General features: G+C 40.3%; 2 protein-coding genes across 3 annotated transcripts; one reads left to right on the top strand and one right to left on the bottom strand.

The window, feature by feature from the left end:
* The first annotated feature begins 62,090 nt into the window (after positions 1-62,090).
* ATOEP16-4 (Mitochondrial import inner membrane translocase subunit Tim17/Tim22/Tim23 family protein) lies at positions 62,091-277,398 on the top strand. 2 transcript variants are annotated; one of them, XM_089422909.1, is made up of 6 exons: positions 62,097-62,255; positions 113,383-113,431; positions 113,773-113,804; positions 113,959-113,992; positions 254,635-254,702; positions 277,044-277,398. In XM_089422909.1, the coding sequence occupies exons 1-6, from the start codon at positions 62,166-62,168 to the stop codon at positions 277,200-277,202; spliced, it is 432 nt and encodes a 143-aa protein (XP_089279035.1). In that variant the 5' UTR covers positions 62,097-62,165; the 3' UTR covers positions 277,203-277,398. The 2 variants fall into 2 exon arrangements, with proteins under 2 accessions (XP_089279036.1, XP_089279035.1); XM_089422910.1 differs by lacking the exons at positions 113,773-113,804; positions 113,959-113,992 and having other exon boundaries at positions 62,091-62,255.
* LOC149175635 (uncharacterized) lies at positions 227,612-228,446 on the bottom strand. The gene is made up of 2 exons (XM_089423860.1): positions 227,938-228,446; positions 227,612-227,815 (listed from the first exon to the last, which is right to left on the bottom strand). The coding sequence occupies exons 1-2, from the start codon at positions 228,394-228,396 to the stop codon at positions 227,612-227,614; spliced, it is 663 nt and encodes a 220-aa protein (XP_089279986.1). The 5' UTR covers positions 228,397-228,446.
* Positions 277,399-288,358: the final 10,960 nt, after the last annotated feature.

Genomic DNA, 288,358 nt, shown 5'->3' with positions numbered 1-288,358 from the left:
GGATCATGCCAGATCCAAGGGTACATGTGGTCATACACATTTTGAAGATGTATAAGAGAGTTGTGAGATTAGATGGCTATGATATAGTAGTTGAAGGAGAATTGAAATCTTGAATAAGAAATTTGTTGTAAATTTCATATTTGTAAAGATTCAATTATTAATTTCAAAGTTCAAACTTCACATTTTAAATTTCATTAATTTAATTTATCTCGTTGATTGGAAATATTTTATAAATTAAAACTTAATAATTGTTAAATGGAATTGGGGTCTCCATTCATGAGACATGTGTAAAACTGTTGTAAAGTTAAATTCATTTATTACCTATTCTTAGTAAGTAATTTATGTTGCAAAGGAAACAAGTCCAAACTAGGGAACATCTAGATCACATATTAATTTAGGTATCTAAAACTAATATTAATTTAGGTATCTAAAACTTTTATAAATGAATGAAAATAATTACTCATTTTTTTTATTATAAAATAATAGTTAACCTAGGGGTTATGGGATATTGAGTGGTTATCTCTAACATCAAATAAAACAATGTAATAGACAATTCTTGGGGTATTGCCAATTAGCAAGCAACCCCATTGAATGCTATTCATTTTTGCAATGTTTAACATTGGCCAAGAAAGCTCAAATAGAAAACTTGATGATGGTGGGAGATTGTTTGATTGTCATCTAGCACTTGTTTAGGGGCACTCTACCTAAAGAATGAAAACTTAGAATTATAATAGAAATTTCAAGATCTCAAGAATCCTTCTCCAATAATAGTTTTTACCATGTCCTAATATCACTCAACTTTGATGTTGATCATCTTGCTAATGATGGTGTCAAACTAGAAGTGGGTCGGGTCCTTATCAACAATGGAAGCCCAACAACTTCGATTATACCTTAATATTGGTATTATTTGAATAAAAAAATGTGTGGGAAGTGGGTTAAGGCTACATTGTTCATCATGGTCTCCCCTCCCATTATTTCACATGCAAATAAGTGCATTAAGGCCAATAGGTATACTCATATTGAATGCATGTTTATGGGGGAAGGCTTAAAAAATACCTAAGTTAAGTTTTGCATTGCCATTTATAAAGTAATCTACATGCCCTAGGCTCATTCAAGGGGACCTAAAAAGATTCAAATTAATCCTTATAGAAGGTATCGAATCACCACTAAAATCTAGTGCATTCATGGTATAAATTATGGGTTCCTGGAGAGGGATATGCGATGAATCTGATGTTAAACTAAAGATCCTGTAGGGAAATTGGAGCAAGTAGTATTGTTTATGTTTCCAACTTATTTGGCTATGAGGTTCCCTCAATCATCAAGCAATGGAACCTTCCATTGGTCCCATCATTTTTTTCACTTGATCTTTTTCCCTCATAACAGGACTAGTGCCAAAGGTGGGATATGTGCAACCATTGGGATTTGGCCTAGGAGAGTATTAGTGAGGTAATTTTGTAATCTCTTTGGCTCTTCGGAAAGTTAATTTCAATATTGTAGTTATTATGGAGCTATTTGGAATGTTTAGTTGGTATAGAGATGGAAAAGGATAGCTTGTTAGTCCATATTATTCAATCACCTCCTCCATTTTCAAACTAGTGATACGGGTTGTTGGTATGGTTGTGTGATGTTAGATTTTGTAGCATAGAACAAGTCAGAATTATTGATGGCTATAGTGTATCACTTATAAAGGGAAAAAGTCTCATTTCTCCCCAATTTATACTCAAACTCATACTCGTGACTCAGATGCATGGGTTTTATCAATAATTCTATTCCACCACAAACATGTAGGTTACGCACGTGTAAAGGGAAAAATACTAAAATAACCTTGCAATGAGTTGAAAACGGACCTGATATAAAGTAACAAACTATGTAATCTATTAAATTATATCTTTTTATTAAATAATATAAAGTAACAAACTCTTTGACCTATATCTTTTATTAAATGATATAAAGTAAGAAACTAGTTAATCTTTGTTATTTCACGTGTCTAACGGAGCAAATTATAATTCTAGTTTGAATTCGAATTTGATACGGGAAAAAATCGATCTAAAGAAAAAATTCAAGAGTATGCATCATATAGACAGTTATTTTTTCAAAATTTTAAAAATTGAAAATAACCATCATTATATTCAAATCCTTAAAGAAAAATTATGAAATCTTTTTTAAGTGGAATAGTCATGTTTACTTATCTCCAATAATGACCTCTCTTGTGTAAGATGTTACAACTCTTCTTATTTAGAATGATCAGAAACAAATGAGGGACAAATTACAGAAAACATGTAAAATAAAATCTAAGAATGAAAACTCAAAACTAAATCCTATGTAAATGTTTTTAAATATAGAATTTACTTCTGTTTCAAATTCTTATGATGATATGAATGGAATTAGAATAGACTTCACTCACCTACACGAAGGGTGTTCAATTTGTTGTATCCCAGGGGAAAAATCCTTCAATAAGCTCCCCGGAAACGATGCCAAAAGATGTTGTCTCTCCCAGAGACAGCCTTGGATTTCTTACAAGACCAGTGCCTGGGCACATCTAAATTCTATGTATCTCATATGATCCTCAAGAAACCGAAGGCATCATATGAATCTTCTCCACATAATAATTACATATATACAAATATACACATAACAGCATGGGTTGCTTCCTTCATCCAAGGATATAAGCCATGTATTTATGGTATCCTTTCACATATACAACTCACAAGAATAAGGCAAAAATAAGTGGAGGTCGAGTAATCAAGGACTTATAGTTTAATCAGATTTTGTAGAATAATGAAAGAAGAGAAAGAGAATAATAACTCATCACATAGAGCTTGAAACATTAAGAGTTCTATACTTATCTAAGCTAAAGATAGACAGGTGGATGTAAGGAGAGTGAATTCTATGATTTTAGGAATTGCACATTTAAAGACATAATCTCAGACTTGCATACAGGCATATGTATTAACTAGTTAACACCAATGAATATGTAAGAATATAAGAGATATTTCTGGCAGCTACAATTGCTTGAAATCAGAGAGGAAGTGCGAACATAATGGAAGTTTAACAGAGAAACAACATACTGTAATACTCGAACATGGGAATCACCATTGTTTCATTCATATTAAGAAAGATGTAGATATGGAATCCATACAACTTCATAAGCACATACAGTTTTTTCCTAGAATTCAGAACCTTTCTTCAATGTTTCTTCCTCCCTTTTATAATGAGAGGGAGGGTAAGAAAATCAATTACAAAAATATCTTCAGGTGGAAATTTACAGTTGTCTGTATGAATGGTTGTCTTAGCGTAAATCCTCTAACTATTACAGCAGGCAGATTCCTTTCTTGAAAGCAAAACAGAATAACAATACAATGATCAAAACAACAAAACGGAATTAATCCATCGCAACTGAAATGATACTTTCTGGAAATATCTTCATGCCATTATTCTTTGGTGGCCTTTGGTCCTAGCGTTTTCCTGTTACGTCTTGGTTAATCCTCTCTCAGTCAGTTCCGGGTCACTCTCAGTCTGTCTGAAATAGCTGCCAAGTCATACACCCTTTTAACTTTCTGTTAGATAATATCGATGCCCTTAAAAGTTTGGTGTCGTGTTTCATGGAGTACCCAGGAGCCTTTCGAACGCTGGCCTTTTAACACAGGAACACTGTGAAATAGGCAAGCTCGACTACCCTTTACGCCCTTGGGAATACAACCCCCTTACGCTTCTTCTTTTATGTGATCGAGGGATTGAACCGAGTTCTTAGTCCTTTTGGCGCTAAGGATTTCAATTGTCACGCGGGGGCCTTTTCCTTTGTTACTTGAAAAACCTTTAATAACTCCTTACACTGCATCGGCCGATATCCCGAACGCGAAAACCTTATGAAATACAACCTATGCCACATCGCATCTGGGGGACCCTTTTTCTTATCACAATCCCGCATCCAGCTCTAAATACACTTTCCCTTAAGTTTTTCCGATGAGCAGTTGTGGTCGCTGATATGCAAGATGACATAATATTTGCCACGTGTCACCTTATGAGTGGTGACACTTGTTACCTGGAAATGGCCCCTTAGGACCTATTGAAGCCCCAAAAATTGGGTCGACAACAAGGGGGATACCCGCCCGGTCCGGACCTTGGTTGGCAGCTCCTTATCTGTTTGGTATAGCGGGTCCGACTGGGGATAATGGGACCAGTTTCCCAATCTATGAGTGTGTGTGTGTGTAGAATTCGATGTTGCTGATCTAACAGTTCCTATTTAAGATATTCTAATTCAAACTTTAATCTAATTCTATGCTATTGTAATCTAATAAACAGCACATCTAAGTCTATACTAACCCGGGATGTAATTCTTCTATTATGTGATCTAAAGAGATTTCAAATAACAACTGGTAATAAAGATCATTCGGCGATTATAAGAAAGGAAATCAATAAAGATGAACCACTTCGCATAAAAAGTTAGACGAAACAGCTGTTAAAAACATATCGCATAATGAGCTATTCATACATTAAGCATAAATAAATAGATATCACCGTACAAAAGTGCCAAATGATAACTCAGGCATTGATGCAATAATACATAAACAACTAAAAACTATATATCACTTTAACATATAAGCAGAAATGGTCAAGAGATAAAAGTACCATTTATGACTAGTCCTACTCATAAGCTTCAAGCGACAATGATTTATCTCTCCTTGCTCTAACATCCACTAAGAGTACAGAAGTGCAACATCAGTAGCAGATATCAAATGCAAACATCAACAAATCTTGATCCATTCATTCACCAAAACCTCCTCTGAGGGTGCAAAAGTGCATGTTCTGAGGACAAGTTTTTGATAAATTTCTGGACCCTTCTCTAAATGCATGAGAAGGGTTTAAATACTACTTACTAAATCTAATAATAACTTATTTACAAAAATTCAGGATGCGGTTTAAATGACCGCCCTTTTTCTAAGCAAAATTAAAGTGAAAATTGAATCCAGAACTAAACTACTTCTGTATTTGGTCTTTAAAACTGCATGTATGCAGCATCGGTTTAAGGAGAGTCGGCTGGCTGACTTCTGCTTTTAACTGAGCTGAGAAAACGGAATCGATGAGAGCTGGTGCCATCTTTTCGGCCGCATTTATGATACACTTAACAGTCATCCACTGGCTATGCGGCTTCACCAAGTATGCCCAGTAATATTCCCAATTTAACCTGTTCAGCCCTTGAATTGCTTTTGCCTTTTCTTGCACTCTCTGTTTCCATTCTGCCTCTAGTTGTAGTTTGTTCGGTAAATATCCTGGGGTGGTTTCTGCGATCAAATTTTCCCTGTGCAAATTTTCATTTACACAATCAATAAGACTGCTTGCTGCTGTGGCTGCTGTTTCTGCCGCTTGTTCTGCCTCCCTGATTTGATCGTCCCATTTGTTAAAGAGAAGTTCTTTATGGTTCTCATTTATCCTTGGTGCGCCTGCTCTTTTTCCCTCGTCTTCATCCTGCCAAGCCAAATACTCAGCCACCCGTTTATCAATCAGATCATAGTCACTTCGTAAATCGACCACTTGATTAGTGATCTTATCACAAATTTCACAAGAATAACTCCACTGTGATATCTTTTGGCCCAACACTTCTTGCTGTTGTAGCAATTGTTCATTCAAGGAAATAGATTCTGAAATAAGCTCTGTAAGCTTAGGGTTGTCTTTGTACATCTCTTGTAAATCCTGTAACTGCTTTCCTTTCTCATCCAAACTTTTCTGATATCCTATCTGCATTTGTTGGAAGTCCTGCTGCAACCTTTCAATTTGTTTCTGTGCTTCATTATTGGCGTTAGCTTGTTGCAATTGTTGTTGCAGTACTTGTATCTGATCTTCCCATTATTTTAACAATTGTTGTACTTCAGATGCTTTATCAATAGTCGCAGAGGCGTATGCTCCTACGATCTGAGATAGTTTGGTGAGATTTTCAATAGGATTACTAGTGGGATCTTTCCATAAGATGTCTAATTGTTCTGCGTCTTGAGAGAGTGTATTTTCCAATTTCCTTTTCTTTCTCTGTCTTCTTACCACTGCTTTATGTTGTGGGATATAAAATATATCAAGAGGGGGAATTTCTTCAATGTTGAGTATAAGCTCAGAAGATGGGGCAACAGGAATATGCTCCATATCTAAGACATCGCTAACTATTGTTGTGACTACTTCTTGTGCTACTTGTGTATTGCTCACAGGCGTTTTTAGGGCTTGTCCTTCAAGATTGATCAGTTCGTTGAAGGTTTCCCATTCTTTATCTAATTTGGTTGTGACTGGTGGTGCTTGAATGATGAGAGGAGGAGGATCTCTTTGCGGGGAGGCAATAACCTGTTGTTGTAGAAGTTCCATTGACTGAGCAGTATCCTTAGCTGACTCTTCGCTCCTATCCTAATCATTTCTGGATCTTTTAGAGTGTTCGGGCATTTCTTGTTCAAACTTGGATTTAGATCCGTTAGTGCTTGAACTCCCACTGAGACTAACGCTTGGAGTTGGTTCTCTTGTGGATAGTCGTAGTTTCTCTAGAGGAATACTGGCTAATCTTCTTTCTTTGTATATCATGAACTTTTGAAAATCTTCTGAAGACAATTGCAATTGGGCTTCGCGTAAAATCTCTTGAAGTGTGCTTTTCTGTTGGAATATATCATCAAATAGATCCTTTTTCCCAACGAACACTTTTATCTTGACTGTAGTTGTGAAATTCTGGGCAACCTCATTTGGGTCAAATGGTCTTTATCATACAACATTCTATACAAGGGCAGCATAATTCCATGACAAATTTGGTAGAAGTATGGAGTGAACTGAGAGTCCCACAATTCCTTATGATAGACATGGATGGGTAAGGGGTCTTGAGTTGTCCACTTCCAACCCATAACAGGAAACTTAGAAACATAACATATTGAATCCATAATATATGCAGACAGGTAAAAAGGAGGATAAATTATTTGAGACGTAGCTCTTTTGGACCGGTAACTGACAATAATCGTGATTAGGTTATCAGATAAAATTTTGGCCCAATCTACAATAGTGGAATTTATGGCAGCATCTAGTAACGGTAACCATTCAGATGAAAATTTATTGATATCTGGCATTCCAAATATTCTACAGAGCATGGCAACAACAAAGCAATATGGGGAGGTAAGGGAACCAGTACTGTACATACCGTGTTTATCTTTCTTGAGCGGTTCGTCTTTCCTGGACCAGTCTTTGGTGGTTTCTGCCAGGTTCTGGTTCTCCTTTACGAATTTCTCTATGAATTGCGTGTTATAAGTTGCATGTGGCTCAGGCAGATGATACATGAGCTTTAAATCCTGCGCAGTGAATGAACCTATGAGTCCTTGACCATGAACCTTGAACTGTCTATTTTTTATTTCTGTGCTATCAAGTATCCACTTGACCATATCTGTGTATGGGAGGATTTTTGGCCTCGCTGCTATCCGATGTAGGAATGAGCAAGCTAGCTCTGTTAGGGTTGCTTCAGAAGAACTCCGTGAGCCCGCAACAGCAATAACTTCCATTACTCTGGGGTTCTCCTCTTCGAGTAGCCTATACATGCCTTCCCACGTAGCTATTCCCGTGTCTCTGTTACAAGCTGTGTCTGTATACAAAGGTGCCATTTCCTTTTCTTCGGAGCTCGGGGCTTTGTTTTTCTTTCCCATTTCAACCTGCGTATTGCTTTGTATCGTCCTCCATTCTTCGTTCCTGCAATTCACAAGTGAAGTAGAAATGAATGACCAGGAAGGGTGATGGGAGAGTTTTAAATGCCGCAGACATACCAAATACACCACCTTACGTGAAGTGATTCTTCGGAAAGCACGCGTTCATATTCTATTAATAACTGACAACTAACTCCTTTATTAGCATTTAAAGCGCATAACCATGTGTCAGCTTATGGAAAATACTTTTCTTGAATGTCATGCCCAAAAGATCTGCGATGTAGCGATTTTGCAATTTGCTTCGCAACATCGCAGATCGCACCATCGCATATCACAACATCGCAGCATCACAGCATCGTTCAAACACAACATCGCTATGTTGATCTGGCCTGACATCACAATCTTTGCTTTATCGCGATATCGCAATATCGCAGATCGCAGGAGTTTTATGTATAACAAATTTCGTTAACCTGTTTCTTACGATATGCGATCTTGCGATCAGCGTCATCGCAAATCGGTAAATTCTGAAGTGTTTCATATAAGTTTTGCTGAATGCGACGCGATATTTGTTCAATGCCACGATCTTGCAAATGCCGGGATTGCACTTGAACGGTGGCATCCTACTATCTTTTTACGATGCGATAATAAATATTTTTCCCTCATCATAAACTTAGATTTTAAGTATTCAAAGGAGTTTCCTAAGCTTATGATGGTAACTTTATTTGCGGAAAGGAATTTAAGCACTACTTTTGCTTTTCCTAGATTTTAACTAAGGGTCCCCACATATTTAGCATTTCGAATGATGCTTAAATGAGAGGGGGGGTGTTGCTGGTCAAAACAAGACCCCTAAAAAAGCCGAAATTGAGTGACAAGTGTCCGCCTGCCACATCAACATCCGTACTGCCACATGTCCTTTGTACGACCACATGTCATCCGCGCTGCCACGCCATTGGTGATGTCAGCTGCCATTTATGCTCTGAGGACCAATCAGAGGTCGCCACGTGGCCCCCTGGAGGAGAGAGAAAAAGGCTTACCCAACCCTGTTTTTTCATGTTTTTCCTTTGTATTTGGTTTTCTCAGCACCCCCACACCCCCCTCCCCCCGGCGATGCACCACTTTATCGCGATATCAATGGTTTTTAGGTCTTTTTAAGTTGAAACCTCATTGATCGTCGATGCCACGTGGAGGACAGAGAAAGTGGGCCACCTGCCTTGGTTATGTCGAGTGTTTCCTTTGTTAAACTATTTTAGTCCTTCCCCAACGATACAACATTATATTGCAGATCGGCCCTTGCAAGTTCTTGGAGTATGTTGTGACTGCGTGCCTGCAATGACAGTCGATTTGCGAGATTGCGATATCAGCCTTCGGCGTCGATAATCCTTAAGTGTGAGCCCTGGGAATCCGCCGATAGTCGATCGCCAATTGTGATTTTCCCTCCATACTTAGCCATTTTTTGGTTTGCTGGGCTTTTCCAAGGTAGACCTTCAAAATGCTTTATCTTCTGCTCCAAGAGTCCATTTTTGGACTTCCATATACCATTGGAAATCTCTTTTCGAGCACTACTCAATGGGGAGGGTATGATTCAGCTCTGAGATCTTCTGTGGCCTGGGAAAGGGGCTCAAAAATTCACTGATCTTGGGCAACTTTGACCATTTGAAACCCACAATGCAGTGAGTGACAACAGGTGTGGCATACTTGGATTCTTGGAGGAAAAAGGCAAAGGAAGAGCAGGAAAGCACAACTAGTCTGCCTCCAAGGAGTTTTTCATCCTAGTTGTCTACCCTAAGTGCCTCAAAAGAGGTTTTCAACCATGGATCTTTTATTATTTTTTCTTTTTGAACAATCTTGGGCCGCCTCAAGAGGTTTTCAACCCAACAGTTGTAGTCAGGTGCCTGATGGAGGTTTTCACCTGAGTCCCTTTATTTATTTATTTATTTTTATTTTTATTTTCTTTCAAGGACTTGGTGGGATGGAAGCTGAGACTTCCTCGACCACCATCATTGTCTTGCTGATGCTATTGATGAATTCCTTCTTTGACAAGGGCTTTTTCTAGATTTTTAATCTGTACCCATTGACAAGCAAAGGGATAGCCTTTGCATCAATGGTTCTTATGTGAACAACACCATTATCATGACACTTTTCTATTACATAGGGCCCTAACCATCTAGTCCTTAACTTGACTTTGAAATTTTTGTACCGGGAATCATAAAGCAAGGCCCAATCTCCTTCTTGAAACTGTTTGTCTTTTATATTCTTGTCATGCCAGAATTTCCTTTGCACTTGAGTCACTTCTGTATGTAGGAGAGCCTGCATCCTAAATTCAGCTAACCCATTAAGCTGAAGCAACCTTTCTTGTTGTGCCCTTGCGACATCTAGATCCAATTGTGTTGCCATCCTTAAGGTGTTGTATTCAAACTCAATGGATAACAGGGCTTTCTTCCCATACACCAGCTCATAAGGAGTGAAGCCAGTGGTGGTTTTCCAAGGAGTATTGTAGGCCCAGGTGGCCTCCACCAATCTGTCTGCCCAATCTTTTCTGCTGTTGTTAATCACCTTGGTCAAAATGTTCTCTAATGCTCGGTTGGTGACTTCTACTTGCCCATTAGCCTGTGGGTGGTAAGGAGTGGACTTTTTGTACTTGATCTTATGCTGGCTTAACAGATCTTTAATCATGTGGGATGTAAATTGACTGACTTGATCATGACCAACTCTCTAGGGTACCCAAACTTATAAAACACATTCTCCCTTAAGAATTCAGCCGCTTTTTCTTCTGTTGCTACTTTGATGGCTTTGGCTTCAACTCGTTTTGTTAAGTAGTCAGTGCACAAAATGATGTACTGCTTCTGTCTGGATGGAGGGTAAATGGGCCTAATGAAATCCATGCCCCACTTGTCAAATGGCTCGAAAGTCACTTAAGCTTGTAGAGGCATTTCATCCCTTGGGGTAGGTTTCACCATCCTTTGGAAATGATCACACTGGCTAGTATACCTCCTTACATCTTCGTGAATAGTGGGTCAGTAATAACCAGCTTGTAATACCTTGAATGTTGTTCTTTTGGCTGCAAAGTGACCTCCACAAGGTCCATCATGACAGGCCAGAAGGATGTCAAAGACTTCCTCCTCCCTGACACATCTTCTCAGAATTGGTTCTAGGCCTAGCTTGAAGAGATTGCCCCCAATCCAAGTGAATGGGGCACTTTTTCTTATGATTCTGCTCTTTTCCTTGATAGACAAATTTGGAGGGAACTGTGCATATACCAAGTAGTTTGCTATGTCAGCAAACCATGGAGAGAGAACTGAAATGGAAAATAAATGTTCATCTGGTAGCTGATCATCAACCATTCCTTCCTCCCCTGCAGGCAAAGTCAATATGGATAAAAAAAATATGCAACTACATTCTCCTTGTCAGGCTTATCAATAATAGTTAAATCAAATTGTTGCAATAAAAGTAACCATCTAATAATTCAGGCATTTACATCAATTTTGTTCATTAAGTATTTAATTGCAGCATGGTCGGTATGTACAAATGTCTGGTAACCAATAATGTAATGTCTAAATTTATTCAATGAATGCACAACAGCTAGGAGCTCTTTTTCAGTTACTGTGTAGTTTAACTCGGATTTTGACAGATTCTTACTAATGAAGTAAATGGCATAAGGTAGCTTGTCATCTATCTGGCCTAGAGATGCTCCTATAGCTTTATGAGAGGCATCAACATGAATATGAAAAGGAAGAGCCCAATTTGGGCCTTAGAGAATAGGTGCAATAGTCAACTTGTCCTTTAGGGTGTCTAGGGCTTCTTGGCAACTTTCTGATCACAAAAAATTGGAGTCTTTGGCCAATAACCCAAATAAGGGAGAAGCTAACTTGCTGAAATATTTTATAAATCTCCTATAGTATCCGGCTAAACCTAAAAAGCTTCTGACATCCCTCTGCTTCTGTGGAGTTGGGACCCTTTTGATGATGGCTATCTTATTTGGGTCTACCTGCAATCCTTCCTGGGATATTGAGTGACCTAGAACAATCCCTGCAGTCATCAAGAACTCACATTTTTTCGAGACTAAGGGATAAGTTCATTTCAATGCATTTGTTTAGCACCTTTCCCAGGTTAGAGAGAGCCTCCTGGAAATCACACCCATAGGGTGTGAAGTCATCCATATAAATTTCTACTGCATCATGGACTAGCTCTGCAAAGATACTCAAGACTTCTCTCTGGAAAGTGGCAGGGGCATTACATAGACCAAAAGGAAGGACCCTATAAGCGAAAGTACCCCAAGGATAGGTGAAGGTGGTTTTATCCTGGTCCTCTGGGCTGATATAGATTTGATTGTACCCGCTAAATCCATCCAAGAAAGAGAAGAACTTCTATCCTGCATGACCATCTAACACTTGGTCAATGAAAGGTAGAGGAAAATGGTCCTTATTTGTGGCTTTGTTTAGCTCTTGGTAGTCGACACAAATCCTCCACTTTCAATTTTTATTTGAAACCAGCACCAGAGGAGACACCCACTCACTATCCGAGATAGGGTAAATGAATCCTGCATCCAGCAGCTTTTGCAGCTCTTCTTTTACTATATCTTTGAGAGCTGGATTCATTCTCCTTTGGGGTTGTCGGACCGCTTTACAACCTTCCTTGATGTAAATGTGGTGAGTACACACCGAGGGGTGCACTCCCTTCATTTCTTTGTAATTCCAAGAAAAGGCATCCAAATGCTCTCTTAGCATATTACATAACTCTTCTTCTTGGTGTACAGAGAGAGAGGGATTGATTTTCAATGCTCTTTCAGGGTTGAATTCTATTGTCTTGACACGAGTAGGGTTTGATTCAGCTAAGCATAGATCAATCTGATGGTTGTCCTTGGTTTCCTTCACTACTTCCTCCAAAGACATGGTGTTGGGAGTTTGATTTTGGAGGATGTGTTCAATCAAATCATCTTCATCAGGTTGTCCTCCTCATATGGCAGTTTCTAGGGTATAGATTTGGGAGGAGTAGACTTCATCTTCTTCCTCCTCTTCTAGCCATAAAGGTAAGTCATGTTCTAGAGATGGCTGGGCAGGAGGTTATAGGACCAATTGTTTGGACAAATGCCCATTCTTCATGGTCATATTTCCAGCCCTGCAACATATGTGGGCATCGACAGTGGCTAGCCAAGGTCTCCCAAGGATGAGAGGGTAACCACTAAATTTGGTCTTAGGCTAGAGAACTAATAATTCAGCAGGGTATTCCCAAGAATCAATGGAGACCACCACATCATCAACAACTCCCTCGAGAGCTACTATGGATCGGTCTGCAAGCTATAAAATTGTCGTGGTATTTCTTAATGATCCTTGGAGATTCAACTTGAGCATAGTTTCCTTAGTCATCACATTTATGGCAGCCCCGAGATCAATCAAAGTATGGGGAACTATGGTGCCATCGATGTGTACATCTACTACAGGACTCCCAGGATCTAGATACTTTGGGAAAATTACACACCCCATCATTAAGTCGGATAGTTGTCCAATGACATTAATGGTAGGGGTGTCTTTCTTTTGCCTTCCTGGATGTTTGAAACACTTCCCTTTGATCAGCTTGTTGTACATGGGTACATCTTTAATATCTTGGAGAAGTGGGAATTTGACACATAGATTTTTCAACTCACCCAGAAGTTTAGTCTCTTCTGGGGTATGCTGGACTAGATGGGTTAATCTTTCAGGAAAGGGTGGTGGATTTACTCTAGGTATACTTTCCTCTCTTTCCTCCTCACTCTCCCTAGGTGGAGATGGAGGTTGGTTATCTGGGAGCACTCTCCCAGACCTAAGGTTAATTTCATGAAGTTCCACAGCATAAACATGGTAGGATGTTTCTCCACTGTAGACCTGTTGTGCCTGGCTGTTGTTCAGGTTCGGGTTTGGTTGGGCAGGCATCTGAGGTTGTTTAGGTGGAGCAGGGTGTAAAAGTTGTTGTTGAGATGGAGTTGAAGGAAATAAAGCTGGAGCATTGTTGTATGGGGGCCTCCACCCTTGGGGTGGTGCAATCCACTAAGGTTGTGGAGGAGTATATGGTTGAAATGGTTGGTTGGCCGACCGGGAATGGTATTGAGGTGCAAAATACCAAGGAGAAGGTGTAGACCAAGAGGGAGAGGAGGGGGCACCAAGAGGGAATGGATGTGTTTTTATTAGGGTTGTAATATGAATAGGATAACCCTTGCATGCCCTGCTGGTATGGTCAAGGCCCATGAGGACTCCTTTGATTTATGTAATAGAGTTGTTCAATCACCCCTTCAGTTCCCTAATACACACGTTTAGTCCAGGCAAAGAAGGGCACTTGTCTGTGGAGTGATTTTTCTTATAGACCGAGAAAATTTCTATAAGGTTCAATGGACATTCATTCCTAGGCTGCCTCCTTGTGCATCTAGGGCCGAAAATGGCTAATGCTCTCCCTGCTTCCTCTTGATTTGCATAGTGTCCATCTGCAGGGCAAGGGTTTGCAGCATTTCACTCTTAAAATCTTCCAACATGTTCCCAATTTCACTTTTTATAGATGTGTTGGAAGAGGATGAGCTGGCCACTATTTGAATAACCCTACCCCTTTTTCTAGCTGCCCTAGAATGATTCTTAAAAACAGTCTTGATATCATCATAGGGTAGTTGGTAGATGTCCCCTCCTGATAGCAGGTTTAGGGTTTCTAGGAGATCTTCCCTGATCCCCCTGAGAAGGACTAACTTAAGTGACTCAGGATCAAGTGTGCACCTGGCCCTTTTATAGCTGAGCTGGAATCTTTCCTCATAATCCTCTAAGGACTCATGATGTCGCAAGATCATTCTAAAAATTTCCTCTTTGGTATCTTTGGACTTGTAATAGTCCCTAAACTTATTGTTGAAATCTTGTTGCATTTGAGCCCAAGTGGTGATATTATCCCCAGGTAAACCCATGAACCAACGCAGGGTTGCATCCTTGAGAGTGGATGGGAATAATTTCAACTTCTGATCATCAGAGGTGTAATCATAAGTTTTGCATATGATAGCAAATTCAAACAAAAAATTATCTGGATCTTCTAAGGTCAGGCCATGGAAGTGAGGAAGAGCAGATGGGCTTATGTTTTTCATATTGGCATCCACATTAGTTTCTCTGATGGGAAAAGCACCCTCAATTCTTTCCCTTTCTCCCCTTTCATTTCTATTTTCAGCCATTGTTTCAATTTGTTGAATGATTTCTTCTTCTTCCCCTATAGGCTCTTCAAAAATCTCTGCTTGCTCGTCTAAGGGGTCCTCTAGCTCACAACTACCGAAAAAGAGGGAAGGTTGGTTGTTTGAAGTGGTGGGGGTACTTGGTAGAAATTTTCCTAAGTTATCCCTATTCCTACGAGGCATCAAAGGAGTGTTTTTGTTTTGTTTTTCAAGCTTTAAGACTGATTGAAAGATTGAAAAGACAAACTGAATTGAAACTAATTGCTGAATGGAATCAATTGCAAAATGGAAAGCAAAGCAAACCAACTTACAACTACTTTACAAACTGGAACTAATAGCATAATGAAAGAGATAATAAATGGAAAAAATAAAGCATAAATCACATCTACTCATACACCTCCCTGACAATGGTGCCAAAAAGTGATGAGCACCAATATTGCAGCAAGGATGTTGCAACTCTTGGGGCTACCAACTTTACTTCATCAACCCGGGGTTCGTACAAACTTGGAGGTGACAGTGTTGTATACACAAATAGATGTAATGTGTCCACTCTTTGTCACTACTAAGTTGGGGCGATAGACCACTAGGGTTTTTCCAACCAACCTTCTATTGATTATAAGAAGTCTGATTACCAATTTAGAGAGGAGAATTTTACCCTAATTGAGAGAATTGAAATGCTACTTACTGCAGTAATGAAAGACTGAAAGAAATGCCTACAAAACAACATAACTCATCTAGCTATTTGTTAACATACCTTGCTTGCAAAAGAAATCTAATTTAACACATGTGAGGTCTTAACTAGTCTAAGCATGAAGTCTAATCTAAACAAGCACTTAACTATTGTGCATAAATAAATATAAAGACTTTTTTCTCTTTATATTTTTGTTTGAAAAATGTAAATGCTAATCCTTCTTGGTTGCATGGCAAGTGAGATAAGTGTGGAGGGATATGAGTGCAATGGTTCAGATGGCTTGGAAGGAAAGCAGGTCTCTACTCCTAGCTTTAGTGATGTTCTTTCACATTTCGGGCTCAAAATAGGCCACTATAGATTTTTCTATAAGATGTCCTAGTTCACCTATAGGATCCCCTGTTTTCCTACAGGAACATGCTGAAAGCACAGGGAGTGGTTTAAAAGGTGGGATGGAGCTTGGAAAAGGTGAGTAAAGAGGGAATAAGGTAAGGGAGTGGTTAGCACTTACTCAAAACTCAAATCAAAGCTTTACAATGGTTGGATTTGCTCAATAAACATGGCAAGTTTTCCTTGTAAAACGATAATTCGAATTGAGACCTTAGTGGATTTTGGTGATCATGGGTGGATATGGTTTGGCTGAGGCTGATGATATGAGGTCTTCCTGCAATGTAGAAACTCCTGCAACATATACATCATTGTTGGCATTTATCCATAAATTCATCTCAAAACAAGAAGGGTTTACTTAAATAGAAGAAAACAAAATTTCCATCATTCATTTGCCAAGTTCATGCATGGGAATGCTTGAAACCATTATGAAAGCAACATGAAATCAATGCAAGACCTAAGATATCAGAAATGTCAATTGCAACCTATCTTCTAAAACTGAAAGATGATGACCTAATTAGCAGAAAAAACCCTAAATTTCATAAGAAACCAGAATTCTGTCTTTTTTGGGCTGAATGGGAAATGTTCCTCAAGCCATGATCCCTGGAAGGGAGAAATGAGGTAAGATCCACTTGTTGTCATCCTTTTTTGGAATATTTTCTTATCTCTATAATGCTACTATTAGAACTATACACAAATGGAAGCAAACTAATAAAACATATCAATACTTGCAAATTAACATCACATAAATCAGGGTAGCAACTAACTATGAGTACAAGCCTAAACATACATATACAACAAGAAGAACATCTGCTGCTAGGGTTGGGCCCTAACCCAAGAGCTTTAGCCCTCTAAGTCAACTCAGTGCTGGATCAAGGGAATGCTACTCAATTTCATTAACATATAAAAAATACATAAAAGTTTGGTCATGATTCTTCAACTTGAAAACTGCTTAGGTAACTTGCACAAAAAATTCAAATCCTAATGAAGATCTAGGCCTCTTTGTTTATACAACTGAAGTTGCCAACAAATTCCTTAAATCTATGGAGGCTTGGCTCCCAATCTTGAGATCAACTGGTTCTTAATTGTCACTGGCTTGGCTGCCAATGATCCTCATGACTCGGCTGCTTGCAACTCCGAGCTGGTGTGATTTGATTGAGGTATCTTTGAGTGAGTGAGGATTTAAGGAGGGAGATCCAATCTCCTATAATCTCTCCTGCTTGTCTCATTCTAGTTCTTGCACCCTAATTAGCCACAATTGGCTCCAAAACCTGCAATTAATGCACATTAGACCACTAAACATGACATCTTACTTTTACTCATCTCATTAAGCAAAATATAATTAAAACATGTAAAGAATTATGAGAAGAGTTGATTTTAGTAAGCTGTAGGTGCATTAAGGTCCATATATTTTACCCATTGATGAGCCTCATCAGGTTGAATATTTGGTGAATTACACAATATGAGTATGCGTTCCAATGATCTTGTTTTAAGGTGATTGTACTAATACACATGTCGAGACAGTTGATTTGTACTTGATTGTAGTAGGTGACAGTTGTAGCGTTATGTCTAATGACTATGAGTTTACTATGGATTATGACATGATTTTTAGACTTGGTAAAGGTTTGTTTCAAATTGATAGATATTATTGTCTCGATATTTGGAACATGTGGTTGACATGTGTGAGAAGTTGTAGGAAACATGCTTGGTATTAGTATGACAAGGTAATAGTTGATATGTTTATATAACTAACAGCTGGGTGATGTCACAGTACATAGTAAGCCTCGATTACAACAAGGCAAAAAGGGGTAAAAGAAAGGAATTGGACAAGAATTCGTTTGGCTATGTTTGGAAACCCTATTTCCAAACGAATGAGTGCCTTGCATATAGTTAGTCGTCTGAACCTCGATTTTGTCTGAAATTATGTGGATATGTGCTATATTCAAGGACATGTAATCAGGGAAAATTTTAAGGATGGAAGTTTATCTTAAAGTTTAGAAACCTTTTCGAATCTTACTAATTCCTAATATGCAAATTGTAAAAAACTTGGTGATATTTTTTGTAGAAATATTTAGATTTCCAATGATTTTATATTAGTTGATATAATATTTTGGCGATTTTTAAGGTAAAAAATTGGTGTACTATAAAATTTGGGCAAATCAATTTAGAAAAAAATGGAAATTTGTGAATCTTGTTTTTGGAAAAAGCATGGAAATTTAGCCCACCTACAAATATTAGCCCCTAAAATTTTCCTTGCATGTAATTGACAGGTATATTAGCTAGTCCCTAGTTACATCTAGATTTGTCAAGGGAATTGGAGTCCCTTGAGAGATGGAATGGACGTGTTCAACTACAAGGAAACATGCTTGGCATAATAAGATAAGGTATCTGGTGTATGGTTATATTTATTTATGCACTGACAATTATGTGTTTATGGCGGTATGATGTAGGGGATTGCATGGCAAAGAGACTGCCATGAAATGTTGAAGAATGCTCAGGTTGAGCTTTCCTTGGAAGCACTAGGAACCACGGGGATTGAGTCATGGTGTTTGTTGTCAATATTGTGCTTTTGGCCTTTCGTGATTTGTTGTGCTTGATTGGCGTCTTTGTTTATGTCTAGTGTATGGCCATACCGCTTTGTTTGCGGAGTAATGTTGTTATTGCTTTTCATGGTTTTCTTCTTGTTTGTTTCTTGTGATTGCATTTTAAGTTTTGAGTCTTGGGAATTGGTTGAGAAAGAGGAAAGTTAATGGAGCTCGGGGAGAGTTGTGTGGTACCCGAAAGGTAATGTAAGATTCAAATGAAGCTCGGTGCATGAGTAAGTGCAGCGGAAGGTAAGACTATGACAATCAGTAGGACTAGTTGGGTCCATTGTGGTAAATGGACAGTGGCAGTACATACATGAGAAGGGTAACTAGAAAAGGTAAAGTAAATGGACCTGAGGTGTCAGATGCCTTGGCTATGTTGGGAACTATTGTTCTCAATGTTGTGCATGTTGTGCACAAATAAGGAAGTTCTCTTAACCTAGACCTTATGTTATCTAGTAATTATGTTATGATCATGATTATGTTGATGTTTATATATGTATACATGTATGTATGTATGTCGTTGTCTGACAGGATGATGATTGTTTTATGCTAATGATTATATATGTATGTATCTATGTATCTATGTCACTGTCTGACAGGGTTGTCAGGGATCATTCGTGTGGAGGAATGATTTCTTATGCAGGTGAATGACATGAAGAGGTTCCTGGTTTATGAGGAATCAAGTGGGAAGAATAGCCTGACACATCTACAAGGTAAGTATCATGTGGTTATGATTTGATATTATGTGATTATATTATGTCTATTCTATGGACAGGTAACTCGAGGGATACATCAGTGAAATGAAAGTAGTGTGGTCTGTGACATGCTAGGACAAGCATGGATAAGACACTGGAAGCAAAGTTGCTTGGTAAAGACAATGTGGTTTTGTATGTGTGGTACTATTGTTGTGCATATGTTGTATATGTTGCATATGTTGCATATGTGTTGTTGTGTGCATGCGATGTTGTGCATATATAATGTGTGTACATGTTGTTTCTGTAATGTTATGTACATGATGGTATAAATAGTGTTGTGTGAATATTTCATATGCAATAATGGGCATAGATGGTGTTACGTACAGGTTGTATATGCAGTGTTGTGTACAGATGATGCTATGTACATGTTGGATATGCAGTGCTATGTACCTATGGTGTTGCATGCATGTTGTACAGGTGGTGCCAGGTACATATGGTGTTGTGTGCATGATTGTACAAGTGGTGTTGTGTGCGTGTAGTGCTATGTACATGTTGTACAAGTGGCGTTGTGTGCAGGTAGTGTTGTGTACATGTCATGCATGTGGTGATGTGGTGATGTGTACATGTAGTGTCATGTACATGTCGTGCATGTGGTACTGTGTACACATTGTACAGGTGGTGTAGTGTACATGCGGCAATGTGTACACGTTATGTAGGTGGTGCCGTGTACATGTGATGCTATGCATACATTATGCAGGTGGTGTGATGTACATGTGGTACTCTGTACGTGTTGTACACATGGTATTGGTGTACATATTGGATTGTTTGCATGCCATACATGCTATGTTGAGGGCATGCGATACTATGTATGTGCATTGTGTAGTTGTGGTATCGTGACATGTGTACTCGTTGTGTTGTACTCTGTGTAGTACATGTATTTTGTTGTGTTGTATGCCAGGTGTAGGTACATGTATTGTGTGGCATTGTACATTGGGTATAGATGTATGAGTTGTGTTGTATATCAGGTGTATGTGTATGCATTTGTGGTGTCGCACGTTGTGTGCAAATGCATGTCTTGTGATGTACATTGTGTATGTATATGTGTTGTGTTGTGTTGTACACCAGGTGCATGTGAATCTATTGTGTTGTCTTGTACATCAGGTGCAAGCGTATGTATTGTGTTGTGTTGTACACTGGGTGTAGGTGTATGTGTTGTATGTCAAGTGTAGATGCATGTATTGCATGGTGTGGTATGTCGTGTGTGGTTGTATGTGTGGGATGTACACTATGTGTGTGTGCACATGGTTGAGGAGAAGGCACTAGGTGTTTGTCAGGTGCGGCAACCAATCTGGAGTGCGTACAAAATAAGGACAAAGGTGGAAGCCAAGGATTGATTAAAGGATAAGTATCAATATTTATTTCAGATTTATTATGCATGTGATTTATGATTATGGTCTATGATGATTACATGTGATCTATGATTTTGGTTTATGATGGTTGCATATGATTTATGATTTTGATCTATGATGGTTGTGTCTCGAGCTAACCTGATGTGATATGTTTATACATGATGATTTGATCAAAGACGCTAGTTTGACTTGTTTTGACAGGAAGTAAATAGGATTGCAGGTGTATCTTATTGACGAGCCATCAATGAGGTATGATTTGAAGTTATTTCAATTTATTTTGAATCTAATGGAAATTATGTGCTTGGTGCAGGAATGCATGAACATGCCCAATTGGGTGGTTGAAATCAACTGCAAGAATTAGCAACGACAGTGAAAGAAATTGGAACATGCAGCAGTACGCTGGTAAAGCACTTCAGGAGCAGGGCCATTGTGGGACACTAGTATCCAGTAGTCTCCATCGATTTCCATGAGCATTCTATGACCGGTATGATGCTTTTAAGGCAGGGATATTCCTTGATTTTTATATCTTCCGATGCGAGGAAGCCTTGCCAAGGAATGGATTGCCCGAAATGGGGGTGCCACCGAAACTTGGGAGGTGAGTGACTGCACAGAAGGGGTGACCAAATTTCCCGAGGGACTATGTAACAGAGAAGGGAAGGTCGTGGATATGTTTGTTTTGGTCATTAGCATTTCCAGATGGAATCAGATGCACATTAGGAGTGCGGCTTGGAACAATGAGACGGTAACTGTTCATTGAGAGGACAAGTGGCGTTGGGTTGTAGCACTGGACATTGGATGCATATTTGACTTTGTAGTGGGTTCTGGACTTCCTGGGAAGGAAGTGAATCTTAGTATTACTCTGAGGGTGGAGGGGTGTGAGCCTCTAGATTCCCTTGTTTCAGATGTAGGCATCGTATCCTTTTATTTGTTGGTTGATAAAATGTGCATATGTGTGTATTATTGTAAATACTATATCAAACTGGATTTATAAAGATCCATAGATAGTATGATTATTTGTTGGCTAAAGCAAATATGTATGTGTATATGTGGTTATTGTAAATGTCGTAATGAACTATGTTATAAAGCTCCAGTAAACAATATGATTGTTATGTTTCAGCAGTGGTCATTGTAAATAATGCAACGATTTGTGTTATAAAACTCTATAGGCAGTATGTTTTTTTCAGCAGTCTTGTTGGTTATAGGTGTCAATGAACATCGAGGACGGTGTTCCCCCAAGGGGGAGGGTTCTGTCACAACCCTGGTGAAATTTCCATGTAAAATATATAAGGCCACAATTGATGGGACACGTATCCCAAATTGAATGGTGGGGGAAACATTCTAATGGGTGTTGATTCGATTTATTATGGCTTAGGAAATTGGGGAAAGCAATGGCTAAGGCTTTGGAAAGGAAAAATGGCATTTTTGGCACATTTATTTATGCAAATAAAGGAAATTAGGAGAAAAGGAAGGTGAAAGGTCACATGTTGCATGTGAGGAGGAAAATGAAGGAAAATAATGGAAAATAAAGAAAATAGAGGCTTCATTAATAAAAAGGCTTATGGGGATTAGTTGGCAAGCTTTTGGTTCAGGATTGGTCAATGTAACCTTTTGTCAGTTTAGTTTTGGAGCTCTCTCTCTTTTACTCTTGGAGACTTAGTGTTTTCTTGGAGCACTCTTGGTGGGTGTGGCATACTTGGATTCTTGGAGAAAGAAGGCAAAGGAAGAGCAAGAAAGTGCAAGAGGGCATCGATATCAACAACTACATCATATTTTCTTGCAGGTACAGAGTTGCATGTATGGTTTCTTCACTAGTTTTGGCATGCATGGCATATGCATGTGGATTCTTGGTCATGATATGTCATTGGCATGGAGGATTATTGAGATTGACAATGGATTGCTTAGCCTTGCCATTTCCTGGATAGACATGGTGATTGTGTGTTTACTTTCATTGTTTGCTTTTGGTTGGTTCTCATGTTTCCTTAGCTTGGGTTGAGTTATTAGTTCTTGGAACCGCTGGTTGGACAAACGCTCCGGAATCTTTGTAACAACTTGGGTTGAGTTACGAGTCCTGGAAGCCTTGGTTGGAAAAACACTCTGGAAGCCCTTGGTGGCTTGAGTTACTAGTCCTCGAAGCCTTGGTTGGAAAAACGCTCTGGAAGCCCTGTATAAGCTATGCGTTGAGTTACTAGTCCTGGAAGCTTTGGTTGGAACAAACACTCTGGAAGCCCTATAAGGCTTGGATGGAGATTAACCTGATGATGGTTTTGTGATGTCCGACCGTGAGGTGGAATCACTGTTTGATGGGGTTGAGGTGGTGTTGTGGCCAGCAACAACCCCCCCTTCTTATTTAGTTTTCTCACTAATACTAAATAAGTGGGGACCCTTATCCAAAAATTTAAAAAAAAAAAATTAGGACTTGTATTCCCTTTTTGAATAAATCTTACTATCATAAACTTAGGAGAATACCCGAAAATCTAAAAAGACTTAAGTTTTATGATAAGTTCGAACAAAACCGTTCTCCCAATAAAAATCATCGCATCGCAAAAAGGTAATAGATGCTTTCTTACAAACAGAATCCTAAGATTGCGAAATTGTGATGCGAGATCACATACTAAAGAAATTCATCGCATCACAATTTTCATGTGCTTCAAGTATCACTTAAAGATGAAATACCTAAAACCGCCGATATGCGATGGCGCGTCTCGCAAATCGCATTGCGCAGAAAACATATTGTAATAAATGATTATCACACGCAACGGATCTGCTATATTGCAAAGCAAATCGCAAATCGCCTTGTCACAGATCTACAGGGCTCATCGTTCGAAAAAGATTTTCCATAAACTAATGCCCAGTAATGCGCGTTAATGTTAATTTAATGAGTTAGTTGGTAATCATTAATGAAATATGGTTTTGATCTTATCGAAGGGCCATTTCACGTAAGGTGATATATTTTATATGATTTTGGCATTTAAAGCTTTCCCGTCATCTTTTTTTCTTATCATTACTCTTTCCTCATTTGCAAATTGCAAGAGCGAAAAGCAGAGAGGTATGCATAGCATTATTCAGAATATTATGCGAAAAAATGGAAAAGCTCCAAGTTCCGAAGACAAAGAAATGATGCCCTTATATACAAACACCACCTGTAACAGAGATGCCGACGTTACTACTTAGGAAGGCATGCACATTCTACTCGAGGAAGAAAATCCCAGAGTAATGGAGGTTACAGCTACTGCAGACTCACGCAGGTCGTCTGAGGCGTCAATTACAGAACTAGCATGCTCGTTCTTGCACTGGATAGCGGCGAGGCCCAAGATTCTTCCATACATGGACATGGTCAAATGGGTACTGGATAGTGTTGAGATAACAAATAGACAGTTTAAGACTCAGAGCCAAGGACTCATTGGCTCGTTCACTACACAAGATTTGAGGCTCATGTATCATCTACCAGAGCCACAAGTGACTTATAACAAACAGTTCATGGAGAAGTTCACTAAAGAAAATGAAGATTTGGCAGAATGCACCAAGGACTGGTCGAGAAGGGATGAACCACTAAAAAAGGATAAGCATGGTATGTATAGTACTGGTTCTCTCGCCTCTCCATATTGCTTTGCTGCTGCTATGCTCTGTAGACTTTTTGGAAAGCCTGACGTTAACAAATTTTCATCTGAATGGCTACCATTATTAGATGCTGCCACTAATGCTACTATTGTGGATTGGGCTAAAATATTGTCTGACAATTTAGCCACAACCATTTTGAATTATCGGTCCAAAAGAACTACTCAGAGGATTTATCCCCCTTTCTACTTATCTGCTTATGTAATGGATGCAATCTGTTATGTTTCCAAGTTTCCTCTAATGGGTTGGAAATGGACTACTCAGGACCCCTTACCCATTCATGTTTATCACAAGGAATTATGGGATTCCAAGTTCATTCCATATTTTTATAAGATTTGTCATGGAGTCATGCTACCTCTATACAAGATGTTGTATAATAAAGACGCTCCAAGATTTTCTCCTGAAGCGGAGGTCGATATGCTCCCTGTCACAAGATGGTTTGGAGAAGAACTTTTCACCTATGTCAGAGTATTCGGAAGTCTCGCTTCCCCTCATGTCCTACCTTTATATGTCCCTGATAAACTACTAGCACGAGAGATTGCCTACCAGACTTGCAGAGTAGGAGGAATGAGTAAAGAGCTGAAGGACAAGAAGAAGGCCATTTGGCCGCAATTTCCTGTGGCCTGTGGGGCCTTTTCACTATTTGATTTAGGTCATGCATTCAAAGAAGTAGACAACATGTTATGTCTATGATTGTTCAAATTTCCAGGAAGACAATTCGACCCTTATGATATCATTAAGAATTTCACTACTGCAGTCAAAATAAAAGTGTTTTCTAGAGAAGATGATCTTTTTGATGATACATTTCAGTAGAAAAGTACACTTAAAGAAGTTCTGCATTCGGCCCAAATGCAATTTCCTCCAGCAGAATTTCAAGAATTCAAAATATACAGAGAAAGGAGATTAGCTAATATCCCTTTGGATAAATTACGCTTGGAACTAGTAAGGGAGCCAACTCCCAGTATCAGTCTCAGTGGAAGTTCAGGCACAGACAGGTCTAGATCCAAGTCTGGGAGAGAAACACCAAAACACTCTAAAAGGTTCGAGAGTGACCATAATAAAAGCGAAGGGTCAGTAAGAGATACTGCCCAATCTAAAGAGCACCCAGAACAACAGGTTTTGACCACTCCATAGGTAAATCTTCCCCCTCTCATCAGCCAACCACCACCAGTAAGAACTGAGTTGGATAAAGAATGGGAGACATTCAATGACTTAATCAATACTGAGGGGTAGAGCACAAAGACACCTGAGAGTAATATACAGACAGTGGATGATATAGTCATTGGAACAATCAGCAATGTCCCAGAAATGGAACATATTCCCATTACCCCATCTTCTGAAATTATGCTCAAAATAGAGGAAATTCCTCCTCTCGATGTATTTTATAGTTCGCAGCATAAGGTGGTGGTGAGAAGACAAAGAAAGAAAAGGAAATTGGAAAACATGCTCTCTCCTTATGCAGAGCAATTAGACATCCTTTGGCGAGATCCTACCACTGACCCTACCGAAAAACTCACTAAATTATCTCAGATCGCAGGAGCATATGATTCTGAAACCATTGATAAAGCATCCGAGGTACAACAATTATTGAAAGAAAAATAGGATCAAATACAGATTTTGCAGCAACAGCTACACCAAGCCAGCGTTAACAGCGAAGCAGAGAAAAAGCTAGAAAAATTACAGCAGGACTTTCAACAAATGCAGCTAGGATACTAGAACAGTTTGGCCGAAAAAGAAAAACAGTTGTCGGTTATGCAAGAGATGCATAAGGACGATCCTAAGCTTACAGAGTTTGTCACAGAATCCATTTCCTTAAATGATCAACTCCTGCAGCAGCAAGAAACATTGTGCCAAAGAATATCGCAGTGGAGCTCTTATTGCGAGATAAGCGATAGAATTACTAATCAAGTCGTGGACTTGCGACATGATTACGATTTAATTGATAAAAGAGTTACTGAATATTTGGTTTGGCAGGAATCAGAGGAAGGGAAAAAGGCAAGCGCACCCATAATCAATGAAGCCCACAAAGAAATGCTCTTTAATAAGTGGGATGCACAGATCAGGAAAGCAGAACAAGCGGCAGAAGAAGTAGCCACTGCAGCAAACAATGTCATCGACTGTGTCAATGAAAATTTACACAGGGCAAATCTCATATCAGAGACCACTCCAGGATTTCTACCAAATGTATAGCATCTACAGACAAGCTGGAGACAAAAGGCTCAAGAAAGGGTAGAATCCATCAAAAGGTTAACCAAGTTAAATTGGAATTCTTACTGGCAGTACTTGGTTAAACCACATAGTGAATGCATGACTCTCAAATGTATCACTAACTTTGCCGAGAAGATGGCGCCAGCACTTGCCGATTTCGTTTTCGCAGGACAGCTAAAGTCGGAGGTCGGCCAGCCAACTCTTCTCAAGCCAATGCTAGATGCTTGCGACTACAAGGAACAGATACATAAATAGTTAATTGCCAGATTTAGTTTTAGATTCAGTTTTAGTTTTAGTTTGGATTTATTTTTGCCTGAAATGAGGACGGTCATTTAAACCGCCTCCTATATTTTTGTAATAAACTATTTTTAGATTTAGCTAGTAGTATTTAAACCCTTCTCATGCATTTAGAGAAGGGTCCTGAAATTTATCAAAAACTTGTCCTCGGAACATGCACTTCTGCACCCTCCGAGGAGGTTTTGATGAATGAATGGAACAAGATTTATTGACATCTGTGTTTAATATCTGCTACTAAAATTGCACTTTTGTACTCTTAGTAGATATTGAATTAAGAAGAGATAAATCATTATTGCTGGAGCTCATGAGTAGAACTCGTTATAAATGGTACTTTTATCTCTTAACAATTTCTGCTTATGTGTTAAGGTGATATTCATGTTCAGTTATTTATGTATAAATGCTTGAATGCTTGAGTTATCATTTGGCACTTCTGTATGGTGATAGCCATTTATTTATGCTTAATATATGAGTGACTTATTATGCGATATGTTTTTCACAATTGTTTCGTCTAACTTTTTATACGAAATGATTTATCTTTATTGAATTCTTTTCTCATAGCAATTGAATGATCTTTATTACCAATTGCCATTAGAAATTATTTTATATCGCATAACTGAAAGATTAAATCCCGGGTTAGTTTTAGAATTAGATATTTTTTAGAATACAATTGCATGTTGTTAAATTAGACTTAGAATAAAAGCATTTTATTTAGAAATTATTAGGAAGGAAATATCAATTCTCAACACACACACACACATAAATTGGGAAACTGGTCCAATATCCCCAGTCGGACCCACTATACCAAACGGAAAAGGAGCTGCTAACCAAGGTCCGGACCAGGCGGGTATCCCCCTTGTTGTAGACCCGATTTTCGGGGCTTCAACAGGTGGATGGCCTCTAGAAACCCTGAATGTGTTTGGATTGATGTATTCTATGAGATCCCACATTCATGCTTGGAATATGGCACTGGGGTGAATGGTTAAAGAGAGATTTGGCTTAGCCATTCTACGGTCGGGTGGAACGTGGAAGTCCCATCCTGGGTTTGGATTTTACATCATTAATGAAAGGTTATTTATCCTTGTATTTCTATTAGTATTATACTAGATTATATGTGGTTTATATGGTTGTGATTTCATGGGTATTTATGTCCCTATTATGCTCGTTATGTATGTGTTTTATGACAACAACTATTTATGGAACTCATCATATTTCTACTTTTATGTGAATGAACAATTATGGTCTAATGGATGGAATGGCAGATAATGTGTTGAGGCATCAATGCTTCATGGTGAATCTCAAATAAGTATGAGATCCTTATGCTCAGATCTGTTATTTACACCTGTAGTTTACATATTCATGATATGTTTGACGAAATGCCTGTCATGGCTAGTAGGGGTCCAGTCAAGGTCTTAAACAAGTATTTTCTTTAGTACTGTCATTTCCATGTTATTTTATTGTTCTGAAGAGATGGTTCAATTCTGGGCAATGACCTAGGCTTTGGGCCTGAAAAAGTGGCTCAAATCTCGGGGACGCTAGCATAGCACTAACTAAATGAGTCTCTGGACGCAGGCAGGCAAGCCTGTGAGAGTGACTATGAGTTTCTGGACGATGTCATGCTTATAGCATGAGAGCGATCGAGGCTTAAGTTGTCCAAAAGATCAGTGGGACCCAAGGTTAAGTTACCTGAAGTGTTGGATTGGTTCATGAGGGTCCTGAAGGTGATGTTGAATGTCTGTATGGTGTGTTTCCATCGGTTCCACTTCCTTAACACGACTTAGGAGGTCGAATCATATCATAGTTGCCTCTTGCCGCATGTTTACCATGGTTGGCCGGTTGCTTGGGTAGATGTGGAAGGAGGGTGTTACATCAGGTTTGGAGATCCTCACTTCCTACCCTTTGTTGTCATAATGATATGCTTGGTTCATCTACAATATTATTTTAATTCTAATACATAAAAGGGATTCAATTTCACATACTAAATCACGTAGAACTGCTTTATTGAATAAGCTCTAACCTAATCTAACACAACTTGATTTATGACATGTGACATAAGTCTCTTAATTACTAATGTAAACAACTTGGAGTTGCACTGGGTGAATATGATAGTATACAAAACAAATTCACTTCTTATTGTACAATCCCTTGAATATGTCAAAATCTTGGCATACAACATGCAACCCATGACTCACTTTCTATATCTAGATTTTGAAGTAGTATAGTATCTCCTTTTAAGTGGTTAGAGCCATCTTAAGATGAATAAACTTGTCAAAGTTATTTCTTCTATCCCAAGAAAGTTAAGTTACCCATGGAAAGACTTCCTATTTTGTGAAGTTCTTCACTTGCTTGTTGTGGATTACATTGTCCAAAGATGCCTACCTGTTGCTAGTTTTAATATCTATCTAATAAAGCCTATGATCTACAACCTTTTTGTAGGACTTTTTTCTACTTGCTTTTCCTCTTTGTTGCTTTGTCTTCCTTCCTTCCCTTCTCCCCATGATTTGTTCTTCATTTTGTGACTTCTTGGTTAAATTTTTGATCTGCCTTTAATTTTCTTCCAGAATATTAGAAAACCATCCTCTCTGATCTCTCATTTCATTATCACTGAAGTTCTATGTTACACGTATATAGCATGTACTTCTACTCTGAAATAGTCTATTGTCAAATTGCAAATAGATTATCAATTTTTTACCTTCTGGTTTTCAACTATCAGGAAATGCATCACAGGTCATGGGAAGCGTGAGCTAATAATTTTTAAATTGTTGGAAAATTATGCAACACGTTCAGAAGTAGAGAATCAATTTTTTGATTGTTTGTTACCATTCCTTGATGTCAAAAAAGTCAGCAAGAATGGTGAGTAAATTGCATGGGAAAAAATAATTTATAGAGATTGCAACTATATTTCATATTTGATGTTTATTAATGTGCCATAATTGACATTTATTAACATATTGTAGTTAATGTGATTTTCAGAAAAATTTCATGGAAATTTTGTGTGTTCTGAAAGAGGTTTTGCCAGCTCTGGGTGACAGTAGTGTTCTTAAAATGCTAACTATGTTCAGTTCATTGCTAACTTTGTCTCCATTGGATATTCGAGTGGCTATTTGTGATATCCTGAAAGGGCTTTCAAAAGTTGACCCTTCCTTGGCCTTGCCTGTAAGATAGTGGTTCTTGTTTGGTTTTGTTGAACCAAAGTTTGATATTATTTAATGTCCCATGATCTTAGTTTACAGTGAATTCATTGGTTATATTGTTAAAGTATGTTATTCATTTTTGACCTGAATTCTTGTTGCTTCCTTGCAGGAAAAACTGGTAGGTGATTTAAATGCAATATCATTATCTACAGTTGGAGAATATGATTATGATAAGAGGCTTGCTGCTTATGAGAAAATATCCCCTCAATTATTCTCCCATATAGGTGAGCCATATACCTTGCTTATTCTCTCACATTGTGTGTATGATATGTCATCAGAAGACCTCTCACTCAGGCATAGTGCCTCCAGTTGTCTGCTTTCTTTTATTCAATTTTCTGCCTCTGTATTAGAAAGTGAAGAGGTAATGCAGCATGAATATTTTCAAGATGACCTAAAAAGTGAGAAGAAACCTAATCATATAAACACGGTGAAGCAAGGACTACTTGATTCTTGCATCAATGATGGCTGTGGAAATTGGTCTAAAATCTTTGTTAAGCATGTCATTTATATAAAAAATATTGCACATGTAAAGAAGGGTATAATGAGTTCAGAGACCTCCATCCAAAGGCTACTTTTTTATTATTATTTATTGTAAATTTGTATGCCACCATCTTAAATATTTTATAGGTAAGCATTACGTTTAACATTGTTAAATATATCTATAGGAATGGGTGGCTTTACTGCATTCAATGGTACTTATCCTTTCAGTTATTACAACTTTAATGGATGTAAGCCTATTTCCAACATAGATGTAGAAGTGGATTTATTCAACGACATTCTTCACATTCAGGTTTTATAACATGCCCGCCCTTCCAGTTCTTCCTATTTTCTTCCTTGTGCTAAAATCAGTCTAGATGTTGATTGGAGTTTGTTTACTTATGCAGAAGCATAGGAGATCAAGAGCAATGACATGGTTTAGAAATATCATCAGTGCATCTGAGGTAAGATATAATGTTTGAGTATGTATGTTTTTATATGTTTATATTTGTGAATGACATTGGAGTGACATATTGTTAGTCTTTGCTCTATCCTTTTCTGACCATAACTTGTTGCAATCTATTGACATTTCTAGTGTATATGGAATGTTATGCATGGAAATTTCATGCAAATATTTGTGCTACAATTTTTCAGTTTGTTGTTTGAGGCCAAAGGTGACAAGGAGTGGAATTTTATGAATTCTTGCTTAGAAACCCTTGCTTGCATTGTTGGTCACATAAGATGGGACTCTTACTTCAGTTTATTTATGAGAGCATTTCAAATGATGGCTTCCCTGAGGAAGATAATAGAAATATACTTATACAATTGATTTGTTCTATACTAGATAAGTTTCATTTTATTGATGGAATGTCCTCAATTGTAGAACTAGAAAAACATGATCATCAAATTGAGATTGGTGAAACAAATTTTGATAAGCTAACTATGGAAATAAGGAGGAATAGTGATAACAAAAATATATCTCCCCTAAAATACTAGAACGTTTTCAAAAGTATGTTCTACCTGAGATAAATAAGTTGATGATATCTCACTCAAATGTGGTTAATATTTTAGTTAGTCATTTTGCACTGAAGTTATTGAAACTTATGCCTTTGGAAACAATGGAATTAGAGCTTCCTCGTATTATACAGTATATTGCAAATCTGCTGAAGAGTCACCCTCATTTTGTAAGAGATGAGGCCAGGGCTTCCTTAGCTGCATGTGCAAAGGAATTAGGACCGCAGTATTTGCAGTTCATTGTAAAAACACTACATACAATATTAACAAGGGGTTATGAATTGCATGTTTTAGGCTATACTGTCAATTTCATCCTATTGAAAGTTTCATCTTCCCTGGACATTGGAGATATTGATTATTGTGTGCAACAACTTCTAGAAGTTGCAGAAAATGATATCATGGGAGAAGTTGTTGAAGAAAAGGAAGTTGAAAAAATTGCCTTCAAAATGAAGGAGACAAGGAGTACCAAATCTTTTGAAAGTTTGCAGTTAATTGCTCGGAGTATTACTTTCTCTATGCATGCTAGTACATTGTTGGTACCTGTTAGATGCAATCTTCATAGAACACTTACACCAAAAGAAAAAGTTAAGATTGAGTCCATGCTACGCTATTTAGCAACCAGTCTTCAGGCTAATGCATCATTAAGTCAGACATATTTGTTTGTTTTTGTATATGGATTGATTGAGGATGGTATGGAGGAAGAAAAGATGGGTAGGAAGACTGCTTTTTTTATTAAACCTGGCCTAGCATCTTCAAGATCATTGGACTCATATAAAAATTCAATGGAGGGACCTACAGATGATAAGCCAGATACCACTGAGACTTTTTAAAAACCATATGAGAGTGATTAATATTTAATAGCGATGTTGTCAAATGTTATATTTAATAGCACCAAAACTTCCAAATGCAGAAGAAATCAGTGAGATTTGACAAACAACACTGTTGGAGCATCTCGAACAATATATTTAGCTTTCAACTCACATTTTTTGAATTCGCTAGATATGTACTAGTAGAATTTGGTTGCAACAAACTAGATTATTAAGTTTGTATCATCATCTAATGTTTTCTATAATATAATAAGTTAGAGCACTTTAGATTATTATCTTTCTATAATGCTTGATTTAAAAATCTGTAAGTTATCCTTTTGCATTTTGTCTTTTTTTGTGAATTGGAGATAATATAGACACCCTTGGATTAGGATATTTGAAGTTTTTTTAGTCCTTGTGTGCTTTTGGTTTCATTTCTTTATTGTTCTTTTTCTAACAAAGAAATGCATGTTCACGTGCAATTTTATATTTGTTTAAGTTGTGCAAATTTATAGGCACTTGAAGGGAATGGAAACTCCTTTTTTTTAAGCTATAAGATATTTTAATGGATGGCAAGATCGTTTTGGTTAATTAATTCTAATATTCTTTGCAAAGAGATATATGGTTGCAAAAGTGGCCCTAATTTTTTCTTGATAAAGAAAATACTCAATAATTTCTTTAAAGTCCTTTGAGATGCCATTAAACATGGTAAACCAAATGTAATTGATGACGACTCCTTCATATTGAATAGATAGAAGTAAATGCAAATTTTCAATTAGGTAAATGAATGCAATTTACCACATATATGATCTTTGAGTAGGCAATTTGGAGCTTGCCTTAGGTCACCGCAATTGGCATTATACACATTATGCTAGTGCAAAAATCCTATTAAGCCATAAATAACCCATTGTTGCCTAAAAGGGAGGAGGTAAATTTGAGCTTTTAGTGTCACCGACTAAAGTCTATTGAAAGAATTAGAATTTTAACTATTTACACTAGTCTCTATATCCTAAAATGTTTCTACAGAGGATAAATTCTAAAATCGATCACACTAAAATTGATTTTTCTTCAACAAAGTATACTATGAGATGCTTTAAACATTTAATTGTTTAGATTTAGTTTGTTGCAACAAAAATGTAAAGAGTGTTGGTAGAGTTGGAATACTTGTTATATAGCATTAAGAACTTTTGATTAGGGGCCTCGTGGATGATTTGTCTCTTCATTTTTGTGAATCAATGTATTATTGTTTTTTTTTCTATAAGAATTTGAGAGCTTTTAATTTTTTTACTAGCATTTTTCCTAATGCTCCTATTTTTGTATTGACTACACATGTCATGTCCTATGACATAATATCCATGTCATCTATGCATAGCCAAGAATGTTATACATCATTCCAAATTGCATTTATTATAACCAAAAACCCACTTTACAATTTCTAGGTCTAAGTTTATATCCACTAGAGGTTTGTAAGGTCTCATTTGTATCCATTAATTGACATTTAGACTCAATAGGTATTTTTATGCCATGATTTGTGCAAACATTAATCTCTCATAGCTTGATAGAAGTGGTAGAGAAAATATTAATCTCTCTTAGCTTGACAAACATGGTGGTCAAGATCAACAAATACAAGAACTTTGTGGTGGAATATCATCAAAAATGATAGAGGGATATGCAATAGTGTACAATAAGAACCTTGACAAACATGCCCACTAAAGCTTGCAACATTGCTTATAAGAAGAATAAATTATGTTTATTTTTTCCAAACATGTAAGTTAGTATATTACAATTTAATGAATATGCTTTCCTATTATCATATATGGTTTTATACTTTATCAAAAAATTTGCCAAGACTTCACAATGTTTTATAAGTTAGTAAAAGATTCACCAAGACTTTACAAAGTTTTATTATTCAGTGAAAGGTTCACCGAGATGTTACAAGATTTTTATAATTCAGTGAAAGATCCGCCATCATATTACAAGATAATATAATCTAGTGAGAGATTCGCCAAAAAAACTATATATACTATATATATATATATATATATATATATATATATATATATATATATATATATATATATATATATATATATATATATTTATATCTATATCTGTATCTGTATCTATATCTATATATCTATATATATATATATATATATCTATTATTTTTTTTCTGAATTGGACTAATTCTATTAATCAAAAATATGGTACAAGAAGATACATTCAAGAGAGACAGAAAATCGACAACTGGAAATGATAGGACTATCAACCTCGGTTCCGGAGAAGAAGTGAAACAAGCAAGAAGCTACAGCATGTGGCTGGAAGCAAAAAAGATTGACTTCTACCCAGAATGGGTAGAAGCCTCAACACGAAGCTTTTTCCCTTTCCTTTTTTTGATTTCGACCCAACCTTCGTGGGGTGAGTGAGCAATAACAACTTGAAGATTGGGGTTCTCCACAGGGGAGCCCTCCTTTTCTGAATCAGAGGAGGAGGTCAAATGGACGCGTTTCTGAGCGGTGGCGATATCGGAGGACTGCGCTTGACCATCGGTGGAAGGGACCACAGAATGAGGGGCATGATCCATTTTTGCATCACTACCTTCATCTTCAGAGCTGGAGGAATCAGAATCCACGACTGGAGGTGGAGAGCAAGGAGCCCATCGTTTGGACTTGGGCTTGGAAAAGTTATCCTTATTCTTTTTTGCTGGGTGAGATGGGCAGGGGTTCTGCAAATGCCCTGATTGGTGGCAATGGCGGCAACAGAATGCAGTATTTTCATAGTCCAGTGTCTGGGACCAGACAAAGTCATTTATCTTGAGATTGATTTGGTCTGGAAGTCCTTTGCTCAAGTCTAACTCCACACATATTCTGGCATATGAGTAGAGACCTTTGGATTCCCGCCAGGAATCTCCCATCATGAAATTGCCTAAGGTGTTGCCTATAGCTCTATAGACACGAGTATGCCATAAGTGTGCAGGAAAGTTCGGAAGCCTGACCCATACAGGTGTCCTGGTAATGACTGCAGTTGCTGGATCAAAATCTGGAAACCAAGGAATCAAGAAGAGCCCCGCAGTTCCCATGAACCAAGGGCCTTCTTCGAAGGCCTTTTCATAATGCTTACTGTTATCAAATAGAACAATAAAGTAACCTTTAGAGCAGAAACTGATCTTACAATGATGAGTCCAGTTTGCATGGATCCATGCATAGAGATCTTGAGATTGCGGCCACAGTCCATTAAATCTGCAAATGATGGCTCTTTCTGCAAATTCTTGAAGTTGGGTTGCAAGATCTTCATGGGTGATTTCAACAGAAGGAACTTCTTCTATCTTATCAACCAAAAAGGCCTTAAGTTTGAGGGCCTCCGGGGGTTTTGGGTTCTCAGATTGTACTGCATCTTTGTATGAGAAAGGACGAGTAGAGGATGACTGACCCGCTGCACCTCCTCTCAGACGTAGGGTTACCACCAAAGAGTTGTTCCTTGTAATGTTGTAAGAAGAGAGGGGAAGAAGGTCTTCAACTTGCTTACCCTGAAAGAGAAGTCTCTGAAAGCCTGAAGGGATCCCAATCCGCTGCTCTAGATCCAGTTTGAGATCCAGCACCAGATCTGGAGAACTGACCCATTGCAGGGTGGTTCTACCTGAAGGCTGAGAAATTTGGATCTGAAAGGAGTCACAGGAGTGCCTAGTCCTAGTGCCACGGCTTCTTGTGCTTCCTAGAGTAGATCTGCCATGGCAATTTTCCATCTGGGGTGTCAGACCTGCAAGATCTTGGCCGATCTGTCTATTGAGAGTCCGATCTTGCTTACCCTCAAGAATATTAGGCCAACCCCCGCGGCGGATTTCCGGAGCTTGACGCCTTTCTCTGTCATCTTGAATCGACGAATCGTCCTCGGGCCTGTATTTCACTGCCGCCGTTGACAAGCCCCGGCACATTACAGAGGCAGCGGAATCCCCTGGACGGACCGAAGGCAACAGGCTTTTCTTGACGGCTGGAACTATCGATTTCAAGACATTACTCTTTGCAGAAGCTATGTCGGCCTCAGGTGCCGCCTCTGCTCCATTAGGTTTGGTCGGTAACTGCTTCGGCGCTTCGGCTTCAAGAGTGACAGCCAGAACTGAATCGGCCTTCGGCGTTGTCTACTTCGACTTAGCACCTCCATCTTTCTCTTTCTTTGGAGTAGGGTTTGCTGCGGCAGCCTTCTTGGTGGGGCGAGGAGCCATTTTTCCAGAATCCGTAGCTCGGCCTTCTCCAATTCTTGTTATTATATATATACATATTATATTATTGATAAAATCACCTTCCATTTTTCTTATGTATCATGGGGATTCACCCATTTATTATACATATAAATTTATGGGGATTCTTAAAAATTTCCCTGGTCCCTTTTTTGGAATTTTTTTCATGTTTTTGGAGATTACCATTTTATAGGGTTTCCCTTTGATAGCTCTATGTTCAATTTCCTCGCCTTATGAGGAAAATCTCATGAAAAGTTTCAAAAAATTAAGAGCTACTATTCTCAATGTTTGTAACCATTGGACCCCTAATATAACATCGATACCATCCATTTGGATTGAAATCATTAGCCTATTCAATAAATACTCCATCATAGTCAGCTTAATATGGTAACTTCATTTGTAACCGTTACTTGAAACAATGGCATTGGATATAATGAGTAATTGAGAAGTTTGGCTAATTTGCAGTTAATGAAGTTATGGGTACTACCAAAATCAATCAAAGATGATGTTTGTTTCTTTTTTATATGCCCTTGTATATTAAGAGTTTGATTAGTGATAATGGTACCCAATACATGACAAGATATGGTTGGAGTAGTCTCTTCTAGTTCTAGATCTCGTGGCAGTTCCAATTCTTGGTCTTCTTCCTCTTCATAATTTATGTATAATAATTTCTTGCCATTTCATTTATGCCCCTCACTGTACTTGTTGTTATAATTGAAATATAGTCCCTTTTCTCTTATTTCATCCATTTATTGAGGTGTCAACCTTGTAAGGTGAGGGAGGTTAGGAGAGGTAACATATTTCTCTTGATAGTTGTTAGTTTCCACCCTTCTAGTAGTCATATTTTTACTTTCAACTTTCCTTGCCACACTAAAATCATGCTCCAAAGATTTAGGTTCTAAGAGATGCACCTCATGTTGAATGCTCTCCTTTAAAGTGCACATAAAGAGATATAACAAATTATCCTTTGGAAAGTTCTTTACTCTGATATTGAGCTCTCAAAATTGTTGAATGTGCTCAATAACCATACCTCTTTGCCAAAGATCTATCAATTGACTAAAAGATGTGTTGCTCTTCATGCCCCTATAATGTGCTATCAATTCATCTGTAAAAATGGAACAAGAGATAGTATAATCCTTTTTTTTATCACATAGACATTAGTTCTACATAAATTCCATTGTTACTACATAACTTGATCAGGTTTTAAATACAAGAACACAAGAGTTACCCTTTGTAAAACTGACACTTGGTGTAGCTAAAATAATTGATCTAATTGGAATATCCATGTTAAAAGATCTTTACCATCAAACTTGCTCATATCAATCCTAGGAATTAAGTAGTTCCTTGGTCTCGAGTTGAACACTCAATGATGCATATCTTGGAGTGATGAATGATCATGATTCTAGGATTAAATCTTGGTACTTTAAAAATGTGTTAAAATGTTCCCAATATGTGATTGAGGTTCGATAATTTTGTTATCCTTATTTTCAAGATTTCCTTGGGTCACAATATCAATTTTAGGGAACCTCTCATTTGGGATATGTAAGAGCACGATTTCCTTGGAATTTTGTAAACATTTCATCTTTTAATCTATTAACTTTTCCATTTTATCTTCAATTAAATCTATTAATCCATCTAATTTTCCATCTTATCTTCAATTGCATCTTTTAATCCAACTAATTTTCCATCTTATATTCAGCTTCCATTTTTAATATTTACTTAGAACATGGAAAATCAACCTTTTTTCAACACACTATCACACATTCATTAACCTGGTTCTTTAAGCCTTCACATTCTTCACGAGTCATGGATGAGTTCTTTAGAGGTTTAGCAAGTGTAGAATTTTTTCCACCGCCGCTTTCCATGTGAGCTAAAAATAATATATACTTAGAGTTATCCTCTATTTCTCTCTTTGCCACACCTTTTGAATCATCTCAAATAGATCTTCCAATAAAAACTTATGCAAGTTCCAATATAACATACCTTTTTGAAACCTTGATTTAGAGGCAGTTCAATAGTTCTACCTTACAATTGGTATAACTCTCAAATTTTTAGACCTACGAGTTTAAATTGTGGTGTCCTCATATGTCTTCTTTACAATGCCATGGGTTTGACTAAATTTTGTTGTGATGAGAAAAAGTTATGATAACTTACTCAAAACTTGTTGATTTTATCCCTCTCAATAAAGCAAACTTCTACAAGCTGCCACATGTCTAAATTATTAGATATACTTCTAAAATTTTGATCTAAAACACTATGGTCCATACTCTATTTTATCTTAATAATGGAACCCAATTAGGATATTTTTAGAATAGGATATGACTATTTTACCCGAAACATTTATTTGAGACCAGTGTCAGGACTAGTCAAAAATATTGATAGCCATAGCATGTAACTTGAAAGCATAGTGAGCCATAATCTAAATTTTTTAACATAGGTACTTCGTTATGTTGTCGCAAGCTCCTAGAAATTTGATTATCTAAAAATTCTTAGAAAGAAATATAGGAAAAATGCCACGATGACTTGTTTAAACGAGCTAAACCCAAGGATTGTATGCTTTGATATCAATTATTATGCACCAAACATCCAAATAGCATAAGCATAGAAAGATAAGTAACTCCATACATTGAGAATGAGAGAGAATAATGAATGAAAAGTCTCTTCGATGGAGCAACCTCCTTTTACAATATAACAAATGCACAAGGCGAGATGCTCTCTAAAACTAGGTCTCCTTGATATATACAAAAGATAAATTATGTAGTTATAATTAGAAGGTTCAGCCAACCATTCAATTCTCTATATGACTAATAAGGACAACACTAATATAACAATAGAAATGTAATTTCTTAATATACAAGGCTTACTATCTACATGCTTTGTTTTGTAAAAAATTCTAAAACATTGTACATAGTTTCCAAATATCTAAATGTATTGTTTTATCATGCTATAAATTGGCTTTTAAGTGACTATAAATTTCCTCAAAACAGACTTATAATTATTTGTTACATATTTTGAGAGATAACATCTTATTTGTTTTCATCACATTTTCAACCCAATTGTGAGTATAGGACAATTTTTTTCCACTTGTGGACATATTTAGAAAATAAATAGAAAAATCTATATTCTGGATTCTAATTATTTGAAACTTTTATCCCCTCGTATCAATTTATGTGCTCCTTCCAAATTGAGAATTTAACACTTTTGGACTTTCCTCTCTTTTAGTTGAAAAAACCTAGATTTATCTCTCCCAAATAACAATGATCTAGAATTTTTTTTAAGAATTAAAGTTGTTCAAAATTGTGTGAAAATTCAAACTTAATAAGAATAATGTGTCTATATCCTCTTTTTGGGGGAAAATATCCCATAATATTTTTTCATGTTTGTTCATCTAAATGATCATTTTCCCACTCCTAGACTAGTTTGTGAATTCCCTAGGGAATTCCTTAAAATTATTTCTAGATTTGTTCTGCTTGACACATAGACCTTGGTTGATCTGATAATCACCCTATGAGTGACATCAATTAAAGATTTATTGAACAAGGTATTACAGACTCATGTGCTGGTGTGTGTTCTGTGTTATTTAAGCAACGGATCGATCAGACTGCCAATACACAGACATTTAAATGGAAAGACAGCCGAGAAATACAATAAGCAAATACAAGAACACAAGAAATTAATAAGGAGTTCACCCTATTCTCCGAGGCTATGTCTCCGGTCCAGCTTTTAGTGGTGGCCTTGTTTTATTGTGTCTTAAGCATAGAATTACAATGCAGGAGCTCAATATGAGTCACTTGAAGCAGATTTGCTTGGCAGGGTAGTTCTTGGATTCCCCACGCCACTGGAGTGCACAGACTCTGTTCGCCTAGCAGCGCTGTGACCTTATGGTCTACAATGGATAGAGCCCAATGTGGTGCTCAGTCCGGACATATCCTCTTTGGGATGGCTTGGATCTCTCAAGCCTCTGGTGCTCGACGTTGTCTCTAGTCAGCTCGACCCTCTGTCCTCCTTCTGCTTTTCTTTGCTTCATTGTCTTCTTCTCTGTGTTCCGTCCTCCTCTTGGGATTCTGGTTCCTCTGTCTCTCGGGGTTCTCTGTCCCTCTTTCTGACTGACTGACTGACCGACTATGTATTTTGTCTCTGTTCATGGCTTAAAGCCACTCGTTTCCATGTCTGTTTGGTTCCTCTTCCACCTCCGTCAAATCACCTTCTGCAACTGCACTTGGAGTTCCCTGGCTCGACGTCATCATCAGCTCGCAAGGAGTGGCCACATGTCCTCTTGTAACTCGTGCCAGCCTGCTTCGTCGGTTGAATTCTTCAGTTACATTTGTGGAATGACTCTTCCTCCACCGTGGTGGTCAAAACGGACCTCAAATCTTTACAAACGGCGGCTTAATCCCTCATCGATTATGCTTCTCCATCGGGTGTGATCTCGACCGTTAGATCTGGGGCCTCCAGATCCGACGCCATACGCACATTTCGTGCAGTTGACTTGCTCAACTGTTAGTGTGCGATCAACGTCAGTTTTCTCTCTCCTCCGCTTGCCACACATCGATTGTTGAGTGGGATCGCTCTGCTTTCACCCAGAACCGCTTATCGTTTGAGGGCACCCCGATCAATACCACCGGTTTTTCAGAGCGCGGGTCCCGCCTTGTCCTTTAGCACTTTTTCACTTTTCGCCCTGCGGTTCTCCGACTCTCCACGTGACCAAATGCTAGGGGCTACTCCATTTCGGCCCTTTTCGCCCAGCGATGCGCGTGCATCAAAAACCTCCTCTATTTCCTGATCTGGGCCTCCCAGGGGCTAATTCAGCCTCCCGCGCAGTCTCCATGGGCCTCGGTTAGCGTGCTTTGACTGAGGTCCTCGTCATTCCACGCTAGCTGCCATCGCCACTGGTTCAGGGTGTTTTCGATCACTGTTTTGGAATTCTTTGATGTTTGTCCCGACCTGATACAGTCATGGTTCCTTTGATAGTTCTTTATGGATCCAATTCTGATCACAGCCTTCCCATTGAAAAAGCTTTTGGACCACCAAAAGTTGGTTTTCAAGCATCGACTAAGTGAGGGTATTGCTTTCTCACTTGTCCACTCTCAATCCACTTTGCACTGCTCGGCTTTGAACCTTTGAGCCCAATCCTGAGGTACTCAACGTCTCCCCTACGCGTTGTCCTCACCTTCCTGTCCAGCACTGTGTCTTCCTGTAATTCATTAAGATATTCAGGTAGCAGGTCATCAATAGAAGGCAATTCACTCTGCTCTTCAGGGTCTTCAATCATTGAAGGTTTAAACAATCTCAAGAAATCTACATTTATGACTGAGTAGATGTGCATGTAAGTTGGTAAATCAAGGCGAAAAGCATTTTCACCAATCTTCTCAAGTATCCTAAAGGGTCCATACCTGATAGGCTTTAGCTTTTTACCTTCACCTTACATTCTATCCTTGCTGATATACAGCCAAACTTGGTAACCAACTTGAAAACTATGCTCCATCCGATGCTTATCATGCCTAGCCTTGTATTTGGCTTGGCTTTTTTCCAGTTGTTCCTGTACTGCATGGTGGATCTCCTGGATCTGTTTAATGAACCTAGTTGCCCTGTCCACATCACTGTTTCCATCAACCATGGTATCTTTACCAAAGACAAAATCCAAAGGAGACCTTGGTGTGAAACCAAAACAGGTCTCAAAAGGAGATCTCTATGTAGAAGAGTGTTTTGCTCTGTTGTAAGCATGTTGCACATAGCACAAGTGTTCATCCCGAAGCTTAGGATGTTTGCTGCAATATCCTCTCAATAACTGGATCACTGTCCTGTTTACTACTTCTGTCTGGCCATCTGTTTGTGGATGAAAAGTTGTGATTTTATTAGTTTGGTGTCCATCAACTCCCATAGACTTGACCAAAACTTCCCCACAAATTGAGTGTCTCGATCAGATACAATAGAAGTGGGTAATCCAAAATGAACCCATACATGTCCAAAGAATAATTTTGCAGTTTGTTTAGCTGTAATTTGTTTATTACAAGGTATCAAAATACACATTTTGCTGAACATATCCACAACAACATATAGATAATCATGATCTTTCCTAGATTTAGGCAGTCCTCCAACAAAATCCATGGAAACACTTTCCCAAGGGTGAGAAGGAACTGGAAATGGAGTGTACAAGCCTAGTTTTCTGTTACTGAGCTTGCTTTTAGCACACATAACATACCCTCTTACATATCTAGAAACTGTCTCATTCATTTTCGGCCAATAACAAAATCTTTGCAGCTGCGCATCTGTTTTACTTACCCCAAAGTGACCTGATATCAGAGAAGTGTGTGCTTCCCTAATTATCTTTACTCTCTTAGTTTGTGGAATGCAGAGTTTCCCACAATGATATAAGAGTCGGTCCTTCACATGATAATCCAATTCTTCTACTCTTTTGCCTTGACTCAAAGTTGCATATACATCTTTAAAGTCCATATCCTTAGCATATTGTTCTATGTAGCTTTCATGTAGCATAGAATTATACTTAAGTATGGTAGATGCATTTATAATGGGTCTAGATAACATGTCTGCAACTTTGTTATGTATGCCCTTTTTATATCTGATGACTAAATGAAACTGTTGTAGAAAACCCATCCATCTGTAGTGTCTTGATTGCTGCAACTTAGTTTGGGAGTGTAGATATTGAAGTGGTTGATGATCAATATGTATTATTGTATCTTTGCCCATTAAGTAATGTTTCCACTTTTTCACACTATGAACTAATGCATACAATTCTTTATCATATGTAGGATAGTTAACTACAACAGGATTAAAAGTCTTAGAATAATAACATATGGGTTTACCGTGATGTGTCAACACTGCTCCCATGGCATAGTCATTGGCATCAGTTTGGATCTCAAATGGTCTTTGTAGATCTGGCAGTGCTAGTACAGGTGCTGTACTAATCTTTTCTTTCAAGGTGTCGAAAGATTTCTAATGTTTGCCTCCCCACTGAAACACCTTATTCAATCCTGTTAAAGCATGTAAGGGCGTTGCAATTGAGGAAAAGTTAGAAATGAACTCCCTCCAATATTGTGCTGCTCCTAAGAAGCTTCTCACTTCTGTAGCAGACCTGGGTTCAGGCCAATTCACAATGACTGCCACTTTAGAGGGATCTATTTTCAATTCACCTCCCCCTATTATGTGACCCAAGTAGTTTAGAGATGTTTTGCCAAATTCACATTTTGAGAGTTTAACATCAAGTTTTTCTCTTTTCAAAACATCTAGTGTCTACTTAACATGCTTTAAATGTTCTTCCCACATTTTACTAAAAATCATAATGTCATCCAGATACACAATAACAAAATCATCAAGAAAAGGGCTAAGTACATCATTCATTAGTCTCATGAAAGTAGCAGGAGCATTGGTCAAGCCAAAAGGCATAACCAGCCATTCATACAATCCCTGCTTTGTTTTGAAAGCAGTCTTCCATGCATCTTCCTCTGCAACCCTGACCTGATGGTATCTACTGTGCAAATCCAGCTTGGTGAAATAAACAGCGTCCTTCAATTGATCTAAAATATCATCTATGCGAGGAAGGGGATAACGATTTTTTATTGTTATCTTATTCAATGCTTGGTAATCAATGCACATTCTCCACGAGCCATCTTTCTTTCTCACCAAAACGATTGGTGACCCACATGGTGATGTGCTAGGCCTGATGAACCTTTTCTTGAGCAACTCCTGCACCTGCTTCTTGATTTCAGCATTCTCTAAAGCAGACAACCTGTACATTCCAATGTTAGGCAATGGAATATCTTGCTGCAAAATAATATCATGTATTATTCCCTTTTTGGGTGGCAGACCTTTAGGTTCTTGAAATAAGACATCGTACTCCGAAACAACCTTTTCTATATCAACTTGTTGTTTAGCATTACAGCCCTCAAATACATTGGTTTTATCAGGTTTCTTTTCCTTTACAACCATCAATAAGAATTGTTTGCATGAATTTATCATTCTTTTCATCTGTCCTGAGTTTATGAGAGTATAATTATTCTTGAGCTTGTGAGCTCTTACAAAGTATCCGATTCCATCTTTAACAAGTAGATACTTGTTCTCAGCTCTATAGAAAATAGCCTTTCTATCATACAAGTAAGGACTTCCTAAAACAATTCCACATATATCCAAAGGAATTATGTCTAACTCAACCTCATCTACAAATGCTAACCCAAAAGAAAACTTGAGTTTGCACTGTCTAGTCACTTGTAGTTGTGTTTTATCATTCAACCATCCTAATGGGTATGGTTTCTTGTGAGGTGTAGTTGCTAATCCCAATTTCTTTACAATTGCTTCAGAAATCAAATTTACTTGTGATCCACTATCAAACAAAGTATCAATCTTTTGATTTTTGGAAACAACTCGAATATGGAAAAGCTCATGTCTTTTTCTCTCATTTTATTCATCAATAACAGATTGAGCAGAATTACTAGTAGATGCTTCAAAATTCTTACCTTTTATACCTGTGGCTGCAATAGTTGTTTCATCTCCTAAGTCTGACCCCAAATCTTTCTGAATAGTTGCAGCAGTCTTCTTCTTCTTGCCCTCAGACTTCTTAGGTCTTAGCTCTGGATGCAGAATCTAACAATGCTCATCATCATGCCCATCCTTTTTACAGTGAGTGCATGAAGCTTTGCTTTTCTGTGCAATGTTAGCCTTCCTTGCTTTCCACTTATGCTTTCTTTTCTCCTTTCTCTTGCTTACAGTGGGTTGGGATGGTCCCCCAACTTCTGGATTTCCATTCTTTCCTCTAGCTTCTAGATGAGTAGCTTGTACAAATACCTCATCTATACTAGTGGGATTGAACATGAGGATGGTATGCCTCATGTAGTTGTGCAGACCCCCAATGTACTTCAAAAGAGTCTCTGGTGAGTCTAATGAGATACCCAACATCAATGCTTTCTTTCTGAATCCTTGAGTATACCCTTGCACGCTTTGCCCTTTCAACTGTCGAAGAGTTTGCCAACTCATCATGGCTTGTTGCATGTAGGCCAATGGATAGAACTGCTTTTTGATTGCAGAAACAAATTCACTCCAGATAGAGATAGTCTTACCATGTCTTTTCATATCAGCTTGGGTTCTAGCTTCCCACCAAACCAAGGCAGTGCCTCCTAGGCATAGGCTTGCCAGCTGAATCTTACCCTTGTCTGAGTCTATGTTTTGTACCCTGCAAAACACATCATTAGTCTAATCCAATTGTCAAACTTTTCAACATTTAGCTCTCCATCATATATGGGCAAATCAAATTTAACATCTAACTTGATCAAAGATGCTTTCTTATTATGCACAGGGCTATTAGGAGGTGTGAGAAAGCTTTCCTCTTTCCCTTGAAGTGGTCATGGAAGTGAGACTCATTTTCTTCTTTATCTTGTTTAGAACTTGAGGAGTCTTCAACCTTATGCTTTCTAAAGTCCTTATACATTTCTTCTACCATGGACTTTATAGCTAGGAAACTTTCTAGGAATTGAGGGTCTAGCCCCACAGAACCTTCCTCTGACATTGTCTTCCGAGTATAGACTCTCCCAATCTCAGGATTAGTTTCCACCAACTCTCCTTCTCCTAATTTGAGCTTTGATCTAGTGAGCATTCAACAGCTAAACCAACACAAGCTTGTCTAACCTTACAGCCTAAAGCGCTGATACCACTTGATCTGATAATCACCCTATGAGTGACATCAGTTAAATATTTATTGAACAAGGTATTACAGACTCATGTGTTGGTGTGTGCTCTGTGTTATTTAAGCAACGGATCGATCAGATTGCCAATACACAGACATTTAAATGGAAAGACAGCAGAGAAATACAGTAAGAAAATACAAGAACACAAGAAATTAATAAGGAGTTCACCCTATTCTCTAGGGCTACGTCTCCGGTCCAACTTTCAATGGTGGCCTTGTTTTATTGTGTCTTAAGCAGAGAATTACAATGCAGGAGCTCAATATGAGTCACCTAAAGCAGATTTGCTTGGCAGGGTGGTTCTTGGATTCCCCAAGCCACTGGAGTGCACAGACTCTGTTCGCCTACCAGCTCTGTGACCTTCTGGTCTACAATGGAGAGAGCCCAATGTGGTGCTCAGTCCGGACAAATCCTCTCTGGGATGGCTTGGATCTCTCAAGCCTCTGGTGCTCGATGCTGCCTCTGGTCAGCTCGGCCCTCTGTCCTCCTTCTACTTTTCTTTGCTTCACTGTCTTCTTCTCTGTGTTCTGTCCTCCTCTCGGGATTTTGGTTCCTCTGTCTCTCGAGGTTCTCTGTCCCTCTTTCTGACTAACTAACTGATCGACTGTGTATTATGTCTCTGTTCAAGGCTTAAAGCCACTCGTTTCCATGTTTGTTTGGTTCCTCTTCTGCCTCCGTCGAATCACCTTCTGCAGCTGCGCTTGGAGTTCCCTGGCTCGGCGTCATCATCAGCTCACAGGGAGTGGCCACATGTCCTCCTGTAACTCGCACCAACCTGCTTCATCGGTTGAATTCTTCAGTTAGATTCATGGAATGAGTCTTCCTCCACCGTGGCGGTCACCTCAAATCTTTACAAACGGCGGCTTAATCCCTCGTTGATTCTGCTTCTCCATCAGGCGCGATCTCGGCCGTTAGATCTGGGGCCTCCAGATCCGACGCTATATGCAAGTTTCGCGCGGTTGACTTGCTCAACCGTTAGCACGCGATCAACGATAGTTTTCTCTCTCCTCCGCTTGCTACGCGTCGATCATTGAGTGGGATCGCTCCGCTTTCACCCAAAACTGCTTACTGTTTGAGGGCGCCCCGATCAATATCGTCGGTTTTTCAGAGCGCGGGTCCCGCCTTGTCCTTCAGCGCTTTTTCACTTTTCGCCCTGTGGTTCTCCAGCTCTACATGCAACCAAACGCTTGGGGCTACTCCATTTCGGCCCTTTTCGCCCAACGATGCGCGACTATAAACCTCCTCTGTTTCCCAATCTGGGCCTCCCATGGGCTAATTCGGCCTCCCGCACAATCTCCATGGGCCTCGGTTAGTGCGCTTTGACCGACGTCCTCGTCATTCCATGCTGACTGCCATTGCCACTGGTTCAAGGTGTTTTCGATCGCTGTTTTGGAATTCTTTGATGTTTGTCCCGACCTGATACATTCATGGTTCCTTTGACAGTTCTTTATGGATCCAATTCAAATCATTGGTGGTAATTTTTTTGTCATGTTTTAAGGTAATTAATTGTTGGAATGGGTGAATAATGGGCGAACCCTCCCAAATGTGAAATATAGGCACAAATATCAAGGAACTATTTTCATGAAAACGACAAGGTGTCAACTTCTCCTCTAGGCATATTTGATCAATACAACTCATAGTTCAACACGTAACACTTGTCTCATTCCTTTTGTCATCATCTTTTCACTTGTCTCTTGTTAATTTGTAGCCCTCCCATTTGTCCTTTTTGCCATTTTGGTATGATCTTATTTCATTTAACTTATTGATTATATTATGTCCATATCTCACTTATGAAGGTTTTGAACTTAGAATGCATTCCATTTACACAAACCTCTTCAAAAGTTGCACACATATCCACTAGTAGGCTCTTGGATTTTGAGCCTTTGCAAGGAATTTACTTGAGACATAATGTATATATCATATATGCATGTTATTCACAATCTATACTATGCTTAACTTGACATCCAAGCAATTCCACACAAAATCCACTTCTCTCCGCGTGTGTACGCATACATACATGTGGCTCCACATCCAAGGGGGTACTTGAAAGTGGGTTTATGCATTGTTCTAAGAGCCTTGCACACACAATATAAATGTTGTCATAATTAGATGTTTAATGTGTGTTAAACTAGCTATTGGTTTTCACTTATGTTGTCATTCATTTCTTGAGCAAGTTATTTGTTGAGTTAAGGTGTGTTATTGTGACTATGGTTAAAACTCTTCTTGTTTGACTAACTATTACAATAAATCAGAGTGCATTATTACTTGCATTGGCCACTAAAAGAATTAATGCATCACCTTAAGATTGTATGTCTATTCAAACTTCATCTTGAATTTGTGGGCATCCCAATTGTGTTTATGGTTAGGAGCTTCAACTTTTGATTTAAATTTTGGTGTGTTCTACTTTGATACTTGAGAACAAGACTTAATTTCAATTTCCAATATTCAAATGAACCATGAATGTATGAAACTTTGTCATGCAATTACGACAAACTAATCACACCATTGACACACTTATTGCCATTTTGTATTCATCTTCTTAATACCTTAAATGATAGAATTTGTTGTACATCATGTCAATGTATATAGAATACTTGCTTGTTGATGACATTTTGCTAGATCCATTCATAGATTAATGATGTGTGTCATATGTCAAAATTCCAATATGTTTGTTGGGCTTGACAATAGTTTGTTATTTGTCATCTAGATTGATATGAAAATTATATAGTTATAAGTATCTACTTCTCATAGGTTATATAAATATGTGAATGTAATACACTATAAGTAAGAGCATATTGGAGAAACTTTGAGTAATACAAGGACTAATTGTTTCCATATGTGTTCATTTTTTGTACTCTCTATGTGTGTTGCATGTGATGGTTGTAGGAACCAAACTGGTTGTAGTAAGGATCACATGATATGGCCACTTTCACAAACACCATGATAATGTAGTGCAAAATCTATTTATATAGCATTTGAGGCATGAACTAAACACAATAAACTAGAGTGAGTGTGTGTAGAAAGATTAAAAAACCCATGTATCTGTATAATATAGTAAAAAATGATAGAGACAATACACAATTGCAACGTAAGAATTTTAATTCTACTAAGAACCAATGCACAACTTATATGTGTAGATTTGACAATAACACATAAACTAGAGGTTGCTCAAATGTATGTGTTATTATAGATACAAAAATGAACTACACAATTGGTAAATATCAAAACATTGTGAAAACACTATGACTCTAGTCATGGGAGAAATGATTTTGTGAGTTCAATGTCACAAAGCTTACAATCCAAGAGATATTGAGACAAAGACAAAGATAAGAGGAGAGCTTAATATATTTGCACTCATTTTTATACCGAAACTACACAAATGCTACGTTACACCATATTGCACTAGCTCAAGTGAGTGTGAATCAATGCTTTTGTGATTTCCACTGTTACCTATTTATACAAGATGAAAAAGATTAAATGAATAAGGGGGTACTCCCTTGTGTCAATGTTGTGCACATTGACCAATGTTGACCATCATCTAAGTCCTTGAGATTATGTTAATTGGGGCACATGTGGCCTTAATCAAACTTAATAATCTAGAAAGGCGGGAACATTGATCCTCCTAACCATGAGTTATAAAAAATGTGGACAAATATAATGGATTTGAAGGGGTCTGTTGATTGTGCATTTATGTAGCTGGAACTGGGACCATGAATAGATCAAGCATTAATGTGATATCAATAGTGAATTAAAGATCATGGATTGGTCGCACTTTCATAGGAAAGTAAGGCATGATGAGAGGCATGTGGTAGTCACATGAGAGATCAAGCACATTGAGAACTAAAGAAAGTTAAGCATGCACCATTTCAACACATTAACACAGAAAAAGGCCTTGACATGGACCAAAAGTGCATCAATGGGTATATAATTTATAAGCTTACTGGAGTTTAATAAAATCACACAAGACTCCAATAAAAAATGTCGCACTTAAGATTAGTTCACATGGATTTCTTTCACTAAGAAGTCACATGTAGTTACATTGATAAATTCAACTTAAGTTTCCTAATTATGATGTCACCATGACAATGTTTTTCATATGTTTGTTAGGAAATTGAGTGGGTAGTATGATGATCCAACAAATGGGTGTAGGTGTTTGAGGTGGAGCAATTGGTTTTATAGGAATTATAGGTAACTTGGTATACAAGGGACATTCTTTCTAATCATATACAATATAAGTTAAAAGAAAAGTTGATTTGAGTTAATTATACAAGATCGTTGGCTTCATTTTCATGTAAAGTTTTTGGTTTAGACCTTTAAAGGGTTATTCATCACTCAACTAGAGTTGACTTGAGAGAAATTTAGTATAAAGTTGAGGCTGAATTATTAAACTTTGAATAAATAATTTCTCATGTCTTCCTTGTTAACTATTGAACTCTCCTAGATTGTTAGATATTCTTCCCTTTGACTACAAAAAATTGGGATGTGGGAGTAACCTTCGTTTAAAGATAAACGTTAGGGGAAATTTGACAAGACCGTGGTTAACGTTGCTCATTGTGACTAACTCTTTTCAACATGCAACTCCATTCAATTCAAACCACTCAGTTCTGTGAACTAATTACGTGGCTAACACTTGGTCATATAAACCTAGTTATTTTGTGAGAAGTCCAATTAGTGACTTGTGAGGATCAATAGTTATGCACTACCAAAGCTAAGTCTATAAGGAAACATTTTGTTGAGTATTCTTTGACCATTCTAGTTATTAGCCAATTATTTTATGGATGACATACAACTTCCTTGCTTTATATTAATGCAAAAAGAGTTGAAAGCCATGGTGACAAACTTCCCAATATAAAGTTCCTAATAGTCTAGATAGAACATTTCCCAAAATCATATTAGCATTTTGAAAAGATTAAGAATTGTATTTTGTGTGTATTAGCGAACATGGCCTCTTTGATTGGTATTCTAACTTTTTTTAAAAGAGTTTCATCAATAACTAATAGGATGATGTGAGATTGATCCGGATTTAAATGGGAATGCAACAAATTACAAAGATAACCATAAATACATAGATGCAACGGAAATAATACTTCATTTCATTACTGTAAAATATTGAAATATGCTTACAAACAGAAATGGAAATAAACCAACTAGGGCAATGGCAGCTTATCTCTGAGAAGAGATGTGGCAGCTACATGCCTCTGAATTGTGTTATAATGAGGCTTGAAGGCCTATTTATTGTTGAGAAACAATGGAAAATCCTAAACATCCAAAAACCTAACCCTAGAAGATGAAATGCCAAACTGTGGGCCCCGTTTGGGTAAATTGGTACATCAACTTCCCGGGGTCGTAACTTTGGCATACAATCTCCGTTTGACGCGCACAATATCTCGTTAGAAAGATCTATCTGAGAACTACAACTTTGGGAAGAGAAACATCGATCTATGGAACCATGTTGCTCCCATTTTTCCCAAAAAACGTCGTTTAGGGCCTCAAACGGCTCCGGAAGTTCAGGACCCGAAAAATTGCTAAAAATAGTAAATTGTGCTACAATTAAGGAAACTGAAAAGCTAAAAGAAACAATGGTGGGGATCCAAGTGGACTTGGTGGGTGGCCACCAATATCCACCTGGATCATTCCTCCCGCCTTAGGAAGCAATGGTCCCCATTGCGTTGAGTTCCTCCATGAGATGAGGAAACTTCTGCTGAACTTGGTCCCTGGTGAAGGAGTTGGCCTACTTTGACAATTCGATACAGTTGGATATTCTGCTGGCGAGTGTGCTTGATATGTGTGTCCATGATCCGATCAGTTGCAGCTTGTTCCATGCAATCTGGATTTAAATCTGTGGGTGTGAGTTGTTTTGCAATGTCGGATGTGTCTAGTAATGGTGGAAAGTATGGCCGAAGGCGGTCCACATTGAACACTGGGTGCAGGCCAAGGAATGGGGGAATGTTGAGCTCAAATGCATCATCTCCCACAACCTTGGTAATGGTGTAAGGACCATATCAGAGTGGTCTGAGTTTCCGATAGGCTCCGGTAAGGCATTCCTTTTGCAGATGCAACCAGACTTTGTCGCCCACCTGAAACTTGTGTGGCACTCGATGTTGATCATGTTGTTGCTTGTAATTGGCATTTAATTTCTCCAGAATTTCATGGACATGTTGGCGAATATGTTGGATGTGCTCAATGAAGCTGTTTGCCTTATCTGTTTCGGATTGGAGATGAGACGAATCTACATGAGTAGCTGCAAATGGCATGGCCACATCAATGGGACATAGGGGCTGGAATCCCAAGCCCACCTGAAAAGGGTTGTGGCCAGTCGAGCTATGGAGAGCCCGATTGTAGCTGTGTTGAACATAGGGGAGGCTCTCATCCCATGTGCATGGATGCTTTGAGTTGTACATGCGCAGAATGTGTACGATCATCCTGTTCACAACCTCTGTCTGGCCATCAATTTGAGGATGGAAGGCTGTGGACTTAGTGAGTTTGGTGTCCAACATTGACCAGAGGCTGGACCAAAATGTATTAAGGAACCTACTGTTCCGATCTGAGATGATAGACTGGGGGTCCCAAAGTGTACCCACACTCGTTCAAAGAAGAGTTTAGCAGTGGTTTCTGTTGTGATATTCTTCTTGCAGGTCGCCATAATGGCCATCTTTGAGAACCTGTCGACGACCACAAAAACACAGTCGTTTCCATGCTTAGTAGAAGGAAGGCCCAACATGTAATCCATGGAGATGGATTCCCAAGGTCGACTAGGGGTAGGCAACGAGGTATAGAGGCGTTGCTTCTTGATGGTCAGTTTGGCAATGGTGCAGGCAGTGCATGATCTGATGTACTTCCTGACATCTTGTCGAAGATTCGGCCAATAGAAATACTTCTACAGTACTGCCACCATTTTCTCGACCCCAAAATTCCCAGCAGCCTGACTGTAGTGTGCTTCCCAAATCATCTTGGCACGCTTGCCTGAAGGAACACAAAGTTGACCCAGGTGGCATAACAGGGCATCCTGGAGGTGAAAATCTGGAACATGCTGACCCTCCAAGAGTGTTTGGTATGCGTGGCCAAATTCTGGGTCGATTTTGTAGAGAAGTGGCCAATCAGAAATCTTGTGCCCACAAGAGTTGAGCACGGTGGTTAATGCCATGACCGATGGTCGATTGAGACAATATGCAACATTATTGGTGTTGCCCTTATTATACTTGATATTCAAATGGAACTATTGTAGATATGTGGACCACTTTTGATGGCTATCATTCTGCAATTTCCCTTGGGTTTGTATGAACTGCAGGGGTCGGTGGTCTGTGTGGATGACCATTTCCTTCCCCAAAATGTAATGCTTCCGTTGTCGACGGGCCTACACAATGGAATACATCTCTTTGTCATAAGTGGGATATTTCCGGACTATGTCTGAAAGTGTCTCACTGTGATATGCCACTGGATGCTTGTGTTGAGTAAGGACTGCCCCAATAGCATAGTCAGAGGCATTTGTCTCGACCTCAAATGGTTGTTGCAAGTCTGGTAATGCGAGCACTGGTGCTGAGCAGAGGCGATCTTTCAACTCTGTGAATGCCTTCTGTTGAGACTCAGACCAAAAGAATTTTGCTTTCGCTCCTCCCTTGGTGACTTGACTCAAGGGCCAAGTGATATGAGAAAATCCCAACACGAACCTGCGATAGAAGTTGGCAAGACCTAGAAAGTTGCGGAGCTCTGTTAGAGTGGTTGGAGATGGCCAATCCCGAATGACTTGGACCTTAGCTGGATCCACATGCACCCCCCGTTCATCAATAATGTATCCCAGATACTGAAACTGGGTCATGCCGAAAGTGCATTTCTCTAAATTGGCACATAACGTGTGTTGCCGCAGTGTTTGGAGAACCTGTCGGATGTGATGGAGGTGCTCTTCCTAACTCTGGCTGAATATAAGGATATCATCCAAGTATACCACTACAAATGAGTTGGTGAATGGCTGGAAGATGTCATCCATTAGCCTCATGAAGGTTGTAGGAGCATTCATCAATCTGAAAGGCATAACCAACCATTCGAAAAGGCCCTCCTTGACTTTCAATGAAGTCTTCCACACATCGAAGTGTTCGATTGGTACCTGGTGATATCCTGACTTCAAATCGATCTTGCTGAAATATTTTTCCCCCTTCAGTTGGTCCAAGAGGTCATCAATCCGTGGGATCGGGTACCTATTACGGATAATGATCTTGTTCAGCGCTCGATATTCAATACAGAATCTCCAAGTCCCATCCTTCTTCTGTACCAACACGATTAGGCTCCCACAAGGCGATGAACTCGAATGGATGTGACCTTTCTGCAACAGCTCTTGAATCTACCTCTTGATTTCATTGTTCTCCAGAATGGAGCGCCGATAGATTGGTCCATTGGGCAGCGACGCACCTGGGGTCAAATCGATGGAGTGCTTGACATGACAGTGTAGAGGAACCCCTGCAGGGTACGTGAAGATGTCCTCGTACTCCTCCACGACCTTGTCCATCTGTAGTTGTCATGCGGAGGGGCCCTGTCTGGAGATCGTGGCCGCCGTCTTCTTCTTTCCTTGAGGGCATATCATTAGGAAAACAAATTTCCTAGTTTTGGAAACGAGCTTACTGCATTGTTTTGTAGTAACCAAAGAGATGGCGGTAGGCGGTGCTACTTCCGATATCCTGTACAACTTATTTCCCAAAGTAACAATAACAACACAGGGCCTTGATTCATACATAACATGTCACTTCCACAAGTATGGTTGTCCTAATAATACATCACAAACACCAAGGGGAGCAACATCACACAATACCACATCCATGAAGGGCTTGATGTTGTATGGAAGGCGACACTGCTGGCTTATGCGAAGATCCCATCCTTGGTGAAGCCAACCGATGGTGTACGGTTGTGGATGTGTTGTGGTCGGTAAGCCCATCCGCTTCACGACCTCTGTCGAAATGAGGTTCTTTTGGCTTCTGCTGTCGACAATGAACTATAGCGGGGATCCCTTTACCCACATCTGGAAGTGGAAGAGACGCTCCTCCTCCTCTGGATCTTTGGGTTCCTACTTCTGGATCTTCGTGGTGGAAACGGTGGCGTTGGGCTCTGCGTCGATAATCTACTTCCCTTTGTCATTCCCCTTGCTGGGTTCTGACTCAGAGTCGGAACATACACATGATTCTGAAACCCTTAGCTCGACCACCAGTGACAGTTTGGCCCGACACTCACTTGTGTTGTGAGTGGAGCTCTTATGGAACTCACACCACTTTCCTATGTCCTTTTTTAGCTTTGCGGTGTTGTTCTTTACTTGCAGCTTTGGCAGGTTGTCTTGGGCCGCCCCGCCTTGGCTTTGTAATTTGTTCTGCGGTTTGGGGGCACATTTCCCTTACTTAGGATTCACAGATCCAAAGTCTCGCTTCTTCTATTTAAACTTTTGCTCGACCTTGACGACATATCGGTATGTCGTGCCGAGCGAGGAGATGTTTAGGAATTATATTTCTTCCTGGATGTACTTGTGCAGGCAACCGTGGTATTTGAGTACCAAATGCTGCTCCAAATCCTTGATACCCAACTTTGTGCGAAGGGTATGGAAAATATTGGTAAACTTTGGCACATTTTGGTCCCTTCCTTGCTGTAGCATGGTCCACTTTATGTATTGATCCTCATAGCTTCCGACAGGGTAGTACTACTCCTTGATGGCAGCCCGGAATGAATTCCAAGTGGGTGCGGCTAAAAATAGTGAGACCATACTTCCATCCTTCTGCTTACAGTAGGTTTCCCACCAGTCCTTGACATGGGGGGCTACTTTGAGAAGAGCAAAAATAATCTTTTCCTGACTCGAAAAATCATGAACAGAAAAATACCCTTCTAGCATATTTAACCATTTATCTATGGCATCTGCGTCTATTTGACCCTCGAAGATGGGGATTTCAAAATTAACTTGTACCTTAAAGGGTGTGGCGTTTCCAGAGTAGCTGTTGGAAGCCGATGCGTCACCTCTGGGTAGCCGCTGAAGGATCTGGGCAAAGTTGTCCATCATCGCATTCCTTTGCCACTCGAGGGCTTCTTTGAGCAAAATTTTGATAGGATTTCCTGCCCCCTCATCTTTCTTTTCATCCACCATGGGAGGCCGTCGAGATTTGGGAGGCTGGTCTTGCAAAGGTTCGACCACTTCAAGCCCTAACTCCTTATATCCTGACCTCGTTGGGGACATGCAAAGAAAAACAGAGAAGAAGCAGACCGCTCTGATACCACTGTTCCGGATTTAAATGGGAACGCGACAAATTACAGAGATAACCATAAATACAGAGATGCAGTGGAAATAATACTTCATTTCATTACTGTAAAATACTGAAATATGCTTACAAATAGAAATGGAAATAAACTAGCTAGGGCGATGGAAGCTTATCTCCGAGAAGAGATGTGGCAACTACATGCCTTTGAACTGTGTTACAATGAGGCTCAAAGACCTATTTATTGTTGAGAAACAATGGAAAACCCTAAACATCCAAAAACCTAACCCTAGAAGATGAAACACCAGACTGTGGGCCCCGTTTGGGTAAATTGGTACATCAACTTCCCGGGGTCGTAACTTTGGGATACGATCTCTGTTTGATGCGCATAATATCTCATTAGAAAGATCTATCCGAGAACTACAACTTTGGGAAGAGAAACATATTGTGCCTAGTTTTCCAAAAAACATCGTTTAGGGCCTCAAAACGGCTCCGGAAGTTCAGGACTCGAAAAAACTTCTAAAAATAGTAAACTGTGCTACAATTAAGGAAACTGAAAAGCTGAAAGAAACAATGGTGGGGGTCCAAGTGGACTTGGCGGGTGGCCACCAATATCCACCTGGATCAGAGAGAGTCCTTTAAGTCACATGTGGACATGGAATGCTTTCTTGAAGATGGCTTTGCCTCCCGTAACCACTTAATTAATCTCCGTGTTTCCGTGATCTGACATCTCCACTACTTGTCTCCCTATAATTTGCAAGAGTTTAATACAATTTAATACATGATCAATTGACAACATGGATTAGTGTTGTTGAACTTGAAGAATTGTGATTCTAAGGATATCACAATCATGCGCAAAATATTTATATATTGCAAAAGACTAAATTGCATAGGTGAGGAGTTACTCATGACATTTATGTTATGAACCTTAGGAATATTACATAATATGCAAGTGATGTATTGTTATGTAATGAAATTATAACATTGTTTAGTCTAATCATAGCTCAATGAACAACTTTGACCAAATAATGAACTCAAAACATGGACATAAATATTAAATTAGATAATAAGTGCAATATTACTAAGTGATTACTAAAGAAGTTAAATATGAAAGAACAACTTCACCAAATAACAATATCAAAACACATGCATAAATACTAATCTAGATAACAAATGCAACTTTACTTAAGAAGTTAAGTGCAAGAGCATAAACCAAAGATAATCATGACCATTCCATAATGAAAATAAGATGAAGAAAAGAAGATGAAGCTCAAATATGTGCATTGCCATTACTAGTACGGAGGACATTTTGGAAAACGACTATAACATTGTGAAATAGTTGCATGTGATGGGTCCTTAAGAAGAAGAAGGTGAGGCAAAGTGCTCTCTAACTAACCGCTAGGAGATTTCTCACAAGATGTTTTCTTCTTTATAGTTTCCTTTACTCATAATGTTCCCACCAATGAGGCATGCTTTGTATCAATTTCTGTGGAATGTCTAATTTAAAAGCCTTTGGATGAGCACCCTTGGGTAGGCGAGATTCTATTTTTCTAAAATTGTCCAAGACTTCACAACCCAAGAGGGGTGACCATGTCACTTGGGTGAGTCAAACGTTGATGGGGAGGCTAACAACTCCTTGTTTTCACCACATAAGCAAGTCTTTGTTGACAACCATACAAATGGTGATATGTTGCATATGAATGCAAGTCATGAGTACACTAACCTAAACTCTAAAGTGCCCTATCCAAGACAAAACTTAATAGTTGACCACAGGTACTTAAAATTAGGAGATGGTTGTGGGTGTTAATTCAAATTTGATCACTAGTTTTGTGAAGGTCCATTATTGTTTTGATCAAAGTTAATCACGAGTTGGTGCCAATTAGTTGTTACCATCATGGTCACACATGAAATTGACCACTAGCACATGGGCCAAATTTAGAGCAAAGGCCATTTGGCACAGAGGCAAAAAAATAATTGTAGCACCAACATAAAGAGAATATCATTGCACTAGATGTATTGAAGTATGAATCATTGTAGACAAAGATGCAATTACAACAAGAAGCTTATAGAGTACAATCACTACAACATAACATAGCTCCAAGTTTATTTTTTCATTTGTATGCATAAAATTTTGGCTATTTCTTTTTTAGAATGGAGAGTAATACGGAACAAAATCCCTACATAAACATATGCAACGTTTTACAAATTTTGGGCATTGAAGACTGTCTGGGGAAAGAAATTGACCTCCCTCTTAGCTAGAAGGAAAGATAGAGGTTGTTAGTACTTAGCTAGCCCACAATATAGACTCATTTAAGAGTGTAACATAGTTACTCTATTCCAGAGCTACAACATCTCAAACTATGAGACTTGAACCTAGGTGGGGAGGATCACAATGATTCCACCCAAATACTCAAGCTAAACTCAATTGATAAACACATATGCAACTATAATGGCAACACTTGCAATTATCATGAACATTACATAAATAACAACTTCAAGCCAAATAAAGTCCACACATATGACACGACAATGTCAATACTATGACTCAACAATATTAATACTAGAGTGAGGGAAGATATGGCTCATAATTATAATTGAATAACCAAAACAAATCCTAAAACATTCAGATGCTTAATATGTGTTATAAAAAAAGATGTTTATTTTCAAGGTACACTAACTTTTTTGTTTTGTTTTTGTAGGGGTAAACTCTCTCTCTCTCTCTTAATTATGAAGAAATTTATAATTTTTTCAATTCTCCAATAAGAATTCTCTAGTGAGACTTGATTTGGTCAAAATATCCTTCCTTATATTAAGGAGACCAAACAATTTTTTTTTTCAAAGGTGGTAAGATTTGTTAAGGTATTGATAATGAGGACAATCATCATTCACTATGCTTTATGAATACAAACTAAATAATTATTATTATTCAAAGAAAACCATACCAATTGAAATAATTTTTTTGGTTGTCAAAGGAGATAGATTCTCTTTTATCAAATGTTTTTAGGTTTTGCACTATTAAGGTGTTTTCAAAAACCCAAATTTTTTATGATTATAATAAAAATTATTGCATTGAGAGACACTATACAACCCAGTATGGGGACAATGTTGTAGTGGTGTAAATGTTTGTAAACATTTAAAAAAACAAAAAAAAAACAAAATAAAAAATATAGTTATCAATGTAATGCTCACTTCATGTGTTTAAATTAATATTCTAATTAAAACACATATAAATGTAAAATGTAGAATGTAATGTAAAATGTAAAATGTAAAGCACAAAGTTACCAATTTGATCAGAAGAAATTCGTCTGTCTATAATGTAAAGTTAACATACTATTGTTTCTTTAACATGTTATTTCTTTATATATTATTATTGGTATAATAATCAATAATATTGATTATTATTATTCTAATATATTATAATAATAATCATCTCCATTATAAGTATTATTATATTAGACCTTACATATATTATTGATTATACATAGTGACAATTCTTGATCATATGCAGAGAGAGAGGGGGGTTGGAGCGGCAGAGAGAGAGGGGGGTTGGGGCGGGAGATAAAGAGATGAAGGAAGAGAGAGAGGACTTGAGATAGAGAAGGGGAGAGGGAGGGAGAGGGAGATGGAGTTGGAGTGGGAGAGAGAGGGAGGGAAGAAGAAATACATAGAGAGATAAAGGTAGGCAGAGATAGGGAGTGACAAGAGAGAGAGAGAGAGAGAGAGAGAGAGAGAGAGAGAGTACGTTTAGGGGGAGAGATAGAGAGACAAAGAGACATAGAGATATAGATGGAGGAGGGAGAGAGGGAAGAAGAGAGAAACAAAGAGAGGGAGAGAGAGAAGAAGAGAGAGACAAAAAGAAAAAGAGAGGGAAGAAGAGAGAGACAAAGAGAAAGAGAGAGAGGGAGAGAGAGATAGATGTGGAGAGAGAGAGCATGTGTGTTTGGGAGGGTGGAATAAAGAGACAAAGAAGGAGGGGTCAAGGGAGATATAGATATTGATGGCAAAGCAAGAGAGAGGGAAGAAGAGAGAGACAAAGAGAGGGAGGGAGAGGTAGATAGAGAGAAATAAATAGGGGGGAGAGGGAGGGAGAGGTAGATAGAGAGAAATAAATAGGGGGGAGAGGGAGGGAGAGGTAGATAGAGAGAAAGAAATAAGGGGGAGAGGGAGGGAGAGAGAGAGAAGGGGATAGACACAAAGATGGAGGGGAGAGAGAGAGAGGGAAGAAGAAAGAGACACACATAGACAAATACATATATTATATAATACTATATAATATTGAACATTATTAACCATAGAGGAAGAGGAAATAAGACTTTTACAAAAGGTAAAAGAAGTTGGATTTAGAAAGCCATGAATATTTCATTGTAGATGTTAATTCCTAATCTTGTATGATTGATTACACTAATGCATTGATTTCAGTGTAGTTATTGATTCCTAATCCTATTTGATTGCTTGCACTAGATACATTGATTTCAATCTAAATGTTAATTTCTAATCCCATTTGATCACTTGCGCTATATGCATTGATTTTAATGTAGATGTTGATTTCTAATATTTGATTGCTTTCACGAGATGCATTGATTTCAATGCAAAGGTTAATTTTTGATTTGATGTAATTAGATGTATGATGTACATTAATTTCAAAGTAATTAGATTAATAGTATGCATTGATTTTAGTGTAAGCACAAAAAAATTATTGGCAATGTGCATTGATTTCTATATTACATTAATTCAACCATAAATAAAATACTTGTATTTTTATTTTAAATAATATGTTTACTTACCTGAAATGTTTGCTTCTTGAAACTGTAAACTATTTGTATTTGACTACATTCTTATTATTCCCATTTTCCATCATTCAACATTGTTAGTCACTTTGCATTCAAACGGGGTAACAAAAAACAACTACCATTGAAACTTACTTGGGGTTTAACACTCCATTAGTCACAATGATTGTCTTTGGAGAAAATTGCTCTTAATATTGGAGAGCAAGAGAGACAAGGTATGATGTTTACTATAATAGTTAGAGTTAAAGATTTCAATGATCTACACTTTCAACCACCCTTTTCATACGATTGATATGAAAATATGACAAAACTAATAAGTGTGACAATAAGAACATTAGAAGAAAATAGTTTGAGATTGATCACAATAAAGACTATTTGTAATTGACTACATTCTAATTATTCATATTTTCTATCATTCAACACTGTTACGTTGTCACTTTGTATTCAAATTTTTTTATTTCATCATTAAGTTATTAACCGTCTCTATCATCTCAACAAACTGAGGTAATTGACAAATTTAAAATTACAATGACCAAATTAATCTTAAATATATTTAACATATTTAATATGATCAAATAATTAAATATTCAACAAATTTTGTGTGATCATGCAAAATTGAAACCAACATAGATCCGTCTTAACCTCGGATCTATGAAGTGCAAAGAGGGATCAAATCTCTTGAGAAGTAAACCTTTCCTCAAATTTTGTATTAAAAAAATGTTTACATCTCGAAAAATTTGATCCCTCCAAAATTAAAATGAATCTAAACAGATTTAAATAAAATCATATATTTTCTAATAACATCTAAACTCAATATAACATCTAAACTCAATAGAGTGCATCAATTACAATTTCACACGAGTGAGGTCCAAAAAATAATGGAGGTTAAAAAAATGCACTTTGGGTATTTTTTTCCATAAAACTATGCATGCACTTGTATACTTTATCTATGTACGTTGCACTCTTGAAATTTGAAATTTGTTATAGCCTGAAACATACAATTTCCATTCACCCGTCATGAAGCAGCGGGAAGAGGGACCATGGAAAATTCAATGGATATGTGGCGAGTACTGGAGGAAGGACCGCCATGCTCGTCTCGTGCTGTCGAAGCATTCGTTCGTTTCGGAGTGGTCCGGATTCGAAACCTGTGCATCTCTGTATTTTCGTTTAGCATTTTGAAAAATAAGGCATTCAATAAAATGTGTATGAGTTATTGTAAATCGATCGACTCGACAGATTTATTTTCAGCATCCAATGAAACATTTGTGTTTACATCATGAAAAGAATTTGAAAATTTCAGTGAGTTTCTGTATGCAAATTTATTTCTCTTAGAAAAAAGCAAATTTAGTGGAAAGAGCAAAATCCGTGTTTACAGTAATTGACGTGAATTTCAGAGCTGGGGTGAATATTTGGTAAATTTGCAAAGCAAAGGGAAAACTTCATCGAACTTTAGAATTTGTAGGAGACAATAGACTTGAATGCGTGAACTGAAAAGAGCTCTCGGTGGTAAGTCGGGGTTTCACAAGAGCTGAAGGGTTTTAGACATTAAATTGGGGATTAAATTAGCACTGGAGTTTTGCTAGGCTTAGGGTTTCATGAATGATTAGTGTTCCAGTTCAGGTTTTCTGGAGGCCATTTTACCATGGTTGAAGTACAGTACAACTTCCGTTCGAGAGAGATACGGACGAGTGAAACATACGAGGCAGATGGAAAGAAAATTGGTAATTCATAGAAAAAAATATATAATAATTTACTAAAATTTAATGCGAAATTGTACCAAGAGAAAGAAGGTGATCTACAGTTCCATTAAGACAACATACTCCTTGTGATTTTACTCTTGCTATGCAGTTTGGGTGTTACAGAAAATGTGGAATTTCTGTTATCAGATGTAAGATCTTTGTGTCTACAGAGAATCCTTTGGATATCATAAATATCTCAAAGAGGCCAAAACCCATGGTGGCGATAGTAGCCCAAGTTATTCATTGTCCACTAAATCATCCAATCCCAGCTTTTGAATTCCAAACAATAATACCACAAATTTACCCATCTGTATTTCCCCAAAAGACCACTAGGTCCTTTGCACCAATGCTTCGAATTACCAAGTTCAAAGAGTTTCAAATAGGCCAAGAGCACAAAGGATACGAGCCACTGAGCGTGGAGGACAAGGGATTTCAGAAATCAACCAGAAAAGAACTAGAATAAATGTTGCTATCTGTTGCATGCTTGATCTTGGCACAATGTCCCAAACATCATTCTTCATGATGGAGGTGAACTCCACCATGGCATCCAACCATCCATGCTTGTTTACTTCCTCCTGAAAGTTGGAAGGCTTAGAATCTATGATGTTGTGCATCAATGCCATGTAGTTTGGAAACTTCTTCCAAGGTCTGCTATCTGTAAATGTGCTCCTAGGAGCCTTACGTATTCATGAGCATCCCTCAATGTTTGAGTGAACCATCAAGGTCTTCTGACAAAAGTGGAAGGGGTCACTATCTCCTCCTCTTCACTTTAAGGTTGTTGTATTACTTTGAAAGTCATTGGTGACCTTGTCTCAACCTTTGAAGCTTAAAATTTCTCATCATCCTATCACTACAATAGGCTCATGGGACTTTCTCAATGCAAAGTCTTCCTCAAACTTTACATCCCTGCTCAATACTGTCTTCCTATGTTACGGAATAAAGACTCTGTAGGCCTTTGAAGTCTCTGTAACCTACAAATAAACCCTACCTATTGGAGGGTTCCAACTTAATCCTATTCTCTACAAGTACATGGATAAAAACTGGACAACAAAAGATGCAGAAATAACTCACCCTTTGGCTTTGTTATCCACCACCTGTGGGTAGTATGTATAGGAGATTTTTTTTCTCCTAGATGGTCCTTAACTGGCAGCCAACAGTCCCTTGCAACCACCAGATAGCTTGATGTGCCATTATCTCTGCCACTTGAGCCAGCCGTGTGGTCCCTCGCCCATTTCTTATGATTGTTTGTTTGAAGGTGGGCCTCTCGACCCTGAAGGTATGGCTTTTCATTGGTATAGTTGAGTAATTTTCCTTGTCATGGGCACTTTTGGGCATGGATTGGTGGGGGGATTCGGCGGAAAGAGTGGGCTAGGTTTGTACTCTTGTCTCCACTACTTGATTTCGTGGTTAGCCTTGTATCTTAGTCCCGTGGGATCTCCTTTATTGGCCATTAGCTTTAGGGTTGGCACTACATGGGAAATCCCAATTTTGGTTGCGTGGTCCTGCTTCTCGACACCATATACATCACTCCTTTCCACTCATTTTAGCCCCATTCATCTCTTTTCCCATTCAGGTCCACATGTGCCCACTGGGTACACATAGGGTTAGCATCCCCCTCCCCTTGTCCACACCTTGGGTCGGGCCTAGAATGATGCCCCAGAGGTTGATGCAGCTAAAAAGAAAAGAAAAAACATAATTTGGCCACTCTCAACAGGAAATGTACCACAAAATGCAAAAGATGGTCGAGACATACAAATTTAGCATGTGGGCAAAAACCAAACATGAGCTCTACCCCTTATCCATGGCCATCACCCTGGCTCCTACGGGCCCTAGATGAGCCCTCTCCACATTAAGGAACCCATGATTGTTCCAACCCCTGGTGGGCAATGAAATGCCTCACCTCAAAAGGGGGTACTTACTGCTACATCATACACATCATGCTCTCATCTCTTGGAGCCCCGAGCAATTATGAAGAAAAATGAATCAAAAGGCAAAAGGCATATGAAGAAGGGTGGAAAAACAAAGGCCAGGGTAACTCATGTACCACAATTTGCTCCTTCCTACACTCATGTACCCAGGTGTGGGCTTGCTAGTTTTTGGTAGCATCGGAAGTGCTCTAGCCTTGAAAATTGGTGGAGAGGCTAAGGCACATGAGTTCTAAAGAACCTATAAACCGTTTGGTAAAATTCCACCCTAATTGTATTTTATTAAAATAATAATTATTTTTAATGGAGTTCCTAAGTCTAAACTTAGGGAAATTAAAATATTAATGGGTATTAATCAAAATATGGGTGAGAATGATCTAGAAGGCGGATCAAGTCATGTTTTAATCTTAGCCGTTGATTAGAGACTTAATCTCGGCCGTTGAAGACTTAACAGGAAAAATATAAAATGGAGGCTTGGGTTCATTTGGAAACACACAGAGAGATTGAGGAAATCGATTTTCTGAGGTGAGAAGTTCTCCGGAGGGAAATCGATTAGGGAGATCTTGCAGCTGAGGGGCAGTGAGAATCCTGGAGAAGGACTTTTCGGGGAATACTGACCGAGAGGCGGAGGGAGCTTGCAAAGGGCAACGCAGTAGTCGGGAGAGTTGACGCTGGGCCAGTTTGGGCCCATGCAGCCTTGACGCAGAGCCAGAAAGGTTTGTGTAAAGCATAAAAGCTACTTGTCACGCAGAAGCCGGAACTGCCGGGAACAACCGGGAACTACCAGAACAACCGCGATAGTTGACACAGAGGGTAGAAGAGGTGAAGCAGGGTTGATGCAAAGCCTGAAAGGCTAACGCATGGCCTACGCAGGGCCAACGCAAAAATAGTCGGGGTTAGCCAGTGTTGTGCTGAATCAGTCGAAATTCTGCCGAGTGAAGTGAAGTAAAACTCACTCAAATTTTCCGTCAATATTTTCTCTGTAAAGGATTGCTAGATGAGCACCCTAGATTTGTATTCAGATATTTCTCCTACATAATAATAAACTCTCAGAACTGTTGCACCGGTTTTCTCGCATTGGGTTTTTCCAGGAACTATTGTGTCAAAAAATAAAGTGTGTCCTATGTATCTTGTTCTTTGCTCTATTTTCTGTTTCATGAGATCAAATATTTAATTAGTGTAGGTTGCATAAGTAATTTGCTTCAGTATTCAGAAGAATAACTTGATGAATGTAATTTAAAAATCAAGTAGGTGAAGTAGATTCAAATTTGCTGCAGTAGGGGTTCCTTCAGTGTAGGAATTTTCACATGGTATCAAAGCATTGATTTTGAAATAGGAAGTGCAGATCCAGTGCTAAGCAGTGAGGCCGAAAGTTGCACTTAGCAGCAATTCGAATCCCCTTGAAGGGATTGCGCAGTCCTTGCTGGGAAGTAGATCCGAAGAAATCTCTCTAAGTGAGACGATAGAGAGGTACGATTTCGAGTTTGTGAGTTTGTAGAGGCAGAGGGAGTGACGCAAAGCCTCAGCGCAGTGTTTGAAGGGCGCAGTTTTTGCCGGGGCAGAAATCCGCTTTAAAAGAACGAAGACACGTAGAAGGGGAATTTTCGCCTCAGAGAACTTTCTGCCAGAAAGTTCGAATTTCTCTCTTGCTGAGTAGCTGAGCAGTGACTAGAGGAGTCAGTTCGACAATTGGGTGAGATGGCATCGCATGGGCTCAGAGATCATGTTAGGTTGGATGGAGCCTCCAACTATGTCATATGGAAGACCAAAATCTTAGCTATTCTGGAGGAATATGATCTCAAGTCCTACGTCAAAAGTGTTGTAGTTGTTACTGCTGACAACGATCAAAAGAAGAAGTACAAGGCCGAGTAGGGGAAGGCAAAGAGGCTCATTCTCGATGGAGTTCGAGATCATGTGGTCTCACACTTGCAGGGCGAGGATACAACCTGAGAGATGTGGGAAGCCTTATCTTCTCTGTATGAAGGCTCTTCCGAACAACAAAAGATGTACCTAGAGCAGAAGTTGCAGCGGAACTTGATGCAGAAAGGAGAAGGGGTGAATCTCTATTTTCAACATCTTCTGGACACTAGAGACCAACTTGCTGCAGTGGGGTCCACTCCTCAGCCAATCGCAATGGTGAGGATAACCCTGAATGGAGTCTCAGATGAATGGTACGTTTTCGTCCAAAGCATATTGGGCAAAGAAAAACTACCTTCATGGGAGGGGATGTGGGTGACTCTTCAACAGGAGGAATTAAGGAGGGACCTGGTAAAGGTCAACCTCAATGGCAACAGTGGGAGTGGCATGAAGACCAAGGAGGAAGAGGAAAATGCAGCTCTAACATCGAAGGGACAACAGAAACAGAAGCGGAAGAAGGACATTTCGAAGGTGAAATGTTTCAGATGTGGTGAGATGGGTCACTTTGCATCTCAGTGTTCTTTGAAGAAAAATGATAAGGACGAGAAGCATGATCCAAAGGTTGTAGCTACAAAGATTGTCGAGGATGAGTTTGCCATGAGTGCCCATGCATCTCCAGGAGGGAGAAGGGGCGATATTGAGCTGTAGTCGAGAGGACTACATGTGGGCGAGATCCTTGAGGAGTCCACCTCTTGGATCAATTCGTTGCTATGAGAGCCCAAGATTCAACAGTAGCGAGATGGACTTAGTGTCAAATGATGCAGTGGAGTGTTTGGAGGACAGATGCAGTAGCTGGGACCAGAGACTGATCAACGCAGAGCAAGGTTGGCAGCAGTGCAGTTGGCACAGTGCAGGAGTCAGCAGCAGTGCAGAAGATTCAGAGGGTCAAAATCAACAACAGTCAGATTCCAACATTCATTGTATTATGTTGAACACAATTAAGTTCAACTAATTTTGGATGTTTTTCAGTTTCTTCTCTCAACAACTGAGTTGCAGTACGGATGCAGTGTTAGCAGTGGCAGTGCTAGTAGCATAGCAGATGCAGCAGTGGCAGTGGCAATGTCATGGGCAGTAGTACAGTAGCAGTAGCAACACAGTGTTGGTTGCAGCAGCAGTGCAAAAAGGAGGTGCTTCAGAAATAGAGCAGCATGCAGGAGGACATTGTTGCTAGGAGGGAGTGTTAGGTTTTGGTAGCATCGAAAGTGCTCTAGCCTTGAAAATTGGTGGAGAGGCTAAGGCACATGAGTTCTAAAGAACCTAGAAACCGTTTGGTGAAATTCCACACGGATTGTATTTTATTAAAATAATTAATATTTTTAATGGAGTTCTTAAGTTTAAACTTAGGGAAATTAAAAAATTAATGGGTATTAATCAAAATATGGGTGAGAATGATTTAGAAGGCAGATCAAGTCATGTTTTAATATTAGCCGTTGATTAGAGACTTAATCTTAGCTGTTGAAGACTCAACAGGAAAAGTATAAAATGGAGGCTTGGGGTTCATGTGGAAACAAACATAGAGAGATTGAGGAAATTGATTTTCTGAGGTGAGAAGTTCTCAGGATGAAAATCGATTAGGGAGATTTTGCAGCTGAGGGACAGTGAGAATTCGGGAGAAGGACTTTTCGGAGAATACTGATAGAGAGGCGGAGAGAGCTTGCACAGAGGCAGCGCAGTAGCCGGGAGAGTTGATGCTGGGTCAGTCTGGGCCCACGCAGCCTTGACGTAGAACCAGAAAGGCCTGCGCAGAGCAGAAACGCTACTTGTCACGCAGAAGCCAGAACTGCAGGGAATTGCCAGAACAACCGGGATCACTGATGCAGAGGGCAAAAGAGGTGACGCAGGGCCAGCGCAGAAATAGTCGAGGTTAGCCAGTCTTGTGCCGGATCAGCTGGAATTTTGCTGGGTGAAGTGAGGTAAAACTCACTTAGATTTTCCCCCAGTATTTTCTTTGTAAAGGATTGCTAGATGAGCATCCTAGATTTGTATTCAAATATTTCTCCTACATAATAATAAACCCTCAAAACTGCTGCACTGGTTTTCCCGCATTGGGTTTTTTCGGGGACTATTTTGTCCAAAAATAAGTGTGTCCTATGTATCTTGTTCTTTGCTCTGTTTTTTGTTTCATGAGATCAAATATTTAATTAGTGTAGGTTGCAGAAGTAATTTGCTTCAATATTCAGATGAATAACTTGATGAATGTAATTTAAAAATCAAGTAGGTGAAGTAGATTCAGATTTGCTGCAGTAGGGGTTCCTTCAGTGTAGGAATTTTCCCAGGGCTTCCCTTATTATAGCTACCCTTGTACCATGGCATGTGGCTTGGAACATTCCCTGATCTCCACTACGTTCCATCACTATATCATTTGCCACTTACCACCTAATGGATTTCCCATGGACATGTCACCCCCTTTAAAGGTTGAAACCATCTAATAGGGTCCTTGATTAACCCCCTTATTGAGCTTGGTGACACTTTTACATGCCAAAGCCCACTATGGAAGGGCATGCCACCATGAAGTTCCGTATTGATTCCATGGCTTGTAAGCTCTTTTACTTGATTATTCTAATGATTTGTAGTATTGGAGGGAAAGGGGACGCATCGAGTTTAGCAGGTATGTGACATTTGATGAAGATGCTGCCCTTGGAAAAGCAAGGGACATTCCTCCTCTTCTTGTTGAGAAGAAGGATGATGACATGGACCTACTAGAAGGTCCTCCTGTGCCTGAACTTGAGATAGATGTTGCTGATGACCCGTTGAAACCCATGGACCCCTTCGATCCTCCTCTAAGTGATCCTCCTACCAGGAGGAGACCATTATGGCTTCGTGATACCTTATAGAGTGCTGAAAGACTTTCCATTGCCAGAGGATCCTTTAGAAAAATTAAGAAGCCATGCCGATATCAGGGTTATGTTGTATTTATGAGCATCATCATATAGGCCGAACCACACACCTTTGAAGAAGCAGTGAAAGAGCAGGTCCAAAAGGATGCTATGGTCGAAGAATACGAGTCTGTAATGAAGAACGATGTGTGGGAAGAAGTTCCGAGGCCTAAAGGTGTTAGTTTTTTGTAGCATCGAAGGTGTTCTAGTCTCGAAACTTTGAGGAGAGGTTAAAAGACATGAGATTTCCAATACCCATAAATCATTTATGGAAATTCCACCTAAAGATTGCTCAATTAGATTATTAGCCAACTTTTAAATATTTTCTAAGTCTAAACTCAGGGATATGGTTAATTAATCAATATTAATTGAGATAAGGTGAGAATTATTGATTTGTGGTAGCATCGGATGCGCTCTAGCCATGAAAATTGGTAGAGAGCCTAAAGTGCTCGAGATCTCCAAGACCCATAAATGGTTTGGGCAAATTGTACCCGGTTTGGGAGATATTAAAATAATTAATATTTTTAATGGAGTTCCTAAGTCTAAACTTAGGAAAAATAAAATATTAATATAAAACTGGTTTAGAAGGTTCCAAAAGTCATGGATCAAGCCAAATCTAATCTTAGCCGTTGATTAGAGATTTAATCTCGGCCGTTGAAGGACTAACAGGAAAAGTATAAGAGGAGGCTTGAGGGTCAATTGGAGAATACACTAGAGTGACCAGTCATTCGATTTACTAGAGCGGGGTTTGCTAAGTAAAGTCAAATTAGTGATCAACAGTGAGGGGCAGTGAGTACTAGACAGAGAGGCAGAGATAGTGCTGAGAGACCAGCGCAGAGGCAAAGAGGCAGATGCAGAAGCCAGAGCAAGCCACGTAGAGCAACACAGAGGCTAGAGGGCCTGCATCATCTAGGCAGATGGCAACAGGAGTAATGCAGAGGGTCCCAGAGGCTGCGCAATGCCTCAGAGGGCTGACGCAGAGGCCAGGAGGGCTGACGCAGTGCTTTAGTGTTGCTGGAGAGGGTTTCGTGGGGCAGGTTTTCTGAATACCTGCTTTCGAATAGAGAGGTATTACTGCCAATTATTTTTCTCTGTCGGGTGAGCCAGTTTGGCACCTAGTTGTACTCAAGGATATACTGCATAATAATAAACCCTTAGAATTGCTGCACCGGTTTTACCGCATTGGGTTTTTCTGGGGACGAGTTGTCCATAATAATGGTGTCAATTGTGTGTTTGTTTTCTTTCAGCTGTTGATCTGTAGATGGTTGAGACTGTATTGTGTTTATTTTGTTATTTATATGTTTTAAATAACTTGTTCGTAATTAACAAGTAGAAGAACTAAACCAAAAGAATATAGATTAAATTTCTAACCGATAGAAATTCCACCTAGAGATTGCCCAATTAGATTATTAGCCAATTTTTAAATATTTCCTAAGTCTAAACTTAGGGAATATGGTTAATTAATCAGTATTAATTGAGATAAGGTGAGAATTCTCTAGAAACTCACATGGATCGATAGGGAATTAATTTGGGCCCTTGATTAAGTTCTAATCTTGGCCGTTGGTGCTCCAACAGAGGATTATAAGAAGAAGTCGATGGGTAGATGGAGAATACACTTGTGAGAATCACAGAGAGTTCGATTCCCTTGGAGTGTTCGATTTTCAGAGAGGCAGCAGTGCTGGAAGAATTCAAGTAGGAAAGCAGAGGCAGTGAAGCCAAAGGAAGATTTCTAGATCCGGCGAGTGCATTTGCAGAGAGGCCAAAATTTCTCCAGGAGACTAGGCAGTCCCAGCGCAAAAGCTTCCGTGGGCAATTCAATTTGCTAAGGAAGGAAGACATTTTCGGTTCCAGAGGCTGGGTAGAGGTTCTTGAGTGCTGAAGAAGCATTTTTCCAGTCAGCAGCAGGCAAGACGACTTGATTAGCAGATGATCTGGGTAGCACATGTGGCAGGCACCCTCATGTTGACGCAGAGCCTACGCAGGCCCAGTTGGACGGCTTGCTTTTTAGTGGCAGTCGAGTGCCGGGATTGCTAGGAGTGAGGGTAATTTCCCTCAAGCTATTTTTGCCAGTATTTTTCTCTGCAGAATTGACAGTGTCGGCATTCAGATTGTACTTAGATAATTTCACTGCTGCATATTAATATAAAACCCTCAACTACTGCACTGATTTTCCCAAGTTGGGTTTTTCTAGGGACTTTTGTCCAAATAACTGTGTTAGTTATTGTGTCTGTGTGTTAGAATTTTCTCAATTTCCAGCACTATTTTTCTTCTGTAGTTTATTTGTGAAAATCACAGTGTGAATTATTTGATGATTGCCGTAACAGATAAATTGTTAAATAAATTAACACTTAGGAAAATAATCTCTAGTTGTTGTGATATGAATTTTTCACATGGTATCAGAGCGTGATTTATTAGGCGAGAAGCTCAGAAGTGAAAGAAGAAAATTTCGCTATTCAGAGGGAGCAACATGCGACAATTTTTTGGTGCTATCATGCTATGTAGTGCCTCGCCAGGCAGTTCGAATTGCTGTGCAAGGGTTTAATTTTCAGTTACAGGGTGGCAGAAAATTCAATTTGCCAAGATTAGTGATTCCAGCAGGCAGAGGGAGCAACAACAACTCAGTTTTCGCTGAGCAGATTCCTTGGTTGGACGTAGAGGGTTTTGTAGTGGTAGAATCAACGTCGGGTGGAAGAGAAAAGCACACATGAGGGAAAATTTATCTCAAGGGACTTCGAGTTTCAGAAGTTCGATTTTTCCAGGCAGATTGGTAGTAGTTGAGTGCAGATTTCCTCACTCCAGAAGGGAGTGCGTATAGTAGATCCAGTAGCCAAGTAGAGGGAAAGAGGGAGTTTTCGATAGATTCAGAGATGGACATAGCAGGGCTCAAAGATCAGGATAGGTTGGAGGTGTTGCACACTTTTTGTCAAAGTTCCAAGGAAGTAGTTATGCCATTTTTTTCTTTAGAAGATCGGATCATCAATCATCAGTTTATTCAGTGTTTGTAAACCCATTCTGCAAATTTATATTGTAAATGATGCTAGTAAGACCGTATATGTATGTAACAACCTAGGTAAGCCTATTATTTTGGCAGGATTTTCATCCTATGAGGTTTTTCGTTTCATTGACTCATTTGTGTTTTTAAACACGGATGGTCGACAGAGTTTTTCTCTCCAACCTCACCCCACATCTAGGGTGGAATTCTTCATCAAAGTCTTAGGTGAGTCTTAGTGTTTTAGTCGAGTCTTATGTAAAAGTGGTTTGAGAATGATTTAAGCTAGTTGGCTAAATTATTTTATTACAAATCACTTGGTCTACTAAACAATACTGTGTTGCAGAATTGTGTATGTAATTTGAGGGTCTATACCGAAAGGGTGTTCCCCCTTTGAGGGTTGAAAATGTAATTATCTTATGTAAAAAATATTTCAGTGCATGGTTCCTCATACTTAGACACCATGACTAAAATATTAGAGGGTGGAAAAATTATTAATCCCCTCAAGTGTCAATTAATTAAATTTTCTGGCAAAAATAAATTAAAATCCTAAGCTAGAAATTTAATTAATTAGAGTCAAAATTAAAGTCTTAGAGAAATAGCAGCTGTCTCGAGAGACAACGTTGTTCCAGAGCAGAAGCAGCTAGAGAAGAAGTGACGCAAAGCCTATGTCAGCATTTCGACCCAGGAGGAGGGTCAACGTAGAGGCAGATCAGACCTACGCAGTGCCCGGTCATCTTTCTCAGCCAGGAAGGATCGACATTGTGGCCACGAGGAGCAGATTTAGCGTTTGTCGATATTGCGCAGAGCCTGAAAGGCTTAGTTTCTTCAGTTGTCGGGGTTTGGAGATTTGTGGGCGGATTGTAATTTGAGGAGCTGGTGGGACGTTTTTGTCTGTGCAGAACAGTGTCTAAGGAGGCAGAACCAAGGTAGAGGGAATCACTACCTCGACGGATTTCTAGACAAGGAATCAAGATCCGAGTTGCAGTTGCAATGAGGATTGGAGAGGAGCGGTTCGACAACTGGCCAGAGGATTACCAGGAGGGAAATCAGGACTTAGAGGGAGATTTCCAGGAGGGGAGTCAAGACTCAGAGGGAGTCCAGAAGAGGAGCTGAAATGGCAGTGAACAAACTAAGGGATTAGCACAGGTTGGACGGGGCTTCCAACTTTGTCATCTAGAAGGCCATGATCTTGGTAGGCCTGGATCAACATCACATCAAGAACTTTGCCTTGAAAGTAGTGGCTAACCCAGTTGACCCAGTTGAGAATGAGAAGTATGAGGCAATGGCGAGGGCGTAGCGCATGATCCTAGATGGCGTCAAAGATCATGTCATACCACATATTGCTGAGAATAACACAGCAAAGGAGATGTGGGACACCATGACCACCTTATACCAGGGCTCTTCCATGCAGCGGAAAATGCTATTGGAGAATCAGCTAAGGTCATATCAGATGCAGAAGGGAAAGCAAATAGATCCATTCCTTATCAAGTTGCAAGAGATTCGTGACCAACTTACTTTCATGGGGTCTACACCAAATCCAGAGTTTATGGTCAGGACTGCCCTGAATGCAGTCTCTGAGGAGTGGGAGACATTTGTCCAAAGTATTTTGGGCAGGGCTACTCTTCCCAGTTGGGAGGAGATGTGAACAACTCTTCGATGGGAAGAGATCAGGAGGATGACCAAAGCGGGGAGTAGTGGTAAGGGAGCTCGAGTCAAGAAAGAGGAAGAACAGGATGCGGGTCTAGTATCTGCGGGACAACAAGGGAAGAGGAAGAAAAAGGACATCTCCAAGGTTAAGTGCCTCCATTGTGGGGAGCTGGGACATTATGCATCCCAGTGTCCCAAGAAAAAAAAAAGGGAGAGGCTTCCGATTGAAAGACAGCTCCAGCTAAGGCGGACAAAGAGGTCAAGACTAATGACGATTGTGCCATGAGTGCTCATGCGCCTCTAGAGAAGAGGTGGGGAGACATCAAGTTGTAGTTAGGAGGACTACATACTAGGGGCAGGATCCTTGAGGTGCCCAAACTCTTGGATCACATAGGGCTATGGGAGCCCTCAACGACAGTAGCATGATGTTAAGTGTCAGGTGGAGCAAGGTGTGATAGAGTGACAAGACAATGCTAGACTGCAGAAGTCTGTAGCAGTGTAGTGGGGGTTGCAGCAGTGCGAGAGTCACAAAGGTGTTTGCAGCAACACAGTAGCAGCAGAGGGAGCACAGGATAGCAGCTGAGGTAGCTTCAGCGTCACAGCGCTTCCAGACTGACCAGTATGTCAGTATTTGGGTGAAGTCAGTTACTTACTTCTCGGTAACTGAGTTGCAGTGCAGCAGTTAGCAGTGGCAGTGCTATGGGTAGCATGTTGAGAGGGAGTTGTAGTACAGATGTAGCAATGGCAGTGGCAGTGTCATGGGCAGCAGTACAGGAAGCAGCAGTGTAGGGGATGTAAGGCAGAAGGCCAAGCATCAGCACAGGTACCAATGCAGAGGATCAATGTGATGTTTTTGTGGAGAAGCATTACTAGAGCACATTCCTAGAGCACATTCCTCGCTAAGAGGGAGTGTTGATTTTTGGTAGCATCAGATGTGCTCTAGCCATGAAAATTGGTGGAGAGGCTACGGCACGTGAGATCTCCAAGACCCAAAAATCGTTTGGGGAAATTCCACCTGGATGGAGAGATATTAAAATAATTAATATTTTTAATGGGGTCCTAAGTCTAAACTTAGGAAAATTAAAATATTAATGTGTATTAATACAATATGGGTGAGAAAGTTCTAAATAACGCGATTAAGCCAGATCTAATCTTAGCCGTCGATTAGGGACTTAATCTCGGCCGTTGAATTGTCAACAGGAAAAGTATAAGAGGAGGCTTGAGGATTAGTTGGAGACACACCAAGTTGATCAAGAATTCGATTTTCTGGGGCAGGGTTTGCTGAGAAATCGAGTTAGTGATCTGTTGCAGCGAGGGGCAGTTCGGCAGAAGGCCAAGAATACATATCAGAGAGGCAGAGAAAGTGTCGGAGAGACAACGCAAAGCCTAGGAAGGCTAACGCAGAGGCTGAGGCGGCCACCACAGAAGACGCAGAGAGCCAAGAGGCTGACGTAGAGGCAGTAGAAGTTGCGCAGAGGGCTGCAGAGTTGACGTTGGGCTGTAGAGGCAGCGTTGAGGAATTTTCGTGAGGCACACTGAGAGCGGTTAGCTGACGGAGAGTTGTAGAGGGTGACGCAGTCCCTGGAGGGTGACACAGTTCCAGAGAGAAGCTTGGAGCAGCTTTTGTTGTCCAGCTAAGGAACTGTCAAAGTTGTTGTGGGATCAATCATCCGATTGCTGATCAGCCGGAATATCTGTCTCTGAGGAGAGGTACTTCTGCCAAGGAAAATCTCTGAAGGGTGAGCCATTTCTGGCACCCTAGTTGTATTCAGAAACTGCATAATAATAAAACCCTCATATCTGTTGCATTGGTTTTCCAGCATTGGGTTTTTCCGGGGATGATTGTCCAAAAATAACAGTGTCCCTTGTGTGATTGTGTCAGTTTATTTCAGTTGTTGATCTGTATGTGTGTGAAGGTTGCATTTGTGTTTATTTCAGTATTTATATTTATAAATAGCTTGTTAATGGAAAGAACAAGTAGGAGATAATAAACCAGATAATGCAGTAGGGATTTATGATGGCTCTAACAACTGCAAAGTCACTGTGTTAACTACTAGGAAGAGTTGAATCTCTCAAGCTAGTTTAAAAAGAGTTTCCATAAAGAGTCTATCAACCTAGCTTATGCAAGATGATGAGTGACAATCCCAAAGCACCTTCATGCAAATTCAAATTTCCCAAGTGGCATTAAGAATCCCTCAAGCAAAATCAAATTCCATGATGAAATGACAAGTATATATGGATGGGTACCAATGTGGGGACAATTTCCCACAAAAATCTCCACCAAATATTCTCCCAAATGTGCATTAACTTCACAAATTCGAATTTTCCAAGCAGTTTCCTCATTTATTTCCAAAAATTCGATTTCCTTGAGCACATGTCCTTTTCTTGATTTTAGGAATCCACATCACTTTGAGACTTCACTTTAACTCCTCCATGATTTTCCACTTCATTTCCACATCATTTAGCATGTGTGGATATTTATTTTTCTCCATTTGTTTAATTGTTGGCTTGATTTATTGCCACCTTTTCCACTAAACTTAAGAAAAACGGATTTGAAGGTCTAAAACACATTTTTAACCCTTCAAAATGTGTTTTAATAGAAAGTTGAGGGTGAGAGGCACAATTTTTATTACTCATACCCCATACAACATCTCTAGACATCACTTATTACATTTCATATACAATTTTTATTCCAATTTCTGCCCTGCGAGAAATTTAAAAAAATGACCCCTTAGACCTAATCAGATTCCACAATTTTTTGTGTGATCTAGTATGGTAATATACATTGACCCTAGACACTAGGACTCACCCAAGGCCTCACCATCAAGCCGTACTTCGGCTTTGGGGTATATTTGGAGGAAAAAACTCAATTAATTATTAAGTCTTGATAGGGAGATGATAATTAACCAAGTGAAAAAAACCTCCCAAAGTAATACTCACTTGATGACAAGGTCCCAAGCTACCTAGGCCTGTTACATGACTCAAACTCATCATACTAGCTTCACTTAGATCCCCGCAGGGCTTGTGGAATCTGGGTACAATAAAAAATGATAAGAAGAAGTAGAGTTGAAAAACATAGGTAATATGATGATCTCTGATGGTACAAGCATCCTTTGGTACATCCTTGGGCATGGAGTCTTCAGATAATCTTCAAGTGCCACTCCAGTGGTCAACAGGACAAAGAATTGAGAACTTGAGCAAATTTGAAGCGAAAATTGGTCAATATAAGAAAGAAGTCTCCTTCCTTAAAGCTTAACTAGAAGAAGTGAAGAAACAAGCAAAAGGAGTTGGAAATGTAATGGAAGGTTTAGTCTTCCTAAAAGGACAAATTGATGAAGCAGAAAAGGAAAGAAATGTCATGACATGCTGACTAGAAGAAAAAAATGAAGAGATCTTCATATTTAAATGAGATGTCTGTTGATTTTGGGTAGCATTGGATGTGCTCTAGCTCTGAAATTTTGTGGAGGGGCTAGAACACATGAGATCTCCAAGACCTAGAAATCGTATGGTGAAATTCCACCCGGATTGTATTTTATTAAAATAATTAATATTTTTAATGGGGTTCTTAAGTCTAAACTTAAGAAAATAAAAATATTAATGGGTACTAACGAAAATATGGGTGAGAAGCTTCTAAGAGACGAGGATCAAGTCTAATTTAATCTTAGCCGTTGATTAGAGACTTAATCTCGGTCATTGATTCATCAACAGGAAAAGTATAAGAGGAAGCTTGAGGGTCAGTTGGAAATACACCAAGTTGATCAGTCAATTCGATTTTTCTGGGGCGTCGTTTGATGAAAAAATCGAACAAGTGATCTGAGTTGCAGTGAGGGGAAAAAGCAGAGATTTGGATCGAAGAGGAAGTTCCAAGACAAAGATTACGTAACAGAGAGGTAGCTTGAGCATCAGGGAGGCAGCACAGAGGCCTACGTAGCCCAGGAGGGGCTCACATAGAGCTGACACAGTCCAGAGGGGCTCTTGCAGTGGCAGTGCAGAGTATTCGTCAGTAGTCCAAGATTTTGCTGGAGAAGCGAGGTTCTGAGCCGGGAGGGCTAAACAACAGTCTTCATCCAGCAAATCGATCCAGCAGAAGGGGTGACACAGTCTTCTAGAGGTAGGATGCTGGCCCACACAGTGATTGCATAGGGACTTCACAGTGTTTGTTGGGAGGGTGTCAGATCACTCATTGGATCAGTTGTGACTTGCGGAGGAAGGTAAACCCTCGAATGTATTTCTTGTTGTCGTGATTTCTTTGTAAGGTTTGTCAGTGTGAGAGGCAACCTGTTTTACTCAGATTCCGCTTGCTTAATAATACAAACCCTCTATCTGTTGCACTGCTTTTCCTGCATTGGGTTTTGTCAGGGATGTGTTGTCCAAAAATAACGGTGTCCCTTGTTTGTTTGTCTCATCTATTGTTTCAGTTTATGATCTGTATATCAGTGTAGTCTGCAGTAGTGTTTACATCATTGTTTATCTAATCAAACAACTTGTTGAATAAAATAACAAGTAGGAGATGTTAAGCCAATAACTGCAGTAGGATTTCTGTTTATAAAAATTCAGAAATTTTCACAATGTCATCTCTTTTAAGGACCAAACATGTGAAGCAATAAGGCTGAGGGAATAAATGGAGAACCAACTAGCAAAGAAAGATGAAGAATGTGAAAAGATGAAAAACGAGATTGTTTGTCTAAGGAAAGACCTTGATCAACTCAACAAGAATCTAAAGGGTTCTCAAACCTTGGATGATATCCTAAGTCGTCAAAGGTCTCTTCTTGATAAATCTGGTCTTGGTTATGTAGGTGAATCTTCTAGCAAAAATGATGCAAACCCTAATGCATCAAAATCAAATAACATGGAGAAGCTTCAAAGTTGTGCTAATACCCCCAGCTGTAGCAGAAGCAATGAAAAGAGTCAAAATGACATTGGAAAGACCTATGCTCCAAGAAGAAATGTTGATGTTGCAGGTAGAAATAAATATTATCAAGGAACTTCAAGGCAAAACAATTTCAGAGATGCACAACCGCAATCCTCAGTTTCTAGGTATCATACTATATTTTTTGGTCATTGTTACTCTTGTACAAATTTTGGGCATATGGAAAAGGATTGCAGGGCATATAACAAAGACATTTATGAGGATTCCAATCAGTTCCCCAAGAGTAAAGGTGCAAGGAGATACCCCATTGTACATACCAACAGATATTATGCTCCTCCATTCATGTACAAAACTGAATGTTTCAAATGCCATGATGTTGGACATTTAGCTAGAGATTGCAAATTAAAGTGGTTCCCTAGACAATCTAAAGAATCGTCAATCAAGCAAGGAAAGAGAGTCACAAAGGTTTGGAGAAGAAAGCAGGTTGCACCAGAAGAAAATGTTGAATGCACTTTGAATGCTGAAGGCATCAATAACTGTTTTGATCAATTTAAGGGCATCATAAGAAGATCATGCATACTGTTAGGGGGAGCTTATGACATTTCCAACATGTTGACAAAGAAAGCAGCATATTGTCAGGGGGAGCAGCGTAATGATAGAAAGAGAAGCACAATGACAGGGGAAGTACTTGCTAGAAATATTTGTCATGAAAAGCACCCCATTTGCCATTGATGTCAAAGGGGGAGGAATGTTGAAAGGGGGAGAGTATTGTCATTGATGTTAATACGTTGGAGCATTGTTGAAGATAACAAAACCCTAACCCTAAGTGCAAACCGTAATGGTTGTTGATAATCCTAAAGTGCAAAGAAAGCAGCATATTGTTAGGGGGAACAACCTAATGATAGAAAGAGAAGCACAATGATAGGGGAAGTACTTGCTAGAAATATTTGTCATGAAAAGCACCCCATTTGCCATTGATGTCAAAGGGGGAGAGAATGTTGAAAGGGGGAGAGTATTGTCATTGATGTTAATACATTGGAGCATTGTTGAAGATAACAAAACCCTAACCCTAAGTGCAAACCCTAATGGTTGTTGATAATCCTAAAGTGCAAACCCTAACCCTAGCATAAGTCCTAGGTACCCTAGCCTTGTTGAAGCCCTATTAAAAATGTCCATGCTGCCCTAGGCCCATTAAAATGATGAAACACTTCAAAGCTAGCCTTGTTGAAAAGCCCTAGCATCCTTGTTCTTGTTCCTTATTTAAGGAAGCCGCCCTTGCATACCCTAATCCCATGCACATAAAATCCTAAAGGTTGTCATAAATATCTAAACTCTTAACTATTCAACATATTAAACCTTACTGTCATAAAAGAAAATTTATTTTTTGACCTTAGACACATTACCTTGTGTTGTGCTGTACAACAACCCCCCATTTCATAAAATTTTACTTTCAAAACTATAATATGAAATGGGTCCCTTTTAGATTAAATTGGTATCAACTTATCATTCCTCAAAGGGTCCGAAAAGAAATAAAACATTATAAAACCTTTTGAGACAATATATAATCGGTCTTATAATAAAAAAATGAATAATTCTTTATTATTGCGATAAAGTGATCGCAAGATCGCATATCTCAATAACAAAGGATGCATAACAAAAGACCCATTGGTTTTCCCCGATGCGACAAGCGCGAATAACTATCGGATATCGGAAAGGTAAGCAATCATAACAAAAGGCCCCTCTCTTTGCTTCGATGCGATATCGCTATCGGCGATCGGGGAATGTAACACGCATGCAACTAAAAGCCCTCTTCTAAAAACTCCCGATGCGAATTGGCGATATCGCTATCGGCGATCGAGGATCCCGTAATAACACCAATATAACAACTTAAGCATTCCTCCGATCCCCGATTGCGATAAAGCTAAGCGCGACTTTCAAAAAGGATTGATAAGGCTTGGGTATATTATGTTTAATTATTATTAAAAGCCTTTCTCTTCCCGATAGTGATTCACTTACGCCCAACCGCCAAAACATCAAAGCCACGCTTAAATGAATTATTCGGCCAATAAACGATATGATGAGCATTTAAATGATTGACAGGTTTAAACGGCCAATTAATGGAGCAGTAATGCCAAAATCTCTTCAGAGATTGTATCCGCGGCCACCTTATGTTAATCCTCCATTATTCATTGATTGATATAACTCTTTCATATCTGGTTTGCGCCACCTATTCTCCGCATTACGTTCATTTTATCTCTTGTGCAAAGCTCCTCCGAAGTAGCAAATTTAGGCCAAATGGGGAAGAAGTCTAAAAAATCTGGAACAGCTTCAGCTTCCGCAGTAACAGGACAACACACTGCCGATCCTGGACCAAGTAAAAAAGGATTAATCTCAGACACCACATGTCTTGGTCTTGGTAATACTACTTGGCGGAGCATCTATAATCTGGTTGAGGCCGAAGAGCCTCAGGAAACATCAGTACAAGCTACAGCAGACTCGACCCGGAAGTCCCAGGCAACCCTAAAGGATTTGGCCGATTCTTACCTACATCGGATAGCGGCTCGAGAGAAAATTCTTCCATACACATATGTCGTAAGATGGGCAGTTGAGGAAATTCCAATTACAAACAGAACATTTTGCACTATCGACGGGGGAGTATTTGGTTCATTTCAACCCGATGATTTGAGACAAATGTATCATTTGCCCAAACCAGAGAAGAAGTATAACAAAGCGTTTCTGGAGAAGTTCAGAGATGAAAATGAGATTGAATCAGCACCTATACGGGAATGGAGACAAAACCCAACGAAACACAAGCATGAGTCCTCGGGTAAGTACTCTGTCGATTCCTTGTGTTCTCCTTATTGTTATGCTGGAGTGATGATGTGTAGGATTTGGGGGTTGCATGATTCCTCAAACTTCGCCATAGAGATGGTACCTTTAATGGAAGCAACATGCAATAGCGAAATAATGGATTGGGGGAATATATTATCTGATAAGTTACCAACAACTATTCTTGAGTTCAGAAACAAATCCCGCGTTACTGAAAGGTTCGTTCCTCCATTTTACTTTAGTGCCTACATCTTAGATACTCTCTGTTTTAACTCCGAATTTCCTGTGCTGGGGTGGAGATGGACTCCATAGGACCCCATGCCCATTCATATCTATCACCAGAAGTTGTGGAAAGCCCACTATAAACACCACCTATATCAAGTTTGCAATCGATTTATGTTACCCATTTACTATGCAATTTTTGACAAAAGCACAAAGGACCAAATTTCATAGTTCTTTAAGGTCGAAATTCAGAGCTAAAGAGGCCAAGTTGAGGTCTGTAACAAGGCTGAAACTTCTGTGATTCGTGGACAGAGAACAGGTTCGAAATTACAGGTCTGTAGCTCTGTAACGGTCTGCAACTAGGTCTGTGACAGGCCCAAAGTTACAAAGGAAGATAACAGGTCCAAGATCAATTTTGAGGCTGGTCCAATATGGCTCTGGAACTAAGAGAAACAACCCATTTATGGCATGCCATTCTATCCAAATGAAGATGAGGCATCTGGCCTATTCTGATCTTTGTCATTGCAAAGCTATTCATTCTCCTCATATATAGGGATGGTGGATGGATATAAAAACATTTAGGCAGATTGGACAAAAGATGGAATACTAAAGAAAAAAAAATAGTTGAAATTATGAAATATAAATATTATTAAAAAACATTTTTTAATTCAATTTTCATATTTATTTAAGTATAAAATATATATTAACTTGGAAATTTATAATTTTATTATACAAACTCTCTTTAAAATAACATTGGTTTTAAACTCTAGTGTTTTATTTATTTTTAATTATTATTAATATATATTTTATTTTTTCTTATCTCTATTATATATATATATATACACACACACACATATATATTGGTGAGATTGCATCAAGGGCGAGGAATTGACCTAGTGACTTAACATATAACTTTGCATTAAATCACTTAATAATCGAGTAATAACAACCTTTTTTCAGGTTTGGGAGTTTTGCATGTTTCTTTGCTCGAAAGGAATTTGATTGGCAAATTGTTGATAGATTAATATTTTGATTTTTTTTGGCAGTGTTTCAAAGTTCAATCTTTTACATATTTCTTTGCAAGATGGAATTTCATTGGCAAGTTTTGGATGGAAATAAATAAATTATTTTATTTTTATTTTGATAGATTAATATTTTGATTTTTTTTGGTATTGTTTCAAAGTTCAATCTTTTACATATTTCTTTGCAAGATGGAATTTCATTGTCCAGTTTTGGATGGAAATAAATAAATTATTTTATTTTTATTTTTAATATATATTAAATTTTAATATATAATATTGTTACCGCTCCCAACTTGGCGTTTTTTGTAAATTCGGGGAACATTCTAGCCGTGCCTGATACTCGTTCCCGCGTATTGGAAGTACCTGCGTACCAGAAACTTGTGCAACATAGGAATTACCCTTCTTACACAAGCAATCCTGACACAACTTCTCTTTAGAAATTCGTCCTCTTGGACCCTCTGTGTAAGCCTCTGCGTTGCTTTGCGTAGACCCTATGACGTCTAGCCTTTGAATTGACTCTGGTGAAGTCATTCTCCTGTCTTTGCTAAGGAAATTGCTTCTCCGACATTCTAGACCCTCTGTCTAGCCTTTGGAATTGAAAACGAATTTATCTCCAGGAAAATCGAATTGCTTCTGAAGCAACTGCGCAGTCCTTTGTGCTGCCTCATTGGGAATAACTTGGCCCCTTGCTGCTGCCTCTCCAGATTTGGAAAACTTCCTCTGGATTACTGTCTCTTCCCCTCACTGACCCTGCTTTGATCTTTGGCTCTCTGACAACTGCTTCTGCTCTCTGGAAATCGATCTGCCAAAAAAATCAAACTACAAAGTGTTTTCTCTAGGTGCCCATCAACTTCCTCTTATAATCTACTGTTGGAGCACCAACGACTAAGATTAGATCTTAATCAATGGCTAGGATCATTGTGGAGTCGATCCGTGTGCGTTTCTAGATAATTCTCACCTTGACTTAATTAATTATGATTAATTAACCATATTCCATAAGTTTAGACTTAGGAAATATTTTAAAACTAGTTAATAATCTAATTAGACCATCTCTAGGTGGAATTTCCAAAAACGGTTTTTGGGTTTTGGAGATCTCATGTATTCTAGCCTCTCCACGAAATTTCGTGGCTAGAACACATCCGATGCTAAAAAACTAACTCTCCCTCTTAGCGAGGACTGTGTTCTCTCCAACTAGTGCTCCAACAACTCATGCTCCAACTTGCTGCTACAACACCCTGTTTCTGTATCACCTCTGTAACGTTGCTGATGTCTGGCTATACTGCCCACCAACCACTGTGCAACTCTGATGTTGCATCTGTGCTACTGCTGACACTGCCATACTACTGCCAACACTGCATCTGCATTGCAACTCCCTCTCATCTGTTGTTGCTGCAATTGCAACTATTGCAACTGAGAAGCATCCAAAATACTAAATCAACTGTGTTCAATATGATGCATCTGTCATCTGAGTCCTGACTGCTACTAGTATCTGCATTGTCACTGAAGAATCCGTGCTGCTGCTAATTTGCACTGAGCCACCTGCTCTGCTGTCAACACTGCACTGTACTCCTCAACATCTGACTTCTACTAGTTTGCAACTGTCACTTTGGTATTGACTCCATCAATTGCCACTAATCCATCTTGCCACTGAATACTGTGGACCCCTGTAGCCAGGTAATGATTCATGAGGTGGACTCCTCAAGGACCCTGCATAATCTCTGTAGCCCTCTGGGGCTACAACTCCAAGTCACCCCACCTCACTCCTGTTGGTATGGTTGCCAACATCGCGAAGTCTTCCTCCAACCTGGAGGACAACTGGTCGATCTCAGCTGACGCTGCCTGCTGGTCCTGCTTCTCTGACTTGCCCTTCTTCCTGAGAGGACACAACGTGTTGTAGTGACCGAGCTCACCACATCTGAAGCACTTGACCTTTGACAGGTCCTTCTTCTTTCTCTGCTCCCCCTGCCCCTGACTGGGACCCTTAGATGTTAGGGCCACATTCTCCTCCTCCTTCACTACCTTTTGTCTGCTGCTACTGCTGCCACTGATGGAGCTCTTCAATGGAGCTCGTCTCAATTTCTCCTGCTCCAAATTGGCCCACATTCTGTCCCATCCTGGTAGTGTGTCTCTGCCCAATATACTTTGCCCAATATACTTTGGATGAAGACCTGCGAATCCTATGAGACACTATTGATTGCCAATCGTACTAACTCTGAAGGTTGAGGCGTTGCCCCAAAAATTGAAAGCTGGTCTCGGACCTATTGAATCCCGGTGAGGAAGGGATCTATGCCTTCCCCCTTCTGGATCCTGATGCATCTCAACTTCTCCTCCAGGAACATCTTCTGATGCTCGGAAGTACCTTGGTATAGTGTGGAGAGACCTTCCCAAATTTCTTTGGCTGTTCCCTTGGCCGCTATATGTGAGACTATATGGTCCTGGACTACATCCAGGATCAAACGCTTCTTCCTCGCCATCTCCTTCCTATATTCCTTGAGCTGGTCTGCATCCCGAGGAACTGCCACGACATTATCAATGTAGGCTTTCAGGCCTTATTCATCTAGAAGGAAAGACATCCTAACCTTCCAGATGACATAGTTGGATGATGCATCCAACCTATCCTGATCTCTAAGCCCTGCAGTGGCCACCTCGAAAATTGTCGAAAAAGCCCTCTTTCCTTTTGCTTGGCTACTGCTTTGCTACTCGTACTCCCTTCTGGAGCGAGAAGATCTGCTCACAACTACTGCCAATCTGCAAGGAAAAAACAAACTTCTGAGACTCGAAGTTCCCTGAGAGAAATTTTCCCTCTCTTGTGTGTGCTTTTCTCTTCCACTCGACGCTGGTTCTGCTGCTGCAAAACCCTTTGTGTCCAACCAATGATTCTTCTCAGTGAAAAATTTGAGTTGTTTCTACTCCCTCTGATTGCTGGAATCACTAACTTGGGCAACTCGAATTTTCTACAAACCTGCAACTGAAAATCGAATTCCTGCTCCAACAATTCGGCTTGCCTGCCTAAGCACTGCGTTGCCTCTAAGAATTTCGGCCTACTGCTCCCTATGAGCAGCGGAATTCTTTCCTTCACTTCTGAGCTTCTCGGCTGATTACTCACGTTTTGATACCATGTGAAAATTCCAAAACTGAAATCCTGTTGCAACAATTGGAATTAATTCTTCTAATTGTTAATTAATTTAACAATTTATTTGCTACGATAAATACCAAATTAATCACACTGCAACCTTCACAAATAAAATACTGCAGAAATAATAGCGCTGGAAACTGAGAAAATTCTAGCACACACACACAAATGACACCGTTATTTTTGGACAATTGTCCCCATAAAAACTCAATGCGGGAAAACTAGTGCAACAAATGAGGGTTTTATTTTATTATGCAACAGTGAAATCTAAGTACAATCTATGGATGCCCAACTGGCTATCCAAACAACAAGAAAATTTGTGCAAAATTATTTGAGGGAATTACCCTTCTTCCATAAGCAATCCCGCCACAACTTCTCTTCAGAAGTTCATCCTCTTGGACCCTCGCGTCAGCCTATACACTGCTCTGCGCAGGCCCTATGACATCTAGCCTTTGAATTGCCTTTGATGAAGTTGTTTTGCCTGTCTTTGCTGAGGAAATCGCTTGTCCGTAACTCCAGACCCTATGTCCGGCCTCTGGAACTGAAAACAAATTTCTCTCTAGCAAAATCGAATTACTTTTGAAGCAACTGCGCAGTCCTCTATGTTGCCTCACTGGGAATAACTTGGCTCCTTGTTGTTGCCTCTTCGGATATGGAAAACTTCCTTTGGATCACTGCCTCTGCCCCTCATTGACCTTGGTTCGATTTCTGGCTCTCTGGCAACTGCTGCTGCTCTCTGGAAATCAATTTGCCAAGAAAATCGAACTACAAAAGTGTCTTCTCCAAGTGCCCATCGACTTCCTCTTACAATCCACTGTTGGAGCACCAATGACCAAGATTAGATCTTAATCAATGACTAGGATCATCTTATAGTCGATCCGTGTAAGTTTCTAGACGATTCTCACCTTGACTTAATTAATTCTGATTAATTAACCATATTCCCTAAGTTTAGACTTAGGGAATATTTAAAAACTAGCTAATAATCTAAGTAAGCCATCTATAAGTGGAATTTCCAGAAACGATTTCTGGGTTTTGGAGATCTCATGTATTCTAGACGCTCCACCAAATTTCATGGCTAGAACACATTTGATGCTACAGAAACTAACACCTAGGATGAAATTCATCGCCAAAGTCATAGGCTTACCTAGGTTGTTACATAACTAAACGGTCGTACTAGCGTCATTTACATTATAACTTGCAGAAATTGGGTTTACAATGACATGATAATTCGCTGGATCATGATTTTGAACTTTGAAAAAATTGGCACAATTGCTTCCTTGGAACCGTGACAAAATGGTTGCAACATCTGGCTCCATATGGGGACACGTTGCTTCCATGAAGTGATGTGAGAATCCATTATCCTGTATCTAAGAAAGTAAAAGTCCATCAAATAGATATCCATTCAAAATCGAAATCACCATGCATATATAGAATATCTGCTGGAATAGAAAAAATCTACTATGACAAATTGAAATGTAAAGACATATAACCTATGTGCATAAAAAGAAAACTTAACTAATGACATAAATGAAAGGGAGTATGGTTAGAGATACTATACAAAGAGTCCCCATGGCATCAAATGTCATCAACATATGCATACTGAACATCTGCTGACTTTCAGGCAGGTCCACGGTTTGCTTCTCTGACGTGCATTTTGAAGATGCTAGGACCTTGACTTATCTGAATATTGAGCTGTTCCTGGCCATTAGATGCATCAAATCTCTTCCTTCTTATTTTCCATCTTTTACTTTTGTTTCTGACAGGCTCTGATGTTAATAATGGGATCGGTGTAGATTTTTTGTGTTGATCCCGAGAATTCTTGGATGCAGAGTTTGAAGAATCTGAGGTATGCCCAACCTTATTTTGAATATACTCTGTCAAAGGTGACACATAAGCTTGATCTTTCTCAATTTCTTTTTCAACCATGGCACTTCTAGTTAACTTGTCTTCAATGGGACAAGTGACCTTCTTGCAATGAGATGAGAATTGCTTTGGTAAACTCAGAGGCTTACTATCTGTCAAAAGTTCCTTGTTTCTTTCATTATCTGATCTATGCTAATAGCCCCGCTCCTGTGATCATTCCATTTTTTGCAGCTTATTTTGAAGCGTGATCTTTTCAATTCTCATGGCATCCCTCTACTTAGAATTTTCATTCTTCATAGTGTTAATCTCCTTGGCATGGTCTTCCTCCATGGTCAACAACTTATTCTGAAGACATATTGACCAGATTCCATAGCTTTTATTACTTTGACGTGATTTTCCTTCATGGCGATCAAATGGTCATTTGATTAGAATGATTAATTTTCATTGCCTGTACCTTGGTTTTCATGGCACTCATCTCCTTAGCATGATCGACAACTAATTTTGCTTGATTAAGTTCCATGCTCTGAATTACTTGCGCTTGATTCTTTATTACTTGTGTGTATTCTGCTCTCATGATGGACATCTGATCAAAATGATTAACTTCCATGGTTTTCATTTCCTCAGCATGTTGCTCTTCTATGGCTAATAACTTGTTTTGAAGAATGACTTCCCTGTCTTGCATGGAGCTCATTTTGTTCTGATGATTTTCCTTTATAATGCTCAACTCCTCAACATGCTTTTCTTGTATAGTTATGAACTTGTTGTGCATAGATCTCATTTCCTCAGCGTGATTTTCTTGGTTGAGTTTCATGGCTTTCATCAACTGAGCTTGACTAAATTGTATGTTTGTAAGCAACTGAGCTAAATCCTTGATAACATCCCTTTGATTATTTGTTCCTGCCTATCCACTATCTCGGATTCTTATTGCAATGGCACAAGTGGATTCATCATGAAAATGGCCACAAGGTTTGCAATATGGCACATTTTGATGTGGCGCTTTCTCCTGAGCCTTCTCCATATTAGTTAGGCGATTGTGCATATCACCGATTTGATTTCTATGCTCAACTTGCATATTTTTAATGATATCCTTTAATTCCTTAACCTGATTAATTTTCTTTTTCCTCAACTTTTTTCTTTGGAAGGTCATGAGGATCACCTTGAATGTTAGTAAAACGACACAGGGGGAACAAGTCATCCATGATGACTTGCTTTAAGGGGAAAAGGCGCCAATGGATGCTAAAGAAAGATCTTTGTTCAAGAAAAATAAGAGATCCACATGAAGCGAGCTTCTAGCAGCAATTCTTGCAACAAATGAAAGAAATTGAGTCGCCACTTCAACATGAATCTAACTTAAAAAGCCACAAGGTTAGTTAAAAATCAGGCAGAGAGAAACAAGCGGATGTCAGGGAGGGATTCCTGTTCGAGAAAATGAATGCTCACTAGAATGTAATTTGTTCAACCAAGTTCTGAGAGCGAGGTTGATCATGTTGAGAAATCTAGGGCATTAGAATTATGTGATTTCTCCTCCATTAGTGATTGCCTGTGAATGCCTTTTACTTGATTAGATCAAGCTCTTCTACATGTTAGATTATTAGTGTTCTTCTTCATCAAACAGTAACCAATGCATGAACATAAATACACAAGAGACACAAAATGTAGGCTATGAGCTAGGGCCAAAGCCTCTCACTCTTTGAGAAGAAAACCTGCACAAATTCTTCTTATAGAGATTCCAATTGACGAATACCAAGACCAAGACCCTTGACCTATTAGCCACTCCAAGACCAAGACACGAGTCCTCTTCTCTCATTTCACCCTTCTTATCTTTGCCGAGATCTTCATCACTGCCTTGACACCGAGATCTTCACCACTGCCTTGACACCGAGATCTTCATCACAGAGATGATACCTTTACGACAATAGCATCATCAACAAACTGTAGGTACAACAAACTTTTATATTATCAATGAGACCTTACTGCACTTTGATGTGACACCGAGACAGAGGTAAACTTCACTGTAAGGTAGGCCGAGTCCTTTTAATGAGATAGTCTTCTGCATTCGTTTCGAACTATTGATCAAGGAGATCCGAACTTGTTACTGTGCTCATCCATTAGTATACCTATCCGAACTCCTTTTTGCCTTCTCCACCGAAAATCTTAGAGATATGCGAAGTCTATTCTGTGGTAATGTGAGGAGCCTAGCCTCCTATATATAATGATTCATCCATATAGTTAAGCCGACTTGTGCATCCGAATGGGTGGGTCTCCTTAATGTGAGTTGACATGAGTTTGTCACCTTATTTAGAAGCCGACATGAAGAGAGGACTGTGCTTGTCATTGGAGGGCTACATAGACTTCTATTTATTTTACATGTGCTCAAGAAGAGCTCTTCATACATGACATTGACTCTTTGACTCTAATGATAAATCCTAAGGCTCTCAATGGGAGCCACTAATAAATAAAATTTCTTGCTCATGAAACCCATGAAGCAAGGTTAACAAAAATAATTTTATTCTTTCTTTTCATCATTTACAAAGATCATAATTACATGTCATTATGAAGACCGAACCTAGTTACATTTTACAACAGACCAAGCTACTAGGATTTCTTCTAATGTAAGCTTTTGGGAATAGATGAATAAGTGGAGTTGCCACCCAAACAGGAAATGAACTGGAATGTCCAGGTGCTAAAGGTGCAGATAGAGAAGATGAGAGGATTAGTGAGAGGGAAAAAGATAAGGTGATGAAAAGATGATGAGATAAATTGACGTCATAAAATGTGGCGTTAATGGGATGCAAAATGATGAAATAATGAAAAGACTAAGAACATGTCGTTGAAGCATCAAGAACAAGATAAACCTGTCCTCGACAACGACGCCCAAAAATGTTGTAGCGTTGCCGGCTCAAATGAAAATATGGAAAGATGAAGGAAATGATAAAAGGATGTCGTGAAAACCACGGATCAAAAGATCGCTGCTTGACAATGACGCAAAAAAATGTTGTCACTCAGATTGTACAAGCATGGTGCGACAGTGACCTAGGTCGGGGGCTGTCACTCTGATTCCCGACCTCTCCGTTCAGCTGTCTCCCAAAAACAAGCTATGGGGGGTAGTCCCTATGGAAAATGGAAATGCAAGACTTGTGGGCAACCAACAAATCAGGGAGACACGATTAAATGGCCTAGCCACTTGGTTGATTTAGCAAACTTTTAGAGATTAGATTCAATTACTTATGAAACCAGAGCCTTATGGAGTCAACTTACTTGCTTTATATCAGTTATGAACCAAATGACCGGATGAACCACTGCTAATTGAATGCTTAATTGTCCTATATGCTATGCAAATCCTATGGCTTAGGTGTGATGCAAGAATCTTGATTGCTTTTAATTAGATGCCTATTCTAGGTGTATTCTTTCTCCTAACTATTTTGAAGCTAGTCTCTAGAGTAGGTTGTGAAAAAGAGGCCAAGGGGAAGCAAGCAGAGGCTTGATTAATGATTCCCATCCAAATCCTATCCAAACTCCTTTCTGCCTTCTCCACCGAAAATTTCAGAGATATGCGAAATCTATTATGTGGTAATGCGAGGAGCCTAGCCTCCTATATATAGTGATTCGTCCATATACATAAGCCGACCTGTGCATCCGAATGGGTGGGTCTCCTTAATGTGAGTTGACATGAGTTTGTCACTTTATTTAGACGCTGACATGAAGAGAGGAATGTGTGCTTGTCGTTGGAGGGCTACATAGACTCTATATATTTTACATGTGCTCAAGAAGAGCTCTTCATACATGACATTGACTCTTTGACTCTAATGATAAATCCTAAGGCTCTCAATGGGAGCCACTAATAAATAAAATTTCTTGCTTATGAAATCCATGAAGCAAGCTTAACAAAAATAATTTTATTCTCTTCTTTTCATCATTTACAAAGATCATAATTACATGTCATTATGAAGACCAAACCTAGTTACATTTTACAACACTTCCTCTTAACGAGAGATGTATTCATAATGATACTTGGTCATTCTCAATCTGAAGAATTTCTCATAAGAAGAATCAGATTGGTAACCCCTCTATCTAGCATCATATCAACCGATATTGTCACATAGCAAGGCCTTGTCTAACAACTCTATCCACCTGATTAAAGCACAATGCTAGCGAGACCAATGATTCATAGACACCATAATCATTGTCTCTCAAGGTACATACTCCACCCGGGTGTTCACAGAGTATGACCTTCTTTGGACTATTCTTATCTTGGATAACCAGTCCTCAAAGAATATCGGTCCACGACTACTCTTATCTTGGATGCCCTATCTCATCCTCAAAAAGCATCGGATGCCAGATGATTAACCAATCCTCCATTTTGTCTTCCCAGGTGAAGACCATAATGATGTGTTTATCTCTCCCTCTCAATTAGGGAGGTCATATCAAATTCCAATAACGGAATGTACTCATTCCTATGGAAGGAATGTACTTAAGCTCCCTCTTGGCTTAGGAATTTCCAAGTTTCTTCCAAGTAAGAAATTTGCTTCCAGGCTCCCTCTTAATTAGGGACCTACAACAGCGCCTCGACGAGCTGCTTGAAAAGCTCCTTCCTTCGATGTCGTGAATTTCTTTGTCCAGGAGTCTTCATCTTGTAGCTTCTTCATAGGGCACAAACCATCCATCACTTTCATCCATGGGTTAGTCATGTTATTCCTTTCATCAGAAAGTGATCTATTCGTTTTCATCTGTTTTTGCTTCATGTCATGCTGCCTTCTTCATGCCATATTTTCTGGAAGGATCTTACATCCTTCTATATGGTCCTCTTGGAAGTCATCCACTGTTCTTCCCTTTGGCAGTCCTGCATAACCCCATCTAGATATTTGTTCAAAAATAAAAAAAAATGAACACTTAAATCAAAATTACCTTTGTGATGGTCTTTCATCATGACATCTTCTAGTTTGCATCAGCATCCTGCACACATGTTGACATATCTCCCAAAGATATCCATTGTCACGGGTCTCCATCTTTTCCACACTTTCATCAAAGTCTACATATCTTTCTGAGAGATTTCCTAGTCAAATCATCTTGATCTTTCAGATGTTGATTGCCTTTACCATGGTTGCATATTTCACAATCTCTTCCTTCCTTTCTTCACATATTTCATTTTATTCCCAGGAGCTTCCAATCAGAGTTCCTTAATTGTAGTCAACCACCTCATACTTCATCTAGTGTGAACCATGCCTTCCGACATCCTTTTGTAGGAGGAGATTCCTGTCCTTTGATCATGCTTCTCAAGATAGAGCAGTTATCCAAGTTACCTACAACCATACAACACGACTTTCTAAATCAAATATAAGAATACATACCTCATTTACCTTTAGGTCATCTAGGCTTCTTTCAGCAGCTTCCTTGATTGACAAGATCTTCAACCCCTTGATTTGCTTCATTTCTTATGTCATCATACCATCATCCCGTGAATTCCACAAGTTGGAGTTCCTGATGAAACACTTGCTTCCACTCTAGATTGGTGAATCCTCCAGTGAGGATTATCTCGCATATCCCAATTCAGCAAATGTTTCCTTTTTGACTGATGTATGATGAGACTTGTCCTAGATGACTTCTTCCTTTGATCTTGTTAATCAAGGTTGTCATTGATGTCAATATGGCATTGACCGAGATGTCAATATTCTTGAGATGCCTGGTTCCATATGATGATGTTATGACTCTTGGTTGACAGGATACCATCAATGAAGATGTCAAGTCACGAAGAAGTCAAACCACTAATGAAAGAAGTCCTTGATCTAATGTTGCATGCACTTCATGATTTAGACCTTAACTCTTAATGACATATGGAATCATACACTTAATGATGTCAGACTCTTGAAGAATGACCACACTTGATGACCATGGTTGGAGATCATTTGAGGATTGGAAGACTATTTTGGAGTTCTCCTAGTGATGTTGCACTATAACATATCACTACGCCATTATGTGATGACATGGATGACACACTCATTGCTGGACACTATCATGATGACGTGGATGTCCTACATGATACTATGATGATGATGAAGCCAAACAATGGAGAAGCCATACTGTCCCAAACATTCGTCATGCTGTCCCAAACTTTTTATGCATAAAATTTAAGGACAGTCACAAAGAAAAAATATTTTTGCCACCTTAGAAGCATCTTTTCTCAACGGGACCTAGACCATCTTAAAGTGGATTTTTTCCTCTTTCTAACAAGCCCTCACTTGCCCTCAAACTCCCGGTAGTTAAAGAGAAAATGAATTTTTAAGTTAGAAAAAAAATAATTTTTAACGCTAGCCGACCCATGATCAGCCATTCATGTCAGCCTACGTCCAGATAGATGTGTCCCTTCAGTTCAAGGTGAAATCCTATATAAATATGACGTCTAGCACCTCATTTTAACCATGATTTCGGGGATTAATTCAGAGATAAGATACAGAGAGACTCATCTCAGCTCAGACCTGTGGTTTAGACCTGTTCCTAGAATTTCGGACCAGTGCCTAAAATTTCGGACCTGTTCCTAAAATTCCGGGACCTGTGCCATCTATAGTGCTTGGACCTGTGGCAGAGGATCTGTGACATGTAAACCTTGGAACAATGACAAATCCAGACTTGTGTGAAGTGACAAATCCGTTTGTGCTTGTGAGAAGACTTCTTGAGCAGCTCTTGAAGTGATTCTGAAGCAGTTCTTGGGGACAACTATTAGCAGACTTTTGGAGCAGTCTTTGAGAAATTTTTGGAGGTGTTTTGGATCAGACTAAAAGTCAGTTTCAGAGCAGCTTTGAGGACAACGTTGGAGCAGAAATTTTAGTATAGAAGAAAAAATCTAGAGGAGCTGTTTATTCTTTTGCAGGCCTGTTGAAGAAGACATTTTGGAGCAGTCCTGTGACATATTTTGAAGCAGTCATGTAATCATTTTTTTGAGCAGCCTAATGACATTTTTTGGAGCAGCCTTGTGAGTCGTGACATATTTTGAAGCAGTCCTGTAATCATTTTTTTTGAGCAGCCTAATGACATTTTTTGGAGCAGCCCACTGACATCTTTAGAGCAGACTATTGGACACCTTTTGGAGCAGCCTCAAAAAGAGAAGGTTGGTGCCTTGGAAGATAGGGTTGGAGTCCTAGAAGATCAGAGTCCTCAAGAAACCAGGTTGGAGCCTGAACCATATATAGGGTTGGAGCCCTTGAGGTTGGTGCCTCTAAATTGACAAGGTTGGAGCCTTGGGAGTCCAAGTCGGTGCTTGGCAACATATTGGTTGGAGCCTGGGAGATTGAAGATCGGTGTTTTCATCTAGGGTTGGAGCCCTATATATATTGTATTTGATTTATTGTAAGGAAGTAATTAATAAAAGCTTTTATTCTTATTGTTCATTTTGTGTTTTAAATATAAGTGATGTAATTGGTAAAAAATAACAATTGAAAAGAAATACTGATTCACCCCCCCTCTCAGTATTTCCAACAGATCTTTCAATGAGGGCACCAAGAGCTATATCCTTGAAAGTTGACTATCAGACATCCTTCATATTTCTTATGGTGCTGTCACGAGCTCTTACTTCTAATGCTTTTCTTCTTCCTTGGACTTCCTTCTTTCAGCTTCCTCCACTTCAGTGAAATGGACTTCTTCTTTATTCTTCTTGTTATTGTCCTTCTTATGCTAAGGACAATCTTTCTTGTAATGTTCACAGCATTGAATCTTAGCTCTGTTATTCTTTCCTTTTGACAAAATGTCTGAATCCTTTCATTTGATCCTTCAACACTTTTGCCCTCAACCTGTCTTTTTCTATCTTGCATAGAAACCACAAGTTGTTGAATGGGATAGCCTTCTTATCCTCATAGACATTGTTGCCTTGTTCATTAGTTAGTGCATTTAGAACAATGGGAATTATCTCTCCTAGATCTTGCAATTAAGATCTTATGAAGATAACCCTTTATACTTTGATTCCTTCAATTTTAGTGGATCAGATCTAAGTGATGTGACCTTTGTATCTTTAGAGAATAGCTCTACCAGCATATCATGTATATCTCTTTGATGTCTCCAATACTGCTATACGAGGGGACCTTTCATAAGAATCCCTTTCCATGTATTCAGAGGAGACCTTTCCATTGATATGTTCAATGACTTCCTTTTCTTCGAGGACTGTGACTGTCCTCCTTCTCCATGCAAGGAATTTCGATGACCCAACCAACTAGATCTCCTTGCAAAACGAAGTCATTTGATCTCCTTGCAAAACGAAGTCATTTTACCAAATTTGATTATAGAATGAAAGATACTTACTTGACAACTGAAGATGAATCTTCAACTTGATCACTTTGATGGTGGTTGAAGAAGATGTATTAGTGCTCCCGTTTTGGATGATCTTCTTCCAAATGAAAACCCCTTCTTCAGTGAGAGGAGATTGCTCCTTTTATGATTACAACGCCTTTAGATCTAGCTCTCTTTGTTGATGGTGATAGATGAGGATGTTTTTCTGTTTCCTCGGATGATCTTCCATAAGGATAAGGAGAGGATCCTTGCTGCAATGATAGGGAGCTTGCCTCATAGATTTTGAAGATGATGAGAATGCCTTTTCGCCTCCAAGATACTTCGAATTCTCTTGAAGTGCAGATCATAAATGCTTTTAGGATTTCGACTCTCTCCAAGATGATGTGATCTTCGACTTGCTTTGTAGATAACTTGATGAGGGTCTTTGTGGCCTTTTGATGATGACTATAGGATCCAACACCTTGTTGGAGTGGACTTCTAGCTGCTTTGATGTGTAGATCTGTTTGCCTTGAGGCTTTGGCCTTGATTGATAATCCCAAGACTCTTCTTGAAGTAAACCTTCTTCTATGATCTAGGGTTTGATTCTCCAAAGTAGATCTCGACTTTACTTTGATATTCTTCAATCTTGCTTTGATGCCTTTCTTGAAACTCAATCCTTGAGTGTCTCTTGATTGCCTGCCCTTTTCTTGACTTTGACACCTTAGCTCTGATACCATGTTGAGAAATCTAGGGCATTAGTATTATGTGATTTATCCTCCATTACTGATTGCTTGTGAATGCTTTTTACTTGATTAGATTAGGATCTTCTACATGTTAGATTATTAGTGTTCTTCTTCATCAAACAGTAACCAATGCATGAACATAAATACACAAGAGACACCGAATGTAGACTATGAGCCAGGGCGAAAACCTCTCACTCTTTGAGAGGAAAACCCGCACAAATTCTTCTTATAGAGATTCCAATTGACGAATACTAAGACCAAGGCCCTTGACCTATTAGCCACTCCAAGACCAAGACACAAGTCCTCTTCTCTCAGTTCACCCTTCTTATCTTTGCCGAGATCTTCATCAGTACCTTGACACCGAGATCTTCATCACTGCCTTGACATCGAGATCTTCATCACAGGGATGATACCTTTACCACAATAACATCATCAACAAACTATTGTTACAACGAACTTTTATATTATCAATGAGACCTTACTGCACTTTGATGTGACACCGAGGCAAAGGTAAACTTCACTGTAAGGTAGGCCGAGTCCTTTTAATGAGATAGTCTTCTGCATTCGTTTCGAACTATTGATCAGGGAGATCCGAACTTGTTACTGTGCTCATCCATCCAAAATACAGAGGGATCTGTATTCCCTTTGACTGTTATTACATTCAACCTATTTACTGTACCCATCCGAATCTTATCTGAACTCCTTTCTGCCTTCTCCATAGAAAATCTCAGAGATATGCGAAGTCTGTTATGTGGTAATGTGAGGAGCCTAGCCTCCTATATATAGTGATTCGTCTATATACTTAAGCCGACCGTTGTATCCGAATGGGTGGGTCTCCTTAATGTGAGCCGACATGAGTTTGTTACCTTATTTAGAAGGCGACATGAAGAGAGGACTGTGTGCTTGTTCGTTGGAGGGCTACATAGACTTCTATTTATTTTACATGTGCTCAAGAAGAGCTCTTCATACATGACATTGACTCTTTGACTATACTGATAAATCCTAAGGCTCTTAATGGGAGCTACTAATAAATAAAATTTCTTGCTCATGAAACCCATGAAGCAAGGTTTACAAAAATAATTTTATTCTCTTCTTTTCATCATTTACAAAGATCATAAATACATGTCATTATGAATACTGAACCTAGTTACATTTTACAACAAACCAAGCTACTAGGATTTCTTCTAGTGTAATCTTTTGTGAATGGATGAATAAGTGGAGTTGCCAACCAAATAGGAAACCAACCGGAATGTCCAAGTGCTAAAGGTGCAGATAGAGAAGATGAGAGGATTAGTGAGAGGAAAAAGGATAAGGTGATGAAAAGATGAAGAGATATAATGGCGTCAGAAAATGTGGCGTTAATGGGATGCAAAATGATGAAATAGTCAAAAGATTAAGAAGATGTCGTTGAAGCATTGAGAACAAGATAAACATGTCCGTGACAATGACGCCAAAAGATGTTGTGGCATTGCTGGCTCAAATGGAAATATGGAAAGATGAAGGAAATGATAAAAGAATGTTGTGAAAACCAAGGATCAAAAGATTGCGGCCTGACAACGACGACAAAAAATGTTGTCACTCAGGCATGGTGCAACAATGACTCAGGTTGGGGTTGTCACTTTGATCTCTGACCTCTCTGTTCAATTGTCTCCCAACAACAGGCTATGCTAGTCCCTATGGAAAATGGAAATGCAAGACTTATGGGCAACCAACAAATCAGGGAGACACGATTGAATGGCCTAGCCACTGGGTTGATTTAGCAAACTTTTAGAGATTAAATTATGAAACCAGAGCCTTATGGAGTCAACTTACTTGCTCTATATCGGTTATGAACCAAATGACCGGATGAAAAACCGCTACTTGTATGCTTAACTGTCCTATATGCTATGCAAATCCTATGACTTAGTTGTGATGCAGGAATCTTGATTGCTTTTAATTAGATGCCTATTCTAGGTGTATCCTTTCTCCTTACTATTTTGAAGCTAGTCTCTAGAGTAGGTTGTGAAAAAGAGGGCAAGGGGAAGCAAGCAGAGGCTTGATTAACGATACCTCCCCTTAGGTACTAACAACCCCGTGCTTCCGGCGCTACAGAGACTGTGGCTTTGATGACTGCAAGGTCACCGTGTTAACCGCTAAAGAGGTGTGATGCTCCTCAAGCTAAATGAGAAAGGTGGTCCTATTCTCTATCAACCAACGTTATGCTTGGAGGTAAGTTATTAAATGCAAGACTAGCTTAAGATGCTAATGCAAGCTTATTGAGTGTTTTCTTGAGTTAAGATGGTTTTAGAATATGTGCCAAGAAAATACAAGAGATATCACTGATACAATTGCCACAGATCCACAATAGATGTCAACTTTGAATCACAAATCTAATGCAATTTTGATCATTTATCCAATTAGCCAATGATTCCCAACACAAGATGCAATTTTTCAAGATGGACAACGCGATTGTCAATGCTCTTATGTAATTAGAAAGCCTTCCAAGATATGCCAATGTGTGAGGAGACAATAGATACCAATATTAGATCGATTGACTTAGGCAATCAAGATTATTAGATTATGAGATGAATGTGATTTTAGGGAGTGTGTTTATTGGATATGAATTAGAAACCTTTTGAAACCACACAAGACAACAATGTGTTAGTGCCAATAGAAGCAATTTAACAATTAGCCAAATAATAAACTGACTTAAATGCTAACACACCAATGGAGCAAGAACAAGTATAAATGCTTTATGTTTCGTATGATCTTATGACACTGTTAAAGTTGACAACTAGGGCCAAACTCCATGTGGGTCATCTTATTTATGGCAGCTGATATTTTTCTTAGATCCCTCCCATCGAGACGTGTAGGATTGATATAAAGGTCATTTGATTCCGATAAGTATTCATGGAGTTATGAATTTAATTGTGTTATATGACAATTCGTCAAGGTCGGCTAGCAACCAAACTGCCCCCACTTTTGCTCAACGTTTTAGTATAAATAGAGATGGCTTTCAAGTCATTTACACACACTCACACTCTTGTGATCTCTCTCTTCATTCTATTTTCGGTTTTGATGAAGGAGAGATCTAGAGGGAGTGCCCTAGGCTCTACGCTGCCCAAATGAAGAAGCCCTAACGCAGTCAATGAAGAAGCCTTAACGCAGTCATGGAGGAGACTTCTATAACGCAACAAGGAGAAGTTCTAACTGCCCTAAACGCAAGTCTAGAAGAGACCCTAAGCAACTGTCCTTAAAAGCCCTAAACGCTGTCTTAGGAAAAGACATTTGACCGCAGAGAAAGGAGGGTCATGTTGTGCCCTAGCTACAGAGAATAGCAGGATTAACGCAGCACTGTAGACACAGATGAATGATGTATAAAGGAGGCCTCAACGTGCCCTAGCCGCAGCCAAGGATGAGGCCTAATTATGAAGACAGGCCCTAAACGCTGATGTATGAGGCTAAATCTGCAGTTCAGTTTGTGCCCTAGTCACTGTCTAGGTGTGCCCTAACCGTAGGCCTTATGACGTAGCAATAAGGAATGTTTTAGGATCATTTGGAAGAGTGTTGGGTTGCCGCAATCAAGAGGAGACTTGATATAGCAAGCCGCAACAAACAGACGAAGGTCGAAGTTGTTGATGAGGGATAGACTGCCCAGAAAATGCAGTATAGGGTCTCCTCCTCTCTTAGAAGGGCAACCGCAGTAAAGGAGGGCACTGCTGGGCAGATTGAAGGGTTGTTGCAAATACCCTAACCAGTCCAAGATTGCTTCTAGTCACCTTGGGAAGTGCTAGCCTTGAGGATGGTAGGGCAAGTTCTGGTCCCGGAGCTAGGGCTTGGCTTTTCTCCCAACTCCACTGTCGGAATGTCTTCAAATTTGGATGAGTGCTAGAGGAAAGGCTAGCACAGAAAACCATAGGAGATTGAACTTTTTCAGTGGTTAACTTGTCGGTAAATTGATGCCCTAGGCAACCTAATGTGGCTAGGCTTGGGAGAAGGTGCAATAATAATTGTTTTGGTGATCACCCTTGGTAGATCAGTGCCTTAATCCTTGGGAGAATGGAGTCTATGTTGATTATGTGTAAGGTTTCTTGGTTCCCAGTCAAGGAGGCCTCAAAATTACTTCGCAAACCCCTCTAGGTCAAGTGAAAGCAATCTTGCAGCGTTTATACTTCAAATGCACAAGAGGAATAGCTTATCAAGGTCAAATTTACTCCTAGGAGATTTCACTCATACTACATGGTCCATATAATGAGATAATGTTATAATAGAGACAATCCCACAATATTAAACAATAATTTGCCTGAGACAATTAGCCCTAAACAACGAAAATCCCATCCAGCATATATGACAAAAGTAACAAGAATATCATCAAAATTTCATACTTACATGTAGTAGAGTATATCCAACCATTCACAAATGACAATATAGAAGCTCCAAGAGAAGGTAGACCAATAACCATACATCAAAATTCATCCATAAATGCTCCAATTCATCCTCTAGAAAAAAGTGCGAAATTCTCTAAAGATGAGAGAGATCCAATCCAAAGTGATGATCAGAAATGATCTCACCTCACTTGTATTTATACACATCTAAGGAGTTCGAATTAGCCTCCTTGGCCTACATAAGCCTCAAAAATAAAATAATGTGCTAATAATACAACCTTTTGGTGACAAGCCCACCAAACTAGCTCACAAATGAAAAAGTAAGCCTCTCAAGAGGACAAATAATAATCTATGCATGTCATAGGGCCCTCTAAGAGGCCTGTTGACCACTACGTGTCAACTACCCATAGCAATACACCCCCTTTTTTCGCAAAAGGGATAGCGCTTGATCGATATGTCCGTGCCATTCGACTATCATCATCAGCCTGATCATGTTATTTTGTAAACCCAGTCTGTATGTGTAAATTGTAAATAATCTTAGCAGATTTGTATCATGTAATTACCTAGGTAAACCTAATCGTCTAGTGATGATCTAAGTTTCGGAAGGTTTTTTGTCTCATCGATCTATGATCGGCAGAGTTTTCCTTCAGCCTAACCCCAAAGCCGGAATGGATTTTGTCATTAGAATCTTAGGGGAGTCCTAGTGTGTTAGATCAAGTCTATGTAAAAGTGATTTGGAAATAATCCTAACTATTTGGTTAGGTTATTACAAATTGCTTGATTTGCTATATTATATTTGTGTCGCAGAACTGGGTAGTCTATGAGGGTCTATGTCAAATGGGTTTTCCCCCTTGAGATGTAAAAATGTAAAAATCATGATGTAAAGTCTCTTGAGGGTTAGAAAATGTTTTATCCCCTCATAAGTCCTAGGTGATTTTTCCAAAGGCTAAGTTCGAGGGTCCCTTTAAAAATAATAAAAATAATAAAAAATAATAAAAAATAAAAACTAAAATAAAATAAAATAATAAAAAAATAAAAATAAAAATAAAATGAAATAATATAATAAAATAATAATAAGTCAGTCTTGAGGAAATAAATGCAAAATTTTAATTTTTTATATTAAAATGTGAAATTTCCTCAACATTTAAAATTTTCGATGGATGAGATTAAAAGAGATTTTGATCATCATCGACGGTCAAGATCACTGACATGGATCACTCGAACTAGCCGTTGGGAAATTTTTCTTTAAATAGGGAGTTAGGGGTCATTTGAGAGGATTGGATCTGTGAGTCTTGTGCTAAAGAAAGCTCTCTTGTAATCGTTTTTCATGTGCAATAGAGAAAGACTTTGGGGTTGAAATCTCGCTGGTGTTACTCTTCTGAAAATGCTGTAAGATGTTTTATTTCTGTGCATAAATTTAATTTCAGCCATTGATGATAGCTTGAGGAAGAGTGATTTAAACACAGGTATCTTGTTTAGTCACTAGGGTTTGAATGGTAGTTAAATTTCTAAATATGATGGCAGGTATCTCCATTAGATCTGGATTTTAGTATCATTTTCTCCCTCTTTGTTAATGGTTGAAGTAAGTTGTGCAGGAAAATCTTGATTTCGAGATCATCGGGCATTTGGGGAAGTTCTAGGCTGAACCAACCAACTCCTGAAAAGGGCATTTCTGAAAAGCCCAGCTAGTTTTGATCCCGGGCTTATCATTTGAATTTTTCTTGTGAATGCATGAAGGGTTTTCTGAAGCACCTCGTATTGAATTTAAAATTTTGAAAATATTTCTGTGGCATAACGATAAATCTGGCTGCTTAGAGCCTATAGTTTGTTATCACTGTAATTAATTAGTTGGTTTTTAGGGTTTTTAGTTTCATCCTTGCATATATTTTTCTGGGTGCAGATCTGAAGGTGAGCTTCAATATTGAAGCCAAATCTAGGCCGTGGAGGGTAAGATCTGGCCTCGGGACTAGTTTTTTGCAGGTGTACAGTGTTGCTGCCCGAGGTTTCATTTTTGCAGGAAAATTTTCGAATTTTTTTTAAGGAAATTGTGTAAAACCCTAGCTTCCCAGCGTTCAACTGCAAGGGAATCGCTGACCCTCCTGTGTCTTTCGCTGCCTAGGGTTTCATTTTTGCAGGAAATTTTTTCGATTTTTTTTTTAAATTGCTACCAAACCCTCTTCTGAGCAATCTGCCAAACCACTCTTCTCCAAATCCACGTCCAGCTTGCAAAACGAATCTGCGGCTACCTCATCCCTGCGTGTTACCTTCATTCCCTCAGCCTCCTGCGTGACTCCTTTTCTCAGCTCCCCTCCATGCAACAACTTCCTCCTCTGCGCATATTCTTACTGTACGCTGCCTCCAAACATAGTTTCATCCTCTGTCCAGCTTTCCCTCCACACTGTCCAGATCTGCGTCCTTCCCACGCTACTCCAAAGCTTGCAAAAAAAAAAAAGGTTAAATCCCTTCATTTGCTGCCAGATCTGCACGCATTCCTCATCAGGCTTATCCCCTTTTTTCTGCCATTCTCCTTGTGTGCTCCCCCATTGACCTGCAACGTACTGCCTCCTTGTTCTTTCATTACTCACGCAACCATCCAAATGCTTCCATCAACAGTTTCCTTTCCTGCGTGCTGGCTCCCTATCGGTCCATTCTCACATGCTGTCACTCCTTCACAGCTGCCATAACTGTTGAAATTTGGTACAGGAGGACACATGGTTCCCTAAGGCTTTGATCTTTGGCCTAGGGAAAAGTGTCCAAAAGAATTTAATTTTTCTCCTAAAGTGACTTTATAATTTTTGTAAAGTCAAATCTAATTTAAAAGTGACTTTAAGTGATAAAGTTACTAAAGTCTAATTTTAAGGTGACTTTAATAAAGTCAATGTAAAATTAGAAAGGAAAAGTGGCTTTGGAAATAAATGACTAAGTGGGTCTTTATTAAAGTGGGGTGAATTAAAAAATAGAAAGTGCTTTAAATGAGCATTTAATCTCAGCCCTAGATCTCAATCTATTTCAGCCATTGGATTTAGGGATCACCCAAAAGTCACTTAGGGTTAGATTAAAGGAGGAAAATGAGGAAAATGTCATTCATTCTTTCATGAGCAGATTGGGAGAAGGAGAGCAAGAGAGCAAGGGAGATTTCTGGACTGGGAGGAGAAGGAGGCCGTACAACAGTTTGCACAGAAATCGAGGAGTAGAAATCTGAGTTTGCTGGCACGATTTTCAAGGAGGCCGTACAACAAATTTTCAAGGAGGTCGTACAACAGTTTTCGGCACAGAAATTGAGGAAATCGTACAGCTAAATTTCTGGCAGCTTGCACGATTTTCTAGGCAGGCCGTACAACAGAATTTAAGGCTGAAAATTGGCACAGAATTCGAGGAGGACGTACAACATTTATTGCTGTTCAGATTTTGTTGTTTGCAAGTTTTTCCAGTTGGCTGTGAGGCACGGAAAACGAGATAAGTTGTAAAATTTGCTTGCTGATTTTTTGTTGAATATTTCTCACTGTAAAAGGCATTTTTCAGAAATAAGAAAGAGCTCTCGAATTAGTTTTCCCCAAGAGTTGTAGGGGGTTTTTTCACGGTCACCTTGACTAAAAATTACTGTGTTTAAATGTGTTAAATGGCTGTTTGTACGTGCTGATTTTTTATTTCTGCATTTTCCAGCATTCTGTAAAATTAACAGAATTTGTGTTTTCAGCAAAATTTATTTTCCAATTGTTGAATATATGGATATGGGAAAGGGCATTTAACTATTTTGTAGAAATAAGGTGAAATTGAAAACCGGGGTGGGAAATGAGAAATTTTTACATGGTATCAGAGCTTGAGTGCTGAAGTGCAGTTTGGGACAGCAAGGAGGAAAATTACAGCCTGCTGATTTTTCACTCAGAAAATTCCAGCAAGCTGATTTTTCACAAACAACAGTTTTATCTTTACTACAACAGTGCTATTTTTCAGTTTTAGGACAGCAGGATGTCATTGGGATTGAGGGTGGAGGATAGGCTGGATGGGCATACAAATTACAACGTTTGGAAGGAGAGAATGCAGAGTATCTTTGAGGAGGCAGAAGTCTGGGACATCATGGTGCATACCACACAGAAGTTCAGAACCCTGTTGTTGTGCCTACTGATGCTACTTAGTTGGCTGAGTATAATAAAAAGAACAACAAGGGTAAGAGACTGATTCTAGATGGAGTCAAAGGCCATTGCATTCCTCATGTGAGAGGAAAGAGAAATGCCCATGAGATGTGGACAACATTGTCCAATCTCTACCAGAGTACCAATGAGAATCGGAAAATGGTCCTGAAAGAGAAGCTGAAGACTATTAAGATGGGTAATGATATTGCAGCTGGATATCTCACAAAGATTACTAATGTGAGAGATGAGTTGGCAACAGTTGGAGAGGACATTCCACCCACTGAGTTGGTGTGGATTGCAGTGAATGGCCTCCCCTGTTCATGGATGAACTTTGTTGATGGGGTTTGTGCACGTGAGACCCTTCCCACATGGGAGAGGTTTTGGGATGATTGCATTCAGATAGAGATCAGGAAAGGTCAGCTTGGGGTAGCCAAGCCAGTTGAGCAGGATGAGGATGTAGCACTGTCGGCAGGAGGCAAGAAAGGCAAAGGGAAGAAGCAGGCTTCCATAATGGGCTTCGAGATGTGCCAATGTCTCCTAAACTCCTATTGGGTTTGACCAGGTATCCTATTAGGTGGTCTCTACTTCTAAAGGGGGTAATATAGTCAAGGTACATCTTTCAAAAGGTGGTGGCATGTGACAAATAAGTGAATGGAGTAAGGGATGAGAAGCGGCAGCCCTGGGTTGCATGCTTGGGTACGAGGGCAACTAATAAGAGGGAAGCCCATACTTGGGTTTATAATGTGTAGGAGGGAGCAATCGTGGTACATGAAGTGCCCTGACCTTGATTTTTTCACCCTTCTTTATATGCCTTTTGCCTTTTTATGATTTTCTTTTATTAACTGCTCGGGGCTCAAGGGGTTAGAGCATGATGTATAAGATATGGCAGCTCATTCTCCCTTTTTAAGGTGGGGCGGTTCATTGCCCACAGGGGTTGGTACAATCATGGGTTCCTATATGATAAGGGAGGTTCATGGAACCTGTTGGAACCGGGGTGATTGCCATGATGATGGGGTAGAGCTTCATGTAATGGCTTTTGCCCACATGCTAAATGTTTTGTTCCAACCATCTTTTGCATTTTGTGGTACTTTTCCTGTTGAATGTGGCCATATATGCTTTTAACTTTCTTTTTAGCTACATCAACCTCTGGGCTTCATTCTAGGCCATGACCCAAGGTGTGGGCAAGGGGAAGGGGTGAGGCGACCCTATGTGGACCCGATGGAGGAATGTGGACCATACATAACACATACCAGATATCAATGAGACAAAGACACCATGAACTTTGCCCCAAAGTCTTTTATTATGAATTTCAAACGTTCCCAGCAGAACAGTTGTTTCACACTAGCGTTTGCAAAATTACATCAACCAAATATGAAGAATAGAAGCTCAATAACTTTTTATTTATAGAGAAAATCCCTTCAAGTGGAAAATAATGGCTAGTTGGCTTGATCTCCGTCAAAATAATCTCGATCGTCGATAAATACTTGATCAACTTTTAATCTTTGTTGTCAAAATTATTTATTTTTGAGGATTTTTTCACTTTCTCATTAAAACCATTTTTTATTAATCTAAAAATAAATATTTTGGATTAATTTCCTCAAAAAATTGACTTTGACTTAACCACCAAGGTCCAAGGGCTCAATTTTTCTTAAAATATCTATTTTTGCCTTCGTGAGGGCCTCCAAAAATTGACTTCTTCATGACCCATGATTTTTTTGGTCATTTTCCACTTGGAGAAATTAATTTCTCTAGCATTTATTTTTTGATTATCAATTAATTAATTTTCTGGCGGATTTAATTTTTATTTTGTCAGAAAATTTAATTAATTGACAGTTGAGGGGATTAATTATTTTTTCCACCCTCAAGTACTTTGGCCATGGTGTCTGATTGCGAGTGACCATGCACTAAAATATGTTTACATCAAATAATTACAAATTCAACCCTCAAAGAGGGAATACCCATTCGTTATAGACCCTCATAATTTTTATCCAATTTTGCGACACAATATGATCTAGTAGACCCAGTGATCCGTAATAAAATAATTTAGGCAAATAGCTTAAATTATTCCCAAATCACTTTTACAGTAGACTCGACTAAGAACACTATGACTCACCTAAGACTTCGACAATAAATTCCACCCTAGCTTTGAGGTTTAAGTTGGAGGGAAAAACTCTGCCGATTATCCATGTTTAGAAACACACATAATGCAGTGAGACGAAAAACCTCCTAGGATGAAATTCGTCACCAAAATCATAGGATTACCTAGGTTGTTACATAACTAAATGGTCGTACTAGCATCATTTACATTATGACTTGCAAAAATTGGGATTACAATGACATGATAACTGACTGACTGATGATTCTGAACTTTGAAAAAATTGGCACAACTACTTGCTTGGAACCGTGACAAAATGGGTGCAATAGGTACAACTATGGTTGCTGTCACGAACTCCTTCAGGCCATTTACATCGAAAGGATTTGCATCCTAGCCTTCCAGATACCAAAGTTTGAGGCTCCGTCAAGTCTATCCTGATTTTTGAGACCTGTTGCGACCATCTCTGTGAAACTCAAAATAACTTGAGACTAAAACTATAAATCTCCTTCTCTTCCCTGCTTGGCCTCTCTTCTGCTATTCGCACTCCCTTAGGAATGCTCAAATCTGGTACTGTTTGCCTCAGGAAATCTTTCTCGGACTCTCACACTGCCGGCTACCTTAGCTGGGCAACTCGCTCAATTGCCCGGAAGTCCTTCACCAGAATCTGGAACACGATCTGTTGCTTCTGAAGCTCGCATTAGCTGACTGGCAAAACTGCTATGACCTACTGCAATTAGAAATGGATCTCCTCCAGTATCTGGATCTAGAATCCCTCTGAGAAATTCTGGAAATTCCTTTCCACTGTGCTCTTCTCTACCTGTCCCGACACAAATATGCAACTGAAATTACTGTTGCAAAACTTTTGCGCCCAAATATGCTCAACGAACTGACTGATTTGCTCACTGGAACTACTTCCTGACAAATCTATTGCCTGCAAGTTTTGCTTCTGAGGCCATTCGAACTTTTCCTGCACTTGCACCTGCACCTGGAAATCAAACCCCACCGTCTCTGCAATTCACACCCCTAGTTGGCCTACGCAAATCTAAAGAAATTGTGCCCAAATCTCCCTCTAAAAAGGCACAATTTTTCTCCTCTCGCTTCTGAGCTTTTGATTTGTTATACAATGCTTCTTTGGTACCATATGAAAATTCCTTGATTGCAATTAATTGGAAATTTATCTTCTAATTGTTCTGTAGTTTATTTGTTATTATGACAAATATCGATAAACTCACAATTGCAATCTTCACCAACATAAATTACGTTTTGGAAAATAAGCTGGAAGTTGAGAAAATAATGCACACACATAATAAAATCGACATAATAATTTTTGGACTAATGTCGTCGGAAAAGCTCTGAAGAGAAAACCAGTGCACCAGATGAGGGTTTATTATTATGCAACAGTAAAATATGAGTACAAAAATCTAGATGCCAATCTGGTAATCCTCCAGAAAATATATTGGAAAAATAGTTTGGAGAAATTTTCTCCTTTCTGCAATAATTCAACCTCCCTATGGCCTGCTTGAACTCTCTCATTGGCAACTCCCTCTGCTAGAATTTACACTGCCTGCCCTGGGAAAATTGTACAACCTACTAGCTGGCTCTAGATGAGTTGTCTTGCCTCCCTTTACCTCTGGAATGAAGTCGCACTGCCTTTTGGATAATCTTCCAACTTCCAGCAACTAAATCGACCTCCTTTCCGACACTTTGCACTGGGAACTGGCTCACTCACACTGGGTATGCGACCCTCTCTGCAAAAATATTCGACCTCCTCTCTCTTGCTCAATTGGCGCTGGAGAGACACTGGAAAATTCACCTCTCTATTGCTTCTCCCTCAATCACCGATGCTCCTCCACTGGCTTGAATCCTTCCCTCGCTGAATCACTATGCACTGAGCAATTCACACTACCTGGATAATTCACTCTCCCTCTCATGTTTATCTGCATCCCATCGACTTTCTCTTATAATCTCTCATTGGAGCTTCGATGACCATGATTAAATACTCATCAACGACTAACATCATCTCAAACTCGATCCATGTGAGTTTCTAGAGCATTCTTGATTTTGCTTAATTAATTCCTATTAATTAACCAATTTTCCTAAGTTAGATTGAGGAAAGATTTAAATGATGGCTAATTGATGTAATTAAGGCATTTCACAAGCTTATCTCACGAAACCTTTTATGGGTTTTGAAGATCTCGTGTTCCGTAGTCTCTTAGGCACAAATCGAGACTAGAACATTTGTCCGACGCTACAAAATCTAACACTCCTCCAACTTATATAAATACACCTCATGTCACATCACTTGGAGGTATCATCACACATTCATCTCTTCATCAAATTGGTTCGTACAAGTCTAAAATTGCAGGGTTCGAGCTCACACGTCTGAAGAGGAGAGAGAGTTTTCTATTGGCCGAGTTTGACTTCTGTTTGGGACTGTTTGACCAACGATGACTTGAGGAGGTTTTGGCTTGTTTTGACTTGGTTTGGGTCTGTTCTTGGAGGCCAAATTCAGGAGAGAGAAGGCCTGACTTTTTTGGGCTATTTGATCACTGTTGACTGCAAACTTTGACCACAATTGACCACATATTTTCTGCTGTTTAACCATAGGTTTTTCTCTCCTTTGACCAAGTTTTTGTTGACTGTTTTGACTGGATTTGGAAGGCTGAGTTGACTGTTGCCTTGACCAAACTTTTTGGAGGTGAGTTGACCATTGACTGTTCACTGGTTAGAGCTGCTGCTGCTGTTGACTTTGACCAGAATTGCAGATTTGACTTTTGGGGTAATCTTTGATTGGATATTGATTAGTTGATCTTGGATAGTCAGAGGTTTGACTTTGACTCATTGTTGATGAATTGGAACATTGTATCTCTCTGCTGAACATTTGATGACAATCTAATAGAAGAAGAATGTTGAAAGGTTTTCCCCCTCGTGGGGTTTTTCCTTGGTCTTTGACCAAATACTATGTCTCTCTTGTTCATGGCTGTCTTCTATTTTGCATTGGTTTATTGTTCAATCTACAATTGCTTATTATTGCTGGAAGATTGAAATTTTATTGGATAAAGTGATTGCTAATTGAAGAAGATTTACAATAAGTGATTGTGTCAAGCATAGAACGCCAGAAAATTAACAAGAGGATTGTATGGCTGGTTTTTGCTGTCTACCAAAATATACCATAGATTCCTCTTGTTGCAAATTCCCTTTTGTTTTTGATTCTGGGAAGATCTCCTTTTCTTTGGACTCTACTTCAAACAAGAAATCAATAGCTCTAAAGTTTAATGCAAAGTGGTCATCTTTAAGATTACTTTTGTTCATCCCATGTTGACATCCTTCTTGTGGTTTTGTACAAACCAGCTTTGGCCATTGAGAATCCACTATAACATCTTCTTCATATTCATGTGCATTTGATGAAGATTCATCAAATTTGTCATAACTCTGACAAGCATAAGTTGACAATAGTTTTAATTTTTGGAAAATTCTCATGTGACATGTCATCTTCCCATCAAACTAAACAATATGGGACAAAGTTGATTTTGGACTTCTGGGACCATTTGCATTGGGAAATGTGAACTGCCTTGGAAGTGTTGAAAGTTGACACTATGAGACTGCCATGTTGAGAAACATTTGAGGGATATTGCACCAAGGCCAAGGCCACGTACAGACTCAATAGACTCATAACCATACTATAAGACATAGATGCACACAAACATGGGTTGGGCTAGCCCTTGCACTGGTGATCACCCCTACAGAAGCTGGCTCCTCTAAAACCATGAGTTCTCATGTAAGCCCATCCAAGGCCCTCCGACCCTATCCAAGACGAAAGGAGCCAGAGATGAACTCCAATGGATTGACCATGGTTTGATCCAAGGTAAGGTCTAGGATACCTAATATAGGGCCTCACATGGTTGTTACAAGGCTTTAAATTGTGATGTTGTGCTTACAATGGTGTGAAAAATGCTACAATAGTATGTGTACCTCTATTGACACAAGGGGTGACAGTTGGCTCCAACTGCGGGACACATGCTCCTCCCAAGAGGATATGAGAACCATAGAATCTTCCACCTATTACTTGAAGCAAGCTCAGAAGATGGGCGTAAAATACTGGGAGAGAATTGGATCATAGTCTTATCCCTTCTAAGATGGCAAAAAGCAAAATGAAATAGCAACTAACTAAAAAACTGCACAACTAGTATAAATGGAAATATGACAAGGCAAAACATGTAGCTAAACTGAAAGTATGTAAATAACATCACATCAATAAAAAAAAATCACACAAAAATGTCTTAAGACCATGCTAAAGAGAATTTTTTATAAATGAAAACAAAACATTTAAATTAATCTAATGCTCATGTTAAAGAGCTTATTCATTCTATTGTACTCTAATCTAAAAGAAATGAAGTATGTCAGGTAAAACCATACAACCAATGCAACTGACAAATGAATCCATCGTTGCCTTGGGTTTTACCTTTGTGCTTCGTTTTTAAGCAAAAAAGTGAAACGTTAAACCTGTTGTGGATGTCTGTCGGACCTTCCTTTGTGGTTTGTACCAAAAATGTGAGGAAATCTTCATCACGTGGAAAGAAATCAAAGAAGTGGCAAGGTTTCTTTGTACTACTACAAGCTTCTTCGATCCACAGATTGTTGGGACTAGTATAACGATATTAAGACTACTCATCGTTGTTGTTTTTCAAATAGGCAAGGAAGGTTTTGATGCTCCAGCTGGAACCTGTGCATATATTGTTTCCCTTGTTGGCTGCCTCTACTTGTATGTAGACACAAATGGTGAAACAATTTAGAAAAATCCAAAATATATTGAATCCCACTTTACAGTTAACTGTTTTGGAAAAGGATGTTGGAAGCTTTTGAAGTATGTCTGAATTTAGGATGTTGTGGCTTGCCCACTACTACAAGGTCAATGGCCTTCCTGTCAAATGGATCTTTGTACACTCGATAACCACATGCCAAGGCTATCGACTGTTGAAAAGTCTTTTTTCGTAGCCCAATTGTAGAAGTCCACTTTCTGCACTTGTATATATGCTTGCTCTTGCATGAGTTGATATGGCTGCTCATACTCTATGGAATGACTTGGTTGTTAAAGAGGCCCAAATTCAGCAATCTGATATCTCTCAATATCTATGTCATAAATGAGATTATAAAAAAAGAGTAAATTAGTCAAAAACAGAGTAGGTGATTTCACAGCAAAATGCTCAATTTTATAGCTCATCAATGGCTCAAGACAAACCAAAGATCATTCGCTTTGATACCAAACTTTATGGACCAAATAGCCAAATAAGAATAAAGTTATCCAGTGTGGTTCCATGCCTAAAACGATTGAAAGAGTGAATGCATAGGGAACCATTTCAAGGGGGCCACCTGCTGTTACAAGATATCAAATGCACAAGAAAAAATGATCTTTTAACCAAGTCTCTTGAATATATATACATATATATATATATATAGATATATATAGGAGATAGAGGGATAGAAAGCAAAAATATGTTGACATAAATATAATGAATGTAATGATTATGAATGGGGGTTATGTTTAAGGTTTTAAAGTTATTGATTACTTCCTTCTATGCAATTATGCTCATTTTATTTTTTGAATTATAATTAATTAATGCAAGTTAATTGCAGGCAGGCTTAACTTGGGGAATGTTTATAGGTCCATATGAAATCACAAAAGGTTAGAAAACACTAAGACTTCTTATTTTTCTGTCATGATCTTTGCTCTTGAAAGTATGTGTTATATTTATTTACTAGGCATATTGAATATTACTCTAGGAGAGTTTAAATGATATTTTGTAACCTAGGAGAATGAGCGGGTTGGAATTTGCTTAAAGGCGATTAAAAATAGCCTTCTTTCTAGTTCATACATGGCAATAACTTTAATCAAGATTTTCATTGATGGGATTACATTTTCACTGGTCTTGAAATGTGTTCATTTCTGGTCAGTGGTGAACAATATGGAATCTTAATTATATAATGTGGTCTGTGTTGTAAAATCGATGATTTCATGTATTCCAGTGTCTCAGGGATCAACACGAGCTATTCTTGTGGTAAGTAAATGAAACACTTTGTTTGGTACATAATGTTCACTTGCATTATTCTCATTAGGAATGACCTATTGTGCAATGAAATTACCATCTTTATCACCCTAGTTATATTTGAAAATTCTGGAGCTAACAAGTGTATTTTAATGTTCATGCACAGGCTAAGCTAGTCGGGAAGTTTGGTCTTCAATGTGGTAAACTTATATCGACGGATGTTTCCTAATTCTATTATTTGTTGAATAGTCCCATCTTTTTGAGAAATAACACTTCCCAGGCTTAAAAAACATTTTGGGTATTTTAAATTTTTTAATCTATGATGGATTGTTGGGGCTATTTGATGCACCCATATAACACTTGTCTTTTTTTATCAAACATACTATTGTCTATTCAATGTGCCCTTTTTTTGATATGCACGGAGAGGGAGCTAGGTGAGGACTATATACTAAACTTTTAGACATGATTTGATTACCAAATTTGCTTGGAGAACGTAATTTATGCCCATTGTTGTGATGAATGTACATGGAAAAAAGATCTCTCGAGTAGAAGGGAGAATGATGGTTAGCAATGCCATGCTTCCTCTTCTAATATTACATGCAATCATTGTGCTGGATTTGATGTGTAACTCTACTATTTAATTATAGCTATTGCGCTTCATATTGTTTGATGTTTCTTCAAAAGAATCTTATGGACTCATTTCAATTTTCAAGATATAACTCAAACGATTTTACTGACCTATTCTTTGGTTGAACAAAGTTCCTAAAGAAAGGAATAGGAAAACTTCAAACAGATGATACGTACCTCTTAAGCATTGGCTTCACTGGCTTTCTTGTAGGTCTGTATTTCCATGATTGATTCATCACTGTAAGTCACTTTAATTGTAGCATCGGTTCTAGTAGCCATAAGAGGAAATCACTTCCAATCCAAAAACCTTCTTTCCTGTACAATACAGACTTCTTTCGAAAGCTAGCACAAGGATTTGATTGAGGTATGGCTCAAATCCTTTATTGCAGGCTGGTACTTCTTGATTACTGAGGGTGAAAGATTGAACACTTTGAAGACTTCATCATATCCAACCTTTAGATCTTACAACAATGAAATACTTTTAGTACTTTAGATCAGTGTGGAAAAACTCTGGAAAAAATCCCGATTTAATCCTAAAAACACGATTTTTTGAACTAAACGATTTAATCCCCCGACTTTTTGGCGACTTTTTCACAAAGGAAAAAATCCCGATTTTTTCCTTATACTCCCGATTTAATCGGGAGTCGACCCAAAAACTCTGCCTCCCTTCCCAGGCCACGGATAAAGAGGCCGCAAAGGTGAAAAAACTGTAAATTGAAGCTTCCATCCATGCATTTTCAAGTTATTGCATTGTATTGTTTGTCATACTTCTTGCGCGCATAGCAGTCTCATTTGTAATCTGTTAGTTTTGAGGTTAAGATATGTTTTTGTTTTCCAAGGAAAAACAAATCTTTATACTTCGTATTTCTAGTTAGAAAGCAAAGTATACATTGGCTAAGCCTCCAAGCTTTCAGTGATCCAGACTCTAACAGCCACTGCCCCTTCAAAAGATTACAAAAGTACCAAAAGGACAGGCATACAACAGTCTTTCGTAGAAAGAACCCCACACCATCAAAAACATTGTTACAGTTGTTGAATGCTTCCAGAAGAAACAACAAAGAGGAGGTCATGAAGATCAAATAGCAACAACCTGTCCAAAAAAACAAAACCAGTGCCTCAAAAAAGAACCCATTTTTCAGACAGGAACAAAGTACCTGTGAAATCTTGTGACAACAAAGATCCTTCCTGCAATGAGAGCACGTTTTGAAAGGGAATCTTCTTTAGTCTTGAACTCCCTGTAAATGTGGGCAAAGGTTATGTATCAGAAGTGGATTTTAACTCCAAGAGTTTTTGAATAATAGATGCCAATGCTAGGTTAGTAATCTGACATCTACTGTTTTCTCAGAAAATAAGCAGCTTGGAGTCACCAAGCGTTAATTTTCACATCTACTGTGATACTCACTGTTAATTTTCATTGGACCTACCACCTGACACCTTATTACCCAAGCAGATTACAATCTACTGAATAAATGCATGACTTATTTCTTAATACAATTAGCAGAAACAAAAATTAAAAGGGGAAGAGGATCTCAGTGATTGATTACTTTATGACTTTTAGATGACTCATGATATACATTTATTATATTTTTTGTTGATATTTTGACTCTTGAGAGTTGAGACTCAGACAGGACCCAAAATTCAGGAGTTGATTCACTATTTTGATATGTGATGTAGCATTAGACTTCATATACATATTATATATTAGCTTTCTTTACATGTTTATGTGGAAATGTATTTATTTGATGTTGTGGATACTCTAGATGTTAAAAAATAAAAATAAAAATGAATAATTTTGTGTTTTTTTTAATTTTGCCGACTTTTTCAAAAAAACCCCCGATTTTGACGAGTTTTTCAACTTTTGGACCCTTGCCGAATTAATCCCGACTCCGACTTTTTCCACATTGCTTTAAATCATTATTGACTTTGGGATATTATTCATTTTTCGGCACAAGGCATTTTGGTTCATTCCTTTAATTCGCCTTACCAACTTTGTTCAATGAAACATGCTTTGCATTCTAGATCTTATGTAAACTTCTTGTATTTTTGTTAGTCTCATACTCATGTTTGAACATATTCATCACTGTAAACAAGTTTAATGAATGATATATACCTTTTATTTTGAGCTTCGAAAGCTTTCTTGAGAATCAGGCTTCATATTTCTCATAGAACATTCTATCATTGCCCCTAGTATGGAAACAGATCTTCAAGGTGCTAGCCCCTTTTCAAACTTGCCTATAATTCCCTCTGTTGTCACCTAGATTGTATAGGCACCTGCAACAACCGCTCAGGGCAGGGCCTGTCACTTTGATCGCTGCCCACTCCGTTCTAGTTGTCTCCCAACAACAGGCTATGGGGGGTAGTCCCTATGAGATGAAGTGAAGGAAGACAAGTTGGGGACCAACTTGCTTGGGAGACACAGATGAGTGGCCTAGACACTTGGTTAAATTAGAGCAAGATTTATTGATTAGATTAGATTTTCAAGTAACGCGACCAGTGCCTTAATGGAGTCACAATTCTTGCTTATTATAAATCGAAACCAAATGGATGGATGGACACATGCTACTTGAATGCTTGACTAACCTATATGAAATGCAAGTCCTAGGATCTATGTGAGATGCAGTGATCTTGGTTTACTTTAATTATATGCCTAGTCTAGGTATGGCCTTCCCTTAACTATTTTGAAGCTGGGCTCCAATGTAGGTTGTGGGAAGGAGGCCAACTGGAAGCAGGTTAGCGCTTGATTAACGATACCTTCTGTTGTGCTCCTATAACCTGATGCCTTCGGCGCTGTAGAGACTGTGGCTCTGACCACTGCAAGGTCACTGTGTTAACCATCGAAGAGTTGCTAAGCCCCCAAGCTAGGTGAGAAGGTTGCCCTATATTTCTATCAACCTAGCTTATGCTAGGAGGTAAATTATTAATGCCAGCTAGATCTAGGATGCTTAATGCAAGATGATGAGTGAAAATTATCTTGACTTAAGATTGTTTATGCTACCTAAGTACTTAGTGTAAATCTTCTTATAGCAAGAGAACTTAGCAATATTGAGATGATAGTCTTAAACAAGATAGATGCTAACAAATACAAGTGCAAAATTCAACTATATTTCAATCCACAAAATGCTTAAGTAAATCAACTTATCCACCAATGATTATCAACACAAGATATTATGCGAATTTAAACTTAGAAGCCCGAGTTAACTCTATTCATCAACAAAATTAACTTCAGATTTTGAGTGCAAAAGTAGACAACCTTTGAGATAAGCCAATTTCAGATTTATGACAATTTAGATCAGCAATAACACTTCAGAAATTTCAGACTTTGTTAGTGTAATGACAACAATAAGGAAATCACTTCAAATCATGAAATTTGCCCAGCGCATGAAACATAAAATTTTCTGATGACTAGCAAATGAAAACTAACTTGTTAAGCTCACTTTATGATGATGTATTCAGTGATATTTCTGATCTTTTTTTTTAATTACAACAGTAAATAACCACAGATCAACAAGCTAATGATGCCAAGAATAAATGACCAATATGCCCAAAAATAGCAAAAATGCACTGAAACTTGAAAAATTCATTTTTTAGGGTTTTTAGAGAGTATGACTCAGCAAATTTCAGAACTGATATGTTTATTACAACAGTGAACAAATGATAGATCAACAAGCTAGCAATACTACAGACAATGCCCAAAGAAAGTAAAATTTTGCCGGAAACTGAAAGTTCAAAATTTTGACCCGTATTAAGTGTATGCTTTAGAAATTTCAGCTCTAAAATTCTCAGTTATGCAGTAAATTCCAATGAGCATAAAATTAGATCTAGGCTACATCTAAGATGACCAAGTGGCCACAATTCATGAAAATGAAGATTTAACAATTTTGACCATTTAGTATGTGATTTTATGGCTTAATTCTCGCTGATTTAATTGTTGTAATAAAACAGAAGTAAAACTAGGGTTTAGAGGTCAAACCTAGGTCCAAGGCCTTGAAGATCCCTTGGTCAAAATTTGTTGAAACTTTGGGATCAATTTGCCACCTGAAAAATACAATTTTTGAGCTCCAAAACCTGCAAAACCACCAAGCATTCAGTCCGAAAACTTCATATCTAGGGTTTAGGGCAAACTAGGGGGAAAAAAATGGCCAAGAAGAACCAACGCTAGGCCAAGGTAGGCCAACATTTGGGGATAAGAGGGCTATAGTGATAGATTGGGGGCAGAAAAGGAAAGAGAAGGCTGGAAAGAGGCAACATTTGGAGAGAAAGAGCCTCAAAGGCTTGATGCTGGAAGAGGAAGGGGTCAAAGGGCTAGACGACTAGGATTTAGCGCAGATCTAGGTCCTAAAAGGCCACAACTAGCCCAAGGGGCAGCCATTAGGGTTAAAGAAGGAGGGGCGAGGCTCCTAAATCCCACGGCTAGGCCAAAAGAGGGGCTCTAAAACCCCAACATAGATGCTAGGAGAGTAGGCCGAGGCCTCTAGGCCTCACGACTAGCCTCAAAAGGTTGAAAAAGGATGACGCAAGAGGGAAGAAGACTTACGCAGGCCTCCGAGATCTCGGATCCTGTCCCTGGGAAGTCAAAAACTGAAAACCCTTGTCTCAATTTTTTTTTTCCTTTTCGGATCTTAATTTTGCTGCAAAATCTTCAGTGAATAGCCCTGCAAAATTTTCGAGAGGCTAGATCTTACTCTCAAGGGCCTAGATCTAACTCTTCCTTCACTTGATCCCTTGATCCAACATGCAAAAAATAAAAATGCAACACCCAAACCCCAAATATATACAAAATGAATCTAAAAACCCCAACCCAAGTTAGAAAATAATTTACAATTAAAATTACAAAACTATTTTACAAATTATACAAGGTTTTTTAAATGAATTTTCAGAAAATAATTTTATAATATTTTTCGTTGGATGAATGGCTAAAAATGCTTCAGAAAATTTATTCTCACTACAACCTTAGTGAAGATTTAATCCACCATATAAAAACTAAGGATCCAAGCAAAATGATCCTTGGCCACAATCTGTAAACTTGGAGATCAAGAATTGAGTACCTGCAAACACTATGTATTATCTCAAAATAATCACATAAAGCACAACATAGGAAGCCCATAGTCAATACATACCACAGATCAACGAACAAGAAAACCTCGAGTTGCACTCCAAAGTCTTTTATTATAGTAGAAAAAATAGTTCCTATCGGGGCTATAGTTTACAAAAATGTTTCAGCAGCAATATTCTAGCCAGAGATCAAGATGTTAGAGATTCAAATGACTCTAATTTATAGATAAATCCTCCAAATGAAGAAATAACGACTAGTTTCTTTGATCCTTGTCAAAATAATTTTGGCCGTTGATAAACACTTCAAGATCTTTTAATCTTGGCCTTTGATTTTTTATTTTTGAGGAATTTTCGAATTTATCATTTAATTCCATTTTAATTAGCTCAAAATAATTAATTTTGAGTTAATTTCCTAAAAAAATTGACTTTAACTTAACCACCAAGGTCCAAGGGTCCAAAATTTCTTGAAATATACAATATTCCCTTGGTGGAAGACCTTTAAAAATTGACTCTATTATTACCCACGAATTTTTCCATTTGGAGAATTTATTTTCCTAAGACAATTTAAATTTGACTCTAATTAATTAATTTTCTGGCTTAGGATTTAATTTTATTTAGCTAGAAAAATTAATTAATTTACACGTGAGAAGATTTAATATTTTTCCGAACCTCTAATACATAAGATTTTACATTTACAAGACTCAGAGGGAATACACATTTGGCTTAGACCCTCAAGGCACATAACCCCATCTGCGACACAATATGATCTAGTAAACCAAGTGATTTGTAATAAAATAATTAAGCCAATTAGCTTAAATGATTCCCAAACCACTTTTACATCAGATTTGTCTAAAAACACTAGGACTCACGTAATAATTCGACAATAAATTTCACCCGAGTTTTGGGATTTAAGTTAGAGCGAAAAAACTCTTTTGATTAGCTGTGCTTAGAAACATAGGTAATCAGGGAGGTTAAAATACCTCCTAGGATGAAATTCATCATCAAAATTATAGGCTTATCTAGGTTGTTACATAGATTCAAGGTTTTTCTAAGATCATTTACATTACATAACTTGCAGAATGGGATAACCATGACACATGGACTGCTGATATGTGATTTGATCTTTGTTGAAAAAATTGGTACTTCCACTTCCTTGGAACTTTGGCAGTTTGACTGCAACATCTGTGTCCATATGGGGACACATTGCTTCCAAGAAGTAACGTGAGAATCCCAGAATCTTGCATCTAAGGAAACAAAAGTCCATCAAATAGATATCCATTCAACATCGAAATCATCATGCATATATAGAAAATATTGCTGGAATAGAAAAATCTACTCTAATAAACTGAAGTATAAAAAACATAATATAAATGCGCGAAACAAACTTTCAACGAAACAAACTATCAATGACATGAAATAAAAAGGGAGTAGGGTTTTTGATACTATACAAAACGATGCCCATGGCATCAGATGTTATCGATGAGAAACAATCTAGGGTATTCGTCCGCTGACTGGTAGATCACTTGACTGCTTTTTAGATGTCCCTTGCTGAAGTTTGACCCTCTTAGGTCGGTGTGACTGCTCATCGCTGTGCTGCATATCTCTGTCAATCTAAAATCTTCTTTTTCTGTTTGGCGAAGGGGATTGGTGGTGGAAAAAGTGACATATCTCTGATTCAAAATGAGGTGGATGCTCTTGTGGCATTACCTGTTCATCATTTTCCAACTTCTTTGGAACTTCCACGTGGTACCTTCTTTCTACCTCTTTGTACAATCTAACCATTCCACCTGTTGCTGCGGGGATAGTGGCATAAGATAAATCCATCTGAATGGACCCACCTAAATCAGCTGCAAACTTCCTCGAGAGAAGCATTCCCCATACATTTGGCACATCAATGATTGTGATATCCATGGTGATGATTCTATATGGGTAATCAGCCAATGAGACCTGTAGATCTTTAACAACACCAAGGACTTCAACTTTTCTAGAATCCATTGAAAAAATGTTATGATATGGTATGGAAATTCTTAAGTTTAATTGTTCTATGACCTTCTTGGTCATAACATTTGTAGATGCACCAGAATCTAACATGCAACTGTGAAGTAATCTGTCGTTTATGTCCAAAGTAAGAAAGAATGGTTGATGATCCTCATTCGTCATATAGCAGTTGATATCTTTTAATTTAATCTCTTCGTTTTTAGAGTTATCAATATTACTCTGCTGAGCCATACCCAAAGCCCTGAAGAAAGATGCTCACTGAGATGGAATCTTTAAAAGTTCAAGTATTGGGACAAACATCTTAATGTTGTTTAAACCGGATTTGTATCTTTCGGCAGGAACTTGCTTATTCTGACTTTGACTTTTATCCTCCCTGTGATATGTATAGCCCTTATTCTTTGCAAGTTCTAGAACTTGTTCCTAAGTTGGTTTCTCACCATATGCCCGAGTAATGGGGTCCTTCTCTTCACTGAAGGTGTTTATTGCGAAGGCTAAAGAAATCATATTGGTACATTGACTCTCATTCGGCTCACCTTGACTTGCATTATTATTTTGTTGATTTCTACTTTCCTCTAAGATCCTTATAGTAAAGGCACATGTACTTTCTTGTTGAAAACTGTCACAAGGTCTGTAGAAGGGAATGGGCTCATCAACCATGTTGGCAGACTCAAGTGGTGTAGGAGGCCTTTGATCGTTTGAGGAATTCATTCTTGGCCATTGATTGTTGTTATTATCCCTGTTGTTATTATTGTTCTGGGTAGGCATGCTCTGCATTTGAATCCTGATATTCCTTTCCATCTGTATAAGTTGATTATGCATGTCACTTATTTGCATGGCATGCTTAATTTCCATTTCTTTAACCAATCGAGTTAATTCCTTTACCATTTCTGACTCTTCTTTAACTTTGACTGGACCTTTTTCATAGCTAGGGATTTCTGATTTTCCTGAAGCCTTTTTATCTTTTTCTAATTCTTCAGCGGTGTTTTGAGCAGCAACTAAAGTAACAGGGTGAGCACGTCTTATCTCATACTACACTTCTACATGATAAGCCTCAATGTATGTTTCTAAGGCTGTCTTGTCACGAGGCTTATAATTTTGAGTCATATCCTTTAACAATTTGTTGAACCTCTGGTTAAATTCTACCACCGCTTCATTTTTTTTCTTCTTAATGGTATTGAATTGCTTTACCAAGTATTTTCCTTCCCTCCTATCCCCATATTTGTCTTTGAATGTGTTGAGGAGGGTTCCTAGAGAGTCAAAGGAATTATCGGCCTTGTTGTGGAACCAGTCAAGTGCACTACTTTCCAATGATAAGACAAATAATTTCATCTTGATATCGTGATGATTATAATCTGCAAAATGAGCATGTCTATGGAGGAAGACATTAAACTTCTTTATATGCTCTTCGACATTGATTGTATTATTTCCTTAAAAAATTGGCAATCTGTTCATAGTTGACTCATTTGGCAGATCATGTGGATACCCTTGGATGTTGGCAAAGTTGCAAGGCCATAGAAGTCACCCATGATATCTTGATTTGGAGGATTGACGAAAAGCAAATGGAGGTCAAGGAGAGCTTCCTGTCTGAGAAAATTTAAACGATCTCTAGAATATAATTTGTTTAACAGAGCTCTTAGAACCTTTTCAGGATCGGGAGCGAGGTTAACCAGGCTACCAGGATTCCTTCTAGAGTACGTTCAAGTGAATGGATGAATAAGTGGAGTCACCGCCTAAACAGGGAACCAACCTAAATGTCCAAGTGCTAATGGTGTGAATGAAAAAGATGAGAAGATTAGTGAGAGGATGAAAGATAAAGTGATGAAGATATGAAGAATGACAAAATAGAAGGCTCCAAAAATGTGGCGTTGGTGGGATAAATGGAAAGATGGAGTATGGTTAGAAGATAATGAGAAATTGTCATAAACCTCGACAACAAGGCAAACTTGTGTTGATTTCTGGTAGCATCGGATGTGCTCTAAGTCTCAAATTTTGTAGGGATGTTTAGACACATGTATTCCACAATATGCATAAATCGTTTTGGGAAATTCCACCCGGAGACAATTTTATTAAAATAATTAATTATTTTTAATGGGTCCCTAAGTCTAAACTTAGGAAATTAAAATAATTAATGGGCATTAATCTAAACTGTGGGTGTAACTTCTAGAAGAAGACGAAGATTGAGTCCAAATGATCTGAGTCATTGATTAGAATCTAATCTGGGCCGTTGGTTCTCAAATAGAGGATTACAAGGATATCGATGGGCATTTGGAAAATACACTAGAGGCAGATACTCAGTTACCCGAGTAAGTTCGATTTTCTCACTGGTCGAAGTTCGACAAGAGAAAATCCAATCAGAGGGAGAGTTGTAGGTGAGAAGGGGAGAGAGAGGGGGTATCAACATCAGTCTGGAGGTCAAGAGTGGAAGACGCAGAGGAGGAGGACAACACAAAGGTTGTGACACAGAGGACAACGCATAGGCAATGTGACGCTGGGATAGCTTAGTTCTCACGTAGGGGCTGACGTAGTGAGACACAAAGGGGACTGCAGGTCCTTTCCTGGATCAGAAACTCGTCGAGAAGTGCCTGTAAAAATTCTCACAGAGAATCCTCTTCTATTCTGTTGGTTGTATCTTGTACATGAGATTTTTGCTGAGGAAGAATAAATAAACTCTCATTTGCTGCACCGGTTTTCCCGCATTGGGTTTTTTCTGGGGACATATGTCGAAAAATAACTGTGTCATTGCGTTGTATCTTTTTCTTGTTCAATTTCTTGTTTTGGCATATTATTTTTAAATAGTGAGTGCTGCAGTTGTATTTACTTTGTTTACAATAGAACACAGTAAATAACTTGTATGGTTTAACTAGTAAGAGAAGTAATATCAATTGCTGCATTAGGGATTCTGGGTTTAGGAATTTTCACATGGTATCAGAGCTATCAGGTGAAACAAGAAGAACAATGTCGGAAGACCCAACACTGAAGGAAGAAGGGAATTCGAAATTCCTACAGAGGCTGCAATTCAAATCCTCAAAGGGTTTGGGCAGTTCAGGCTAGAGGGCTAGATTTTTGAGGGAAATCTCTCTCTGAGTGAGTCGACAGAGAGGTAAGATTCCAGATCAAGATTTGTCAGTAGCAGAGGGAGCAGCGCAACAGAATATTTAGCGAAGAGGTTTTTTCTGGTGGGACGTAGTTTTCTGCATGCAGTTGCTAGGGCAGGATAGCGTCAGAGATCGTTAGAAAAATAACACAAAGATGGAAACTCAAGATGTCCCCGAATTATCTTCCAGATTAGAAGAAGAATTCGCATGCTTAGCAAGTTCAATGTCAGTAGATGTTGGGTACATTGACAGCGGGGTTTCAACCCATATTACTGGAATATGAGAATATTGTTAGTTTTTGGTAGCATCGGAAGCAATGTTGCACGAAGTAGGGATGTGGAAGAGTCATTTTCCAAAAATCGAGGAAGCGAAGCGTCTCGGAAGCATCTACTATATATATATTTATATTTTTTTGCATTTATATTAAAAAAGCTTCCAAAATACCAAATTAGTTGTAGAAGGCATGAAAACATGCATCTTTTTACATAAATCAAGATAGATATGGCATCCATTGTACATCAATGATTAATTATTCCAGCATCAACCAGCTACAATCTAGATTCCTCTTCTCTTGTCTAGCCTTTGCCTCTACTTCAATTCTATAGGGATTTTAGTCAGCATTGCCTAATTTTGATCAAACAGCTTAATCCAAGCCTTATAATATGGTAGAGAAAGCTTAACATGCCTGATCAATGATTTTGACTTGAGTGAAGGGTACATAATTGCGAAGGCCATGACAAAGGAGTTCAACAATCAATAACACCAACACTGGGGTACATATAGGGCTTGTTGCTCTTGATTAAATGCCAATCACATGCCCTCATACATGATATAATCCAATGAAATGCCACAATCCCATTGATCCTAAAAACTGTTAAGTCTGCTGAATTTTGAATGGGATATGAAATTCTATTTTCTCCATATGAAGTCTGATGAGGTTGGAACCACTCTCAAACATCCTGAGTCATTTCATGGTAATGTTAAAAATTTAAGTAAAAGGATGGAAATGAAAGATAAAGGAGAATGTCACTTTTACTTTAAGAATTTAGCATTACCATTAGGGAGCATCTAGGAAGCATCTAGGGAGCATCAAGGGGCACCTTAGGAGTATTCAAAAAGTGTAGTTCCTCACAGAACAATTCGGAATTTCCAAAAACAAAAAAACAAAAAAAGCCCCGCGGAACCGTCCACCTTCTCTTGGATCCTGCTGGCGATCCGCGGTGGATACATGCCCGAACCTCCACAGATCCACACTCGATATTTTCCGGATCCGGAAATAGGAACTGCGGATCGGTTAGTAGGAGCCGCAGATCGGGCCCCCACGAATCCAATTTTGCAAGAACCGCCAAAAAAAGGAGGAACCACAGATCCGATTTTACGATCCGCAGTTCCGCCGAAGGATCGATGGCGGATCCGTACGGGACGCGGATCTTCCTTTGGATCCTTAGTGTCACGACGCTATGCCGACGGTAGTCTTTCAACTATACGTGGCAAGGTGCGGCACCACTGAACACTTTCTTTTCACCAATAAGTTCATGGACTACGCCTAACCACTTGTCCTACTTAGTTTGTGTTTCTCAACCAAGTATTATTATGTTTCCTTTATACCAATGAACACCCACACACATTCATTATCATCAACAATTATAAATGAAGAACACAATTGCACAGTATAAAGGGAGGGGCAACTCCCTGAACAATGAGTCTGCCCGAATATAATATATTAATCAACTTTCCAATAGTTACAAAGCTTGACAAGCATACTTGGAAACACCAAGTTTCATACTTAGCCAATTTTACAAAGGCCACACTTTCGTGTGCCAACCAAAGTTCCTTGCCTGAGCTGGGCGGGCGTGCCCTCACACGAGCTGCCAACCGCACTCCTCAACCGAACCTTGTTTCTTCGTGCACGACGGGCGGGCGACTCGCCCGAGTCACCACTCGCACTCTTCGTCCAAACGACGGGCACCTTCACCCGCGCCCATGCCTTTCTCCCATGTTTGCATGCTTATCTTCATGTAGAGCTGCCCAAGGACGAACGCAATAGAGCTGCGCCTCCTTGCTGCAGTTCTACCTTCCCTTCGCACTTTACTTGCCACCGAAAGACTTCGCTTGAATTACTTGCCTCTGTTCGAACGACGGGCGCCTTCCACACCCGCGCCTTCACCCAATACAATCTCCGTGTGAGCTCACCATGTAAGTCCGCCCAAGAACGGGCGCATAAGAGCTGCGCCTCTTGCTGCGGCTCTAACACCTCTTCGCACCTTTCCTTGTATCTACGAAGGACTTGCGTCCGAATGATGATTGAATGCTCCAATATCGCATCCAATATATATGCTTTACGGTGGTCGTGCCACCCCTTGGCCGACCTGCACTTCTTTGCCAAGCCGACGCCTTCGTTTGCTCTTTTGGTTGGTCGGTCCATTGACCAATGCCCCCAACTCGCAATCTTTCCATTGTCGGCCTGTTTGATGAACACCCTCGCTCGTTCACTATATATATATAGCTCGCCAACACTTTTCGCACGCGGCCAAGTGTTTGCTCTGCTGTTTTGTTAACCCGTGCGCTCAACCAAGTCGCACTTCATCTCGGCGGTGATGCCTTTGGACCGGAGGTCCTTACATCCTCCCCCACTTGAAATCATTGTCGTGCTCGACAATATCTTGTCCCGGCAACCATTTGTCACCAAGCTATCCATACCAAGGCATACATCCCATTGGTATGTCATACATCAGAAATCATCTCAATCCATGACCATCAACCACCCTGCCACAATCTCCACATGCTGCTCCCCATCGTGGAAGGCTGGCCCCTCCATCACAAGCTACATGCTTCCTGCAACATATCGTGTCGACCTCATCATGTATCGTCATCATGTGAACTGCTGCCATGATACTCCAACACAATGCTAACACATCTCTGTACATGCCGGCCCCCATGTTTGAACTAGTTGGGTAGCTAATCCAACTGTTACGCTCAAACCATGAGAATGCACATCCTCATTCCACCATCAGTTGTTTCTCTAAACATCCCGTCACATCATTAACTCGATCAAGAATCCATCTCCATATAAGTGTAAGCCATGCTCAGGTCCATGAAGTAATCTCCATCTCATCTGCAACATGCTGTCCATGATGTTTGGTGTCAATGTACTGTATGAAATCAGCCGCATCTATCCCAAAATCATCCATCTGCAAAACATCCATCTCCTCAAGGTGAAGAGATCCTCAAACTCCAACTCTCTCGATGTGCCACATCCAGGTCCATGAAGCTACCTCCATCATATTTGTAATGTGCCATCCCTCAAGTCTGTCATAGAAACAAGTATACACCTGTCTCATCTATCCATGTGTTGCCCATGATCATAGATCAATTAGCTCCCATGTGTCAAAGTGGTTAAGTCTCGGCTCAACCCATGCCCAAGTGTTGCCACCGAAGCATCATCATCATTGTAACTCCATCACTTCAAAGTGTCTCATATCGATCCTCTTCATCAAGTCACTCTTCCAAGCTACACCCATACATGTACTTGAAAGTATGCATCCCATTCTGCATCAAAGTCTCTGACCTCAGCTCCTCAATGCATCAGATCCTCCAAGTCCACCATATATGAAGTCCCCAAAAGTCACAACAATCTCATTTCATCATGAGCTCCATAAGTCATCTCCAACCCACATCTCAGCAAGCATGCAAGTCTCGGCCCAAAGGTCTCTGCAAGATGCCTCAGCTCTCCATGTAGTAGGAATGCTCCATAGTCTGCTCACAACTCCATCCAAGTCCATGGTCTTGTTGTACAAGAGTGCACAACCTCTCCATCGGCTCATACACAAAACATCTCCATGTCACATCAGCAAATCCACCTGCACAACATCCTGCCTTGGCACTCCTCATTGGATGCCCATCAGTGACACCTCTACAAGTGCTCTTGCATAATGTCCCTGCATAGACTGCCATGTTCCATGTCTCCAACCTGATGTTCATGACTAAGTTGCCCATGTAGCCCAACCAAGTAGACCCATCACAACAATTGGTCATCCTCGTCCAAGTCTGCAATCTTCGATCTAGTGAACTCGGTCACCCAACCATACCATCATCACATGAGTCTCTCCACCATGGCTCCCCCACTAAAGGTTCCACCAAGACTTGTTCTTGGTCTCGGCCATGAGAAGTCCACCCAAGCAACTCAAGTGTGTGCCCTTCTCCAATATGTCCATGAGTCATGCCGGGCACTTAGCCAATTCTCCATGTGGCTAAAGCATGACCCATTCCTCCGCAACGATCATCATGTTCCTCCCTTGTCACGGGCCTTTGCACCTTCTACCATAAGGTCACAAACAACCCCAACAAGTCCTGCAACAGTCAACAATCCTTGCTTCTCCATACAAGGTCTCATCATAGACATCCATGGTAAGATGCTCCCTTGCATTGGAAAACTGACTTTGCCCTTCCCTGCATACGGTTCATCTACCAAATGCTCAAGTGAAACACAAGTATCAATAGTACTTACATCGTCATCATGAGGCTCCTCCATGTGAGTATCCTCATCTAAGTTGCACGAAACGGGGAAACGGGTACGAGTTTCCGAAACGAGAAGCGATACGAAACGCGACCTCCCCAAATTTTGGAAACGTGGAAACGCGAATATATATTAGGACATTTAAGAAATATATGCAATCATAAAGCATATATGATACATTCTAATTTATCACATTATGATAAAACTGTCAATTGTCAATGCATAAACTATAAGTATCTAAATTTGCATCACATTTACTCATGAATAATCATATAATGAAAATAGAAATATCCAAAATCAGCCATGAGAAATTTCTAATTTCTTGTCTCGTGCTTGATTGGGAGTCTCCTCCTACATAGTCGAACAACCTTAATGCTCTTGATTAAATACAAGTTTCATACCCTAGTACCCTACATTCTCTTGATTATTGGGAGTCTCCCCTGCATAGAGGGCTTGGTTCTCTTGATTCAATACAAGTTCCATACCCTAGTACTGGATAAAATCCAATGGAAACATTGCAATCCCCCCAATCCTGAAATCCTGAAAAACAGATAAGTCTGCTGGATTTTGAGTGAGATCTAAAATTCTACTTTCTCCATATGAAATCCAATGAGGGTGAAACCACTCTCAAACATCCTGAGTCATTTCATGGTAATGTTAAAAATTTAAGTAAAAGGATGAAAATGAAAAATAAAGGAGAATATCACTTTTTACTTTAAGAATTTAACATTACCATGAACTGCATATCAATGCTAGGGCAAAAGTTCACTTTTATAACTTTAGACAGGCATCTGGAAGCAACTAGAAGTCACTAGGTTAACGTAAGAATAGATTAGAAAACAAATAAAATAAAAAATAAATTAAAAAAAAAAAGTAAATGCTGAAACGTGGGTCGTATGGCCCTGAAATGCGTTTCAGGCCGTACTGGCCACGTTTCAGTTTCGTGAAATGTGGCAGTACGACCTGAAATGCGTTTCAGGGCCGTACCAAACGCGTTTCAGCGTTTCGTACTCATTTCCGTACGGAAACGCCCTTCTGCCCCACGTTTCCTGCAACATAGATCCTCATCCATCCATGTCTGCAAACCACACGATCCTGGTCCAACTTGATCAATCTCAAGTTCATCATCCATCGTTGTCACATCTGCAACATCCTCAACTATAACGACTTCCTCTTCCTGGTTAGCATAATCTGCAACTTCATCCTGCTCCATTGTCCAACCAAGTTGAAGAAGTTTGTCTTCAACATTCCTTTCTAAGACTTCAAGTTTATCTCGAATCCATGGGTTCTCCTCTTTCATCCACTTCAACCTGTATAAGGTAAACAAGAGCTTCCCTTCGCCTTCTTCCAAACCTGCCATGCCTTGTCGTTTAGCTTGGCCCAAGCACAAGGCTTCACCTCTGCTAAACCTATTCCACCATTCACCTGAATCACCTTGATATTCCACCTGTCACTTGCAAAACTTGAACTCCCTTTCAAGTGTTTGGTCTTCGTAGAATCAGCTCCTTGATTCAGTTCACCAAGTTCCCTGCAACCATGAACCAGCCCTTGTTCCACTTGTATGTGAAACCAGCTTCCTTCACTTGCAAGTACCTGCTTCCACTGTCATCAACTGTCAAGTGCATCCACACCTGCACTTCGTCACGAGCAACCTTGCTCTGATACCAACTATCACGACGCCACGCCAGCGGTAGTCTTTCAACTGTACTTCGAGGTGCAGCACCACCGAACACTTTCTTTTCACCAATACTTATGTTCATGGACTATGCCTAACCACTTGTCCTACTTAGTTTGTGTTTCTCAACCAAGTATTGTTATGTTTCCTTTATACCAATGAACACCCATACACATTCATTATCATCAGCAATTAAAAATGAAGAACACAATTGCACAGTTTAAAGGGGGGCAACTCCCTGAACAATGAGTGTGCCCGAATATAATATATTAATCAACTTTCCAATAGTTACAAAGCTTTATAAGTATACTTGGAAATACCAAGTTTCATACTTAGTCAATTTTACAAAGGCCACACCTTTGTGTGCCAACCAAAGTTCCTTGCCCGAGCTGGGCGGGTGCGCCCTCACATGAGCTGCCAACCGCAATCCTCAACCGAACCTTATTTCTTTGTGCACGACGGGCAGGCGACTCGCCCGAGTCACCACCCGCGCTCTTCGTCCAAACGATGGGCGCCTTCACCTGCACCCACGCCTTTCTCCCAAGTCTGCGTGCTTATCTTCGTGTAGAGCTGCCCAAGGATGGACGTAATAGAGTTGCGCCTCCTTGCTGCGGCTCTACCTTCCCTTCGCACTTTACTTGCCATCGAAAGACTTCGCTTGAATTACTTGCCTCTGTCCGAACGATGGGCGCCTTCCACACCCGCGCCTTCACCCAATACAATCTCCGTGTGAGCTCACCGTGTAAGTCTGCCCAAGAACGAGCGCATAAGAGCTGCATCTCTTGCTGCGGCTCTAACACCTCTTTGCACCTTTCCTTGTATCTACGAAGGACTTGCATTCAAATGATGATCGAATGCTCCAATATCACATCCAATATATATGCTTTACGGTGGTCGTGCCACCCCTTGGCCGACTTGCACTTCTTTGCCAAGCCGACGCCTTCGTTTGCTCTTCTGGTTGGTCGGCCCATCGACCAACGCCCCCAACTCGCAATCTTTCCATCGTCGGCCTGTTTGATGAACACCCTCTCTCGTTCACTATATATATATAGCTTGCCCAACACTTTTCGCATGCGCCCAAGTGTTTGCTCTGCTGTTTTGTTAACCCTTGCGCTCAACCAAGTCGCACTTCATTTCGGCGGTGATGCCTTTGGACCGCCGGTCCTTACACTTAGGGGGGGGGACAGTTCCTGCAACACTGATCGGAAGTGCTCTAGGCTTGAAAATTGGTGGAGAGGCTAAGGCATATGAGTTCTAAAGAACCCAGAAACCGTTTGGTGAAATTCCACTCAGATTGTATTTTATTAAAATAATTAATATTTTTAATGGAGTTCCTATGTCTAAACTTAGGGAAATTAAAATATTAATGGGTATTAATCAAAATATGGGTGAGAATGATCTAGAAGGCGGATCATGTTATGTTTTAATCTTAGTTGTTGATTAGAGACTTGATCTCGACCATTGTAGACTCAAGAGGAAAAGTATAAAATAGAGGCTTGGGGTTCATTTGGAAAAACACACATAGAGAGATTGAGGAAATCGATTTTCTGAGGTGAGAAGTTCTCAGGAGGAAAATCGATTATCGAGATTTTGCATCAGAGGGGTAGTGAGAATCCGGGAGAGGACTTTATGGAGAATATTGAGAGAGAGGCGAAGAGAGCTTGCGGAGAGGCAACACAGAAGTCGGGAGAGTTGACGCAGAAAAGCTGCTTGTCACGCAAAATCCGGAAATGCCGGAACAACTGAAACTACCGGGAACCGCTGGGAACTGCTGGAACTGCTGGGAACAGCTGGAACAGCGGGGAGAGCTGATGCAGAGGGCAGAGAAGGTGATGTAGGGCTGACATAGAGGCAACGCAGAAATAGCCGGGGTTACCCAGTCTTGTGCCGGAACAACGAAAATTCTGTTGGGTGAAGTGAGGTAAAACTCCCTCAATTTTCCGCCAGTATTTTCTCTGTAAAGGATTGCTATATTAGCATCCTTGATTTGTATTCTGATATTTCTCCTGCATAGTAATTAACCCTCAGAACTGCTGCACTAGTTTTCCCGCATTGGGTTTTTTTCGGGGACTATTGTGTCCAAAAATAAGTGTGTCCTATGTATCTTGTTCTTTGCTCTGTTTTTTGTTTCATGAGATCAAATATTTAATTAGTGTAGGCTGCAGAAGTAATTTGCTTCAGTATTCAGAAGAATAACTTGATGATTTAAAAATCAAGTAGGTGAAGTAGATTCAGATTTGCTGCAGTAGCGGTTCCTTCGAGTCTAGGAATTTTCACAAATATTTCTCAAGCTATCAAGAAGAACAAATGGACTTCCAGATTACTATGGGGAAACAAATGAAGTGTACTCCAATAGGGAGAAGCACCATAGCATTCTAGACGGAAGCATGAACCAACGTTCGAGCCACCAATGTTCTGCATGTGCCCGGGTTAGGAATGAATCTGAATTCAGTGTCCTAGTTACATGACAAGTGATACAATGTATACTTCATTAGAAAGAAAGTATATGTCAAGCATCCAAACTGGAAGAAGAAGAGACAAATTGGAACTTGAAGCAACAGGCTGTCTAGGTTGTAACTTGAGTCTCCAATGGAATTGATAGGCAATAGTCATAATGGTGAAAAGGAACTGAATGAATTATGGCATAGGCGAATGGGACACTTACACCATGGAGCACTGGGGATGCTTGGAGAGACTGTTACATGAGTTCCAGTCCTTAGTACTGAGCATGATTATTTATGCTGAGGATGCGTACTAGGGAAGTACGCTAAAGCAACTTTTTCTAGAAGCAACAATAGAGAAGAATGTGTATTGGGATTGATACACTCTAGAAAAACTTGGATCTATTTCTTAAAGACCAAGGATGAGGTCTTTGATCGATTTAGAGACTTTAAGGTTCTTGTTGAAAACATGACAGGGAAAAAGATAGAGTTATTGCATTCAGATAATGGTGGAGAATATACGAACAAAGACTTCACAGATTTCTGCGCAAAGGAGGGCATCAAAAGAGGATGGATAGCTCCATATAATTTGGAGCAGAATGGAGTAGCAGAGTGGGAAAATAGAACTATTGTTGGGGCAAAAAAAATTATGTTGTATGATCAGGACTTGCCTAAATTCTTATGGGCAGAGGCTTGCGACACAACAGTATATATCCAGCATAGAACTCCTCATAGAGCATTGTGGAAGAGAACGCCCGAAAGTGTCTTCACTGGAAAGAAGATGGAAGTAAGTCATCTTAGGATATTTGGAAGCGTGGCATATTGCCACATTCTAGATGAAAAACGCAGAAAACTAGATCAGACTGCAAAAAAGGGGTACCTCGTAGGATATAGCGAGACCTCAAAGGCAAATTTACATTCCTAGTAGCAGGAAGATTGTAGTGAGACGGGATGCGAAGTTCGTGGAGGATAGAGCTTTCAAGAAATCTCGAGAATGCCAACAAAAGGTCAGTCAATAGATGTTCCAGTAGTCCAACAGCAGAAGGGGCAGCAAGGAGGACAGGCAGGAGGATAGACACCTGGATCGAGTACAATGACCAGTACCAACATTTCCTCAAAGGAAGGAAATCCAGGTAGTTCTCAACAGATGGAACGACAGGACCAAGAGGAGGGGTTGATTGAGCCTCTCACCACTAGTGGTAGAACCAATAGGGAAGTACGATAGATGCTGAGGGACGTCGAGGAGTTTGTTGGAGCTCCTAGAACTGAGAAGAGGCAGCGTAGACAACCTGACAGATACTGGGCCTTGGTAGCACAGGTTGAAGAACCCTCTAGCTTTTAGGAAGCCATTCAACACCAAGTGTGGGTGGATGTCATGGTAGAAGAGTATAGTTCTATCATGACGAATGATGTCTGGGAAGTAGTACCTAGACTAGAGGATAGATCAGTTGTAGGATTAAGGTGGATCTACAAAATCAAGTATGTTGCAGATGTCAGTATAGAGAAGTACAAGGCTAGGTTCATGGCAAAAGGGTACGCACAGAAAGAAGGAATAGACTATGAAGGGACCTTTGCCCCAGTGGCCAGATATACCTTTATCAGATCCCTTATATCCATAGCGGCTCAAATGGGATGGGATATTCACCAGATGGATGTCAAGACAACATTTCTGAACAAGGTGATAGAAGAAGAGGTATATATAGAACAACTTGAAGGCTTCGAAACGCATGAAAAGAGAACTCATATGTGCAGATTAAAAAAAGCCTTGTATGGGCTTAAGCAGACACCTAGAGCATGGTATGGTCGGATTGATAGTTACTTGTAGCAGTTGGGATTCGTCAAGAGTGATGTTGATCCCAATCTCTACTATTTAATGGTAGAGAATGAGCCACTTATCCTGGTATTATATGTGGATGACTTGTTTTTAACAGGGTCATCTAGGCTCATACAAGACTGCAAGAAGAATCTTGAAGCATAATTCGACATGAAGGATATGGGGCTGATGCATTATTCTCTGGGGTTGGAAGTTTGGCAAAAGAATGAGGAGATCTTCCTTGGGCAAGGAAGATATGCTATGGAAATTCTGAAGAGATTCAAAATGCAGGATTGTCAACCCATAGCTACTCCCATGATCACCAACTAGAAGAAAATAGATGCATTAGGAGACAAGGAGGTGGACCCCACCTTGTACAGACAGCTCTTTGGTTCACTCATGTATCTGGTCAACACTAGGCCAAACATTTGTTACGCTGTCAACACCCTTAGTCAATTCATGGTGGAACTGAAAAGGTTGCATTGGGCAGCAACTAGGCACATTCTAAGGTATGTGTGTGGAACAGTCGGATATGGGTTGAAATATTCCGGAGGGGGTGACGTTAGATTGAATGGATTCATAGATGCAGATTGGGCAGGTAGTTTAGTAGACCGGAAAAGTACCTCTGGGTACTGCTTCAGTGTTGGATCAGAAATAATCTCTTGGTGTAGTAGGAAGCAGAAGTCAGTAGCTTTGAGCTTAGCAGAAGTTGCATATATGGCAGCCAACACAGCTATGTGCGAAGCTATATGGCTTAGAAAACTACTTGTGAGTTTATTCAGAAAAAGGATGGAAGTGACCAGGATTTATTGCAATAATAAGAGTTGTATCAAACTCTCTAAGAATCCAGTATTTCACGATCAGTTGAAACACATTGATATCGGATGTCACTTTATCAGATACTGTGTTCAACGTGGGGCAATACAACTGTAGTATGTTCCCATAAGAGATCAGGTAGCAGATGTACTCACAAAGGCTCTAGGAAGAGCAAAGTTCATTCAGTTTCAGGGAGCAAATGGGTATGGAAGAGAATCCATTTCAATAGCAGAAACAGGTGATTTCTCAGTTACAATGACAGGGAATGAGAGGGAGTTGCAGTACAAATGCAATGTTGGTAGTGGCAGGGTCAACAACAGTACAAATGCAACATTTGTGCAGTAGTTGGTGGGCAGTGATGTCAGACATTAGCAGTGAAGAGGGAGATGTTCAGAATAGGGTGATGTTTCGGCAGGTTGCATTGCTAGAGCACATTCCTTGCTAAGAGGGAGTGTTGATTTCTGGTAGTATCGGATGTGCTCTAAGTCTCAAATTTTGTAGGGAGGTTTAGACACATGTATTCCACAATACCCATAAATTGTTTTGGGAAATTCCACCTGGAGATAGTTTTATTAAAATAATTAATTATTTTGAATGGGTCCCTAAGTCTAAACTTAGGAAATTAAAATAATTAGTGGTATTAATCTAAACTGTGGGTGTAACTTCTAGAATAAGACGAAGATCGAGTCCAAATGATCTGAGCCATTGGTTAGAATCTAATCTGTGCTGTTGGTTCTCAACTGGAGGATTATAAGAAGGACATCGATGGGCATTTGGAAAATACACCAGAGGCAGATACTCAGTTACCCGAGTAAGTTCAATTTTCTCACTGGTCGAAGTTCGGCAAGAGAAAATCGAATTAGAGGGAGAGTTGCAGGTGAGAAGGAGAGGGAGAGCGTATCAACATTAGTCTGGAGGTCAGGAGCAGAAGACGCAAAGAAGGAGGACAACACAGAGGTTGTCACGCAAAGGACAGCGCAGAGGCAGTGAGACGCTAGGATAGCGTAGTTCTTACGTAGGGGCTGGCGTAGTGAGACGTAGAGGGGACTGCAGGTCCTCTCCTGGATCAGAAACTCGTCGAGAAGTGTCTGTAAAAATTCTCACAGAGAATCCTCTTCTATTTTGCTAGTTGTATCTTGTACATGAGATTTTTGCAGAAGAATAATAAAGAAACCCTCATTTGTTGCATCGGTTTTCCTACATTCAGTTTTTCCGGGGACATTTGTCAAAAAATAATTGTCATTGTGTTGTATCTTTTTATTGTTCAGTTTCTTATTTCGGCATATTATTTTTAAATAGTGAATGTTGCAGTTGTATTTACTTTGATACTTACCATAGAACACAATAAATAACTTGTATGGTTTAACAAGTAGGAGAATTAACATTAGTTGCTGCAGTAGGGATTCCGGGTTTAGGAATTTTGACAACTTGTCCTGGCAATGGCGCCAAAACATGTTGTGGCGTTGGTAGGACAAATGAATGAAAGATGAAAGATCACAAGATTATAGAATGTCATAAAGCCTAGTAATGAGCAAACTCGTCTCTGACAATAGCGCCAAAAAATTCTGTGGCGTTGGTGGGACAAATGAATGAAGGATGAAGGATCACAAGATGATAGAATGTCATAAACCCTGACAACGACGCCAAAAAATGTTGTCCCCTGAATTGTACAAGCACCTGCGACAACTGCTCAAGGGCGGGGCTGTCACTCTGATCCACACCCACTCTTTTCTAGCTGTCTCCCAACAACAGGTTATGGGGGGTAGTCCCTATGAGATGAAGTAAAGGAAGACAAGTTGGGGACCAACTTGCCTTGGAGACACGTATGAGTGGCCTAGAAACTTTGTTAAATTAGAGTAAGATTTATTGATTAGATTAGATTTTCAAGTAATGCGACCAGTGCTTTAATGGAGTCACAATTCTTGCTTATTATAAATCGAAACCAAATGGTCGGATGGACACCCGCTGTTTGAATGCTTGACTAACCTTTATGTAATGCAAGTCCGAGGATATATGTGAGATACAGTGATCTTGGTTTATTTTGATTATATGCTTAATCTAAGTTTGGCCTTCCCTTAACTATTTTGAAGCTGGGCTCCAAGGTAGGTTGGGGGAAGAAGGCCAATAGGAAACAGGCTAGGGACTGATTAGCGATACCTTTTGTTGTGCTCCTATCACCCGATGCCTCCGACGCTGTAGAGACTATGGCTTTGATGACTGCAAGGTCACTGTGTCAACCACCGAAGAGTTGCCAAGCTCCTCAAGGTAGGTGAGAAGGGTTGCCCTATAGTTTTATCAACCTAGCTTATGCTAGGAGGTAAATTATTAATACAAGCTAGATCTAGGATGCTTAATGCAAGATGATTAGTGAAAATTATCTTGAGCTAAGATTGTTTATACTACTTAAGTACCTAGTGTAAATCTTCTTAAAGCAAGAGTACTTAACAATATTGAGATAATAATCTTAAACAAGATAGATGCTAACGGATACAAGTGCAAAATTCAACTATAGGTCAATCCACAAGATGCTTAAGTAAATCAACTTATCCACCAATGATTATCAACACAAGATATTATGCCAATTTAAACTTAGAAGCCCAAGTTAACTCTATTCATGAACAAGATTAACTTCAGATTTTGAGTGCAAAGGTAGACGACCTTTCAGATAAGCCAATTTCAGATTTATGACAATTTAGATCATCAATAACACTTTAGAAATTTCAGACTTTGTTAATGTTATGACAATATTAAGGAAACCACTTCAAATCATGAAATTTGCCCAACACATGAAACATAAAATTTTCTGATGACTAGCAAATGAAAACTAACTCGTTAAGCCTACTTTATGATGATGTATTCAGTGATATTTCTGATTTGATTTTTTAATTACAATAGTAAATAACTACAGATCAACAAGTTAATGATGCCAATAATAAATGACTAACATTCCCAAAAATAACAAAAATGCACTGAAACTTGAAAAATTCAATTTTTAGGGTTGTTAGAGAGTATGGCTCAACAAATTTCAGAACTGATACGTTTATTACAGTGGTGAACAGATGACAGATCAACAAGCTAGCAATACTACAGATAATGTCCAAATGCCCAAAAAATAGTAAAGTTTTGCCGAAAACTGAAAGTGCAAATTTTTGACCCTTATTAGGTGTGTTGACCTTGCCGCCTACACCTACTTACAAGTCAGTGAGAAAAGCCTTCAACCACACAAGGTGTGGTTGGTCGTAGGGAACTCAGAGAAGGGGCTGCCACACTAATCCCGACTCTGTCCGTTTGAGCTATCTCCTAGGTTGTTAGCTAAGGGGGGTGGTCCCTAATGAAAAGTTAATTTAAAAATTATGTGAGTTTCTAGGAGAATTGTTAGAGTTAAATAGATTCTCTTTAAGATTTATAAGCAAAAAATTGATATGAGCAATAACCATCATAAGATAAGCATGAAATATATAAACAACCAGTGCCTTCAAAGTATTTGCTCTTTACGAAATGAAAATGTATTTTGCTTAAAATGAAGTGAAATGCTTTCAAATGGAAAGCCAAAATAACCCTGAAAAGTAAAACACTAAATTGTGAGCAAGCTCTCATCTTTGACTACAGGTGACTTAGCTCTTTGAAATAGCCAGATATTGATAAATGAAGTACAATACGTAAAAAATAATTTTTTCCAAGTTTGATATTTTGATGCAAGAAATAAAAGCTTTAAGAAACTTGAAAAAATCCCTGCAAGACACAAATAAGATATAGATGAGACTTTGGAATTCAAAACATGCGGGTTCTCCTTGAATATTTTTCAAGAATGGGTTGATTCCTCCGAGAATTTCCCTTCACGCTTGAAAACTTGATCAAATAATGATTCATCTACAAAACTTCATCACAAATTATGAAATCGACATGAAATTAAATAAGTGTAGTGGAAAGAATTCCTAGAAATACATCTATTATCCACTAGAAGATTTCTTTTCCTAAAGCAAATAATTAATTTTTATGCTAATATGAGATTGCTGCATACTAAGATAACTTGAAACAAACATGAAAGAAATAATGACACGAGGAAATAAATAGAAGCATAACAAGAAGTCAAGAATTTACCACACATGCAAGGAGAAGAACACCATCACGCTTTACCCCAAAGACTATTGTATTATATTGCAAGTAGTGAATACAATCCTGCAGAGTCTCCTCAAACACAATACCTCATATTACATGATACAAATGAGAGCTCAAGGCTTTATTATACAGAACTATGGGAGCCAATCCCAATGTAGAAGTGATTAAACAAGTGACATGAGGTGACAATTCCAAAGAGAAATTCAAATTTGTTGAATGGAGCTCCAATGCCAAGTATAAAAATCGAATTCTGGCAAGTGGACATCATTTTCTTCTTCCCTTATGTGCCAAATTCGAATTTTATGATGGAATGACAAGTGTATATGGGTGGTAACCCATGTGGGGACAATTTCCCACAAAAATCTCCACCAAATATTCTCCCAAATCCTCCCAGATGTACATTAACTTCACAAATTCGAATTTCCAAGTAAGCAACTTCTTCATTTAATGCCAAAAATTCGATTTTATTTGAGCACATGTCCTTTCCTTCATTTTAGGAGTCCACATCACCTTGGGACTTCACTTTAACTCCCCCATAATTTTCCATATCATTTCCACAACATTTAGCATGTGTGGATATTTATTTTTCTTCATTTATTTAATTTCTGGCTTAATTAATTGCCAGATTTCCCACTAAACATAGGAAAAGTGGGTTTTGAGGGTCCAAAACACATTATTAACCCCTCAAAGTGTGTCATAGTAGAAAGTTGAGGGTGAGAGGTGTAATTTTGATTACTCATACCCCATACAACTTCTCTAGACTACACTTATTACAATTTAAATACAATTTTCTTTGTAATTTTTGACTTGCGGGAAATCTAAAAAATTAAAAAATGACCTAACCAAATTCCATGATTTTTTTGTGTGATCTAGAGTGGTAATATACATCGATTCTAGACACTAAGATGTGTTAGGGGCTCAACCTTCAAACCGTCACCCCGAATTTGGGGTAAAACGTGAGTGCAAAAGCCCAGAAAATTATCTGCCTTTGAAAAAGAAGGGATAATTAACCAGATAAAAAAAAACACTCAAAGATGTACTCGTTTGCTGATCGAGTCTCAACATCCTAGGCCTATTACAGACTCAAAAACTTATCATTACTGGTATCACTTATTACAATTCCTAGCAGGGTGTGGAATATGGGTACAAGAAAGTTGATGAGAAGATAGAAGTAGAGTTAAAAAACTCTGTTGATTGATGATATCTGATGGTACAAGTGTCCTCTGGATCATCCTTGGGCATAGAGACTTCATATAATCATTAGGTGCCACTCCAGTCGTCAACAAAGTGTATGCTTTAGAAATTTCAAGTCTGAAATTCTCAGTTATGCAGTAAATTCCAGTAAGCATAAAATTAGATCTAGGCTAGATCTAAGATGCCCAAGTGGCCAAAATTCATGAAAATAAAGATTTAACAATTTTGACCATTTAGTATGTTATTTTAGGGCTTAATTTTTGCTGATTTAGTTGCTGTAATAAAACACAAGTAAAACTAGGGTTTAGAAGTCAAACGCTAGGCCCAAGGCCTTGAAGATCCCTTAGTCAAAATTTGTTGAAACTCTAGGATCAAGTTGGCACTTGAAAAATAGAATGTTTGAGCTCTAAAACCTGCAAAACCCCCAAGTATTCAGTCCCAAAATTTTAGATCTAGGGTTTAGGGCAAACTAGGGCAAAAAATGGCCAAGAAGAGCCAACGATAGGCCAACATTAGGGGATAAAGGGGCTAGAGTGATAGATCGGGGGCAGAAAAGGCAAGAGGAGGCCGAAAAGAGGTAACATTGGGGGAGAAAGAGCCTCAAAGGCTTGACGCTAGATGGGGATGGGGTCAACAGGCTAGACAACTAGGGTGTAGGGCAGATCTAGGGCCTAAAAGGCCACAACTATCCCTAGGGTCATCCGTTAGGGTCAAAGAAGGGGAAGCGATGCTCCTAAAGTCCCCGGCCAGGCCAAAAGATGCCCTAAAACCCCAATACAAAGGCCCTAAAACCCCAACATAGAGGTTAGGAGAGGAGGCTGAGGCCTCTAGGCCTCATGACCAGCCTCAAAAGGCTGAAAAAGGATGACACAGGCCTTGGAGAGGTCGGATCCGGTCCTGGGGAGGCCAGTCACTGAAAACCCTTGTCTCAATTTTTTTTTTTCCTTTATGGATCTGAATTTTGCCACAAAATCTTTAGTGAATAACCGTGCAAAATTTTCAAAAAGCTAGGTCTTACCCTCAAGGGCCTAGATCTAACTCTTCCTTCACTTGATCCCTTGATCTAACCTGCAAAAAATAAAAATGCAACACCTACATCCCAAATATATACAAAATAGATCTAAAAACCCCAACCCAAGTTAGAAAAATAATTTGCAATTAAAATTACAAAATTATTTTACAAATTATACAAGGATTTTTAAATGAATTTTCAGAAAATATTTTTTATAATATTTTTCCTTTGATGAATTGCTAAAAATGCTTTAGAAAATTTATGCTCACTACAACCTTGGAGAAGATTTAATCCACCATATAAAAACTGAAGATCCAAGAAAAATGATCTTTGGCCACAGTTTGAGAACTTGGAGACCAAGGATTGAGTACTTGTAAACACTACGTATTATCTGTAATGTCCCGAAATTTTGTTTTTCATTAGAGGGAGTTAATGAAGTTTATTGGGGAGTTGCTAAGCATAGCACAATTTTGTAGCTTGAGCATTGGAAACATTTTTGGCGTATGGGACTTAGGCGAATAATTTTTCTAGTGGAATGTGGGGGCTACACCCACAAGAAATACGTTACCACTTGGAGAGAAAATCGAATTGCGAAGGGAAGGAGGTCGAAACATTAGATGGAGGGACCTAGATGAGGAGGCAAGAAAAAAGTATAAATAGAAGGAGCATAGAAGCTATTGGGCTCTTTTGTTCACTCATCTATTTTCTTTGTTGCTCACGTTGTTTCGCAGGGTCACTAGTGCTACTTAGCATAGAGTTCTCCAAGGGGAGCTTTCACCCTTTTTTCGATGGAGTTCGAGTGCCACCCTAGGAAGGCAAGCTATTCCTATTTTGGTGAGAGGGTTGTGGAGTATTGCTGCATATTTCAGTAGATGCCTTCAACCAATTCGTACTCTAGGGAGGACGCAGTAGAGAAATCGTACCACTCATTTCAGCTTCCGAGGGTATTTTGTTGGGAGAAAATCAATGGCGTTCTTGAGGGAGAGCTTAGCCTTTGTGGAAAGTTTGGGAGCTGGTGGTGATTGCTATTGAGGGGAATGAAATTATCTTCGTAGGGCCTATGCAAGGGGGTCACTGGAAAATGTGTATGTGGAGTTGGGTTCAACTATCTTGTCTCAGGATTTGACGTAAAACCTCTCCCCTACATCCGGGAAAATTTCCTATATCATTCCTATTGCAGATTGAGGAGAAATAAGGAGATTTTGCAGTAGATAGAGCCATTGGGGAGGTAGTTCTTGCCAAGGAGGGGGTAGCACAAATAATGGGTAATTTTGTGAGGTCAGAATTAGCCTAAAACATTTCTGGGTTTTGTCGGTTAGGGGTCAAGGAGTTGGCTTCTAATTTTGCAGATTTTTTGGGGGAGTTTTGGTGCCCCGAACAACAGAATTATTTGGTAGCTAGTGGGGAGGAGTGAATTGAAATTTTGGGTTCTGGGTGGTTGGTAGAATAGCCAAAACCCTTTTTGGGTTTTTCTAGGTTTGTGGTGGAGAGCCCAAGATTATTGGCATAATTTTCTGAGCACTTTTGGAGGCTCAAACAGGGGTTTCTTTCTAACCAACAGTTGCTAGTAATTTTCTCTATTTCGTTGGTTTTCCGAATTGAAGGTTTGGGACTAGTTCCTTTCTGGGTCTCGTGGGAAAAATTAAGAAGAAGCTACAACAACAATTTAAGAGCAAATCGGACATTCCAGCAGGGGATTCAAACCATTTTCAGGTAGCAAAAGTGGCACAATTTCTGGGCAGCGCAAAGGTAGTTTGGGGGCCGAAATTTCTACTCCTGGGAGCATCTTTCTCACCTTGGGTTTTCTTCAACTTGCTTACGCAAGCCCAGTTTCTTGGTGTTTTTGATGGTGCATGGTTAATTGTGATTTTGTTTGCTATACCCCAATTCATGTGTTTGTTATTAACTATAAATTGCAATTTGGAACACTAGAGTGGTATCAAAGCATGATCTTGGCCCAGCTATGGGTAACCAGTAAGATCATGGAAGATTCGGGTGTGTAGGCACAGTGATTGGTGAAACCATAGACAAACCAATGGCCCAAGGGAAATTCAGTATGCAGGGATTCTGGGGTGGAATTCGTTGGAATGATGAGAGGTTGACCCAGTTGAGGAGGGTTCAAACCCAGAGACACTAGAGGTACACACACTGTGGGGGTGCAACCATCTACACCATGTGGGGTAAGTCGACAGACTCAGGATGCCAGATCTCCTCGAAAGGAGCAAGAAGGATAGGGATAGTTAGAGGGTGAGTCCAAGGGACGCTTTTGCCGGTGGAGACCTGGCTTTAGTATCAAGAGCTTGAGGAGGAGGTTGAGCATGATATTGAGGGCCCAAAGGATGGTGAAGAGCACATCGATATACCCGGTGGGGCACAAGAGTCACCATTGTTAGAGACCTCCTTGATAGCCCCAGTTGACACCTTGGTGGAGAGGATAGAGCCTACACCCAAATAGCCATCTATTGAGGATTTGCCACCCATGGATGAGATGCCAACAGTTGCTAAGGTATCCGAAGTTGTGACCGAGTTTACAAGTGATAGATGCCCACGACAATTTCATTAGTTCTAGGTCGACCTTCTAGCATTGAGAGAGAAGGCCACGACAGTACGAGAGGTCCTTCTATAGCAAAACGAAGAGTTGGAGGGCATGAGAGTGGTTTGTATTGAGTCAACGACCAATCTGACTTGTGTTGGGGAACTCCTAATGGTACAACTAGAGTGCCCATTAGAGCATCAGAGAAGCTCTCTTCAGACATATATAGATGGGGCTGGCAACACTGTTAGGTTACCTTTGCCCATTGGAGAGAGAGAGGCACAGCTACCTAGTCATATTTTATGTGTTGACTGTTGATTTGGGGTAACATCAGATGTGCTCTAGCCACAGAAATTGGTGGAGAAGCTAAAGCACATGAGATCTCCAATACCTAGAAATGGTTTGAGCAGATTCTAAACAGTTTGGGAGATATTAAAATAATTAATATTTTTAATGGAGTCCCTAAGTCTAAACATAGGGACAATAAATATTATTGTGAATTAATATAAAACTGTGTTAGAAGTGTCCAAAAATCATGGATCAACCAGAGTTAATCTTAGCCGTTGATTAGGGACTTAATCTCGGCTGTTAAATTGTCAACGAGAAAAGTATAAGAGGAGGCTTGAGGGTCACTTGGAGAATACACCGAATTGATCCAAAATTCGATTTTCTGGGGCAGGGCTTGTTGAGGAAGTCGAAGGAGTGATCAAAGTTGTAGCTGAGGGGCAGTGAATGCAGTAGCAGAGAGGCAGAGATAGTACCGGGAGCATCAACGCAAAATTCGGGAGAGGGTTGATGCATAGCCAACTAGAGGCCACACAGAGGCATCCGGGAGCTGTTTAGTGCTAGAAAGAGCAAGCGTGGGAGACACAGAGGGTCCAGAGGCTAACATTGGGCTAGTTGGGTTGACGCTGGGCCAGAGAGGTTGACGCATACCTTAGACACTGACACTGGGAGATTTCATGGGGCAAATTAGGGCTGATATTTGTCTCTGACGGAGAGGTACTACTGTCGAGGGCATTCTCTGTTGGCTGAGCCATTTCTGGCACCCAGATTGTATTCTGAAACTACTTAATAATAATACCCTCAGATAGCTGCACTGGTTTTCCCGCACTGGGTTTTTCCGGGGACATTAGTCCAAAAATAACAGTGTCACTTGTGCACTTGTTTTTCCTTCAGTTAGACTTAGAAATTCCAACATTGACTAGGATGGTGAGTTGAGGCGACATGGACTGTGCAGGGAGCAACACTCGTAGGATGAAGGGCTTGTTCGTTGTGCTAGAGTTCATGCATTCGATCCCTCCCTTGGTGTTGGATGGCGAGAGATTCTAAGTTGGTACACGGTGTATGTGGCTAGACTCATGGAGATGGCCGTAGTCTGGAGTGAAGCTCAGTGGGAGCTCCTAGACATCGAGGGTACTTGAGGTCCAGGTTGGCATTGGGATCAAGTGGGGCTTCCTATCCAATATTAGACATGCAGGATGGCTATGGTATTGTAGTCAACCCAGTGCCTGAGTGCATGCATTCCTTAGGGGAGTTCCAGTCGGCACTAGTGGCTAGATGGTTTGTGAGGAGACTCCATGGGTTATTTTGGCATGTTGGTTGCATGGGGTCGCAGGATGATTAGTGCTCTCTGGCAGGAGATGGTTGGAGGAGGTGGCATGGGTAGGTCACCGGACCGAGCATTGTATGGAGACGATGTTCTCCCATTGAGGTTTAGGACTTAGGGGTCACCGAGGATCGACACAACAAAGTTATCCCCTCTAGTAGGAGCGGAGTTAGGGTGCTCAGATCTACTAGAATGGATGAGGAGGTGCGACCTGATGCATACAAACCCGATTCTAGGCCTTAACATCTAGTGGTGTGCAGGGCTATGTGTTAGTTTTTGTAGCATCGGATGTGTTCTAGCCACGAAATTTTGTGGAGAGGATAGAATACATTAGATCTCCAAAACCTAGAAATCGTTTTTGGAAATTCCACCTAGAAATGATTTAATTAGATTATTAGTCGTTTTTTAAATATTTCCTAAGTCTAAACTTAGGGAATATGACTAATTAATCAGAATTAATTAAGTTATGGTGTGAATGTTCTAGAAAGTCACACAGATCGACTTCAAGTTAATCCTAGCCATCGATTAAGATCTAATCTTGGTTGTTGAAGTCTCAACATAAGATTATAAGAAGAAGTCGATGGGGCTTGGAGAAATCACTTAAGAAGTTCGATTTTATGAGCAAATCGATTTCTTGAGTAGCAACGTTCAGTTGCCGGAGAGAGAGCCATAGAAATCGAAGCAGTGAGAGATGGGCGGGGACAGTGAAGCCGAAGGAAGGAATCCAATTCTGGTGAGTGCATTTGCAGAGGCAGAGAAGCCATAATGAGGCTGACGCAGAGCAATGCAGTGGCCTTCAGAGGCAATTTCGAAATTGCTGGGGAGAAGCTAAGTTTCAGTGCCAGAAGCTGGGCAGAGGTTCTAGAGGCCAGGAGAGACATTTTCCCAGACAACAGCTGACCAGACGACTTGAGGAGAAGTTGTTCCAAGCTGAGTGCAGGAGAAACTGCGTTAGGGTGATGTGGTGACTGCGCAGAGGCAGTTTGGACGGCTCAATTTGAGCTGAGGTCAGTGCCTAGATTTGCCTGTGGAGTGAGGAAATTTCCTCACTATATTTTTCTTGCGGGTATTTCTTTGTAGGATTGCCAGTTTTGGCATCCAGTTGTACTCAGATTATTTCACTGCTGCATAATAATAAAACCCTCAGCTGCTGCATTGATTTTCCCGAGTTGGGTTTTTTCCTGGGACATTGGTCCAAAAATACATGTGCCATTTTATGTGTGTGCTAATATTTCTTTTGTAGTTTTATTTGTGTAGGTTGTAGTGTGATTGATTCAGAATTTGCTGTAGCACACAGTAACTAAGTTGTTAAAATTAATTTAACAATTAGGAGAATTATTTCCAGTTGCTGCAATAGGAATCGTGTTTTCGATTTTTCACTTGGTATCAGAGCATAGATCAGTAGTCAGATTTCTCAGGAGCGAAGGAGTTTTGCTGTTCATTGAGGAGAAACAGTTCGAAAGCCTAGAAGTAGCACAGTCACCTTGGCCAAGAGGACAAATTCTTGAGGAGAAATCGATTTTTCTGAGACAGGAACAAAAAAATTTGATCTCTCTAGATTGAAGGTTTGCAGAGGCAGAGGGAGCAACCAATATTTTTCACAGAGTAGATCTCTAGTTGGACGCAACAGTTGTGCAACACTTGCGAGAGCATAACTAGGTTCGGGAGGAAGAAGAGCACACATTGAGAGGGAAAATTTTCCTCAGGGAACTTCTAGTCTCTTTGGATTCCCTTGCAGTAGCAACAATGACTGAGTAGCAACCTCGGCCAAGTAAGAGCAGCGACCGAGTAGTAACAACGGCCAAGTAACAACAGTTGAGCGATGACCGAGTAGCAACAACTGAGTAGAAAGGGAAGAGGAGATTTTCGACATCATGGTAAATTTTAGGGGTGAATTTTAGCCCAAGGGCGAAATTTAAGGGGTTTTTCATTTTCGAGGGGAATTTTTTTTATAAAACACCCATTTCATATATTTAGCCCAACTTTTATTTAAAAAATATTTTTTTTTTTCGTTTTAGCCAAAAAAAGGGGCAGATAAACTATGAAAACTCATTTGACCCTATTCACCTGGTTTGGGAGGTTATATTCCATTACAATTGCCTGATTTTCTGCTTTGCAATGTTAAATTCGTTTGCAATCGCCCATTTTTTGGTTTGGGAGGTTGTATTTGGTCCCGATCGCCTTGATTTCTTCAGTGAATGGCTCCCTGTTTTCAAATCTGGGTTTCATCGATGGCAAGGGTGTAAATAAATAAGAATATAAATAAAGTGGAGGTATGGTAAATAAATAAAAATATAAATAAACTAGAGGTATGGTAAATAAATAAAACCTCCTTTTATATTTAGTCCATAACCGTCTTTCTGTTTAAGAAGGCTCAAAAAAGAGGTTTTATTTAAGTGGATCGTATGGGCCAAATACCATATTTATAAAAGAGGTATAGTAAATTAATAAAAATATAAATAAACGAGAGGTATGGTAAATAAATAAAACATTTTATATTTACTCCATAAGTCACCTTATATTTACGAACACTCAAAAAATGCATTATATTTAGGTGAAGCCTATGGTCCAAATACTATGGGCCAAATACCATGGGCCAAATTATTATTAATACCATGCAAAAAAACATTATTAACCCTAATATTAGTATTAATAAAAATAAAGATGGCACATGGTATTGACCCATGGTATTCACGTGGAATGTAGCCTATTTAAAGGGGGGAATTAAACCAGCATAGATCCATCTTTACTCTGGATCTACTAAGGGCCGAGAGGGATCAAATATCATGATATGCAAACTAGCATAGAGTGAAAAAATATTTGATCCCTCTCGGGGCTTGGTAGATCAAGAGTAAAAATGGATCTTGTAATTTAATGTCACTTAAACATTTTAACTCTGTTAAAATAAAAATCAATTATTAATTTTATTAATTTTTATAAATTACTAATAGTAGTTTTTAAGCTCTAGGTTTATGATAACCCATGGTATTGACCCATGGTAATACCATGGTATTCATGTGAGCATAGACTATTTAAAGGGGAAATTCTATCAACTTATATCCATCTTAATTCCGGGTCTGCCAAGTGCTGATAGGGATAGATAGATTTCATCCCTCTAAGAGTTTGGTAGATGTGGAGTTAAGATGGATATCCCTCTAAGAGTTAAGATAGATAATGAAGATATTAAATAGACTTAGGAAATTATATTGTAAAAAACATCTTAGGGTGAATGGTTAAAGCTACATTTAGTCACTTCACAAAATTTAGTAAAAAATACCAATATCTCCATTAATATTGGTTTTTCTGATTTAACAAAAAAAATTCAAAACAGTGAAATCTTATCACTCTTTCCGCATCACCCTTGCAGAAGAAAGATAGTCGCTGCCTAGATTTCCCACCATTTTTCAAATGTTAAGTTAAGGTACTGATGTTGGATTAGTTGTTTGAAAAATATGCTGGTTTGTACAACCTTTCATCTTCTTTGTTATTCTTAGTTTGTCGTAATGATCTGTAGGGGTTGGGCCACTGCACCATATTGTCCTAAAAGGTGGAGATTGTGCACCAAAAAGGAAATTAATCCACATGTTACAACGTTGTTAAAAAATGCAAGATGTATGAAGGTAGTGAATTATGCTAATAAGCAATTTAGATTGGGAGAGACGTAATTAAATTTTATTATTTAATTGAAGATTTCCAATTAAAATAATAATAAATCTACATTTATATATTTATATATTGATTGGAAGGCTTCTGACAATGGTCACTTCTTTCCATTAGATCCCCTTCAGGCCTTTGGGATACCTACTACTTTCTTATATTATATAGTTGGGGCTTGCTACTTGTTGACGTGTTGGAACTTGGGGTAAACAAACATGATGTGTTTTTTTTATCTCACAGTTGGAGTCTATGGAATAAGAAAGAAATTTGATTTCATTTTCTCATCCTGATAGGTAAATGTTTGTAGATGAAGATTCCATCTTAGCAACTCTGTCACAAGGAAATTATGTATATTTTGTTGTTGCTCAGTACAAAATCAAGCAATTTTTTTTTTAAACTCAACATTGGTTGCATTTAGGAGCAAAGAGTTGTCTCCATGTCTTCTTCACGCAAGAAAGTTGTATGGTCCAATGATCCTGCCATATGACTGTTGACAGCTAGCTTGCGGTACAAGGCTATCTTTGATGATGAAGCAATAGTAGTAGCTTGGTGGTGGGGAAGATTTGGAAAGTTAAATCTTCAATGAAATCCATGATTTTTATGTGGTTGGCCCTAATGAATAATGTTTTGATGTGAGAGGTTCTACAAAATAGGGCAAGGTAGGGTCCTGGAATTTGTACTCTATGCAAATGTGAAGGGGAAACAATAGACCACGTGCTGGTGTTCATTTGTATTTTTGCTCAGGAGGTATGGGGTGTTATTCTCCCCTTATTTGAGGATAGGGTACTTGGCAGGAGGCTTCCTTGTTGGATTGTTTGATGATAGAGCACTCAAATAACATAGATCATTGCCCCTGATTGCCTCTAGAGCCATTTGGACAGGAAAGAAGGAATAACAATTTTGTAGACAAGGAGATCCCTCCTTTTCAAGTACATCATCAAATAAAATACCTATATGAAGGCATAAAAATGACTCCAAAGGTTAAAGTTCCAAGGTGGGTTGCAATCTGGAGGTTGATAAAACTTATCCATGGCCTTTCTTTGTTGGTGCTTGCCAAGGTGATATTATTGTTATATATATTATCTGCAAATATGTGTGATATTCTTGTTCTATATATTATTTGTGATTCGAATCCAAGTCAGCTGCTCCTGCATGTGTGATATTCTTGTTCTATATATTATCTGCGATTCGAACCCAAGTCAACAACGTGCAGGAGGCAAATTCGAACTGGTGCTGCTTTTGGTGTCTTTCATGTCTACCTCTGCCAGAGAATTATCCACAATACATCATGTTATGGATTCACATGTCCCCCGATATTTGATTATTTTTCACATTTTGAAGTGGGCATAGAGGATATCTCTTGTTTCAGGTGCAAACATATTCATTGCATGTCATAATGGGTATTGGAGCAGTAGGGATGGGCTTGTTGTTGGGTCAATATAATTTGAACCCAAATGCAAATTTGATGCCCAAAACTTGACAACTAGTTTTGGGGGTTCCCTGGCAATAGAAAAGCAGAAAATTAGGAGGTTTGAAACTTTGAGGCTGTGCCCATCATAAAAAACTTTTTGTATCACAACAAGCTTGACAGTGGGAAATCCCTTGGTGTTCATGCTGGCACAACCCTTCAACTTCCCAGGTGTGCATGTTGTTCACAATTCACACTATGATTTATTTATTTATGTATTTGTTTTTGGTTGAAATTGTTACATGTATAGATAGCCTGTGTAACATCCTTAATAATCTTGCCATTTGAAGACCAAGTGAAGAAAGCACAGATCATAGTTGAATATAGTTTAACTTGGAGGTGTTTAGAAGATTAATTTGTGAATTGAGTTGTTGCAAATAAACTTCTTGTCTTCATTTAATCAACTATGTCAAATACCTCGGTTTTATTTATAGTTTTGTTGAGTTAATGGTTAGTGAATGGCTTGGTAAAGACTTTGTTCTTGATCTGGATTCCCCTCGGATGCCAACAAACAAAAATTGTAGACCTCAATAATACAGTTAATGCTCCTGTCAAACTGTGCCTCAGTTACCCAGGGCACTAAATTTATTGTGATCTCTTTATCTAGTTTGTAAATTACTCCGTGCAGAGGGAAAGAAGAGCTTTGTAGATCCTCCTCTGAGTGAGCTCGATCCTGAAATGAATGTGATAATTGAGAAAGAAAAGCAGTCGCAATTCAATGGCTTGGAACTTATTTCTTTTGATGATGTTATCATCTATTAGGTGATGATGATGAACATGACAATGCTACTTAAGAATATGATGGAGCAATTCAAGAAAAAATAGTAGTTTCTGATGACAAAAACCACATACAAATTTTACAAATGCTAATCAAAATGAAATTGTTGAAATGAATATGATTGAAGGTGGTCGAGTGATGGGAAGCATTAATGAGCAATTTGCATTGCCAAGCCAAGTGACCCTACATGACTGGTTAGCGGAAGCCATGATGAATATGAGTTGAAATGATCTTTACGAAGACTAATGAAGAAATCCTTAACATGCCTTCATTCGTGCTGGGCCATAAGGTGTTTAAGTGGTGGGGAGCAGAGTTACATAAATCTTTTATTGTTGGTCTATTAAACTCCATCATTGAAGGTAGAAACCATTTGTTGGTTGGGTAAGATACAACTATTTAGGTAAGAGAAAGGAAGGTCGGTAAGTAAGGGGGCCCTATTTCATTTTCCTACTTGCATAAACCTTGCTTGAAGGGGAGGGACTTTAACACATTGACTCAAAGCAGAAGATTGCATCGTAAGACCACAAGTAAGGTTCATGGATATGGGATTCCATCGATTCAACACTTCATGACATGGTAGAATGACTTTCATAACTTATATATTTCTTGAAGAAAAGAGTGTAATGACCAAATATCATATGGAAGGATGAACTACCTGAAGGTCGATGGCTTAAAAACTACTCGGAGAGCGAATGAAAGTGTTTACAAATTGCCCTTGCAAATATAACAACTTCTCCTTACAATGAGGTTGCAATTTTGTAGAAGCAAGAAAGTCTTTTGTCACAGTTAGGCTGGCATTTGAGAAATTGGTTTGATATGGAATCAACAAAGTAGTGATGGAAACACTCAAGGAAACAAAAGTTGGGAGAAATGTAAAACAAAATTTGTACAAACATTAATCTCTCATAGCTTGAGAAAAGTGGTAGAGAAAAGATTAATCTCTCCTACCTTGACAGAATGGGAGGTCAAGATCAACACATACAATAACTTTGTTGTGGAATATTATCAAAACTAATAAAAGGATATGAAAGAGTGTATAGTAAGAACCTTGACAGACACGGCCACCAAAACTTGCAACATTGTTTCTAGGAAGAGAAAATTATGTTTCTTTTTTCCAAACATGTATGTTAGTATATTACAGTTTAATGAATATGTTTTCCTATTATCATATATGGTTTGAAACTTTCATACTTTAACAAAACATTCGCCAAGACTTCACAATGGTTTATTATTCAGTGAAAGATTTGCCATGATCTTACAAGATTTTATAATTCAGTGAAAGATTCGCCATGACTTTACAAGATAATATAATCAAGTGAGAGATTCGCCAAAAAAATATATATATACATATGATATTATTGATAAATCGCCTCCCATTTTTCCTATGTATCATGGGGATTCGCCCATTTATTATACATATAAATTTAGGGTGGTTCTCAAAATTTTCCCTGTTCGACCTTGTCTGAGATGGCCATTGTCGGACTTCGAGATCGAAATAGGTTGGATGGTGCTTCCAACTATGTCATCTAGAAGGCAAGGATGTCCTTCCTTTTGGATGAATAGGGCCTGGAGCCATATATTGATGCAATAGTAGCTACCCCCACGAATGTAGATAAGTTGAAGGAATACCAAAAGGAGATGGCGAGGGCGAAGACATTGATCCTAGATGGTGTCCAAGATCATGTTGTATCACACATAGCGGCCAAGGGAATGACCAAAGATGTGGGATACACTTTCCCGGCTATACCAAGGCACTTCCAAGCAGCGGAAGATGTACGTGGAGGAGAAGCTGAGATGCACCAGGATGTAGAAAGGGGAAAGCATAGACCCCTTCCTCACCAGGATTCAGGAGATCCGGGATCAGTTGGGGCAGCGCCTTAGCCTACAGAAATAGTACGATTGGCACTCAACTGTCTCAGAGGAGTGGCGGGTATTTTTCCAAAGTATCTTGGGCATGTTGATTTCTATAGCATCAGGTGTGCTCTAGCCTCGAGATTTTGCAGAGAGGTTAAGACACATGTATTCTCCAATACTTATAAATCGTTTGGAAAAATTCCACCAAGAGATGATTTAATTAAAATAATTATGTTTTTTTAATTGGTTCCCTAAGCCTAAACTTAGGAAATCTGGTTAATTAAAGGGTATTAATTAAATCTGGTGCGAATCTTCTAGAAGAAAAGGATCAACTCCCAATTAATCTTAGCCGTTGATTATGTTTTAATCTTTGCTGTTGGTGCTCCAATGAGAGATTATAAGGAGTTCAATGGGTACTTGGAGAACACATTTGTGCAGTTCGATTTTGCTGGGAAGTTGATTTCCTGAGTAGCAGCTATGAGTTGCCAGGAGTGACTTAGTAAAGTCGAAGCAGTAAGAGAAGGGCAGGGATAGTAGACCGGAGGAGCATTTTCCAGATTCGGGGAGTGTAAGGTAGAGAAGACAGAGAGGTTTAGAAAGGCAACGTAGTACCATGCAGAGGCAGCGCAGAGGTTCAGAAAGAGTTTGAGATTTAGCTGGGAAAGCCGAATTCCAGAGCCAGAAGCTGGGGTGTGAGATTGGAGGTCCAGAGGATCGAAGTTCCAGCTTGTTGGGATGGGGTCCCCTGGGTTAGTTTGGGGTTAAGATAACCCAATTTTTGGATACAATTTTGTAAATAATGTAAAGTCCGTGATTTGTGGATGCGGAATGCGGAGGTAAATAGGGGTCAAAGGGGCTTAGCCCTTGGTTTTGGATAAGTTTTGAGTCAGTTTTGAGATTCACCCATGGTCTGCAGACCATGGCATTGTATGAAAAAGTCTATAAGTAGTGAGTCTTAGTGAAAGGGAAAGGGAAGCTAGGTAGAAAAGGGGAAGAGCGAAGATAGAGAACTAGGTAAGATAGGAGAAGAAAGATTCTGCAGTTTAGTGCGTAGAGGCCTAGGTAGAGTCCGTAGCTGAGTGCGCGGGCTCTTGCAACTGAGTGCGCAGAGGCCTAGGTAAAGAACGTAGCTGAGTGCGTGGGCCCTTGTAGCTGTGTGCGCAGGGCAGTTTTGAGTCTGTAATCTTGAAGTGATGATCAATAAAGATAGTTTTCCGAAGAATTGTTGCATATTTATGTTTATCTTTCTTAATATTATATGCTGTCAATGAATCATATGTTTTATGGAATGTTAATTGAATGTTATGCGATTCTCTTGAATAAGTGTTTCGTGAAAACTCTGATGAATTCTCTTTTGTTTACTAATAACTTAAGTAAATCTGCGTGAACACTAGTGTAGGACTACTCTTCGATGCGCGTAAGTAGGCTAATTGACTGTTAAAGGTCCGCCAAGGAATGGTAAGTAGGCTAATTGACTGTTAAAGGTCCGCCAAGGACTGATCGTAGACCTTCGTGAAGGTCTAAAGGCTGTTTTAACAGAGTCCAGCGGTGAGCCCTAAGAGCTTATCGGCCTGTGCGAAGGTAGGACTGCACTGGAAGACATCACACTAATCTCTGGATGCAGAAACTTGGTTCTTGCATCCCCCCATACTGCTTTGGGTGAGACTGTAGCCTGCGCTACACGGGTTGTTGTCGAAAGGGCCAATAGTGTAGGGTTTTGTTGGTTGGCGCAGCTAACTTCGAACCTGGGTCAGGACTCACTCAAGCCAACAAATGGTTACGTTGCCGGGACCGGGATCTGCTTGAAAGAGATGTGTGATGTCACATCATTGGAATTCGACCAAGAAAGAAATTGAAAAGTGGTTGGATCGAAAGATTCATGAGTTCGCGGCGCAAGAAAACAGGAATCCGCCCTTGTCAAAGGAAGAGTGGTTGAATATGTGTCTTTATACAAAGATACATGACATCTTCTTCTGCACTTTTCCCATTGAACTGTATGAGTGGTTAGCTAAATTGACAGATAGTCAAGGAAGGTGGAAGCTCGATAGTCCTATAGTGTGGACTCTAGAATTAGTGCGACGGCTAGAAACCTTTGAAAACAAGATCGCGCAGGCTGTTGATCATTGGCTCGATCAAATTCTAGGAGGATTTGTTACAGAATTTGCAGTTGATACCTCAGTCAGCTATAGCGAAGCGGAGCGATGATTTTTCAAAGGACCGCGAGGTAAGTACTTAAGATCATTGAATACTTGGATTAAAATGATATGTGAGAAATGGGTGATGCCATTACCTTGATGTTTGGAGCTACGCGAAGTGGACGATTCTTTAGAAATTACGAAGGATCAGGACGAGAGTAAAGTCCATTGATTGGACATCCTTTAAGTGACGACGAAGGGGCAGAACGGACTCCATCGCGAAGCGCTGTTCAGCTAATCACTCAGGGGATTCCTCGAGTAAATCATCTATCCAATCCATCTCCACCCCCACCTCCATCGCATAGACCTTCGCCCACACCTCCACCTCCACTGCATACACCTTTGCCCACACCTCCACCTCCACCACCACCATTCAACATGGTGAACGTGATGAAGATGTCGATTTTCAAGGGCATAGGAAGTGAAGATGCAGAGCAGTTCTGGTTTGTTGCGAACGTTGTGTGGATAGCACAAAAATTACTCATGACAATATAAAGAAGGCACAATTGGTTACCGCTTTGTAGGATCACCCGCAAACCTGGTATATTAAGTATTTTTCCGATAATCCGCTTGGAACGCTAGCAGAGACTAAGGCAACTCTAAACAAAGAGTTTAGTAATCCTAAGTTTGACTCACAGTCAGTAATTGGATTCAAAGAAATCATGATGAGGGTCGATGAGACGCCTTGGGAATTAGATCAAAGGTTGAAGTGTAAGATTCGAGAAGCTAACATGCAATTCACAGATAGTTAGCATTGCGAATGGTTTATAGCTTCGCTTCTGCCCCACCTGAGAATTGCTCTGTCACAACAGAAGATAGGAACGTAGGCAGAAGCCTTGGAAATCGCGATGAGGTTGCATGCCTCACCTATTCAGGATACGACCTTGGGGGTACAACAGATCCACTCACAATTAGCAAGCTTACACCTGGAGTTATAGAGTTTGAAGAAAGAAAAGGAGACTAAACCAGAAGTGCGCGCAGAAGTCTGGTGTTTGAAGTGCAGGGGATAGGGGCATGATAAAGATCACTGTGTAGTGTACACAAATTATATTACACGGGGGGGCCAATTCCCCTAAAGCCAGAAGCCCCAACAGGGCCACGCTATGTTGTGCTATTTGTCAAGTTGCTGGACAACATGTGACGGATAACTGCCATTTACTTCAAAAGTTCGTCCATACACCCCAGTAGTTGTTCTGTAACTTTTGCAAATCTGTGGGCCATGATGAGCGCCACTGTTGAAGCTATGAGCTAATGATGGAAAGAACACCTACATACCAAATGCAAGTAGAAACTCGGCCTCCAGAGCAGGGTGCTGGGGGAGCACGCAGAGGTTATCAGGGACGAGGACAAGGCCGAGGAGGAGGAGGGCCTGGTAGAGGCCGTGGTCAGATCATCCACTACAACTGCAGACAGCTAGGGCACTACACGCGAGAATGTCAGAATCCTACACATTCGTCATGTCAATACTGTAGACAGTTTGACTATACTATAGAACAATGCCCGGTGTTGATAGCTAAGATGTAAGAGAAGAAAACACAACCTCAGCAGCCCACGCAGAATCTACATATGATGAGGGCTAAGCCCCGCGAAGAAGACCAGAGCGATAAAATTGTGCTAAGAAGTGGAATGACGACTGGCGCTAATAAGGGTAAACAACCTGAAGAAGAAGAATGGGTCTGCAAAGCGCCAGAGAAAGAATTCGGCTTTGATTTGGAGCGCACTAAGGAAACGTTTATGGAGGCCAAGAAGAGCTTCGCTGAGGCGTCCACCTCAGGAAGCCAGGACAAGATGCAAGATATTAGCGCGCCTGCAGAGGTTGATCCCTCTGTACTCCCTACGTTTTTGGAGACCTACATGAAATTGTTTCATGATAGCAAGGCTGTGGAGGGCCTGCAGGAATTAATAAATAAATGCGCCAGCAAAGAGAAAGCCCCTGACGGACACTGCATAGTCAGAAAAATTGGCAAACATAAGGCACGAACAGGGTGCGAGATGAGGCTCACCGCGCAGATAGGTGATTATGAGATGGACCAGGTCATCTTAGATCCAGGGTCCGATGCGAACGTATTACCAAAACAAATATGGCAAAGGATGGAGAGACCTGCGTTGCAGTGGTCTCCAATTCAGCTCAGAATGGCGAACCAACAGAAAATCATCCCCATGGGACGATTATATGGAGTAACAGTTGATATTGAAGGTGCGAGTGTGGTAGCAGACTTTGAAGTTATAGAAATTGTTGATGACAGTAATCCCTACCCCGCACTCTTGGGAATTGACTGGGCTATTGATATGAATGGGGTCATTAATTTGAAGAAGAGGACAATGTCGTTTGAGAGGAAGTCGCTTTGGGTTATAGTACTGTTGGACCCTGCAAAAGGAGTGCGATATACTGAACCAGTCTGCGATTATGAAGAAAGTGATGATGAACTGGATCAAATCTACAAAATAACAGTGCGAGATCAGGACTGGATCAATTCGACGGTAGATGGGAGGATTGCATGGGACTGGGAGAGTTCCTGCACCTTTGATTTAGACGAAGAGTTAGAGCATTGGTATAATTGCTTACATGAAGTGTCTACCTTGCGATGCAATATGATGACGAAGTCGCTGTGTTGTGTTTTGTCGGAGGTAAGGAAATTACCCTATTATGATGGTTTAACTGACGTAGATCTGTTTTTGGATGAATTTGAGCGCGAAGTCCCTGAGGATCACTGCTTCCAAGCATTAGAGCTGGCATTGCGCGCTACACTCGCATGATGGTGGGGTACGCATAAGGATAGCTTTGCTGGATGGCGAGATTACAGAAGAATGATGAAGCTACGGTTTGGGCGTGCTAACACTAGAATGACTGAGAAATATAATGGAAGGGATGATCCGCGCGATCACCTAGCGAAATGGACTAAAGCATGGGGAACAAAACTACAGCCAGAGTGGGTACACATATTTTGCCATACTTTGGATACAATTCCCATGAACTGATATCTAGAAACGGAGCTCCGCCATGGCACCGCAGAATGGGACGTATTGAAGGAAGGGTTCTTATTAACCTTTAGCTTTGAAGACAGCTTCACAAGCATCGATGAAGCACTGCAAGAAATTAAGGTGGTTATCTTCAGAATGCTGATGAAACCTATGGAATGGACCCAATTAGACTGGAGCACCCAGTTGCGTCATGCGTTGGAATGCTATAATGTAACCACTGAAGAGGAAGATGAAGACCCACGAAACATTAATATTCCAGAGGTAGAAGGGCATCGCGAAGTCAAAGGCCCACAAATAGAAAACCTGGACATCTTCGCACCCTTGAAGACAAAGCAAGTAAACATTAGCACTGAGAAAGAACCAAAGTTCGTGAAAATTGGAGACTATTGGGACGATGCTACAGTGGATAAAGTTGCTAAGCTACTTCGCGAATACCAGGATCTCTTCCCTACTAGGTTTTCGGATTTGAAGAGCATAGTTGGCGATTTGGGCATTATGAAGAAGATCACTCTAAAGCCGGACACGAAGCCTATTAAACAGAGGCCGTATTGTCTTAATCCTAAATACGAGGAAAAGGTTCGCCAAGCGCTGGATAAGACGCTGGAGGCAGGCATCATAGAACCTGTTGAAGAATCTGATTGGGTGAGCTCGATAGTGGTTCAGGAGAAGAAACAAAAAGCTAAATAAGGATTTGCGTAGATCTACGGAAGCTTAATGATGCGTGTGTCGACGACCCATTCCCAATGCCATTTACAGATGAAGTCTTAGACAATGTCGGAGGGAAGGAGGCCTACTCCTACACTGATGGATTTTTCGGGTATCATCAGATCAAGATCGCGCTATAGGATAGGAGCAAAATGACCTTTGTGACGGAGTGGGGTTGTTTTCAATACACTGTGATGCCATTTGGGCTTAAGAATGCGCCTGCGATATTTTCCCGCATAGTCATAGCAGCGTTCAAGGAGTTCATTCATAAGTTCTTGGAAGTCTACTTTGATGACTGGACGATGTTTGGATTAGTGAAGCGCCATGTAGCCAGTCTGCGCCTGATGTTGGATACGTGTCGCAGATACCAGATCGCACTGAATTTGAAGAAATGCATATTCTGTGTTCCCTTTGGGATCTTGCTGGGTCACGTGGTGTGCAAGCAAGGATTGATGGTGGACCCTGCAAATATTGTAGTAATTGTGAATTTGGAGGCCCCGAGGAATGTCAAGCAGCTGCATGCGACACTGGGACATATAGGATACTATAGAAAGTTTATCAAAGCTTATGCTCAAATTACTATGCCCATGGAGAAACTGCTAAAAAAGGACGCAACATTCTATTGGGATGAAGAATGTCAGCGCAACCTAGATGTATTGAAAGAAAAGATGGTCACTGCGCCGATTTTGGTATTCCCTGATTGGAAAAAGGAGTTTCACGTACATGTGGATGCCTCTTGCATTGCGTTGGGTGTAGTGCTAACATTAGCTGGTGAAGGAGAAATGGACCAACCTATAGCCTTTGCAAGTAGGAAGTTATCAAAGGTTAAGAAAAATTATGCAATGATTGAGTGCGAAGGGTTGGCAATGGTGTACGCGCTGCAAAAATTTAAGCATTATTTGTTAGGAGGGCATTTTAAGATGTACACAGATCATTTCCTTGAAATACTTGGTCAGCAAGCCTGTGTTGGGGGGGAAGATCTGCAGATGGTTGCCACTATTTTAGGAGTATGACTTTAAAGTTATTGTGAAGCCATGGATGTTAAATGCGGGATCTGACCATCTGTCATGGATTGAAACAGGATAGGAGCCTAATAATCTGGAGGAAGGGTTGCCAGATGCGCAGCTCTTTGCGGTGCGTGTAGCAGATGACCATTTTGTAGATATTATTCACTTCTTGACTACGGGGATGGCACCAGAAGGATATACAGGCCAACAAAAGAAGGAATTAGTAGTGCGCGCGGCTGATTTTTCACTCATTGTAGGACATTTGTATAAAATGGGGGCCGATGAAATATTGTGAAGATATGTGCCGGACTTTGAGCGGGATAGCATTCTTGCCGAAGCTCATGCGAGAGCTGCTGGAGACCATTATGCAGGCAAGGCGACGATGCATAAGATTTTGTGCGCATGTCTATTGCGGCCAACATTGCACAAGGATTCCAAGTCGTATTGTAAGGCGTGCGATGCATGTCAAAGAATTGGCAGACCATCGCGAAAAGATGAGTTACCACTACATCCTCAAGTATCTTTGCATCCCTTTGAAAAGTGGGCAATTGATTTTGTTGGGCAATTCAGCCCCCTTGAAAGAAAACAGGTGTGCGCTATATTATCACCACGACGAAATATCTCACTAGATGGGTGGAAGCACAGCCAGTTAAGGATTGTATAGGGGCTACGACAACAAAGTTCTTGTTTGAGTATGTCTTAACCAGATTTGGTTGCCCGAAAGTGTTGATGAGTTACAAAGTTACGCACTTTCTGAATGAAACGATCAACGCGTTGATTGAAGAGTTCTAGGTCTACCATTAGAAGAGTACACCGTATCACCCGTAGGCCAATGGGACTGTTGAAGCCTTCAATAAGATTTTGGAGAACGTGCTGACAAAGATCTGCAACGTGTAGTGGAATGACTGGGATGTGCGTGTACCTGCAGTACTATGGGCTTATAGGACTACTTGTAAGAAGCTGATAAGGCAAACATTGTTCAGATTAGTATATGGGGTCGAAGCTGTAATGCCGATGGAGTACATTGTGCCTAGTTTGCGCATAGCAGCCTTGACGGATATGGCGGATCGCGAGGCCTTGGAGGAACGGCTCGCATAGCTGATGGAGCTTGAAGAGGATCAATTTTTGGCAGGATTCCATCAATAAGTACAAAAGGAGCACGAAAAAGTGTGGCATGATCGCCATATCAAGCTTCACACATTCAAGGTAAACGATCTTGTCCTGTTATATGATAGTAAATTCACTAAATTTCCGGGTAAATTCCAGATGCATTGGTTAGGGCCATATATTGTCAAAGAAATTATAGATGGAGGCATAGTTCAGCTCACGAAGTTGAATGGGGAACCCTTCCCGGGAAGAGTGAATGGGAGCAGGTTGAAGTTGTATACAGGGGATCCTGCACAATGACTATATGGCAGCAGGATAGTCTTAGTGCTCCAGGCAGTTGCAAGGGAGCGCGGGACTATAAACTACATTGCCCAGCTTGGAGGACAACGCAGCGAGCAGGTTGCACGAAGAGTGACGAAGATGCAACCTATGAAGCTGCGCTCAGGAAGCTGCGCCATGGAGGAAGGCACCGCGCAACATAACATGAAAGTGACCATTGAGGTTACTATTCATGACTTGACGGCCATAAGACGATTAAGTGGAGCGGGGTGGCTGCATTTAAGGCAAAAATCTTTGAAGATCTGCCGCCAAAACAACATTTATTGTCAGAAATTGGGGGGAACGATCGGATTTGAATTCAAAACCCCCTATAAATTACGCTTGCCAGTCCAACAAAGAACATTTTGTGCTCTAAGAGTTCGTGAATTTTGCTGTTTATTGATTATGAGCTGAGTGTTTTGGGAAGAATTCCTGTCACAAGCAAACATTTCTTCCGAAGCCCGCGAGTTGTTTATGGAGAGAATGATTGCCACCAACCCCACCAAAGCCCTGAGTTTGGAAGCAGCTGTGTCTGACGCACCACAACCAAAAGTGTCAAGTGTAGAGGCTATGCCTACGGTGCCCACGGCGCCAAGGTCGCCCAGTTTGAAACAGACCATGACAAAAGACAAACAACTTGCAATGAAAGAGAAGCAACCAGAGACAAAGGAAAAGTAGAAAAATCCGGTGCCAGTGCGCGGCTCCGTAAGGAAACATATCGAAACCCAGGCGAAACAGAAGAAAGACAAGCAACCAGAGAGAGTAGTGGACCTAGACGCGGAAGAATTCCAGGGAACAGAGGATATTGATGCTGAAGGGGTGGAACCCATGACAAGGCTACCTGCGTATATCCCTCCGCGGAAGGGAAAAGCAAAGGTTACGAAGGACCCAGATACCGAGAAGTTCACAGTATCCACGCCCCTGCTACCTGAGCAGGTCCCTTTTGAAGGTCCTCGGCTCGCGTGGGTCCCACTGTTAAAAATGGAGGATTGGGACCTCGCAGACCACGCTAAATTTCCCCATCTGGCAATGGACAAATATATGTGGAAGGTTTATTATGAAGAAACAGGTGTTACAGCATTAGAGACGTAGGAATGGGTCCACGGTGTTGAGAAATCAGGGGTTCTCAATTTGCTATTGGTGCCACATTATCACCACACCCCCATTAATACGATATGTGTGCGCCAGCTCCTCACATTGGTCCATCATGGATGTTTATGGCTAGGAGAGCCTATTCCCATCACAGACATGCTAATTCACAGAATCAAGCAGCTGCCCTGTGAGGGCCCGAACCCGGCTAAGGAGTTTGGAGGAAAGACCGGGGAAAAATATCTTGCAGAAGGGATTACGGCCTCCTCAAGAAATCGTAAAGGTATTCTATTCTTTCCATCACAGGCTCGACAGTTTAGTTCACTGCCCAGATTTTAGCAGGGAAGGTTATGAGAAAATGCCGTGCGGATGAAGTTCCGGCGCCTGTAGTTTCCCTTGCTGCATAGTGCGCATGTAATTTAATTGGGCAAGGTACCTCTGTCAGGCGTTCCTAGCGAGACCAAGCTGTTCCACTACGCTTGGTTGTTGCTGTCAATTGTGCTTGTTGCATGGAGATTGCTGGAGGATAGCCAATTTCCTCCGCTCGAGGAAGAATTACCGGAGGCAGCACAATTCGCTTCCTTATGGTCCACCAAGGATGCCGTGCGGGTTATAGAGACAAAGGTATTTTGGACTTTTGTGGAAATGGATCTTCATATGGTAATCAATCAACGCCCAAGGTTGTCCCCAACCTTGTTCACGCAGCTGTCAGCCTATGCGGCGTTCAAGGCTGACTTCCATAGAATCTATATCCAAGCGCGAAAGGATCCAGAGCAGAAATGGCACCAGTTGCCCTATTTGGTGTCAGAAACGGACGTACAGGAGGTTGTAGCTAAATGGCCTACAGAGTGGCGTGCCCCGTCAGACTTAGATGTTGGACCAAGCACAAGCGCGGAAAGTTCTGTTGCACAGAAACGAAAGGAGGCTGCTAAGAAAGCTGTGCGTGCCCTAGCAGAACAGAAAAGGAAGGAAGCTGCGGAAAAATCTCGCATGGAGCAAGAACGTGCTGCTAAGGAGCAGGCGGAAGAAGAACAACACAAGTCACAGAAAGGTGGCAAGTCACCTTCGCTGGAGATCGAGGAGGAAGAGCTTTCAGGACAAGGCGACGGAGGTAATGAAGGGTAGAGCACCCCCTTCATTTTGAAAAGACGTGGCACAGAGCAGCAGGGAGGAACGCGAAAGAAGCAGAAATCTGATAGAACACGGGTTGATCCCATGGTATTAACATAAGGCGATCTCGACGAGATCGATGATAAAATTCGGGACACCGCAACAGAAGTGCTGCAGCAGTTTGAGCAACAATACATGCAGACATTGGGGGGCGTTCAGAAGGATATGCGGTAGTTGCAGCACCAAGTAACCAGAATTGAGGAAGATGTTGGGAAGACAAGTGGCGCGCAAGCCAGCCTCGCACGAGGAAAGAGTATAGTTGCGGAGATGGCCTGGCCGTAGGATGTGAGAGTCTTCCCTTTGCCTGAAGGGTCACTCCATGCCGAAACAGATGAACAACGCGCACTGCTTCACAAAGTCACAAACATGGGACTGAACCTTGCTGCGCTATCACTTGAATCTCTGCATGCATTACTTCAGGGCATTGTGGAAGAGCTCAGGATCAGAGAGCAATGAGCACTCTCTGCTGTTAGTGAAATTAAAGTTAATAATCATCAACTGTTCGCTGAAAAGACGCAGGCTCTGAAGGAAAAGGAGGTGCTACAGGCGCATAGTTCACAACTAGAGTCAACAGTAATGGAGGCATGCAAGACAGTGCCCGAGCTTCACATTCCGGAGGATGCACAACCAGAAGCCAAAATTAGAAAATTAGCCGCTGGTGTGTGTGAGGCTAAAGTAGAAATTGGACGAGTCACTTTCGAGTTCAACATGAAGATTGTAGAGCTACATTTAAAGTTGCAGCGCACAACTCCGCCTAAGGTTTCAGAAAGGCATGGCTACCCTGGATGCCACAGTCACTAACTGTGCGTCATTGTTCGATCAGCTATAGAGCTGTTGACCAATCTACAGGAGGACCCGAACTTGCAGATATTGAACATAAAGGTAAAGGAGAGGCAATGCCAATATGATTGAGGTCAGGGCGACTGTGTGCACCTTAGCACCAGTGCAACGCCTTGCCAAGTTAAAGGAAGGAAAACAACTATTGGCACAGGTAGAGGAAGCACAAAAGGAGGCCTTGTTAAAGGCTAGGTTGCAGCCTTGGTTGGAGGAAGCTTATCAAGTCATGACTTCCATTCAGGATAAGCTTAAGGGACTGCAACAGACGCAACAAACGATGAGGCTGGCAGTAGAAGGACCAGCCACAGAAAAATTGGTCGAGGAGGTTCAACAGGCAGCAACGCAGAGCGTTACCGAAGTTGCAGTGGTCCAGGTGGAGTTGGGGGATCTTCACAGTAAGATCACGATGCCAACAGAGTGACTCAAGGGTGAGTCACAATCTTTGTGTTGGGGGCCTGTTGGGATGGGGTCCCTTGGGTTAGTTTGGGGTTAAGATAACCCAATTTTTGGATACAATTTTGTAAATAATGTAAAGTCTCCGCGATTTGTGGATGCGGAGTGCGAAGGTAAATAGGGGTCAAAGGGGCTTAGCACCTGGTTTTGGATAAGTTTTGAGTCGGTTTTGAGATTCACCCATGGTCTGCGGACCGTGGCATTGTATGAAAAGATCTATAAGTAGTGAGTCTTAGTGAAAGGAAAAGGGAAGCTAAGTAGAAAAGGGGAAGAGCGAAGATAGAGAACTGGGTAAGATAGGAGAAGAAAGGCTCTGCAGCTGAGTGTGTAGAGGTCTAGGTAGAGTCCGCAGCTGAGTGCACGGACCCTTGCAGCTATGTGCATAGGGAAATTTTGAGTCTGTAATCCTGAAGTGAAGATCAATAAAGACAGTTTTCCGAAGAATTGTTTCGTATTTCTATTTATCTTTGTTAATATTATATGCTGTCAATGAATGATGTGTTTTATGGAATGTTAATTGAATGTTACGCGATTCTCTTGAATAAGTGTTAATGATGTCCGCAATGCATGTCTAAGTATTTTCGCGAAGACTCTGATGAATTCTCTTATGTTTACTAATAACTTAAGTAAATCTGCGCGAACACTAGTGTAGGATTACTCTTTGATGTGCGTAAGTAGGCTAATTGATTGTTAAAGGTCTGCAAGGACTGATCGTAGACCTTCGCGAATGTCTGAAGGCTGTTTTAACAAAGTCCATCGGCGAGCCCTAAGAGCTTATCGACCTGCGCGAATGCAGGACTGGGGCGCTAGAAGACATCACACTAGTCTTTGGATGCAAAAACTTGGTTCTTGCATCCCCCCATACTGCTTCGGGTGAGACTGCAGCTTGCACTACGCGGGTTGTTGCTGAAAGGGCCTGTAGTGTAGGGTTTTGTTGGTTGGCGCAACTAACTCCAAACTTGGGTCAGGACCCCCTTAAGCCAACACAACCAGCAGGAGATCATAGGAGGAGGTGACACAAAGCCCAAAGACTGTGACACAGATCTGCGTAGGCTGATGCAGACGCTGCGCAAAGGCAATTTGGGGCCAGCCATCTAGAGCTTGGATCAGATTCAGATTGCCTATGAGAAAGTGAGATTTTTCTCACTATCTCCTTGTCAGTATTTCTCTGTATCAGATTGCCAGTTTGGGCATCTAACGATTTGTACTCAGATTACTACTGCATAATAAATAAAACCCTCAGCTGCTGCACTGGTTTTCCCACATTGGGTTTTTCCGGGGACATTTGTCCAAAAACAACAGTGTATATGTGTGTGTTTATTTCTCTCCAGTGTAGTATTTAGTTTCCACAGTATTTTATTTTGTGTAGGCTGCAGTGTATATATTTTGATATTTTCTGTAGAAAGCTGCAAGTAATTTGTTTAAAGGAATTTAACAAATAGGAGAAATAACATCAGTTTGCTACAGTAGGAATCGGGTCACCGATTTTCACAGGGCAGAGAAACCTTGCCAAGTTGGGACAAGATGTGGGCCGATTTGCAGTAAGAGGAGTTGAGACAAGCTGTTTTAAAGAGTTCCATTAGTGGCAACAGCAGTGGATTGAAGCAGGTGAAGGAGGAGGAGAATGTGGCCCTTGCATTGAAGGGTCCTAGTCAGGGATAGGGGGAGCAACGAAAGATGAAGAAGGACCTGTCGAAGGTCAAGTGCTTCACATGTGGTGAGCTTGGCCACTACAACACCTAGTGTCCTCTAATAAAGAACGATAAGGAGGAGAAGTAGGACCAGCAGGCAGCATCAACATAGATCGATAGAATTTCCTCCAAGCTGGAGGAGGACTTCGCCATGTTTGTTGACATACTCCCAGGAGTCAAGTGGGGTGACTTGGTGTTGTAGCCTCAAAGTGCTAGAGATGAGCAAGATTCTTGAGGAGGTCCACCTCTTGAATCAATACCTTGCTACAGGAGGCCGTAGTATTCAGTAGTAGGATCGATTAGTGATGGTAGATGCAATCAGATGCCAGAGTGACAAATGCAGAGTCTAGTTGCAGTTAGATGCTGGGGAGCGCAGTGTAGAGTTGGTAGCAGTGCAGAGTCAACAACTGTGCAGATACTAGTAGCAGTCAGAGACTCGGGTGACAAATGCATTATACTGATCACAGTTGATTCAGTATTTAGGATGCTTTTCAGTTGCAGATACTACAGTTGCAGCAGCAACAACAGCAGATGGAGAGGGAGTTGCAGTGTTGGCAGCATCACAGATGCAACACATATCAGAGTTGCACAGTAGTTTATGGGAAACAAAATCCAGACATCAACAACGTGACAGGAGATGATGTAGAGACAGGGTGGTGCTATAGGGGGCAGCAACAATAGAACACATTCCTCGCTAAGAGGGAGTGTTAGTTTTTGTAGAATCGGATGTGTTCTAGCCACATAATTTTGTGGAGAGGCTAGTATACATGAGATCGCCAAAACCCATAAATTGTTTCTGGAAATTTCACCTAGAAATGACTAAATTAGATTATTAGTCGTTTTTTAAATATTTCCTATGTCTAAACTTGGGGAATATGACTAATTAATCATAATGAATTAAGTTATGGTGTGAATGTTATAGAAACTCACACGGATCGACTTCAAGTTAATCTTAGCCATCGATTAAGATCTAATCTTGGCCGTTGAAGTCTCAACAAAGGATTATAAGAAGAAGTCGATGGGGCTTGGACAAAACACTTGAGCAGTTCGATTTCATGAGCAAATCGATTCCCTGAGTAGCAAAATTCATTTGCCGGATAGAGAGCCAGAGAAATCGAAGCAGTAGGACAGGGGCAGGGACAGTGAAGTTGGAGGAAGGAATCCAGTTCCAGTGAGCACATTTTCACAGAGGCAAAGAAGCCGCAGTGAGACTGATGCAGAGCAGCGTTGTAGCCTTTAGAGGAAAGTTTGAAATTGGTCGGGAGAAAATAAGTTTCAGTGCCAGAAGCTGGGCAGAGGTTCTAGAGGCCAGGAGAGATATTTTCCCAGACAACAGCTGATCAAACGACTTGAGGAGAAGCTGTTCCAAGCTGAGTGCAGGGGCGATTGTGTTAGGGTGACGCAGTGATTGCGCAGAGGCAGTTTGGGCGACTCAATTTGAGCCGAGGTCAGTGCCTGGATTTGTCTGAGTGAGGAAATTTCCTCACCAGATTTTTCTTGCTAGTATTTCTCTATAGGATTGCCAATTTCGACATCTAGTTGTACTCATATTATTTCATTGTTGCATAATAATAAAACCCTCAGCTGCTTAACCGGTTTTCCCGAGTTGGGTTTTTCTGGCGACATTGGTCCAAAAATAACTATTTCATTTTATGTGTGTGTGCTAGTATTTCTTCCAGTGTTTATTTCTCCCGTAGTTTTATTTGGGTAGGTTGTAGTGTGATTGATTCAGTATTTGCTGTAGCACACAGTAAATAAGTTGTTAAAATTAATTTAACAATTAGGAGAATTATTTCCAGTTGCTACAATAAGAATCGTGTTTCCGATTTTTCACACTATGCAGCGAGGAGCAGTGGCCTGTAGAGGAGCATGGGGATGCATGGTGGTATATCATAGCTTACTGGTTTACATTGTGGGGTAGGAGGAGTGACTCACATCGCATTGAGTACCCGTAGGGAGTGTTAGGTATAGTGACACAGGCAAGACACGAGATGGTATAAGATGGTACGGTAGTAGTAGGGGGTATCCAGCAGTGCATAGGGCTAGGATGCAACGTACAATGGCATGACAAGGAGTACAAGGATGCTCGGTGGTATGTGGGGGCGTATGGTGCTGCAGAGTGAGGTCATGGAGTGTCGCCTCTGGGGAGACTTATGGACAAAGACATTGGGTATACCTTTGGGTGTAGTTCACTCAGGATCGACAGGGACGTGGATGAGCGATACTTGACGGTATCCATGGGGACTCACACTGTTAATTTTAGGTATGTTCTATGCTTAGAGCAATTTACTTCAATTTTTCATATTAGCCCAATGATAATATTCAGATTAGCAATCACATTAGCATGATAGTAAAGTGCAGATAGAACATAAACATAAACAACAGAAGACAAGCCAAGACAAGAGGACACAAGATGTGGCACTAGCCAGGGACAAACCCTAATGTGGGGAACCCTTGATCGATTCTTCTTATATTTTTCAATAGTTCAACAGAGAGAGAGAGATAGTACAAATATACAAATATGAGATTTTATGACAGGAGCAGTAAGACCATCATTCTGCTAATGATGACTAATCTAAGATGCAACCCTGACAACATTCAATAAGAGTGATGTTGTTAAGTTTAGATATGTTCTATGCTTAGAGCAATTTAATTCAATTTTCACAGTTAGCTCAATATCTTTTCCAGATTAGCAATCACATTAGCACTAAAGTAAACTGCAGATAGAACATAAACATAAATCGCAGAAGACAAGCCAAGACAAGATGACACAAGATGTGGCGCTAGCCAAGGACAAACCCCAATGTGGGGAAACCCTTGATCAATTCTTCTTATATGTTCTTCAATAGTTCAACCAAGAGATAGAGAGAGAGAGTACATTTACAACAAAAGTCAACACTTTGACTTCTCTAGATAAGAGCATAGATCATCTCTAAGACAAGCTGCTTCAACTGATTCTCCAAGGTGACTCCTTCACCTATCATTGTGCTGCATCTTGTCATCATGCTGCACCTCACCATGTTGCACCATGTTGCACTACTGTCGCAGTGTTTGGCACTGTTGTACCTTGTGCCACTGCTGCACCATGTTGTCGCCCATGTGCTTGCTGCACCATTGTTGTTTTGTGTACTTTCTACACCAAGTACTATACTGCTGTCCCAATGTACTTGCAGCACTATGCTTGCTGCTGTCCATGCTTCACCATGCTGCTGCTGTCCATGCTTCACCATGCTTGCAGCTGTCCCATGTGTCATCATGCTTGCAGCTGTCCTATTTGCTTGCTCCACCAAGCTTCATTGTTGTCCCATTGTCATCATGCTTGCAGCTGTCCTATTTAGACATGTTGTACCTTGCTGTCCATGTATTGATCATGTATAGCTATACTGTTGTCCCATTGTAACACCTACAACGCACATTTCCATGCTGTCACCTACAACACACTTAGATTTCTACTGCAGATCTTGGCTATGCTTGACGACAGATTAGGACTTCCCTTTGATAATGTATAGGAGCTCCTCTTGACTGTAGATTAGGCCTCCTCTCCTAGTTGCGTATAGATCTACTCATTTGCTATGGATCTGGCCTCTCTTAGCTGTGGATTTAGGCCTCCTTTAACTACGACCAAACCTCTCCCTTAACGGTTGCTAGAGCTCTCCTTCATCTGCGGCTAAGTCTCCATTTATATCTGTGGCTAGGGCACATTTAACTCAGTTGTAACCCTACCTTAGATCTGCGGCTAGGGCATACTTAAGGCCTCCTTATGACAACGGATTAGGGCAGCGTATAAGGGCTCCTTTGGACAATGTATGAGGGCAGGTTAGGGCAGCGAATGGGAGCCTCCTTATTGCTGTTAGGGTATCCCTTTTGCTGCGTCTAAGGGCTATCTCAAATCCTTCTAGAATAGTGTATAGATTAGGGCATGATAGGACTGTGTTAGGGTCTGCCGTTAGGCCTCCTTCACCGTGCTAGATATCTCTTTGCTCCTCCGTCTAGGGCTTCTTCATTAGGGCAGCGTAGAGCCTAGGGCACTCTCTCTAGATAGCGTAGAACCTTTCTCCATTAGGGCAGTGTATTCCTTAGGGTCTCCCCTCTCACCAAAACCCAAAGACAAGTAGAGAGGAAGAGATCCCAAGTGACTGTGTCCAAATGACTTTCAAGGCACCTCTATTTATACTAAAATGATGAGCACATGTGGGGCTTATTTGGTTGCTGGCCGACTTTGACGAATTGTCCCATAACACAAATAAATTCGTATCTCCATGAATACTTATCGTAATCGGATGATCTTTAGATCAGTCCTACACTTCTTGATGAGAGGGATCCAAGTAAAATATCAGCTGCCATTAATAAGATGACCCACATGGAGTTTGGCCCTAGTTGCCAATTTTAACACTCCGTCTCAACTAGGGAGAACTCCATCCGCTGATCCATATGTCTGACTGTACTATCTCCGCTATCAGTGCCTTGCACTGCTCTGCTCTGCTGAACCATGAAGAAGAAGAATTCATCGAGAATGTCTCATACCATTCTCTACTGACCCGAAGTCAGTTTTATTGATCCCAGATCAATATCACAAGAGAGTGTCTCAAACCACTCATACTGATCCCAGATCAATTTCATTGATCCCATATCAGTTTCATTAATCCCAGATCAATGGAGGTCATCCTAGCGTAGGGAGTACGGTAGATACAATGGTGCGTTCATCGATAGTACTACTATGGTACCTAACCCCATTTCCCTGCTCATTGATCAGATGAGAGGTACTTCCCATGTGTCCCAGATTGCATGGCTAGGATGCCTTGACAGGAGAACTAATCATCCTGTCCCAAAGTCGCCTCGGGGTATCACAGGGGAAGGCTGAGCCATTCATCCTATACACAACTCACCATTAGGGGAGGGTTGGTCGCTCTATAGTCATTTTTTGCTCCAGTAAGTACCCCAAGCCCCCTAGAGCTCACAGAGCTCAATGCATGTAACATGCAGGACACTTATAAGAAGGTCTCTCAACGACTCCAAGTCGTTCAGGAAAGTCACAGATTTCACCTTTCCCTGGGGCTTTGACAAAATGTTTGCAACGTTCGGGAAAGTCCCAAATTTGACCTTTCCCGACGCTTTGACAAAATGTTTGTGACCTGTACATTAGTCTCAATGTGATGGAACCTCCTCGCTCATCGACGTACCATATCGCAGATAAGGTAGTATCTGATGTCTATCTGCTGGAGCAATCATCGAATACAGGATTCCTAAACAATCGAATCCCCCCCCCGGTTGTCACAGAGGATCACGGTGGTATTCATCATGTGTACAAATAGCTCATTGAAGAGCTTCCACAACCAGGGAGCTTCATACGAGATCATACTCGTAGCTATGTATTCCATATTGGCAGTGCTTATAGTAACCGATTTCTGCTTCCTGCTCATCCATGATATTGAAGCAGAACCCAAAGAGAACCAGCACTGAGAAGTGCTTTAGTGATCCTCCACACTGCCTGCCTAGTCAACATTTGAGTAATCATGTAGCTTCATATTTCTGACAATGTATTTCAATCAATGAGAGATTGCGCCCTGAAGATATCTCAGAAGATTCTTGGCACCAATCTAGTGAGGCTCAACCATATATGAGCTCATCATGCTAATTGCAAACATATGTCCGGACAGAAGTTCACCAAGAGCATCAATGCAAATGAGTTTATGAAATTCAGAGGCATTTCCCAAATCAGGTCCGCTATCACTACCATATAACTTCTGAAAGTTAAGATCCTTGAGGTAGTCACGGGCTTGCAGTTTATCATTCCACATTCAGAATCCAACTCCCTCTTACTTCTATAAATGAGAGGGTCTGCACCTTTCAGAAATAGGTCGTCCTCAGAAGGTGCCGGTATGAGAGGTCTATCATCCACAACCTTCAAACAAAGGTTTGGATTGGCTTCACTCTTAGTGAATCTCAGCTTCATCTGACAACTATCCTCTCATATCAAACCCGGGGTGTTTTGCTTCAAGCCATAGAGGGCTTTCTTCCACCTGCACACATGAGATTCATGAATCTCAAACCCCTCGGGTTGTTCCAAACCTGTGGACCTACTACATGAGGGGAATGGTCCCCTTGTAAGATTTTCCTTCGGTACATCTTAGACATGTACCTTCATGCTTTTCTTGAATTCAGGCATCTGAGTCACCATCTGACTCACATCGGGTAGAGCCCCATAAGTAGACCTCTGGTGCTATAGATGAGATCTGTCAACTGACATGGTCCCCAATGGACCATCCTGCAACTTGATACAAATTGCCAACCCTGAACTCAAAGATAAAAGCATCTTTGAAAATTCTATTTCCAAACACGTACCTTTCCATCGATGAATGCCACCCTGTGACCTTTGACTTTCAATGTCGAAGTGGACACCAGGTTCTTCTTGCGATCAGGTACATAAAAGAGATTCTGTAAATGAATCAAGTTACCCTCATTCAATTGAGGGGTAACATTCCCTACACCCTTTTCGAGATAGGTGGTATTGGCTCCAAGTATAATCCCACGATTGTTTCCATCTCTACCAAATTAGAGAGAGCGCCCTTCTATCTGATGGAGTGCGTTGAAGCACTACAATCAATAAGCCAGATTCCCAAAGAATCTGAAGGAGAGGGCCAATACAAGATAATGCTTCTTTATCTTATCAGAAACAACATTTGATTCTTCATACCTGGGGTTCCTTGCTTTCTCTAAAGAGTCGGCCGTTACCTGTCATTCCTCTGATCATTGAAGATGTCCCTAGAATGATTGTTATCATCATCAAGTGATGTGTCCCTGCCATTCAGACACTCCTTCACATAATGGACGAACAAGTCATTTGCCTTTCCTTCCACCCTTAGATCCGGACTTCCCAATGAAGTGATCTTTAGGTAGGCCATCATAAGCTTCTGTTGCACCATTTTGATAATGTTCTTTGCTTCGATTTCACCCTTGGTGAATTTGAAGAGGGATGAGGAATCCATTGATCCTTTTGTCCTTTCCCAACTGTCTTCGGTGATTGCTCTTTCACTCTTGCTTGGGCATTGTCTTCACCTTAGCTCCGATACCATGTTAAGTTTAGGTATGTTCTATGATTAGAGCAATTTAATTCAATTTTCACAGTTAGCTCAATATCTTTTCCAGATTAGCAATCACATCAACATTAAAGTAAACCGCAGATAGAACATAAACGTAAATCGCAGAAGACAAGCCAAGACAAGAGGACACAAGATGTGGCGCTAGCCAGGGACAAACCCCAATGTGGGGAACCCTTGATCAATTCTTCTTATATGTTCTTCAATAGTTTAGCAGAGAGATAGAGAGAGAGACAGTACATTTACAATAGAAGTCAACACTTTGACTTATCTAGATAAGAGCATAGATCATCTCTAAGAAGATGATACATGAGATTAGTTGAAGACAAGTTGCTTCCACTGATTCTCCAAGGTGACTCCTTCACCTATCATTGTGCTGCATTTCGTCATCATGCTGCACCTCACCGTGTTGCACCATGCTGCACTATTGTCCCAGTGTTTGGCACTGTTGTACCTTGTGCCACTGTTGCACCATGCTGTCACCCATGTGCTTGCTGCACCATTGCTGCTTTGTGTACTTGCTGCACCAAGTACTATATTGCTGTCCCAATGTACTTGCAGCACTATGCTTGCTGCTGTCCATGCTTCACCATGCCGCTGCTGTCCATGCTTCACCTTGCTTGTAGCTGTCCCATGTGTCATCTTGCTTGCAGCTGTTCTATTTGCTTGCTCCACCAAGCTTCATTGCTGTCCCATTGTCATCATGCTGTCAGTTGTCCTATTTGGACACACTGTACCTTGCTGTCCATGTATTGATCATGTACAGCTATATTGCTGTCCCACTGTAACACCTACAACACACATTTCCATGCTGTCACCTACAACACACTTAGATTTCTACTGCAGATCTTCGCTGTGCTTGACGGCAGATTAGGACTTCCCTTTGATAACGTATAGGAGCTTCTCTTGACTGTAGATTAGGCCTCCTCTCCTAGCTGCGTATAGGTCTCCTCATTTGCTCTGGATCTGGCCTCTCTTGCCTGTGGATTTAGGCCTCCTTTAACTGCGGGAAGACCTCTCCCTTAACGGCTGCTAGAGCTCTCTTTCATTTGTGGCTAAGTCTCCATTTAGATCGGTGGCTAGGGCACATTTAACTCAGTTGTAACCCTACCTTAGATCTGCGGCTAGGGCATACTTAAGGCCTCCTTATGACAGCGGATTAGGGCAACGTATAAGGGCTCCTTTGGACAGCTTATGAGGGCAGGTTAGGGCAGCGAATGGGAGCCTCCTTATTGCTGTTAGGGTATCCCTTTTGCTGCGTCTAAGGGCTGTCTCAAACCCTTCCAGAACAACGTATAGATTAGGGCATGATAGGACTGCGTTAGGGTCTGCTGTTAGGCCTCCTTCACCGTGCTAGATCTCCCTTTCCTCCTGCGTCTAGGGCTTCTTCATTAGGGTAGTGTAGACACTCCCTCTAAATGGCATAGAACCTTTCTCCATTAGGGCAACATTATCCCTTAGGATCTCCCCTCTCACCAAAACCCAAAGACAAGTAGAGAGGAAGAGATCCCAAGTGAGTGTGTCCAAATGACTTTCAAGGCACCTCTATTTATACTAAAACGTTGAGCACATGTGGGGTTTATTTGGTTGCTGGCCGACCTTGACGAATTGTCCCATAACACAAATAAATTCATATCTCCATGAATACTTATTGGAATCGGATGATCTTTAGATCAGTCCTACACCTCTCGATGAGAGGGATCCAAGAAAAATATCAGCTGCCATTAAGAAGATGACCCACATGGAGTTTGGCCCTAGTTGCTAATTTTAACAGATGTTGCATATCCCCTTTTGGTAGATCATCAATCTAGTAGTCCTCCTTACAGCAGCAACATTCCACTGATGGCTTGCAGCGCCTACAGACTTCAAACACTCATGAAGACTAGATCATCAATGCTGTAGCAATGTTCCTCTAATTTCCTGATCCTGCAATTATAGTTAGGACACAAGGTGAAGCCCTTTAATCTTCCAAGTTGTTAGACAACTAAGCCCTTCAAGGGTTGCAGTCCACCTAGGAGAGGCTCTCCTAATCCACGCTGCCTGCAAAAGTCAATATACACTGCAATGTTCCTTCAGAACAACCTTAGCTGCTTGCTATGGCTTGCAGCCTAGCAAAGCAACTAGCTGTAGCTTATAGATTCTTCCAATAGGCCTAGTTAAATCTTGAATTCATGCCTATTCATGACCTTGATACAACGCTGTCACCTACAACGATTCTGGCTGCGTTTAAGGCTCCTTAACAACGTCTTCAGGCCTCTCTGTTGATTGTGTTATTAGGGCCTTCTTTTGGCTATGGAACAAAACCTCACTAGCTGTGGATAGGTCACTTCTGGACAATGTTCAAACTTCCTTGACTACGGCTAGGTGACCTTGCACTTGTTGCGGATAAGTGCTTCACTTTACAGTGGATAAGGGCTAGATATGACAGATTTAAAGACTCCTTGTTTGGTCTGCGGATGAGGGCTCTATAATAGCTGCGGATCATGCCTGCGGTTAGGGTAGTTAGGGCCGCGTATCTTCAGCTATGAATAGGCCTCCTTCACTGCGGTTAGGGCTAGATAGAAGCCTCTTGAGACTGCAGTTTTAGTCCTTACTTAAATGCAGATTATGAGCCTCTCTTCAACTGCGGCCAGAACTCTTCTTCAGCCTCCTTATGACAGCGTATAGATCTCATCTGAAGTGCAGCTAGGGCATGCTTCATTGATTGTGTTTTAGACTTCTCTTTGACAACATCTAGGGCTTCCTTTGATAGTGTATAGAAACCCTCTCCTTGCTGCTAGAAGAGCCTCCTCTTGACTGCATATAAAACCCTCCTTGACTGCGTAGAGGTGTCTCCTCCTAGGACTGCGTAGAGCCTTCTTTGACTGTGTCTAGAGGTAGGACTAGATCTTCTCTAGGGCAGCGTATTCTCCTATAGATCTCTCCTATCACCAAAATCCAAACAAGTGGAGAGAGATCACAAGAGAGGTGTGTTAAAATGACTTGAAGACCTCTTCTATTTATAATAAAATGTTGAGGACAAGTGGAGGTAATTTGGTTGCTGGCCAACCTTGACAAATTGTCAAGTAACACAAATAAATTCATATCTCCATAAATACCTATTGAAATCGGATGATCTTTAGATCAATCCTGCACCTCTCGAAGAGAGGAATCCAAGAAAAATATCAGCTGCCATAAATAAGATGACCCACATGGAGTTTGGCCCTAGTTGCCAATTTTAACACACACGCCTACCCCTCTTCTAGATCACTTACAGGAACGAGCGATTTGGTTGTTGTCCTTTGACACTCCGGGCACGAGCATCGGGGGACGGGGAGATCACCTGAGATATTTGGATGGCACTTGGTGCACTAGGGGAGAGACTTCTCAGTGGTGGCATCGGGTCGGTACACGAGTTGACAACCATAGCTTGAGGGATGAGGTGATCACCTGTAGGGATGGCATATCGTTCGTCATTGATCCTACGCTTGGGGAGTTGGTCACAATGGAGACGTGTCACTCTTTCCACAGGGAATGTCTGGACCATGCATGAGCAGAGGATACCACGTACGACTGAGATAGTTTTCTAGTATGTATCCGGATTCCTAACATTGTATCGGCACATTATCCAGAGGGCGGGTGGCCGACCCAGTGGTGATGGTTGGTAGGAGTAGCATGGATCTGCATACACTGAGTCGATTGCGAGTATCAGATACCCATCTGTTGGCTGCGTTCAGGGGGTAGCTATTTGTCACATGTGGTTTCTAGTGGTCATTAGTACCACACAGTGGCAAGCACAAGGAAGTTTAGCATGCCTCAGATTAGTTCATGATATATGGAGCGTATATATTGGTGGCATGCGGGGACTAGAGATGAGGGCTAGAGGGATTCGAGTAGTTGTCAGAGCTATGCTGTAGCAGGTCTGGCTATGGGATGCATGGATTCAGTTGATCAATAGATCACTTTGTCTCGTGATGAGCGGAGTCATGTCAGAGAGATATAGTTCGCGCTTGGGATGACACATGGGCGTTCACAGAGGGTTTCATCATATGGGGAGGCAAACATTCTTTGTTGCTGCACAAGTTCAGAGTTAGATTTGGATGGGTAGGCTTTGGCGTCATGGAGATGTCTAGGCAGGATGTATCTCGCCTCTATCAGTATTTCACCATCGGGTTCGAGGAGAGGAAGATATAGTGCATACACAATGGGAAGTCAGTTAGAGCCAGAGTGGCGCAACGACAACATGGTGGCACCTTTCTAAGGGTAGCATGGGACCCGGGCATCACAATACTTGGCAGCTCAGCGACCTTTAGGGATGAATTGGCTGCTACAGGGGAAGGTCAATCAGATCTTCCATGGGGCTTTAGTGACTCGTTGGTGGTGTTGGGGACTTCATTAGCATGGCAGGTTGGCCAACAGGAGGATTTCAGGAGGAGCTCATGCATGGGAGACTTCATCCGCATAGGGAGTGGGTTGTATGTTTAGGGGCCCATAATCAAAGTGCATGAGGTGGACTACTCGGTAGGGAAGCTTCATGAGGATTTGGACAGAGTTTTACTTATTGGTGGTACACAGAGGGCTTCTAACGCCTATATCTGGCAGGATGGTGAGTGGAGCAAGGGGTGCTTCACGTTGATTAGGTTGGCTTGGGATCTTGGTATCGAGGGACTCCTTCACTATAGGACAATATAAAGTTCAGGGTCGATCCAATGGCACATTTAGGACCTTGGTGAAGTTTGCAGTGATAGTGGGGATCCACTGTCAGAGAGGGAGCTTAATCAAGCATTGCTTGAGGATGAGCAATTTTTGGTGGGGAGGACTGTAATGTCCTCAATTTTGATTTTTCATCTGAGGGAATTAATGGAGTTTATTGGGGAGGTGCTAAGCATTGCACAATTTTGTAGCTTGAGCATTGGAGACATTTTTGGTGTATGGGACTTAGGAGAAATATAAAATTATTTTGCTAGTGGAATGTGGGGGACACACCCACAAGAAATATGTACTACTTGGAGAGAAAATTGAATTGCTAAGGGAAGGAGGTCGAAACATTGGATGGAGGGACCCACATGAGGAGGCAATAAAAAATTATAAATAGAAGGAGCATAGAAGCTATTGGGATATTTTGTTCACTCATCTATTTTTTTTGTTACTCACGCTGTTTAGCTAGGTTACTAGTGCTACTTAGCACAAAGTTATCCAAGGGGAGAATTCACCCTTCTTTCCGTGGAGTTCGAGTGCCACCCTAGAAAGGCAAGCTATTGCTATTTTGGTGAGAGGGTTGTGGAGTATTGCAGCATATTTTAGTAGATTCCTTCAGCCAGTTCGTACGGATGCAGTAGAGAAATCGTACTAGTCATTTCAACTAGCTTCCGAGGGTATTTTGTTGGGAGAAAATCAATGGAGTTGCTTGAGGGAGAGCTCAGCCTTTGTGGAAAGTTTGGGAGCTGGTGGTGACTGCTATTGAGGGGAACAAAATTATCTTCCTAGGGCCTGCGCAAGGGGGTCACTTGACAACGTGTTTGTGGAGCTGGGTTCAGCTATCTTGTGCTAGGATTTGATGTAAACCTCTTCCCTACATTCGGGAGAATTTCCTATATCATTCCTATTGCAGATTGAGGAGAAATAAGGAGATTTTGCAGCAGATAGAGCTATTGGGGTCGCAGTTCTTGCCATGGAGGGCGTAGCACCAATTTTGGGTAATTCGAGGAGGTCGGAATTAGCCCAAAATATTTCTAGGTTTTGTCAGTTAGGGGTCAAGGAGTTGGCTCCTAATTTTGCAAAAATTTTGGGGGAGTTTTGGTGCCCCAAACATCAGAATTATTTGGCAGCTAGTGGGGAGCAGTGAACAGTCCAAGATTAATTTGGCAAAATTTTTTGAGCACTTTTGGAGGCTCAAACAAGGGTTTCTTTCCAGCCAACAATTGCTAGTAATTTTCTCTATTTTGTTGGTTTTCTGGATTGAAGGATTGGGACCAATTCCTTTCTGGGTCCCGTGGGAAAAATTAAGAGGAAGCTACAACAACAATTTCAAGGCAAACTGAGCATTCCAGCAGGGGATTTGAACCATTTTTAGGTAGCAGAGGTGGCACAATTTCTAGGTAGCATAGAGGTATTTTGGTGGCCGAAATTTCTATTCTTGGGAGTGTCTTTCTCACCTTGGGTTTGCTTCAACTTGCTTACGCAAGCCTAGGTGCACTTGTTCCTTATTATTGTACTCCCATTCATACCAGAATTAATAAAATGGCTCAGCTTATTTGCCCAGTTTCTTGGTGTTTTTGATGGTGCATGGTTAATTTTGATTTTATTTGCTATAGCCCAGTTCAAGTGTTTGTTATTCGTTGTAAATTTCAATTTAAAACATTACATTATCCCAAAATAATCACTTAAAATACAACATAGGAAGCCCGTAGTTAATGCATACCACAAATCAACGAACAAGAACACCTCGAGTTGCACCCAAAGTCTTTTATTATTGCAGAAAAATTGTTCCCAACGGGACAATAGTTTACAAAAATGCTTCAGCAACAATATTCTAACCAGAGATCAAGATGCTAGAGACTCAAATGACTCACTAATTTATAGATAAATCCTCTAAATGGGAGAATAATGGCTAGTTTCATTGATCATTTTCAAAATAATATTGGCCATTGATAAACAATTTAAGATCTTTTAATCTTGGCCCTTGATTTTTTATTTTTGAGGAATTTTCGAATTTATCATTTAATTCCATTTTAATTAGCTCAAAATTAATTATTTTGAGCTAATTTCCTCATAAAATTCACTTTAACTTAACCACCAAGGTACAAGGGTCCAAATTTTCTTGAAATATACAATATTCTTTTGGTGGAGGACCTTTAAAAATTGACTATATTAATACCCACGAATTTTTCCATTTGGATAATTTGTTTCCCTAAGACAATTTAAATTTGACTCTAATTAATTAATTTTCTAGCTTAGGATTTAATTTTATTTAGCTAGCAAAATTGATTAATTTACACATGAGGGGATTTAATATTTTTTTGACCCTCTAATACATAAGATTTTACATTTATGAGACTCAAAGAGGAATACACATTTGGCTTAGACCCTCAAGACACATAACAAATCTGCAATACAATATGATTTAGTAAACCAAGTGATGTGTAATAAAATAATTAAGCCAACTAGCTTAAATCATTCCCAAATCACTTTATGTCAGACTCGACTAAAAACACTAGAACTTACCTAATAATTCAACAGTAAATTTCACTGTAGCTTTGGGGTTTAAGATGGAGGGAAAAAACTCTTTTGATTAGCCGTGTTTAGAAGCACAGGTAATCAGGGAGAATTAAAAACCTCCTAGGATGAAATTCGTCATCAAAATTATAGGCTTACCTAGGTTGTTACATAGACTCAATGTTTTACTAAGATCATTTACATTACATAACTTGTAGAATGGGATAGCCATGACACATGGACTGCTGATATGTGATCCGATCTTTGTTGAAAAATTGGTACTTCCGCTTCCTTGAAACTTTGACAATTTGAGTGCAAAATTTGGCTCCATATGAGGACATGTTGCAACATCAGTCCTTTGTCCATTCTTTTTTCGGGATTGTTGGCAAGCATTTGAAGCACTTTGGCCTTGTATCATGATTTTATAGGAATTTCAGCCCTCAAACAGGGCTCTGAGATTTTTGACCCCTTCTACAATTTTCTTCTGAGGTCTTTGGCCTCTTTAAACATAGACAAAACCTTTCTCTTCTTGAAGGACATCCGGGTATCCTTTAACAAGCTTGATCATTGAATTATGTCCTCCTTTTAGGTCTTCTTACAACTCAGATTAGGGCTTCTAGGGCAAATAGAAATAACTCCAATTTTAGGACTGCGTTAATTGTAGATGATCATCCTTTTCAGATGAAGGATATGGTCTCTTCAAGGGTGATTTCAATGCTCTTTTCTTCACCATAGATCTGATTCCATGTTGATTTTTCTAGTGCAATCAAGGCTGCTACAATTTTTCAAACTGATAACTACTTCCAATGATATAATTAAACTTCTTTAGAGCATTCCAATAATTAAGCAGTTATACATGAAAAATTTCAACCATTAACTTCTTCAGTAGAGCAATAGAGATCAATAAAACAGTTAGACAAGAGACACAAAAATTTGGTCAATGACTAGGGCAAAACCCACAAGGGGAAAACCCAGCGTATCTTTCTTTATGTGAGAGAGTTTAGTTCAACAAAATGTACAACATAATATTCGAAACAAAATCCAATCTCTGACCTCAATATTTGCGAAGTCAAACCAGTCAAAAAGAGAGTCAACATTGGTCCAAGTCAAAGTCTGCAATAGAGGGACCGAATTTTGGCTTGAGGTAGTTGGTCAAAGGGCCGAAATTCAGCCTGTAACATCCATAGAAAACTCGGTCAAAGTCTTCGTCAAAATGTCAGAAGTTGACCTGCGGTCAACGTTTGGTCAATAGGCCAGAACATGAGCAAGAATACTGAAGCGAACGCTGGTCGAAGACAAAAACAAGAGAGGTCAAACTTTGCTAGAAACTTTGTCTTCTTTCTTCTTCATACGTGTGAACAAAAATGCTTGTTTAAGATAGAATGGATAAGGTGGATGGATGCCAAATGAGGTCACTTGAATGCCAATATATACGTGTTAGGAGGTGGGTTTTGACATTGGGGTCAAACCCTTTCAGTGAGTGGGGCCGACTTGAGCAAACAAGGCTGACTTGGTCAACATAAAATTATATAATTTCTTCTTTGTTTTGCCAATGAAAATATGAACCGCAGCTACCATTTTTCAACACTTAACATATCTCTCATACGTGACCTCTCTAAAGGGAAGCCTCCCATTAGTGAAAGTCCGTAAAGAGCAAGAGGTAGTGGCTGTAATGACAATGGGCCACACCTCATTGTAGTCGCTTAGTCTAGTTTTTGCCTTGTAGTTTACCTTCTATAGGACTTCCTAGATTTTGAGGCAACATGCCCATGGTGTTGCAGCTAAAGGAGGCATGAGAGAAGATATCAGGACATGTTTTTTTTTAATGAATGTGGTCGAACGACATTTCCATGTGTGGATATGCTCCCTACCCCACAAATATGCTTATGGGAACCTATCATGGAATCGTTGAAGGTTTTAGGCTAGAAATGTGTGCTTGCCAAGCCTTTCCCCTCTTATCGAAAAACTCGTAAGACTCGACATTGAATGGTATATGTATTGATCACATTACTTTTCTACAAACATATGTTGCCGAAATGAGGAAGGAAAACCTTGGCCGTGTTTTTTCCAGGCAAAAGCTTGGGTCTTAGCCAGAATCCATTGCGACTCAACAATCACCTATTATTATTTGAAGGAAAGGGGCATAATTATCGGCTTGTTGTTGTCATGCATCCTAAGTGATTTCCCCATTGACTCAATCACCTCCAAGCATTCAATGGATATGATCTAACTATCAAATTTCAAACCTGAGATTGAGCATTTTTTAGCCTTATTTTAAAGTCGAATGTGGGGACTTGGGGAATCAACCCACTTTGTGGGAATTTTATTAATTTATCATTGCACATGTGGCTTTGTCCACTTAACCCTTTTTTTAATTATTATTTTTAAGTTGGAAAAATACGTAGTCTTTAGGACTAAGTCCTCCATAAAAAAATAACAATATTTTATTGTCAACGAGTTAAAGCTTCCTCCTATAAAAGAGAGGTGCTTTCCTCATTTTGTAATCATGGTTGGAGAGGGGGAGTATTCCTCTTCCTAGGGACTAATAAAATATTCTTGGTTTATGGGTGTTGTTTTAAGTTGATTTTTTCTCTTTAAGTTTAAGTTTATGGGTGCAGTCGGAAGCTCCTGTCCGCTGATCGAAAGACTGAGCCAAGAGTCGATATTGGGTTTAGCCGCTTCTATATTGGAAGCTACAGGGTTGTGAAAATTATAACAGCGGAGGAAACATAATCAACCCGGCGCATTTGTTGTTCGAGGAGCAGAGGCTGATTTTATCTGATTATGTTGGGTCCCTATAATACTAGTGATTACCCCATTACTATTGTAGTTGTACCCCTTATTAATATTGCTGTGCCCCTATTATCCCCATATTGTTATTACTGTGCCCCATAGAATCCCTCTATTGTTATTTTTGTGGCTTTATATTATTATTGTTAGGTCGGCTGGGTTATATTGTGACTCCTTAGACTCCTATATATAGAAAGGAGGTTTTGTCATTTGAATCATCCAAGAATTGTTCATTTATGTAATGTAAATGAGGTTTTCCCCTCGAAGACGCTGAATTCTAAGGCGTTGATCTATCTTTTCTATCATTTTCTTGAGCTGGTTTCATAACATTTGGTATCAAAGCTTTGGATTCTAGGGTTTCGCTGCTCCAAACAGGTCGTCGTGGAATTTTCACTAGAATTTTTTTCTACGACGTTTTAGAAGCTAAAAAAAAACCCATTTGAGAAAACTTCGCGCTGAATCTGGGGTTCGAATTTCAGAGATTTTCGCGCTATATTTGCGGAGATATGATTTGAGGAAGTTGGTCTTTTTGCAGACTCCTGAATTACATTCCAAACAGGTGACCTGGGGAAAATCGTCATAACTTTCTCTCTGAGCATCGGATTGAAATTTCGTAAGAAGCTACAGAAAGAGGACGGACTGTAGTTTCTTGTATATCTTTTTCAGAGCCAAAGGTCGAAACAGGGACACGTGGCACGTCGTACAAGTTCGCTCTACTGAACTAGTCTATAATCAGGTCACTGTGGGAGATTTGACATAACTCTTCCTTGGAGAATCCAATTGGGATCAGACTGGTGGCATTGGAAAGAGGACACAGAGGGCTACTACAGGTCGCAATTTCAGAACTGGATGATTAGAAATTACAAAGATACATCAGAGGCAATATCGAGCTCCTGCAAAGTGAAAAAAAGTGTGTAGATTTTTTTAAATTTTGTTTAAGCTTGGTTTGAAAAATTATTTGAAGGAATTCAAAGGGCATAGTAGAGCATTGTTATCGGTAACTGATGCCCAGAGGAAAAAAAATGCAAACACCTAGTAAGCAACCTAAAAGCAGTAGCATGACTCATGAAGAAGAGGAAGAAATGCTACATGATATATCAAAATTACAAGACCAAGTGCAACAAATGTCAGTCTCACAAAAGCTAACAGAAGCTAAGATAAATGGCATGGAATCTAAGATAAAGGGCGTGGAAGCTAAGATGAATGGCATGGAAGCTAGAATGGACGATTGGAAGACAGATTTGAAGACAGACATGGAAGAATTGAAGATAAATATGAATAAGTTGCTACAAGAAATGGTCACTAATGGTGAAAGGGTAGTAAAGGAAACTCATGATGAGAACAAAAGAAATGTTAATCATGATTCCATAGACCCTAATGTTGGATCGAAGACCCACCATATTCCGAAAATCGATATGAGGTTTGATGGCAAGGATCCCACAACATGGATATTACAGATGGAGCAAATTTTCGTTTTCAATAATGTGCAAAACACACAAAAGGTACGTATTGCAACTTTATATTTGGCACCAAATCAGTTTGTATGGTATCAATGGCTTTGCTCTCGTAAACAAATTATCACTTGGGCAATTTTTACGGAAGAATTGACAGCACATTATGAGGATACAAAAAGCAACACTTTTTTTAGCCAATTGATAAGTCTCAAACAAAAGGGCTTAATAATGGAGCATATTGAGGAGTTCCAAAAATTGAACATAAGGGTAAAAAATATTATAGAGGAGCATAGGATTCATGTGTTCATAGGGACTTTAAAGGATAATATCCAACATGATGTTCGCCTTTGGGAACCTGATTCATTAGAGAAGGCATTCAGCTTAGCAAGAAAAATGGAAAGCAATATTATGGCAACCAGGAAGCATACCACTCACAACTATAAAGATGGAAGTGTTGTTGCCCCTAGTCTTCCACAACCTATAAGGTTGACATCACAACAATTGGAAGAAAAAAGAGAAAAAAGGGCTTTGTTACAGTTGTGATAGCAAATACACTAAAGGTCATAAGTGTGTTGAGAAGAAATTATTCTACATAGATTGTGAAGATGAAGAAGAAAAGGAGCAAGAAAGGTCAAAAGAAGAGGATATACTCCAGGAACAAAGCCTAGATAAAGAAGAAATGAATTCGACCATATCTTGTAATGCATTGGTGGGAATTACCACTCCTCAAACCATCAAGATAGAAGGACAAATCAAGAAGAAAAAGGTAATAGTGTTGATTGATTTAGGAAGTACCCACAATTTTATTCATTGTAAGGTAGCAAAAGAATTGAATTGCTTCTTATATCCAACACCAGAGTGTCAAGTGATGGTTGCAAATGAAGGAACAATAAATTGCTCGGGAAAGTGCCATAATATCAAGCTATCCATGGGAGAATATGTATTGACTAGCCCAATGCTTTCCATTCCAATGGGAGGTGCTGATGTTGTACTAGGAGTCCAATGGCTACAATCCTTGGGTACGATAGCTTTTAATTTTCAAAAACTTTTTATGAAATTTTCTGTGGAAGGAAAGGAAGTTGAATTAAGGGGTATTGTAGGGAAACCAAGAAAGATAATCAGCTCTAACGGTATGACAAAGCTTCTAAAAAAGGAACAAAGAGGTGTAATTGCACAATTATGTTCGCTAGATGTTTCCACATTGGAATCATCTATTTCTCCAGATCTCCAAAAAGTCTTGGACAATCATTCAAAGGTATTTGAGACTCCCAAAGGTCTCCCACCTATTCGTGATCATGATCATGCTATTCATCTGATTCCAGGAAGTGTTCCTCCAAACATCAGGCCGTACAGATATCCCTATGCCCAAAAGAGTGAAATTGAACGTATGGTTGCAGAAATTCTAGAGGCTGGTATAATTCAACCGAGTCAAAGTTCTTTCTCTGCTATAGTAGTATTGGTGCACAAGAAGGATGGATCATGGCGCATGTGTCCGGATTATAGGGAGCTCAACAAGGTCACTATTAAAGATAAGTTTCCCATTCTTGTCATTGATGAATCACTGGATGAATTGCATGGATCAATTTACTTCACCAAGTTGGATCTTCGTTCAGAATATCATCAAATAAGAATGAAGATTGAAGACATTCCAAAAACAACATTTAGAACTCATGAGGGTCATTATGAATTTTTGGTCATGCCTTTTGGCCTTACCAATGCACCTTCAACATTTCAAGGTTTGATGAATTCAATTTTCAAACCATTCCTTAGAAAATTTGTGTTAGTATTTTTTGATGATATATTAATCTACAGCAAGTCTTGGAAGGATCATGTTGAACATGTTGACAGGGTGCTACAACTATTGGAGAGGAAACAATTATATGCAAAAAGATCCAAATGTTTCTTTGGAGTACAAGAGGTGGAATATCTGGGTTATATTGTATCTCATGAAGGAGTTAAGGTAGACCCTAGCAAAATTAAAGCCATTAAGGAATGGAAAATTCCCATATCCATAAAGCATCTGCAAGGATTTCTCGGGTTGACAGGGTATTATCGCAAGTTTGTTAAGAATTATGGGAGAATAGCAGCACCTCTAACAACATTATTGAAGAAAGATGCATTTTCATGGACTCCAGAAGCAACAAAGGCATTCGAACATCTTAAAGAGGCAATGTGCCAAGCACCGGTCTTAGCAACACCGGACTTCACAAAAACCTTTATTGTGGAATGTGATGCTTTAGGAAATGGAATTGGTGCTGTTTTAATGCAAGATGAAAGACCCATTGCTTTTGAAAGTTGTCCAATCAAGGAAAAGTTTTTACACAAAGCTATTTATGAGAAGGAAATGTTGGCAATACTCCATGCACTTAAGAAATGGCGACCCTACCTAATGGGAAGACACTTCAAGGTAAAAACGGATCATGATAGCCTTAAATACTTTTTAGAACAAAGATTATCCTCTGAAGAGCAACAAAAGTGGGTCACAAAGATGTTGGGTTATGGTTTTGAAATCATTTACAAAAAAGGGAAGCAAAATGTGGTGGCAGATGCACTGTCAAGAAAGGATGAGGATGTGGAAGCATTGTTGTGCGCCATTTCTATTATCCAACCAGATTGGATAAACGAAGCAAGGGAGGAATGGAAGAATGACGAAGAAGTGTGGGCACTTATTCGAAAGTTACAACAAGATTCCAATATGTCTGATACATTTAGCTGGCAAAATGATTCGTTATGGTACAAAGATCGCTTATACCTCTGTAAGAATTCCCAGCTAAAACAAAAGATTCTTATGGAATTGCACACTTCTCCCTTAGGAGGGCACTCAGGATTTTAAAAAACTTACCACAGGGTTAAGAAGGAATTTTTTTGGGATGGCCTTAAATGAAATATTCAAAAGTTTGTGGCGGAATGTTTGGTTTGCCAACAAAATAAAGTTGAAACAATTAAGACACTGGGTCTATTACAACCTTTATCCATTCCAAGCCAACGTTGGGAGGAGGTTTCAATGGATTTTATCACAGGTTTACCCAAGTCTGAGGGAAAGAGTGTCATCATGGTGGTAGTTGACAGACTTACCAAGTATGCACACTTTTGTGCATTATCACATCCATTTAAATCCAGTCCAGTTTCTACTGCATTTATGGAAACAATTCAAAAGCTACATGGAAACCCAAAGATTATTTTAAGTGACAGAGATACCATTTTCACTGGAAATTTTTGGACATAATTATTTTCTTGTCTTGGTACTCAGTTAGCTCATAGCTCATCTTATCATCCTCAATCTGATGGGCAAACTGAGATAGTAAACAAATGTTTGGAAGGATATCTTCATTGCTTTGTATCTGATAAACAGACACAATGGGTCAAATGGTTGCCTCTGGCTGAATGGTGGTATAACACTTCCTTCCATACAGCAACAAAAATGACCCCATTTATGGCACTTTATGGGTATCAGCCACCATCCATCACATCATATTTAAGAGAAAATTCTAAGGTTCAGGTAGTGGAACATCACATCGAACATCAACAAAAAGTCCTCCAACTCTTAAAGGATAACCTCGTGTTGGCACATAATAGAATGAATCAACAGGCAGATCAACATTGTAGCGAAAGAAGTTTTGATGTAGGTGATTGGGTATTCCTACGGCTACAACCATATAAGCAAATGTCCCTCAAGCAAGCTAAGAAGGATAATAAATTATCACCAAAGTATTATGGACCATACAGGGTGTTGCAAAAGATTGGTACTATGGCGTACAAATTGGAGCTTCCTGCAACTTCTCGATTGCACCCAGTTTTCCATGTTTCATGTTTAAAGAAGGTTATAGGCGACAAGCTCCCAGTTCAAACAATATTGCCAGAACTTCACGAGGAAGGAAAAATTATATTGGAACTGGAAGCAGTCACAGAAACAAGAACTCGACAGCTACGAAATCGATCAATTTTGGAGTATCTTATCAAGTGGAAGAACTTATTCGCTGAGGATTCCACATGGGAGGATGAGAATTTTATACAGAAGCATCCAGAACTTCTCAAGCGTTGAGGACAACACTTTTTTGGAGAGGGGCATGTTGGGTCCCTATAATACTAGTGATAACCCCATTACTATTGTAGTTGTACCCCTTATTAATATTGTTGTGCCCCTATTATCCCCATATTGTTATTACTGTGCCCCATAGAATCCCTCTATTGTTATTTTTGTGGCTTTATATTATTATTGTTAGGTCGGCTGGGTTATATTGTGACTCCTTAGACTCCTATATATAGAAAGGAGGTTTTGTCATTTGAATCATCCAAGAATTATTCATTTATGTAATGTAAATGAGGTTTCCCCCTCGAAGACGCTGAATTCTAAGGTGTTGATCTATCTTTTCTATCTTTTTCTTGAGCTGGTTTCATAATAGATTACTTGACGAGGTTCTACAGATGGGACGAAATTTTCTTAGAAGGAAGAAGATCGAATCCCCTTATGTTTGATTCTGCAGTGCTTTAAAGACCTGGGTTTCCTCTGCTTTAAAGACTTCGGTTTCCTCCCATAACCCTCCCATCCCTCGGCTCTCTCCCTGTAGCCCGCAGCTCCCTCTCCCGTCCCTTGGCTCTCTCCCCGCAACTCCCTCTCCCGTCCCTCAGCTCTCTCCCCGCAACCTGCAGCCCCCTCTCCTGTCTCGTCCCATCCCTCGGCTCTCTCCCACAGCCCGCAGCTCCCCCTCCCATAACCCTCCCGTCTTGTCCCGTCCCGTCCCTTGCTTTCTCTCTCCCGTAACCATTCTCTCGTCCCGTGCCGCTGCTCCTTCTCCCGTAGCCGCTGCAACCCGCAGTCGCTGATAGCCGCCACAACCCGCAGCTCCCTCTCTCGTAGCCACTGCTCCTTCTGTAGCCGCTGTGACCCGCAACGCCTTCTACCGTTTCCGCGGCTCTCCCACAGCCCGTTTCTCACCCGTAACCTCCCCGCAGTCCTCTCGCAGCCACAAATCCATTCTGTTGCTTTGACCTGTACTGGGGACAGCAGGGTGCAATCGTAGACTTTCTCCTTGGCCACCATGTCAGAGCAGTAACACATCAAGGACCCCGAGGAAGCTGAAACGCCAGATTTCAACAACAGAGGTCCGCTGAAGTACTTACAACAGTGCCACAACAAAGATGAGAACGTATACAACCCCATTGATATTACATTAGAGACAGATTTCGCTTTCTGGACATCCCAAATTAAGCAAATTATGAAGAAAATGGAACACCTAGAGGCGGAAAATCGTGGACTACGAGCTGACATTGACATTTTATCAAATAAAGTTCTATCGACAGAGGAAGACAATGCATTTATCAGAAAAACATTGCAGGAATACCGAGAACAAAGTGCGGGACAAAAATCCGATGAGACCTTACAGGCGGAGATCAGATATCTTAAAAGTAAACAGGAGGAAATCAGGTCCCAACAAGTGTCCCTTAAACGAGAAACACATTCGCACATCAGCGCATGGGCACAGGTGGTCAAAGGAAAAGACAAGGCTACTCCACTCATAGCGGTGGAGGAAGTAGTACAGGCAAAGCTCATGGAAGAAAGAACCCGAAGAGCAAGAGAACTAAATCTTAAAGTAAGAGGACTCCCTACACCTCCCTCTCCAGCAGATCCAATGGATCTGGGGAACAGGTTTCTATGCGACACTCTCGACATACCAGACATAACCTTGGACAAAGCTTGGCTAGGGCAGGACTCTACCCTCTTCCTCAGATTTCGTGACTCCTCGGACAGACTTCGAGTGCTCCGAGCCAAGCGAAAGCTATTTTCCCTTTCGAATAAAGTGTTTTTGGATGAAGACCTCACAAGAGCTCAAGTAGCTAAACTGAAACAAGCCAAGGAACAGGTTGCAGCAGCAAGACAAGCAGGGAAATGGGCAGTGATTAGAAATCTTCCAGCAGTTATTCGGGACACCTTCCCCCCGGGATGGGCACCCTGCTCAGGTAACTCCAAATGACGGGCCCGAATGGAGAGGAGGCAGGGCACGGATCTCTCAGTTCACTGCTCGAATGGTAATGGCTCCTTCTGGTCCTCACCAGGCCTACTTTATGAAGCCCTTAGCTCAGTGGACATCCTCCTGGTTACCAAGACTCACGCGAGCCCAGTCCGGCCTCTCCCCGACATTACAGGATACCAGTGGATCGCAGCTTGACGACAGGAGACATGGAGTTCAGGGGGTGTCAGGGGATCAGGAGGTGTGGCTTGCCTCGCCTGCCTCTATGTTCTCTCACAGCTCCCAACTATATGACATCCCTGGGCAGCCCTTGATTCGGGTTACTTGCCCCCTCCCCCACCTCCTGCCACCTCTTCTCCGACAAAGATATCAGGGAGGCAATATGGACAATGAATAGCAGCAGGGCAGCAGACGAAGAAGGCTTCCAGGCAGAATTCTTCAAGCATGGACTTCACCCCCTAGTAGGATATCTGGTGGACCTTTTCAACCAAGTGGTTCGAGATGGATTTCCAGATAGCTGGTCACACCACATTATCTACCCAATCCACAAGTCAGGGCCTATCCCAACAATTACAGGACAATCATGGTTGGGCACACATTCTCCAAGTTATATGCCACAGTACTCCACAAGAAACTCTCCCACTTTCTTGAGCAGAGACAACTCAGGGCGAAGGGCCAAGCAGGTTTCCGTCTAGGTCACCAGACGATCGACCACGTCCTTACTCTTCGAGCGGTGATTGAGGAGGCTAGGCATCGATCCTCTAAAGTGTATTGCTGCTTCGTAGACTTCCAGAAGGCCTTTGACTCAGTGCCAAGTGAAGATCTTTTCCAAAGGCTAAGAGAGATTGGTATTTACTCTACTCTCCTTAATGCTATCATGCGTCTCTATGAGGCCGTCCTTGGTCGTCTTCGCATAGTCGGAGGAATGTCGGATTTCATCCGAAGCACCATCGGAGTCAAGCAAGGATGCTCCCTTTCACCTACTTTATTTGGGATATATATCAATGAGCTTGAGTCCTTCCTCCGAGAGCATATCCAGGATACAGATGGATGTCTTCTTCACCAGGTCCTGATTTCCATCCTCGTCTTTGCAGACGATATTGCCCTCATTGCCTCCTCCCAAGAAGGCCTCCAGAGACAGCTGGATGCGCTCACAAATTTTTGTGACCGGAGGCATCTAACTTTAAACTTGGGTAAAACCAAAGTGATTATCTTCAATGGAGTGAAGAAAACCTCAGATTTCCGCTTCTTATTTAAAGGAGAAGAGATCGAGATTGTTAGCACCTATACTTATATGGGAGTTTAGTTTTCAGGGCCTCGCTTCAGCCTGCGGCTAGCCCTTCAGCCTCGGATCAACAAAGGGTATGGCTCCCTAGCCCTTCTGGAGAGGCAGTGTTTCCGGCACCATTTCCAGGACATCTCGTCCAAAATGAGCATCATGGACACCTTGATTCGCCCCACAGTGCTTTACGGCTCAGAGATTTGGGGTCCCTCTCTCCTAGAGTCAGATTGGGCTTCAGTGGAGCGAGTCCAGACCCTCCTTTTGCGCCGTTTCATCAGATGCAAGCAGACAGTTCCCCAGCACATCATTCTAGCTGAGTTCGGGGCTCAGCCTTTCCGTCTAGAGGTAATTTTCAGGTTAGTGTCCCTCCTGCACAGACTCCGAGGCCTGGCAGACGCGAGGAAGGGTCGTGACAGATACCCGTATTTAGCATATTGCTCCTCGGAGCACATCGCCCGTATGCAGACAGGCCGATCCAAATGTTGGTACACCAGTGTGACAGAGATTCTGGAGGCTTCAGGAATTCAAATTGACCGCCTCCCTCCTTTTTAGTACTCTCTGAATGCTCCTGGCCACCTTCTTCCCAATCAGCAAGAGCTGAATAAAATCATTAAGGAGGATATTTACAGACGATACATTCAGACTACATGGACCAATCCTCCCAATGGGTTGTGCCCAAAAATGGCCTTCTACGCGGAGCACTGCCTGGAGATCAGGGATGGGCTCATCATCATCACTGATGGGTTCCAGCATTGGATGCATGCCCTTAGAATCCCCCTCAGGCAGTTCAGAGTTGGATCTCACAGACTCCGGGTAGAAACAGATCACCACATCGATAGGGTAGATAGGATCTGCCAACTCTATCATTTACAGGAGATAGAAACAGAGACACATTTCATCTTCGGATGCCCTGCGTACTACGAGATCCGAGGTCGTTTCCATTGTCTCTTCAGGTCCTCTCAGACCTTGTCCAGCTTCCTTAGATATGTTGATCCGAGATGCTTAGCACTTTATCTCCAGGAGGCCTTCAGATTTCGGGCCCGTTTTCTTCAGCCTCCCACCAAAACGGACACTACGCAGAAGATCACAGACTTCTTTAGGGCGCTACCCTCAGCACGGGGCACCAAGAGAACCATGGACCATCCCACTGACACTGAAAACAGATCAGTGCGGTCTCGGAGGGGCCGACCCACCAGACTGCACCAACGCTCCAGGATTAGCTCCACCCCTGGGAAGCGCCTTAGAACTTCCAGGCGACATCATCGACAGCCTAGTATATCTACAAGACATCAGACTTTGACAAACTTTCCTCAGTTTTTTTCTCTCGACCTCGGATGTTAGGAGTAGGGGATAGACAGGAGATCCTTCCCCCCCTCTTTTCTTCTTCTTTTTCATCTCTGCTTCATCGTAGCGCTCTGTCTCGAAGTCGAGAGCTCCTTGCTTCTTCATTTACATTTTAGATGTATTTCTTGCTTTTTAAAAGAAATGTTAAAGGGGATCGTTTGGTCCACCAACTTGCATGATGTAATCATTGTAACCGACAGTCCCGTTGACCTACTATGGTCATTTGTTGGACATTAATAAAATTATCTTATCTTATCTTATCTTCTTAGTTCTTGCCTATGATTTGTGCTTTAATTAGGCTAATTTTGCTGATATAAATCAATGATCACAAAATTGCTTTATCGATCCCTTGAGTGATATAGTCACCGGGAAGGGGAGGTCTAGGCTTCTAGGGTCTTCATCTCACCCTTAGCTCTCACCAAGAATACACATTTTCAAGTGTTGGACAATCCCTTTTAGGGGGAATCTTCAACTGAACTTGTGGGATATTGGTGACCATTGTTAGCATAGTGGTTGGGGCATCTCAAATGAGTATGTCCTCGTAGTGAAGTCAAATTCCCTATAGATTAGCCTAGACTAGCATCATTTCAATCCCTAGCGTTATTTGTGATATGACCTTGCTTCATGTTATCTAAACTTTAGTGATCTGTAGGGGAGACCCTCTTGAAGTTGGAGGAGAGACGACCTAAAGAGGCAAGGTAAGTTGTTTAGGTGACAATGGGTGACCTACCCAATTTCACTTGGATTGTGCGGCGTTGTTTGGAGCTTTCACTATTTTAACGCACAACTAGTAGAGGTAAGAGTACCTTTATTCAAAGATCTGAACGATATATCAAAGGTAATAAGTTAGGAAAGTCAAAAGTCAATATCAAAGATGCAAAAAGAATTTAATGAAGTTGTTATAGATAAAAACAAAGAAATTTCTTGCCTCAAGCAGCATAGTGAAAAATTACTTATGCAAATTAAGAAGCTTAAGAAGGATAAGAAGTTGTTGGAAAATAAAGTACAACTACTTAATGAGAGGGAATCATCTATATCGATAGATGTGAAAATGCAAGTTTCGAAAAAAGAAACGAATACAGATAAAATTAATATCACAAATCAAGAAGATGCCAAACTAGTTTATGTAAAAACATGCTTAGATGTTGGAGTACAAATGATAAGAAATTCCAAGTATCCATACAAATAAAAGCTTTGCAAGTAATAATGCTGTGAGAATTTCTGAATCTACACATCAGAAATCCTATTGCAATCACTAGTTTATCATCTCCTACTTGTTCTTTACATTCAACAAGTTATTTAATTATTTAAACAACGATGAAAACACTATTGCAGACTACACATACATACAGATTATGAACTGAAATGTAATGAGACAATCACACAAGGGACACCATTATTTTTGGACAATCGTCCCCGGAAAAACCCAATGCGGTAAAACCGATGCAACAACTCCGAGGGTTTTATTATTAAGTAGTAGTTCTGAATACACTCTCGATGCCCTCTTGGCTATCCAATTACAGAGATAAAAATATACTGGCAGAAACCTAAGTGAGATTACCTCACTTCACTCAGCAAAAATCTCTTCGTTTCGGCAACTGGACTGATCGTCCCCGGCGACAACTGCGCTACCCCTACGCACTAGCTGCGTGAAGCACACTGGGACACTGTGTCAGCAATGCACTGCCTCCTCTGCCTTCTGAAGCTCTGACGTTAGCCTTTCTGGCTAATTCTTCTGCTCCCCAAGCTGAATTCAGATTTCTGCTGGAGGGTGGCTCTTCCCTTTCGCTGGCAACCTCACAGGGTCTGCGCTGCAAAGTTAATATCACAAATCAAGAAGATGCCAAACTAGTTTACGTAAAAACATGCTTAGATGTTGGAGTACAAATGATAAGAAATTCCAAGTATCCATACAAATAAAAGCTCTGCAATTAATGATTTTGTGAGAATTTCTGAATCTACACATCAGAAATCCTACTGCAATCACTGGTTTATCATCTCGTACTTGTTCTTTACATTTAGCAAGTTATTTAATTATTAAATAAAAATGAAAATATTGTTGCAGACTACACATACATACAGATCATGAACTGAAATGTAATGAGACAATCGCACACGGGACACCGTTATTTTTGTATAATCGTCCTCGGAAAAACCCAATGTGGGAAAGTCGGTGCAACAGCTCTAAGGGTTTTATTATTAAGCAATAGTTCTGAATACACTCTGGATGCCCTCTTGGCTATCCAGTTACAAAGATAAAAATATACTGGCAAAAACCTAAGTGAGATTACCTCACTTCACCTGGCAAAAATCTCTTCGTTCCGGCAATTGGATTGATCGTCCCCGGCTACAACTGCGTTGCCCCTACGCAATAGCTGTGTGAGCCTGTGTGGAGCACATTGGGACACTGCATCAGCACTGTGTTGCCTCCTCTGCCTCCTGAAGCTCTAACGTTAGCATTTCCGGCTGATTCTTCTGCTAGCCAGGCTGAATTCAGATTCAGCTGGATGGTGGCTCTTCCCTTTCGCTAGAAATGCGTGGGTCCTTCCTGGCCCAGTGTCAGCCTCACAGGGTCTGCGCTGCCTCCTTTGGCGTCTGTCTGCCTCTCTCTGCGGTGTATTCGAGGTCCCTGAGAAGATCCCCCGACCTCAACTATCCCCGCCCCTTTGCTGCAACAGATCACTTGTTCGATTTTCTCAGGAAACCTTGCCCCAGAAAAATCGAACTCTTTGATCCCTCAAGTGTATCTCCAACTGACCTTCAAGCCTCCTCTTATACCTTTCCTGTTGAGAAATCAATGATCGTGATCTAATCTCTAATCAATGGCTAAGATTAAATTAGACTTGATCCTCATCTCTTAGAAGCTTTGCACCCATATTTTCATTAATACCCATTAATATTTTAATTTTCCTAAGTTTAGACTTAAGAACTCGATTAAAAAAATTAATTATTTTAATAAAATACAATCTGAGTGGAATTTCAACAAACGATTTATGGGTCTTGGAGATCTCATGTGTTCTAGACCCTCCACAAAATTTTAGAGTTAGAGCACATCCGATGCTACCCAAAAATTATCACTCCCTCTTAGCGAGGAATGTGCTCTAGTAATACTTCCCAATAGAAGTATCACATCAATCCACGACATCGGTCATCTGCGCTGCTGATGCTCGGCCTATTGCCCTTCATCCACTGCACTGTTGCAATCTGTACTACTGCCCATGACATTGCCACCATCATTGCTGCATCTGTACTGCAACTCCCTCTCAATATGCTGCATCATGTTGCCCATAGCACTGCCATTGCTGACTGCTGCACTGCAACTCAGTTGCTGAAAAGTAAGCAATTGAAAAAACCGCCCAAAAGCTAACATGCTGGTCAGTCTAGATGCCCCTTGACGCTGAAGCTACTTTTGCTGCTAATCTGTGTTGATCCTCTGATGCTACTGCGCTGCTGTTGTATCTGCTTTGTGCCTCCTGCACTACGACAACACTCTACTGCGTTGCTTCAGACTTTGGCACTCTAGCTCTGCTACTATTGGTCATCATACCTCGCACCAACTGACTCTCGTCATTCTGTTACTGTCATTAAGGGCTCCCATAGCTGTATGTGATCCAAGAGTTTAGGCACCTCAAGGATTCTGCCCTTTTTCTGTAGCTCTTTCGAACTACAACTCTAAATCTCCCCACCTCCCTCCTGGAGATGCGACTGCCATCTCTGCCAAATGTCGAATGTCGAACTGGTTTTCTTCTCCCTCTTAAACTGCTGCCCCAACAAAACTCGAATTTGGATTTCTTTGGCTATAGAAATCCTCGAAGGAACAAGCTCAAATGTCGAATGTCGAACTGGTTTTCTTGTCCCTCTTAAACTGCTGCCCCAACAAAACTCGAATCTGGTTTTCTTTGGCCATAGAAATCCTCGAAGGAACAAGCTCCTTCTCAATTTCGATTTCCTTCACGGAAATCCTTCTGCCAACCACTGTCAAACCACCCCTCTCTGATCTCTTTTTGCTGCTGCTTAGCATTGGATCTAGATGTCTTGGCAAGAAATCTATCAAGGCAGTGACTCCCTCTACCTCAGTTTCGTCTCCACAGATACTGTTCTGCACAAACAGAAACATCGTCCCACTAGCTCCTCAAATCGAATCTGCTCTGCTCCTCCACCCCCGATAATTAGCTGATTTGAACCTTTCAAGCTCTGTGCTGGCCCAGAGAGCTGATGCAGTCACTGCGTGGGCTCCTCTCTGGCTCTGCGTCACCCTCTGCAGGCTCGAAATGCTGACGCAGGCATTGCGTGAGCCTCTGCGTCACTCCTTTGGCTCTGCGTCACTCCTGTAGCTGCTCCTCTGCCTCTGAAACAACGCTGTCACTCGAGACAACTGCTTCTCTGCAACAAATTCTCTGGATCTCTTGGCTGGTGTCTTCAGTCTTCTATGATCTGCAATGCTCTGATACCATGTGAGAATTTTTGAATCTACACATCAGAAATCCTACTGCAATCACTGGTTTATCATCTCCTACTTGTTCTTTACCTTCAACAAGTTATTTCATTATTTAAACAACGATGAAAACATTATTGCAGACTACACATACATAAAGATCATGAACTGAAATGTAATGAGACAATCACACACGGGACACCGTTATTTTTGGACAATTGTCCTCGGAAAAACCCAATGCGGGAAAACCGGTGCAACAACTCTGAGGGTTTTATTATTAATTAGTAGTTCTGAATACACTCTGGATGCCCTCTCGGCTATCCAGTTACAGAGATAAAAATATACTGGCAAAAACCTAAGTGAGATTACCTCACTTCACCTGACAAAAGTCTCTCCGTTTCAGAAACTGGACTGATCATCCCCAACTACAACTGCGCTGCCCCTATGCAATAGCTGCGTGGGCCTGTGTGGAGCACACTGGGACACTGTGTCAGCACTGCGCTGCCTTCTGAAGCTCTGACGTCAGCCTTTTTGGCTAATTCTTTTGCTACCCAGGCTGAATTCGGATTTCTGCTGGAGGGTGACTCTTCCCTTTCGTTGGAAATTCGTGGACCCTTCCTGGCCCAGCATCAGCCTCATGGGGTCTGCACTGCCTCCTTTGGCGTCTCTCTGCCTCTCTCTGTTGTGTATTCGAGGTCCCAAAGAAGATCCTCCGACCTCAACTATCCCTGCCCCTCTGCTACAATAGATCACTTGTTTGATTTTCTCAGCAAACCTCGCCCCCAGAAAAAATGTTAAATTATGGTATGTTCTATGCTTAGAGCAATTTACTTCAATTTCTTCTTATTAGCTCAATGTCAATTCACAGTTTAGCAATCACATTAACATAAAGTAAAACGTTGATAGAACATAATTAAATCGACAGAAGACAAGCCAAGACAAGAGACACAAGATGTGGTGGCTAGCCAGGGACAAACCCCAATGTGGGGAAACCCTTTGATCAATTCTTCTATATTCCTCAATAATTCAGTAGAGAGATAGATAGTACAATATCACAATTCTGTGATTTTATATCAGCAGCAATACAATATCAATCAACAAAGTCAAAGCTGACCAAAACAACTCCAATTTGACCTCAGGTCAACCTAGGAGAACTCGGGCTCCAACAACAATAGTAAGCAGCCCAAAACAGTGCACAAAATGTGGTCAAACAACAGTTAACATACTGCAGCTCTGCGGTCAGCCCTAACCAGTCAACTCTAGTAAAATCCGTGGTCAAACAGGCCAGCGTTTGGCTGCCTAGCAATGCGGCTAGCCTAGGAGACGCTGCACAACCCAAGAACGCAGTCAAACCTTCCTCTATTCTGGTCAACGCATGCATAAAACAGATCTACGTCCTTCACGTTCAGCCCTAAGTCAACGCTGCCCTAAACCTGATGTGCGTCCTCCTCCTTCAGCCACACATGTGAGAGAGAGAAGCTCTTCTAATGCGTAGGAGAGAGAGAAGATGTGTGGTGAGATGAGTGGAATAATGCCACAAGGTCTCCTCCTTTTATATGAATCATGGAGGACAAGTTGGGGGTGTGCCACACGTTTTAGCTTGCTGGCCGACCTTGACAAATTGTCAAGAAATACAAATAAATTCATATCTCCATGAATACATGTTGGAATCGGATGATCGTTAGATCAATCCTACACCTCTCGACGAGAGGAATCCAAGAAAAATATTAGTTGCCATAAATAAGATGACCCACATGGAGTTTGGCCCTAGTTGCCAATTTTAACACTCCCTCTCAACTAGGGAGAACTCCAGCTGCTAATCCATCTGTCTGTCGGTAATATCTCTGCCATCAAATGCACTGCCCTGCACTGCTCGGCTCTGCTCTGCTGAACTATGAAGAAGAAGAAATGATCGAGGATGTATCATACCATCCTCTACTGACCCGAAGTCAGTCCCAAATAAAAGAGAGTGCTCAATAGCGCTCTTACTGACCTGAAGTCAGTCCCAAATAAAAGAGAGTGCTCAATAGCGCTCTTACTGACCCGAAGTCAGTCCCAGAGAGTGTGTCATACCACTCTTATTGATCCCATATCAGTTCCAAAAGAGAGTGAGTTATATCACTCTTACTGACCCGAAGTCAGTTCCAATTGATCTTAGATCAATGTCATCCTAGCATAGGGAGTACGGTAGATACACGATGCATCCATCGGTACTACTATGGTCCCTATCCTCATTTCCCTACTTATTGGCCAGATGAGAGGTACTTCCCATGAGTCCTAGACTTCATGGGTAGGATGTCTCGGTAGGAGAAGGATGAACCACTCATCCTGCCTACATGTTGCCACAGGGTATCACAGGGGAAGGTTGAACCATTCACCCTGTACACAACGCACCACTAGGGGAGGATGACTCACCCTATGGTCATTCGTCGCTCCAAGAAGTACCCCAAGCCCCTCGGAGCTCCTAGAGCTCTCAAAGACTCTTAGTCAGTCTCGGAAAGTCATGAATTTGACCTTTCCCAAGGGCTTAGTCAGAATGTCAGCGACCTGCTCATCTGTACCGATATGATGGAGCCTTATTGCTCCTCGTTGTACCATATCCTGGATAAAGTGGTACCTGATATCGATGTGCTTGGAGCAATCATGAAGTATGGGTTTCTCAGATAAATGAATCCCACTCTGGTTGTCGCGAAGGACGGTAGTATCCAATGTATGTCAAAACAACTCACTGAAGAGCTTCCTCAACCAGACAACCTCACAGAGGCCATACTTGCAGCAATGTACTCTGCCTCAGCGGTGCTCAAAGCCACCGACTTCTGCTTCCTGCTCATCCAGAGATCGAGGCAGAACCCAAAGAGAAACAACACCCAGAAGTGCTCTTTCGGTCCACCACTTGCTTGCCTAATGAACATCAGAATATCCATGTAGCCTCACATCTCGGACAGTGTATCTCAACCCATGAGTGATTGTGCCCCGAAGATATCTTAGAAGATTCTTGGCACCAATCCAATGTGAGTGATGAGGCTAAACCATATACTGGCTCAACGTGTTGACTGCAAAACATATATCCGGATGGGAGTTCACTAAGAACATCAATGCTCCTATGAGTTGACGATACTCGGTAGCATTTCCCAAAGCAAGTCCGACAACACTACTGCATAACTTCTTGAAGTTAAGCTCCATCGGTGTAGTCACGGACTTGCAGTCCACCATACCGAATCTCTCCAATATCTTCACCGTGTATTTTCCTTGAGATAGGAAAATCTCTCCTGGTTTCTGCTAGACGTCTAGCCCTAGGAAATAGTGCATTAGTCCTAGGTCCTTCATCTCAAATTCAGAAGCCAACTCCCTCTTACATTTGTGAATGAGAGGGTTTGCACCTATCAGAAAGAGGTCGTCAACATACAACACCACTATGAGAGGCTTATCATCCTCAACCTTAAAGTAAAGTTTTGGATCGGCTTCACTCCTTGTGAATCCCAACTTCATCAAGTAGCTATTGATCCTCTCATACCAAGCTCGGGGTGCTTGCTTCAGTCCATAGAGGGATTTCTTCACTCTGCATACGTGAGATTCCCGATTATGAATCTCAAACCCCTCGAGTTGTTCCACATAGAATTCTTCTTTAATCGAACCATGCAAGAATGTGGTCTTGACATCCATCTGATGTAGGTTCCATCCTTGCGAAGCAGCAAAGGCTATGATCGAGCGGATGGTGGTGTATCGGGCAACAAGTGCAAATATCTCGTCATAATCTATACCTTCCTTTTGAGAGAAGCCACGAGCGACAAAGCAAGCCTTATACTTTTCAGCACTCCCATCAGCTCCATGCTTTATTTTGTAAAGCCACTTCTAGGTGACAATTGTTTTTTCCTAGGGTCTGGGGACCACATCCCAGACATCGTTCTTTATGATGGACTCGTATTCCTCATTCATAGCATCCTTCCATACTTGATGCTTTACGGCTTCTTCGAATGATGAAGGCTCATTTTGAATAATGGTGCTCATAATGGTCATTAAGTATCCCTGATACTTGGTCGACTGCTTACTTTCAGGGAAAGTTCCTCTGGGTGCAATATGTCCTTCGACATCATCAAGTGTCCCCCTAAGCCATGAGGGCCTCTTCCTAGAAGAGGAAGGCTCTTGCGGAGGGGGATCAATAGGATCCATAGGTTCCTCCACATCGGGCATCGTCTCATCTTCCTTCTCATTCGGCTTCCTAGCGTCAACTTCTTTATCTTTTCTCAGAATAGGAAGATTGTCAACCTTGCTAAGAGCCATATCTTCGTCAAAGGTGACATCATGACTTATTTCGACTTCCCTTTGATCAATCGCATAGATTCGATAGCCCTTAGAAGTTTCGCTATAGCCCACGAAGATTCCCTTCTTTCCAGATGCACCCAATTTGTTCCTTTTCTGTTTCGGCACATGAAAAAATACGAGACTCCCAAAAATTCTAAAATGAGAGACATCAGGTTTCTTACCAGTGAACATCTCTTTGGAAGTCTTGGAATCCAATGCTTGATGAGGGCATTGTTTTCGAACATATATGGTGGTATTCGTAGCTTTGGCCCATAGAAAATTCAGAAGCCTTTAATCATGGAGCATGGAACAAACAACTTCCAAAATCGTACGGTTCTTCCTTTCCGCCACACCATTCTGCTCTGGAGTGTATGGTGTTGTGGTCTCCCTCTTAATGCCAGCTTCCTTGCAAAAGTCATGGAACTCATTGGATTCATACTCAGTCCCATTATCAGTCCTTAAGATCTTGATCCTCTTCTCGGTTTGATTCTCGATCAAGGCTTTGAAGTGACAGAACCAAGATAACACTTCATCCTTCTTTTTCAAGAAGTATATCCAAGTCTTGCGAGAATAATAATTTATAAACGTGAGATAATATAAATATCCTCCCAAAGAGTTCACAGGCATCGTACCAGATTTGTCAGAGTGAACCAACTGCAAAATGTTGGTGGTCTCGTTGTGGCTTGAGGGGAATGTTCCCCTTTTGAGTTTTCCTTCGGCACACCCCAGACATACACCTTCTTGCTCTACTTTAAACTCGGGCATCCCGGTCACCATCTGTCTGAAACTGGGTAGAGCCTTATAATGAAGGTGGGCAAACCTTCGGTGCTATAGTTCGGACTGAAGAGTTGTGTCGCAAGACATGACTCCCAACGGACTTCCTCCAACTTGATATAAAGAGTCAATTCGAAACCCAAGAGTGAAAACATCTTTAAAATTCTTTTTCCACACATGTACCTTGCCATTGATGAATGCCACCTTGTAGCCTTTGTCTTCCATTGTCGAAATGGACACCAAGTTCTTCTTGAGATCAAGTACGTATAGGACTTCTTGCAAATGAATTTTGTTACATTGATTTAGTTGAAGAGTAACATTCCCTACACCCTTTACGGGATAGGTGGAATTGTCGCCAAGAATAATCTCCAAGTTAGTCTCCTTCTCTATCAGATTAGAGAGAGCTTCCTTGTAACCAGTGAAGTGCTTAGAGGCACCACTATCAATAAGCCAATTGCCCAACGAGTCTGGAGGAGAGGTAGTGGAGAGGGCCGATATTAGATAATATTCATCGTGCTTATTGTTAACAACATTTGATTCATACCTGGAGTTCCTTGCTTTCTTGGAGGGTTGACAACTTCCTTGATTTTCGACATTCCTCTTTCCTTTACCATTGAACCTGCCATTCCTTTGATTGTGGTCGGAGTTGTCCCCGGAGTGATTTTGATCATCGTCGTGAGATGTGTCCTTCCTATTTTGGACACTCCCTCGCATAGTGGCCAAATTTATTGCAAGTGAAGCATCTTCCTTTTCTTCCACCCTTTGATCCAGCCTTTCCTTTGAATTTAGACCCGGAATTATTTCTCCTTTTAGCATGAGAGGAGAAAGCAGTGGGGTTGCCTTTAAATGAAGGCCTTTCTTTCTCTACCATCCTTGTCTCTTCTTGAATGCATCTCGCCATCAATTCCTCAAATCCTGGAATTCGATCATTGTTGAGAAGAGTGGTTCTAAATACATACCATTCGGATGGGAGCCCTCCAAGAGTAGTGATAGTCAGTTCCTTGTCAGCAATGACTTCTCCAATCGATAGGAGATCGTTCTTGATCTCAGTGATCCTTAAGAAATAGGATTGAATATCCTCGTCTTGCCCCTTATTAATATCCTTCAGCTTATTCTTCAGGAACAAAACTTGATTTGCATCACTAACTTTAAACAAGCTTACCAGTCTATCGTAGATATCCTTAGAGGTGTTTAGCTCGGAAACATAGGCCACCAGGCGCTTGTCAATAGAGTCCCGGATGATCTTCTTCGCTTTGACTTCACCCTTAGTGTACTTGTTCCTTGTAGCAGCCGGTGCATTTGATGGAGGCTCCGTAATTTTGTCTCTCACATAGTCCAACACTTCTTGCTCTTCCAATGTCAGATCAAGAGACATCTTCCATCCCTGATAGTTAGACTTCTCATGGAGCTTGTCATCAGTGGGGAAGTGTGATGAGGAACCCATGAAGTCTTTTGACTTTTTCCAACAGTCTTTGGTGATTGCTCTTGCTCTTGCTTGGGCTTTGTCTTCACTTCACCTCTGATACCATGTTAAATTATGGTATGTTCTATGCTTAGAGCAATTTACTTCAATTTCTTCTTATTAGCCCAATGTCAATTCATAGTTTAACAATCACATTAACATAAAGTAAAATGTTGATAGAACATAAATAAATCGACAGAAGACAAGCCAAGACAAGAGACACAAGATGTGGCGGCTAGCCAGGGACAAACCCCAATGTGGGGAAACCCTTTGATCAATTCTTCTGTATTCTTCAATAATTCAGTAGAGAGAGAGAGATAGTACAATATCACAAATCTGTGATTTTATATATCAGCAACAATACAACATCAATCAACAAAGTCAACATTGATCAAAACATCTCCAATTTGACCTCAGGTCAACCTAGGAGAACTTGGCCTCCAACAACAATAGTAAGCAGCCCAAAACAGTCCACAAAATGTGGTCAAACAACAATCAACATACTGCAGCTCTGCGGTCAGCCCTAACTAGTCAACGTTGGTCAAATCCGTGGTCAAACAGGCTAGTGTTTGGTTGCCCAGCAATGTGGCTAGCCTAGGAGAGGCTGCCCAACCCAAGAACGCAGTCAAACCTTCCTCTATGCTGGTCAACGCATGCATAAAACAAATCTGCATCCTTCACGTTCAACCCTAAGTCAACGCTGCGCTAAACCTGATCTGCGTCCTCCTTTAGCCACACGTGTGAGAGAGAGAAGCTCTTCTAATGCGTAGGAGTGAGAGAAGATGTGTGGTGAGATGAGTGGAATAATGCCACAAGGTCTCCTCCTTTTATATGAATTGTGGAGGACAAGTTGGGGGTGTGCCACACATTTTAGCTTGCTGGCCGACCTTGACAAATTGTCAAGAAATACAAATAAATTCATATCTCCATGAATACATGTCGGAATTGGATGATCATTAGATCAATCCTACACCTCTCGATGAGAGGAATCCAATAAAAATATCAGCTACCATAAATAAGATGACCCACATGGAGCTTGGCCCTAGTTGCCAATTTTAACAAAAATTGAACACTTTGATCTCTTGAGCGTATCTCCAACTGACCCTCAAGCCTTCTCTTATACTTTTCCTATTGAGAAATCAATGATCGTGATCTAATCTCTAATCAACAGCTAAGATTAAATTAGACTTGATCCTCGTTTCTTAGAAGCTTCTCACCCATATTTTCATTAATACCCATTAATATTTTAATTTTCGTAAGTCTAGACTTAGGAACCCCATTAAAAATATTAATTATTTTAATAAAATACAATCCAGGTGGAATTTCACCAATCGATTTATGGGTCTTGGAGATCTCATGTATTCTAGCCCCTTCACAAAATTTCGAAGCTAGAACACATCCGATGCTACCCAAAAATCAACAGATGCACCATCAGTGCATAGAGAAAATAAAACTCTAGAAGCAAGGCAACGAAACACTATGTTATGAATCAAATATATATAAAAATAATATAAATATATGTCATAATGATAATTATAATAATGATTAATTAACTAATAATTAGTATTGAAGAGGCATGTCTTTAAAGACATGACCATTCATTAAGGGGCTCCTGCCTAGGTATATAAGTAGACCCTCATTTGTAATCATCTCATATCTTTTGTACATTTATTATATAATATATTATTATCCTATCATGGATATTTATATACCACCAGATATTCTGAGTATTCTGTTGCATTTATGAACTTTGTTCATAACATTGGTATCAGCGTTGTTCGATCCTTTGGCCGCTCAATCGCTACACAGAGCCAGTTTAATCCGACCTTTGGCGATCAAGTATTCCTCAAGTTCATTGCCGAGCTATTGAGGCTTTTTAGTCACACAAGTAATTTGGAGGTTCTCCATTCTACTGTTAGGCCTTTGGCCATTAAAAGTAAAAAAGAGAGAAAAATAATTAAATATAATGTTATAAAAAATAGTTAAAAAAAGAAAATGTACTTGAAAAAAAACAAAAAAAACTTAGAAAAAACTAAATGTATGGATATATATATATATTAAAAGAATTATATATAAAAAAATAATAAAACAAAAAAGAAGAAGTTAAAAATGACAAAAATAAAAAAGTTGTGGAGCCAAGGGCCCCAATGGCTGCCATAGTTGCCATTGCATCCACACCAATATACACAGACGCAGTGTTGCGTGACAGACGACCGCCCATCGCACTAGGATATCGTCTAGACGTCGCCGCAGACTCCTCTAGCTACACTGCCTCCTTGTCGGCTGTCGCCTCTAAACCTCTGCCAACACTTTGACAAAAAAAATATCATTGTTCTACCATTTAAAATAAAATTCTTACCATTTGCTGCGTCTTAATCATCTATACAATCTCGCTGTAACCAGATAACCAATTGTTGCCATTCCGAGGTTTCCATACTAATTTCTGTCCATACATATTACATATTCATATGTTGCCATTTGTCTCATCTGAATGGGATATGCCATTGAATTCAAGGATCGTGACTAATAGTTAATATGTTGTCATTAATTTTGGCAAGTGAATAATTAAGGAGTTCACAAAACATTGCATTCCTAATTAAGCACCCTTTCAGTCACATAAGTAAAAAAATATGCCCTTTCAATAACCAAAATTAAAAAGGTTACATTAGAATAGAAAATAATTAGCTTAAGAGCTTAGGTTAAAGTGAAGCTATATTAAAGTTTAAAGGTTATTTACAAGTTAAAAATAAATAGAAAGGAAAATAAGATATTTAAGTTTACAGAAGAAGTCAATTGAGATAATATGTAAATATTCAAGTACAAAAGGGGTACTCAAGGCTTCCCAAGCCCAAGGCTGAAAGCTAAGAGTTGAAATTTGTTATATAAGGTTTATCAAAATTTTATAAGAACGGGACACCTTAAAGATAAACTGAGAATAGTAAAAGTCCTTAAAGTAGCCATTTAAGTAATTATAAGTTTATAAAGGGAGTTATAAGGTTTAAGCATTTTCTAGAGAGGGTTTATAAAGTAGGAAAAAATATTATTATAAAATTTAGAAAGGTTTACTGTTAACCATAAGTTCATCTTAAAAAAATAACAAATGGCTAATTAAAAAATGAACAAAGAAACTATGGATTCCATACATAATTCTACGTTTTGGACTAGATGTTTGCTTTGTTGAACAAAATTTGAGTATTCATCGGTATTTAAAAATCGCACAATCTTTTGTCTAGTATGTAAGAAATTGTTTACTTTGGAAGAATATCAAGGTAATCCATGTACACAAATTAAAAGATTAAAGGAACAATTCGCAGAACTTCAACAAAAATATGAGGCATTAGAAAAGAAATATAAAGATTTGAAAGAATAATGTTACGAAGCATCAATTGAAAATACTAGAGAAATTTTGCGTCTAAGGGACCATAATAAAAAAATACTTACAAAGATAAAAGACCAAGGCTACAAAGAAAAAATTAGAACAAGAAAATGAATTTCTCCAGAAAAAATTCAACGAGAATATATCAGAGAAGGAAGAAGAAAATTTGCGCTTAAAAGCCCCGAATCAAAGGTTATTAGAACATGTCAAAAGTTTAAAAGATAAGGACACTAAGAGTTGTTGAAGAATCTAGGGCAATTAGAGTTAATGTGATTCTTCTTAGCATGATAACTATTTGTGAGGTGTTTTATCTTTTCCTTCGTAGTACAATCTTTCCTTGTTATTAGAGCGTGTCTTATTTATTTCATCAAATAATTACCAAAAACGAAAGAGACAAGAACACACGATGTTGGCATTCTGCCAGGGCCAAAACCTCTCACTCTTTGAGAGGAAAACCCGCACAGAATTCTTCTTATAGAGATTCCAATTGACGAATACCAAGACCATGACCCTTGACCTATTAGGCCATTCCAAGACCAAGACACCAATCCTCTTCTTCATCATTGCTGAGATAACACTGAGGCCATCACTACTACACCACCACGATCTTCATTACTACTGCAACTCCATTGCTGCACCTTCATCGAGGTCTTTACTATACCAACGAGATCTTATACATGAATGAGATTTGTACCTAGATCCACCGAGATCATTACTGTTTCATAGCTGCACCTTCACTGAGATTATAACTTTGTGACTGTGTCTCCATTAATACCATATCTATGCTAAAGATCATGACTGCACCTTTTGAGACAGATTGTGTTACTATGAGACTTTATCATCATGATTATGCCGAGACTGTGTGTGCTACTGTGGGATCCTGAAATCACCTTCATCATCGAGACTATGACTATGTTTTTCTTCCAACGAGATCTTCCCTGCCACAACTATGTTGAACTTACATGCCTATTTATAGTGGTTTGACCCACATATTTGTTGATTTTTGGTAGCATCGAATGTGCTCTAGCTATTAAAATTGGTGGAGAGGCTAAAGCACATGAGATCTCCAAGACCTGGAAATGGTTTGGGCAGATTGTACCTAGTTTGGGAGATATTAAAATAATTAATATTTTTAATGGAGTTCCTAAGTTTAAACTTAGGAAAAATAAAATATTAATTGGTATTAATATAAAACTGGGTTAGAAGGTTCCAAAAGTCATGGATCAAGCCAAATCTAATCTTAGTCGTTGATTAGAGATTTAATCTCGGTCATTGAAAGACCACCAAGAAAAGTATAAGAGGAGGCTTGAAGGTCAGTTGGAGAATACACCAGAGTGATCAGTCATTTGATTTACTAGAGCGGGGTTTGCTAAGTAAAGTTGAATCAGTGATCAGCAGCGAGGGGTAGTGAGTACTGGACAGAGAGGCAGAGATAATGCCAAGAGACCAGCGCAGAGGCAGAGAAGCAGACGTAGAAGCTAGAGCAGGCCACACAGAGCCCAGCAGAGACAACACAGAGGCCAGAGGGCCTGCGTCATCCACGCAAAGGGCAACAAGGGTGATGCAAAGGGTCGCAAAGGCTGCGCAGTGCCTCAGAGGGTTGACGCAAATGGTTCTGAGGCTGACGCAGAGGCCAGGAGGGCTGACGCAGTGCTTTAGTGTTGCTGGAGAGGGTTTCGTGGGGTAGGTTTTCTGAATACCTGCTTCCGAATAGAGAGGTATTACTGCCGGTTATTTTTCTCTATCGGGTGAGCCAGTTTGGCACCCAGTTGTACTCAAGGATATACTGCATAATAATAAACCCTCAGAATTGCTGCACTGGTTTTCTCGCATTGGGTTTTTTCGGGGACGAGTTGTCCAAAAATAATGGTGTCACTTGTGTGTTTGTTTTCTTTCAGCTGTTGATCTGTAGATGGTTGAGACTGTATTGTGTTTATTTCGTTATTTATATGTTTTAAATAACTTGTTTGTAATTAACAAGTAGAAGAAATAAACCAGAAGAATACAGATTAAATTTCTAACGGATAGACTTAGAAATTTCAACAATATTAAGCCGACATGACATAGTGAACTATTGTGTCTCCTTTTTGAGCTGACATGTAACGACCCATCTTTAAATATAAAGAACGCAAGAATAATAGCAGGCATACGGTACATACATATGATAGCTACATATGCATGTGTCGCATACACCACACTAGTATTATATACTAAATTAATTATAAGTGCTAAATACCATGACACTTCCTTGAATGGAGATTCTACTCATCCATCATTATTGCTTAATATATGGGTAAATATTAAAAGAGGACTATATAAATTATATATTCTAGTTTATTAAAAAATTATATTAATAAATTAATAAAATAAATTTTAAAATATATATAAGAAATTAATTAAAAAGGGGCACTAAGTATAAAGTTATAATGTTTATATTAAAATAATACTTAATAAAACACAATGTGATATATTAAATCATAAGACATATATATACGATATAAGGTTTATATTAAAAGAATATTTTAATAAAAACATAATATGATTTATTAAAACATAAAACATATACATACGTGACCTTTAAAAAAAGGATAAAGGAAATGATACATGACATGGAGCGTGTCACCAGCAAACAGAGTGGTGGGCTGCAGATGGAAGAGCGGCCACCGCCAAACAACAGGATAAAACCACGGGACAGTGATTTGGGAAGGGGGAAGAAATATACAGAGGAAAGGGAAAAATAAATCTGTTGGAGGGATGAGCCAGAGGCGAGATTTTGGAACTGAAAATTGGAAAGTCTTCAACTGTTCTTGGAGTTTTGGGCACGGGGGCCAGTGGACTTCCAATTTCGAAGTTCTCTGGATCTGGGAACCGCAGAGGTTGATCCCAGATAGGCAGGGAGGAATAAGTTGGTTTGGTAATGGAATCAGAAAACTTGGAGCAATGTGATCAACACCAGATGGGAGAATCAGGGACGCAGAGAATCAGGTATGTAGATGCATTTAATTTGATAGAACTTTGAAAAAGGAAATCTATCAATTTGATTAAAATATAAAACTTAATATCAGTCTTTACATTTGATTGAAATGGGATATCAGTCTTTACAGTCTTTACATTTGATTGAAACGGAAAAACAATCTTTACACGACATGACTACTTTACATCGTCTTGCTGGCTGACATGATGAAGAGGATTGTGCTTGTCATTTGGAGGGCTACTTGACATTGTTTATGACTCAAATATATTTTTCTCATGCTCAAGAAGAGTTGCTTCATACATAACTTGACTCTTTGACATAAAATAAATCCTAAGGCTGTCAATGGGAGCCACTAATAAATAAATAAACCTCTTGCTCATGAAACCCATGTAGCAAAGCATACAAAAATATTTTTTTTCTTTCTATTACATCATTTACATCAGTGGTAATTACATGTCATTATGAAGACCGAACCTATTTACACTTTCTTCAACACTTCCTCTTAACTAGGGAGGTATTCATAATGGTACTTGGTCATTCCCAATCTGAAGAATTTCTCATAAGAAGAATCGGATTGGTAACCCATCTGTACAACATCATAGTAACCAACATTGTTTTCACAACAAGGCCTTGACTGACAACTTTATCTCTTATCATATCAGAGCACAATGTTGGCGAGACCAATGACTATAGACACCTTCATCATTGTCTCTCAAGGTACATACCCGCCTGGGTGTTCATTGAGTATGACCTTCTAGGACTATTCTTATCTTGGGTTCCCAACCCTCAAAGAATATCGGTCCTCTTGCCTACTCTTATCTCGGATGCCCTACACATCCTCAAAGAGCATTAGATGCCAGATGATTACCCAATCATCCATTCTTTCTTCCCAAGTGAAGACAAGAGTGTCGTGTCCAACTCTCCCTCTCAACTAGGGAGGATATCATGTGTCTACATTTCTCTTCATGGCCTTTGCTAAGACTTACAAATGTTAGTCCTGGTCTAGTGCATGACACATGAAATAGAAAAACACAACTGTCACTCATTTTTAATCAGGGTTGGTCCAATCCAAACTCCCTCTTGATTAGGGACCTGTTAGAGCTCCCTCTTAGCTAGGGACTCTCCTATACATCAACAACTTCTTCTTCGTGGGTCCTTTAGCTGCTTGATCAACTTCTCTCCTTGATGTCATGAAATTTAGTTGAGCTTCTTCCTGGTAAGGGCAACAACCATCGATCACTTTCTTCCTTAGTTCGTCATGTCATTCTTTCTTCATGGACAACGGCCTTCTTCATTTCTGGAACCTTCATCATATGGCTACTTCTTTCTCATCATGCTTCTTCCATCCACCACATGAATGGTAGTTGTACTTGTACTTATAATTCTTGTTCGAGTAGCCCTGCATGCACTCATCCAGATATAATTGAAGAAATCAAAACTTAACATTAAATCAAATCATACCTTACGAGATGACTCTTCATCATGACATCTTTCTGTAGGTATCAACATCCTGCATACATGTTGACACATCTCCCAAAGATATCATTGTCAAGGGTCCTTATCTTGTTTGGACTTTCATCAGAGTCTTCATATTTTTCTGGGAGATTTCTTAGTCAAATCTTTTTGGTCTTTTTGGATGTTGATCGCCTTCACCAGGGTTGCATATCTCACAATCTCTTCTTTCCTCACACATTTCATTCCCAGGAGGTTTTAATCCGAGTTTCTTACTTGTAGTCAACTACCTCATACTTCATATGAGGATATATTATGTTGATTTCATCTAGTGTGACTTATGCCTTCCTACATCCTTTCAGAGGAGATCCTTTTTCTCTTGATCATGCTTCTTAAGATAGAAGTAATGATCCATGTTACTTGCAATGATATGACATGACATTATAAATTTAAACACAAGCGTACATACCTTATTTCACCTTTAGGTCATCTAGGCTTCTTCCAGTAGCTTCCTTGATTGAAAAGATCTTCAATTCCTTGATCTCCTTCCTGTCATCACACCATCATCCAATGAATCTCATAAGTTGGAGTTCCTGATGAAATACTTGCTTCCTCTCTAGATTAGTGAACCCTCTAATGAGGATTCCGTTCGAGAATCTTGAGGATCTTGTATGTCCCCATCTAGCAGATGCTTCCTTTCTAACTTGTTGTGTGATGAGCCTTTTCTTGGATGACTTCTTTCTTTCCTTCAATGTCCAATGAGGTTTCCAAGAGCTATATCCTTGATGTTTGACTGCCATGGATTTTGTCCTTCATGACTCCCATGGTGATGTCACGAGTTCTTGTTTCTAATGATTTCATGATGCCATGATGCATCTTATTATTTTGGTCATGTCTATAACACAAGATCTAGGAGCTTATGATAGGACCCTTTTGTGAGGGATACCATCTTACTCATAGTAGAGATTTGTTACTCCCTCTTTCCTTGGCCCCTTTTCTTCAGCTTCCTCCATCTTTCCAGTGATATGAGCTTCTTTCTATAATCTTTCCATAGCATTGAATCTTAGCTATACTTATTCTATCTTGCTTGAGGACCAAACTTGCCTTTCCTTTCTGCACATGTTTGAGTTCTTTTAACCTTCAATAATTTTGTCATCAACTTGTCTTTCTCTATTTAGCATAGAGACCATAAGTTGTCGAATGAGGTAACTTTCTTATCCCATGGATATTTGTTACCTTGATTATTTGTTAGTGCATTATGAATAAATGATGGTTATCTTCCTTCTTAGATCTTGTAGATGGAACCTTATGAAGATATCCTACATCCTTTGATACCCTTTACTTTCATGTAGATTAGATTTCATGTGACCTTCTTCATTGCACCTTTAGAGAATGAGTTTATCATATACATTTCTTTGATGTCTCCAATATTGCTATATGAGGGGATCTTTCATAAGTATCCCTTTCCATGAATTCAGAGAAGACCTTTTGATATGTTCAATGACCTTAGCTACTTAGAGGACTGTGACTATCTTCCTTCATGCAAGGAATCTTGATGACCCATCCAACCTATAGATCTCCTTGCAATCATGAAGTCATTTTACCAAATTGATTAATGAAAAATATTTACTTGAGATGTGAAGATGAAATCTTCACCTTGATCATGTTGGAAGCGGTAGATGCATTAGAGCTTCCTCTTGAATGATTTTCTTTCAAATGAGAAAGCCTTTCTTTTTTATTTGGGATAGTTTTGGATGTGCTCTAGCCATGAAAATTGGTAGAGGGGGTAAATCCCATGAGATCTCAAGACCCAGAAATGGTTTGGGCAGATTTTAACCGGTTTGGGAGATATTAAAATAATTATTATTTTTAATGGAGTTCCTAAGTCTAAACTTAGGAAAAATAAAATATTAATGAGTATTAATATAAAACTAGGATAGAAGGTTCCAAAAGTCATGGATCAAGCCAAATCTAATCTTAGCCATTGATTAGAGATTTAATCTCGGTCGTTGGAGGACCAACAGGAAAAATATAAGAGGCTTGAGGATCAGTTGGAAGAGACAATGAGGGAGACCAGTGAGTTCAATTTCTGGAGTGGGGTTAGCTCAAAAATTTGAACTAGTGGTTTGGAGAGCAGCAGGAGGCAGCAAGTACAGAACAGAGTCGGGATCAACAACAAAAGACCAGTGCAAAGGTAGGAGAGGCAGATGCAGAGGCAGCAGGAGATTGCGCAGTCACGAGAGGACCTATGTGGGTGACGCAGAGAGACCCAGGGCTGACGCAGTCAAGCACGGGCTGACGCAAAGTGTCTGGGAGAATTTTTTTTCTATGTTGGGTAAGCCAGTTTGGGACCCTGTTGTATTGAAGAATTGCTGAATAATAAAATCCTCCCTTGCTGCACCGGTTTTCCCACATTGGGTTTTTCCGGGCACTGTTGTCCAAAATATCTGTGTTGATGTATTGATTCTTTTGCATGTGTTTGTTTCTGTATTATGGTGTGATATCTGCAGCAGAGTTTATTTTAATGTTTATTGAAGGAATTTCATAAATAACTTATTGAAAATAAGTAGGCAAGGTAAATTAGATGTTGCAGTGATAGAATTTTCACATGGTATCAGAGGGAGTAATCAGAGATAGGAAGGGAAAATCAGTTATGGGTCGAGACCATGATGCAAAGGCATCCACGTTAGGGGACTCACACATATTTTCAGAAAATTGCACAAGAGATTTCGATTTCTCTATGTTGGCTTCCAAGCTGGAAGAAGAAGTGGCTGGTATGACTAGTTTTGCATCATTAGAAGTATGGTATATAGATAGCGGAGCCTCTTGGCATATGATGGGAATCAGATAACGTTTCTCAGCATATCGAGAAGAGAAGATGAACTTTCAAATCACCATGGGGAACAAGGCAAAGTGTACTCCAATAGGGAAGGGTACCATAGTTTTTCAAACAAAATCGGGAGAACGGTTTCGTGCTATAAATGTGCTGCATGTACTAGGATTGGGGATGAACTTACTTTCTAAGTTGCAACTTCAAGGCAAGGGCTATGGCGTCTACTTCATCAAGGATAAGGTATACGTCAAACAATCGAGCTAGAAAAAGAAAGTGCAGATAAGGATCAAAAGTAACAGGTTGTATAGATTACAATTAGAATCACCAATGGCACTAATAGGTAGTCATGGAGACAAGGACTTGAATGACCTATGGCACAAAAGAATGGGACATTTACACCATGGAGCTCTGAGAATTCTCAGGAGCACTGTAACATGAGTTTTGGATTTTAGTATGGAACACGATGATGTATGCAGAGGATGTGCCCTAGGAAAGTATGCCAAGGCAACATTTCCTAGGATCAAACACAAGGCCAAGAGTGTACTAGGATTGATACACTCAGATATCTACGGACCTATGTCTGTCAAAGTTCTTAGTGGTGCCGAGTATTTCCTTACTTTCATTGATGACCACTCAAGGAAAACTTGGATTTATTTTTTGAAAACCAAGGACAAGGCTTTCAGTCGATTCAAAGAGTTCAAGGCTCTGGTGGAAAATCTGACTGGGAAGAAAATAAAAGTTTTGCGCTCAGATAATGGTGGAGAGTATGTCGATAAGGACTTCATTGATTTTTGCGCTAAGGAGGGCATAGAAGAGAGTGGATAACTCCCTACAATCCGAAACAGAATGGAGTAGCAGAAAGGAAGAACAAGACTATTGTAGAAGCAACTAGGGCCATGATGTATGATCAGGGTATACCAAAATTCCTATGGGAAGAAGCATGCAACACAACAGTCTATGTTCAGAACAGGACTCCTCGTTGGGCGTTGGGCAAGATTACTCCAGAGAGTTTTTTCAGGGAAGACGCCTGATGTCAGTCATTTCAGGATATTTGGGAGTTTAGCATATTGCTGCGTACTCGAGGAAAAGAGAAAAATGTTGGATCAAACTGCGGAAAAGGGATATTTGGTGGGATATAGCGAGAACGCTAAGGCATACAGAATCTCTGTTCCAGGGAGCAGGAAGGTAGTAGTTCTACGAGATGTAAAGATCATGGAGGACAAGGCTTTAAGAAAATCTCGTGAGATGCCTTCCGAGGAGCAGTCAAAAGAGGAGTGTTGGTTAAACCTCTTCAACCAACAGAAGTAAAGAATTCTTCCTCAGGTCAGGAAGATTCACAGGATAAGGAAGAGGAGCTAACAAAAGCACCTGCTAGCAGATGAAGAACTAGCAGGGAACTTCGTCAGATTCTGCGAGATGCAGAGGACTTCATCGGTGCGCCAAGAAACAGTAAGAGGGAGCGAAAACAACCAAAAAGATATCAGGCATTAGTAGCTCAGGATGGGGAGCCTGCCAGTTTCCAGGAGGTAGCTCAACATCAGGTTTGGCTAGATGCGATGGTAGAGGAGTACAACTCCATTATGGTGAATGATGTCTGGGAGGTAGTGCCAAGGCCTCAAGACAGATCAGTGGTAGGTTCGAGATGGATCTACAAGATCAAATATGCTGCAGATGACAATGTTGAGAAATATAAGACTAGGTTTGTGGCTAAGGGGTATGCTCAGAAGGAAGGAATTGACTATGAGGAGACCTTCGCTCCAATAGCCAGGTATACATCTATTAGAACCGTGATATCTCTTGCAGCTTAGAAGGTGTGGGAGATTCATCAGATGGATGTGAAAACAACTTTTCTGAACGGGGTAATAGAAGAAGAGGTATACATTGAACAACCAGAGGGCTTTGAGACACATGAGAAGAAGTCTCATGTATGTAGATTGAAAAAAGCCTTGTATGGGCTGAAACAAGCACCTAGAGCATGGTATCCTTGTATGGGCTGAAACAAGCACCTAGAGCATGGTATGGTAGAATCGATGGCTACTTGCAGAAGATGGGATTTGTCAAGAGTGGTGTAGATCCAAATCTCTACTATCTGGTTGTAGAGAATGAGCCGCTGATCTTAGTATTGTATGTGGATGATCTCTTTCTGACAGGATCATCCAGGCTCATTAGGGACTGTAAGAAGAATCTAGCTACATAATTCGATATGAAGGATTTGGGATGAATGCATTATTTCCTGGGTTGGAAGTTTGGCAGCAAGAGGGAAAGATCTTCCTTGGGCAAGGGAGGTATACTACTAAAATCTTGAAAAGATTCAGGATGGAGGACTGTAGACCCATGGCTACTTCAATGATCACCAACTGGAAGAAGATTGATGCATCAGAAGACAAGGATGTTGATCCCACCTTAGACAGGAAGCTCATAGAGTCCTTCATGTATCTAGTCAATACCAGGTTGAACATTTGCGATGCTGTCAACACTTCAGTCAGTTCATGGTGGAACCAAAGAGGGCGCACTGGGCAGCAACTAAACATGTTCTCAGATATTTATAGGGAATAGTCGATTATGGACTCTTGTAAACTAGGAGTAATGTTAAAATTGGCAACTAGGGCCAAACTTCATGTGGGTCATCTTATTCATGGTTGATAATATTTTTATTAGATTTCTCTTGTTGAGAGGTGTAGGATTGATATAAAGATCATCCGTTTCTGATAAGTATTCATGGAGATATGAATTTATTTTGATTATGGAATTATTATCAAGCCGACCTACAACTCATGTAGGCTCAGAAGCCCAATAGTCGCATCTATTCAAACACCAATGTTGTGTATAAATACAGGAGGACTTTTCTTCATTTCAACTCACTCATCTCATCACATCTCTCTCTCTCTATTGCGCAGAAAAGAGTCTCTTTTCTACTGCGTAGAAAAGGGTCTCTTCCTCACACATGTGAAGCCGGAAGCTGCTGAAACTGAAGCTGCAACTGCAGAAGTAAAGTTTGACTTGCGTGGACTAGAAGATTTCCTCATCTGAACTGTGCTATAGGTTCATTTGAACCTCCTCTGAAAGCCGCAACTTTTGGTGGTGGAATCAAGTCAATCCGACAGACGGTTTGCAAGATATCGACTGCCCTAGTTTGAAGGAAGCTGCTGAAACTGAAGCTGCAACTGCAGAAGTAAAGTTTGACCTGCGTGGACCAGAAGATCTCCTCATCTGAACTGCGCTGTAGGTTCATTTGAACCTCCTCTGGAAGCTGCAACTTTTGGTGGTGGAATCAAGTCAATCTGATAGACAGTTTGCATGATATCGACTGCCGTAGTTTGAAGGAAGCTGCGGAAACTGAAGCTGCAACTGCAGAAGTAAAGTTTGACCTGCGTGGACCAGAAGATCTCCTCATCTGAACTACACTGTAGGTTCATCTAAACCTCCTCTGAAAGCCGCAACTTTTGGTGGTGGAATCAAGTCAATCCGACAGAGGGTTTGCAAGATATCGACTGCCCTAGTTTGAAGGAAGCTGCTGAAACTGAAGCTACAACTGCAGAAGTAAAGTTTGACCTGCGTGATCCAGAAGATCTCCTCATCTGAACTACGTTGTAGGTTCATCTGAACCTCTTCTGGAAGCCGCAACTTTTGGTGGTGGAATCAAGCCGATCTGACGGTCGGTTTGTGAGATATCGACTGCCCTAGTTTGACGATGAAGCCGCTAATGCTGATGCCGCTGATCTAGGGTTTGCTACTGCTGATATAAATCAGATTTATTGTACTATTTCTCTCTACTGAATTATTGAAGATGAAAGAAGATTTGATCAAAGGGTTTCCCCACACATTGTGGGGTTTGTCCCTGGCTAGTCGCTACATCTTATGTCTCTTGTCTTGGCTTGTTTTCTGTCGATCGTTTAATGTTCTATCTGCACTTTACTTTATGTATATGTGATTGCTAATCTGTGGAATATAATAAGAAAAAGAAGTAAACTGTTATAAGCATTGAACATACCATAACTTAACATGGTATCAGAGCCAAGGTGAAGACAAAGCCCGAGCAAGAGCAAGAGCAAGAGCAATCACCGAAGAGAAGATTGGCAAGGCTATCCTAAAAGAACGATGGGGTCCTCAACACTCTTTCCTGCCGAAGACAAGCTCTGTGAGAAAGCTGACTATCACGGACGGAAGATGTCTATCGATCCAACCCTAGAAGATCAAGGAGTGCTGGACCATGTAAGAGGCAATATTGTTGAGCCTCCATCAAATGCATCCGCTATTGCCTGGTACAAATGGAAAACCGGAGAAGTCAAAACAGAAGATCATCCGGGACTCTATCGACAAGCACTTGGTGGCCTACATCTCTGAACTGGACACATCCAAGGAAATCTACGATAGACTGGTGAGTTTATTTATAGTTAATGATGCAAATCAAGTTTTGTTTCTTAGAAATAAGTTGAGGGAAATCAAGAAGGGTAAAGATGAGAGTATGCAAGCATACTTCTTAAGAATCACCGAGATCAAGAACGATCTCCTATCTATTGGGGAGACTATTACTGACAGAGAAATGGCACTCACGACTCTTGGAGGATTACCATCTGAATGGTACGTGTTCAGGACTACTCTTCTGAACAATAATATAATTCCTGGTTTCGAGGAATTAATGGCTAGATGCATTCAAGAAGAAACAAGGGTAGAAGAGCAAGAAATGCCCATGCCTAAAGGTCCTTCTACTGCCTTTTCTTCTCATGCTAAGAAACGAAATAATTCCGGGACTAAATCAAAAGAAAACGCTGGACCTAAGGGTGGAAGAAAAGGACGATGTTACATCTGCGATAAAGCAGGTCACTATGCAAGGGAGTGCCCTGATAAAAAGGATTCACACTGGGACAATGATCAAAATCCCTCTGATAGCAAAGGTAAAAGGAATGCTAGAAATCAAGGAAGCGGACAACGATTCAAGAAGGCTAGAAATTCGAGGATGTATTAAATGCACCTGACCTCAAAAAGAACCTGGTATCCATCTCGGCAATGGAAGACAAAGGCTACAAGGTAACCTTCAGCGATGGCAAGGTACATATATGGAAAAATAATGTTAAAGATGCTTTCACTCTTGGGTTTTGAGTTGATTCTTTATATCATGTCGGTGGAAGTCCGCTAGGTGTCATGTCTTGTGACACAACTCTTCAGTCCAAACTTTGGCATTGGAGGTTTGCCCACCTTCATTACAAAGCCCTACCCGATGTAAGACAGATGGTAACAGGGATGCCCGAATTCCAAGTAGAGAAAGAAGGTGTATGTCCGTGATGTGCCGAAGGAAAGCTCAAAAGGGACCATTCCCCTCAAGCCTAAGCAAGACCTCCAATATATTACAATTGGTTCACTCAGGCATATCTGAGGTTGGCATTAAGAGGGAGACTACTACACCACATACTCCTGAGCAGAATGGTGTGGCGGAAAGGAAGAACCGTACGATTGTGGAAGCTGTCTCTATGGGTAGATGATGTAACAAGCCTGATGTGGAAGAATCGATGGATCCTATTTATCTACTTGAGCCTCCCTTTTCTAGGAAGAGGCCTTTATGGCTTAGGGGGATACTTGATGATGCTGAAGGACATGCTACACCCCAAGGAACCTTATGTGAAAGTAAGAAACCTAACAGGTATCAAGGATACCTGACCATCATGAGCACGATCATACAAAATGAGCCTTCATCATTCTCAGATGCCGTCAAGCATCAAATATGGAAGGATGCTATGAACGAAGAACATGAGTTTATTATGAAGAATGATGTTTGTGATGTAGTTCCCAGCCCCCCGGACGAGAAAGTTGTCAATTCTAAATGGCTTTACAAGATAAAGAATGCAACAGATGGAAGTACGAAAAAAGTATAAGGCTCATTTTGTTGCTCGTGGTTTCTCCCAAAAGGAAGGTATAGACTATGATGTGATATTTGCACCTGTTGCCAGATATACGACCATCTACTCGATCATAGCCCTTGCGGCTTCACAAGGATGGAACCTACATCAAGTGGATGTCAAGACCACGTTCTTGCACGGTTCAATCAAAGAAGAGGTCTACGTGGAGCAACCTGAAGGATTTGAGATTTATGATCGAAAATCTCATGTATGCAGGTTGAAGAAGGCTCTCTATGGGCTGAAGCAAGCGCCCTGAGCATGGTATGAGAGGATCGATAGCTACTTGATGAAGCTAGGATTCACTAGGAGTGAAGCCGATCCTAACCTTTACTTTAAGGTTGAAGATGACAAGCCTCTCATACTGGTGCTGTATGTGGATGACCTCTTTCTAACAGGTGCATACCCTTTCATTCACAAATGTAAGAGGGAGTTGGCTTCTGAATTTGAAATGAAGAACCAAGGACTTGAAGTGTGGCAGAAGCCAAGGGAAATTTTCCTATCTCAAGGAAAATATGTGGTGAAGATTCTGAAAAGATTTGGTATGATGGACTGCAAACCTGTGACTACCTCGAGGATCTTAACTTTTAGAAGTTATATGGTAGTGATGTCGGACCAGATTTGGGAAATGCCTCTGAGTTTCAAAAAATCATTCACATTGATGTTCTTGGTGAACTTCTGTCCGAACATATGTTTTGCAGTTAGCATTGTGAGCTCATATTTGGTTGAGCCTCACTAGATTGGTGTCAAGAATCTTCTGAGATGTCTTCAGGACACAATCTCTCATGGATTGAGATACACTACCAGAAATATGAAACTGCATGATTATTTGAATGCTGATTAGGCAGGTAGTGTGGAGGATCACTGGAGCACTTTTAGTGTTGTTTCTCTTTGGATTCTGCTTCGATATAATGGATGAGCAGGAAGCAGAAGTCGGTTTCCATAAGCACCGCCGAGACCGGATACATATCTAGGAGTATGATTTCGTATGAATTTGCGTGGTTGGGGAAGCTCTTCAGTGAGCTGTTTGAACACATACCACTGTGATTCTCTGTAACAACTAGAGGTGGGATTCGATTACTGAGGAATCCCGTATTCATCGATTTCTCTAGCAGATAGACATCATCTGGGATATGGTAAGTCGATGAGCAAGGAGGCTCCATCACATTAAGATGATGTACAGGTCAATACACCTTGTCAAAGCACCGAGGAAAGATCTAATCTGTGATTTTCCCAAATGACTTGGAGTTGTCAAGAAACCCTTGTACATGTTGCATACATTGAGCTTTAGGAGCTCTGAGGGCTTGCGATTCTTACTGGAGCAACATACGACCACAGGGTGACTCACCCTCTCTTGGTGGTGCGCACTAGAACAAGATGATTCGCTCTCTTGTGGGACAAGGTGATTCGCTCTCTTGTGGAACAGGATGATTTTCTCTCATGTGTAGCAAGATGATTAGTTCCCCTGTGAGGCCTGGATTGATGTGTTCTCCATGGAGATTGTAGCAGGATTGATGTGTTCTCCTGCAAGGCCTGGATTGATGTGTTCTCCATGGCGATTGTAGCAGGATTGATGCGTTCTCCTGTGAGGCCTGGATTGATGTGTTCTCCATGGCGATTGTAGCAGGATTGATGTGTTCTCTTGTGAGGCTTGGATTGATGTGTTCTCCATGGTGATTGTAGCAGGATTGATGTGTTCTCCTGTGAGGCCTGGATTGATGTGTTCTCCATGGCGGCCTGGATTGATGTGTTCTCCATGGTGATTGTAGTAGGATTGATGTGTTCTCCTGTGAGGACAGGATTGATGATTTCCCCTGTCGAGCCATCCTACCCATGCAGTTTGGGACTCATGGGAAGTACCTCTCATCTGATCAAAGAGCAGGGAAATGAAGTTAGGAACCATAGTAGTACCAATGGACGCATCGTTGTATCTACCGTACTCCCTATGTTAGGATGACCTCCATTGGTCTGGGATCAATTATACTGGTCTGGGACCAGTGGTAGGAGTTGTACCATGCTCTGACACTGACTTCGGGTCGGTTGAGACTGGTCTCGGACCAGTGGTACATACTCTAAGACTGACTTCGTGTTAGTGCAGTACTAGTCTGGGACCAGTGAGAGTGGTACATGCTATGACGTTGACTTCGGATTGGTTGAGACTGGTCTGGGACCAGTGCTACACTCTCTAAGACTGCGATACTGGTCTGGGACTAGTGGTAGGAGTGGTACTTACTATGAAGCTGACTTCAGGTCGGTTGAGACTGATCTGGGACTAGTGGTATGCACTCTGAGACTGACTTTGAGTCAGTGGAGGATGATACTGGTCTGGGACCAGTGGAGTTGTACTCACTATGACGCTGACTTCGGGTTGGTTGAGACTAGTCTAGAACGAGTGGTACATCCTCTGAGACTGACTTTGAGTCAGTATGATAAATCCTCGATCATTTCTTCGTTTTCATAATTCAGACAAAAGCAGAGCAGAACAGAATAATGCAAGAGCAGAGTAGAACAGAGCAAAACAATACAGATCAGTACAGCACAGAACAAGACAAAGCAGAATAGGCAGAATAGAGCAAAGCAGGGCAAGGGTTAGGTTGTACAGGGTAGTGCATTTGATGGATGAATAGTAACGACCAATAGACAGACTGCAGATGAAGTTCTCCCTAGTTGAGAGGGAGTGTTAAAATTGGCAACTAGGGCCAAACTTCATGTGGGTCATCTTATTCATGGCTTATAATATTTTTATTAGATTCCTCTTGTTGAGAGGTGTAGGATTGATATAAAGATCATCTGATTCTGATAAGTATTCATGGAGATATGAATTTATTTTGATTATGGAATTATTATCAAGCCGACCTACAACTCATGTAGGCTCAGAAGTCCAACAATCGCATCTATTCAAACACCAATGTTGTGTATAAATACAGGAGGACTTTTCCTCATTTCAACTCACTCATCTCATCACATCTCTCTCTTTCTACTGTGCAGAAAATTGTCTCTTCTCTACTGCGCAGAAAAGGGTCTCTCCCTCACACATGTGAAGCCGGAAGCTGCTAACACTGAAGCTGCAACTGCAGAAGTAAAGTTTGACCTGCGTGGACTAGAAGATCTCCTCATTTGAATTGTGTTGTAGGTTCATCTGAACCTCCTCTGAAAGCCGCAACTTTTGGTGGTGGAATCAAGTCAATTCGATAGACGGTTTGCAAGATATCGATCGCCCTAGTTTGAAGGAAGCTACTGAAATTGATGCTGCAACTGCAGAAGTAAAGTTTGACCTGCGTGGACCAGAAGATCTCCTCATCTTAACTGCACTGTAGGTTCATCTGAACCTCCTCTGGAAGTTGCAACTTTTGGTGGTAGAATCAAGTCAATCCGACAAACAGTTTGCAAGATATCGACTGCCCTAGTTTGAAGGAAGCTGCTAAAACTGAAGCTGCAACTGCAGAAGTAAAGTTTGACCTGCATGGACCAGAAGATATCCTCATTTGAACTATGCTGTAGGTTCATCTGAGCCTCCTCTGAAAGCCGCAACTTTTGGTGGTGGAATCAAGTCAATCCGATAGACAGTTTGCATGATGTCAACTGCCCTAGTTTGAAGGAAGTTGCTGAAACTGAAGCTGCCACTGCAGAAGTAAAGTTTGACCTGCGTGGACCAGAATATCTCCTCATCTGAACTGCGCTGTAGGTTCATCTGAACCTCCTCATGAAGCCCGAACTTTTGGTGGTGGAATCAAGCCGATTCGACGATCGGTTTGTGAGATCGTTTGTCCTAGTTTGACGATGAAGCCGCTAATGCTGATGTTGTTGATCTAGGGTTGCTACTACTGATATAAATCAGATTTATTGTACTATTTCTCTGTACTGAATTATTGAAGATAAAAGAAGATTTGATCAAAGGGTTTCCCCACACATTGTAGGGTTTGTCCCTGGCTAGCCGCCACTTCTTGTGTCTCTTGTCTTGGCTTGTTTTCTGTCGATCGTTTAATGTTCTATCTGCACTTTACTTTATGTACATGTGATTGCTAATCTGTGGAATATAATAAGAAAAAGAAGTAAACTGTTATAAGCATAGAACATACCATAACTTAACAAGTAAGGATATTAGATTGAGTGGATTTACTGATGCAGATTAGGCAGGAAGCTTAGTGGATCAAAAAAGTACCTCTGGGTACTGTTTCAACATTGGATTAGGAATAACTTCCTGGTGCAATAGGAAACAAAAGTCCGTGTCTTTGAGCTCATCTGAGGCTGAATATATGGCAGCAAGCACAACTTCGTGTGAGGCCATATGGCTTGGAAAACTGCTTGTGAACCTATTCAGAAGGAAAATGGAGGCGACCATGATCATGTGTGATAATCAGAGTTGCATCAAGCTCTCTGAGAATCTAGTGTTTCTTGATCAGTCAAAGCATATTGATATCCGGTGTCACTTTGTCAGAGACTGTGTCCAACGAGGAGTTGTACAATTGAGCTACACTCCTATAGGAGAACAGGTGGCAGACATCCTCACCAAGGCCCTTGGAAGAACCAAGTTTGATTATTTCAGGGAGAAGACGGGGATGATAAAGAATCCATTTCATTAGCAGAAATGGATATGATGTTGTAGTGTAGATGCAGTGTTGGGAAGAAGGACCAGCAGCAGCATGGATGCAGAGAGAGTTGCAATGCAGATGCAGTGTTGGGAAGATGGACCAACAACAACACGGATGCAGAGGGAGCTGCAGTACAGATGTAGTAGTGGCAGTGATAAAGCCATGGGCAACAATACAGGATGCAGCAGAGCAGAGGATGTTGGGCAGAGAGGCTTAGCATCAGCACAGGTACCGATGCCTTATGATCAGAGCAATGTTGCACGAAGCGGGAGCGAAGCGGAAGCGGAAGCGGAAGCGTCATTTTCCAAAAATCTAGGAAGCGAAGCGTCCGCGGAAGCGTCTGCTATATATATATATATTTATATTTTTTTGCATTTATACTCAAAACAAACATCCCAAATACCAAATTAATTGTAGAAGACATGAAAACATGCATATTTTTGCATAAATCAAGATAGATATGGCATCCATGATTCCATTGTAGTTACTAGTATGTACAACAATCATCTATATTCTAGCTATTACAAACATACATCAAATTTTTAAGCATATTATAAAACATAAAACATTTAAGCATATTATAAAACATAAAACATAGAGCATATTATGATTTATCTAGCAAGTGAGCAACTGTCAACATTTGTCATGTCCAAAATTCAAATAATAATGTTTACAAAATATGTCACTTGGTCACCGCCAAGCCAAAAAGGTTCAAAATTCAAATTCACAAGTCTACAAGTCTAATGAGTAATCTATGACAAAAAGTAGTAGATTGTGAATATATCTACTAATCTCTCCTCCTTCCACCACGAATAGAATGTGGTGGCGGGCCTCCACGTGGGGGCAATGAAGAAGATGGTGCCTGTGTAAGTCGTGGCACTGAAACTGATGAAGAAGAACCCCCTGCTGTTGGTGTTGAACCATGGAACCTAGGAACCAAGGGACCAGATGGGGGTGGGGGTGGTGGCATATCAACACGGTCATCATCATCCTAGAATCGCTCAAAAAATTCATGCAAAAAAAAAAACACTAGTTAACAAAAAAATTAAAAACATGAATTAGAGAAATGCTTTATAAGGGAAAATTGGAAAATTCATACCACAATGGACATACCTGGATAAGAGCATCCTCTAATTGCTCTAGTCGCAACACTCCATCCTCCAAATTGGGCTCCTCTGGATTCTTGTCCCAAATCAACAAGTCTTTATTAGACTTTGCATCTTCACAGTAATGGGACAACAATCGCAAGTTGTAATGAACATAAACCAAGCTCTTTGCCCGGTCTAAACTCAACCTGTTCCTTTTAACACTGTGGATGAAAGAATAAGAGCTCCAACACCTCTCTGCAGAAGAAGTGTTTACCACCTGTGATAGCACCCGCAATGCCAAACTCTGTAGAAGTGGAGTACCCCCTCCATGCATGTTCCACCACTCAAGAGCAGAAAAAGTCTCTCGATCTTTAATTGCATGCATGCTCCCAAATGGACCAGTGTTGAGCGTATAGTTGCTCACATGTCTCCGTACCAATGCAGCGTCCTCCTTATCAGGGATTAATTTACTCAATGCAGCCATATATTTTTCGTGAACCTCTTTATCTTGGTGTGGTTTTCTCCTGCTTCCCCCCCAGGTGCTGGTGTTGAAAGCCATGATGGATGATAGTATTTAGGTGTCAAAACATATGCTAATGCATGCAATGGAATATTTAGCATTTCCCATCGGTTTTGCACCTCTACACGAATATAATTGTACAAGGTGGTATCTCTAGGTTCATCAATGTCTTTAATCTGCCCCAACATGCTATCCATTTGCTCATACACCTCCCCAATTACTGGTCGATCTGAATCTGCAAACTTGATCATGTAATAAATTGGTTTGGTGAATTGCAAAACATATTTAACCTGTGACCAAAAGTAACTGTCAAGAACAGTGTCCTTGACTGCATTAGCACCATCTGTGTCAGTGTTAATTTCATCCCATGTTTCAGCACACACCAGATTAGTTAAAGCTTGTCTCACCTTCACTAGCCGCCTAAAGGTGAGGTAATAACTAGCAAATCTTGTCTTTGCAATTTTAAGCAATTGCAACTTGGAGTAAGTGCCATAGAAGTAGTTTACCCTTGTATGCCCTGTGATGAATTTAATGAGCTGCTTCCCTTTCCTGTAAACCTCAACAATCCACCCACAATCTTTGTGTTTCACAATATCATGCATCAAAAGGTTCAATGTGTGAACCAGGCACCCAGACCAAAAGATGTGTGGATGAGTACGCTCAATAATTTTTCCTGCTGCCTTACAATTTGCTGCATTATCTGTGATCACTTGAACCACATTATTCGGACCAACATCTTTGATTGATTTCAATAGGAGATCTGCAATGTTTTGTGCAGATGCAGTGATGGAGGAGGAGTCATGACATGCAATAAATACTGCACCACTAGAAGAAACACCAAGAACATTTATCAAATGTTGGTTTCTAATATTTGTCCACCCATCTGATACAATGGATACCCCAGAATCTACCCACTCATTTGTAAAACGTGTCAAAGCTCTTTGAACATTAGCTTTTTCTCTTTCTAATAACATTGTTCTAGCTTTCTCATAGTTGGGGGCCTTGTATCCTTTTGGGGCTTCATTGATGGCCTTTACCATTTCATGCCAATAGGGAGAGCGAAGCACATTGAATGGTACACCGCAAGCACAAAGAAAACGGACTATCTTTCCATCCACATCATCCCTCCCAACAACATTAAGGAAATCCCCTATTGTTCTTCTACCTCCAGAGCTTGCAGAAGTACCATGAGGAGATGAGCAACTACCAAATTTAGATGTTGCACTTGATTCAGAATGAGTTTTTTGTTTCTTGTTTTTTTGTTGTGCAGCCATCTCTATTTGGATGTATTTTCTTCTTTCTTCAGTTGAAATGTTTGGGCAAATTTGTACCCCCACAGAACCCTTCTTTTCATCACTGTCCAGCACCCCACAAAGATGCCTCCTCAGAGGGGTATATGAACCACAATATGGTTTTCCTCCATGACAACCATGAGGGCACACAAATTTGTAAGATCCACCACCCTTTCCCCCATCAAGTTTGGTCACATAGTTCCACAAGGGTGTTGATGTAGCTTTCCCATCTTGTGTTTCAGTGTCCCCTTCAAGTTCATCCCCTTCCTCTTCAAACCCTTACTCCTCATCATACATTGGGTCACTACTATTAGGACCATCACCAATGTCCTCTTCTGTTTCTTCCCTTCTATTCCTCACCCTTGCCATCATTAAAACCAAGAGTGGAATGATACATAGAAGCCAAAAGAACACCATCTTGGAATATGGATATAGGTGGTGGACAACAGCAACCTGTAAATAAAGGAGCAAGTAGAAACAATGGGAAAGAGTAGGAGAGGGAGGAGAAAAATACAAATTTTTTTTCAAAAAAACAAGGGAGTTTGGGGTTTGAACTTACCTCTTTAGCTCTTGTAGATGAAGTCCTCCAAGCTCTTGCTCCAAGCTCCTCCTCCTTCTCCTAGCTCCTCCTTTTTCACTCCTCCAAGCTCTCCTCTCTTCTCCTCTCCTTTCCTCTCTTCTCTTCTCCTCTCCTCTCTTCTCTTCTCCAACTCTCATAAACTCAAAGTGAGAAAATGAGGAATGAATGGGGGCTTTATTCTTTTCATTCCTCACCTTAACCTCACCCTAACCTCACCCTAACCCACCCCCTTAAGGTTGAGTTAACTTAACTTTAAAAAAAAATTAAAAAGAAATTTGTTTTTCTCCCTTGGGTGCGCCCCTTTCCGCCGAAGCGTACGCGTGCGTGAAGCGCACGCTTCCTGCTCTGAAGCGCCACGCTTCGGCGGCCCGAAGCGCCGTACGAAGCGCGCTTCGGAAATTCCAGGAAGCGCAAATTTTTTTACGAATCGCGCTTCCTAATTTCCGAAGCGCGCTTCGGAAGGCGCTTCGTACTGCGCTTCCGTATGGGGCGCGCTTCGGAGCTTCGGAGCGGGGGGGGGGGGCGCTTCGTGCAACACTGGATCAGAGTAATGCTCAGTGTGGAGTATTACTAGAGCACAGTCCTCGCTAAGAGGGAGTGTTGATTTGGGATAGCATCGAATGTGCTCTAGCGATGAAAATTGGTAGAGAAGCTAAATCCCACGAGATCTCCAAGACCCAGAAATGGTTTGGGCAGATTCTAACCGGTTTGGGAGATATTAAAATAATTAATATTTTTAATGGAGTTCCCAAGTCTAAACATAGGGAAAATAAAATATTAATGAGTATTAATATAAAACTGGGTTAGAAGGTTCCAAAAGTCGGATCAAGCCAAATCTAATCTTAGCAATTGATTAGAGATTTAATCTCGGCCATTGAAGGACCAACAGGAAAAATATAAGAGGAGGCTTGAGGGTCAGTTGAAAGAGACACTGAGGGAGACCAGTCAGTTCGATTTCTGGAGTGGGGTTAGCTGAGAAATTCGAACTAGTGGTCTGGAGAGGAGCGGGAGGCAGCAACTACGGAACAGAAAGTCGGGATCAACAACAAAAGACCAACACAGAGGTTGGAGAGGCAGACGCAGAGCCTTTCAAGTAGATGCAGAGGTAGCAGGAGACTGCACAGTCACTAGAGGGCCTGCGTGGGTGACGCAGTCAAGCAGGGGCTGACGTAGAGTGTCTGGGAGCTACGTAGAGGTTAGCCAGGCTGACGTTGTGTTAAAATTTGCAACTAGGGCCAAACTCCATGTGGGTCATCGTATTCATGGCTGATAATATTTTTATTAGATTCCTCTCGTCCGGAGGTGTAGGATTGATCTAAAGATCATCCGATTCCGATAAGTATTTATGGAGATATGAATTTATTTTGATTACAGAATAATTATCAAGCCGACTAGCAGCTCATGTAGGCTCACATCTATTCATTCATCAACATTTGTGTATAAATACAGGAGGCCTTTTCCTCATTTGGATGCACTCTCTCATCACATCTTTCTCTTCTGTGCAGAAAAGAGGCTCTTCTCCTACTGCGTAGAAAGAGACTCTTCTCTCACATGTGTTGAAGGAAGGATGCAGATTTAGGGCTGCAACTGCAGATCTGAAGTTTGACCAGCGTTGACCATCTTTCTCCCTCTCTGAACTGCACTGTAGGTGGATCTGACTCCTCAGAACGCTGCATTTTTTGGTGAAGGAATCAAGCCGATCCGACGATCGGTTTACAAGATATAGACTGCCCTAGTTTAGGGTTGATGCCGGTGATGTCGATGATGCCGGTGATGCCAATGATGTTGATGTCGATGATGCTGATGCCGATGATGCTGATGCCGGTGATGCTGATGATGCTAATGCCTGTGATGCTGATGATGCTGATGTTGGTGATACCGATGATACTGATGCCGGTGATGCCAATGATGCTGATGCCGATGATGTCGGTGATGCTGATGCCGATGATGCTGGTGATGCTAATGCCAGTGATGCCGATGATACTGATGCCGGTGATGCTGATGCTGCTAATCTAGGGTTTGCTGCTGCTGATGTAAATCAGATTTATGTACTATTTCTCTCTACTGAATTATTGAAGATAAAGGAAGATTTGATCAAAGGGTTTCCCCACATTAGGGTTTGTCCCTGGCTAGTCGCCACATCTTGTGTCTCTTGTCTTGGCTTGTTTTCTGTCGATCGTTTAATGTTCTATCTGCACTTTACTTTATGTACATGTGATTGCTAATCTGTGGATAATAATAAGAAAGATAAGTAAACTGTTATAAGCATAGAACATACCATAACTTAACACGCTAGGATTGGGAGAAGTGTTGGAGAATTTTTCTCTCTGTTGGGTAAGCCAGTTTGGCACCCTGTTGTACTGAAGAATTGCTGAATAATAAAATCCTCCCTTGCTGCATCGGGTTTCCCACTTTGGGTTTTTCCGGGGATTGTTGTCTAAAATATCTGTGTCGATGTATTGATTCTTGTGCATGTGTTTGTTTCTGTATTATGGTGTGATATTTGCAACAGAGTTTATTTTAATGTTTATTGAAGGAATTTCATAAATAACTTATTGAAATAAGTAGGCAAAGTAAATCAAATGTTGCAGTGATAGAATTTTCACATTACCTCAATAGAAAGAGGGTTGCTTCTCTTGATGAGGATGATTTGCTGCTTCCTTGGATGATCTTCTTTTAGGGCAAGGAGATGATCCTTTGAAGATGTCCATGCCTTGTTGCCTTCAGTTTGCCTTCTTTTGTAGTGTAGATCAAGATTGCTTCTAGGGTTTTGACTTTCTCCAAGATGATGTAATCTTTTGATTTTGGGGATTTTCAAGCTACCTTGCTTTGTAGACAATTTGATGAGGGTCTTGGTGTCCTTTTGATGATGACTGTGGAGACAAAAGATCTTGCTGTTGTAGACTGCTTCTTCGATCATATAGACAAAAACCCTTGCTGTGGTAGACTGCTTGTTGTAGACTAATTCTTCAATTTTGACAAAGCCCTTCAACTTGCTTTGATGCCCTCCTTGAAAACTGATCCTTGTATGTCTCTTTTTGCTGCCTTTCCTTTGACTTCAACACCTTAGCTCTGGTACCATGTTGAAGAATCTAGGGCAATTAGAGTTAATGTGATTCTTCTTAGCATGATAACTATTTATGAGGTGTTTTATCTTTTCCTTCTTAGTACAATCTTTCCTTATTATTAGAGTTTGTCTGCTTAGTTCATCAAATAGTTACCAAAAACAAAAGAGACAAGAATACACGATGTTGGCATTCTTCCAGGGCCAAAACCTCTCACTCTTTGAGAGGAAAACCAGCACAAAATTCTTCTTATAGAGATTCCAGTTGATGAATACCAAGACCATGACCCCTGACCTATTAGGCCACTCCAAAACCAAGACACCAATCCTCTTCTTCATCATTGCTGAGATAACACTGAGGCCATCACTACTAAACCACCACGATCTTCATTATTGCTGCAACACCATTGCTCTACCTTCATCGAGGTCTTCATCATACCAACGAGATCTCCTTATACATGAATGGGATTTGTACCTAAATCCACTGAGATCATTACTGTTTCATAGTTGCACCTTCACTGAGATTATAACTTTGTATCTGTGTCTCCATTAATACCATATCTATGATTAAGATCATGACTGCACCTTTGAGACAGAGTGTGTTACTATGAGACTTTCTCATCATGATTATGCCGAGATTGTGTGTGCTACTGTGGGATCCTGAAATCACCTTCATCACTGAGACTATCACTGTGTTTTACTTCCAACGAGATCTTCCTTGCCATAACTATGCTGAGACTGTATCACTAAAATCCTTTACTTAAGCTGAGACTGTAATTTCCTTGCACTGAGATCTGTACATCAAGGAGGAGACCCTGTAATCATCACCGAGATCTATACCTGTCCAAAGTTTCAGAGATGGTCGAAATTCCATGACTGTAATTTTGAACTTACACGCCTATTTATAGTGGTTTGACCCACATATTAAGCCGACATGACATAGTGAACTGGTGTGTCTCCTAAGGCTCTCAATGGGAGCCACTAATAAATAAATAAACCTCTTGCTCATGAAACCCATGTAGCAAGGCATACGAAAATAATTTTTGTTCTTTTTATTACATCATTTACATCAGTGATAATTACATGTCATTATGAAGACCAAACCTAGTTACACTTTCTTCAACAAGTTTAAAGTCAACAATTCAGAAAACGAAGAACTTTTACGTCTAAAGAATCATAATCAAAACCTACTTACACAAATAAAGAAGCTCAAGAATGATAAGAAGTCGCTACAAGACAAGTTAGAACAACTTATTAAAAAAGGATCATCAAAGTCTTCAAAGGTAACAATCCAGTTTTAAGCAAAAGGAACAGATACCAATCCAGTCAATATTATAACTCAAGAAGAGGATAAACTAATTGAAGTGAAGATGTACTCGGAAGTTGCAGTTCAAGCAATGAAAATTTCAAGTGTAGATCTTGCAATTAATCAAGTGACCTCTATACCTAGAAGAAATCAGTTACCTATAGTAAACCAAGAAATCACAACAAACAGATTAAGGGGAGATCAAATCACAAGAACTCCTTATTGTCATCCAAATCATAAAAGCAGACATCTCAACCAGTTTGTATACCCAAACTAGAAACAAGTGAATTATGTTCCCAAGAACGACGATATCACCACAATCCAGTGTTACGATAACAATTCAACACAAGTTTCCAGTAACCACAAGATTCCATAGAATATTGATTTAGGATGGTCAGATCTTTTTTCAATTCGACAATTTTATTTATCACTCAAAGGATCTTATCATCTTGTATCATCGAAGATGACAACTCGAAGAACTTTGAAAGATACAAATAGATTACAAGACAAAGAAACAAATGACAAGGTTTTTTAACAATAAGCTTTGAGGACAAAGCTTTCTGAAGAGGAAGGCAATGTTATGAATAAAATATATATAACAATAATATAAATATATATAATAATGATAATTATAATAATGATTAATTAACTAATAATTAGGATTAAAGAGGCATGTCTCTAAAGACATGACCATTCATGAAGGGGCACTTCCCTAGGTATATAAGCGGACCCTTATTTGTAATCATCTCATATATTTTATACATTTCTTATATAATATATTATTGTCCTATTATGGATATTTATGTATGCTAGATATTTTGAGTATTCTGTTGCGTTTATGAACTTTGTTTATAACACACTACTATGACACCTTGGTGACATCCTAATCACATTAGCACGTACATTAACTAGTCAGGGCGTCATCTGTAATCAGAAGGAAAACAATTAACATATCTTTCGAAAAACATTGATACCAGTATTATTAAGTCTCATGATAACAATTCATCATTGGAAGGCTATAAGTGCAACGTTCCACAGGGGATGGAATTAGGATGGTCAAATCATTTTATAGTCCAACAATTTTGTTCAGCACTCGAAGGTTCATATTGTCTTGTATCATAAAAAATGATAGCTCCAAGAATTGGAAAGGATGTGAAGACATTAGAAGAAAAAGAAAAAAATATCAAGCTTTTTTCATCAATATGCTTTGAGGACAAAACATTTCTAAAGGGGAAGGCAATGTTATGAACATAAATAATAATAATAATGATAATAATAATAACTATAATTAATAATAATAAAAGGACATGTATGTTAGTTGGGACATGACTATTCATGAAAGGGAATTTCACCTAGTATTTATATAGGTCCTCATTTGTAACCATATCACATCATTCTCATACATTACTCTATCTCTCTCTTTATATATATATATATATATATATATATATTTCTCAATTGATTAATTGATATTCCAAGTCTTTTGGATTATTTAATTGTTAGTCGGGTTTGGCTATCACATAGGGTGTTCCATCAAGGGAGGTATTGTGAAAATTCCTAAACCCGAGATTCCTACTGCAACAAACTGATGTTACTTCTCCTACTTGTTAATTCATACAAGTTATTTACTTTGTTCTACGGTTAATATTGAAGTAAATACAATTGCAACATTCACTATTTACAATAATACGCTAAAACAAGAAACTGAACAGGAAATAGATACAACACAAGGACATAGTTATTTTTGGACAAATGTCCCCGAAAAAACCGAATGTGGGAAACCTGGTGCAACAGTTTTGAGGGTTTTTATTATTAAGAAACAGGTTATTTCTGAATACAAACTCTAGATGCCTTGTTGGCTATCTAGTACAGAGAATATCACTTGGTGGAAGAAATTTCTGAGATTACCTCTCTACACTGCAAGTCCCGACTGATCTGGCAACCGAAACGAGTCCCTGACTACCTCTGCGCTGTCCCTACGCAATCAGTGTGTGTGCTTGCATCACTGCCTCTAAGGAATTGCGTCACTTCCTCTACTGGATCGATTTGCTCTCAAGAGTCTCGACTTCAACCCTTTTGGCTTAGAACATCGAACTCCCAACTAAATTTCGAACTTCTGCATTGAAGACACTACGCTGCTCTGCGTGAGTCCTTCATGGCTTTGTGTCACCCTCACTAGGCACTGCGCTGTCTCCTCTGCATCTTTCTCTACCTCTCTGATGCATATTTTTGGCTCAGGAGAAGATTATCCAACCAAACTATCTCTGCCCCTCTTTGCCTGATCACCACGAAATCACTGTGCTACTCTAGCCTCAGTAATTCGATTTGACTGATCAACTCTGTGTGTGTCCTCCAAGTGCCCATCAAGCCTTCTCTTATAATCCTCTCGCTGATCAATCAACGATCCAAATTAGATTCTAATCAATGGCTAGGATCATATTGACTTCATCTCTGCCTTCTTCTAGAAGTTACACCCATAGTTTAGATTAATACCCATTAATTATTTTAATTTCCTAAGTTTAGACTAAGGGTCCTGTTGACCAGTACCGGTCAACTACCCATGCAGTACACCCCCCTTTTTCTTTGCAAAAAGGGGCAACACCTGATCAGCATGTCCGTGCCATCCTGCAGTCATCAGCAGCTTAATCATTTTGATTGTAAACCCAGTCTGCATATATGAATTGTAAATAATCTTAGCAGACATGAGTCATGTATGTAAATTGCCTAGGTGGACCTAACTTTCTGATGGTAATCTACGTCCCGGAAGGTTTTTCGTCTCACCGATCCATGATCGGCAGAGTTTTCCTTCAAACCTGACCCCAAAGCCGGGATGGATTTTGTCATTAGAATTTTAGGAGAATCCTAGTGTGTTGATCTGCTAGATTATAAGTGTGTCGCAGAAACTGGGTGATTTGTGAGGGTCTGTATTAAGTGGGTTTGTCCCCTTGAGATGTAAATTGTAAAAAGTCATCATGAAATGTGTCTTGAGGGTTGAAAATGTTTTAAATCCCCTCATGTGTCCTAAGTCCTAGGTCCTAGGTGATGTTTCCGAATGCTTAGTTCGATGATCCATTTTAAAATGAATTAAAAATAAATAAAAAAATAATAAAAAATTATAAAATAAGGCAAAAACCCTAAATAATAAAATAATAATATTTTAAGTGAATGCATGCAAAATATTATTTTTTAATAATTCGACGGATGAGATCAAGAGATGTCTTGATCCTCATCGACGGTCGAGATCATTTCGACATGGATCACTCGAACTAGCCGTTAGGATCATTTCCTTTAAATAGGGTCTTAGGGGGTCATTTCAGATCATGGGAATCTGATCTGTAAGTCTGGTACTGAAGAAGCTCTCTTGTAAATCTGTTTCTGGTTAATAAAAGAAGACTTTGGGGTCCATATCTTGCTGGTGTTACTCTCTTGAAATGCTGTGAGATTGTTTAATTTTCTGCATATTTTATTTTCAGCCATTAATAATAGCTTATTGTAGAGTATTGTGAGCACAGGTATCTTGTTCACTTGCTGGGGTTTGAGTGTTGTTAGGGTTTCTGAGGTAATGGAAGGTATCTCCATTACTTTTTGAGATCTAACAGCATTTTTGCCCTCTTTACTGATGGTTGTTTCTGAGCTGTGCATAAAACCCTTATCGAAGAAGATTTGTGGGCGTTTGGGGAAGTTCTCGGCTGAACCAGCCAACTCCCACAAGCATTTTTTGCTGAGCCCAGTTGGATTTGATCCTGGGTCTATCATTCAGTTTTATTTTTCTAATTTGCATGAGAGATTTTCTGAAGTTCTTCACAGTGAAAAAACTTGAAATCTTTATTTATTTTAAATATTTCTGTTCTTATTGCTGAATCTGGCTGTTAAGGGGCCAAATCTGTAAATTATTAAAGCTGATCTAGGGCTTCAATTTTAGTTTTACTTATATCAGGTTTCATTAGGGTTTTGTTGTCTTTTGTGTGTGCAGGTATAGGGCTTTGTTAGCTTGAAATTGTAGATGCCTCAGCGTGCAAATCTATTAACGTTCTCTTTACCAGTGCACTGCCGGATCTGCCTGCCGATACAAAAAGTGTATTTTATGTGCGCACATTCACTGGCTCTCGGAGGTAGGGAAGAAATTAGTGCATCGCTGTGTTTTTCAATTGCACCAGCGCTTCAAACTCAGCCCGCAAACCTTTCTATCCATCTCCAACATTTTATCTCGCATATTCAGTCACCGGTTGTTTCAAGGCAAAATTTCACGTGAACTAGCTCATTTATTTAGCAAACGCCAGCACGTCTAAATCGATCTACCAAAGCCGTCATCATTCGTGGAGCCTGCGAGGGGTCGTATTTATTTTGCTGTTCAGATTCGTTGCTTCACGACCAGCGTGAAATCCTCCAGACAAAAATAGCGGCCCTAACGCAAACAATCGACCATATATGCACCACCAGCTGAGGTAAAATCGATTCATCACCACAGGTAAGCTCCAATCACTTGCAGTCCGGAACAGGTAAATCGTCTTCATTTTTTGTGACCATATAGCACGTTTTGGGCTCAGGTAAGTTTAACGCAGCGTCACTTCGATTTAATGTTTGGTTTAAGAATACGGACTGGCAGTTCGAAATTTTTACAGCTTGCGTTTATTTCTTTTCGGCTCTTCATCGTCATTTATGCAATATGCAGTTAAACCCCGACCTAGGGCTACGGTTCTCGTCCAAGCTGTTTCACGCATCTGGTTATATTTACGAAACCCTTGTTCTCGCCTTCTAACCCTGTCACGCAAACCATTTTTCGTGCTGAGTTTTACTGCTTTAATATCTTTAGGATTCTGTATATTCATTTGCGTAATTCTTTGTTAGATTTAGCGTAGTTATATTTTTTAGGCTTAGTTTGATATAGTTCAATTTTAAATTTTTGGCGTAGGTTTATTCACAAAGCAAAAGTCGTATTATAGTTTTTTTTTTTTTTATAAGATTTTAAATTTAGTTTTATCTTTGCGTTTATATTTAGTTAGATTTTGTTTTTTGTTAATTTGAGTTTTGATTTAGTTTTGTTTTGTAATTTCGTTTCTTTTAAAAAATATATTATGAAAATAAAAAATAAAAAGGATTTATTTAAATTAATTTAGGTTTTATTTTTAATATAGTTTAGTCTTTTTAGAATAATTTCTAGTTTTCATTTTTTAGATTTTATTTAAAAAAAATAAAAAAAAAATAAAAAAAATAATTTTTTTTTTTTTTGAAAAATAAAAATTTTGTGGAAAATTATTTCTGCGAGATTTAGTGGTTTTCATGTTATATCTTTCATGCTGAGATCTAAATCTTCAAGTCGAGATACAAAATACGATATCTGGTGAATGATTTACGATTCTCGTGGTGGTTTAAAGCATTCATCTTTTCAAAATTCTCAGTTGCTGGATATCGTTTTGGTCATTCTAAGAGCATTGTGATTTAGCTGATATCTTGTGATGACAAATGATTGCTTTTCACGGTTTATGTTTCTATATCATCTAACAAGTAATCGTTTTAACCACAATCTCTTAAGGCACTGGTCTGCTAAATTAATCAAATCCATCTAGTGCTTATCATATCGTGTCTCGTGTCTCCCAACCAACTGGTCGGCAGTTGGTCTCCATCATCTCACAGGGTCTACCCCCCTTAGCCGCGGGAGACAGGCTTAAACGGAGGGATCGGGGATCAGAGTGACAGCCCCCGGTCTGAGCGTTGTCGTGACAATCTGCGCGACAACATTTTTTGGCGCCGTTGCCGGGGAAATTGTTTTCTCGGCGTTTCAACGACAATCTTCCTTCTCATTTTTATCTTTTCATCTGACCCGGCAACGCCAACATTTTTTGGTGCCGTTGCCGGGGAAATTGTTTTCTTGGCGTTTCAACGACAATCATTTTCTCATATTTCTCATCTCTCATTCGGGCTGGCATATTCAACTTTTGGGTTATCATTTGGGTCTTTTATTGCCTTATTTTTCGTCATATCAGCAGTATCTCTTTGGTTTGTTTCTTGTTTGGGTGGCGACTCCATTTTCTCATTTTTCCCAGACAAGAAGCCTTCCTCATATCTGCTTGCTGGTACCTTTTTGGATCTTAAAATCAGATTCATTGTTCAAGTGGCGACTCCATTTCTTTCATTTTTTGATTTTCTTGAGCAGAGATCTAGTTCTATCATCCATCTAATCCCTTATTGTTCATCATGGATTATTCATTTAAACCATGTCGTTTTACTCACCGTCTCCATGATTTTCCGGAGGAGGCCATTCCTGAATTACCTATTTTTTCAGGTGGTGATCCAATCGCTGTTAAAAGGCATCTAGACTTGTTTATTCGCATCATGATCATATATTGCAGACCCCCTCAGTTTAATCATGAAGATATCAAAATGCGTCTATTTGTCCTTTCTTTAGAAGATGATGCTTTGAATTGGTTTAACAATTTTCCTAAGGATTCTTTCACTTCTTTGGAAGACATTATCAATGCTTTTGAAGATAGATATGGTTATCCAGACAGCTTGCCTTCTGCCTCTAAAATTGTGCAACAGAATTTGATAAGAGGTCCAGCTGACAGTGAAAGATCCCAAGACAATTCTTCACATCGAAATGTGTCATCCACCTATACTATTTCAGATCAAGTCCACAGGAAATCAGGGACAAATGACAATGAAAAGGAAGAGCAAAAGCAAATTTTACAAGATCTAATGATGCTGGTAAAAAATATGGAAAGCAATCAAACTAGTTGTATCAATGATGTCAAAACTTTATGCACCCACCTGGAAAAACGTAATAGGGAGATGGAGGTCACGCAAAATCAGCATGCTAAAGAAATTGAGGCCATGAAAACAAAGTATGAAACAGAAATTAGAATCATGCATAGCAAGATGTCAGGATTAGAGGAAAATATGGTGACCATGAAAGCTGATCATGATAGGGAAATTGATTCTATGCAAAACAAGTTATTAACTATGGATGAAGAAATGACTATCATGACGTTTGATCATAATAATCAGTTGGCCACCATGCAAGCAAATCATAGAGAAGAAATAAACTCCATGCAGCATTGCTTGATGGACATAAAGGAAAAGAATGATAAAGTAATAAAAGACATGGAAGAACATCATGCCAGACAAATCAGTGATATAAAGGTTCAACACTCTAGTCAGATGGATGCCATTAGAATACAAGTTCAAAGGTTTCAGCAATTGGAAGATAAGAGAAACCAGGGAATATCAACAGATCCAGAGCCTTCTCATTTGTTACAACAAGTTCCATCTTATTATGAGAAGGTTATTGATTCGATTGAAAGATGGTTAATTGAAGGAGATCCAGATAGACTTAAAAATGATAAAGATCAGATACAAGATGAAGAAAGACATAGCACGCATATCTTACATACTTCATCTGATAGTTTTGAAACAGAAAGTTCCGTGTCATCAGTCATACAACCAGCCAGAAAGAAAAAGCGCAAGAGAAAGAAAATGAGAAGAAGATTTGACGCATCAGATGGCCGCGAGCAGCTTGATTTTCGGATAGGAAAAAGTCCTACCATATGCAAAATTGGACATGGCACATCCGACAAGCAGCCGACAGATTTGCCTGAAAGCAGGCAAATGCTCAGTATGCACTTTATTGAACACATGTGATGCCATGGGGCATCTTTTGTATCGTATTTCTAACCCTACTCCTTGTTTTTTCCGCATTTTTATTTCTGCTTTAGATAGTTAATAAATGAAGAGCTTTTATCTTTCCTGTGCTTAATGTTATATGATGATTTTTGGATGGACGCTACTTATTTTTGTGTTGTATGGATGCAGATTCTGGATTCTCACATTCCTGCAAGCAGCAACGTGTCCCCAAGTAGAGCCAGATGTTGACCAGTACCGGTCAACTACCCATGCAGTACACCCCCCTTTTTCTTTGCAAAAAGGGGCAGCACCTGATCAGCATGTCCGTGCCATCCTGCAGTCATCAGCAGCTTAATCATTTTGATTGTAAACCCAGTCTGCATATATGAATTGTAAATAATCTTAGCAGACATGAGTCATGTATGTAAATTGCCTAGGTGGACCTAACTTTCTGATGGTAATCTACGTCCCGGAAGGTTTTTCGTCTCACCGATCCATGATCGACAGAGTTTTCCTTCAAACCTGACCCCAAAGCCGGGATGGATTTTGTCATTAGAATTTTAGGAGAATCCTAGTGTGTTGATCTGCTAGATTATAAGTGTGTCGCAGAAACTGGGTGATTTGTGAGGGTCTGTATTAAGTGGGTTTGTCCCCTTGAGATGTAAATTGTAAAAAGTCATCATGAAATGTGTCTTGAGGGTTGAAAATGTTTTAAATCCCCTCATGTGTCCTAAGTCCTAGGTCCTAGGTGATGTTTCCGAAGGCTTAGTTCGATGATCCATTTTAAAATGAATTAAAAATAAATAAAAAAATAATAAAAAATTATAAAATAAGGCAAAAACCCTAAATAATAAAATAATAATATTTTAAGTGAATGCATGCAAAATATTATTTTTTAATAATTCGACGGATGAGATCAAGAGATGTCTTGATCTTCATCGACGGTCGAGATCATTTCGACATGGATCACTCGAAATAGCCGTTAGGATCATTTCCTTTAAATAGGGTCTTAGGGGGTCATTTCAGATCATGGGAATCTGATCTGTAAGTCTGGTACTGAAGAAGCTCTCTTGTAAATCTGTTTCTGGTTAATAAAAGAAGACTTTGGGGTCCATATCTTGCTGGTGTTACTCTCTTGAAATGCTGTGAGATTGTTTAATTTTCTGCATATTTTATTTTCAGCCATTAATAATAGCTTATTGTAGAGTATTGTGAGCACAGTATCTTGTTCACTTGCTGGGGTTTGAGTGTTGTTAGGGTTTCTGAAGTAATGGCAGGTATCTCCATTACTTTTTGAGATCTAACAGCATTTTTGCCCTCTTTACTGATGGTTGTTTCTGAGCTGTGCAGAAAACCCTTATCGAAGAAGATTTGTGGGCGTTTGGGGAAGTTCTCGGCTGAACCAACCAACTCCCACAAGCATTTTTTGCTGAGCCCAGTTGGATTTGATCCTGGGTCTATCATTCAGTTTTATTTTTCTAATTTGCATGAGAGATTTTCTGAAGTTCTTCACAGTGAAAAAACTTGAAATCTTTATTTATTTTAAATATTTCTGTTCTTATTGCTGAATCTGGCTGTTAAGGGGCCAAATCTGTAAATTATTAAAGCTGATCTAGGGCTTCAATTTTAGTTTTACTTATATCAGGTTTCATTAGGGTTTTGTTGTCTTTTGTGTGTGCAGGTATAGGGCTTTGTTAGCTTGAAATTGTAGATGCCTCAGCGTGCAAATCTATTAACGTTCTCTTTACCAGTGCACTGCCGGATCTGCCTGTTGATACAAAAAGTGTATTTTATTTGCGCACATTCACTAGCTCTCGGAGGCAGGGGAAGAAATTAGTGCATCGCTGTGTTTTTCAATTGCACCAGCGCTTCAAACTCAGCCCGCAAACCTTTCTATCCATCTCCAACATTTTATCTCGCATATTCAGTCACCGGTTGTTTCAAGGCAAAATTTCACGTGAACCAGCTCATTTATTTAGCAAACGCCAGCACGTCTAAATCGATCTACCAAAGCCGTCATCATTCGTGGAGCCTGCGAGGGGTTGTATTTATTTTGCTGTTCAGATTCGTTGCTTCCACGACCAGCGTGAAATCCTCCAGACAAAAATAGCGGCCCTAACGCAGACAATCGACCATATATGCACCACCAGCTGAGGTAAAATCGATTCATCACCACAGGTAAGCTCCAATCACTTGCAGTCCGGAATAGGTAAATCGTCTTCATTTTTTGTGACCATATAGCACGTTTTGGGCTCAGGTAAGTTTAACGCAGCGTCACTTCGATTTAATGTTTGGTTTAAGAATACGGACTGGCAGTTCGAAATTTTTACAGCTTGCGTTTATTTCTTTTCGGCTCTTCATCGTCATTTATGCAATATGTAGTTAAACCCCGGCCTAGGGCTACGGTTCTCGTCCAAGCTGTTTCACGCATCTGGTTATATTTACGAAACCCTTGTTCTCGCCTTCGAACCCTGTCACGCAAACCATTTTTCGTGCTGAGTTTTACTGCTTTAATATCTTTAGGATTCTGTATATTCATTTGCGTAATTCTTTGTTAGATTTAGCGTAGTTATATTTTTTAGGCTTAGTTTCATATAGTTCAATTTTAAATTTTTGGCGTAGGTTTATTCACAAAGCAAAAGTCGTATTATAGGTTTTTTTTTTTTTTTTATAAGATTTTAAATTTAGTTTTATCTTTGCGTTTATATTTAGTTAGATTTTGTTTTTTGTTAATTTGAGTTTTGATTTAGTTTTGTTTTGTAATTTCGTTTCTTTTAAAAAATATATTATGAAAATAAAAAATAAAAAGGATTTATTTAAATTAATTTAGGTTTTATTTTTAATATAGTTTAGTCTTTTTAGAATAATTTCTAGTTTTCATTTTTTAGATTTTATTTAAAAAAAATAAAAAAAATAATTTTTTTTTTTTTTTTGAAAAATAAAAATTTTGTGGAAAATTATTTCTGCGAGATTTAGTGGTTTTCATGTTATATCTTTCATGCTGAGATCTAAATCTTCAAGTCGAGATACAAAATACGATATCTGGTGAATGATTTACGATTCTCGTGGTGGTTTAAAGCATTCATCTTTTCAAAATTCTCAGTTGCTGGATATCGTTTTGGTCATTCTAAGAGCATTGTGATTTAGCTGATATCTTGTGATGACAAATGATTGCTTTTCACGGTTTATGTTTCTATATCATCTAACAAGTAATCGTTTTAACCACAATCTCTTAAGGCATTGGTCTGCTAAATTAATCAAATCCATCTAGTGCTTATCATATCGTGTCTCGTGTCTCCCAACCAACTGGTCGGCAGTTGGTCTCCATCATCTCACAGGGTCTACCCCCCTTAGCCGCAGGAGACAGGCTTAAATGGAGGGATCGGGGATCAGAGTGACAGCCCCCGGTCTGAGTGTTGTCGTGACAATCTGTGCAACAACAGGTCCGATAAAAAATAATTAATTATTTTAATAAAATTGTTTCCGGGTGGAATTTTCCAAAACGATTTCAGGGTATTGGAGAATGCATGTGTCTAAGCCTCCCTGCAAATTTTGAGACTTAGAGCACATTCAATGCTACCAGAAATCAACACTCCCTCTTAGCGAGGAATGTGCTCTAGCAATGCAACCTGTTGAAGCATCACTTCGTTCTGTAACATCTCCTTTTGCGCTGCTGATGTCTGACATCTTGTCCACCAACTAGTGCGCAAATGTTGCCTCTGTACTGCTGCTGACCCTGCCACTGTCAACATTGCATCTGTATTGCAACTCCCTCTTAATTTTGCATCCATGCTGCTGCTGGCACTGCCACTAGCAGCTGCATTTGCATTGCAACCTTTTCCAACTGTTGCTCCTACTGCATCAACAATGGAAAAACATCCCAAATTACTGAACTAGTGTTCAGTATGATGCATCTCGCTGATGGAGTCTGACTGTTGCTAGACTCTGCGCTGACCCTCTGAAGACTCTGCGCTGCTGCCGACCTCTGCGCTGTGCCATCTGCACTGCTGCCAACTCTGCTCTGTGTTGCTCAGTCTCTGACGCTCCTAGCCACAACAACTGTCACTCCAACACTTTTCTGCACCAAGTGTCACTGGTCCATCTTTTTTAATGTTGTACGAAGCGGGGACGAAGCGGGGACATTTTTTGGAAGCGGGGATGTGGAAGCGTCATTTTCCAAAAATCTAGGAAGCGAAGTGTCTGCTATATATATATTTTATATTTTTTGCATTTATACTCAAAACAAACATCCCAAATACCAAATTAGTTGTAGAAGACATGAAAACATGCATATTTTTGCATAAATCAAGATAGATATAGCATCCATTGTACATTAATGATTAATTATTCGAGCATCAACCATTTAGATGCATCAACCATCTAGAATCTAGATTCTTCTCCTCTTGTCTAGCCTTTGCCTCTACCTCGATTGTCTAGGGATATTAGTCAACATTGCCCAATTTTGATCAAACTACCTAATTCAAGACTTAAAATATGGTAGAAAAAGCTTAACATGATTGATCGATGATTTTGACTTGATTGAAAGGTAATTTTTTGCTAAGGGTGTGCCGCGTGACAAAAGAGTTCAACAGTTAACACCACCAACACTAGGGTACATATAGGGCTTGGTGCTCTTGACTAAATGCTAATCGCATACCTTCATACTTGATATAATCTAATGAAATGCCACAATCCCATTGATCCTGAATTCCTGAAAACTGTTAAGTCTGCTGAATTTTGAATAGGATATGAAATTCTATTTTCTCCATATGAAGTCCAATGAGGCTGGAACCACTCTCAAACATCTTGAGTCATTTCATGGTAATGTTAAAAATTTAAGTAAAAGGATGAAAATGAAAAATAAAGGAGAATGTCACTTTTACTTTAAGAATTTAACATTACCATGAGGGAGCATCTGCTATATTTATATTTTTATTTCCTTCATTCCTCACCCTAACCCAAGGTGGACCCACCCCCAACAAACAAACTCACTTAAAATTAAAAAAAGAAAAAAAAAACGATTTTCTAAACAACGCGACGCTTTTTCGGAATCGTACGAAAGCGTACGGGAAGCGTACGCTTCACCCTCCGAAGCGCCACGCTTCGTACGATCGAAGCGCTATACGAAGCGCGCTTTGGAGATTCGGAAGTGCGCTTCGGAGGAAAGCTTCGGAAATTTCCAAGAAGCATCCAAAACAGGCGGAAGCGCGCTTCTGAATTTTGGAATCACGCTTCCGGGGACGCTTCCTGGACGCATCTGCACGGGATGTGCTTCAGGCCTTAGAACCGGGGGGGGATGCTTCCTGCAACATTGATCCTGCTACTACTGATCTGGGCTCTCGTAGCAAGGAATTGATCCGAGAGGTGGGCTCCTCTATGATCTTGCCCATCTGTAGCTCTTTCGAACTACAACTCTAAATCAGCCCATCTCCCTCTAGGAGGTATCTGGGCTGTCATGGAAAACTCCTCTTCGATCTTCGCGGGTGCAACCTTCGGATCATGCTTCTCATCTTTGTCCTTCTTCCTAAGAGGACACTGTGTTGCGTAGTGACCCATTTCACCACACCTGAAGCATTTAATCTTCGAAATGTCCTTCTTCCGCTTCTGCTGCTCCTACTGCCCCTTGGATGCAAGGGTTGCATTCTCATCCTCCTCTTGGGCTTCAATCCACTGCTGTTGCTTCCATCAAGTTTACACTTGACCAAGTCTCTCTTCAACTCCTCTTGCTTAAGAGATGCCCACATCTCATCCCAATTTGGCAAAGTTGCCCTGCCCAGGATACTTTGGACAAAGACTTGCCAATCTTCAAAAACAGAATTTAGGGCCGGTCTTACCATCTCGTATCCTTGAGGTGTAGACCCCATAGTTGCTAACTCATCACGGGTCTCCTGAAGCTTCGTGAGGAACGAATCTATGCGTTCCCACTTCTGCATCTGTATGGATCCCATCTTTTGCTCAAGGTGCATCTTCCTCTGCTCAAAAGATCCCTGATATAGCGTAGACAATGCATTACACATGTCCTTAGCAGTCCCTTTGCTAGCAATGTGATAGGTCACATGATCCTTCACTCCATCAAGGATCATTCTCTTTGCCTTCACCATTTTTCCTCTGTACTTCTTGGGTGGATATGGATCCACGGGCACAAACACCACGCTATCGACGTAGGCCTTGAGAAAATGCTCATTTAGAAGGCATGACATCCTTGCCTTTCGGATCACATATTTGGATGCCCCCTCCAACCTGTCCTGATCTCTCAACCCACTGGCTGCCATCTTTGCGAAATAGAAATGTCGAATAGCCTCCTCTCTCCTCTGCGCAGCACTGGACTGACCTATGCATTCCCTTCTGGAGCTTGTAGATCTGCCCCTCTGCTGCTGCTCAGCTAGTAAGAATTCAAACTCCTTGGCTAGAAGTTCTCTGAGGAAGAATTCCCTCTACTGTGTCTCTCTCTTCCCTTTGATGTCTTTTTTCCCAGCAACTGCTTGCAGAAAAATTCTGTCCCACCGGAAACCCCTCTTCGCTGAAGCTTCTGTTGTGCTGCTCCCTCTACCGCTGACAAATCTCGATTTGGCAATCTTACCTCTCTGTCAACTCACTCAGAGAGAGATTTACAGTGAAAATCTTGCCCTCCTGACCTGACTGCGCAAACCCTTTGGGGATTAGAATTGTTGTCTCAACATGAATTTTGAACTCTCTTCCTCCTTCATCGTTGGATCTACCGGCTCTGTTCTTCTTGCTTCACCTGCAACTTTGATACCATGTGAAAATTCCTATACCTCGAATTCCTACTGCAACAAACTGATGTTACTTCCCCTACTTGTTAATTCATACAAGTTATTTACTGTGTTCTATGATAAATATGGAAGTAAATACAACTGCAACATTCACTATTTAAAATAATATGCTGAAACAAGAAACTGAACATGAAATAGATACAACACAATGACACATTTATTTTTGGACAAATGTCCTCGGAAAAACCCAATGTGGGAAAATTGTTGCAGCAGTTCTGAGGGTTTTTATTATTAAGAAGTAGTTATTTCCGAATACAAACTCTGGATGCCTTGTTGACTATCCAGTACAGAGAATATCACTTGGTAGAAGAAATTAGTTAGATTACCTCACTCTACACTGCAAGTCCTCGCTGATCCGGTAACTGAAACAACTGTTGAAATTTCTAAGTTTACTTAGTTAGAAACCCTCCATGCACTTTATCTGATTTATTTCTACCTACTTGTTATTTTCCTTAACAATTTATTTACAATGTAAATACTGAAAATAAACACTAGTGCATGCTCAACATATTACAGATCAACAACTAAAAGAAACAAGAACAAACACACCATATGACGCCATTATTTTTGGACTAATGTCCTTGGGAAAACCTAATGCAGGAAAACTGGTACAACTATCTGAGGGTTTTCTTATTAAGCAATATTAGAGTACAATCTGGGTGCTGAAACTGGCCTACCCAACAGAGAATTTCCTTGGTAGTAATACCTCACAGTTTCTGACAAATCCACTTGTTGAAACCCTGGTTAATCCTTTCGGCCGCTACTTAGCACCAATTTTCCTTGGAAACCCTAGCGTCTGCCCAATCTGGACTGCGTCAGCCTCTCTTAGCCCAACGCTGGCCTTGCATCAGCCTATCATGGCCTGCGTTAGCGCTAGGAGGCCCTACGTCAAGTCTTTGACTCTCTGCATCAGCTACGCTGGCCTCTCTGGTGCTCTGCGCAACACTTAACTGCCTCTACATGGCCCTGCGTGAGCATTGGCTGCTCCTGCGTCTCTCTCTGTGGTTGCTCTGTTGCTCTCCCGACACTATCTCTGCCTCTCTGTCTCTCTGTACTCAATGCCCCTCAACTGTTCTCCGATCATTGATTTTATCTCTCTTAGCAAACCCCGCTCTAGAGAATAGAATGACTGATCACTTTGGTGTGTTCTGCAAGTGACCTTCAAGCCTCCTCTTATACTTTTCCTGTTGACATCTCAACGGCCGAGATTAAGTCCCTAATCAACGGCTAAGATTAGATCTAACTTGATCCATGTCTTTTGGACCATTCTAACACAGATTCATATTAATACACATTAATATTTTATTTTCCCTAAGTTTAGACTTAAGGTCTCCATTAAAAATATTAATTTTTTTAATATCTCCTGATCTGTTTAGAATCTGCCCAAACGCTTTCTAGGTATTAGAGATCTCATGTGCCCCAACCTCTCCACCAAAGTTCGCGGCTAGAGCACATCCGATGCTACCCCAAATCAACACTCCCTATTAGCGAGGAATGTGCTCTAGCAATAGTCCTCACGGAGTATTACACTGATCATCCGGCATTGGTACCTGTGCTGATGCTAGGCCTTCCTGCCCAACATCCTCTGCACTGCTGTATCATGTACTGCTGCCCATGGTTCTGTCATTGCCACCGTTGCATCTGTACGACAACTCCCTCTGCATTCGTGCTGCTGCTGGTCCTTTCTCCCAGCATTGCATTCGCACTGGACCTCGTCTCATCATGTTGCATCGTGTTGCCCACTGCTGCACTACAACTCAGTTTTGGAGAAGTAAGTAACTGATCTCCCAATTTGACCTCCCTGTTGGGCTAGAGACACCCACTGATGCTGAAACTCCCTCTGCCGCTGACAAGTGCTCCCTCTCTGACCTCTGCGCTGCTGCAGCAACTCCCTGCATCTGGCACCATTGCACACCTCTCTGTGCCATCCTGCACTAGTGCAACACTCCTGTGCCTCTCGCACTGCTGCAACCTGCGAGCTTTGCGCTGTCTCAGGACTCTTGCACTGTAGCTCTCTCTGCCGCTCCATCCGCATCCGTCTCCACCCACATCAGCCAATCCTACTACTCCTCTTCGGGGCTCCCGTAGCAAGGTCTAATCCAAGAGGTTGGGTACCTCGACAACTGCCATCTGATCTCTTCCTGGCGAAGAGCTGCCACATCTCGTCCCAAGGTGGGAGAGTCCCTTGCCCAGGATACTCTGGACAAATACTTCCCAATCTTCTGAGACAACATTAAGGGCTGTCCTCACCATAAGCTCCTGATCCAGTGTCGCCCCTATAGCAGTCAACTGGTCTCGGATCTCATTCAGTCCTTCGAGGAAGGTGTCAATCGATTGTCCATTCTTCATCTGATATGACCTCATCTGATTCTCGAGCAGCATTCTTCTCTACACAAAAGTATGTTGGTACAGCTTCTTGAGAGCCTCCCACATCTCAAATGCCGTTTCCTTCTCGGCTATATGTGGTACCACATGATCCTTGACCCCGTCAAGGATAATGCACTTGGCCCTCGCCATCGCCTCCTCGTACCTGTCATTATCACTGGGGTCGACTGGGACAACTATTACCTTTAAGGCGAAGTTCTTGACACGATTCCTATCAAGCACTGATAAGATTTTGGCCTTCCACTCTGCGAAGTTCGATGCTCCGTCTAGTCTATCCTAGTCTCTTACTCCGTGTAGTGCCATGATGCTCCTCTACTTCCCTCCTGGAAATTCTTTGTTCGACTCCTCTGAGTCTCTACTTCCCGTCTGGAAGTTCTCTTCTGGACTCTGTCTGGGTCTTGATTTCCTTCCTGGAAATCCTTCTACCGCTTGTTGAGATGCCCCCTACTCTGATCGTCTTGTGCAACTGCACTACTGATTAGTGTTCCTCGGCTAGAAACCCTCGGTAACAACTCCTTTGGCCCTACTTTATCAGGTACTGTTCTGACTACAGTACCTCACTAGCTCCACTCTACAATATTCCTGCAACCTTCTAGACTCCAACAATTGCCTCTTTGTGAACTGCGTCAGCCCCTCTCTGCCTCACGCTGGCTCTACATCACCCTGGATGGGTTTGCGTCAGCCCTGGGATGCCCTGCTTCAGCAACGTTGGCCACTCTGGGGATAATCCTTCCGGCAGCTACTTAGCACCAATCTGCCCCAGAAACCCCAACGTCTGCCCAATCTGGACTGCGTCAGCCTCTCCTAGCCCAGTGCTGGCCCTGCGTCAGCCTATCTTGGCTTGCCTCAGCCCTAGGAGGCCTTGCGTCAACTCTCTGACCCTCTGCCTCAGCTACACTGGCCTCTCTGGTGCTCTACGCAACACTTAGTTGCCTCTGCGTGGCCCTGTGTGAGCACTGGCTGCTCCAGCGTCTCTCTCTGGCTGCTCTGCTACTTTCCCGACACTATCTCTGCCTCTCTATCTCTTTGTACTCAATGCCCCTCAGCTGCTCTCCAATCACTGATTCTATTTCTCTTAGCAAACCCTGCTCTAGAGAATAGAATGACTGATCACTCTAGTGTGTTCTCCAAGTGACCCTCAAGCCTCCTCTTATACTTTTCCTGTTGACATCTCAATGGTTGAGATTAAGTCCCTAATCAACGACTAAGATTAGATCTGGCTTGATCCATGTCTTTTGGACCAATCTAATGCAGATTCATATTAATACACATTAATATTTTATTTTCCCTAAGTTTAGACTTAGGGACTGCATTAAAAATATTAATTATTTTAATATCTCCTGATCTGTTTAGAATCTGCCCAAACCCTTTCTGGGTATTAGAGATGTCATGTGCCCCAACCTCTCCACCAAATTTCGTGTCTAGAGCACATTTGATGCTACCACAAATCAACAACAACGAGCCCGCGACTACCTCTACATTGTCCCTATGCAATCATTGCGTGGGTTTGCGTCACTGCCTTTGAGGAACTGTGTCACTTCCTCTACTGGATCGATTTGCTCTTAGGAGCCTCGACTTCAGCCCTCCCGGCTCAGAACATTGAACTCCCAGCTAAATTTCGGACTTCTGCACTGAAGACACTACGCTGCTCTGCGTGAGCCCTTCGTGGCTCTGCGTCACCCTCATTGGGCACTGTGCTGCCTCCTCTGCATCTTTCTCTGCCTCTCTATTGCGTATTCTTGGCTCAGGAGAAGATTCTCCAACCAAACTATCTCTGCCCCTCTCTGGATGATCACCACGAAATCTCTGCACTGCTCTAGGCTCAACAATTCGATTTGACTGATCAACTCTCTGTGTGTCCTCCAAGTGCCCATCAATCCTTCTCTTATAATCCTCTCGCTTATCAATCAACGACCCAGATTAGATTCTAATCAATGGCTAGGATCATATTGACTTGATCTCCGCCTTCTTCTAGAAGTTACACCCACAGTTTAGATTAATACCCATTAATTATTTTAATTTCCTAAGTTTAGACTTAGGTTCCCATTAAAAATAATTAATTATTTTAATAAAACTGTCCCCGGGTGGAATTTCACAAAACGATTTATGGGTATTGGGGAATGCATGTGTTTAAGCGTCCTTACAAATTTTGAGAGTTAGAGCACATCTGATGCTACTAAAAATCAACAGGTATGTGTCATTATGTACTATCCATCTCTAACCTATGTGAATGCTAGATCATCAAGGGCAATGCTTTTTATTTATGATAAGCAAGTGTACCATGTCCAACATCATCAATGAATCTTACACATCATCATCCATGTCATCAACTATCAACCACGGCACCAAGTAAAAATAAAACCCCTAGGCGATCCACAGCTCCATCAACCTGTAGAACCTGCCTTTGTGATAAAAATCACAAGAGTAGTGGAAAAAATTCACTAGTGTATGCTTCATGAAAAATGAGGGGAACAAGTGCCACAGGCATTGAATATTTATCATAAATAAATCACACAATATCATGCAAAGGAAACTTGGCAACAGAGATATTATGTAGCTGGTATGCCTGCTTGAATCCAAGTTTGATAATTTAACACTGCTTTTGTTCCTACTTAATGAATCTTCCAAGGAAATCAAAAAATATATTTATAGATAATCGAAAGTGCAGAATGCAAGATATGGATGTCTATATAACAGTGAAAACAATTAGTATTACAGAATCATGTGCTAGAAATTGCTCTCACAATTTAAATGACTCAGATGTATCTAAGGTTTTATTGTTACAAGGAAATAGCATAAAAAACATACAGGAAATTTTGATTGCAAATATATTGCTTAGGCTAAGAATCTTTGTGCCCTCACTTCGATTTCATAAAGCATGGTATTTTTCGTTTTAACCAAATGACCTTTTCAACTAGCTAGAAATTAATTTAAGGAACATAAGAAAATAAATAGTGGCATGCAATTTCCGAATGGCCATCTAGTACTGAAACTACTTTCATGCCCAAAAGATTCAAAACTGAAATTGTTGTTTGTTCATTGGATATTGGTTCATCATTTTCTCTCCCGCATTTCATCCCTTTGGCTAGTTGGTCTAGCAATGTGTTTTGTATTGTACAAAGTTTTAGATTAAATATTCAACAAAGGTTTGTTCTTTTCAGGGTCTTTTGCTGGAATCTACACTGCATTCAGCTGCGGGACAGAACGGTATAGAAAGAAAAAAGATTGGGTGAGTTCATATTTATGATAGACTTTCCTAATGATTTAATGGTTGCAGATATCTATCTCAAACTTGATTTAATATTGAAATTTCTGTTCAGAAATACAATGTGGAAAAAAACATCTCAAATGTTGAGAAATCCAATGGTGAGTGAGGAGTATTAAATCTTGTGGGATAGAACGGTATAGAAAGAAAAAAGATTGAGTTCATGTCTATGATAGACTTTCATAATGATTTAATGTCTGCAGATATCTATCTCAAACTTGGTTTAATATTGAAATTTCTGTTCAGAAATACAATTTGGAAAAAAAACACATCTCAAATGTTGATAAAACCAATGGTGATTGAGGTGTATTAAATCCACTCGCAGATAGAATCTGCACAAATAATATTGGAAAGAAGATGAGAGAGAAAGTCACAGTTGACTGTATCTTATTCAAATGGGCCAAATTTACTAGCAATCATTTTGACTACTATTAATTAAGCCACTTATAATCAATGTGACTTGATTATTAACTATTCTATACAATAATGATATTACGGCTATTGATATTATATTACCCTCTCTTTGCAATATCCCCAATTTCCTAAGTCACTTGGGAAATATTACAATTTTTGACAATTTTGATATTGGCAGCAATTTTGGTAATTTTGACTTAGGAGAAAAGGGAAGATCACTCTCATAGTGGGTTGTGGGGGCCACAAGTAGGGAAATTCACACTCGCTTAGGAAAAGCGCACTTGTGGGAAGGGGAGAGGGAAAAGGGAGGTGCGTACTAGTGGAGAATGGGACCCACAAGGAGAGAGGGAGGCAGCAATCATTAATAGAGCATGAGGGCCTTCATTTGGGGTCTTTTGTCACTTTAACTTCAGATTATCAGTTCTCTTGTGGCTTCTTAGCTCAAGATTACTAGTGATGCTTAGAACAAGGATTTCCAAGTGGGAATCCAACCCCCTCTTTAGAGAACCTTGAGTGTTTCCCTAGTAGGGAAGAAGGAGGCTATTCCTGGCTTTCTAGGTGGTACAACCAGCGTCCCAATCAGCAGTGCGTATTTTTTCTGAGTGCAAAGAGCAACTCGTGGGGGCTTAATTGAGTAGGTGTTGAGGAGTTGTTTGACTTGGGCTTTTGTAGGGAAGTCATCTATGTTAAAATTGGCAACTAGGGCCAAACTCCATGCGGGTCATCTTATTTATGGCAGCTGATATTTTTATTGGATCCCTCTCATCGAGAGGTGTAGGATTGATCTAAAGATCATCCGATTCCGATAAGTATTTATGAAGTTATGAATTTATTTATGTTATAAATCAAATTGTCAAGTCGGCCAGCAACTTGAGTAGGCTCAGAAGCCCAATAGACGTGTCTATTCATCATCTATGTTTTAGTATAAATAGAAGAGGATTTGAAGTCATTTTGGACACACCCCTCATGTGATCTCCTCTCCACGTCGTTTGATTTTTGGAGAAGGGGAAACGCTGAGAGTATATGCTAGTGTATGATGCCCTAGCCGTAGGTCATAAAGATAGGACATATACAGGATACACTGTTCTTTGTGGATATTATACGTTGTCCATAGAGGATGTTATACGTTGGTCATATAAAACATGGAGAGCACTCATACGCTGTCCAGAAGCCCTAACACGCAGTCAAGTTATGAACGCAGTCAAGGGAGAACTCATACGCTGTCCAGAAACTCTAACACAGTCAATGGAACAGTTATGAACACAGTCAAGGGAGCACTCATACGCTGACCAGAAGACCTGTTCATGCAGCCATAAAAGCACAGAACTCATATTCGGATGGTTCTGTGATTTCACATGGAAGAGGAGCCGCTGTGATATGAAGGAACCCGCAGTCTATATGCACTCAATCACTGTCTTGAAGACTTTAATACATAGACCTTACACGCAGCTCATGAAGACATTCATTCACAGTCAGCATGATGCCTTAATCTGCTCCGTTGTCATATGAAAGAGCCGCAGGTAGATGGTAGCCACAATATGGAACAGCCGCAGTCATTAGATAGCTACTGATCATACTTGATGGAGAGCAGGCATAGATGGTAGCCACAGCATGGAAGAGCCACAAATGGAGGCACTATAATACATTGTCCAAGAAGCCCTATACACAGTCAACGAAAACATCGAAGAGCAGCAAGGAGACTTGTTTTGTTGTAGGTGGCAACATAATGATGAATGGGAAGCATGATGTATGAGATCATGGGCAACATGATGAATGGGTAGCATGATAGATGAGATCATGGGCAACATGATGCATGGGCAGCATGATGTATGAGATCATGGACAACATGATGTATGGGCAGCATAGTGATCATGAGCAGCATGATGATGCATGATGCAGCATGATGGTGCTACATGGTAAGGTGCAGCAAATGGACGAGATGCAGCACTGTGATAGGTGAAGAAGTCACCTTAGAGAATTAGTTGAAGCAACATGTCTTCAACTGATCTCTGTAGATATCAAAAGTGAAAGTGTTGACTTTTATTGTAAATGTACTCCCTCTCACTTTCTCTGCTGAACTTTGAAGAACATAAAAGAAGAATTGATCAAGGGTTTCCCCACATTGTGGGGTTTGTCCCTAGCTGGTGCCACATCTTGTGTCCTCTTGTCTTGGCTTCTCTTCTGCGATTTATATTTATGTTCTATCTGCAGTTTACTTTAATGCTGATGTCATTGCTAACTGTGAAAATTTAGATAAATTGCTCTAGCATAGAACATACCTAAACTTAACAATCTACCTTGAGGGTAGATTTTTCATTGGTTTTTGCACGGCTAGAACGAAGCTTTCTGGAGGGCCAAATTGCACCATTCTGGCTTGCGCAGTGGTCATTTGCTGCGGCTTGCACAGGGGAAGAGAGTCAAGGAGATTGGGGTGGATAGGAGCTGGAGAAATAAGGGAGATACAAAGTAGACATTTTGCAGAAGATTGGAGGGCCTTGTGGGGAAGTTGGGAGCATTCTACAACGCTTCTTCCTGTAGTGCGTACTAGAGGCCAGATTGGGCAACTCACATTAATTTGGGGTCTCTGGGACTATTGGATTCAGGCCAAACCCTTTTTGGGTTTTTATGGTTTTATTGAGGGGATGCTCTAGCTAATTTTGCAAAATTTTCTGAGCACATTTGTGGGTTGAAACTCCCATCCCTTTATAGCTGTAGAGACAAAATTTCCTGGGCCAGCGTGGAGACTATTGGGTGAAGTCATTCCAGCACTTGGGCAGAAGTCATTCCAGCACTTGGGCATCGCATTATCACTTGGGTTTTGCCTAGCTTTGTGAAGCAAGCCTAGGTTTCACTATTCTTATTCATATGTACTCCATTGTTCTCAGATTTAATAAAATGGCTCAGGAGTTTGGTGTATTTTCTCTCGTACATTGATGAACTGTGTGTGTGTTGAATTTTCTGGTCGCTGTTCATAGTGCATGTTTCTGTTACTCACTTAATATTTCCATTAGGAATATTACACTCTTAAAGGTCATGTGTGAAACTACACCAAGTTTATCCAAAATTTTTATAAACTTATCTGGTTTGAGAGGCTTGGTGAAAATGTTTGCAGTCTAGGGAAGACAGATGTGGGGAGGATCATCACTAATTCCAAAGAAAATAAGATATAATCTTTGCATGGGGAATTGGAGTTGTGTAAGATTCCCTCTAAAAAATTCTTCTAAATTGTCACTGTGTTTTCTGAGTTTGTGGTTTCCATCCAGTGAGAGATTTTATCAAACGTTTCATAGACGCACTGATATAGGTAAGATTTTTGTTTGTTATTTGACCATATAGAAAACAATGGCATCATAAACCATACCATGATACCAGACTTCAGCCCAACAGTCAGAATAACATATCGGACTTGGAATGGTATCTTTAACTGATATACATAGCCTCATTGGAAGTTAAAAAACCCAACATCATATTATTAATACTATCATTAAATGGACAACAATTAAATCACTACTCCAACATAAATAACCCAGAAATTCATATCAGCTGGTAGTAAATATTACAGGACTTTTGGACGAGTACAAGGCACAAGAACAAAGAGAACCTGGTGCATGTTGGCTGCCAATACAAACTTAAATACGCAGAGAATGTTCCAGCACTTCTTCACAGTGATACACTGCCCAGGAAAGTAGGTAATGGTTCAACCAAAAGGACACTATACGTTCACCTCTAGCCAAACATTGAGGGCTGAATATAAGGAAACACACTTCAGAAATGGAAATGAGTGCCTGGTATGCTGAACAGAGAGATTGCAAGCTGATAAAGTAGAGACAATACGCCCAGAAAGGGGAGACTACAGCTCGGCGTTGCCAAGAACCCTCCACGAGTTGATGTTGCAAGATAACTCAGCCCAAGAATGAGTGTGGGTAAGGAACTCAAACTACCCCAGGAAACTCGTGCCCATGAAGTTTCAGATATGCTCCAACAAGTGTAACTCAGCCAACATAGGTGAAAAGAGGAACTCGACTTCCTTGTTCTGTGAAGAAATCTTCTAGCAAGTAATGACAAGTCTTTCCCTCAAAGATGATCTCCTTCAACCATGTATGCAAAGGAAAATCTGTCTCTAGCAGTGAACTCGACCTCTGCACAAAGGGAGAGAGGTTCAACCTCCTTCAACAGTCAAAACAATTAATCTCTACTAATGTTCACAGGTCCAGAGATGATCATAAAATGAATTTGGCCTCCCTTCTGACATATAAAAGAACCTTTTATGTTTTGCATCCCTGGCTGGAGATGGTACACCCAAATTCACCTATTTCCACCTCAGGAATATTATGCTTTCTTCTTATACCAATTGCCTCTTTGATACTGGAATTTCAACCCTCCCTTAGGCAAACTCTGTTGATTTATGTAGCTTGGGAGGTACTCCACAACCCTGGGTACTGGGTTTGTGTGAGTTTGCACAACAAAAGCACTTTGTGGGCGAAGTACCCAAGCAGTGGGTTGTGCAGCCAAAGTTGTGGGCGTGAAACCAAGCATGATTTTTGATGATTTGACTATGGAGAGCGTGTGGGGCACCCTTGGAGGAATAAGGGGCACCAAAGGCATCGATATGGTACTATTGATTGGATGAAAATAATTTTTGTCATGGGATTTTATGGAGATTTGACAAATTGTCAAGGTCGGTCTAGTGTTATGTGGTGACCCGTGGTGGCTAAGAGGAGCCCACCAAGATCTTTATAAAAAGAGACAAGATGAGACCTCATCCTCACGCATCACAAGGGCAAGATGTCAAGGAGCAAGTGATCTGATCTAGCCACAACCTATTGGAGCCTAGCTGAAGTGAAGAGGAGGACAATATGGTGTCTTTTCTTGAGATTGGCTCAGGTCAAGTTAGGCAGAGATCAGGCTGAGTAAGAAGGATGAGTTCTGGGCAGTTATTTTGTGCAAATTTTGGGAGCTATCTTTCTGTAACAGGTCAAGCTTTATCTCTGAGGTTTTGTAGGAGGGCGGAGACCTAATTGGGAGCTGGACAGAGGTAGAAAACCCTTGGAACAACAGTATAAAGGAGACCAAGTAATAGCGCAGAGATAAGTGCTTGAGAGAGAGGTACACCGTACAACGCAGGGTTTGAAGGAGTTTGAGACTGAGTTGGAGTAGTCCTGTAGCTGCTATAGGAAGCCCTAACCAGGGCTGAAAATTTCAGATTTGATGCATGCACAAGCCCAGGGATTTAAGGACAGAAGTGGACGTCCTTAACGTATGCATTTGTCCTTCCTAGATTGATGTTTGCAAGGTGGTGTAGGGATGTTCTTAAGTTTGTTTGAGCAACTATTAGAGGCAGCTTGTGTACAGTGAGGAGGGTTTTCTCTCAGAAGTATATCAGTGTTTCTGTAAAATCATTCCTTGTAAAGCAATTGTTGCTGAAGATTAATAAAACCCTCATCTGCGGCACCGGTTTTCCCACATTGGGTTTTTCTGGGGACAATTATCCAAAAACAACTGTGTTGATGTGATTGATTCTTGTGCTTGTATATCACTGTTATTTTCTCTATGTAATTATGTGATAACTACAGTAGAATTTATTTTAATGTTTACTCAAGGGATTTCGTAAATAACTTATTGTGAGAAATAAGTAGGTGAAATAAATCAGTTACTGCAGTAGAATTTCGGATTAGAATTTTTCACAATAGAATGTGCCCTCCAAGATGCATGCATGCAAAAATATAATAAAATAACTTTCATTTAGGAGGATGCATTCCAAGGTCTACCTACAAAAGACCACTAAGTGTGCCCTCCAAGATGCATGAGTGAGAAGACAATATAATAATCCTCGTAGGAGAATGCTCCATAACAACCATCTAAAAATTGCAAATGGTCCACAAGATGCATGCAGCCAATCCGCGTGTGAAGCCCAACGCAATCAATTCCATGGATGAATCTGTTAAGTGCCAACTAGATAGAGTGATCCACAAGAAATGTAGTCGTCAACTCCCAAAATAGCAAGTGGAATATCTCCACAAGTGCGCCCTCCAATATAATGCTCCAAGAATAGGAAGAACACCAAGCAAGGGCATGCAAACAGCCACATGTGTGGGCCTCCGAATATGCCACACACTCACTAAAACTCCTACATTGCCACCTCTAATAAAACAATATATGTTTCAAGTTAGAGGTGAGGGTGCACTTAAATTGAAGTAAAAAAGATGCCAAGTGTAGCTGAAATATACAGGCAATAATGATGAGAGAGCTCCTAGGAGAGGTGTGCCTTCTAAAATTGTGCCATGTAACTACCTCAACCACCCACAATCAATAAAATAATAACCATATGAGGTGTATGCCCTAGAGAAGTGTGCAAACCTCTCCAATAATGATAAAATTGTTAGGATATTCTGACACACAAGAAATAATTAAGTATAACTTGGTCTAGTGTATAGTTAGGTAAAGTGTGTTTCTTTAGTATGTACTTTTTGTAACTTACAATCCGACGGTCACGATATGTTCTAGACATGAAGTGATCCTATGATTCATTCTCTCCTCGGTATTACCAACACTTGATCCGTGGCTTAACACCCGATTGGCCCATGATCTCTATTTAAAGAGCATGGAGGGTCATTTGTCTAGTGACCGTTCATGAGAGAAGCTTATGTAAATTTTCTTTCTTTTACATTAACAAATTGCTTGAAGTGGCCGTGTTGGCTCAGGCCGTGGACTGTTTCCCTCTTTAAGGGTTTTAACCACGTCAAGAATATTGGTGTACTGATTTGTTATCTGTTTGTGAGCGGTGTTCTTTGGTGTTCTATCTAAGGAACTTACCTTATAAATTCCTACATGGTATCAGAGTCATTCGAGGGCTGTATCCGTTGGTGATCCAAATCTAAAGCTAGTACAACTGCATCCGACTGTTGTTTCCTAGATCTACTGTTTCTAACCGATTTCGGGCCGAGAGGACTGTTCTATTGTGTTAGGCGCATTTGTTCTAGTAAGGAACCCCTTTTGTTTCACGTGAAAAGTTTTCCGGTAGCCCTAGCTATGTCATTTTTAATATTTGGAGGTATATAGTTATTTATCTCTCTGTTTATTTTGGTTTATAGTGATATATAATTTTTATTACTGGATCTATACCTTTCATTTCTGCGTATGCTCTTTGCATCGCGACTTTGTGCGATCTGGTCAAACCAGAAATATAAAGAAAAGAATTTTCTCATGCGTATGCTCTTTTCCGTTGGGCCCTAGTGTGATCTTGGAAAATCAGAAAATTGAGGAAAATATCTAGTTTCCGACCAAATCTAACTTTAAGCCATAAGGCTTGGAAACTTTTGCTTGTTCGTTTGGTTTGTGTGGTTGTTTTTTTGTTTTGTAGGCAAAAAAGGGGGTTTTAAGTAAGCACGCACTCCAAAGCTGCAGTGAGCGAAAAAAACCCCTTCCGCCTTTCCAACAATTACTAACCTTTTAAACTAGCTCACTTGGTCTAAAGTTACTTTATGAGAATAAAGATCTTGGTTTCAAGTCTTCCTTTTTATTGAGTTACGTTTTCAAAAAGCAGATGTAACTTATGTTTTAAAGTTACTTTATGTAAAAGTATTCTCATCCATTATAAAAAGTGAGGCACTTATAATTCTAAAGTCAGTTTATCTTTTATTTAAGTTACAATTTAGTGGATAGTACATAAAGTACCATTGTCAAAGTGACTTCCACTTATTTATAAAAGTGGGTCACATAAAGTAATCTTTTTTTAAAAGTGAGCTAATTAGATTAAGTTTGGGAAGGGGGAATTTTTTTAAAATATAACATTATTATCAACTTCCAAACATTCACGTGGTTAGTTGGCATCTTCAACAACTTTTCTTCAAAAAGCCGTAACTTCTTTATCCGGAAGCCGTTTTTTTTTAGTCGGCCTAATTTTTCGAGATCTTTCCATTTGAAGAATTAGTTTCAGCATTTTCAGCTTCAGTTTCTTTTAAAATGGAAAGTCCATGCCTAATTATTCTTGACAACACCAACTACTTCCAATGGCTATCCTACATGGTGGATTTACTTAGAAGCAATGTTTTTAAAACCGGAACCGGTGACCGGACCGGTCCACCTAATGAACCGGTTTACCGACCGGAACCGGTCTAACCGGCACTGGTTTGGTCTAAACGAACTAGTTTTAAAAAAATACATTAAATAATTAATTTTTAATGAAACAAAACTATTTTTAAGATGTAAAACCATGATTCCAAGCCAATAGAGACAAAATATGCAAAGTTTGCTCATTTATATACCATGTAAAGGTGAATACATCAAAATGGCACCGAGTGCAATACATATCATCAACAAAATAGCAAAATACATAACAAATGAGGCTCTAAATGGCTTATAAAGTCCAAAAACATTGCTGCAAGCTATGAGGCCATTGGCCTACTACAAGTCTACAGTATACACATGATCAATCATCAAGTTCATTACCACTACTAGTAGTAGACACAAGATCATCATCAGGAGCTACATAGACATCATCTGGTTCAGAGTCTGAGGATGCCTCAGCCTGATCTGCAACCTCAGTATCAATGCCACCAATGACAATAGAAGTGGACCTAATGGAAGCACGAGTTTGTCGACCTGCATGACTAGTGCCTTCCATTGGTTCCTTGCCCTTCCTTGATGCCGCTATTGATCCTGGTTCTGATGCCACCACATAATCTGCTTCATCCCCCGCCAAAGCCATGTTGATATCAAAATCAGCCTCAAACACAGGTTCTTCAGTCTCCTCCACCCATTCTGATGTTGGATCAATATCGTCCAACACAATGGGATCTAGATCAGGAGTTTTTCTTATCATTTGGAGCTCTAATTGCATTTATTGTTTACCCCCAAACCATGAAATCCTGAAAACCATTAAGTCTGCTGAATTTTGAGTGAAATCTAAAATTCTAGTTTCTCCATATGAAATCCAATGAGGTCGAAACCACTCTCAAACATCCTGAGTCATTTCATGGTAATGTTAAAAATTTAAGTAAAAGGATGAAAATGAAAATTAAAGGAAATGTCACTTTTACTTTAAGAATTTAACATTACCATTAATTGCCAACATTGTTAGGGTTGAAACACCCTTAGTCCCCCCCCAAAACCCCTCGAACACAGTCAAAAACATGTTTTTTTAACTTTATGGTGGTTGTGCCTAAAACCGGCCGGTTTTCACCGGTTAGGGCCAAAAATCGGGCAAATGAAGGGTCTGACCGGGTTTTTAGGCCGGTTCGGACCGGCCAGCTAGCTAACCGGCCGGTTTGACCGGTTACCGGTTTTTCTGAGCGGTTTTTAAAACTATGCTTAGAAGTAAAGGTCTTAATAGAATAGCCTCAGGCCAAGAGTCTAAACCTCAAGATGAAGATAAACAAGCCAAATGGGAAAATAAGCAAGATCAAGCACGTGGTTTGATAGAGATGTATATTTCTCCAGACCTTAGATACCATATCGCAGAAATTGATATCCCTGATGAAGCAGTGAAAAAGCTCAATAATGTTTTTGGAATTAAAAATGAAATTAGAGCCCATTAACTCGAAAATGAGTTGCTTATGTTTTCTTCCATTGAAGATTTTTTGTCCAATTTCAAGACCTTTAGACTTCTCTTGGAAGGTGTTAAGGTTAAGAAAGAAGATGGTACCCTTATCTATTCCATTCTTACTAAGTTAGGATCAGCCTACTCTGTGTTTGTTTCCACCTTCCATTCTACTAGAGAAGCCTTTATTTCTTAAGGACAAACCTACAAGTCCCCCTCTTTTGATGCCTTTTGTGATTCTTTAATAAGAGAACAAGAAACAGTCTTACATCTTGGTCTTTTTAATACTGGAAACTCTTCTAAGAAAGCCTTAGCAGCCCAACAACAACCAAGTTCAAAGAATCCTAAGAAGCAGCATCTTAAAAGGAATGGTCCTAAACCAAAAAAGGGTCCTAAGCAATTTCACTCTCAAAATGAAAAATCAACTCAACAAAATGACAAGGCAAATAAAAGAAAGGGAAGAAGATTGATTGACATTGCAACTTTTGTAATCGTGATGGCCACTTAGAATCCAAATGCTTTAAGAAGATGGAAGCCTTGGAAGCAGCCATGAAGATGCATAACATCCATTTGGAGCACTCTCCAACTTCAACTTCATCTTCAGGAATAGCACTTTCTGCATGTGGTTGTCAAGCATCTTGGTTTGGTTATGCACTAAATGTATCCTTTTCTATTCATTCTCATGAGTGGCTCATTGATTTAGGAACTTCTTATCACATGGCCAAAAACAAAGCCATGTTTTCTTCTTTAAATGATTATAACACCAAAAATATATATGTTGGTGATGATAGATCTCTTAGTGTTGCAGGGATTGGGACTATTCATCTAGACAATGGTCAATTTAATGATGTATTATGTGTTCCTACCTTATCCTGAAACCTTCTATCTGTATATCAGATAACTCGTTCAAGTGAAGATAAAACTGTTGAATTTTCACTTCATGATGTTGTAATTAAGAACCTAAGAGATCCTAGACAAATTTTAGCTACTAGCATTGCTGATGATTCTACAAGGTTGTATAAGTTTAACAACTTTGGGTCATCAACTCTTCCCTCAGTATTTGTTGCTCATAATGATGAAGCGAGCAAACTTTGGCATGAGCGATTTGGTCACTTAAACTATCTCTCCCTTCAAAATCTATGTAAAGAAAATATGGTGATAGGTCTTCCTATTGTATCTTGCATAGATGGTGTTTGTTTCTGATGTGTACTCGGAAAACATCATTGGGATAGTTTTGAAAAACGTGCCTCTTGGCACGCTTCAGCCCCTTTACAACTTGTGCATAGTGATTTATGTGGTCCACTTCCAGTTGTTTCATTCTCTGGCTACACGTATTTCTTAACTTTCATTGATGATTTCTCCAGACAAACTTGGGTATACTTCTTGAAACTCAAGAGTGAAGTCTTTAACATGTTCTTGGCCTTTAAGGCCTTTGTTGAGAAACAATTTGGACATCAAATTCTTAAACTAAGATTTGATAATGGCGGAGAATATGTTAACAAGAAATTCATCAACTTCTGCATTGAGCATGGAATTCAATTGCAACATGCTGTTCCATATACTCCACAGCGAAATGGTGTAGCTGAAAGGAAGAATCACACTTTAAAGGAACTGGCTAATTGTATGCTTCAATCTAAAGGACTTAGTCTTAATTTTTGGGTAGAAGCAATTAACTGTGCAAATTACATAGTAAATCGCACTCGTGCTAAGGTTTTAAAGAATATCACTCCAGAAGAAGCATGGAGCTCAATTAAACCAGATGTAAGTAACTTTCGTGTTTTTGGAAGTGAAGCATGGGCCCATATTCCAGATGAGAAACATAAAGCCTTAGTACCTAAGAGTGAAAAATGTATATTTGTTGGATATTCTGAAGATGTCAAAGGATATAGACTTCTTCAACCTAAATCCAAAAATGTTATCATTAGAAGAGATGTAAAGTTTGTTGAAAATATATCAGCCTACGAGCCTAGTTCGGTGGATGTGCCACCTCTCTCTATCCCTTCTACCTCTGAAAATATTCCTTCTTCAGATGATGATAGCGAGGATGACAATCCTCCCCCATCTTCTTGGGATCTTCTTTCAGCTCCTCAGCTTCCAAAATGGGTCCGTGCTACTCGGGATGAAACAGGTGCTCTTGCAGGTGATCCTACAGATCAACATCGTACATGTTCTCAGTTCGATAGAGCCTCTTCTTTACTGGCTCAAGTTTTAGCGAATTATGATCTTGATATCTTTGCAGGAGCTTCAGGCTATCCACATTGGGACACAGCTATGAATGAAGAATATCGTTCATTATTGGTAAATGATACATGGGACCGTGTTCCTCTTCCAAAGGGATGAAAACTTGTAAGATGCAAATGGGTTTACAGAACCAAGTTTGGACTAGATGGAAAAGTTGATAAACATAAAGCTCATCTTGTTGCTAAGGGTTTTTCAGAAGTAGAAGGCATTCACTATACTGAAACCTTCTTCCCTGCTACCAAAATGAACTCTATCTGCCTTGTTCTTTCCCTTGCTACCTCTTTCAAATGGGAAGTCCATCAGATGGATGTTAAATCCGCCTTCTTGCATGGGGACTTGCATGAAGAAATCTATATGGAACAACTTCTTGGGTTTATACAAAAAGACTCTAGCCTTGTATGTCGGCTTAAGAAATCCCTTTATGGTCTCAAGCAAGCCCCTCAGGCTTGGTATGCCAAAATGGATAGCTTTCTTTTAGATACTGGCTTTTTAGGTGTCATTTTGACAATACTCTCTACACCAAGAAAGTGGGTAAGCCTCTTATCATTCTTGTTCTTTATGTTGATGATCTTATCCTTACTGGTAGTGATCCCAACCTTATAAACCATGTGAAGTCTAGCCTTAAAAATCAGTTTGAAATGACAGACTTAGGACACTTACATTATTTTCTTGGTCTTCAAGTCTTGCAATCTAAAGAAGGTATTTCCCTTTCCTAGTCCAAGTATGCTTGTGATCTTCTACACCACTTTCACATGGAAGACTGTAAGCTAGCCCCTTCTCCCTTTCAGTCTGGAGTCAAACTTTCAGTCACTTGTACTTCCCCTGAAGTTGATGCTACCTTATACCATCAGCTTGTTGGAAAACTTTTGTATCTGACCCATACCCATCTTGACCTTTCCTTTGTTCTTGGCCTTGTTGCTCAGTTTATGCAAAAACCACATGAAAGTCATTGGAAAGCAGCTAAAAGAATACTTCGTTATGTTCGAGGTACAATTTAGTTTGGGATTCATTACAGTGCAGAAGCATCTCCTCTATTGGTTGGTTTCATTGATTCTGATTGGGCTGGTGACCATGATGATTGAAAGTCTACTGCAGCGTATGTCTTCACTCTTGGTTTTGGACCTATTACATGGGCTTGCAAGAAACAAAGTGCCATTTCTCTTTCTTCAATAGAAGCAGAGTATCGTGGCGCCATTGAAGCTAGTAAGGAAACCTGTGGCTTCGTCAGATCCTATCAGAGTTTGGTTTTCAGCAACAACATCCGACTACACTTTGGTGTGATAATCAAAGTGCCATTCAACTATGCAAAGATCCAATCCAACATCAGCGCAACAAACACATTGAACTACACATGCACTTCATCAGAAAGCTCATTCATGACCATGTTCTTGAAGTGCAATAATGTTCAACCGATGATCAAGTTGCAGACATCTTTACAAAGTCTCTCATAGAGGCGAAGTTTACTAAACTTCGATTTATGGTTGGAGTTCAGGAAGTTGTCACTAAGGGGGGATAGGCTCTAATGCCTCCTTCCTTCTCCTATTGTGTCATCTTTGTACATCCTTCAATCCTATCCCAAGTTGTTCTTAAGGGGGGATGTTAGGATATTCTGACACATAGGAAATAATAAAGTTTAACTTGGTCTAGTGTATAGTTTGGTAAAGTGTGTTTCTTTAGAATGTACTTTTTGTAACTTACAGTCTGACGGTCACGATATGTTCCAGACATGAAGTGATCCTACGGTCACGATATGTTCTAGACATGAAGTGATCTGACGGTTCATTCTCTCCTTAGTATTACCAACACTTGATCCGTGGCTTAACACCCGATTGGTCCATGATCTCTATTTAAAGAACATGGAGGGTCATTTGTCTGGTGACTGTTCATGAGACAAGCTTATGCAATTTTTCTTTTCTTTTACATTAATAAATTGCTTGAAGTGGCCGTTGGCTTAGGCCGTGGACTGTTTCCCTCTTTGAGGGTTTTAACCACGTCAAGAATACAAGTGTACTGATCTGTGCTCTGTTTGTGAGCGGTGTCCTTTGGTGTTCTATCTAAAGAACTTACCCTATAAATTCCTACAAAAATAATGGATGCAAACCTTAGGAATTGTGCCCAAGAGAGGAGCACTCCATCCAAAACTCCATGTCTGCTCCAAATAAACCCTTATAGTGAATTGCTGCCAAGTGAAATAGGGTGCTCAAGAAATTAACCTCCAATAACACAAAATGGATTAAATTAACCATTGAATGGTTAAATCAACCTCAAGATGTGTGCACAAAGCTTAATGATCTAGTAAAACCATAGTCCAACCTCCCAATAGTCACCAATTGATTAAATCAACATGAACATGTGTGCCAATAAGCGGGGGTGCACTCCAACAAGTGTTGTATCATGTAAATAACATGTTCTCCTAGCAATAATCCCACCATGATAACAAAAAAATGATGAAATTGAAGCTCAACCTAGGTTTGAACCTAGGGCACACAACCAAAGGACAATAATATGATTAATACCTCATCAAACTAAGAAAAAGACTTGCTCATCAAAGGTATATGGAGTAATCCCCTCCCACCTCCCCCATCTAACTCCAACCTAGGAAAACGTACATCAACAAGGGTTCTAATTATCAAACATATTTGCACGTAGGTGATATCTAGCAAATGTTATAATGTTAATTCATATCACGTAAAGAAATCCCCACCAATGAGAAGTGCGCTACCACAACATGCATTATCCAACCACATCATCATGATAAGAGTATGGGACAATAGAATGCTAACCCATCCAATCATCAAGTATGTCCCCACCACACATCCAACACAAGAGGACCTTGTAGAACACCCCCTCCTAGTGACAAATAATATAACATATCACCATGTAAAAGTCACTAGGAAGTCCCAACCCCTCAAGGGGCTATATCCTGTTGATGTTATTAGCTCAAACAGGTGCTTCTGCATAAGATCATTCTATCATGCATAATATGTCAGATTGCCTCTTTAGGTGCTTGCTTAAGAAGACTAAGTGATTATTATGATTTCTTTCCTAACTTAGAAAAAACACATTAATTATTTAATTAATTAATTTTGACTACTAAGCCAAGTTAGTAAAGATAAATGACTTAGATCTAATCTACCGTTGATCTCAAGTGAGGCTTAGGATCTAATCCTGTTGATTTGGGGTAGCATCGGATGTGCTCTAGCCATGAAAATTGATGGAGAGGCTAAGGCACATGAGTTCTCCAATACCCAGAAAGGGTTTGGGTAGATTCTAAACAGTTTGGGAGATATTAAAATAATTAATATTTTTAATGGAGTCCCTAAGTTTAAACTTAGGGAAAATAAATTATTAATGTGAATTAATATAAAACTATCTTAGAATGGTCCAAAAGTCATCGATCAAGCCAAATCTAATCTTAGCCGTTGATTAGGGACTTAATCTCGGCCGTTGATTTGTCAATAAGAAAAGTATAAGAGGAGGCTTGAGGGTCACTTGGAGAACACACTAAGAGATCAAGATTTCGACTTTCCTGGGCTGGTTTTGCTGAGAAAGTTGAGAAAGTGATCAGAGTTGCAGCTAAGGGGCAGTGAATACAGAAGCAGAGAGGCAGAGATAGCACCGGGAGGATCAACGCAATAGCCGGAGAGAGGGATGCAGAAGCAGCCAAGGGTTCATGTAGAGCCAGCCAGGGCTCATGTAGAGGTAGCCAAGAGATGCGCAGTGCCTCAAAGGGCCAGCATGGGTGACGCAGAGGGCCAGAGGGCTGATGCAATGCCTCCGGAGGCTAACGCAGGCCAAGCCAGAGTGACGCTGGGCTAACGCTGGGCCAGAGAGAGGCTGACGCAGTCCCTATAGGATGACGCTGGGGTTTCGTGGGGTAGATTGGAGTTGTGGAGCTGTTGGAGTGTTTATCTGGGGTTTCAGCTAGAATATCTGCTTCTGAGTAGAGAGGTACTACTGCTGAGATTTTTCTCTGTTGGGTGAGCCGGATTTGGCACTCAGATTGTATTCTGAAACTGCTTAATAAATCAAACCCTCAGATAGTTGCACCGGTTTTCCCGCATTGGGTCTTTCCAGGGACATTAGTCCAAAAACAACGGTGTCACTTGTGTGCTTGTTTCTGGTTCCTTCAGTTGATGATCTGTATTGTGTTGAGCATGTACTTGTATTTATTTCTAGTGTTTACATGGTAAATAACTTGTTAATTAACAGAACAAGTAGGTAGGAATAAATTAGAAAGTACATGAAGGGTTTCTAATGGGTTAGACTTAGAAATTTCAAGATGGTATCAAAGCGTGGTTGCAGATCACAAGAGAACTGAGGACTTCAGCCGAGCAGAGCAACAACAATAGAAAACAGTTGTCCCAAGTGACAGAAGCTGTTCCTAGCAGAGAAGCAGCAAGGGGTGACGCAATGCCTGCATCATCAAGTTCGAGCCAAGAAGAGGCAACGTAGAGGCTGAGGGAGGCAAAGACAGGCTCATGCAGAGCCACACAGAAGCCAGGAGGGTTGACATAGTTGGTTGAGGAAGTTGATTTGCTGGTGCCAGGATTGTGCAGAGCCTAGGAGCTCTAACCTTCAGTTTGTTGGGTTTAGGAGGCTGTGGGTAGGTTGCAGAGTGGAGTTAGTGGGGTACTGTAGTCAGAACAATACCTAACAAGGCAAGGCCAAGGAGGAGGGAGTTCTTATCGAGGATTTCTAGCCGAGAAATCCGAATTAGTGGTGCAGTTGCACTAACAATCGAAGTCAGGGCATCTCGACATTGGCAGAAGGGTTTCCAAGAGGGAAATCGAGGCTCAAAGGGATTCACACCAAGAACTTCCAGGAGGGAAGTAGAGGAGCAGCGAGATGGCAATGAACGGGGTAAGAGACCAAGACAGGCTGGACAAAGCCTCAAACTTCATAGTCTAGAAGGCCAAAATCTTATCCGTTCTAGATAGGAATCATGTCAAGCACTTCGCCTTGAGAACGATAGCGATCCCAGTTGACCCAGCTGATAATGACAAGTACGAGGAGGCAATGGCAAGGGCCAAGAGCATCATTCTTGACGGGGTCAAGGACCATGTAGTACCACATATTACCGAAAAGGACACGACAAATGAAATGTGGGAGGCCCTAAAGAAATTGTACCAACATACTTTTGTGCAGAGAAGGATGTTACTAGAAAATCAGTTGTGGTCATACCAGATGCAAATGGGAGAACAGATCGACACCTTCCTTAGATGATTGAAGGAGATCCAGGATCAACTGACTTCCATAGGGCCCACGCCAGATCAAGAATTGATGGTGAGAACAGCCCTGAACGGAGTCTCTGAACACTAGGAGGTGTTTGTCTAGAGCATACTGGGCAGGGTGACCCTTCCAGATTGGGAGAAAATGTGGGCGGCTCTTCGCCAAGAAGAGATCAGAAGGCTGAGCAAGGCAGGAAGCAGTGGCAAGGGGTTTAGAATCAAGAAGGAGGATGAGGTGGATGCTGCCCTAACATCTGAGGGAATGCAGGAGAAACAAAAGAAGGACCTCTCCAAGGTCAAATGCTTCCACTGTGGGGAACTGGGTCATTATGCGACCTAGTGTCCAAGGAAGAAGAGCAAGGGAGAGGCCTCCAAGACCAAGGCTGCGTTAGTAAGGGCAGAGAAGGAAGTGGAGACAGACGATGAATGTGCCATGAGTGCACACACACCACTTGAGCGGAAGTGGGGAGACATCGAGCTGTATTCAAATGGACTAAAGGCGATGAGGGGAAGGATCCTCGAGGTACCCAACCTCTTGGATTAGACCTTGCTATGGGAGCCCCAAAGAGTAGCAGTACTGGCGATGTTAGTAGAGACGGATGCGAATGGAGCGACAGAGGGAGCTACAGTGCAGGATTCCCAAGACAACGTGAGGCTAGCAGGCTGCAATAATGCAAGAGGCATGGGAGTGTTGCACCAATGCAGGATGGCACAAAGAGGTGTGCAACAGTGTGAGATGCATGGAGTTGTTGCAGCAGCGCAGAGGTCAGAGGGAGAACTTGGCAGTAATGGAGGGAGCTTCAGCATCAGGAGTGTTTCTAGCCTAATGGAGATGTCAGAGTTGGGAGATCAGTTACTTACTTCTCAGTAACTGTATTGTAGTGCAACAGTTAGCAATGGTAGTACTATGGGCAGCATGATGCAGCATGATGAGAGGGGTTGCAGTGCAGATGCAACAGTGGCAGTGGCAGGGCCATGGGCAACAACACAGATGAAGAGGGAGTTGCAGTATAGATGCAACAGTGGTAGGGCCATGGGTAGCTGTACAGGATGCAACAATGCAGAGGATGTTGGGCAGCAGGCCTAGCATCAACACAGGGACCGATGCCAGATGATCAGAGTGATGCTCATTGAGGAGTATTACTAGAGTACGGTCCTCGCTAAAAGGGAGTGTTCATTTGGGGTAGCATCGAATGTGCTCTAGCCACAAAAATTGGTGGAGAGGCTAAGGCACATGAGATCTCCAATACCTAGAAGGGGTTCGGGCAGATTCTAGATAGTTTGGGAGATATTAAAATAATTAATATTTTTAATGGAGTCCCTAAGTCTAAACTTAGGGAAAATAAAATATTAATGTGAATTAATATAAAATTGTGTTAGAATGGTCCAAAAGTCATGGATCAAGCCGGATCTAATATTATCCGTTGATTAGGGACTTAATCTTGGTCGTTGATTTGTCAACGAGAAAAGTATAAGAGGAGGCTTGAGGGTCACTTGGAGAACACACCAATAGATCAAGATTTCGACTTTCTAGGGCTTGGTTTACTGAGAAAGTTGAGAGAGTGATTAGAGTTGCAGCTGAAGGGCAGTGAATATAGAAGCAGAGAGGCAAAGATAGCACCGAGAGGATCAGCGCAGTAGCCGGAGAGAGGGACGCAGAAGCAGCCAAGGGTTCACGTAGAGCTAGCCAGGGCTCATGCAGAGGTAGCCAGGAGCTGCGCAGTGCCTCAGAGGGCCAGCGTGGGTGATGCAGAGGGCTAGAGGGTTGATGCATTGCCTCCAGACGCTGATGCAGGCCAAGCCAGAGTGACGTTGGGCTAACACTGGGCCAGAGAGAGGCTGACGCAGTCCCTAGAGGCTGACGCTGGGGTTTCGTGGGGTAAATTAGAGCTGTGGAGCTGTCGGAGTGTTTATCTGGGGTTTTAGCTGGAATATCTGCTTCTGAGTAGAGAGGTACTGCTGCCGAGATTTTTCTCGGTTGGATGAGCTAGATTTGGCACCCAAATTGTATTCTGAAACTGATTAATAAATCAAACCCTCAGATAGCTCTACTGGTTTCCCCGCATTGGGATTTCTGGGGACATTGGTCCAAAAACAATTGTGTCACTTGTGTGCTTGTTTCTATTTCTTTCGGTTGATGATGTATAATGTGTTGAGCATGTACTTGTATTTATTTCCAGTATTTATGAGGTAAATAACTTGTAAATTAACAGAACAAGTAGGTAGGAATAAATCAGTAAAGTGCATGAAGGGTTTCTAACGTGTCAGACTTAGAAATTCCAACAAATCCTAGCCATTCATCCTTTGGGAGATTAGGGTTAGGGATTTGGCTTAATGAATTACAAAATAAGCCTGGAGGAGAGGTGAAAGACACATTGTGGTTGAGAGAATGATTTTCTCAAGATTGAGAGACTCAAGGACTGAAGAGAAGGGAAAAGTGTGCAACAAGGAATTTTTGGGTGTGAAATTCAGGGAAGCCGAACTTGTAGAGGAGGTTGAGTTTTTGGAGAGAGGTGGGTTTTTGGAGCAGGCCGAAACCAGTGAAGAGAGGCTGAGTTTTTCAACCCAGATTTAGGTAGAGGGAGGTCAAGTTTCCCTGTGCATAAAGTGCCATACAACTGGAGAAGAAGGAAGCCTATTTTTGCAGGTGGAGAAGCTAAGATTTCCAAGGCTGATTTTTCCCGTAAGAATGAATTTCCAGAGGGCTGAAATTCAGGCTGAAATTCCTACAGGCCAAAATCCAGGTTCAAATTGTGCTGTATTTCTCTGTATTCTCTTGTGGGTCAAGGCCCTGATTTTCCAAATTTAATAAAGTGAAGGAAAATTTGTTTTGGGCAGAATTTGCTGCTGTTCCTGTGCTTGATTTTCCTATTTTATTTCTGCTGCAATAATTATAATGTCATTGTATATATTTTCTAGCAGTTTTCAGAATTTTATCGAGCAAAATATTTTCTGGGTATAAATTAATTATTGAGGAACATAAATCAGACCTGGTATTAAAAGTTAACAGAACCATCATCAATGAACAAGATGTAGCGTATTGAAGATAAGCATATATACCAAAACCACACCATAATCATATAGTGTGTGCCATAACCATCAAATATGCAACCAGGGAGTGATCAAAAAGGCAAGTACATGTGAGACGACCATCAAATTAGCAAGTATAATCATCCAACCAAGGAGAGTTGAGACTCCCCCAACCAAAAACCTGCATCAAATGTTCCAATGCCATGAAGAGAAGCGGCTCCATGAAGATGTAGAACCCTAGGTTGGTCCAATGCTCCAAGGTACTGGCTGCAAATTTCCATCAATGTGATGAAAATCACAATGTGAAACCTCATACAATATAAGGTGTAACAAATAGGAAAAGAGCACTTCACCTTGACGGGTTATTAGTGGTGAATAACAGCAGATCTCTTCCTTAATTGTTAGTTCACTAGTGCACCCTAATGGAGAAGCTTGTCTTGAATTTCTTGCATGCCTTTTTATTTCTATTCAGAATGTGGTGAAGTGCATTGAGGATGAGAAATCTGCATGGTAATTATAGTGAGTTATATTTCTCAGTAACTTAACATGGCAAATTTCTATTGTTGGTTAGCTTGCATGACAAGTTTTCCTATTTCTTGCTTTGAGAAGTGAGCCCTAGTCAAAAAGGAGGATTGGCTTACTTTTCAATCATGGCATCTGTTCAATAATGCCCTAGAAGATGAGTGCTCGATTGTGGGTCTTATTTTTGGTAGTGAGTTCATCTTTTTTCAGCCTTGGAACTAGGTTAAGCAGGTAGCCCATGTTATATATTCATATAATGATTAATTCAGGAATGGAGCACTACACATGTAGATTGTTAGAGCTGGTAAAGTTCATCCTTTCTATTCTCAGTGTATCTATATTTGTCATGAGGAAGACAGTCCATCTAGAGGCTATTTTGGGCATGTTTTATTGGTCATTCTTGGCAGGAGGCAGCACTCACTTCAGAGGAGCTTCATGGCATTCTCTGCTTGCTTTTTCCATTTATCCATTGGAATCCATGCACCCCACTTGAATAGTTTTCTTGGTAGGTAATTTATGGCTGTTTCTGTTGAGCTTCAACTATCTTTGGCTTCTACTAGTGCACCCTACTTGGAGTCTATCTGTTGGATCTTTCTTTTGCCCTTCTCATGTTCTATTTTAAAGAGGAAGAGGGTGCCCTCCTTGTCATATTCCTAGCTCTCTTTTTATTCTATTATGGGCAACTCTCTAATTTTCACTCCCATACTCCTAATAGTAGGAACTTGATCATAACATGTGAAAGACTTAATACGTGTGGAAGTTGTATCTTCTCTCTGCTTGTTTGCAGGAAATGAAGAATTCATTATGCTTGGCATGCAATCCTATTATTTACTATTTGCCTAATTTTGTAAATTCATTCATGCCATGTAGGTTTTGTGAAATTCCATATCGGTACCTCGTATTGCTTTTATAAACTGTATGCAGATTAGATCTATGTGGCTATGTAACATATTTTGTTCTTTTTTCTTCTGAATGTTGGAATCTTCTGCATGAAGTGATGTTTTTCTTCTTCGTACTATATACCTATTACAATTAGCATAACTTGTCCATCTATTTTATATAATCCACTATATTATTTATGGATCCAAAAGGAAGATGGAACTTATTTACCTAAAGGTAAGGTAAACTTTGCTATTTTCCTTCAAACTTCCTAGGTGACTGGGAATTTACCAGAAATGATCGAATAATTGTACATATGGATAAACACCATAAAATATGACTCTTCTGCTTGCTTCATGCAAAAAGTATTCAACAATTTGAAGCATTCCATGCGTAGAAACATTTCTTAATTATGCTTACTATTTCATTGCCTGGTTTTATTCTCTACAGGTGAATGCTAGCATTGCTGGCGCAACTACAGGGGCTCTTATTGCTGCAAGGACAAGGAACATGAGACAGATATCTGGACTAGCTATTCAATTTTCAGCACTCACCACTAGCCTTGAATACTTGAAGCCAAATGACTCCTCGCCTTATGATACAACCTGATTTTCCTTATGATTTATATTGCACTTGTCATTTTGTTGGGACCATTTGATGTTAAAGAATCTTCAACATTCTTTTTGTGTTGGCTATGCTAGCACTTGTTTGTAGGTTATTTCATTCATGGCTGGAAATATGTATATGTTGCATCTTAATCGCTTATTAATTGCGCTAAATACTATTTTTTTAGGGTCTTCATTGATTTTTGGTGTTGTCAGTTACAATTATCATTAACATTACAGTAGAAGTTGTTCTCTTGCTTTTGTACCGGTTGTCGCTTAGATTGTACAAGCACTGCGACAACGGCTTAGGGCAAGGGCTATCACTTTGATTCCCACACACTCCATTCTAGCTGTCTCCCAACAACAGGCTATGGGGGTAGTCCCTATGGAAATGAGATGACGGAAGACAAGTTGGAAACCAACAAGCCCAGGAGACAAGGATGAGTGGCCTAGCTACTTGGTAAAATTTAGTAAGACTTAAAGATTTGATTAGATTTAGAAATGAGACTAGTGCCTAATGGAGTCATAATTCTTGCTTATTACAAATTAAGACTAGGTAACCGGATGGACAACCATTGCTTAAAATGATCAACTAACCTATATGAGATGCAAGTGCTAGAAACTAGGTGTAATGCAAGGATCTTGGTTAATTTTAAATTATATGCTTAGTCTAAATGGAACCTCCCTCTTAACTATTTTGAGATCAATCTTTAGAGTAGGTTGTGGGATGGAAGCCAATGGGAAGCAAGCAGAGGCTTGATTAACAATACCTCCCCTTGTGTTCCAACCACCCAGTGCCTCTGGCGCTGCAGAGACTATGGCTCTGATGACTGCAATGTCACTGTTTTAACCACTAGGAAGGGTTGAATCCCTCAAGCTGAACAAAAAAGGGTTATCCTAAGAGTCTATCAACCAAGCCTATGTTTGGAGGTAAGTTATTAGGTGCAATACTGATATTAGAATGCTTTATGTAATGATGATGATTGAAATTCTTAGTTTGAGCATAGCTTAATGTTCAAGTACTTTAAGTTATGATGAATCATTAACAACAAGAGTACTTATCAATGAGCTATATACAATTTCACAACTAAGAAAGTGCCAATTAACTTAGTGCCAATAAATCAATCCCACAAGATACTTAATCAATGATAACAATTGAAAGAACTTAGGGCAATCATCCACTTATTAATTAATCAATGATTATCAATACAAGATGCCAATAATTACTCAAGATATTCCATAATGATCTTATGCTAATGCCACAATGCCAATTAAATTTCAAATGCCCAAAGTTACTTGATTAGAACTTAGATATGTGAGTGATTTTAGTGCCAAGTTAACAATTTCTCAAAATCTACACAAAACAAGCAATTGGTAGAGCTTAACGACATAAAACACTATGAAGTAGGTAAATCATGAAGAGCTACTTATGATGCAATATTGGACAACAGTAAATATCTCACTTAAAAACAAGAAAATTACCAAACATATGAATCATAAGATGACCATTGAGTAATCTGATGGCTTGCTAATGTAAATTACTGAATTTTAGCCCACTTATGATGATTTACTAGCAGTTATATCAGATCTGAAACACTTATTACAACAGTAAGAAAATGTGAGTTATTAGTGCATTAACAAGTGCCAAAATATGCCCAAAAATTAGAGTGAGCTTGCCAAATTGAAAATTTGAATTTTTTAGCCCTTTAAGATGCAATATTTAGGAAATATCAGATATAATTATTCTGTTATGCAGAGACATTCCAGCAAGCTAAAAACTAGATTTAGAATAGATACTCAAAGCTCAAGTGGCCAACATTTATGAAAATTCTACTATGCAATTTTTGAAGTGTTTTGACCAATTAGATGTGCTTTTAAGGCTTTTAATTCACTGTTATGAAGGATATATTACAACTGTAACAAAACAGTGAGGAAAAGAGGGTTTCGAGAGAAAACCCTAGGCCCAAGGCCTTGTAGGTCACCCTATCCGAATTTGTCAAAATTTTGCAGTGAAGTTGCCACCTGAAACATAAGCTTTTGAGCCAATTTTTCTACAAATACACCAAACTTCAGTCTTGCTACCCACCACTTTGTGGGTGATATCCGTAGGATTTTTTTTTTTTTTTGCATGATGGTCCTTAGCCCACAGCCAACAACCCCTTGCAGCGACCAACTAGCTCATTGTGCCTTTTCTCCGCCACCTGAGCTAGCCATGTGGCCCCTCACCCGTCTGTTATGATCGTACGTTTGAAGGTGGGTCTCCCAAGCCTAAAGGTATGCCTTGTCAATTAGTAATTGAGTATTTTAGTTTACTTATCATGGAAACTCTTAGACATGGAATAATGGGGGGATTCCACGAAAAGAGTGGACTAGGTCCGTGCTCTTGTCCCCTAGGTCTCTTTTGGGATGTTAACCTTGAACTTTAGTCCCGTGGGATCTCTTTTACAGGACTTTGGGTTTCTGGGATGATATTACGTGGGAAACCCTGATTTTGGATGCGTGGTCCTGATACCCAATTCACATATATCACCCCCTTTCCGCTCATTTTAACCATTTTCATCACTTCTCCCACTTTGGTCCACATAGGGTCAGCCACCCCCTCCCCTTGACCACATCTTGAGTCGAGCCTGAAATGATGCCCTAGGAGTTTGATGTAGCTAAAAAGAAAAGAAAAAGCGTAATTGGCCACATTCAATAGGAAATTATACCATAAAATGAAAAAGATGCCCGAGACAAAAACATTTAACATGTGGGCAAAATTCATTACATGAGCTCTCCCCCTTCCATGGCCATCACCCTGGTTCCTAGAGGCCGTAGACGAGTCTCCTTTATCATTTGAGAGCCCATGATTGTCCCAGTCCCTGGTGGGCAATGAACTGCCCCACCTTAAAAGGGGGTACCCACTGCTATACTTTATACATCATGCTCTTATTCCTTTGAGCCCTGAGCAATTAACCAAAGAAAATCGTAAAAGGGAAAATGCATACAAAGAAGGGTGGAAAAATCAAGGTCGAGGTAACTCATGTACCACAATTGCTCCCTCCTACACATCATTTACCCAAGTGTGGGCTTCCCTTTTTATCGGCTACCCTTGTACCATGACATGTGACCCAGGTTGTTTCCCTTCATCCCCTACTCCATTCCATCATTGTATCACACACCAGCACCATTTGAAGAATGTAGCATGAACATATCCCCCCCTTTAGAAGCAGAAACCACCTAATATGATGATTGGCTAACCCCCTTTGGAGCTGGGGGACATTAGCACATACTAAAGCCCGTTATGGAAGGGCATGCCACTATGAAGTGCCCAATTGTTTTCCATGGTTTGTAAATTCTTTTACTCTATTGCTTTAATGCACTAATACGCTGGAAGGTATGGGGACGCATTGGATCTTATGAAGGATTACAAATAGTCTCCATTTAGGGTTTGGTCTCCCAATATGGGATCCTAATCCTCTAGAGGGCCACATTGGCCCATATAGGGTATGTATAGAGAGCCATGGGCTTCCACAACAACAGGTACCATTCCACGGATCCCCAAGAGTCATTCAGAGATTGCTTATGGTTCACCTATTGGAAGAAGAAGATGCACCTGGATCACCATGCCATGTCGACCCCACAGTCACATTATGCACTTGGCAGATGACCTAGGACTTGTATGATTATGTGGAATCATTTATACTATCATCTGAGCCCTTGCAGATGATCTACAAACATCCTTTATTTTTTTGGAGACCCATGAGGACACTTGTGTGCCCCCACACCCACTTGGGAGCACCACAGGTTGACTACTTGGAGAACAGGGGGCCACCCCCTTGTCCATTGCTTTTGGGAGTCCTATCTCACATTATATCACCTATGGACTCCATTAGGCCTTCTCCAAGGCCCAACGACATGCATTATTGATCATTCGACCTCTTGAGAGGCTTATTCTTTTGATTTTGACTTAGTTTGTTGGGCTTTTCACCAAAAGTTAGTTATCTTGTACATTATTTTATTTTAGGGGCTAAATTAGGCATGATTAGGCAAATCGAATTCATTTGAACAGGTATAAATACAAGTATTGTGATTTCATTTTAGCATCATCACTTGGTTTTGGACTTGTATCTCTTAAGAGATTTTCGCTATCCTTCTTGGTGAACGAAATTTTGGAGCATGTAATGAATTTTGATGTTTGGATCATTGTTCTATTGTATTGGAGCTTCTTGATTGGCAAAATTTTGATGGTTGGATATATTCTCGTACATGTAAGTATAATTTGATGCTATTCTTTCTTTTACTTTGTCACATGCATTGATGATGAAATTTTCGCTATACTAGGGCTAATTTGCTACATCCATTTATGCGAAGTTGTGGAAATTATGTTTCTAGATAGTGCTTCTTCATGTATGGGCCATGTATGATGAATGAATGTTCCTAGGGATGTTCTATTGTTGAATTTATCTTGATAAGCCATCCAATCTTGCAAAACAAACTATAAAGCTTTCAAAGCTACTCTCCTTTGCCCTAATGCTAAGCGAAGTTGCCTTTGAGGCCTCCTTGACCTAGAAAAGGAAATCCATAATCATTATACTCTTGACTCCAATCTCCCCAAAGGATTAGACATTGATCTACCATAAGGTGATCACCTTAAACCCTATCTTTCTCTCACCCTCTCCCCTTTTCTAGGCCTTGTCCCATTAGGTCTCCTAGGCCGTAACTTTTATTGTAAACCACTCACCCAAAAAATTCAATCTCTTGGATCCTACTGTGCAGGTGTGTCTCCTAGGTCTCCTCCAAATTTGAGGGAATTTCAATGGTGGGATTGTGAGATACCCTAAGCCCTAGCCTCATGATCAAATCTTGCCCTTGGTTTCCTTGGACTTGTAGCATGATTGGGATCATCATATTGCCTTTATTAGAAATTCTTTCTTTGATCCCTTTCTCTTCCCTAGTTGGGTCAGGTATATCGTTGGTTTCCAAATCCCATTACCTTGACCTATCCAGGATTCAGTTGGTCCCATGTGGTCCCATTTCCTATCAAAATTGATTCTTCAAAAACCACCTAGGAAGCCAAGTTCTTTAAGAATTTTAGGGGTTAGGTAGCTTCTTTGCAAGTCATATTTCTTAAACCTAACCCTCAAATCCTCATCAACCCCTTCTAGAGAACCCTACACCTTGCCTAACAAGTAAGCAAGCCCTAATTTTGAGTTTCTCCCTGGAAAGGGTTATTGAAAGTCCATAAAGAGTAGGGAGATTTAGTTGTGGTGACAATGGATTATAGCTCTATTGTTGCTCTTAACTTAGCAAGTGCCCCTCTAGGACCCCTCCTAGTTTGAGTGGTAAAATTTTGGTGCCATTGCCGGGGAAGAAGTAGGTCTACCTCCCTAGTGAATCATTGAGGAATTGATTCATTGATTACACTTATAAACATTCCTCTAGCGACTCCTTTCATTGTCCAAACCCCTAGTTTTCCTGAAGGTGGCATTATCCCTCCTGTAACTAGGGCCACTGTAGAAAGGGGAGAACAAACTCCATCACCTGTTATGATTACTCTTCTACCTGAGTTCGAAAAGGTCAGTGATCCCACCTCAAAGATGGCATCTAGTTCCACCACTGACCCTCCCAAAATGACCAAGAGTGAGAGACATTTGGTTAGTGTCTTTGCCCCTTTGAAGTTGAGTGATGATCCTAAACCATTACTTGGTAAGTATAACCGATGGTTACCCAAATTCAAGGGTGATGCTACCGTGAGTGCCCGTGACTTTGTTGAAGAATCCTATTGGCACATGTCCCCTAGAATGAATTTTTGACGAGGATAGGCTCATGGTGCTTTTTTCTTTATCACTTGAAGTACATGCGAGAGAATGGTACCTTAGTCTTCCCCCTGCATGCATAGAAGATTTTGATTACTTTGAGGAACTATACATGAAAAGATGGTCATGGAATGCCCAAGGAACCTTTAACATTGAACTTTTTTATCAAATAAATAGGGGAAGGGAAGACATCCGACTATTCATTCAAAAGTTTGATAAGGTAGTCAAGGACATCCTTGATCATTTAAAACCCCTTGATGCCAAAATCCTTCACAAATTCATAAAAGTTGTGGGTGGACACCTAACCTATGCATTAAAATATAAGAAACCTTCCACATTGGCGAAAGCTAAAGAGATAGCAATGGAAGTTGAAGAAAACTTACGAATCTCAAAAGTGAATGCCAATGACCACCCTAGAGCCAATGTCGAGGTCAAGAAGAAATCCAAAGATCAACATGAAGAAACCCTTTTGGCCATCCTTAAGAAAATGGAAAAGCTTAGTGACGAAGTCAACTCATGTGACAGGATCACCATGAACAAAATCACTGCCTTGGAAAGAGCCCCAAAATCTAGTTACATCCCAAAAGGAAAACCCTTTCCTAAGAAACAAAATGAAGAAGAAAAAGCTAAGCTCATCTCGAGTCCCAGACACTTTGGCTTCGAGTAATGTAGTGGAGCAAGATTCATCTTTTGAAGATGAGCAAAGTGAAAAGGATGGGAGTGATGATGAGGAAGGAGATGAGCATGCTAACCTAGTAGAACTTGATGTCTTCAACATTTTGTTGGGAGGTTCATATACACATCCTCCCATTAGTGAGGTCACCATTACAGAGGAAAAGGAGGAGCCCATTCTTAATGCTAATGATAATGGAAGATTCAAAGGAGTCTAATATTCACAAAAGGACAACAATAAGGACACCACAACCTCTATGGAACCCAATAAAGATGACTCATTTCCCAAACAAGCCCCTCCTAAAGAAACTCTCCCTAAAATTCCTCCTAAAAAGGATCCCAAAACTAAAGCCAATCCAAAGAAGGATCCCCCAAGGAAAGAGAGCCTCAAGAAGAAAGAGAAAGGCAAATAAATTGGACTTAACATTGACATAGAAACTACTATAGGTAAAATAACTATACCTGTTCCTTTGAAAGAGAGTGCGAAACTTCCTGAACAACACAACAAATTGAGAAATCCCTAGGTTTTGAAGAGGAAGAATTGCCCGAAGACATGCAAAACATTCATATTCCTTATCGAAACCCTGGGTGTGAGCCATTTATGCTCACTTTGGCTATCAACAACTGCTTATGACATAATTGTATGCTAGACTCGGGGGCTTTCGCAAACATCATGCCTTTGCAAGTCATGAAGCAATTGGGTCAACATCACGCGACCATATAGAAGGGTGTGTGGTTTGAACTCTAAGCTCGTGGAGGTGGAAGGTCTCATAAAAGACATTAAGGTCTCTTTGGGTAGGAATCCCGATATATCACTTCTCATGGATGTTGTGGTCATAGGCATTCCTGATGTATGGGGGATGCTCTTATCTAGGAAATGGGGAGCCACTATTGGAGGTCATGTCTAAATGGACTTGTCATATGCTACTATCCAAGAAACTGATGGAACCCCTTTTGTCCTCTATAGGGAGCCTTTTTATCCTTGTCATGTGATTGAGCCTGGACTACTCCCATGTTAATTTTTGCAACTGCTGTAAAACTCCACGTTGGACAACTCAAATGACCAAGATAATGATTGCATTGGATTCCTCTTTTCGAGAGGACCAAAATTGACCTAAAGATCATCTAATTTGGTTTGGCGGAAGTTGAGTTATGAGTTATTTTATTCACACATGTATTATGGAATGGGTCGGCCCTAACCACATGAGTAACTGCTTGGGTCGGTCTTAACCCAAAGTGACCCCTTAGGAAATTCTATAAATAGAAGAGACCTCAAGACTATTTGGACACATCTTCTCTTCTCCGTTGTCTTGGTTCGCACAGGCTTGACGAAAGGAGTTTTCTCAAGGGTCTGAAATCATAGATGAAAGGTTCACTCTAGGTTAGGGTCTTTTGGATCTCAGTCATTGGCACAGAACAAGGCATTCTAGTCTTTGATCGTTGGTACACAAGCCTATGAGAGCGACTATATACCCTTGGACGCTAGCACAAAGGCTTATGTGAACGACTCTGGGTTCAGAGGTAGATCGGAGGTTCCGGTCCCTAGTCGCTCGCACCAGGTAGCTCTGGGAGCGACCTTGGGAGCGAAAGGGTGTGACTTTGGTTTGTTGGTCGGTCGCACAACTCAGAAAGGGTTTGAATTTGGTTTGTCGATCGCTCACAAAACTTGGCTAGGGAGCGACTTTGGGTCTTTGTAGTTCAGTGCCAGAGTTGCATGCATAGAGACCTTCTAGGAGCGACTCTACAGTCACAGTCCCTCACATATTGTATACGTGAGAGCGACCCTGAAGTTTCAGGCGCACACAAACAGTATGGATGAAAGTGACTCGAGTTCAAATCTAGGGTTTGACATCTTGGCATCAGTTAGCTTCAATGATCAAGTAGATCTGGGTTTCTCTCTACGGTTATACAGATCTGTAGATCTAATTGTTAGTTTCCGCTGCAAACATATGTATTGGGCTCATTGACAGTAACATTAGTGTTCATCAATATTCGGCACAACGACAACAATATACAACAATTGACATTAGTTTGTGACAGTACATTACGACCATCAGTATGAGGATTCCGATTCCTAGCATGATTAGATCTATTTCATAGATATCATTATTGTTTTACTGCATAGATAAAGTGATGGATCATTATACTCTTTTTTGCTGCATCATTTGATGACGATCTTAAGAAGAATATTTGCAAGGGTTTTCCCCATAGTGGGTTTTGCCCTGGTCTAGGACCAATTTTGGTGTCTCTATGTGTGTTCATTCTTTCTTCTACTGCCCCTTTTATATTCCGCTGCATTGATGATGATGGTGATGTTGTTTCTTCCTATGTAATTGCATATGTTGATGTATAATGGCGTACATCTGAACAATGTAATGATGAAATAGGGTGAACTTAATGTATTAATGATGAAATGCAACTATCATAGCAAAGAACAATGTCGCGATAAGAAAAATTAACATGGTATCAAGGGTAGGTTGCAGAAAAGCCATGGAGATCACCCTGATGATGACACCATTGATGGAAGCAAGAAGAGGATGGTGGAGACCTAAAAGAATTCTAGGGTTTGAAGAAAACCCTAGGCATCTTGATGATTAGGGTTTGATGGACTATATGAGGTTAGGGTTGGAGAGAAAATCCTGGTTTAAGGCAAAATCTTGAGATTTGATGTTTGAAATCTAGCATGATATATGTGAAGATGCTCAAGGACTTGTGTGAGATTTGATGAAGTCCTAGATGGGATAATCCTTAGGAGATCTCGTTGGATACTTGAAGGCAACATTGGTAAATGGACCATGGACATTGATGGCTCTTGAAGATTGGTTCAAGAGGGAGAGGATCACCTCTCATTGAAGATAAGCATTTCTTGACTTATGATGCTTCTTACTTGTTAGACTTATGGATCTGATGATTATGTTATTTCTTGTACTTCCTGCATATGTATATGGATGTTTCTAACATCCTTGATGAGATGTTATGGGTACATCCTTCTTGAGGATCATCTTGAGATGCGGATCTGGAAAGAGATAAAGAGGTACTTGATGAAAAGATGACAAAGTGCTTCAAGTGGCTTATGTCTAATGAGCAGGTGCTTAGGTATATTGAATACCACAAGGTATGCATGGTATGTTTAAACTATTGTCTCTGTAAGCCCTAAGGTAGGATGAGAATGCCACTTTCTTTATTGGATCATACCTGCATATGAAAGTGACTTGGATCTATGTCTCCTATAATGAAAAGATGCACTTGGTGTTGAACATTTTGACCTTGTTGAATTCTATGAGGCTATCTAATGTTGATACATTGATACACTTTATGATTGGCTAACATATATGATCTCTCTGTTGGATATCTTGATCCTATAAAGAAGGCTAGCACCTTGGCTCTAGAAAATGATACTCTTGATACTTGTCATGACAGATTTCATATAGAAGGATAGTTCATTGAATCCTATACATGAGTCTACTGGTAATGCTTGCGATAAGAATGATGAAAGCATATGGAAAGAGAGATTGACACTCTTGTTGTTTTGGTAAAGTTTTATTGAATGACCTAATTTGATCTTATTGGTCATGAAGAGCATGATAACCTTGATGTGAGAGGTATAAGTGTAAGATTGATATTCCAGACCTCTTACTGCTTGTGGTCTTGTCTTGATGGCATATGGTTAAAATGGATGCAGTAACTTGATGGAGTGACTTGACAGAAAATGCTATTGTGTTCATAATCTTTGAGATATGATGCTGCATCTATCTGTGACTATGAGTCTAACCTTTGATGAAAGATTGATGTCATGATGTTAATAGATATATGTTTATGATCTAACAAGATCTACTGTTGCATGACTCTAGTAGAGAAATGTCAATGACATGAATGAAGCTGAATGATGTAGATCCTTAGTCAAAGGGAGAATCGCTTCTCAAGATTCTTACCCTTATTACTATTTGTGTTATATGTTGCTGAAGTATGATTTATGTGCATCTGACAGTGTTGATTTGTAGCAAAGTCTCAGATCTGAAGCCCATACATAAATTAGGGTTTTTGCTCCGATCACACTTACAAATCTTGGATATTTCGTCCCTGGTCGCACGCATGCTAAGACCTAGACAACGTCCAGGCAGCTAAAGTCGCTCCCATGCTAACCTGAAGAGAGCGACTAGAGGTTTGATTGTTGTTGACCATCATCTAAAGCTTTTTGAAGCTGTCTGAACTCTGAATCATGATGTCCTTGACTTATTTTGCCACTTTAGCTGATTTCTGAAGTTGTTGAGTTAAACTGTTATAATGAAGTATTTTGCATGAAATCAATGGTCACTTGGAAGATATTAGGACCACAAATGTATTACAGATAACAACAAGATCTGCTAATAGGAAAATGTTGAATGTTTGCCATAACTTGAACCTATAGACTGAACTTGTGTTTGCAAGTGACCGAGACATACATATAGATATGCGACTATGTTTGTGCTACAAGATGTTGGCATGATTTGGCACTACTGGTATATACAAAAAGTATTTTGTCATGATGCTTGACAATAACCTTGAATTAATGATTGAGATGTGCGTTGACTATAGATCTCTCTACGATAACATTTGGACTTGACTTGATGTCTAGTGATTTGATTTGACGATTGTTGATTTGCCCTGATATCGATATTATGTGGGCATGATGACTTATTTGGAGATTGGC

Source organism: Pinus tabuliformis, chromosome 4_1 (genome assembly GCF_031772625.1).
Source record: "Pinus tabuliformis cultivar Carrire ecotype Pingquan chromosome 4_1, CPIR1, whole genome shotgun sequence".
NCBI lineage: Eukaryota > Viridiplantae > Streptophyta > Pinopsida > Pinales > Pinaceae > Pinus > Pinus tabuliformis.
This window is presented reverse-complemented; position numbering and strand designations above follow the sequence as displayed.

Coding starts and splice junctions, on each gene's coding strand:
- ATOEP16-4 (XM_089422909.1), top strand. CDS start 62,166: ATGGAAAATTCAATGGATATGTGGCGAGTACTGGAGGAAGGACCGCCA. Junction 113,993..254,634: donor GAAGTTTGGTCTTCAATGTG/GTAAACTTATAT, acceptor TGTTCTTTTCAG/GGTCTTTTGCTGGAATCTAC. Junction 254,703..277,043: donor ATAGAAAGAAAAAAGATTGG/GTGAGTTCATAT, acceptor TATTCTCTACAG/GTGAATGCTAGCATTGCTGG.
- LOC149175635 (XM_089423860.1), bottom strand. CDS start 228,396: ATGGCTGCATTGAGTAAATTAATCCCTGATAAGGAGGACGCTGCATTG. Junction 227,816..227,937: donor TAGAGGATGCTCTTATCCAG/GTATGTCCATTG, acceptor GAGCGATTCTAG/GATGATGATGACCGTGTTGA.